General features: G+C 50.9%; 1 protein-coding gene across 2 annotated transcripts; it reads right to left on the reverse strand.

Annotated features, from left to right (window-relative positions):
• Positions 1 to 6,531: 6,531 nt before the first annotated feature.
• Positions 6,532 to 221,556, reverse strand: GLIS1 (GLIS family zinc finger 1). Of its 2 annotated transcripts, none has more exons than XM_033114807.1 (11): positions 221,472 to 221,556; positions 220,123 to 220,423; positions 92,428 to 92,605; positions 86,133 to 87,015; positions 29,443 to 29,604; positions 24,603 to 24,713; positions 20,308 to 20,440; positions 15,093 to 15,246; positions 10,221 to 10,399; positions 9,446 to 9,613; positions 6,532 to 7,061 (listed from the first exon to the last, which is right to left on the reverse strand). In XM_033114807.1, the coding sequence occupies exons 2-11, from the start codon at positions 220,379 to 220,381 to the stop codon at positions 6,904 to 6,906; spliced, it is 2,385 nt and encodes a 794-aa protein (XP_032970698.1). In that variant the 5' UTR covers positions 220,382 to 220,423; positions 221,472 to 221,556; the 3' UTR covers positions 6,532 to 6,903. The 2 variants fall into 2 exon arrangements, with proteins under 2 accessions (XP_032970698.1, XP_032970699.1); XM_033114808.1 differs by having other exon boundaries at positions 6,593 to 7,061; positions 24,615 to 24,713.
• Positions 221,557 to 235,143: the final 13,587 nt, after the last annotated feature.

Below are 235,143 nucleotides of genomic sequence, written 5' to 3' on the forward strand. Positions count from 1 at the left end.
GCGTTCCCGTCCCTCCCTGGGTACTGGAGCCTCTTGGGGAGCTTTCCACACACGGAAGCCTGGCTTGCCCTTAGAGAGGCAGATTCCGTTGCTCCAAGGTGGGGTCTGTGTGTGAAGCTGTGGAAACTCTCAGATGATTCTGACGTGCTGTCAACAGAAGGGACTGCTCTGTATCAAGCTGTTCACTGTGCAGCTGGGTAAACTGAGTATCTGAGAGGCAAAGTGACCCAAGGGTCCTCTGGGCTCCCATTCCGGTTCCTCCAAGACTCTGCTGCCCTCAGATGGCTTGTTCATGAGGGTGACACCAGGTGAGCGGGCTGGGTGGGAGCTCTGGCTTCACTGCCAGCGACTTGCTGTGCTGTCTCAGGCATAGCCTTTCCTTCTCTGGGACTTAATTGCCCTTTTGTAAATAATAGCCACCCCTCACACCCCTGCCTCAGGGAATAGAGATGGTGGTTGTCATGTGGGGTCTCTGGTCCCGCTCCTCACACAAGAACGCAGGATATGGCGAGGCCAAAAGGAACGCCAACGGAGCCATAGATAGGGGAGTCATACCACTATATTCTTGCTGGCGGCTGGGTTGGAGACACAGGAAGCAGGAGCCACACGATCCGCAACCTGCCGTCCGCTTCTCTGACAACCAACAACCCCCTAGCTCATCCACGGCAGTTATATTAGTGGCTAATGGCTAACTGGTAACAGCTGATGGCCAACTAGTGTCAGCTGAAGGCCATCTACTACCCGAGCCAGCACCTTTTCACGTGAGGCCGAGAGCCTGGAAACTGCTCTCTGGGACTCTGTCCCCACAGTGGTCCTGTCGGGACCAGCCTGATCCTTTGGAGCCTCAGTTTCCCCATCTATGAAGTGAAAGTGTTGGTGAGATGCTGCCGCTCCTGTGTCCTGGCTGTCTCCAAGGCTCCAAAGGCTGGCAGAAGCTCATGAGCTCCAGCCTGTAGTCCCTGGGTCCACGTGGCTCTTACCCTGCAACCCCCAGATTCTGTTTAGTTTCCTAATGCACTGGCTCCTTGCAGGGGAACGTGAAGCTGTGGAGAGTAGCTGCCCCTTCCCGCTGTCCTGGGCTGCCTGGGCGTGAGGTCTGCCAGCCCAGAACCTCTGAGAAAATATTTAGGCAGTAACCCAAGCCTCAGCCACCCGCTTTCCCTGCAAATGCGCAGTTAATCTCCTGGACGTGCTCTGCCTTATGTCCACCCTCAGGAATGATGCTGGGGTGGCTGGCCCACCGCTGCTGTGTGGGAGTGAGACACGCTCTGCTGTCACAGAGTCCTGGTGGGGCCTGGGAGGCCGCTAGAGGTTGTGCAGTCCAGGCCTTGACCCGGTGACAGGACCGCTTCATAGCTTCCTGCCAACTCTTGTTTGTACACCTTCAGGGGTGGGGAGCTCCCTTTATTCCAAAGTAGTAATTCTGCTTTAGAGGGCTTTGCCTTTTAGGAATCTGAGATTTGGTCCCAGGCTGTTTGGGGGTTTCCCAGCATAGTCAGCTCCCTGCAGAGCTTTGGGGTTCAGGCCAAAGTCCTCCTGGGTGTCTTGTGCTCCCAGGCACACCTCCAGCACCTTCAGCCACCCTCAGGTGTGAGGTGAGAAGACCTCTCTGTGTCCTGGCCCTTGTTCTGCACAGATTCTTATTTGTCACTGGCCAATTAACCAAAACAAAGAAGCACTTATTAAACCTCCAACATGTGCCAGGCCCTGTGCTGGGCACTGGGGACACAGGGCCACCAGCATGGTTCCTGCTGTGACAAGGCAGGCACAGGAAAGGTGAGATTCCAGGCCCTCCCCCCGGGGGGCCCAAGCCTGGGCTTGCTGAGTTGAGCCGTCCAGGCTGCCAGGCCAGCAAGAATTCCCAGCCTGCCCACACTGGGACGGCATCAGTTCTTTTCTGGAGAATTTCAAACATACACAAAAGTACAGAGAATCGTATAACGAACCCCAGAGACGCATATAATGGACCCATCCTCCAGCTTAGCATTTTCACCTCTAGGTGAAATCTCCTCTGCGGCCCCACTGCCCAAATTAAGTTGAAGCCTGGCTGCTCCAGTTTTCTGCTTTGCCCTAGAATCGCCCACCCGACCCACATCCAACACCATGCACTGGGCTCCCTGGCCCCGCGGGGCTCAGGTAGCCCCAACCTTCTGCACAGACAGGATCCATCTCCTTGGTGGCAATGCCTGGCTCGGGGCTGCCTGGAGGCCCATTTCCTTGTTGGCCTCTTGATGGCCCTTCCACAGGGTCTTGTTGCACAACTGGGCCCCTGGGAATAAATCAAAGAGCTTTGGCTCTGCAGCCACAGGGCTGACAGGGCTGGCAATTCCTTCCCAGTTCACGTTCCACTTGCATTTTCCCCCAGAGACATGATCACTTAGAAACCTATAAATCCCTGGCAGGGCTGATGGCCCAGGCAGTATATAAATCGGGACTTGTAAAAGCGTAATGGTCCCCTCCGGACAGCGGAGGAGACGGGCGTGTGCCAGAACTCCTAAGGACCAGTCTTGGGCCTGTAATGCAGATCAGCAGGGGCGGGTGGCTGGCCCGGGGGCCACAGACTGCCCTGGAATTCCAGCTCCGCCCTGACTCTCTTGGTGGCTTCAAGCAAATCCATTCTCTGAGACTCAGTTCTTTCCTCTATAAAATGGGGTAATCACACGTACCTTGTAGAGTGTTGTAACAAGGTCACATACGTTTTGGAGAAGCTGTAAGCATGGGATGCAGTAGTTCGTCGGGTGGACTGACAGATGGGTGTGGCTCGGGACCAGGAGGCCCGGGCTCTCTACTGCCGGTCACCGGCCTGCTCTGTCAGCGTGGCTCTCCTCATTTGGAACACAAGGGGTTGGACAGGGGACCAGCTCACAAATATTTATGGTAGCCATGCTACACACGGGGTTCGGTACAGACAGATCTGTTTCCTTGCTCCCATCTCTCCTGCTCCATCGAGGGATTTAACAAACAGGCATTGAGCACCCGCTGTGTGCCAGGCAAAGTTCCAGGAGCTGGGCAGTCAGCAGTGAGGACAGATGTCCTGCCTCAGGATGTACGTGCTCGTGGGAGATTCCCCAGTCCATTCCCTCCACAGCAGTAGGTGGGAGGAAGCATCCTCAGGTATCAACCTGATGGGTCACCCCCAACTACCCCTTGCTTGGCGCCTCATTCTCTGTGGGTTTCCTTATCTGTGAAGTGAGAGGGGGGAGAGCTGGATCATGGGGGTTATGCAAGGGCCAGTGGGAACAGAGAACATGGGAGGCAGGGGGAGTCCCTGCAGGGCAGATCCAAGTATGGGGAATCCCTGTGCCCTGCATTAAGGGGACCCTGGCCATGAAGGGCAGAAGCAGAGGTCCTAATACCCAGTTACCCCCAGACCTGTGGCAGGTGGAATTCAGGCTGAGGAGGGGCCGCCTTGACCCGAGGCCTCTCCAACAGCACTCTTCCTGGATGCCCCCTTTCCTTGCTCTCTGCACCAGTCACCAATGTTTTATGTCATCTTGGGCAAGGCACCACAGAGAATTAGGGACACTGAGCAAGGAGGGAGCAAAGAAAGGAGAGGAAGGGAGAGGGAAGAAAGAAGTCCTTCTCTTGCGTTAGACCTGGCAGTTTAAAGAGCGTAAGGAAAAGAGAAAAAGGAGGGAAAAGAGACCAAGGGAATGAACCGGGAACGTGGAAAGAGAGGAAGGAGAGAACTGGGAGGAGAGAGGAAGGGACAAATGGGCAACAGCAGGGAAACAGTGAGACAGAGAGTGGAAGGGTAGAGAGCCAGAGAGAACTGCAGAGGAGCAAGGGGGAGCAGTGAAGGAAGGCAGAGGGACCGGGAGCTGGCTGACAGAGACACAGGGAGACAGAAGACAGAGGGCCCCTGAGGGAGACAGAGACAAGGCACTGGACAGAGGCTAGGGCTGCGGGGGCCACCTGGAGTGGCTGGCTTGGAAGGGCAGCACGGTCGCCTCGTGTGCCTGGGCACTGCCCCTGCACTCTGGGTCTCCCTTGGGGGCCCTCGGCAGGCTCAGCTCCACTGCCCTACAGGCCCCACAGGGCCCCCAGCCTTGGCCATCCCCCAGGAGCTCTCCAGGCGAAAAATACCAACCTCCTCCCCCTGAATCCCAGACTTCCTTGTGTGAGGGTGACGTCATCCCTTCTGCCCATTAGGGGCAATAATCACCACGCCTCCTGTGATGGCACGGACTCCTGCTGTAGGGTCCCTGGCCATGGTCCGAGCTAAGGAAGGACTGTGGTGTTTTCTAAATAAGAGATCAAAAAAGCACTGGCTGGGCAGGGAGCGCAGGTCCAGGCTCAGTCCTACCCCAGGGCCTCACCCGCTGCTGAGCTCACCTAGGACTAGGAGAGAGACCCTAGGGGCGGGGCGGGCGTGGGCGTATCATAGTGTCAGGCCAGGAGGCTCCTAAGTGTGCCAGGGGAGGAGCAGAGGCTCTGAGAAGGCCCCAGCGGGGGAGGGGCGCAAGCACATTTACAGCGAAAGCTACAGCTTCCCCTACTGTAGCTCTGGATGCCTTCCTCTCCAGCTCACTTGTCTGTCTTTTTTCTCTTTGTTTCTTCGCCTTTGTCTCCTTGTCTCTTTCTCTCTCTCTCTGAAATTAAATGGGATCCAACTGCCGAGCTCCATGTGTGTTCTGCTCATGGCCTCAGCCCTTCCCGTTATTAATAGAAATGTCCTCATTGTACAGCTTAATTCTGCTTATCTGGAGTGGATTAAGCGTGTACAATGACATGCAGTATTGATTGCTGAGCATCCCTGTTAAAGGAATTTTGCCACGACCTAATTAATTCCATAACACTAGTGGAGGGTGGGACGAAGGGGCGAGGGGGGCCTGGTGGGACTCAGGAGCCCTGGGTCCTCATCTCAAGTGCCGCTATTCGGAGTGGCATTGGGTCAGTCCCTGCCCACTGGAGGCTTGGATGGGGCCTGCTCTGGGAGGCTGGGGCTGGGAGAGGAGGTGGGAGCCAGGCTGCCCCCAGTGTCTGGGGGGTAGGCAGGGCAGTGGGTGAGAAGATGCGTTCCAGCACTGGAGGCTGGGGGTTTGAATCCCAGCTCTGGAGGCTGGGGGTTTGAATGTAGCTGGCTGTGCTACATGGGCAAGTTACTTACTGAACTTCACCTTCCCTCAGTCTCTGCATCTGTAAAATGGGGTAACTGTCAGGCTCCGGCAGGAAACAGACAGCCCTCCGACTGAGGCAGTTGAGGAGGGTGTCATGAAGGTGTAGGCAGCATATCAGGCAAACCAGGGCGCCCTGACTTCCCGAAAAGTGGGAGCCCTTCCAGCTCCATCCATGTCTGAAGGGGGTGGACAGGGGGTGGACTGTGTAGAGAGGGCTGCTGGACTTCAGTGGAGACCACAGCCCCTGGGGCCCTTCCTATGCCCCTCCGTCCCATGCTAAGCTCCTGATTGGCTGGAGCCAGAGGGAAGACACAGTCTTCACAGGTCGGCCCTGGACACAGATTTGGGGGGAGTGTGCACCTGGTGGGTGAACAGGAGTGGGAGAGCTGAGTCACGTGAAGCACATGCAGGCCTGGCTCAGAGCTGCGGTGACCTGGTCAGATGCAAGTGCGGCCTCCTTAGATCTGGGGGAGGGACCAGGCCCGCACCATGGGTTCTGTCATCCATGACTGGGTAGACTCTCTGAGCCTCAGTTCACTCTATAAAGACGGAGGTTGACTAGATCTTTCCATCTCACTTTGCCTACTTAACCCTGCCATGCGGTACAAAGAGGGGATAGAAGGATCCTTCACAGGGCTATTTCCAGAGCAAAGGAGGGCTCGACACACAATAGGTACGCAGTAAACGTGATCTCCCTACTTCAGCAGTGACGAGGCAGGAATTTTCCTTGAGGATGTTTTTTTACCAGGTGACCTTCAGGGTGACGTGGTGATGTAGGACACTATCAAGGCCACCTGCACAGGCCTGGACGGGGGTCTGTTCGCGGTGCTGGACGATGGGGACGGAGACAGGCAGGGCAGGGCAGCAGCCCAGGGAGACGTGGTGCCCTCAGAACCAGCCTCCTCACCCTCCCTCCCCGGCCGGCCGTTCACGGTGGGGGGGGCTGTGTGTGCAAAGGAGGCTCAGCACCCCGGCCTGCCTCCAGCGGCCTTGCCTCTGCCCCTCACCCTCAGAACGCGGTTGGGCTTGGTCCCTGGAAGGCCTGCCCTGTTTACCCAAAGCCACGGCAGAAATGAAGTGTTTTTCCACCTGCCAAGAAGTCAGGGCAGAGAACAAAGTTCTGGGTCAGAAGGATCTGGCTTCCAATTTCAGTCACACCTTGGGCGGCTTGCCTGCCGATGGGGATAAGCCCGCCTGTAGGTGAGGTCCTGGGACTAGTACCAGAGACTATGAGGCCCACAGCCATGGTGGGGCCATGTGGCTCAGGCACTCATTCCCACTGGGGTCCCAGGGCCCGAGCTGGTCTCCACGGGGCATTGGGCGCCCCCACACTGGCTCTGTAATACTCCTCCGCCCTTGTTCTGGTTTCGGCCTCTAGGCTGCTATCACTAAGCAGAACCAGGCCCCCAAGTCTCATTTCCAGTTTTTAATGTTTTTCTTGCAAAACCCAAAATATAAAACTGGCAGGGGAATGGAAAACAAGTTCTGTACATTTTATATACACGAGGTCTGTGATTTTAAAACTATTTGGGAGAGAAAGGGAAGACACAGTCAGGGAACGTCACAGGTCACAGATCCTGACAGGTACCTCTGAGTGCCCGGCTCAGGCTTGGACAGCTGCTCCCAGCCAGTGCTGGGCGGCCGCGACAACCCCAGCACCCTGAGGGCGTGGAGAGCTTTGCTCTGGCTGCTCAGGCTGGGTGCATGGAGGTTGGGGACACACGGGAGGTGGGCAAGGCAGCATCTGTAGTAGACGGTGGACAGGTGGGGGCTGGGCCTTCCTTCAGGTGTCCGTGTACATGGAGGGGATGTGACTCAAGCAGTGGTCGAAGGCTCCATTGGGGAAGAAGCTGCAGTCCTCGGGGCCGCTGGACGCGATGTCTTCAGATGGCTGTGGTGGCAGCGCTGTGGGGCCTGGGGCCTCAGCCAGGGCCTCGTAGCCTAGGGGTGTGTGGGGGGAACAGGGTCTGGGCTGGGGAGCTCAGAGGCTATGGCTTGTCATCTTTCCCCAACCTGCAGACCCCCCGTCTTGCCCAGGGTCTCTCCTTACAGCATCCCCTCCGCAGGGCCTGCTCCGAGCTCTCTGCCCTTCCAGGTAGGGGAGGAAGGTGGTGGGTGGGGAGGCGCCCTAGTGCTTGCACCTTAAGTGGCCCATGGCAGCTGGGGAGACAGGCAAGTGCTGGCTTGGGGGTATCTTTCACCCAGTGCTGGCCTGTGGGGCAGAATGTGTAGAGGAGGGGGTGAGGGTGGGCAGGTCCCCTTCTGGTAGAAGGACCCTGGTCCAGCCCACACTTTCAGGTTCCTCCACCCCACCAGACACAAGAAGCCTAAAGAATGGGACCAGCACTCACTCGGCATTCAGTAAGGGCTCGGTGAAGTGGAATCTCATTTAAGCTTCACAACAATCTTGGGAGACTCATTATCCCATTGTACAGCTGAGAAGACGGGCTTAGAGAGGGCGAGATACTTGCCCAAAGTCCTATCGCTAGTAAGTGGCGGAGCTGGGCTTTGAACTCAGGTCCATCTGGCTCCGAAACACCTGGCCCTTCCATTGGACATGCTGTCTAAGGGTGGGGTCAGTGCTCAGAGGCCCTCAACCTGGGAGGACCTGGAGAGGGGCCTGCACAGGCTGCCTATCCAGTCCTTGCCCCAAGGGCTCTCATGAAGTTCTATAGCCTAAGACAGGTGGGCCTCCGTCTTCCCATCTGTGTAATAAGACCAGGCTGACCTATTCCTGAAGCTCCCTGGCCCCACCTTGTCGGTCTATTCTCAGCTTGGCAGAGGAGGTGTGGGCAGCTGAGCAGGGCCTGGGATGGGTGCTGGATGCTGCGCTACCACCCAGACAGGGGAGAGGGGAGGCCAAAGGAACCCCCTAATCTATGTGGGGGGAGGGAAGTTCCTTTTCACCCCCGAAAAACTGTTTATTTCAGGCTTTTCTGCTAAACCAAGAAATCCTGCCTTGGTCTGGCTGGGGTCTGGGTGGAGGACCAGGCGGTGCGAGCAAGCAGTGCTGGGCCAGCGGCCGGCGCCTAATCACACACCGATCCACGCGTGTGCAAACACAGAACACACCCACCCGTCCCTGCACACCCTGTGACTGGGTACCCATCTGCCTGTGGTGCATGCATGTGACACGTCCACCGACAGACATACTTGCACCCTACTCAAACACAGTCTGTGCACAAAGGTGGGGTCACGGGATAGGGAACCCTGGGGTGTGCACAGAGGGGGTCACAGAATGGGGAATCCTGGGGTATGCACAGAGGGGGTCACGGAATGGGGAACCCCGGGGTGTGCACACAGACAGGGCATGAACATTGGCCCAAGCACGATGTGAGCACACGTGCCCTGAAGCTCCTTATACACGCGTGGGACTCACACTGCATGGACCCCACCCGTGCTGGCCCCACATGCACATGCACACACAGATGTGTCCATGGACACGCGAAGAAAGAACACAGCCACAGGCACGGGAGCATGTGTGTGACCAGAAAACATGCACTCACAGCTGTGTGTGTGCTCGACTGTGGCCTCGGGGCTTGTCCCTGTGTCTTTATCCTCCACCCCAGCTTCACTCACCCAGAGCAGCCCAAGGGGTAGCTGGGACAGGGTCTCAGGCTCCCCTTCGTCTGGGGCCCCCATCCTACCGAGGCCTTGTAGCTTCCAGCTGGACCTGAGCTCTGGGGCTGGTCTGGGAGGGGGCTTGGCTTGGGGAACCACTCATCTGTGTCCTGCTCTGACCAGGACTTGCGCTGCCGGCCTGAGCCCGACTCTTCCTCGGGCCGTGTACAGACCTCCCCTCTCACTGGGCTTCTCCACCCCAGCCAGGGGCATTACCTGGGGAAGGCCCACGGCCCTGCAGGGGACACACATGTAGTACAAGGAACAAGCACGACCTCCAGGCTCTGTCCCTTCCTAGCAGAGTGGCCTCATCTGTTAAATGGAGATCAGTATTTGTCTCATTCCCTGCTGGACCCCCAGGGTCTACAATAGTGCCTGCACATAGTAGGTGCTCAGTAAATATTCAAAGGGAAACATCAACGAGGCTGTGGGCTCCAGTCTGATTCTTCTCTGCTCTTCAGAAACCTGCCAGAATGCAGACATGTACAAGCCGAGTGACAGTGTGGAAGGAACAGACTGTGGAGTCAGGCAAGTCCCCATTCTGTAGGATCCTGGGACCTCACTGTGCCTTTAATTTCCCCTCTGTAACCTGGGGATGACTCTGCCTCATAGGGCTGTCCCCAGGCTGTGGGACAATGTGCATAAAGCACCCAGCACAGGGTTGGCCCTTGGTAGGCGCTCAGGGGAGGCAGGCAGGGGCTTACCTGTGGCAGGTAAAGGTGCACTGAGGCTGTGGTAGCCATTGGGCCGCAGCACGTTGAAACCATGGCTCTCCTCGGCCAGCCCATCCCCACCGGCTGCTGGCTCGGCGGTCCGGTAGCAGTCACCATAGGGGAAGCAATTTTGGATGGAGTGGAAACTGCCCTGGTACCCTGCAGAGAGAGGCAGCAAGGGCTGCATTCACAGAGGAAAAAGGCCCAGGGCAGGGAGGGGCCCATCTCCACTGCACTGTTCAGCCCCCTACAGTGTCCTGTTCAGGCGTGGGACTGAGAGAAGGGAGCCCCAGGGCGGAGAAGGTACCAGATGTCCTGCCCCCGCTTTCTGCCCTGCACTGGGGGGTTTGGGGAGGTGGTCTCATGTGGCTATGCCTGACTCGAGTCATTTGCGGCTGACAAGAGTGCTCTGAGGGAAGGGACCGTTGGCTCTCTATTCCCTTCCCCTCAGATAACCAATCACTCACTGCTTCTCCAAGCAGCAGGCTGTTCCCTGCCTCTGCCGATGCTGTTCCCTCTGCTGGGAGAACCCTTTGACACCTTATAGATGGAACAAACTCTTTCCCCACTCAGAACGAATTTCCTCTAGGAAGTGCTCCTGATGAAGCTTGTTGGGTCACCTGACTCCGGTTTCTCCCAGTGTGGCGGTAGTGACCACTGTCATTCTGTTCCCCATCTGCCTCCCCCTGGTCAGTGACCCATTTCTCTTGGGCACCCTAGCAGTAATCGGTGTGTGTATAGGACAGGGACCGGGGCCAGAGCTTACCTTGCGGGCTGGGCAGAGGCGGGGGTGGAGGGCTCTGGAAGGGTGGGTAGGGTGGCTTGCTGGGGAGTGTGGGAAAGGGCTGGCCCCCTGGAGAATGGCTCTGGGAGGACGGTGGCAGCGGTGGTGGCCCAAGCCCCTTCAGTGGGCTGACCATGGGTGAGAGGAGGCTGGGTCCCAACCTGGAGAGAACAGAGATAGCCATGAGCGATATGGGCTCTGGGGCTGTAGGGGCCGGAGGCATGGCTGCCGCTGCTTGCTCCCCTCCAGCAGTGGTGAGCTCACTAGCTGACTTGCTCTAACTTACAACAGTGCAGTTTGAAGAGGAAGTTTTATTTCTGATTATGTTTAAACTGGAATTAAATTTTAAAATCCTGTAAGCATTAGGGCCCAAAGGAATCAGTAAAGAAAAGCTTCCTTCTGGCATTTAAGAACTGAGAGTCAGCGAGAGACACTGGTTATAGGCATGACCTTTGGAGTTGACAGAACTGTGTTTAAAAGCTCATCTGCTCTCACTGGCCACGTGATTTGAGGCAAGATGCTTAATGTCTCTGAGCCTTGGTTTCTGACAGGGTTGCTGTGGTCTCTGCCTGGCACACTGCAATTCTTATAAGCCCGCGCAGAATACCAGCCGACCTTGCTGGATCTAACTTTGTGCGTGCTGCTCTGGCCACCTGGAGGATGAGCCCAGGAATGGCAGTTCTTTAGCAGGAGAAGATTCCATGGCACTCACGGTCACCATTCACTGAGCCTCCATCTCACCCCAGGCTCCGTGGGAGATGTTCCTGTGTCCTTCTCACAGACCAGAAAACCAAGGTTCAGAGAGGATGCCTAAGTTAGTCCTGGCCACACAACACTGCCATACACATACAGGGAGGGTAAAATAAAGAAGGCAATGTAGACAAGCACCCAGTATGATGTCAAGTATATCCTGAGCCACTCTGTGAATCACCATCATTATTACCAAGATGAAGGGAAGGAAACCTAGCAGGTAAGTTTGATGTCCAAGTTGGCCTTTATTTCCCTCCATGTGCACTTTCAGTGACCTCTGTCCCCATCCCTGGCCATCTCTCCTCCACTTGCATACATCCTGTGATGGGGGACTCACCACCTCCCTTCATACACAGCCTGAGGGGATGCAGCCCTAAGCCTGTGCTCTCTGGAAGCTCATGTTCTGAAACAAGACTGCAGTGGCTGAGCTGTGCAGTCACCCCGAACCCAGCTGAGCGGAGGTGGGCCATCTAACTGGACAGCACTTCCTCATGCTGCCTTCCTAAGCCTCTGGATCTGTTCACAGGAAATGACCCTAGGCTCAGTTGGACTTGGGGGCTTTTGGGACCAGGTTGAAGGCTCCCAACCTATAATGCATTTATGTGTATTGCAGAAAGAGGGAGAGAGTGAGCGTTCGAGCTCCATTTTCTTATTTGCATTTGTGGATTTGTTGGATCATCCACATTAAAATACACTGCAAACTGAATGTCACAGCTCTCGGTGACCTTTGCAGGCTAGGCATGTTACCGTGGCCCACCCTCCAAGACATAAGGTGTTCACGGCTGGATCAGCGCCTCTCTCTGGGAAAGCAGGACTATCTTGAAACCAGAACGGGGATCTGGAAATTGGTCAGTGGGCTCCACGTCTGTACCTGTGCTGGGTCCCTGTCTGCTCCCTCCAACCTGGGCATCCTGATGTCACTGCTCCTTCACTGCACTGTCACCATTCACATGTGTGGGACCCACCCAGTAAGTGTGCTGAAGGCAGCAAGAAGGGGGGCCTATGCACTGGGTCCTGGTCCTTAGCCCAGCACCTAACACCCTGTAGGTACATGTCAGCCTCCTTAAGTTAATGAACTAAATCCTCCTCCAGGCTCTATGAATGAAAGATCGTTCTCATCATTTTGAATAGGCCAGTCTCACAGGGCTGTCAGGTGGGTCGGGTCTTCCACTGTGCTCTGTAAACGGTGGAGAACTCTGCACAAGCCATGGGACCTCATGACCAGTTCTCACGGCTGAGGCTGGACCCAGGTATGGCCAGGAGGGTGGATGCTCCTTCAGGCCTGCTGGGTGGTGTCCGCCTGCTGTATGCCCACCCCAGCCTGGCACCCACACTCCAGCTCTTTCCTGATTTCCTGTCAGCCTCCTGCCCTATAAGCTCCTTTGGGGAAGGCCAGGTCTCGGTCCTCTCCGTCCCATGGTGCTCAGCCCTGCGCCTGGCACACAGCAAACAGCTGATACATACTGACAAATGGATTTCTGAATCGCTCAGCTACAAAACCCAGAAATTAACGGCGCTGCAAAATTAAGGAGAACCAGATCTGAAGGGGAAAAAACATGCATTTCCAAAGTTTGTTTTTCTTGTCTTAAAGCTGCCATAAATTCACATTTGGCACCTTCACAGCCAGTGAAATTAAACAGAACATGACTCTCTCCATAGCAGACGTGAAGGCTGAGGTTATGCTGCTCTACCTGAACCCTTTAAAAGGAAAAAAGATCCTCTGGAGCTCCTCTTCTGAGTCATGCAAATGATTCCTAAATCAAATATTTTTGCTACAATTGGAACCTATAAAAATTACTATGAAACCCCACTGGCCTGGCAGACTGAGGGCTTCATACCTTGTACAGGGCTGGGGAAAACACCACCCTGTTCGGCGTCTCCTCCGAGCCAGAATAAATAAATTTGGTCATGAAGTCAGGCCCTCTTAGCATACTTTTGAGTGAATCAGATAATTCTGTCAAGCTATTTAAACGTCCCAGCAAACCACCGGGGAGCCGCGAGTGGCCTTCCCTGTTGACTTTGGCAGGGAGTGGAGGCTGAAGGCCTTTCCGCCCCCCTCTTCTCAGGGGCTGAAAAAAGAAACCCATTCAAGCCGGGCCCAGGCCTGGTGTCAGGCGTGAGCACCCTTCTCTCCCGCAGCCCATAGGGGCCTGGACACCTCGCGGTTGGAAGACTTGAGCCCGGGCTCCGGCAGGCATGGCTGGGTGGGCAGGCTGGGGGTCTGTCTCGGTCTTGTCACCACTCTGCCTCTCGTGCACGAATTCTTGACGGGTACTTATGCAGGCGGCAGGCAGGTGATGAATGAGGCAGAGCAGAGTGCACAGGCCCGAGCGGGTAAGGCCTCTGTGGTTTATTTTTCTTGGGTTGGAGATGTTTGGGGCTGGCTGTGGGGTGAGCAGGTGGCCTGAGCCGGTGGGTGGGTGGGTGGGTGGGGGACAGGGGGCTGTGTCCGTGGAAGCTGTAACACATACAGCGTCAGGCATGTGCCGGGATCTCACTCCCTTCTTCCAGGAGGTATTTTAACGTCCACTTCACAGAGGAGGAGCTGAGGCTTGGGGAGGGCTTGGTTTTCTGGGTCCTCCTTTGCTCCCCATCAGGCTGCCTCCTCATGGCTCTCCGCCCACCCACAACCACCGTTTTCTGCTGTTCCACGAATGGCACTTCTGCCCACCCAGGGGCTCAGCCCTGAAGGCCCCTTCTCTCCCCACAAATCAGAGATTACCTAAGTCCTGCTTATTCCATGTCACTAATGCCTTCTGGGGGTGCCTCCTGCCTACCTACCAGCCCTGGCTCAGGCTGCCACCCCCCACACTCCCCGCTACATCCCATGTGCCCCCAGCAATCTAGGCCCAGGCTGCAGGATGCACGTTCTCATCCCCAAACCCAACCACATCCCTGCTTAACACCCTTCAGACAGAGTCCCACCACAGGCCTCCTGGTCTGGCCCTGGTAACCTCTTCCCTGCGCTTCTCACCCCACACAAAGGGTCCTGTTTCCCAGAACACACCAAGCTATTGCCATGCTTGCCTCCACTCTTGCTGTTCCTTTCTCTCAACCTCTCTACTCAGCCAACTCCTACTTAACCTTGGAGGTCCAGCTTAGCACCTCCTCCAGGAAGCCTTCCCTGCCATCCGCCCCCAGCGCACTGGGTTCTCCTCTGGGCTCCCACAGTCCCCTCTGCTTCCTTCCCTCAGACACTTGCCCTGCGTAGTCAATCCCTTCAGGTCTGTCCATCTCCCCTCCGCACAGGGAGCTTCTCTAGGGCTGGCCCAGGGCCCCCCACACCAGGGTCTTCATAACTGAACATTAAATAAATGGGTGAGTGAGTAGGAGGAGGAGCCCAGTGAGGAGCGTAGGCAACACATTTGGTAATGAAGCCAGGTCCGACCCAAGCCTAGGCGGCCAACGCTGTGGTCTTAGGGAGGTGGAAGGAGCTGGGGCCAGGCCTCAGGGGACACGTGTGACCATGTCCTGCCGGCAATAAGCGAGAATGGCAGGGAGGGCAGGCGGTAGGGCAAGAAAAAGTTTTCTGCAGCGTTAGAGGCCAGCAATGAGCACAGGCACCATCTCCACCCATTAAGTGGCCACAATGGGAACCACATTGAATGCAGAAAGAGGCCACCCCTCCCGGCAGTGATCCTGCAGGAAGGGCAACGGTCACAGCCACGGTGGCGAAATGTGGGGCGAGGCCCAGGCAGGCATCTCTGGAGGGGGCAGCAGGCAGTCCGCTCACCAAATACATGGTGCGAGCCAAACAGAAGCCAGAGTGAGGCTACCAGGAGGCCTGGGTGTGGCAGCCCAGAATGCAGGGGTCACGTGAGGGCACGGCATCTCCCCAGGGCTGCCCCCAAAGGGGAGGACAAGGTGCGGCCTCGAGAAGTCCGGGTGCCGATACCAGCTACCCGGTAGCGTTACTGTGAGGCACCAGTGAAATCATGCCTGGCAAGGGTTTGGTACAGACGCAGTATACAGGAAGTGCTGCCTAAACACGGGCTACCGTCACTGTTAGTAACAACCACTGAGTGTGTGGGACGCCTGCCCTCACCTCCTCCCATGCAGGTGCCTGCTTGCTGCTGTGGAGAAGGGCTGGCTTGCTGTACGTACCCATCCCTGGTGTTCTCAGCCGTGGGCAGAGGGGACAGATGATGGGAACTGGTGGTGGCGTCCATTGGGTGGTGCCTGGAAGGGACATCGTGCGTGGGGGGCAGGATGCCTGATGCGAGCCCATTATGGGGGGTGATGGAGCCAGGATACACACCTGCAGGGAAGCAAACAAATATCGCTGGGCTTCGGCCACTCCCTAGAGATGGCTGTCGACAACCCGGGAGCTATGTGTCTGCTTATATAGAGAGAAAGATAAGAAGGGAAACCAGCAAGGCTGTGTTAATAGAAGGTTAGGGGCCCAGACAAGGGAGACGATGGTTTTATTCTGCTCTGTTCACGCCTTGGCTGAAGGGCTGTGCGCAGGGCTCAGGCCTATTCTGATAGCAGAGTTCCGACCAGGGGTTGTCAGAGACATGGGGTGGTCGGGCTGTGCGTGCGTGCGTGCATGTGCGCACGTGTGCTGGGCAGAAGGGTTATATGGAGCAGGCTGCCTCAAATCTCTGGGGTTGTTCTGCGAAAGAAGGGGCTGACTCTGTGTATGTGTGTAGCCTCAGAAGCAGACAGGGATCCTGGAATGGGGAGAAGCTTCAGAGAAGAAGACTCAGGCTCAGGGCTGGGCCATTCCTTCCAACAGGCCGAGGTGCTGTAGGGTAATGGGCTGCCTTGGGCAAAAATGAACCCCACATCATCCCCGGAGATGTGCAAGGAGGTCCCGGATGTCCACCGCAACGGGTCCCAAAGGGAGGACGACTATGCTGGCTGGATGGCAGGCTGGCCTGGGAGACCTCTGAGAAGGGATGCCACAGATGGTTGCACAGGCTGTACACCGCACAAGGGTCCCAACTGAGGAGAGGAGTCAGCCAGGCTCTAGTCTCAGATTCTAAACCTCTAGAAGACACCTGCAAGTTGATACAACCTTTTATCACCTTTTACTCCCAAGGGTCTTATCCTTGTTAAGAAGAGAAGTGGGCTAACGAATCACATGGGGACACTAGGTTATTGCTCCAGGGACCTTACTGAGGGTCTGAGTGTAGTTACTGAGGACAGTGATTCCCAAATGCCTTCACCAAGGAACCGCAATTAGAGGAGAGACACAGCAAGAATTGCAAATTTTTGACATTCCCTATTTTATCTGAAAAAAATTGGTTTGATTCTGCATCCCCCTCTTTAATCTGGCTGTGTTTATTTGAATTTTAATAGAAATTGACATCATTTTCTCAGAAATCAATTCATCAAGTGTCAAGTTGATGCCCTGGGAGGACTCTGTGGCCCCGGGGGCCACACCCAGAACTGCACTGATGCAATGTCTACTCTGATTGGTCAAAGCTCATCCTGGGCCAGCTGTTACATTTTGAATAGCAATCTGGTCTCAGTGGATCCAGACCCAAAGCTCTTTATCACCTCATGAGGACCATTTGAGAACACATCACACTTTTTTCATGCATGGGGTAAAGGAGGGACTTTTACCTCCTCAGGTGGTTGGGGTTCCAAGGCTAGCCCATCCCAGGCTGGTCCCTCTGGCCCAGGCCTGCTATTCAGGAAACTTTTATAAGGAATTGAGCAGAGCTATGACAGGGATTGCAAGCTCAGTGTCTTACGTGGCATGACAGGAAGCAAAATAAGTGAAACTGCAGGGTTACCATAGGGAGTAGTGGGGACTGCGGCAAAATGGAGAGAACGCGCCTCTTAAGGCCTTTACATTGAAACTGTTAAAAAAAAAAGAAAGAAAGAAAGAAAAGAAAAAAAAGAAAAGAATGAAACACTGTGCCTTTGAGACCAAACAGTTTGCAAACCCTGTCCTGGAGTTAAAGCAGCAGACACACTATGGATGGGTTTTATTAGGTGAAATTCTACTCTTACAATAAATGTATGTTAGTAAGTTACTATTCATCAAGAATATGCTATATGTCAAACTTTTCCCACACCAGTTTAACCACCTCAACAACTGTCTGTCTATAGGGGAGATAATGTGATCCCATTTTAAGACGAAGAAACTAAGTCCTAAGAACTTCAATGATTTGTCACAAGTCACACAGTGGGCAGCTAATCAGGCCTCCCAAGGGATACCAAGAAAAAGTCCATTTCAAGCCATGCCCAGCAAACGGTCTAGGGCTCCAGATCAGGCTATGGCCTGGATGTCTGGCAAGGGGCCCCTGGTTCAGGCTTCATTGTGGGACGGGGCCCGGAATGGGTTCCTGAGGGACCCATTCTTACCCCTCCCTGTCTCAGGGACCTCAGCTCACACGGCATGTACCGCCCATATATCCATCCACTGCCTCCCTCGGCCACAGATCTCTCCCCAGCCTGGTCAGAAAAGCACCAGAGGGGATTTCTGTGGATGGAGCTGGCTCAGTGCTGCGCATGGCTTGCTCCACTCACCACTCTCGCTAGCACCGCTTCACCTGCCATCTTGAACCAATTTGGGAGCCTGACAGCTCAGAAGGCCTAGAATCCTGATAAATCCCGCTCCTTCTCCCTCAGCCATGCTGACCTCATGCTTCTCACATCCTCACTGCCCATCACGTTACCCTGGGTCTGCTAAAGGAGGCCTGCCAGAGAAGCTTCTGAGGGTTTCCTCTGAGGAGAGCTGGCCGTCCTGATGAAGGACAAACTCACAGGAGCTTCCTACAGTTTGACAATGAAAATTCAACATCACCCGCACCAGCTCCTCCCTCAGCCTCACTCTTCTGTCGGAGACTCTTCAATCCTAACATGACTTGAATCTGCTCCCCTGCTTTCCCCCGCCCTAGTCTGGGTCCCTGCCTGTACCACCCCAGAGGATGAACACGTGGGGAGGTGTCTGAGAGTGTGAACCAGGCATATTGAGCATGCAAAGAGATGCTAGATGGAAATGAGGGAATCACGCCACGCCAGGGGCAGCGGGAGTGGGAACGCCATGGGGCCAGCCCAGCCTCTCCCCAAAACGCACCACTTCAGGCTGTAAATCAGCGTCATCAATCATCAGCCATGAGCGCTTAACCTCTGGCCCTAACATCTGTTCCCAACTGTGCCTCAGGCATCTGCTCAGCGGCCTGCAGCAGGCCTGGCGGCCGAAGCCCAGAGGATCCAGGGCTCCTTCCCTCCCCGCTGTGCTGCAAGCTGCTAGAGGACAGGGACCAGGACGGGGCCTGACATACAGTAGGTGCTCAGTTCAGTGCAGCAGAGCCTTCGCAGCAGGGGAGACGGCAGACTATTTGGGTAAGGGCACTGCCTGCAGCCAGACGGTCTGGATTCAGATCCAGCCTCTGCCATTTACTGGCTGTGGAACCTCAGCAAAAAGTGACTTGACCTCTTAAGGCCTCAGTTTCCTCATCTGGAAAAGAAAGAGCACAATAGCATGTACTTTGTGAGGATTATGTTAATACATACATGCACAGTCCCTAGAACTGCTCGTGTACATACTCAAAAAATGTTGGCCATTGTATTGTTATGAGATGGATGAGTAAATACTCTTCTCATTCATCATGAGCAACAATAATAACAATAAAATTATTGGTCACATTAGGTTTATATAAGTTATCACACCCACAGTCATACTTGTGGTCACAGGAGGTCTAGGCGGGGAGTGCAGGGGACTGAGGCTCAAAGCAGGGAAGACACCCTTCACTCACTGTCAGAGCAGGACTGGGCAGGCACGCTATGATCCCAGTGCTGCCTCGTCCATGCTGCTGCCTCAGTGACTCATCTGTAGCATGGGCTCACTGGGAATTGAATAAGATGACGTTTGTAAAGTGACTGGCCCAAGTGCTCAAGGGATGGTTCTTGCTGGCTCCGGCCCCTCCGCCTGGGACAAGCCCTGGGATGGTATCTGGGAGAAAAGGCTTATAAACTGGACCTGCTGCAGATTTCTCCTGATGACCTCGGGTCAATCCTTCTCCTGAGTCCTCCCAGGCTGAAAACTGATGGGCTGCAGGAACTATGCCCCAGGGCAGCCATTGCTAATCAGTCACAGCCCTCTTTCCTGTTGAGTCTCTGAATCTTTCTCAACACAGAGCTCTAAGAAGTAGGGAGCTGGCAGTTGAGATGCAAACCTTCATTCCTGGGGGTGGTCATCCCTATGGTACCTTCTTGCCCTGCTAATTTAGCGACTCTGATCCCATGAGAAGCAGCCTGTGGCTGGAGGGAGGAGGGTAGGTTCCTCTTCCATGGACCGATCTTTCTGGGGTATCCTTGCCCTTGCAGGCCTGTCTGAGCACATACCCCTGTGAAGGGCAATCCAGAAAAAGGACAAATACCTTCTCTTTCCAAGGCTGTTTTGGTAAGTGCTTTGACATAGTTTTAAATCTGCTGCTACTTCCATGCTGAGAGGAAAGAATACAAAATTAAAAAATAAAAAATGTTTAAAATGGTTGGAGTAATTCAAGAAATCCCAGAGGGTGGGAAGACCTTTCTGCTCTGATGCTGTGGTTTCTTCTGGGGGAGGAGAGGGCAGAGCACAACTTTGTCAGCTGGAATCCACAAGCCACACTGTCCTGATCTGGGCAAGATTCCTAAGCCACATAGCCAGGAACTCCTGCTGGGGACCAAGACTTGCCCCATTGCTCGTGGCTGCAGAGAGGGACAGACAGGCTGCCTCAGCTGGACCAGAGCTTCTGAGTGTTCAGCTGGATGGACCTGCAGGGACCCAAAGGTTTGGGGGCTCCATCTCTGGGCCCCAGAGTTTACTGAGGGGCTGGAAGTGATTATTGCCAAGTTGCCCACCCTCTCAGAGCCTTGGTGTTCTCGAGTCAAGAGGTCGTGGTTTGCAGTACGTGGGACTTCAACTTGAGTCCCAGGCCTGAACCTTAAGGCAGGTCCTGAAGGCAGCAAAGTGCTGCCTTAGTGAAGAGGAGGGGGGAGGAGAATGGCAAGGTGTACAGTGGCTCGGAGGCCAGAGGGAGCAGAAGGTGTTCAGGGAACTGTGTCTAGTGTGTCAAGGGTGGGCCAGGAGGCTTCCAGGCGCAGCTCGGCCCTGTGCGGCCTCGGAGGCCAGGATGAGAGGAGCCTGGGCTTCCTCCCATGGGCAATGCGGAATCACAGGAAAGTTTGAAGGAATATATGCCCACTTAGATAAGCTGCAGAGGCAATTAAGCCCAGAGGAGTGGGTGTCCCTCAGCAAATCGTGCCTATATGGCTCTGAGTGGCCCACAGGGCATTCTTGTCTTCTTGCAGGGCTGGGTGGCAGTAAAAGGGCGCTCCAGGCTACGTGCCTGGCCCTGCCTCCCCGCGTGCATACCTGGGAGCAGCTCCTGACCCAGGGTGCGGCCACCCTTCCCTTCACTGGCAGCCAGCTGTGTGGACGCGTGGAGCTGCTGCAGGGCCAGACATTCGGTCAGGACGTCAGTCTCAGCATCAGGGCCCGAGTGCAGCTGGAGGGCAAGTACAGGAAGAGAGGGTGTCAGCAAGAGACCACCTGCCCATCAGTAATGCTCACCTTAGGGGACAAGGCAGTAAGGACAGTGGCCCCAGGATAAGACTCTTTATCTCACTGAGTCTCAGTTTCCTCATCTGTAAAATGGAGCTAATTGTGTACATTGTGAAGGTTGTTAGTTCAGGTCTGAAAAGCAAATACTACGCCGAGATTGAACATGCAAGAATGTTAATAGGGGAAGTGCCTGTGTGAGAGAGCTGGGCAAGCTGGGAGAGCCATCAGACCGAGGTACGAGTCTGACCACCAGAGAAGGAGGGAGGGAAAGGAGGTGGATGGGAGCTTCCTAGACTGGGAGTCTAGGGAGCCATGGGGTCCTCAGGGAGTCAGAGTTTGCTGGAAGTAAGTCGGGGGGGCGAGGTCCTGTGTCTCCTGGGAAGGGGTCTTGTCTCAGCACCCCTGCAGGGCCTGCCACATTTAGTCACTGGCTGGGAGCAGCCCGCAGGAGGCACAGCCTCAGCACGACGCTGAGGTGGGTGTCAATGCAGCAGCTGGGGCCTCCCACAGGTGGCTGGAGGTCTGTGAGGCATGTCCTCATGGCTGCCACGGAGGTGGACTGGTGCAGAGGAAGTAAAATACAGCAGGTACGCAGTCTCTTCCCTCCTTCTCACCCATCCCCACCATCTTTTTTTCCGTCCTGGCATAAGGTCCAGGGGAAATAGTCCAGGGCTAGGGACAGAAGACCTGGGTTCAAATCCCACTCCATCTCTTCTTACTCTGGGTCTGACATTGGGCAAATAACCTCTCTGGCTCTTCCTCTCCTGCCTGAAGCAACAATAATCCCCTCTCACCCCAGGCTGCTCCAAGGCGTAATGAGGTGATGGGTACAAGCATACTAGTTAAATGTGCTGTGTAAAGGCTGCCTGACTCTAGCTGGCCGAGTCTCACAAGGTCACATGACAGTGGGCACACTGGATCAATACATGGACCTGAGATCACTGGCTAAGAGCAAGCTTGGGCGGGCACATCTTTGGCCAACAACCTTCAGTTAATCCCAGAGACAGACTGGAGACCAACACCTCAGAACATCTTTGCTTCTCCAGATGGGGACAGATCGGGACAGGGAGGGGCTGGTTGGTGCCTTAGGGACCTCCAGAGATGAGAGGGCATGCACCTGGATGGGGAAAACTGCTTCTCCCAGGGAAATCCCAAAGCCTCACTTCTGGAGCCCTGAAGATTCACTTGTTCAAATCCTCATTTTATCTGGAACAAAACCAACCCAGAGAAGGTGAGAGCCTTGTCTCATGTCACACAGCAGCTGAGAGTCAGCCCCCAGGGTTTTTCCACCCTCCGAGGCCAGAAGGGCCAGCACCCAGGCTTGGGGAGGGCATGCCCAGCCTCTCCATGGGCCCTCAGCTCCTTGACCCAGCAGCTGTTTTCCATGTAAATTAAGTTTCTGGCAAAAGAGGGCCAAAGCATGCCTTGCAGACCACAATGTCGATTGGATTAGGAGCAGCGGGAGAGGAGAATTAAGGAAGAAAAGCATTTCTAATTCTCTCTGAAACGCAGCAGGGCTGCCAAGGAGCTGTCATAATACAAGGGTCGCTTTACCCAGAAAGATACATCATCCCCGATGGCTCTTAATAGATGCTTATTGTTGGGAAGTTTGCAGATCTGCCGCCCCAGGTCCCTGGGGCCCAGTGCAAGCCAAGCATGGGGCCTGGGAAAACCAGGGCAGGATTCTGGTCCTCGGGCACCAGTCCGCTGGGGACAGAAGCCTCCTTGGCACAAAGCCTAGGCCGTTCCCTATCCTGCTCAGGCCCCTCAACCTGAGCATGGTGGGGAGAACTCAAGCCCTGGAGACAGATGGGTCTGGGATGGGACCGTGGCTCTGTCACTCCCATATGGCACAACTCTGGGCAGATTTGTGAACTCTCTGAGCCTCAGTTTCCACATCTCTAAAATGGGAAAAATAATTAGTGCCCACTTCCTAGAGTTCTAGTGAGGACGACATGAGATACAGTCTGAAACATAAGGCTTGGCCCTCCCTTCTCAGGGTGAAGACGGATGTGGTGTTTTCACTGGTGAGTTCATGGTCCAGGCTTTAACTATGTCCCTTTTCTGCTCTCCTGCTTTCAGTGACTCCCAGTGCCTGCAGGATGAAGACCAAAGTTTCGAGCCTGACTGCCCTCGCCATCATCTTTCCCACTGACGCCTGCTTGCTCCAACTGCCCCCATCTCTGCAAACCCCTATCCCATGGACTAAAGCGGTCTGCTTTTCTAGACTCTAGGCCTTTCTCTGCTTTATTCACGCCTGTATCCACAGCTTGGAACACTGCTCGGGAAACAGTAAGGTGCTCCATGAAGCTTGTTAGCAACTGAATGGGCTCTTTCCCCTCTGCCTTCCTCCGTCATGCTGACGGCCCAGATTGGGCCCTAGTGTTTCTCTTCACCCCCATACCCTCCTTGGCACCCAAGTACCCCCGCTCCCATGGCCCCAGTGATCCTCTGGAGATGTGGGCTAAACCCAGCGTGGTAGGATCTGCCCCAAGTGGTACCGTGTTTCCCCGGAAATAAGACCTAGCCGTACAATCAGTTCTAATGCGTCTTTTGGAGCAAAAATTAATATAAGACCTGGTCTTATTTTACTATAATATAAGACTGGGTCCATAATATAATATAATATAATATAATATAATATAATATAATATAATATAATATATACCGAATATAATATAACATAATAAATAATGAGTCTTATATAAGACCCAGTCTTATTTTACTATAAGACCAGGTATAATATAATATAATATAAGACCGGGTCTTATATTAATTTTTGCTCCAAAAGACGCATTAGTGCTGCTTGTCTGGCTAGGTCTTATTTTCGGGGAAACACGGTAGTCCCAACCCTCCCACTGTGCTGGGTCCCTCAGTGGCTCACACCTTATTCCAAACAGAATCCGCTGCTCTCTCCTGCAAACCTGCTTCTTTCTTAGATTGTCTGTCCTGGTGATGGGGACCACCATCCGTCCTGCCCCCCAAAGCCTGGCCCTGGTGCTCCTCTGCCACTTTCCTGCCCAGCCAAGTCCCTCTTCTTCCCCCCCGGCTCTGCCCGTCAGCCCCCACCATCTCTCCTGCTCCCCAGCAGTGGCCGCCCTGCCTCGGATTTCCCTCCAAGCACCCTCAGCGCATTCTCTAAGCGGCCCCCAGAGCCATCTTTCAAGGTGACACCCCTTCCCTACTTAGGGGCCTCGGTGGCACCCGCTGACCTCAGGACAGCCTAAACTCCCTGGCAGGGCTTCGGGGCTGTCGTGTCCCGTCCCTCCTTGTCTCGCTGCTGAGCCTCGACACAGGCAGGCTGCCCACTGGGCCTCGCACACAGCGTTTCAAGCCTCACTCATTCTTGGGGGTACACTCTTCTTCACCTGCCCAACGCTTCCCCTTCTTCAAGGCTTAATGACAAAACACAACACCTCCTGTCCTGAACTTTTACTTTGGGCCAAGTACTGCTCTAAACCCTGAACATGTATTTTACTCATTTCATCCTCAGGACAACCCTTTAAAGCAAGTCCTTGATTATCTCCACTGGACAGTTGAGGAGCATGAAGAATGAAGGTGGTAAGAAACGTGCCCAAGGCCACAGGGTATCTGTAGTGAGCCTGGCGGACAGGCTCCAGAGCGCGCCCCACTGTGCTCTACTGCTTCCTCCACGACTCTTCTGTGTCCGCCCTGATGGGCTAAGGCCCTTCTCCATGCCCTGGACTAGTCTCTGCATGCCTCCTTGCAGTCTTTATTATGTTGTACTGAAGTAGCTCTTTACCCACCAGGGTAAAGACTCTTTACCTGGTCTGCCTCTTACCCACCAGGTCTCCATTGGAGGTGCGGACCATGGTTTTCCATTTTTTCATCTCCAATGCCTACACAGTACCTGACATCAAATGTTTACTAAACGAGCCATGGTGAGTGGGCAGATGGATGAGAGAGGAGCTGGATGGTCTGTCCAGCTGGCAGGGGGTGAGGAAGTACACTCAAGGGACGGGTAGGAGACAGATGGTGACGATGGACAGCGGTGTCCTCGGGTATGTGGAGGGGCGAATGCACTCAAGGAGTGTGGCTTGATGCTGGACAGGCGGCTGGGAGGCCAGGAACGGGGGCTGTCTTACCTTCTTACGCACCTGCTGCTCTTTGGCCGAATGGGCCTTCACATGCTTGCGGAGCGAGCTGGGGTCCGTGTAGCGCTTGGAGCAGCCGGGGATCTGACAGGCGTATGGTTTCTGTAACGTCAGAGGGCAGAGGTTGTGTGAGCGAGGGACCACCTGCCAGGCCAAGGTCCTGCTGTGTGACCTGCAGCGGGGAGGATGACTGGGCCAGGGGCAGGCTGCAGACTCACTGCTGACCCTCCTGCCATGTTCCTAGCCCGGAGGGGTCTTTCAGCCAGTCCTGCCCACGGGTGCAGGGAAGGTGCCTGGCCTGGGAGCAAAGGAGGGGATTTGTGTCTCCATTCTGCCCTCACTCAGGGATCTCAGGTAAGTCGCTTCCCCTCTCTGAATCTCACTTTTCTCCTCTGCAAAATGGGGCCAACTGAGGATCCTTCCAGCTCTGACCCTGGCTCTGAGAAAAGAATACTCTTTGTAGCCCAGAGCTGCAGAGAAGCAGCAAGTGGACAAAGAGTGAAATGAAGTGGCTGCCTTGGAGAGGAGGAGAGGGAACAGAGAGGGACAGCACGGTGCCAGGAGGGCACGAACATGGGGTCAGGCTGGGGTACAGCAGGGCCCCAGGCTGGGAGTGGCTGACCACATCTGGCAGTGGCGCCAGTCCCCAGACTGCTCTCTGGTCCTTGCCCCGACAATCATGGGAGGCCAGAAGGGAACTGGGTCTCAGACACTGGCCTGGGGAGGCTGGGGGTCTGTGCCTTTTGTGTCCCTTTCCCTTGGGGCTCCCGTCGCTCATCTAGAACAAATCCATGCCCACGGCCTCCCCTGGTTTCTGCCAAGGCCCCACCCTGCTCTTTGCGCCTCCCATCTCCCCTCACGCTCACAGCCAGGGGGCTTTGCTCACAGAGCTGGCCACGCTCGTACCTTCTAAACACTCCCATGCTCCCTTGGGCTGTGGATACAGCCCATCGCTGGCCACCAAAGGCCCTTTGCGACTCAGGCCCTCCTTACGTCTCCCCCTTCTGCCCCTGCCTCCGGCCCGCGTCACCTCCTCTTGAAGCCCTCCTTGAATCTTCTTCCCACCTCTACCTCCTGAGCTTCCCATCGGCAGCACTGTCTACCTGCGCTGCTGGGTTTCTCCACTGACCTTCTCCACCAGGTGGTGAGTCTTCCTCAGGGGAAAGTCCCTTGATCGCTGTCAGGTCTCAGGGATGGGCCCAGGGCACAGGCTCCGTGGCTATAACTGGATTCTGAGCTCTCCCACGGGGACTACCCCTACGCTCTACTTGGGGACTCCAGCTGCTACTGGGGCTTAAAATCCCAAAGGCTTCCCTTTTGGAACACACCTAGTGATTCCTATTTTTCTCTGGGCCCATTGGCCTCCAGTAACTGTAGGGGACAGGAGAATGTTTGGAGGAGGTGACACCTCTTGGATTAAGTACCAAGGATCTCTGTGTCCCTGTCAGACACACCCACATGGAACCGCCCCCCAAACCTCAAGGTAACTCTGCCCTGTGGACTGAGGCGAGGTTAGGTGACCTCAGACCCCAGGACCCGTGCGGAGAGGCAAGCAGAAAGAGAAAACTGTACCTTGGTGCTGCCACGGAGAGTTGCCAGATTAAAGAAATGGAGGAGAGCAAAAAGAGAGAGACAGAGCGGTGAGAAGCTTGCCGCGCTGAAAGGAAGGTATGGGGGTGGGAAGGTGGACGGTATGCCTCAGACCTGCCCCCCACCCAACCACACAGAGACACAGACATACATGCACACACAGACACACACACAGACACATGGCCCCTTTCCTATAGGCCTGACCCCACCGCAACATATGCACACACACACACACACCCTCTCTTTCTCGTGGGCCTGACCCATCCCAACTCTCTCTCTCACTCTCACTCTCAGTCTCCGGCTCTGCCCGGCCCCGCCCCAGGCTCTGTTCCTTGGGGACACTGATACAAATCCACACGCTTCTGTAGAAAAGCAGAGTTCCTTGTGTGCAGGTGCACTCGTCTGGAAGGAGGGCACAAGGCCCATCTCCATGTTTGTTTCCCCAGGGCCTGACATGTGCAGAAGAGTCCTCCGGCCCAGCTCCCCTGTGAGCCCTCAGGAAACCCTGTGGCTGTCCCACGCAGCAGCCAAGTCCCAGGCCTGGAGTCACTGCACAGGCTCCATAGCCTGGGTCGTGTGTGAGGATGGAGCACTGCGGCTCCTAGAGCCTTCCAGGTCTGTGCTCGCGTACCGAGCGCCCCCTCTGTGCAGGCACCTGCCGTCTGTGATGCCCTTTCTGTCTCACACTCACCCTTGTGAGAAGCCTCCCCCTTTGCAGATGAGGAAATTGAGGCTGATGCTTTGCCCAAGATCCCAAGTAAATAAGAGTGTGCCCACGACACTCTACTAGGGCACCTCCTCTACTCAGCAGCGGATTGTCCAGGGCAAAGAAGGGATTATCACCTCCATGTTGCCATTGGGGAAAACGAGGCCAGAGCAGGCAGTGGCTTAGTCAGGGAGCCTGAGGCAGTCAGGACTGGAACCCTACACCCAGTGCCTGGGACATGGCAGGATTTGGTCAGTATTCTGTCAGCGCACAGCAAAGGAGGGACTCGTATTTCCTGTGGAGATGGTATGTCAGGCTATACATCTGTCATCTCAGTTGATTCACATCTCTCTCTTGTGAGGTAGGTATTTGAGGAAACTGAGGCCCAGAGAGGCTAGCATTCATTCCTTGGACCTCTGGGACCAGGTGGAGGGCCAGGATTGGGATCCAGGCTGGTCCTCTCCAGTCTATTCCACCACTTTCCTGCCCATGGACAGAATCCCATGTTCTCTGGTGCCAGACGGGAGCTGGAGACATGACTGGGTCCCCTCTGGAAAACAAGATCCAGCCTGCATGGGGCTGACCAGCTGGGCCTCTGAGCCTCGGGGGCTGGGAAAGCAACCCAGCCACTCAGAGCTGCCTGTGATGTTTACGTGGGACTGGGTGCAAGCAGGGGCTGGGCTTGGCGGCTGCACCTCCCAGGCTTCACCAGGACCTTCTGGGGTGACGAAGGCCTGAGACAACCCTGCGGGCTCATTCTGGGCTTGAGCTGACCTACGCCTCGGAGCTCTGTTCTCACACCAAGTAGGGTCCAGAGGCCTGTTGGTTTGGGGCGAGGTCCAGGAAATGCAGTTAGGAGGGAGGGAGGAAGGGGGTAAGTCAGGGTGGGTGACCCTGAGAGGCCTGGAGGGACAGTGCCTAGGCCTGGTGCTGTTGGTGCTGCCATGTGGCCTCTGGGAGACCTAAGCAGGGTGCTGGGGCACAGTCTGTGCCTCTCAGGGCCTGGGCTGGACCCCAAGGGCCCCCAGGGCTGGCTGTGTGAGAAGGTAATGAAGGCAAGCATTTGACCCAGGGTTTGCATCCCAGCTTTGCCACTTACTAGCTGGATGACAGTCAGTGATTTCATTTCTCCTAGTCTCAGGTTATTTGCAAAATGGGGAAAGCAACCCAGCCACTCAGAGCTGCCTGTGATGTTTAAAATGGGGATAATGGCCCCGACCTTGTGGTTGTCACCAGGATTAAACGGGGGGAGTGTGTGTGATATGGAGGTGGGGAAGATGTCTAGAACCTTCTGCCCAGGGCCTGGCCTGGACCCAAACCCTGACTTCCCTGCTATTTTCTGCCATCCCACCATCTTTTTTGGGTCTTGTTTTTCCCAGCTATAAAAGAAAGAGTTCGGACCAGAGGGCCTCCAGCTCGGACCTCTGTTGTTTTGAGGCCTCCAGTTTACCCAGGGGGAGTTAATCCCCCTTTTGGGCCCCCGTTTCCTCATTTGTATATCTGTGTACTAGACAGGCTGGGCTGGACAGCCACTCAGGTATCCTAGCCCCCTACCAGCAGAGTTCCCCAAACGTTTACATGAAGAGAGGAGACACAGGTAGGCCAGGGTCCCGGACTGGCCTCTGGCTGAAGATCTGTTTCCTGATGCACAGGTGGCCTGGGGTCCTCCCAGGCCACACGTACCCCCTCACACGGGCCCTGTGAGACTGGGGTGAGGCCCAGCTCTGCGTCAGCTCTGCCACCTTCTAGCTGAGCAGGCACTGAACCTCTCAGAGCCCTGCTTTCCTCATCTGTCAAATGGTTAGTGAACCCCTGACTGACAGGGTCAGTAGGAAATCCTGGGAGACCATGACTTAGGAAGTGCTCTGTTAACCGCTGAGGTATGTATTCACAGAGGTAATGCTTGCACTGACCCTGGGAAAGCCACTGGTTGTCTCACTGTCTAGGAGGTGACATACAGGCACCTGGGGCCAGGTCACTATTCCAGGAGCCTGGAGTCTTAGGACCTGCTCACCTCAACTCCTCACCCATCGGGCTCAAGGGGTAAAAAATGGCCTTGAAGAGCCTCTGGCCTGTCTCTATGGAGAAGGGAAAGGAAGGGCAGGGAGAGACTACTCGGGGGTGGCTGACAACTCAGGCTGGGGAGAGGACTCGGGATGGTGAGCTCAGCCTCTCCATGGGGATATGCAAGGACACGGGTGCATTACTAGGCTACAGCAGTGGTGCCCAACGGGGGGACACTTTACTACCTCCTCCCCAGGACATCTGGCAACAATGTCCAGAGGAATTTTTGGTTGTCACAACTGAGAGATGGGAAATCACTGTCTAGTGGATAGAGGCCAGGGATACCACTAAATATCCTAAAATGACAGGACTTCTCTCTCCTCCCAAACAGTCATCCTGACCAAATGTCAACAGGGCTCAAGGATGAAGGCAGGGTTTCTGCATGGACCCCGGCTCCCGTCCTGCATTTGACATGTGGGGGCGTGTGCACGTCCTGCCCCCTCCCACCCTCGCCTCCCCCCTCAGGCCTACCGTGTCGAGGTGGGTGCGCTGGTGCTTGGCACGGTCACTGGAGTTGCTGAAGGCCTTCTGACAGCCTGGGTGCTGGCACAGGTACGGCTTCTCACCCGTGTGGCTCCGCAGGTGTATCTTGAGGTTCTCCAGCCGTGAGAAGGCCTTGCTGCAGCCTTCAAACTGCGGGAGAGGCTGGTGAGGGGTGCTCTGCAGCCCCTGTGGGCCCCCCCACCCAGCCTGGAAATGGCCCCCAGCGTCCTCTTCCCTCCCCGCTCCCCAGCACCGTGTCCTGCTCGAGGTGTCCAGGTGCCCTGGCTCAGCAGCTCCCCATGAAGTACTCAGAGCCCACGCTCTCTCTGGGAAGCCCTGATAAGTCCAGCAACAATTGCACCTCTGACTTAGAAGTGGCCACTAGGGCTGGAGAAGAGAGTGGTCTTTCCATCTATGGCTCTGGAAGGATCCCCTCTCCAATGGCATCTGGAAACAATGGCTGCTCTGACAGCAGCACAGCCCTGAATGGACAGATGGCAGGCACGTGTCGTAGTGCAGATAGCCCTGGTTTTGACAGCCTCGGCCTCCCTGCGCCTTATTTCCTTGCCTACAAATTTGAGACTGTGTGGCCACCACTCAGGGCTGAAATGAGGGCCCCACGCGGTAGGACACTGACTGTCAAAGGGTTCTGGCCATCTGCAGCACAGTTTCAGCTGACTGCTGTCAGCACAATGACTACATTTGTAAACTCGGGGTCTTTGATGAATCATTTGGCCGTTTAAGCCATCCAATGCCCACCACATACCAGGCCCTGTGCTGGGCAGTGGGCATACAGGGGGTGTAGCACAAACACGTGATGCCTCTGGTCGGAGGTGGGGGTGGGGGTGGACAAAGAGCAGCAAACGCAGCGCCCTCCTCCTGTGGCCCCAGGTTGACCTGATCCCAGCAGCCTCTGCCCAGCTCCAACCCCTCTCCCTGGAATCCTCTAATTTCTAACCCTCCCTCCCTATTCTCCACACCACTGCCCAGAGGCAGGTTCTGATGTAGAAACGGGACCCTGCTGCTCTCTGCTTAAAGCCCTGTGGGCCTGGCATCGAACCCGCTGGACTCCCACCACTTACTCTCTGTCTCTCATAACCATTCATCCAATCCCCGCCCCCCGTGACCCCTCCAGCCTTCAAAGTCCAGCTTAAATGCTGCCTGATGGAGAAAGAGATAGCCAGCCTGGTGTGACTGGCTGCTCCTTCCTGCCTCTCCCCACCGTCTGGCCCGTCCTCCCGTGGCGTGTGCAGTGGGTATGGGGGCATTCAACACTGAGCCACAGCTCTCTGTCCGTCCAGAGCTGCCGCTGGGTGTTTAACCACAGAACAACCCACGAAGTGTGTGGCCTCGACGTCCCCACCTCCGAGACGGAGGCTTCCCGTGGTGATGGCAGGAAAAGACAGGATGCAGGCCACGTCTGATGCCAAAGCCCAAGTGGCTCTGTTACCAGCTGCCTTCCTGGGACAGGTGGGGGTGGAGTGACCCTTGAGGAGGATGAGAACAGAGGACACCAGTTCCCTCTCCTGAGCCATCGATTTCGTCCCCCAGGCCAGGAATGAACTGCCAACCAGATCAGGCCCCACGTGACCCCACGCCTCTGAGCCAGACCAGCAGCGTCTCCCAGGGCCAGCAGTCCCACCGAGGCCCCTCTCCACCCTTTCTCTGGACTTATCTGCAGGTGGAGGAAGGAGCTGACAGCTCCCGCCTGTGTCCACATTTGGAAGACATAACCTCCGTCTTTTCTGAGCTGCGCACTGGGTTCCTTTTTGCCCCTACGTCCCAACTTTAAAGGTATCTTCTCTATTAATAGTTTACGGGCGGGAGCCTGGAGGGAACTGCAGGTGGATTCAGACCCAGGCGCCTACCTGGCTTATTTTCTCACTGATAGATCAGTGTCCCCATCCAGGGCAGTTTAGCACACTTGATCATTTTTGGTGTGGACTATTCAGTTGGACTGACCAGCTCCAGCCCTGTACTGGGTGAGGCCAAGTCAGAGAGAGAACCCGACCTGGGTCCTACCCCCCAGGAGCGCAGAGCCCACGAGGAGGCACATACATCGTCAGGACAACACACAGCAGCCAGAAAGGGCCCGGGGGTAACACGAGGCCACAGCAGCACAGAGGCGGCACCTAACCCGCCTGGGAAAGGCGAGGCATCAGAAGTGGGGGCTGTAGCAGCTCGCAGAGACATGCAGTCAGGCATGTAACACAGAGACATTTGCTTCACTCAGTCCCTGGCCCAGCTGAGCCCTGAGCAATGACCAGGACACCACAGAAGAGTGGGCCGATGGACTGAATGCCAAGGGAGGCAGGGCCCGGGGCACCAAAGTGTGGGGAGGACACAGAGTCCCCGTGGAGGCCCCTCTGGGGCTGCGTGGGGGGTACACACTGGGAGTATGGGGTGGGCTCTAGTAGATGAGAGGCCTAAAAGGAGATCAGAGGCCAGAGAGTGAGGACTCAAATGGCAGGCTGAGGAATCTGGACTTCTCCCTGGGGACAGTGGCGAACACAGAAGGGCCATAAGAAGGGAGGGCACGGGGCCAGATATGCACGCGGGGAAGGCCCCCCCCCACTTGGGCTGCTGATAACATCTAGGGCTGGTGAGAAGGCAGGTGTCGCGTCACAGCTGAGGGTCACCGAGGCCGGATCCAAGGCAAAGGCAGCAGGACGGGGTGGAGACCAGGCCAGACGTGGCCACCAGATATGAGCACAGGGTCCAGAGACAACGACCGGTCTGGGACAAGCTCCCTCCCCGCCTCTCCCTTGAAGGTCTAGCTGCGGGTCCAAAGCAAGCGGCCCACAGCTGGGTTTTAGACGCTGTTCTGCTTCCTACTTCCAGATGTGCCTTTTCCATGCATCCAAACCAGAAGGAAATCCTGTCTGGGGAGCAAACAGGCCACAAGCCACACCCCTTGCTCTTCTGCGATGGCCTTATGCCACGTCCACCCCAAAGTGAGCTGGAGAGGGGCCTGCCTCTCAGCACCCAAGTGGTCCCTGAGTTCTTCTCTGGCCCGAGCTGCGAGGGCAGACATCTGAAGCAGAGCCACGATAACTCCTCAGGTGCTGCGTGATTTTCCTGAGCGTGGGAGGGTCCACCAGCCTCTGGAGATTGGTGAATCATCTCTTCTGCTACATCATTTCCCCACGAGGGTCTGTACGCCTGTCTGGCCAACCTTTCGTCTCAGTACAGTTTCTCCCACCCTCCATGCCGTTGTTCAGGCTACGCCCCTTCTGGGGCACCTTCCCTTCCAGCTCGCTGAAAATTAATGCATATATTTTTCAAGAGCTCAGGATCTGCTGCTTGGTTCACTCTCTTCCAATATGGCCCCAAACCCTCTCCCTACTGCACACACCCCAGGTGTCACGCTGTAGCCGCAGGGAGCAGACAGTGACCCACTGAAGGCAGCAGGAACTTGCGTGCACCCAAGACTTTGCTGGAGCTGTCCCCTCAGCCTGGTCTGTCCTCCTTCCTTCGCTCATTTAGCAGACACCTACGCACCATGCTCAAGCACCACCTCCTCTGAGAAGCCTTCCCCAACCTCCCCAGTCCTCCTCGGCAAGTGGGTTAGGTTTCCACTGAACACCCACCGCCTTCTCTCCATGCCTCCAGTTTGAGGGCAGGGCTGGCATCGCATTCAAGGGGCAAAGGGTGGGTTAGACATGTGATCCAATGGGGGTAAGAATGGGGGTTTCTGGGCCTGGGGGGTGCATTGCCCCTGTGAGAGCACTTCTTCCCCCCGGTGTTCATCAGGTACCGCAGACCTGGGCATGTGCCCTGTGCCCATGCCACACCCGGTCTTGTCCTGCCCGCGCCCCTAGAACTCCCCAAAGCCGAGTTGCAGGCTGGCCAGGGTGGCACCCTTCCAGGTAGAATCAGAGGCAGCAGCAATGCAGAAGGGGTGCTGCCCCTTAGGACTGCTCTGGGATGAGGATCCCACAGCAGCTCTGGCAGAGCAGCGCCCCGTTCCGGGCCAGCACCCCAGACATGCGGGGCCTTGCAGGTGAGTGGGCTCTGTTTGCAGCTGCCTCCAGGGTCTCCTCCGTCCTTCCCGTCAACAACCACACCGATGGCCTAACAGAGGCAGAGAAAGGAGGACAGAAACACTCACGGTTTCAGCACCTCCGTGCGCTCGCTGGGGTAAGGTGAGGGGGACCAGCACAGCGGCTGCCGCAGGGCTCTGGTGGGGGACAACCCGGGCTGCTCCACTTGTGAATGAGCTAAGGCGAGTGCCTTCAGCTCTTTGAACCTCGGTTTCCTCATCTACAAAACGGGGTGAGTTCTACCTACCATAGAGGGTGGTTGTGAGGATTAAATGAAATAATGCACAGTAAGTGTTTACACTGGCACACAATGTCGTCACTGTAACTGTCATTTAAGCTTGCAGAGCAGGTAAGCAGTGGAGTGGCATTCTGCCTGGGGTGGCAACTCCTGGGCCTGCTGCCCCTCTGCAGAATTGGAAGGGGTGTGTGTGTGTGTGTGTGTGTGACATGTCTCACTGAGCACGGCAGGCTCCCTTGTCCCATGTCCTGTTTCCACCTCTCACTCCTTAACCCCTCCCCTCACTCCCTACCCTCTTCTCCAGCCGGATATCTAGACATTACTTCTCACCACACCCTGGGCTCTCAAGGCCTTGGCTCAGGTGTATCTGGGTGTCAGCCGAGGAATGGGGCCTGAAGCAGACTGGGGACAGGTCAGAGGGATATATATGTGCCTCAGGAGCTCCTGCAATGGGGAGTTAGCCCAGGCTGTCCTGGCTCCATCTCTGACTAGCAGGCACCTGGGCAGGTCTGCACCCTCCCTGGGGAGCCAGGACCTGGCAGGGCTCACACAGTGGCAGAAGGGCCTGCTCTGGAATCCAACAGCTGGGGCCCCTGCTGTCTGATAGCCAGCAGCTTCACCAGACAGTCCCCAAGACCCCTCTGGCTCTAAGGTGTTCGGAGTCTATTTCTGAACTGTACGTGCAATGAGCTCCGCCCCATTCAGGACCCTCCCGGGTTCATCGTACCTCTGACCCCTGGTCAGTGCCTCTAGCCTGGCATGCGAGGCCCTCCACCGTCTGGTATGCCAGAGCCCAGGTGAAGGGTCCCGACATGGAAAGCAAGCAGCCCTGTGAGCTTGGCGAGTCGGTGCCATTCTCTATGCCTGTTTCCTTCGCTGTAAAGTGAAGATGATGGTGACCAGTCAGAGTGCTGTGAGCGGGGGCCAACGTGCACACCACAAAGCACACAGTGTGGAGGACCTGCTGCCTCGATGCCACCGCTGTGATGTGCTGGGCGTGTTCCTGTCTTGCCCTTAGGGAGGATACCAGGGTGGGTCTGCTTTCACTGACCCGAGTTAAATAACTCGGGCCCCTGGCTGATGTGCTCCCATTGATTGGTCTGGCCCTAAAGCCTTTGCCATGCCAAGCCCATGGGGCAGCCTTTGGGTGCCAGAAGTAGCTCCCAATGAGAGCGAGGCAGCCTTTTGGGGTGGGAATGGTTTGAAGGGGCCCCATCCATCAGCTGCGTGGGGGCTAAGAAGGCAGCAGGGAGAGGTGCCCCACCACTGTTGTGTTGTGGGGGTACAGTTGCTGCCAGAAAGGAAATGTGGGTCTTGCTGGAGCAGAAATAGAGCCAACAGGTACATCCCTGGCTTTGGGCATCAGTTTCCCCAAAGGGCGTGGAGGATGGGCCCCTCAGGCAATGCCACTGTGACCCAAGAGTGTAATGATGCTTCCATGGGGTCTGCACTCCAGGGGGTGGAGCCTTTCTGACATTCTTCTCCCCACCTCCAGTGCCCCCCGCCAATCCCCTGAGTTCTAGGGACTATGTCGCCCTGGGCAGAAGCCTTCCTCCCTGCTCTCAGGGTCCAGGTATACAACCCTGAGGGGCAGACCTCCTGGGATGTCCCGCACCAGTTGTGAGGGTTGGGTATCTGTCTGTAGGGGATAGGGAAATGCCGTCTCTTAAACATCTTACATGCCTGCCTTCTTCTCTTCCCATCTGCCCACTGTCCTGACCCACCGCCTGGCATTTCTCCGGTGACTGTACCAGCCCCTGCCCTGTCTTCTGCCCGGCCCCTCCCCTGCCATCCCAACTCATTTCCATATGGCATCTGGTATCCAGACCAAACACTTAAGGCTACGGGTCTGTCCAAGACGCTCTCTGGCTGGTGTGACTTGGCCCCTGATGATGGCTTGGTAGTGTCTGTCTCCTCCAACTCCCACACTGCTGTGTTTCAGCATCAGAGAGATCTGGGTGCAAATCCTGCCTCCACACTTCCCAAGTGGATGACCTTGGGCAAGTTCATCTCACTTGTTGGAGCCCAGATTCCTTATCTGTAAAATGGGCACACCTGGGCACAGGTAGAGGGGCGTTCTCTGCGCACAGGGTACATACAGCATCCCGTGGCCCAGAGCCCTAATGCCATCTGTGTCCATCCAGCAAATTATCTGGGCACCTCTTATTCAGGCTGAATCTGAAATGCACCGGCTCCAATAACCAAACACACAACAGACTTATCTGGCTAGGAGTGAAGGCTCACGTGCCATGGATAACAGAGAGCGTGACTACTGTGGGTAGTGGGTACACAGATAGGGGAGAAGTAACAGAAGGGACACCTTTCAGTCTAGAAAAAAAATGTAAGAATGGATGTCAGGTTTTTATTATTTACCCTAAAATGCATAAACATTAAAATATATCCTAAGATGAAATAGGGGTGAATTCAGTGATGGAAGTAACAGGGCGACATCCTCCTAACACCTATCAGGGGCCGGCAACTGTGTGTGTTACCTTTAATCGTGACAACACGCCCTGCTGGTGAGGCTCTTTCCCAGTCCCACTCTGCAGATGAGGAAACTGAGGCTCAGAAAGGGGATATCAGTGGCTCCATAGCCAGCAATTAGCAGAGCTGGGACCTGATCTCAATTCTGACTAATGTGCAAGGTTGTCTATATGTGTCCCTAACCACTCTGTCCAACTGCCTTCGGGACCCCTATATGAAGCACCAAAAACAAGTCTGGCACTCAGGAGCTATTACTGCGCTTTCCAACTGGGCCTGTATCCGGGGTTCCCTCCCTAGGCAAAGGCCAGGCCCATCAGATGCAGCGTTGATGCCAGGAAAGGCAGACACGCTCCTTCTTCCCGGCCCCTCGAGACAGGCAATGCCACCACACAGTAAGGAAAATCAAGGCGGCACAGAGGAGAAGAAAGAGCCCCGCTGATGCATAGAGCACAGAGGCTTGAAAGGCCCAGTTCCCACATGTGGGGTGTGTTACCAAAGAAGATTAAAATAATGGGGAAAATACCCCGGGAACCGTGAAGCCCTAGACCATCTGGAGTTTTATAGTAACAGGCAGGGGAAAATCAGAACCTAATTGAAAAAAGTCCACTGCAATCCATTACCGCTGTGTGCAGCTCACAGAACCAAGGGCAGGAGATGAAAGACAGAGGAGAACTATCTCGGAGCTGGGGAACGGGCACCCTCCTCCCCTCTAGGCTAAGCCTGAGGACCCTTCAAGCTCGGGCTACGGGAGGGAGAGAGCACTGGGTCAGACGGCAGAATCTGCAACGCTGGGCTCACCACACTCAGGTAGCTGCCCTCTCTGTGCCTTCCCCCCATGGGTAGAAGGGCTAAGTGAGGTCATTCAGGGAAGCACAAGCATGGTGCCAGCTGGTGCCTCTGGCCCCCAAGGAAGGGTTGAGGGCACTGAGATGTGGGGACACTGTGCTGCAAGCTGAAGGCCATGAGGTTACTGGGGGGTTTGTGCTGGGGCCCCACTGACAGCCACAAACTTGGGCAAGTCACCTCCCATCACTGTCCTCATTTTTCTTGTCTCTAAAATGGGGCCACCGCAAATGGCTGTTAGAAGTAAATAAAAGGACATGCTCAGCGTAGGAATTGGCACACAGTGGGTACCTAACGAATGTCAAGTTTCCTCGCTGCAGCTGACATGGCCCAAAGAGGAGGGAGGCCCCGGTTTCTCATGCTCTGGCTAAGGATCTCAGCACAAAGGGTACAGAGGGGGTTTGGGGGAGCAGGGCATGGGCGGGAAGGGGAGGAAATGTCTCCACTTTTGGCATTTGCCAGTGACTTGCTTCTAAACAAACACATTTCTGGTTTAAGGGTAAAATATATTGGGTTACAGCAGTCTGGCAGGCCGTTCGGGGATCAGCTTCTCATTTTTGTACAAACTTTTAACTTACTTTGCAACAATGATTTGGATGGGAGAACTGTGTGGTGCCAGATCCTTTTCTAAGATGTCAAATAATTCTATGTTTGGCCAGCTTGAAAGGCCATCCAGCTGGGAGCTGAGGTCCACTCCCCAACCCTACACCCTGGGAGGGGCACTCTGGCCCTGAGGTCACTGTCCAATGGGTCCCGATGGGGTTTCCATGGGGTGGCGGGGGGAGAGGATGTCTCCTTAGAGCCTGTGCTTGCCCAGTCCTGGTGGGGTGGGGGGGTCAAGGCAGGAAGGGGAGGGACAAATGTGGAGAGGGTTCTGGGAGGTGAGGCTGGAGGGCACCGGCTTGGACTCTGCTCTGTGAAGCCCCTGAGGGTCCGGTCCAGCTTCGGGTACACAGTGCTGTCTGAATAAATGAATGAACAGGCAGATGTGTGCAGGAGGGAGACTGACCGTTAACAGCAGCTATCGCATTTGATGTACCCGGGACTGGGCCCAACTCTCCCTAAACACATCTCCTCCGTCCCATTAGGCCAGCACAACCGCCCCCCGCCCCCCCCGCCATTGTTACAGAGGCAGAAACTGAGGCCCCCAGAGATGATGTGTGAGTCCCGGAGCTCATGAGGGTGGAGCCTGGGTGTGACTCCAGCGCCTGAGCTCTGTGCCCTGGGCCATACTGGTGTCCCCAGCAGCCTGGACCAAGGCTGTGCCATGAAATCTGAGGCTGGCATGGGAGCTCTTTGCCCCTCTGCTCGGCTCTCTAGGCCTTCACACCATCTAGAGAAGCTGGAAGGCTGAGGCAGGGGCTGGGGCACACAACAGGCAAAAGGAGACTGGGCTGGAGGGACGGCCAGAGACACGCCTCGCTCCCGGAGCCGGGCGGGCTGCCTTTAGGGGGATGTTGCTAAGATGGGGATAGACGCCTCACCGGGACTGCACTGCAGGCTCTGGGCTGGGCCCTTCACCAGCTTGTCCTGTCCAGGCGACAAATGGGTTTCTGTTCCCAGCCCGTGAGGACCAAGAGGGCTAGGCCTCCCTTCCAGGGGTGTGTGGAGGCCCCAGAAGTAGGAGGTGGAAGAGGGGACTGAGTGTGCTCACCAGGGAGACCGGTGGGAGGCGGGGCTGAGTCGTGGCGACATCACTGGAGATGTGGACAGAGGCTCGGCGAGGGGCCAGGGCCCAGCAGAAAGCAAACTGCACGGAATGACTGACATACACACACTGAGCCACCAGCCGCAGGTCTGGCAACGCAGACACACACACTCCGACACTCCGACGCCCTCCCGACCAAGCCACATGTCAGAGACACAGTCCCAGGACCCCAACACACAGCACTGGTTCACATACACATGACTCCTGCCACAGAGACACGCAGGCCAGCACAAACGTGCTCACACGTATACCCAAGGACACGCAAGCCCGAGACCCCGCCACAGGCACAAACGTACAAACTCCGCAGACCCCAGGCACTGACACACAGCTTGAGGCACAGCCCAGCACACGCCATAAACTGGCCGATGCCTCAGCATACGACGACCTCATGGTGGTTTGTGTGCACTAAGGGAGAAGCCATTCACCCAGAGACAACATCCAGAAAAGGCTTCCCAGAGGTCAGTGCATAAAGACATGTCCTCACTCATACATTTCTACATCCAACATGCCAGACCCATGGACAGTCATGTTCCTACACACCTCTCTCCTCGCCTCCAGGGAGCCGCCCGGGAATGGCGTTGAGGCTGCAGGCAGGAGGGCCTGAGCCCACTGTACTCCCGACTTTCCTAGACTGGCCTTGGCTTTGGGGAGGGCACGCATGGCCTGAGAGAACCCCAAGACAGGGCTGCAGGCCACTCTTTGGCCCCCTGACCTCTAGACCAATGCCTCCTCTGTCCTACCTGCCACCGGCCATACCTTCTCGCCTCCAGGCCTCTGCCCAGGCTGTGTCCTCTGCTCACAAGGCTCCCCTTTCGCCTGTCCAGTACGCCCTGTCCTTCTAGTCTTGTCTCAAGCCTCAGCGTCCACCCACCCACCAACCAGGCCTTCTCTAATCCTCCTGCTCCCGCCCTTCTCCGAGGCCACCCTTCCCGTTCTCCCTGGCTCCTGCCCTGGTGCTGAGGCCACGACTGCCTGTCTCACTGCCCGCCCTGGGGTCTTGCTGCAGCCTGTCCGGCTTCTAGGAGCTCACGCCCAAGAGGGAATGCAGGTCCAGGCAGGAGACCACATGGCAGCCACTCCATCTCAACAGCCAACGGAGGAGCAGAAGCAGCTGGTGTCATGTGCTGAGGCGGCACATGGCCAGGTGGTACATCTGACCATAAGAGCGGGGGGAGGTGTGAGCACTGCTTCAGGAGGAGGAGGGAGGGGCCAGGATGAACTAAAGGGTCCTCTCCAGCCTCCACCTCCAACCCTCGCTCCCACAGCCTGCACAGGATGTTTCCCGGCGCCGGCACTGCCCACGTTCAGGCCCGACTCCTTCTCTTCCTGGCCTATGGGAACCTCAGTGCTCTCACTGCCAAATACGGTGCCACACCTGGCCTCAGACACCTGTGATAGACAACAGGGTGTGGCCTTGGTGTGGCGGCAGGACAGTTAGTCCCCTTTTCGGCTCTTCTCATGAATCCCAAGAAGGAACAGCGGGGATGGGTCCAGGGTGTGAAAAATCTCAAGGTCTGAAGACCTGCTTCCAGGCCTAGCTCTGTCCCGGGTTGCCACGTGACCTTAAACCAGTCACTTACCTTCCTTGGGCTTAATTACCCAGGGCCATCTTCCCAGGATGGGTAGGGCAGTGGGGTGAATGTGTACCAGGGTCACACAGGCGGCAGTTGCGTCAATGCCGAGCCTGGCATGACCCGTGGCATCCTGGGGTTACCAGGGGAGGAAAGAGATCTAATACATTCGACCCATCCCCGAAAAGAAAACCTCACGTTGGATCACTGGGAATCATTACAGGTGTACACCACGCACAGCTCCCGTCTCAGGTCATGGGTGGGTGGGAGCAGCCTGCCCAGTGTGCACCCGGGGCTCAGATGCCACCAGGACGTCCCAGTAGGCTCTGGGCCCCCACCTGGTGAAGGGGCAATGCTCCGAACCAGGCCTGCGAGGGGCAGGGGTGGGGCTGGGCAGCTCCAGGGGCAGCAGGGAACTGTGGGGGTCATGGTGGGGGTGGGGGGAGTCACAGAGGGACGTGCTCAGGGTCAGGAGGGACCCTATGGTGGGGAGGTGAGTGACCGGTTCCCACATGCTCAGGAACAGAGCCCGGCAATGACATGTCCATTAGGGCTGCTTGGAGGGTGTCAGATGGTTCCAAAGTTACCTTTAGGGCATCCGACGAGTCTAAATCGGGTTGGACCTGCCACCTGGGGCCCAGCGGGATAAACAGGCCAGACTGACCTGCTTCAGCACTGTCTCACCCACCACAGATCGACCAAGGGGCCCCCAGGTGGGCTGGCCCTGGGCCGGTGCCTGGGTTCATGGTGGGTATTTAGTCATGGGGGACGGAAGGAATGGTGACAGCCCAGCTTTCACACTCAAGCTAGTGAAGGAAGGGCAACTGCGACTAGGAACCAATTACACAAACAAAAACATAGAACCAATGAAATCCAGTCCTTGGAGGGGCGAGAAGCTGGGCAGAGACAAAGGCAACCCTTCCCAGCAGCAAGTACCTCAGTCTGCACAACACCCCTCTTCCTTGGTCCTCACAGAATCATAGCAACCCTGTGAGAGGCGGGACCGGGAAGCAGAGGCTCACTCGGGCCTTCTCAGCAGTTGGCAGCTGCTGCCAATGCCTCCCCACCACAACTGTCCCACTGTGCAAGTGGCACCTCGCTGGTTCAGCCACGAGGAGCCCCCTAGGCCAGACGTCCTGGAAAAGTCCCTGTCCCTGCTGGGCCTCAGTTTTCATCTGTCAAATGGATCCGTGTAGAATAGCACTGTGCCTCTACCCGCAGGCCTCGGGAGGAGACAACAGCAGAAAGCTGAGCAGACAGGAGCGAGCTCTTGGCTTTTGGGTTTCAAAATCGCAGGCCTCAGGGCTGAATGGAAAGAACTCTGGAGACAGAGATGAGTCACTCACAGTTAATATTTCAGACAAGTTTTTCTGCCATAAATGCATCTGAGAGTGCCCACCCCTGGGCCTGGCACAGAGCGGGCTTTTGTGAATATCTGTTAATGAATGAAATAACCCGATAACAAATCAGCGAGCTTTGAGGAAAGTGGGGGGCAGGGCAGGGAGCCCCTCAAATTCGTGGAGGCCAGGGAGGAAGAGCAAAGCTTCCTGTGCTCCTGCCCTGGAACAATGTTCCCGGTGGGATAGGGACACAGGAGGGAAAGGAAGACAAGTATAGAGGACGGGGGTCTCTAAAAGGGGAGGCTCTGAGCTGTCTGCCCTTTCACTCCTGGGCCAGGCCCTGGGGGTGTGGACAGCACCCCCAGCTAGGCTAGTGGGATCTGGAGCAGGGCTCCTCCATCATGGGGCTCAGGTGCCCTATCGGCAGGGCTCTGGATGTCTCAGGAGATCCCACTGTCAGCGCAATGGGAGAGGTGCTGAGTCTGCCCTGGCCCTGGGCAGCCTTTCAGAGGGACGGGACACAGGTGGACTCCGGCCCAAGATGCTCAGCAGGTGCCCACGGGAGAAAACGCTCCGAGGAGCCCTTGGTTCAGTGTAAGCCCCCACACTCCAGAACTTAGATGCAACTAAAAGGAAAGATGGGCACGAGTCTGTGAGCTGCCTGTGATTTGCTACCCAGCATTTGGGCGCTCAGAACAGGAAGAGAGTCGAGAAAAATGTTACAGCTACATTTTTATCTCTCTCTCACTTGTGTGTGTGGACTTCAGGTTCAGACCTGTCCTCATAACACAGAGACCACCGTCTGTCCGCCTCCCTCACAAGGATGTGGGAAAGGGAGAAGGGACAACAAATGCCGTTGGAAGGCGTACTGCCGACCCAGCCTGTGTAGCCCTCTCTCTGTGCACTGCCCCACTGACACTTCAGGGCCCCCGGCAGGAAGGTGCTGTATCACCCTCTTGCGCAGGTGAGGAACCAGGCTCCCAGGGTGCCAAGGACAAGGGCCGCATCAGGACCGAACCCACGGCTGTCTGATGCCTAAGCCCTGCCCCTGTTCTCGTATCACGTTCAACAAAAAGCAGAGTGGTCTATAGATTTCAGAAACATTAGGCCATGGGAAAGAAATGACTAGAAACAAAGAATTAAATGTTTCACATTATCAAAAAATTAACAGTACTACCAATAACAGCCCTACACCATTTTTCAGATTCCCTGAGAGTGATTATTTCCTTTAAGACCTAAATTCTCCAGCTGTTCAGCCGCACACAGGTTGGAAAACTCTAGAAGGGTCTGTAGGAGATGCCCCCGAGTCTGAAAGGAAAGTTACGCCTTCTGCTGGGACAAGCAGGCCCTCTAGCCCTTGTGGGAGCCTTCCATCCCTCAGGCAAGGGAGAAAAATACCCTGTGGTCAACACTTGAGAGAACAACCATGCAAACCAAAAAAAATTCTAACCATATGATAAAGTGGGAAGGGGTCCTTATGAAGAAACCCGCTGCAAGACACTTCACTGAGAACCAAGGGGGTGGCAGGAGGGCATGCTGGGGAGGAGGGCCCTGCCCCCATGTCGGGCTGGCTGCACTGGCTGACTCAGGGGGACACCTGGAACACATCAGCATTATGTCAGGAATAACACAAAATTAAAACAGTTAGCTTTGGCTTCTAAAATTAGGGAGGACAAAAGGAGAAGGAGGTCATTGTGCTGAGCCACTCAGCTATGACTTGGGCGGCACTAATTTACAGAAAATAAATTGCCGTGTGGCACTTGAGCCCAGCTAGGGCCCTTGGGTGGCCAGCTGGGACCGAGGACTGAGAGTGATTCCACAGCTCCATCCTGGGCGAAACAAGCTGGGAGCCTGGGTGGGGCTGAGGGCCCAGATGAGGCCTTCTACTTGCTCACTCCCCGGGGCAGTGCCAGGCATACGCCCACCCTGCCACTCTCCTCACTGGCTTCCCTGTCTCCACCCTGGCCATCGCCCCCAAATCCATCATCTACCCTGCAGTCAGACAGATTCCTAATGTGCAAACCTGCTTTGTCACTGCTCAGAATGCATCGATGGCTCCCTACTGATTTCAGGATACAACCCAAGGCCCTCAGCCTCCTCCCATCGGAATCTGTGGGCTTCCAGCTGTGCCTGGCTCCCCAAGCCCTTTTCCCTGCTCGGCTCCAGTTACACCAACTACCTGGGCTCTCAGAACTTCTGTACTTTCTGTGCTTTTGCATATGCTGTTCCTCCTCCAGTCTAGAATTCCCTCTGGCTCAGCTTGGAGGCTCTGGGCTTTGGGGCAGGTCCTGGGCCAGACTCTTCTCTGGGTCCATTATGGCCCTGGGGTAAAAGCAGGGTGGTTGGGCTCGGCTGTGTGGGAACCCGAGACTCACACAACGTCAGGACCGACTGGCCGCAGAGGCCCTTGTGCTACAGCTGGGAGCACTGAGGCGGCCCAGAGAGGGCAGGGCTGATGAAGGCTTTCCTGCCCCCCTCTGCCTGCTTTGTCCCTCTTCCTAGGGCAGGATCTTCCTGCTCCTACATGCTCAGTCTCGGGTACAGAGTGCTCCAGAGCCACCCAGGCCTGAGTTCCAATCCCAACTCCTTTGAGCTCTGTGACTGGCAGAAACCACCTAACTTCTTTGGGAGTCAGCATCTTGGTTGGCATTATGGGGATGCTGATGACAGTATAGGGTCACCCACTCCCAGGGGTGGAGAGTTAGCATCGGCACTGCTGTAACACCTCCCATTGCCACCCACAACCCCCTGCTCAGATGGACAAACGGCCAAGGCTACGGAGGACAGGGAGTCAGGGACAGGAGACAGAGGCTCGTGGCTCTGGGGAGGCAGTGTGGGCCGTTCACGAAGCCTGCCTTGTCCGGTGGCACAGAGAGTAGGCTGCCGTGCATTCAGTCCTTCACTAGCCATTCATGCATTTCCTCACTCACTCACTCAGCTAAGGGCACATAGTGAAAAAGGCAAGTTACCAAACAGTATATATATAGTCTGATTCCATTCTAGGAAAGAGTATAATTGTCACATCCACAGAGAAAAGCCTGGAAAAAATACTCTAAAATGTTCAACAGTGCTTATTTCTGAGTGGTGGAGTGAGGGGCAATTTCTCCTTTCTTCTTTATACTGCACTCTCTACGTTCCACTTCTTGATACATTCTTACTGCTCTATATTTTATACTGCTCTGTGTGTTGAAGTTTAAAAGTCACAGAGGGCAGTGTAATACTTTCACAGACTGCTCTAGACTACAGAACTAGACTTCCTTCTTCCTTCTGCAAGTGACTTTGGGGGAGTTGTCCTGCATAACAGGACCTGGGGACGGCCTCTCCCACCTTCCAGGTCGGGACCCAATGCTTGCTCCTGTCCTATGTGACGTGGGCAAAGGATTGCCCTCTGAACTCAGTTTGTACCTAAATACATAGGGACAATACAATGACCTCTAGAGGGAATCTGAAGATCAAAGAAGACATGGGTGGTGACCAACTTTCTAACATTTGGGGATGAAGCCCAGGATGATGACAGCGGTTTGCCTGCATCAGGGAACCTGAGGTCCACCCCCCTGGAGGCACTGAGGGACGCAGAGGACACCTCACAGGGTGATGTCGCTGAGGTGGCTAGTGACTGAAGAGTCTCAGGAGACAGAGTGGCTGGTTTCATTAAACTGTGGTGATTGACAGGATCACTCCGAGGGCAGAGGACACACAGGTAGGTCCGAGCCACCTGGACGGGGGGAGGGCAAGGCTGCATTTCCCTTCCCAGCAGCAGCCACAAGCACAGAGTACCAGGAAGGAGCAACTGCTCCTTCAACAGCCATCTCTACAGCCTCAGCCAAATGTCTGGGGACACATCTCTGAGCCAGTTGGATGGGGCATGGGCTTTGGATCAGGCCGAACTGGGTTCAAGCCCCAGCTCTTCTGCCTACTGGCTGTGTCCTTAGGAATGTTACTTAGCCTCTCTCGTCCAGAGTTGTCTTCTGGAAAAGAGTTGATACTCCTTCCTTATAGGTTTATTGTAAGGGCCAGATAGGAGATGGCCCACCACCTCTGGGGTTGGGACAGGGCTCCACCCAGCAACACGACATGCCAGTGATGGGTGTCACACTCCATGCCGCCTACACCACTGTGCCTCTGTTCCTGCCACATTCTACCTAGAGTGCCCTTCTCCTGCCACTTCACTTGGCCAAATCCTGCTCATTCTACAAGCTTCAGCTCATATACCACCTCTTCTAGGGAGCCTCCCCTGATTTCCCTACAGTTAGGGCCGGGCTCCTCGGGGGTCCCACAGCCCCATCCTTCCCTCGTCACAGCCCCTAGGACTCAGGATTGTAACCGTCGGCATCTGTATCCTTCTCTCCCACCAGCCAGGGGGATGAACAGACATAGGACGGTGCTTGTCCCACCAACTGGCCTCTCACTCCAGGGCCTAGCAATGGACTGGACAAATAGTAGGCGTGCAGGACACGTTTGCTGACTAGAACAATCTGCTCAATCAGGGTTAGCCGCCCTTGCCCCACCCCCTGCCGTGGGTAGGGGAAAGGCTCTTTCCTTTTACTATCACAGAAGGGTGAGTTGGAAGGGCTGTTAGAGGAAGCCTGCCCCCTTTACAGATAGGAGACCAGGGCTGGGGAAGAAGACACTGGCTCAAGGCTGCCCATTAAGTCAGTGGTGACGCCAAGACAGGGAGTCAGGTCTCCAGACCCCGCCCAGTGCTCCCTGACCTTTGGCCTTGGGGGTACTCTCCTCCTCACACCCAGAGAAGGGCAGCAGAGCTGTCTCCTGCATCCTCACAGAACTAGCTCTTGACTCCTGGGTCCAGAGCTTTTCCATCTTTCACCGCTGGTTACTGCCTTTAATGGATAGAAGGTGTTACTTATCTCTGTGAGGTCCCATTCCTAGGCTCTGACCCAGGTGAAATCCCCCCTCATACACCTAGGCCCCCAGAACTTCACCAACAGCCAAAGCTCTCCAATGGGCCCTGCAGGCCCCCTCAAGCCTGAAATCATAGGGCCCTGCTTTAAAATGTGTTTGCTAACTGCATGTACCACAGAGGGTTTTCATCATTTTGAGAATGACTATACATTCTGGAAGACAAACTTGGTGAACTGGGTGGGCTGGGTCCAGGTCTGACAAATTCTGTTTCCCTGCCTCTCTCTGTGTGCCGAGCCAAACCTGGGCTGCCAGGGATTGCCAGAGCAGAAGGGCGGTAATTTCTCATTAGAAATATGCTTCATAAAGCCCATTTCTATTTTACTCAAGGAGCCAGGAGCAGCGGAAAAAGGTCCAACTTGAGGCTCTCTGTGTGAGGGGGCAGTAGAGAGGACTTTTGCTTTCTTATAAACCTGTGCTTATTGTGTTTTCCATGTTTTCCGCAATAAACATATAAAACTTTCATCAATATTTATTTTTTTAAAAACCCAAGAACAGAATCTTCCTCCTTTTCCGACTCCTCCCTACTGGCCTGTCTTCCTCTTTGCTTCTTTGCCTGGGGGTGGTTTCTGCTGAACGCAGGATGAGTCCTTCCCCTCCAGCTGCCAAGCTCTAACTGGATCCTGGGTCTGCGCAATTTACCTCCTTGGCAACACCCCATTTTAAACACGGCTATTGCCCAAGCCCACCCCAGAATTCCTGGCTGGCACCTGAATGCAATCCTGTCTGACTCCAATGTATTTCCTCTTTTCCACTCTACCTCTCTGGGTCTCGGTTTCCCCATCTGTAAAATACAGGGGAGAAGGCTGAAGATGATCCCACGGGTCCCTTCTGGCTCTGGCATGCCACACCTAGTGTGACTGGCTTCCTTCACTTAGCATGTTTCAAGGTTCATCCATGTGGTAGCCTGTATCCCCACTTCACTCTTTTTTATGGCTGAGTAATATTCCATTGCACAGATATGCCACATTTTATTTATCCACTCATCAGTTGATGGACATTTAATTTGTTCTCACTTTGTGTCTATTATGAATAATGCTGCTATGGACATTCATGTATGAGCTTTTGTGTAGACATATGTTTTCATTTGTTTACCTAGGAACAGAATTGCTAGATCATATGGTAACTCTGCATTTAATTGTTTGCAAAACTGACAGACTATTTTCCAAAGCAGCTGCACCATTTTACATGCCATCATCAGTGTATGAGGGTTCCAATTTCTCCACGTCCTTGAAGCTAACACTTTTTACCCATCTTTTTTCTTATAGCCATCCTACCGGGTTTCCCCGAAAATAAGACCTAGCCAGACAATCAGCTCTTATGCGTCTTTTGGAGCAAAAATTAATATAAGATCCAATCTTATTTTACTATAATATATGACCCAGTCTTACAATATAATATAATATAATAATATAATATGATATAATACCGGGTCTTACATTAATTTTTGTTCCAAAAGACGCATGAGAGCTGATTGCTTGGCTAGGTCTTATTTTCAGGAAAACAGGGTAATGGACATGGAGTAGTAAGTATCTCATTATGGTTCTGATTTGCATTTCCCTGATGTCTATTGGTGTTAACATCTTCTCATGTGCTTTTGGCCATGTTTTCTCATTGGAGAAATGTCTATTCAAGTCTTTCGCTCTTTTTAAAAATCGGGTTCTCTTTTTTGTTATTGAATTGCAAGAGTTCTTAATATATCCTGGATACAAGTCCCTTACCATAAATGTGATTGCAAAAGTAAAGTCATTCTTGAGCTAAAACAACAGCTAATATATATACATATATATTAAAACTTCACAAGGTAGGTATTCTTTTTGTTGTTATTGTTTTTATCGCCCCATAGTACAGATGACTAAACAGAGTCACAGCGCAGTACCCGACTCAGATCATCCATCTAGGAAGGGGCAAAGTGGAAGCTCTGGGGCATGAAGGGAATGTCACGGTGCCTCCTGGGGCTGAGGGAGGCAGAGCAGCAAGAGACCCCTCAAAGGGCACCCAGGAGCCAGGGCCACCAGGTTGAGCCCACCTCACGAGGTTTTCTGTCTCCTTTACCAACCTTCAGGGATCTGAGTTCCATTTTATTCAGGAAGGAATCAGTTTCCATAGAGCCGTGCCTGCTCAGAATTGGGTGAAAAGGGAATTTTCTCCCAGGAGATTCCAGTCTGGCTCAGGAACTGACCCACTGCAAATCATGGCTGAGGATGTTTTCAGCCGTCAGCACCAGAGGGAGCCTCGCTCATTAACACATTAGCAAGTGAGCATCCTCGGCTTTTCTCTGCAGTGGGCCCTGGGCCGGAAGGAAGCAGGAGGCCGTGCTGGGGAAACACAGGGCCCAGAGGGGAGAAAGTTTGGCCCCCAGGGTTTGGAGGGTTAGATGTGACTGTACGTTGAGAGCGAACACCGACTCAACACAGAGTCAGGTTCCAATCGCCCTTTGATATCTCAGTTCTGGGTGACCACCCAGGCTAGAGATCAGACCAGCTTTATGGGAGAAGATGGTTAATGAAATATTCTTGTTATGAACTAGGAATCGTGGAAAATTAAGGAACAACCTAGATATCCAGCAGTGCGAGCAAAGCTGAGTGCATTGTACCACAATCTGCATGATGGACTATAAAACTGCTACGAAAAACGATGCCGGTGATGCTGCAGGGAATCATGGGAAAATTTTAGCCACAAGGCTAAACTTATCAGTGCTAAGTATTGTCAGTAATCCTCTCCACAACCCCTCTGGGAACTGGAGGCACACAGACATGAACACCTCACCCAAGAGAAAGTCTGGGTTGGGATTCAGACCCTTCTCACTCTAAAATCCCAGCAATACATTTTAACTCACCCCTTACTGAGCGCTTGCTACGTGCCAGACGTTGTGCTCAGCACTGTCACACAGGGACAGGAACAGGCCCAAAGAAAACTTTCACCTCTGCTGGTTTGCAGTCATCTGCTCTCTCTTTTTGGTTTTGCAAAATTTCTCGCATATGATGATGTCCCATTTATATAAAGAAATTCAAAATAACCGCCACTTGGATTGGCAGTGAAGCCTGGGGACATTACGAGGCAGAACTTTGGGAACCACGTGCCCAGGATGGAAGCCTCTCTCAGGTGATGGGAGACTCCCGGGTTGAGGAAGAGGAGTCTCTCCTTTGAGGCCAAGCCGCAGGCCTCTTTCTCCCTCCCGCCCATGTTTTCATCGGTCCAATGGGCTAACGATTTACTCTATGGCCTCCCTGGGTGCTGGGAGGACTCCCAGTTAAACATTCACTTCACCGCGGGAGCTCAGAGCCTGGGGGAGTAACGTGAAGCCTCATGAAGGGGCTGCCTTTCTCAGGGACCCTACGAGGACTTCACAGAGCCCTGTTGGCGATACGGCCCCCTTAGGGCCTCTTCCATTGTGAGCTCTGCAGTCTAGCCTGTTCCAGCTCTTCTTCCCTCTCCCGCAGAATCGAGGCCTGCTCCTGGCCTGACATTCAGTCCCCGTGTTATGGCCCCACTTCCTTCTCCTCTCCCTCACCCTGTACTCCACTCTCCATGCCCACGGCTTTCCCTGGACGCACAAGGTGACATTCTGCCTCCTGCTCCCTCTGCCCAGAGGTCATGGACCCAGTGCTCTCTTCACCCCTCTAGGCCCTGCTCACTCTCATTCCTCCCCCAGAATATTCCCAGATGCCCCCTCTATTGAGGAGGAGAGAGTGGGGGCTACAGGCTCCTGGGTTCAAATCACAGGCTGGGCTGGGTCAGAAGACTCATCTCTCCCCACCAGTGTGAGCTCTACTCCAACTCCCTACACCTAACACACACGTACATCCAACATTTCACCCCCACACACACACACAATGCCAACACACATTCCCACACTCCATACACAAGAACACACAGAACAGGTTCTCCAACACACGCATCCAAACACATGCCTGCCTTACCCACACACGCACACCCATATCCACACCTAACCGACACCCAATGCACACCATACCCCCAACACACACACTGCACGTAAAACACACACACAAACACCCAGCCACACTCTCAAATTGCCCTCTTCTGATACAAGCACATACTATGTGCCGCCCCCCCGCCAATTTAAACTCCAATTCCAACATATACACACGTACACACATTCACTCAACCCGACCCACACACGTGTGCATAACTATTACAGGAGTGTGTCTGAGTGTGCTATGGAAGTATGTGTGGGGTGTGGGATGTTCAGTAGGTGTGGTGTGTGTCGGGTCAGGTCTCGGGTGTGTCTGGGTGTCCTTCGGGTGTCGTGCACAGGGGCCCACGGGGTGTGCAATGGATGTATGTCTATCTCTAACACATACCACATCCCCGATATATACGTACCAATTGCATAAACACCCCCATCCCATGCCAAACCCCACACACACTCCAGTCACAATCCCAGACATAGATTCTGCAACCATCCACATTCCAATCACACTGCAAACAACTCGCATACACATCCACACAGACTTAATTCCACAAATACACATGCCCACTCTCTCTTAATCCCCCGGACGCTTAACTCACGCCCAGGTGTAGCCAACATACACACTCACACAAAAACCTCGCCCATCCCAAAAGATGGAAACCCCCCTCCCAAGACTGTCCCCTACCAGCCCCCCAGGCCTCACCGCACACCACAACCTTAAACTTTCTGGGTGGAGAGCATGTCCCCACGGGAGTGGGACCAGGCAGGTCCCTGTGATCCCAAACACAAGCGTGTACAAGGCTCCCTGCACAGCGGGACCAGGTGGCAGGCAGATAGGCTGCCCCCACTAGGCCTTCCTTCTCAGGTCCCCTGGCCACATTCCTGCCTGCTCCAGGGGTTTATTCTTCCCTTGTTCATTGATGATTAAAATACTTTTAAGCCAACCACAAAGATTGTTGTCTTACTTTTTTTTTTTTTTTTTTTTTTTTTTTAATAAAAACCAACAGATGCATTTGGGGACCCACTGATTTTCCTCCAGGGTGATTTACATGACCACAACCAGTTCTTGGAGAAGAAAAGCAAACATTCCCGTGGCCTAACAGGAACATTCCCGCTCCACCATCCATCGTCTCAGCCCCTCGGCTCATTCCCAGGAACGGCTGGCTGCCCAGCCCCCACCCCTGCCGCCTGACAGCCGTGGGGCAGGAGAAGCATCTGGCCGTCCTGTGGCCACAGCTCCATGTGAGACTATCTCTAGGAGTTTTTCTATTCTTATTTTCATTGTCAACCTTGTAGTTGAGCAAGCAGAGACAAATTCCTCAGCAACAGAAAAGGGGACTCCCATTTAATCAGCCATTTTAAACACTTACCCATCTTGCGGGGCGAGGTACTAGTGTTATCTCCATTTTATATACAAACAAACTAAGCTCAGAGGTGATAAGGAAGCAACTTATTCAAGCCCTCAACTGGTGGCGGGTCCCAACCTAGTCATCGCAGAGCTGGTGTTCCAGCTGATTCCATATCCCGAGCAGGGGACCACTGACCTTCTCTGCTTTCTTTGCCCACCCAGCGGGTCTACACTGGCTGGTCTGGCAGCTGCAGCCAACACCATCCCTGGAAGCCTTGGGGAACCCTGGTTGTGCTTCAGATGTAGGGTAACCAGGAAAGCTCAGCGTGGCCCGCAGGGACTTGTGTGTTATCTCATCAACCCTCCCCCAGGATAGGAATCCACTCCTCAGCCCCCTGCCAAGGACCACTGACCTCAGTTCACACGCCTGCTGAGAGGTTGCCCTGGGCGGCCAGCAAGAGGCAGCCTTTTCCTATCCATCCACCGTGACCTAGCCATCCACACACTCACCCATCCATCATACATCCAGTATGAAGTGCCTACAAGATGCCGGGGCAGCATTCCAGCTGCTGGTGACACAATGTTGAACAAGACACTTATGGCCTCTACCCTTGTGCAGCTTACATACTGGAGTGACACAGATACCAACCAAGTAAGCAAATAAATAAGATAATATCAGACCATGTGAGTGCAATGGGAAAAAGCACTTGGTCTCGTGATGCGACACGAGTACTGAGACGGGGCGGGGTGCCCAGGGAAAGCCTCTCTGCAGAAGTGGCGTTTGAGCTGAGATCTCAAGGACGACAACTTTCTTTTGTCCAATGAAGAAACTGAAGCACAGAGAGGCAGAAAAATCATCTGAGGTCACATGGTGAGCAGAGTGGAACTCAAGCCCTTTCTTTGGGGTGCCCAGAGGACCCCACCAACCCCACCACAGCCCTGTGGGGTAACATTTGGATAACAGGTAGTAGTAAGCAGTAGGTGCCAGGCTATTTACACAGTTTGTAAAAGTAGAGAACCAAAGCTCAGAAAGGGGAAGTGGCCGGCCCAAGGTCACACAGCAAATCTGAAGCAGAGCCAGGACTTGATTCTAGTCTGGCACCACAGGACTAATCAAGCAGCTCATTAGTTCAGGCAAGTTTCCTCTTCTGATGCCAATTTGGACTCGGGGTTGAGCCTGTTGGTGGCAAAAATCCTGGGCAAAAAGTGTGGGTGTGAACGTGTCACATCAGGGAAGCAGTGACACAGGCTCCACCAATCCTGACCTGTCATCAGGCTCCAGGGACCAGCTCCAAGAAGCTGCGGACACTTCCCTGACAGCCACTGCCTCGGGGGATTCGGGAAGGCTCTCCACCCGACGACCCGTGATCCTGCGGAAGGCACCACTGCAGGACACTCTGTCATCCTCCCAGGCTCCATCAGAGCCTCTGAAGCTTGAAGGACACATTCTCGGGTGCAGAATGGAAAAGGGACCTGGGATCTGAGGGGACTGGCAGTTCCCAGTCTCCCGAGGCTGTCTCTCTGGATGGACTTGAGCGCTGCCTACCGGTGGCTTCTCTAGGCTCAGCAATGCACAGGGCTGGTATGTTCCAAAACGTGCCACAGGGACTCTCAGATCCAAACACTGGCAACACCCCCCACCCCCACCCCATCCCCGCTCAGGTGACTAGGTGACTTCCTTCCCTATAAAGCAGTGTGTTCTGATACGATGGGCCGCTCTGATTCTGTAAATCCTCCACCTCAGACCTGGTGGTGGCTCTGAAGGCTTCTCAGAGTGACGGGGCACCGGCATCCTGGCCACAGCACGGGACAGAAGGGGACCAGAAGAGGCCACGCAGGTGAGTGTGTGCGTACAGGTATATTGCGGGCACGTGTGCATGTGGGCTGTAGCCCTGTGGCGGTGCTGACAGGCTTTAGCAGACCCGCGAGAAACAAAAGCCCTCCATCTGCCAGCCTGCTCACACTCAACTCTGAACCAGGCCCTCTGGGGAGCAGTCAAAACGAGGAGAGTTCACTTCCAGGCTGCGGAGGAGAGGGCTAAGCTGCAGACCATGTTCATCCACCACCCACAGCCAGTGTGAAGTGTGGTCACCTCAGAGACAGCAGTCTGGAGCTCGCGCCATGTGTGCACAGCACGAGCCAGCGCCACAATGCCACTCGCGCCCTGAATTCCCTGAATTCCAGGGCAATCCCGCCGACCAGGACAGGGAATGGAAACAGGGTATCCCTTCGGCCACACTCGTGCCTTATTTGCTGGACACCCTGGACCTCTCCATGCTATCGTCAAGTCCCCAGAACAGCCCCAGCGGTGGATGTTATCACCAGGACCCCCATTTTACAGATGAAGAAACTGCAGCACAGGGCGTGATGTAACCGCCATGTTCACTCAGATACAAAATAGTAGCAATTGGGATTTGACTCAAGCAGTCTGCTCAGGAGACAAGTTTAGGAGGTGAGCACTGGGTGACCGACTAGATGTAAGGAAGCGAGGAGGAGTCCGCAAAGCCTCTTGGGGTTCTGGAGGAGCAGGGCGGGGATGGCAGCTGGTACCCAGATGCAGAGCAACCACAGCCTGTGGCTGAGGCTGGCGGGGGAGCGCGGCTCGGACCCTTTCAGGTGTGCCTTGATGCAGACACAGAGCAGATCGCGTGGGTGTGGGGTACCGCTGAGCGGATACCGGGAACTAATTGTCACTCCGATTCCATTACTGAATACCTCTCCTAAATCACCTCCTGTAAAATCAGAAAGCCTATATGTATATATAATATTCTATTAAACGAAGCACGTCATAGTACCTAAATGATTTTTACCGAGTTCTTTCCAGTCTCTTGCAAAAGTTCTGATTTCTAAATAATCGTTATCCATACCATATGCCCCTCTGAAGTCTGTTAACAGAACAGCGGAAAACACATAAATAATCTTCCCTTTTGCATGAACTTATGGTTCACTACAGTTACTGCCAATCAAACGTCCTTAGGAGAGCCCCAAATCAAAGCAGGACGGAACCGAAAATGAGGTGGGAACCAGGATTCTGGATGATGAGGGATGCGGCCAGTGGGGGCTGGCCGTCCCAGGCCCTGCATGGGGACCGCTCGTCAGGCTGAAGGAGGGTGCACGGTCAGAGTGTGACCGGAGCCTGGGTTTGGGAAGCGTAGCAACATGTGGGCAGTGTGTTGAGCCAGAGGGGCACCTTCAAAGGGCCCAGTGTGACCCCTGGAGGCAGGCCCAGGATCGTGTCGGATGCCATTCCCTAGGGTTCAGCCTCCTCTGTCACTATCCAAGTGATTTTTGGAAAAACACTGCTGATGACAGCACCTCTTGGAGGATCTCCAAACAATGTCCCAATTTCTCTGCATGCAATCCAGGTTCTACGAGCCCGCGCCGCAGCTCCAGCTGGCCTTCCTGGTCTCCTATCTGCTGCCCTCCACCCCAGGCCCTTCACCCAGGCCCAGCAGACTCCTAGTCATTCCCAAACATGACACTCATTCCCTCACACTGTCCCCAACTCTCTTCCTAACAACTCCCACCCCTTGGGCCTACCCACATGTCCACTTCCCTTGCTTTATTTAGTGTCTGGCTTCTCAACCAGACTTGGGGCAAAGGGAAGAAAAGTGTCCTATTTCTGTCGTGGTGCCCACCCCCAGCCCAGGGTTTGGCCCAGAGGAGCTCTTGGCAAAGGTTGAATGAGTGAGTGAATGGACGCCCACCTTCCCCTTGTGGGAACCCTGTATTCACCATGCTCTATTCAGGACCCTGGATGTGCAGGACAGCCTCAGTATGTACTTCTTTCCTCCCTACCCCGGACCACCTGGAACCGTCACAGTGCCCTGTGGTTTGCAGGTAACGAGAGCAGTCCTGTACTTGCGTGCGTCATGTAGAAACCGAAAAGCAGGAGACACACAAAGCCTGATGAGGGTTCGTTAGCCATCGCAGAGAGAAGAATCAGACCCAGAGCTAGAAGGCCTGGGACATTTTACAGGCCCTGGGACCCTGGGACTTCACAGAAACAGTCACTTATAATATAGTGGGCTTTGCTGGCCTCTGCTATTTTGTATAAATCCTGTCTTTTCAGGCTTCTCTGAAATCCCTAGCTGCTCTGAGGCAGGGACTGAGGCTTTCATGGCTTGCCCAGCCACTCAGAGCCCGACCTGGCACAGAATGGACAATCACTGGGGACTGCTGCCTGAAGAGGGGACGCAAGGTCCAGAGCTCACAAGGTCAGAACCCTGCTTTGTCATGACTGCTTGTCAATCGCTCAGTCCTAGGGACTGTCCTGAACAGCCGTCCATCTGCTCAGTCCCTGCTTTGACCCTGCCACACTGCTTCCGGTTGGGGTGGTGACCAGCATACACCCACTGGTATCCCCCATCGGGCCTGCCTCTGCCATCCATTCTCTCACCACATGGCTCCCGGTGTCAAGCCTGACAGTCTTAGCGTGGCATAAGGGCCTGGTCCTCAGCCCCTGTGAGTCTCTCCTTTGGCTGATCTTCCCACAACATACCCATCTCCAGCCCATTTCAGCCACCTGCAGCTGGCCGCCCCGATGGGCTTGTGAGAGTGCGCTGTTTGTCACACACACACACACACACACACACACACACACACACACCCCTTTGTTCCCACCATTCCCTCTCCTGGAACAGCTTTCCTCCTCCTTTAGCTAATACTGCCTCATCCTTCAAGGTCCAGCTCAAGCGGTCCCTCCTCTGGGAAGCCCTCCCTGACTTCCCAGGCCAGGTTAGGGCCCCTCTATGCTCCCACAGCTGTATTCCCAGCCCTGGACACACAGCAATATAAAGAAGTTTTCACTGGACATTGCCGTGGACAGGGATCATCTCCTTGATGGAGATACAGAAAATCTAACACAAAACTATAGAAGTTCACAGCTCACCAGCGAAGCCAGAGAAAGGAAAGCTGGCTCTGCCGAGCGCCTAGGGAGTGGCTGTGTCCCAGCACTGGGAGAGTGGCAGGACCCAAGGTCACGAGGCCTGCTCCTGCCCAGTGACTGAATCCCCTTGCAGCACCCAGCCTGCTCCCCACCTCAGTGACAGGGGCTCACTCCCTGCTTGTGGAACAGAACTCCCACTAGTGGACGGTTCTGATTGGCAACAAGCTGTGTATTCGCTGGCCTGACGCCAGCGTCCCCCCACCCCCCACCGAGGGCAGGAGCTTCAGTGAGGAGGCCAGGCTGTGCCACAGGAAGACAGGAGACAGGGTCTGGGTCTGTCTGGTTGGTCTGTGGGCACATCAGCATGACTGGCTTTCCCACGACTGCGGCCCATTTTTGTTATGCCTGCCATGACTCTGGCACTGTGCTAGGCACGCAGCGCTCACGCACACAGAAGGTGCTTTACAAAGGCCTCAACCACAGCCTGTTCAGTAGACTGTTCAGAAGCCCATGGTAGTGGTGACGAGCACCCACGCAGCCCACCCAGCACCAATTCCCGGCCCTGCTGCCCCAAGAACTGCAGGCAATATACCACACTCTATTGCCCGCCACTGCCAGGCAGCCAGGCAGAGTATCAGAGAAGAAGCCAGCACCATACTGGGTTTTTGTTCCTTTCAGGAACTCTAATGTACACACCATTACTGAGCACCTACTATGTGCCAGGAACTGTGAGGGGTATCTACAGCCATTACCTAATTGATTTGATTTCCACAAAGCAGACTGTGTGACTCTTCTCAAGACACATTCTACCACATTAGTCAAGTTATAGATGAAGAAATTTAGGCTCAGAGAGGCTAAACCACTTGCCCAAGGTCACACAGCAAGTAGTAGAGAGCCAGAATTGAAACCAGAACCCCCTTTCCAATAATCTCCTAGGGTCACTTTAACAAGCAGCTAGGCCATGGGGGCCCCAGACCTTTCAGGTAAGCTGAGCAGTAGGGCAGTTAAGAATATACAGCATTTATAAACGGTGCATGACTTTACAAGCCTCCAGCTATAATTTCATCATAGCCCAGGCCTTGGAAAGTCTGCATAATCCTGGAAGGCGCTGGGTTTTAGCTAAAAGACGGCTGTGAATGCTAATTGGATCCTCGGCCTACACTGTAAATCAGACCAAAGTGTGGGCACCTAAATGCAATCCTTTTTCACACAGGGACTGTAAGTCTTTACATTACTGTTGGCCAACCAGGGCCTTAAATAATTTCTGTGTGACCGAGTTCATAAATCTGCCCTCGCTCCATGGCTGGCAAATGCTGCCACAGAGGAGACCATGACCATAAGTAAACAGTTGGCTGGCAGCTGCCTCCCAGCTAGCCAAGAACTAGGGCAATGGGCCTGGGGTGGGGGCCCAGCCCGTCCTGGGGAAGCCTCAGAATGTGCTGGGCTTGGCGGAGGCCGAAGGGAGCTGTGGGCCCAGCAGTCCGTGGTGTGGAGCCAAAGACGCTCAGGCCCTTTGGGAGCCACAGAGTTCAGATCGGGTGGAATATGCCGGCAAACAGAGCAGGTCCCGAGGCCCACGAGGGAAACTGAAGGAGACTCACCCTCACCACGACCCCATCTACACAATGCCCATCTCTCCACATTCCTGGGAGGCTGGCTTCACTCTCCCCATTTTGGAGGTAGGAAGACAGGTTAAACCATTTGTTCATAGAGCCAGTGAGGGGAGAAGCCACAGTTTGGATCCAGGGATGCCTTGTTCCAAAGCCCTTTTCCATACCACCCATGAAGAGAGGACCTGGGGGCAGATGGGTTACAGAGATCATATTTGCAAAACCAAAAATGTGTCCACCCAGAATGACAAGTACACCTGTGGGTGCGAGGACAGTGCGATGGAGCGCTGGAATGTGGGATGATGCCGGAACACAGTGCTGGGGAAGCAGCGAGCTTCCAGATGGATGCGCAGAGGTTTACGAAGGTGCTGTCAGTGCGGTTCCTGCACGAGGCAGTAGGAAAGATCCACTGTTTAGTCCGGGGTCCATCATTCGCTGAACGTTTGTGATATGCCAGGCCCTTGCAGGTGACAAAGAGCCAAGAGAGTTGGTACCTGCCTTCAAGGAGCTAAGTAGTGAACAGAAAACGGCACCAAAAATTCCACTGCACACAAAGATAAGACACACAAGGAACCTGAGGACATCAGAGAAGTGCACCAACCAGGGAAACAACGGGGGCCATACCTCCGTGACAACTCACAAAGTATGGAAACACACTGCAGCACCCACAGGTCACCCCTCTGCTCCTAAGAGACGAGCAGGTGGGGATTCCTGCAACCAGCACCCCAAACCACAAGATCAGCTGGTTCAAGATCACGAAGAAGAACCTGTCAGAACCACAACCCTACCCTTCCTCCTGAGTCCCAGCAACCCCAGCAGTCCCTAGTACACCACACTGCCCCTCAACCAATGGGCAGGCCCCCAGCCCGTTCCCTTAGACCCCGGTACCCCCACCGGTATTCCCATTGCCTCCTCTTCCAACAACGAGATAACAGTAACGATCAGAATAACCGTGATGCAGTTGAACCTTAACCATTTGAAACCTTACTTCCTCTTTTGTAAAGTGGAGGTGATGAAAAAACCAGATCTGCTGGAGGATTAAATGAAATATTGCACGTAAAACACTCAGCACCATAAAATATCAACAATATATGGCAATTGTTCTCAAACTAACACTTATATGGTGCTTTGCTCTGTATGATTTCCTAGGATTCTTACGATGTGTGGGGTAGTTGCTGTTATTACTGTTCTTATTATTGATGACCATTTTACAGATGAGGAAACAGGTTTTGCTTCTGGGCACTTCTGCGACAAAATGCATAAAATACAGTTTTTATGGAGCTGCTTGTATCCTAGAAAGTAAGGACAATCTCAGAGGCGAGGGGAGAAACAAAAGGAAGAAGCCATAAGTGAAAACCAGACTAACGAGGGGGTGGAGGGGTTGTCCTGAAGCAGATATTGACATCAGAGCTGCAGCAAGGTGTGAGGGCTGGACTTTCAGCTACTAGATTGCGCTTGAGGACCTGGCCAGGTTTGGAGGAAACCTGGTTTTGAGTGCTCCTTGCTTCTGGCAAACGCTGAGCTAATCCTCTAGGGAGGGAAGCTTGTTCAACTCAGGCCTCCAGTGGGCTCAGAGGCAAACATCAACTACGTGACCTCACACTCAAACTTACCCAGCAGACAAGGAAAGAAGCAGAGGGAGAACCTTAAGAAACAAACAAAAAGCCCCACAAAATTAGATGCCCCTCTTCAAGGATTTCAAATTTAAAAACTATCAGACTTAGAATATAAACTAATATGGGTGAAATGTTTAAAGAAATAAAGGATGGGATCACAAAATATAAACAAGTAATAAAAGACTATTAAAAAACAACCAGTGAAATTTGAAAAGGACCAAACAGAATTTCTAGAAATTAAAACTATAATTGTTGAAATGAATTTTTAAAAACCGAAATGGGTGAAACAGATTAGACACAACTGAATTGGAAGAGCTGAAGAAATTTCACAGAATTCAAATCAGAGAGACAAGCAGCTAGAAAATAAGAGATATAGAGACCAGAATAAGAAGGCATAATATACCTTTAACCAAAGCTTCAAAAGCAACAAAGAAAGAATGGAAAAGAAGTAACATTTAAAGAAGTAATAACTGAGAATTTTCCATGCTGCAAGGAGGGAAAAAAAATAAAAGGAATCCACACCTACTCACAGAGCAGTGCAAATTCAGAACCCAAAGTAGAAGTCTTAAAAGCAATAGAGAAAAAACATAGATAACCCACAAAAGGACAATATTTATACCAAAAGGCTTCTCTACAACCAAACGGAAATGGAAGCCAGAGTCAATGGAATAGTATTTTCAAAGTGCTGACAGAAAATAACTGTCAACTTAGAGATGGATATTCCAAAATCTATCTTTCAAAATGAGGGTGAAAGAAGAGACATTTTCAGATAAATAAATGAGAGAGAGAGAGAGAGAGAGAGAGAGAGAGAGAGAGAGAGAGAGAAACTGACTGACTGACTGATGGACTTAGACAAGGAATTTCTAAGAGAAAATGATACCAGAAAGAAGGTCTAAAATGGCCAAGAGGTAATGATGGGCAAATAAATTTATAAATATGTAAATATGTAGGTAGAGCTAAACAAACATTGTCATATAAAATAATGCTCACTAATTTGTGGAGTTGAAACAAGGGCAGATCTAGAATACTGCACAACAGTAGGATATAAGTTCGGCTGGAGTCATTAATTACAGTGTTCTGATGTCCTTGTATAGCTAGAGAAGAGGTTCAGGTACTAACTTCAGGCTTCTTTAGATTAAGAATGCATGGTAAAAATTCAAAGGTTATCACTAAACAGAAAGAATTAGCATGTATAACTTCCAAACCAGCAGAGGGGGTAAAGTAATAAGGAGAAAAAGAACGAAAAACCCTTCTCTTAATCAGTCAAAAAGCAAAATAAAACACAACAAGTGACAACAAAAATTAAGACAAAATAAACAAAAAAGCACAGGAAAAGCAAAAGTAGAAAGTGAAATGTAAGAAACACGTCCAAATACTTTAGTAATCATAACTGGAAACGAACCAAACTCTAATTAAAAGAGAGTCCATCAGAATGAACTAAAGAAACAAAACAAATAACACCTCCCACTATTTGCTAATTACACGCCTAAAGCATAAGAACATGAAAAAGTTGAAAGTTAAAGGATAGAATAGGATACACCATGAAAATGCTATTCCAAACAAAGCTGGCATAGCTATATTAATATTAGAGAAAATAGAATTTAAACCAAAACAAACAAAAAAAAGATTCGGGATAGAGTTATCTAATGACAAAAGTTTTAAACTTCTAGGAAACTAATTATGTTGCAAATATTAATAGAAATACAAAGCCTACCTACCATCTTGGTGAGAGATTTCAACATCCTTCTCTCAATTATTAATAGAACAAACAAAGAAAAAATTAGTAAAGCTATAGAAATTGTGAATAAAACAAGACTTGATCTACTGAACAAAAGTAGAATGTACACATTCTTTTCAAGCACATATGGAACATTTACCAAAAAACTGCTTTATACAGTTATAATGGCTGATATATAAATAAATGTTCTTCAATTACAGTGAAATTAAATTAGAAGTCAATAACAAAAAGGAAAATATTTCTCTATGTTTGGAAAATTAAAGACTCACTGGGTCAATTAAAGCATCATAATGGATATTTAAAATACTCAGGACTAAATAATGCCAACATTACATATAAAAAGTTCTGAGATTCAGCAAAAGCAGCATTGAAAGAGAAATTTATTTTGCAAATGATTGTCCTAGAAAAAGAGAAAGTCTGAAAATTAATGTGCTAGGTGACCCATTTCAGAAATTAGAAAAGGGACAGAAAAATAAATTTAAAAATATAAAAGAGGATAATAAATATAAAAGCAGAAATTAATGAAGTAGAAAACAAAGACACAAAGAGAGAACCAATAAAGCCAGGAATTAGTTCTTGGAAAGACTAATAACAGAGACAAAACTTCTGGTGAAATGAATTAAGAAAAAAAGAAAGAAGGCATTAAAAAAGAGTAATATGCGGAATAAAAATGCAGACATAATACAGGTCCAGCAAAAACTTTTAAAATAAAAAGAGTACACTATGACAAATTCTATGCCATTAAATCTGAAAACATATACAAAGTGGACACATTCCTATGGACGGGAGAACTAACTTCAGAAGAATTAGAAAGCCTTGATATGTCTATACCAATTATGGTAACTGCAACAGGAGTTTAAAATCTTTCCATAAAGATAACACCAGACTCAGATAGTTTTATAGGCAAGTTTTATCAAATATTTAAAAAACATGTCATTCCAATCTTCTACAAATTCTTCAAGGAATAAAAAAAAGAGGAATACTCCCCAAATCAATAAAACCCTGATATTAAAATCAAATGAACAAAGTATGTGAAAGGAGAATAACAGGCAACTATCACTCATGAAGAAAGATGTAAAAATCTTGAATTTAGTGATGTAAAGAAAACCCCATAACCAAGTTGGGTAGATCTTAGGAATATAAGAATGATTTAACATCAGAACTATCTATAAATTTACCATATTTACAAATTGAAGTAGTTAAACTATGTATACATGATAACCTCAATAGATTCAGAAAGACCCTTTGATAAAAGTCAATGCTCATATATTCCAATATTTTTAACAAATTAGGAATAAAAAGGAATGTCTTGATCAAGAGAAGAATGTCCTCTCTCACCACTCCTTTTCAACGTCGAACTGAAGAGCTAGCTAATGAAGACGAGAAAAGGAAATAAAAGGAATATAGATTTAAAAGAAAGAAAGAAAACTGTCTTTTTTCATAGGTGACATGAATGAAAATCCAAAAGAATCAATAAAAGAATTACTGGGACTAATAAGCAATTATAGCAAGGTTGCAGGATACAGGTTTAACATACAAAAGTTAATTCTTTCCTATATGCTAACAATGAAAAAAAGGAATTGAAATAAAAAAACACAAGACCATTTACATTAGCACTTCCCTAAAATGAAACACTTAAGTATAAATCTAACAAAATACGTACAAGATATATATGAGGAAAATTACAAAATTGTGATGAAAGAAATCAAAGGAGAACTAAATAAATGGAGAGCTATTCCACATTTATGGATAGGAAGACTCAATATTACCAAGAAGCCAGTTCTTACCAACTTAATCTATATATTCAACACAACCCCAATCCAAATACAAGCAAGTTATTTTGTGGATATTGATAAATTGATTTGAAAGTTTATATAGAGAGGCAAAATAACAAGAATAACCAACACAATATTGAAGGAGAATGAATTTGGAGGACTGACACTACCTGACTTCAAGACATACTATAAAGATACAGTAATCCAGATAGTGTGCTATTGGCAAAACAATAGACAAATAGATCGAAGGATCAGAATAGAGAGCCGAGAAATAGACCCCCCAAAATATAACCAACTGATTTTGACAAAGGAGAAAATGTAATGCAATAGCAAAAAAATAGTCATTTCAAAAAATGGTGCTGGAACTGGACATGCACATGAAAAAGAAATCTAGACACACAGACTTTACATCACAAAAATTAACTCTAAATGGATCATAGCCCTACATACAAAATGCAAACCTATAGAACTCCTAGAATATAACAGGAGAAATTTTTGGTTGCCTTGGGTTTGGCAATTATTTTTTTAGATACAATACCAAACGCATGATCCATGAAAGAAATAATTGATAAACTGGACTTCATTAAAATTAAAAACTTCTGCTCTGCAAAAGGCACTGTCAAGAGAATAAGAAGACAAGCCACAGACTGGGAGAAAATACTTTAAAAAGACCTCTCTGATATAGAACTATTATCCAAAATATACAAAGAACTCTTAAGATGCAGTAATAAGAAAACAAACAACATGGTTAAAAAATGGGCAAAGATCTGAACAGATACCTTACCAAAGAAGATACACAGACGCAAATAAGCATATGGAAAGATGCTCCATATCATATGTCACTAGGGAATTAAATCAAAACAATAATGAGATACCACCACATATCTATTAGAATGGCTAAAGTCCAAAACACTGACAACAGCCAAGGCTGCAGAGGGTGTGGAGCAACAGGAACTTGCATTTATTGCTGATGGGAATGTCAAATGGTCCAGTCACGTTGGAAGAGAGTTTGGTCGTTTCTTAGAAAACTAAACATCCTCTTACCATTCGATCCAGAAATTGTGTTCCTTGGTACTTAACCAAGTGAGTGGAAAACTTATATCTACACAAAACCTGCACATGGATGTTTGTAGAAACTTTATTTGTAATTGCCAGAACTTGGAAGCAATCAAGATGTCCTTCAGTAGATAATGGGTAAATAAAACCTACCCTGGTACATGAAGACAAAGGAATATTATTCAGTTCTAAAAAGAAATGAGCTATCAAGCCACAAAAAGACATGGAAAATTTTCCATGCATATGATTACTAAGTGAAAGAAGCCAGTATTAAAAGGCTACTTATTGGATGATTCCAATAGTATGACATTCTGGAAAAGGGAAAACTATGGAGATCACTGGTTGCCTGGGGTTGGGAGCAAGGTGGGACGAATAGGCAGAGCACAGAGAATTTTTAGGGCAGTGAAACTATTCTGTATGATGAGCTAATGAGGGATATATATCGTTATACATTTGTCAAACTGATAGCTGTACACCACGAGTAAGCCCTAATGTAAATTATGTATTTGGAGTGATAACGACGTGTCAGTGTAGAGCCACTGATTGTAACAAATGTGCTTTAGTCCAGGATGTTGATGGTGGGGAAGGCTGTGTGTTTGGGGCAGAGCATATATGGGAACTCTCTGTACTTTTATTTTGTGAACCCAATGTAAATGTCTGTGAATCTAAAACTGCGCTAAAAACAAATCTATTTTTAAAAAAGGGAATGCCCTTCAACTGATAGAAGGTATCCATAGAAATCCTACAGGAAGCATTATACTTAATGGTAAAATATTAAAAGCATTTAAAATCAGCAGCAACACAAGGGTGCCAACTGTCATTGTTTCTTTCAAAGAGATAAAAGAAAACGTATAATGATTGTAAGTACAAAATAAAATCATCATTATTCACATATATGAGAGTCTGTATAGAAATCTCGAAAGAGTCTTCATAAAAAGTAATAGAAAGAATAAGAGAATTTGTCAAGATGACTGGCTAGAAGATAAATACACAAAAAGCAATCGTATTTCTATTCACCAGGAACAAACAAAAAAAATAATTTAAAGAAAGATATATTTTAAGTTAGCAACAAAAAACAAAAGAAACCTATGAATAAATATTTGAAAGAAATGTATGTAATGCATATATGGAGAAACATGAAATCTTGCAGAAAATCACTAACAAAAAACATGTTTAGAGACAGGAAGAATTAATATCATAAAGAGGTCCATTTCCCTAAATTGATCTACAGAGTAAATGGAATTCCAATCAAAATCTCAAGAGTTTTTCATGGAAATTTTAAAGTTGAATCTAAGATATATATAGAACAGACCCAAAAAAAGCCAAGGGACACCTAAAAAAAGATTGGCGTGGGAGTAGGGTGACGGTCTTTCCTATTACATAGACATTAGCAAAGACTTCTCACAAAACTATGGTAATTAAAATAGTGTGAGACTGGCACAGGGATAGGAGAATCGACTAATGGATCAGAATCACCTAGAAAACAGATTCATAAATACAGAGGTTGCCAAAAAAAATGTATACACATTTTAAGTAAGGAAAAAACTATTAAAATTGTAATACTCGATATATACCAATAACAAGAGATGAATCCAAGTCACGTTTGCCTTCTGCAATTACAAAAGGTGCTCAAAGTGGTTCCCATCAGCGTCCAGACACTTCTGATGACAGCGAACTGCTGCTTGAGCAACGCTGACCAAAGTGTCCACTTGTATACATTTTTTTTGGCACCCCTGGTATATAAAACTGATATATGAGAGGGTGGAATTGCAACTCACTGGAGAAAGGATGGGCAATTAAATGAATAGTTATTCAGATGAGGAAAAAAATTAAATTGGGTCCCTACCTCACACCATACACTCTAACTAATCCCAATGGATTAAAAGCTTAAATGAGAGTACAACTTTAAAAACCTTAAAATAAATCCTCCTATTGTGATGCAAGAGGATTTATTTGTGATATCAAGGTAGAGGAGAATTTCTTATAACAGACACAAAAGATATAAACAATGAAAGGAAAGGTTGATAAATTCAACTCATTAAAATTAAGACCTTCTATTCCAGGAAAGTACCATCATGAAAGAGAAAGAATAAGTCACAAACTGGCAAAAAAATATCAAGAATTCCTATGAATTAATCAGAAAAAGACAACTAACCAATTGAAAAATGAGCAAAGGAGATTAAAGGCATTTCACAGAAGAGGAAACATGAATGGCCTACAAACTATGAAAAGGTACTCCATCTCATTACTAATCAGCTAAGTGAAAAGTAAGACCACCACCATTTCACACCCACCAGACTGACAAAGGTATGTAACGTTTTTGAGGATGTGGGAGAACAAAACTTCTATATAGTGTAGGTGGGAATGTAATTTAGTATAACCACTTTTGAAAACAATTTGGCACTATCTTATGTTCCCTGAGCCAGCAATTCCATTTCTAGGCCCCTAGTCTAGTGAAACTCTTCCACTGGTCCAAAAAGACACACGAAGAAGAATGTTCACAGCAGCAGTGTGAACTAGCATTCAACTGAAACAACCCAAATGTCCATCACCAAGAGAATGATTAAAGTTGAGATTAGTCACACAATGTAATATTACTACTCAGTAGTGAAAATGAATGAATGAATAACTACACACAAATAATGCGGTTAAAATCTTAAAAACGTAAGATTACGTGAAACAATTCAAGGTTACATAAAGTAGGATACTACTTTTGTAAAGTTTTAAACCAAACAAAACCAAACAGTACGTTGTTTATGGCTCTAGATGTATGATGAAACCGCGTTAAGCAAAGCAGACAATGCTAGACAGAAAACGAGCAGTGGTTCCAGAAGGTCATGGATGTTCATTTTGCTACGCGTTATTACTTACACATATTTGCATGTACTCTTTGGAATGTATCAAATATGATATAATTCTTTAAATGTAAACATGAGTAAGAGCTGTGGGGCTGAACAGTGCTGGTTCCAACCCTGGTGTCTCCACTTTCCCGCGTGTGACCTGCACAAGTCTCTTTCCTAAGCTTCTGCTTCTGTTCATCTAACTAATGGGGATAGTAACACCTCTCTCCGGAGGTGTTTGGAGCCAATCCTAACTTAGCGCAATATCTGGCATGTATGAAGCACTGAGTAAGTGTTGGCTACTTTTATTATTACTATTCATAATGATAAACATAGTGGCAGGACATGGCCCTAGCTTCCACCACTACCTCTCAGTCCCGTGCTCCTTCTATGATGCCCTTTCTGTCTGGGGCCCCCAGGCCCCTGAGAGCTGAAGCAGGGGGACTCTTTCCAACCTTGTCAGAGGAGCTGCATCAGGAAGCGCCTTGGCCAACAGCCCCTATGCAGTCAGGAGATGTTTACATTCCTGGTGGATTAAAATCCTCAGGCTGCACTGTAGTGGCCTCGAGGCCTTGGTTATTAATAACCTGGCCTAGTGCTAACAGCCCCCAGAAAATGGCTGGCAGGTAATAGGCGGGATGGCACAAGCACTTCTTGGATGCACATGTGCTCTGGGGACAGAAATGAGTCTCTTCCAGGCCCTGGCTGGCACCATCACCTGGAGCTGGGGAAGGGAGGGGAGCCGGCAGCTAAGTCCTGACTTAGGGGTGGGGCTCCACTTCTAGCCTTGCCTCTGCTTGCTGCAGGGACCCCAGGCAGGCTGCTTCAGCCTCTCATTTGTAAAACAGCACCTGGATCAAATGCATTAGTGCACGTAGACCAGTGCTTACCACAGTGAGGTCCATCCCTTTTAGCTAGGATTCCCTTGGGAACCCAGTCTCAAGGGTTAGCATCATTAGTCTATGGGTCCTGGAATTCAGCCTGAAGTATGGCTGTGTCCCAGTGCCCCGAGCAAGGCCTGGTACCAAATATGAAGCATCCGGGAGTGTGAGCTGCACAACACTGCCAAGTGGCAGGCCAGCCTCTGCTCCCACTTCCGGAGGAGAACCTCACCTTCCCTCCAGGGGCGAAGGTCCTGCCTGTTAGCAAGTCCTTCCTGATACTGAGCTGAGCCTGTTCCTAACAGCTTCCTCCCTCTGAGTTCTGAGATGGGGGGACGACAGAGGGGAGGAGAAGCCCCCCACCCCCATTTGTACCCACTCTCTAGGGCCCAAATCCGCCTGCCCTACTCAGTGGTGCTTCCCCTGGCCATTCTGGCCAGGAGGAACGATGGCTTCCTCAGGCTTGTAGAACCCACACTCACAGACACATGCTGCATGGACACCCAAAGATGTGCGGACACAGTCACACAGTCACAGACCAACACACACACAGCAGCGCACGATAGCCTGGCCCCTGGAGACACATTCAATCATACAGGAGTAGCCACAGATACTAACGTGCAGACATATGCCTGTGCGCACGTGCGCATGTACACCCCCCCCCACAAGCACACATCAAGACACGGTGATTAGCACCCAGAGACAGGCAAACACATATAAACAGGGCCCCAGAGGCATTGGGGAACTCTAGAAGCCAGGGAGCCTGGGTCAGAGCCCATTAGCAGAGGGGGTTCAGGCCTTCCTAGAAAGGGACTCGATTTACCCTGAACACGTCCCTTGGGGGCAGCTCAGGCTAATGCCGGAGACCACAGGTCTCCCCTTAGTCACTCAGCAAGCCTGACATCGAGGAGCTTTTCTAGAAGTGGCATAAACAGATATTCGAGACATAGTCTCTGCTTCATTCCATGCCATACACATTATCACACAAATTGCAAGACAATGACAATTAGAACAGCAACTGTCACAGACCAGTTAACTAGTGCGGAGAGCTCGCCACTTACTCCCTACACCAGCCTGCAGCCTGCTCCAGATGTTCTACACAGCAGGGTCCTGTGGTCTGGGATCGGCCTCACCCACCCCAGGCCATCTGCACTTCTGGCTTCCACTTGTAAGGTGCTGCTCTGAGTTCCCTCAGGGTCACTCTCCATGAGGCCCCGGTCAAGCACAGCTCTGAGCCTCAGTTTCCCCAGATGTCACTAGACCTTTGGTCAGCTTCTCCTGCAACTTGCCCACCGACCCTACCTTTGTCCCAGGTCCCACTCACCTCTGTCCCTAGCACCCTACACATTGCTGGGCGTATTCCAAGGACTCCATAAAGGACTGCTGAACTCCCTCCCTACCGTGGAAGACACTAGTGGCAGACCCTCCCTCTCGGTCTTCCCTGGGAGATCACGTGTACACGAGTCCTCCTTTCAGGGTCTGCTTCTGGGACACACACTTATACACTGTCTTACAGACGAGGAAACGAAAGCTTCCGAAAGGTAGAGTCACTTTCCAATGTCACACAGCACAGCCTGCCCTTGGTGGTTAATTCTGGGGAGGCCGCCTCCCCACCACTCATCTGAGGGTGTTGATGAGGTCCTGATGTCTGCTGGTTCCTAACTGAGGTAGAGGAAACAGCCCCACTTTACCCGCATGCCCAAGCCACATTCACGGTTCCAGCTGTGCCATTAGCCAGGAGCTCTGTGATCCTCGTTAGACATGGGGTCTAGATGTGAATACAGTTAAGAGGAGGAGGGCTGAGTTCAGCCAGGGTTTGACCACAGGCCTGCTGGAGGGGAGACACCCACCCCGCCCAACGCCTGGGCACCCTACCCTCCCAACAAGCGGTGCAGTCACTCCAGGGGCAGAGTGGGCGGCCCCATCTGGACCTGACGTTTTGTCAGGGGCCCTCACTGGACACCCTGGCCCAGCACAGAGGATACTTGGGCCAAGTTGGAAAACTGCTTGCAAATGCAGTGCTCTCCAACAACCTATATAAATTTGGAGAAAAGGGGTTATTAAACCCTGGGAAACTGCAACCAAAGACACTAACTACATTCTTGGAAATGCCTCTAGAATCAAGTCATTACCTGTTAGTGAACAAGAAGGGGGCAGAGATTTTAGTTAACCCCCTGGCAGGACTGTGTGGACGTGCTCCTGAGGCACACACACACTTACGTTCACACGTACTCACGCCTCTCCTGCTGCAGTGCAGCCTCGGGTCCCTGCAGCCCTGAGGACAGAGCCCGAGCTCTTCTACCTGACACACCAGTCCTCTGTTACCAGCCCTGATCACCTCTCCATCACTCAGTGTTCTGGGCCTCCAGGCCTTTTCTCATGCTGTTCCCTCTCTAGTGGGACACCCTTCTCATCCTTTCACACCAGGATAACTCTTACCTAGCCCAGGATACATCCTGGGGGTTTTTTAACTGGGGCCCTGAGTCTGTCCCCGCTCTAGACCATGAGCAACTCCTGAACAGGACTCCTGGCTGCGTGGCCGACGCCGAGCACAAGGCAGGCACACAGTAGGTGCATAGAGATGAATGAGTGAACACACGCACACACAGGTGCACACACACCATAGCTGCTCTGAGCTGGCCCTTGAGCAGCCCCGGGCACAGAGGCTGCTGCAGCAGCCACTGCATAGGAGGCCCGGCCCACCAGCCTGCTGTCTCTTCTCGGAGACACGTGCAGGTGCAGTCAGTAAGAAACGGATGAGAATTCAAGGCGGCCCAGCGGGAGTGAACAACTTGAACCACCCCAGTGTGTCCACTGGGAAAGGACAACCAAAATCATCCCCCACACTGCCCTTGCTGTATCTGTCAGGAATGTGCTCTCCTCCAGATACCAGATTCAGCTTTTCGTCTGTTTTCTCAGTGAATCTTATGGTATTGGCATTACTCTCCATTTTACGTATGAGGCTGAGGCTCAGAGAAGTTAAGCGCTGGGATTCCAAACCCTGGCCTCCCATTGCTTCAGGATACTCTCGTTAAGCATTTGCTATCCAGACAAAATTGCTCCCAATGCACACACTGGCTGGCCTGCTTTCTTTCCCAGACAATAATAATACTGCTCTTCAACAAGTTGCCTTCTGTGCCTTGGCTTCTAGGAAGCTCCAGGAAAATACAGGATTCAATCACAATTTACCTAAATGAGCTTAGGTTTTTTCATGTATGTCTGTCCTTTTCTCTAATCTCTATCAGTTTAACTACACATAGATCTTTTATGGTAAACACCCATGTAATAATAGAAGACCAAAACTCAATAAGGAATAAAATGGGCTAGAACAGAAGGGAACGGCCTAGACCACCACAGCAGGATTTTCCTGGTGTTTCCTCCACCTATCCCTGTTCACAGGACGAGACTGAAGCCCACAGAAGGGGAGCATGGACCGTACCTCAAGTGCTCCCAGCCTCTGCAGGCCTGGCTTCTGGCCTGAATTATCCACGAGGCACAGCAGGCACACTACCTAGAATCAGCTGACCTTTGAACTATGCAGGTTTGAACTGCGCGGGTGAATTGAAAACTTCCAGATAAGTGGGCCCACACAGTTCAAACCCATGTTGTTCAAGGTCAACTCACTCATGAAAATGTTTTAATGTAAAATCGAAAGAAAAGAAAGAACTTTTAAGTCCAAGAAAATGTTTTAACACATAATGTGAATATGTGGTCTTTACACCAATGTTGTCATAAAATGGAATTTTTCATATATTTCATGGAGGTAGGGGCCAAAGCCAAAAGTGCCAGGATCATGAATGTCACGATGAGGCCCTGCTGGCTTGACCCGTCTCACCAGTGAGTACGGGAAGCTCCTACTTCCCACCTGCCGGCTTCCTGGGGGCCCAGGCCTATTCTGCACTTCCCTTTCTGACAGGATCCAAAAGGAGCGTTTTCATGAACATTCTAGGGAGAGTGGGGCCTTGCCAGGTGAATCTAATTTATACCCTGCAATAACCACCTCAGACAGCTCTTGAAAGGCTGAAACCGCTGCCCGGCTGTGGGAGGGGATCCCCTGGCTGATTTTGCCAACCAGTTGTCAGGACAAACCTTCCTGGGTTCACAATGTGGAGACAATTAAAGAGCTGGGGCTTTGAAGGCACAAGCTGAGAACTTCCTGACAGAGGTGTTGACTGCGGGCGGCAGATCCTCCTTCCTCAAGCCTCAGGACCACACCTCGTCTTCCCCAGCCTTGAGCTGGGCTCACTGTGGGGGCAGAGTGGGAGCAGAGCTGTCCTGCGAAACACCATCCCACTCAGGGTCACGTGGCAACAGAACTCAGAGGAGCGGTATGGCAGGGAAATGGCTTGCCCTGGGCATCACCACTGACCCCAAATGACCCCAGGCATCACCGCTGACCCTCTGTGTGACTCTCCGCTGGCCACCCTGCTTCTCCAGGCCCCAGGGTCTTCACTGGGAAGATGGGGCAATGGTCCCAAAGACACGAGGTTGTCATGGGATTCTATGGGGTAAAGGGCAGTAAACAACTCCAGGCAGATGAGGCAGGATTCTCATTCCCACTGAACAGATAAGGTAACTGACACCAGAACAAGGAAATAGCTCGCCCCGCCAGAACAAGGGATCCAGTGAGGCCTTGGACACAGACCTGGATCCAGGAGCCCAGGAGGCAGGGTCTTCCGGAGGAGTGGTCACCTGCAGGCTTACTTGGATTCAAGTCCTGACCCAGCTTTCCTGGCTGTGGGACCTCCCCACAACCTCTCTTCTGCCCAGTGTGTGCGGCCACGAGCCATAGAGCCCCTCCACCTGACCTGGTTCCCTCACCCTTTCTCAGGGCTGGAGGCCAAGGCAGCTGCCCCCAAACCCCTCTCTTCCTCTGCCTCCCCTAACCTGTGAGGTCAGCTCTCGTACTTCACCTAGACTCCAGTGGGGGTGGGACACGAGGACGCTTGGGGCTCATGGCGCAGTCTTGATACAGCAACCCCCACCCGGTGCAGGCAATGTACTGAACCAGCTCCTGAAAAGCTCAGATTACATGCGATTGCTTTGAAGAGCTGCAGTAACTAATTCAGGTGCCTTGTGAGGAGTCCTCTGGGGCGAGTGCAATGAAAACAGGAAGTAATCAGAGCATGCTCAATCACAGAAACTAGCTGACACAGAAGGTATCCTGAAGCAGTGGGAGGCCAGGGTTTGGAATCCCAGCACTTAACTTCTCTGAGCCTCAGTCTCCTCATCCATCAAGTGGGAGAGTAACGCCAGTATCAAAAGATTCACTGAGAAAACACAGACAAGAGTGCACATCCCTAACAAATGCCACTTTCTTTTCCCACACTTCAAAGTAGTTGCCTTGGGGTAGTTTCATCATTTCCCCTGCTGCATTCTTGGCTGTAAAATAGGCCTTTTGTCATCAATTAATGCAAAATTGTATTCTTGCTCTATCTCTGGGCCCATGGTCATGAAAACAGGGTCTGTGGAGACGGAATTAATGATAAACAGCTGCAGCAACAGCAGCTAATTACTGAACATCTACTATGTGGAGGATTTGACTGTAAATTTCTTTCCAAGCCCCAGAAACAGCGTGGGAATGTGATGAGAACTCCTCCTTTTTGGGCCTCAGTTTCCAAATACATAAAAGGATTGAGCCAGATGGTTTCTAAGCTCCTGCCTGGGTCTCAAGTTCCATGAGCTGGTGGACTCAGGGTGTCACTGTAGATTAACGAGGGAGGGAAGTCAGGGCGAGGGAGGAGTGAACTAACATGTCTGAACACCTACTCTGCACCAGGCACTGTGCTGGCCACTCTGGGCACACTACCTATCTAGCGGAACCCAGACATGCATCTTGAACCTGAGCAATCCTCACCCCTGCCTTGAGTTTGTTGCAAAAACCCTCATTATACAGGGTAAGACTCCTGACCCTCCGCCTGGACCCTTCCCAGCACACTCCATCACTTCTACCCCACTCTCCCCTTTTCCATTCAATCACATTCATTTAGCAAAGAGTTGTTGGTCGTATTATTGTGTGCCAGGAACTGTTCCAGGCACTGGAGATGCAGCGGGAAACATGCCCTAAGAAGACTAGATTTCATGGAGCTCACATTTGAGTGCAGGGACAGATCATAGACAAACAAATATCAGGTAGTCTGAAGAGCAATGCAGCTGAAGGTGCCACTTAAGACATGCGGTAGTCAGGGAAGGCTTCCTGGAGGAGACATGACCTTCCATGAAAGCCTCTGTGGGCCTGAGTGAAGGGAGGTGAGGCTGGGGCAAGAGCATTCTGAGCAGACAGAATGAACATACAAAGAGCCTGAAGTGGGAACAAACTTAGCATGTTTGAGGAACATTCTCTCTTGCTCTGCTCCAGCCTGGAGCCACCGAGGCTGGAGCAGAGCAAGAGAGAATGTGGAAGGAACTGAGGTCTGAGAACTCAACGTGGGTCACACACAAACCCCTTCCTGTCCTCCATCTCCTTCCTCCTCCCCTGGGCCGTGCTAGGAATATGGAAAGATAACTATGGATGTCAGAATGTCTCAGTTCAAAGGACCTTAGGGATTCTGGAGTCCAAGCCTTCCATTTTACAGATGAGAAAAACGAGGCCCCAAAGGGTCTGGTGACTTTCCCAGAACAACAAGGGAAAGTGCAGAGTGCAGAGGTGGGGAAGAAACTGAGCTCTGAACCCCTGGCCCACGCTATCTGACTGACCAAGACTGACTGAATCAGGGTCATGAGGCCTCAGGGCTTTGAACTAATCAAAATCCTTATCATACACATGAAGAAACTGAGCTTCCAAGATCAGGTGGCTCTGTGTGCAGGAAGATAGCAAGGGGTGGGTGGGCAGTGGAAGTGAAAACTCGTGTACCACGCCTGCGTGGGCCCTTGCCCAGCAATCTGTCATCGTGCCTTTCTCATGCACATCAGAGGTGTGATGCTTGAGAGACCTGCCACTGGTTAAAGTCTCCCTGGGGCCTGCTGGGAGGTGCTTTGTGAAGCAGACCCTGCCAGGAGCAAAGGTGATTCTGACACGTGTGGACTCTACAAGCTGCCCGCCATCTCCCACTGCATGACCTCCAGCGGGTCATCTCCCTGCCTTGGGCCTCAGGTCCCCATCTGTCAAAGGGTGCTCCAAGAGTTTGGAGCAGCATCAGAGGAGAGTCCCTGGAAGGTTCTTCGCCAGTGCAAACCCAACACTAGCAAGCGTTCTTCAGAATTTGGGAGGCCAGTGATGATGCAGATGGAAGCAATGCATGTAAGCCCTCAACAAGGGCCTAGCATATAGTAGGTACTTGACAGACGGTGGCTCTGTTAGTGGGAAGGGCACGGGGCTTCGTTCTCTAGATCACTTTTGCTCTGTGACCATCCATGAGCCAAATCCTCTCTATGGGCCTCAGTTTCCACATCAGCAAAACCCAGAAGTGCAAACACAGGCCTTGGTACTTGATGAGCCTCCTCCTGTCCTGGGTACCTGGGGAGAAGGGATGGCGGCTGGCGGTGGAGGGTGAGGGAGCGCATCTTGAAGAAGTCCCCAAGGCATAGCAGACTCGTTTTTCTTCTTGACTTCCAATTGCTCTCATGTTCGTTGGCAACTCCTGGTCAGAAATGACCCTGTAGGCTCAACTGACTCCCAACACATGGAGTTCAGCCGATTCTGGGAAGCGCAAGTCATGGTTAAATGGGGGTGTAGAAAGCGACTTTGGGCAGTGGGACGATCATGGAGCAGGGAGCCAGGGACGTCAGGTAGAGTCCCAGATATGACACCTGGCCAGGTAGCTTCCATGCTGTGGATTTCAGGGACCCCCACTGTGAATCAGGGAGCCCCCCACTGCCCTGTGCATTCCTGGAGCACAGCAACTATCCATGAAAAGTGGGGCATTCTGGGGCCCCACCCAGGGCCTGGCCACGCCTGGGCAGGTACAAATGCTACTCTCAGCTCGAAAACCCTATGCCTTTCAGCTGATAAAACAAAGCGGCTGGTGGAGGGTTCACCAGTTGAACATGCACTCACTGAGTGCTTGGCTTGCTCCATGTCCAGCAGAGACCTCCCAGTCATGTCCCCAGAAACGCACAGTCCTGCAGAGACCTCCAGTCCCATTGTCTCTTCAGCAAGAAATGCACAGCTTAGCACCACCGTACCGTCTGCCCCCAACACACAGACGGATCAAGGGAGGCCGGGCAGGGGGTGTGGTGGGGCCAAGCGCAGGCTGTGCTCCTTCAGGGAGCCACCTCGCAGCCCTTTGGAAATCACCACGAGCAGGGTCATGGAGTCCCCGTGATGGACTCTCACTTTATCATTAGCCTCGTCAGAAGAATGCGTGCTGAGGAGGCAGCACTGCGCGAGTCAGTGCCGTAATCACTTACAGACCATGCTGGCCCCGGTCCTGGCAGTGGAAGGAGATTTATTGTGGAGATGGATGGAAAACAAAGAACAGTTGTGCAAACTTTACGGAGTTACATTATGGGAAATGCCTTTCCCATTTCCCACTGGTAAATGTGCTGGACGCCGTTTCCAAAGAGGATTGGGCTCCGTTACCCCATTGGGGGCAGACACGATGCCCAGGCCCTGGCTGCCAGCCAAGCCCTGCTGTCTCGGGGCACAGCCGACCCAGGATGCTCTGGAGGAGCCGGGGAAGAGGGCTCCTTCCTGGGCCTCTGGACCCTCACCTGCCTATTGTCACTCCCCGCCCCCCATGTACCCACCTGGACCAACATTCAACATGTTAACGTTGATCGCGTCACTCTCCTGCTCAGAACCCTTCCACAACTTTCTCTACTGCCCTCAGGGTCGAGTCCAAGCTCCTCATACTGGACTTTGAGGCCCTTTCAGGTCCAATTCCAACTGTTATTTCTGCTCCCAGCTCCCATGCATATAACACACTCCATGCAAAAGAGGACACCTACATGCCCTTCAAGGGTCAAGACTATCACATTTCAAAACTTTTGCATATGCTGTTCCATTTCCTTAAAATAGCTTTCCTCATGGTCTGCCCCTGAAAAGCTCCTAGGCTCCCCTCAATGTCCAGCTCTTATGACGTCCTGGGGGAAGTCTTCTCTCTCCTCTGTGGCACTTGGTTAATTCCCTTGCCCCCATCTTCATCTGATGTTGTACCCCCTGCTTCTAGAGTGAAATCCGGCACAGTGTGGGTGTCAATACAGCTGCATTGAAAAGTTGGCAGCAGGGAGACACTATAGCTGAGCTTAAGGCTCTCTCCTTAGGTGAGGGCACAAGTAGGGCCTCCTGAGTGTTCTGGGTCTTGGAGCGTCCGAGGTGACCGAGGCCATAGGGTCGTGTGACCCATCACCACTTCACAGATGAGGTCAGGACGCTGAGGTCTGTTACTGCAGCAGTCAAATGAAGCGCACGAAGTCGGCTCAGCCAACCCATCTGCCATCCGCGGAGACAGAGCCTATTAATGCCCAATCATGAAGTTTACCATTTCCAGGATGTCCCTCTTCGAAAACATGGTCTAGACGCTTTCTTAGAGTCACTGTTGATTTTATCTGACTTTCTCATTCCAGTAAGAGAATCATTTCAATTCCATTTACATTTAATTCAAAAGCTCTTTCCCCCTTTTATTATTTTAAATTCAATTCAGAGGGTTGTATGTGTTTTTTTTATCCTTAATTTTTTTCATATTCCATAAAGCAGTGTTGAATTCACAAAACTTGGCCAGCGTTCCTCAAGTGTGGTGCTCCCAGGAATTCTCATTTCTACAAGAACTTGGGTTTGATGACTTGGAGGAAAAAAAAAAAAAAAAAAGGAACAAGGGCTCCTGTTTTTAAGCACCACATATTTGCCAGGCATGAGGTAAGTGCTCCATATACATGATCTCATTGAATTCTTACAACACTCTCCCCTTTACAAAGACAGGACACTGAGGCTCAGACAGGCCATGTGACTTGTTTGAGATCTCACAGATGAGTAAGGGGCAGAGCAGGAATCTGAACCCCACGGGTTACCCTATGTGCTTACTTAGCCATCAGTCCACCCTGGCTCACCAATTCCTGGCTCAGAATTTAAATAAGGTGGGAAAGGAGGGGTCAGGGATGGAGAAGAGGGAGGGGTGGGGATGGGGAAGTGGATGGGAAGAGGGTAGGGTAGGGGATGAAAGTGGAGGTGAGGGGTGGGGGATGGGTAGGGGTGGCCTGTGGGGCAGGGAAGGGGGAAGCCCAGGAGAGCTGCAGACCAGAAACTGCATGTGGGGAGCATGTGGCTAGTAAGTTACATACCTGATGGGAAACCTACCTGGGGGGAACGCTCCTGTGAGGGTAACTGTACTCCGAGGCCAGTTACAGACAGAAGCACTGGAGTGGGAGTCAGAAACTCAACTTGATCCCCTCTGGGGAACCCTCTGCAGTTCGCGGAGCACAGACCCTCCACCCCTCACAGGGACTCTTCAGGCGCGAGCATCACAAGCTCCACTTTACAGGTGCACCCACTGAGATTCAGCAGTGAAGTGACTTGTCCAAGGTTGCACAGCCAGTCAGCAGCAGAGCTGGGATGAGTCTCCAGCTCCTCTGCCCTTCCCCAGGCACGGCATTTCCTTCTGGGGCCTTAGTTTCCCCCTCTGGACAGTGACAAGAGAAGGCCCTTAGTGCTCTGACCTAATCATGAGGCTGGAGCTTCAGAAAGCCCGAGTTCGATTTTTAAAAACGAGGGGGGGGGAAAGCATCCCAGTATAAGCCAAGATCTATGGAGGTGGAACCTTGGCTTCAAGAAGGGAAAGGATGTTTGCTTCTATTGGGCCCTCACTGAACACAGAATGCTAGGCATTGTCCCATTTCACAGCACAGGAAACTGAGGCTCAGCACAGCTAGGTTCTATCCAAGATCATAAAGCCTGTCCCTGGCAGAGTGGGGACTTATAAGAGCCGTATCTATTCCTTTGGGAATGTTGGCCATTGCGTGGTCACTATCCATTTTAGACTCTCCCTTTTCTCATCTCCTAATACAAACTGCCCAGAAAAATCAGATCCATCCATTGTGCACTTACTGTGTGCCAGGCATTGTGTTAAGTAGCTCATGTATAGTATGCCTCATGGAAGCCCGACCACTGTTCCATTCTCTACACTTTTCAGGTAAGAAACCAGAGGCTTGCAGAAGTCAGTTACTTGCACACAATCACAGGCTGGTAGACAGCCAAGCCAGGCTTCAAGTTAAGGCTTTCTTGCCGAAAAACCTTAAGTACCAAATGAGAGGGGTGAGCGTGACCATCTTTAAGGTCCCTCCAATCGTGTGACTTCATAGGAAATGGCTCTGGAGGATAGTATCCAGGCAACCTCACAGAGCCTTGGAGTCGAGAGGTTGGATGTCCACCAGGGGAGAGCCTCTGTACTGGGGAGCAGGCTCAGCTGTTCTGCCTCCAAGGCCAGGCCAGGTATCAAAGGGCATGGGGTCCCCAAGACACTCAGCCGCACCAGGAAACATTGTTATACACGGGGCAACACGTGCTGGGAGAGCGGGAGGCACAGAGGAAGGGGGAGGAGAAAAGGGGACACCGGACTGGGCTGTGAAGGATGGTTAGGAATTTGCTGGGCTGGGAAAGGCATTCCAGACGGAGGGACCAGCAAAAGCCATGGCCCAGAGGAGTGAAAGAATCTGGAAGGAAAAGAAGCCTCAGGGCAGGGAGAAATAAAGCAGGCATCCCAGGACTACTGTTAACTCTCTGGGTGACGCTGGGCCACAGATCCCCCTCTCTGGGCTTCAGCGTGCCCATCTAATAAATGAATAGACACAAGAACTGACGTGACCCCAGAGGGGTTGTTAACGAGGCACATCTGGAGGCCAACATGAAGCCTGCGTTCACCCAGGATGGTTTCCTACCCAGACCCTTCCATCTGGAGTGAGATGAGGCTCAGACTCCAACTCCCATTTCCAAAGGAGGTAGACTTGGTGACTTGAGCTGGTTGGACCAGCTTGGGCCTTTCTAGGCTCGTTTACAGGAGGGTTCTCCAGGGCAGGGGTTTTAAACCATGTTCCCTTTTGCAGCTTTTTAATCTCCACATGACCCCCAGCCTCCAGGAAAGAAGACTGTTTTCAGATGACTTATTTATTTTGGAGGTGAAATGTCTAATTCTTTATCCCATGAGCACTCTCTCCTCCAAGATAGAACAAAAGACCCATCGTGTCATCAGGGCAGGGGACAGCAACAGGCTCTCAAGGTGACTGGGCCACCGATTTAGGAAAATGAGTTAAATGCAAATGTCTGTCAGTTTCCCTGCTGGACTGAGGGCTCCTTGAGGCCAGGCTGGCTTTGATTCCCTTCTGTGACCTCAGGTCCACCAGGGCCTGGCACACAGGAGGTGCTCGGTGACCGCTTGCTGAATGAGTTTCAGATTTGGATATTCTCTTGATATTTGGAGCAGACTAATGATTCTCTGCCTGGGAGGTCGCATGGGGTCTCTCGAGTCAGTCTGAGACCTGGGTTCAAATGTGACCCATGATACACTTGGGGCCTGAACTTGGGCGTGAAATGGACAGCCCTTTCACTATCTGTGAAATGGGGATAATAATTCCAATCTCCAGGAATGTTCTGGCTGCGATCACACATGTGGGGAAGCCCCATATAAATTGAATAACGTTCCCGTCCCCCTTGACCGACTTGGACAAAGTTTTACAGCCAGGCCTCAAATCCTCAGCTCCTGGCTCCCTCCCTCCCTCCATCGTCCAGCAATAATATCACAAGATTCAAGGGCAGCGTCCTTCCCACGGTGCCAGAAGTCTCACATCCCATAATCTTGTCTCCAGACCCCCAGGTCCCAGCACGAGGCCCTGCACACAGGGCAGCCTACTCCTCGGGTGAGGCAAGTGATTCAGGAAGATTCTTCCCTCAGTTGAGGGTCACTTTCCCACAGTCTAACCTTCCCCAACTCTCGGCAGCCAGCTCCTTCGGGAAACATCCCCCCACTGAAGCCTCTTTGCTGTGCACTCCGGGCCCCTCACCACCCTCTCAGGGTCCGTCCTCTCCATCCAGTCTTTCCATGATGAGGATGGACTAACAGACCCGCCTGCTCAGATATTTCAGGCTCCTGGATAATTCCCAGGCTTGAGCCTGAGATGCTGAGGTGAGTCAGGGTGGCTGCTGGCCTGGAAACACGCCCAGCCCCCAAGGTTGGTCTCAGGCCACAGTGGGCGGTGAAGGAGCGATGCCCAGGGACTCCTCCGATGGCTGTGATTTGAGAAGCCCAGAGGGCTCTACTCTGCTGAAGGAAGAGACCGGGCAAAGGCGGGTAGGTGGAAGGCAGTGCGGCCCACGGAATGGTCCAGGCAACTGAGTAAGGTGATACAGAACAGGCCGTTTCTCTGGGAACGTCAGTAACACACGCATGGTAACGCATGGTGGACACAGCATGTCTCAGACTATGTTAGTTCTCTTTTCTCCCAGGACTTCCCGTGAGATATGATCCCAGGCCGCCAGTCACGCCTGACTATCAACTCACAGCCTGGCTCGGCAGGTGGTCATTATGTGTCCCCTGCCACATGGTAGACGTGTGACCTTGGGTAGTGATTTTGCCTCTCTGGGCCTCAGAGTTTTCACCAGTTTTTGTTCTGAAGATGGAATGGGGAATGGCCAACACTGAGCCAGGATGTAAGAATCTCTGAATCTCAATAAACAGCAACTCCCACTCCTTCCCCACCCGTCTTAGCACCCAGGGTCTTGTTTCTCAGGAGGGGTGGGGGGCTGGGAGCCCCAGGATTATGGAAGATGGGCTGGCCCTCTGGGAGGTGAGCAAGGCACTCCCAAAACGTCCAGCCAGGTGGCTCGTGTTCTGAGTTCCTTGGCTGGTTAAGGCCAATCAATAATGCTCAGGTTTTGGTTGGATACATTTCCCTGGTCCCAGGTGCAGTGGCACCCAGGACAGACTGGCACATGGCAGAGAGGGATGGGGACCAGTGGCCAGTGCCACTGCAGCTGCCAGAGGAACCCGGACAGGATGGGACCCCACGGCTCCAGCTGAGCATTGGGACTGGGAGGGTTGCACCACAGCCTCCTCCCTGAACCCCTGCCCCGGAGCGCCCTTCTAGCCCCAGTCACCGGACACTGCGTGGAGTAGAGCTCGCGCTCTGCCTCGCTGGCAGACACCTGGCAAGGCCACCAGCATGGATGACGGCCCTGCCTACCTCACCAACAGTGGAGGCTGCTGCAATTAGTCGATCTCACATCCAGCTCTACCACTGACTGGCTCTTTTGAGCCTCTGTTTCCTCATTTGTAAAAGAGTCACCAATGATCCTGTCCTAAGTCCTAGGGCTACTGTACGAATGTCCCGAAATGATCAGTGTGAAAGAGTGTGCTGGGGGAAGGAGGGAATTAACTAAGAACTTCCCTATGTCATCTCCTTTAACCCAAACAACAATCTCCAAAAGTAGGTACTATTATCTTACAACCAAGTGTGCATTAGCTCAGAAAGGCCAAGTCACCTGCCTCAGGTCACACAGCTGGTATGTGGCAGGGCGACGAAGGGACCTAGGTCTATGTGACTCCAGGTCTGTGCTTTTTACCTATCTACACCCATGTTCCACACTGTACTCACAGCTTTGGTAAAACTCTTCACAAAAGTCATGGACTGCAGTCATTCTTATTTCTTATAAAACCCAAGACGATGAGAGGTTTTCCTTTTCGCCCTGCCTCTCTTTTTCTTGACATGGACAAAAGCAAACTACAGTCTGCTAATTTCTGCAGTCTCAGACAATCAGAATTCCAACTGTCTGGGAGAGCCAATCTAACAAAGCAAGAAATTAATCTTTTCAAAGTTAACGTCTTAGAGGCGTCGTGGCAGTATTTGGGTTGGACGTAACCTTGCTATCGTAACACAGATGAAACCCCCAATTTAATATGGCTCAGACAACTCGGACAATGTAAGAAACATAACAGGATATTGCAAAGAGATTAGGGTGCTTCCTCTGGACGGCATGGACAAGCCAGAGAGAGGGCAGGGTGGGGGATGGATGGTGTGGTCTACTGGGCGGCCAGCGAGGTGGGTGCCAGTCCCAGGCTTGGCCTGAGGTCTAAGAGGCCTGGGCCGAGGAGAGCTGGGCTCCTTGAGACACCTCGAGGCCCGCCTGGTGCGGGAGCGGAGGCTCCACACTTAGGTTAAATGTAAACCAGCTGCAAGGACGGGAGTGTTACAGTTGGATGGAGTGAGGAAGGCTTACCTCATGAAAGAACTGTGGAAACGGCTGCTGGAAAGATAATAAAAGGATTAACTGCTATTTTAGTGGGCCATTTACTCTTCAATCAAAATGTCTCATCTATTTCCTGTTCTCCAGAGGCTCCAGGTCCAAAATTCCTTTGTCTATTACAGCACATGGTAGCAGAGGCCTGTCATGAGAAATTAATAATTTTACAGGGAAGGGTGATTTTCTTTATCTGGGTGCGGGCTGGGGCCCGCTCCTTCCCAGGGGTTGCCTACTGCACCAGCATCTGCGGAAGGGGAGCACTCCCATGGCTGCTGGGAGGAGCTCAGAGGAGATCTCTGCTACCATCTCCAGACATGGCACCCAGCAGGGCTGGCCGTAGGACCCCAGAGAATAATCAGTTGAACGGGAGAAGATCTACACCAACCACAGCACACCGGTTAGAAAGACGCGAGTCCACATTCCACTCCAACGGTCCCTAGCTGCGCGATCTTGGGCAGGTTATTTTTATTTGTTTTTGTTACTACTACCGTGTTTCCCCAAAAATGAGACCGGGTCTTATGTTAATTTTTGCTCCATGAGGGCTTATTTGCAAGGGATGTCGTATTTTTTTCATGTACAACAATCTACATTTATTCAAATACAGTCATGTCATCTTCTTCTGGAACCTCGTCATAACGTACTAAATGCGTCTGTTTGGCTGAGATCTTAACTGGGGCTTATTTTCGGGGAAACACGGTATTACTATCATGATTACTAGCCTCTATTATTATTGTTGTTATTGTTCATCTGTAACTGGCTGTGTGACCTGGGGCAAATTATATAATCTCTCAGCCTCCGTTTCCTCCTCTGTAAAATGAGGATTAATAGTATCCACCCCATAAGGTGGCTGAGAAGACCACGTGGAATTATCACTTAGAATACCCCCTGCATGTGGTCAGCACTCAGGAGCTGCTGGCCGGTATTATCGCCATAATCCCAAATCCCCAAAGAGGCAAGATGAAGTGTTCTTATAGCGGTAGATGGAAGGCTAGCTGTACCCCACCGAACTTTTGTTTCTTCATCTATAAAAAGTGTTGGTTTTATAAGACTCTTGTGAAGATTAAATGCAACCATGGGTGAGTGCAGACACAGCTTTTACATCATCTCCTGCTTGCAGCCCTTCTGGCCCGCCCCGCCCGGAGTCTATGCAAACTCTGTCCCAGAACCTGTCATTGATCTCCACACCCATCCCTGACTGTGAGTGCACCCAAGGCAAAGACCTTAGCAGGTCAGGGTCGGGTCCCCAGAGCCAGGCGTGAGCCAGGTGTAAGCCAGGCTGCTGGGGAGTCCTCAGAATCAAACAAGATCCCGGCAGGCTGGTCCAGGAGAAAGAGGCCTAGAGAGAGATCCTGAGACGACACCGAGTAATCTGGGTTTCTCCCACCCACGTTCTGCATTTACCAAACTGGAAAATGGGCAGTGAAGGCCTCAGTCATCTCCAACGGCCCTAATGGCCAACACAACAACTCCTGGATGCTATGATTCCACACGGGAGGCCTAGTGTGAGAAGGCCACTGACCACAGCACTCCGGGGTTCAGGCCACGCAGCCTCCACGTAGGCCCCACAGACACCAGTAGGACCTCCCCCCGCCGCCAGGAGACAGGACATAAATGACGACTGTAGCTCAGCAGCTGTCAGCTCCAGGGTCTCAGAGGGAGACAGGGCCCTCTGTCTACTAGCAACCGTGGCCCGTGCTGTCACTGGTCATCTCCTTCCAGGCAGGGACACGCCTTTCTGCAAGCTATGTGTCACAATACTCCCCAGAGAGTGGCCCAGCCACCAGCTCTCCCTCCTGCATACTCTTGGGCCAAAGGCATGTGATAAACTCAAAATTCTCAGCCTGTTCCCTCCAGCCTCTCCCCATGACCTCAGCACGCCAACCAGAGGTTCCCTCCTACTTCCGGGCTTTTGCAGAGGTTGTTCAGCCTCTTACTTGTCTCTGAAGTGAACTCCTTCTCATCCTCAAGACCCAGCCTCCTTGAAGCTGAATAAACTGGGCCAGTGGATCCCCACCTCACAGCAATACAAGCAGACGGGGACCAAAGGGCAAATACCTGTTCCCTGCAGGATGGAGTTTATGCCGCTGCTGGCCAGTACTTCCTGCTTCCTCCCTACTCCCACAAATGCTGCCCTGGCCTTTGAGCAGGGACAGATGTGTGTCCCCTGTTCCCACTGCACCCTTTCCCAGACTGAGTGCTCCATGAAGCAGGGCCCAGTGACAGTGACAACACAGAATGTGGAGGAACTCGACCTTGGCTATGACACTGTCCCTGCAGACGAGACACACTGCTTCCTTCCTTCCTCTTCTTCATCAGTGCCCCCAAGGGACCCACAGCTCTCAAGCACGTGCATGCAAGAGAGAAGGCTGGCCAAGCCTGCTCTGCCCTCGGAACACGTGTGTCATCAACTGAACATGGGACACGAGGCCATGTAGTTCACCTTGGGGTGGGGGATGGGGCACCTGGAGAGCACGCGGGGCGCTCCGCCAAGGTTCCACGTGACGGGGCCCTGGCCATCTTGACCAGCGGCTACATCCATGGCATTGGTCCTCCCCTCCTAACCACGGGAGATTTTAGCTAGCCGCCAGGTAAAGAGGCTCAGGTCGGCCTCTCCGGGCAGTGAGGGGGCGCTGCTTTGCCGGTCGGGCTGGACGCGGCCTGGCGGCCGTGGGAACTCACCATGCACTTGTTGGGCTTCTCGCCCGAGTGCACCCGCATGTGGATGAGCAGCTTGTAGCGGGCGTTGAAGGGCTTGTAGCGGCGCACACAGCCCGCCCAGAAGCACGTGAAGTCCTCACCCTTGCGCTGGTCGATGTGGCTCTTCTCGATGTGCCGCACCAGCTCCTCCTGCTGCTCGTAGGCTGCACAGCAGTCCACCCAGCGACACGCCTGGCGCCCGGCCACCACTCTCCCTGCCAGGCCCAGCCCGAGGCCACCAAGGCCCGGGCCTGGTGGCAACTGAGACAAGGGGTATGGCGGTGGCAGGCCCTGCTGGTGAGGCCCAAAGAGCTCTGAGAACTCGTCCGCAGGCTCCTGCTTCAGGAAGCCCGCCTTCCGGCAGGATTCAAGTTGCAAACTGCCCTCATGGCTCTCAGTGGTCACAGGGCCAGCCCGGACCCGCTTGGGAGGGCCCCCCAGGTCTCCTGGCAGAGGGGGGCTCCGGAGTCCATTTATGCAGGTGACCAGAGCCGTCTGGGAGGAGCGGATGATGGAGGTGATGTCGGAGGCGGCACAGGGTGAGGAGGAGGCTGAGGAGGTGGGCGGCAGGCCCAGGAGGCAGCAGCGCTTCAGGCCGCCCTCAGGGAGGTGGGCTTCAGGCGGGGGGCCTAGGCTGGAGCTGGGCTCACTGCCCAGAAGGTAGCAGGATGGCGCGGGGTTGGCGAGGCCTCGGCCTGGGACATCCAAGTCTGTGTGCAGGCCTGTGGCTGGAGGGGCCCGGCAGTGGGCAGACAGGGGTGCTCGAGCTTCCATCATGGCCCGGTACCCAGGCAGGGACTCCTGCTTGATGTGCTGTGTGGCCGGGAGGCCGCCATTCACATACATGGCCTGGGGTCTGGGTGACCTGGAAGACAGTGGCCAGGGAGGCCATGAGAGGGTGGGTACTGCACAGGGGGAGGTCCAGGTAGGGGAGAGCAGGGAGCCTGAGGACCGAGGGCCAGGGACGCCCAGAGCAAGAGAGGAAGGCAGAGGGCTGGAAGCAGAGAGAAAGGGGGGCAGGGGACGGAGGAGGACAGACTGGTTGTCTGGTCAGCAGGGAAGAATGTGGAGGAAAAAGGATAGAGAGGAGAAGAGGAGTGGGGCTGGGGAGAGGTTCAAAAAGGGCAGGAGGCCTGAAGAGGAGAACGCAGGAAGCAGCATTGTTTCATCTGCTTACCAAGGCCGGCCCACCTCCTCTGCCCCTGGGTGCCATCCCACCCTGTCTCTGAAGCCTCCCCAGGGTCTGCTCTGACCTACTCCCCCTGACCTTCTAGTGAGTTCTGGAGGAAGGAAGCCAAGGTTGACGTTTTGAAGGATACCCAGGTCCAATCTGTCTTAAATTTTGCTTTTACATGTTCCTTAAATCTTTGTTCATTTTTATAATCTTTCGTAGTCCTGAACAATATTAATTGTGTGGCATTTTGCCCCCAAACAATCTGTCTTTTCCACTGTGAACATCAGTCATGGTGGGTTGCAAACACAGTCATGGTTGGAAATAGGAATAACTGAGGAAAAGCGTCTTAGCTAGGGATGTCCCAGAATTTCAAGCCCAGACAATGTGACTGTATGAAATGCCACTTTGGGGAGAAGCTGTGGGCAGGCAGGCCAAGCAGAACGGCGTGTGTGAGGCAGGAAACCTGGGTTCGAGGCCAGGGTCTGCCACTCCCAGCTGGGCACACCTGAGCAAGGGGCTCTCCCCTCACCCCAACATCACAACGGCTCCCCTCTGTGGGTGAGGCTGCTATGATGGGCAGGCTAGCTGAGGTGGAGTCTTCTTCACACACGTGATCCATATGTTCCTAAAGAGGGCGTCTCCCAAACTGGAGACAAGAAAGTACAGGGAGAGAGTCCAGGGCCTGCTGGACTCTGATTAGAGGACTCTGAGAAGGGGAAAGGCCAGCAAGCTGAGGCTGGGCCTCTGGTCAGAAAATCCCCCACTGGCTGGCGGGGCAGGTCAGGAAGCCTGCTTACCTGCTTAACCTCTGACTAGGACACCCCATGCGTCCTCAGACCTTGCATGGTCTGAGCCTTGGTTCCCTCACCTATGAAAGAAGGACCAACCTTCTCTACCTCAGAGGGTGGCTGCCGGGATCGAGTGATAGGACGGATGCCATGACAACCATCTGAAAAGAGGATGGCAGGGTGGCTGGTGCCATCATTACTGCCGCCGTCCTGGGGCTCTCTGCAGCCAGGCGTCTGGGGTCAATGTCTGTCCTTGTTTCCCAGTGTTATTTCCTGCAGCTCCAGTCCCTCCCTCTCTGGCTCTGCAGCTGTGGCACTCCCCAGCTCCAGTCACAGGAGGAGGGGAGGGGAAGGTTTTTAAAGTGAGAGTCCACAGCCCTCAGAGAGCGTCACCTCCAACCCCTCACTACTCTGACAGGAAAGGAGTGAAGAGGGCAAAGGGCTCACCCACAGTCACAAGCAACAAGCCAGTGACAGGGCTGGACCAGAACGTGTCCGCATGCCTTTCTCCTGGATAGAACTGACCTGAAGCCCTCCCTGCATAAAGGCTTGGGGGAGGGGCTCTTGGGCTTTTTTCTCAACTGGGCTTGTTTCTCAACTACGCTTGCGCAGTGCTGTGCCTAGGGAGACCCCTCTTCCCTCCCAGGCACTCTGCTGCCCAGAGTGTAGTCAGTGGGTGGCATCAGAAGGAGCTTAGATTCCAAGGCAGACAACACACACATGAACCCCTCCCCAGCCTGGGGACGCTGGGCCCACCATCACCAGCAGAAAGCTCTGAGAAGCTTCAAGATCTGATATACAAGGGGTGACTTTGTGGAACTTAACAGATGAAATAAAAGCACAGCTGCTCCTTGCATGGTTGTGATCCTGGGCCTGGCAGAGGGGACATGGGCAGGGAAGGCCAGCCAGGCAGGCCTGTTTCTAGCAATCCCTTTAAAAACAGTGGCAGGTGAAAGCAACCAGAAGAGAGAAGCTGTAGCAGTCTGCGACTTAGTCATCCAAATAATCAACAGCAGAAGCTCGAATGACATCGGGGGGGAGGGGGCAGCTGTGGTCCTGGTGTCTCGTGGCTTCTGCTTCCCTCACTGTCCCTGTGAGGACAGGCCCCAGTTCCGGCGCTGCTCTGCCACTGAACCCTTGGCACCCCGGGCAACTCCCATCACACCTCTAGAAAGTGTGAGCGTGAGTCCCCCGCAGACAGAGCAAACAACCTCGGAGCAGCCCCACGTGCCAGACGCTTTCCCGAGGGCTGTCTCGTGCAATCTTAACACAGGAGAACCACGCATGGTATCTGTTGAATGCATGACCAAATTCTTCAAGGGAGAGGTCGCCATCTGTTTCACACTTACGAAAGCTGAAGCCCTCGCCCAAGCCGGCAGAGGCCGTCCGTGATGGAGCCGGAAGTTAAACTTAGATCTGTTTGAATCAGAGCCTGAGATTTTCCTGCAGCACTCTCCTGCCCAGGGTCCTGCTTCCTCATCTGTACAGGGATCTAATTTACTGACCATTACGTTTCCTGGCAGCCTCAACCTCCTGCGTCTCAAGTACTCAAACGTGCTTCTAACTGTCTGTCACGCTGGACCCTGGAAGGGAGCTGCCAAAATTGGGAAACTCAGTGTTTCGTTAGCAGTGACTCAAGGAGAAAGGAGGGTAATCTCGGACCTTATGGGGTCTGTGAACCTGCTGGTGGTTCACAAGCTGGGGCCTGGGCTGTGGGCCAGCACGGTCGGTCCACGGGCTTTTCACTCTGCGCTGGGTGATCTGGGGACTCAACACAGTTCAAAGACCAGGTCCTGCCCTTGAGAAGCTCCACTTCTAATGGGGAAACTGAGGGCCAGCCTGAGTGAACGCTTAAACTGCAGAGGGGAGGGTAGAATCGTGGCAAGCAGTAGACAGCAAGGGGCCTCTGAAGGCTGAGACGTGCAGCTGTGACACGTGTGGCCCACTCAGAGCAAGGTCAGGAAGCTGGTGTGGTGGCAGGCAGGGGCAGCTGGGGCCTGCCCTGTGTTTCTATCCTCATCTACAGGTAAGGAAGCGAGGCCTGGAGAGGGTCAGCATCATGCCCAAGGTCGACTAGAGAGCCAGTGATGGAGCTAGAACTTGTCACGCACTTAACAGTGCATTCTGCCGCCCATGGTGATGGCGGGCAGTCATTTTAAGCACACAAGTGACAAAATCAAAATATTGCTGAAGGTCCTTAAAACTGCTCACACTTTGCTGGGTAACCTCAGGCTCGTTTTGTAGCCTCCATGGCCTCAGTTTCCCCACCCAATGGCGGTTGTGAGTTGCACGAGTGTAAAGTGCTTGGCCCGCTGTGGCACATAGTAAGAGCTCCAAGATTGTCACTTATTAGCAGTAGGACCTGGGCCTCCACGACTGTGTGGATTAAATGAGAGAATGTGCACAGGTGGCAGTCACTCCCTCAGAAAGTGGGAGCTATTTGATAGTATTAGAAAGCTGGGCTAGAGGCAAGGAGGCTGGCTCGTGTGGCTGCTGCAGGAACCCAGGCACGGGAGCAAGGTGCCGGAGTTCAGGAGGGGACAGCAGGAATGAGAGGAGGGGCCGCAAACACAAGGCAATCTAGTGGGAGAGAGAAGGGACAGGATTCGGTGGGTGTGGGTTAGGGGACTGGGTCCTCTTTCTTTAGGAAAACGAGGGAGTCTGAAAATGCCAGAGTAAATTCAACTACTTCAGTGGCAGCCACTTAGATTGACGCTGGTGCAGAGTTCTGGGTACAGACTCTCCTGTGCCCTAAATTGTCAAAATAACATTCAAAATGACAAGCGATCTTTCTGATCATCTCTATCAAGACACAAAGGCCACTTGCTTAGCTTTCCCTAGGTTAGCATAGCTTCCACCCTGTGATAGAAAGAACTTCACGGAGACACTGGACACGTCTAGAGAGCTTCAGTGAATAATCAAGCATTGGACTGTCACCACACAACACACAGCTCAAACTGAAGGAAGCTCGCTCCTTGTTAAATACTGCATTTATGTCCCCCTAAAATTCATAAGCCCTAACTCCCATGTGACTATTGGGAGAGAGAGCCTTCAGGGAGGCACTTGGGTTCAATGAGGTCATGAGGGTGGGGCCCTAATCCCACAGGACTGGTGTCCTTACAGGAGGAAGACACAGAGGGGGTGTGCGCACAGAGCAAAGGCCATCTGAGGACACAGCAAGAAGGCGGCTGTCGGAAAGCGAGGGAGAGAGGCCTCAGGAGGAACCCATCCTGCTGACACCTTGATCTTGGACTTCCAGCCCACAGAACTGTGAGACATAAATGTCTGTTATTTAAGCCACGCAGTCTGTGGTGTTTTGTTATGGCAGCCTGAGCAGACTAATACACTCCCAGACATCAGAAGACTCACTAACATCAAAGAAGGCCCCGGGAATCTAAATTCTCAAAGAAAAATGGTTCTATGTAGAAAGAATAAGCATCCTGCTATTGAGTAATGTCTCCCACTGTGGAGCTCCCGCTGGAAAGTGAGCTCCATCGGGAAGATCTCTGCTTCCTTCGCCAAGGCACCCGCAGTAACGCACAGTGCCTGGCACACAGCAGGCGCTTGATAATTGGCTGGAAAAGGAATGAATTGCAAACAGGCAACTGGGCGAGTTTTTAGAATCTCTGATCTGTGAACTGGCCTCGGGTCAGCAGCCCCAAGCAGTGGGGAGAGGGTCCTAGGCGCCAAGTGGGTGGGCACACAGGCCTGTGTGTGTGTGACCTCCACCTGTCAGCAAACCAGAGGGCACGAAGGTAAGGGTGGGAGCCCAGGAGAAGCCGCAGGAGGAAGATTCCAGCTCACTCTGCAATCTAATGGAACATTTGTGCAGAGGCGGATGTCACTAGAATTGCATAAGCATTGAATGAGGGTTACCTGGCAGGGTGCCCAGGGGCGATGGTTCCTGGGGCAGGAGATGGCTCCATGTGGAGGAACCCCCTCTCCAGGCTATGAGTACTCCAGAGTTTGACACTATGAAGCCTGAGCTGAGCTTTCCTTCCCTAACTCATGCTATAATCTTCCTCTTCTGAAATGGCTGATTCTCTGTGAGAAGCTACCCTAGCTTCTGCAATGGGGAAATATACCTCAATAAAACCATCTTTGTCTCTCCTAAGACCCTGTAATGCAGGAGGTGTGGGCCTAGACCAGGCAGCCTCACTGTGCTATTGGGCTCTGGCTGGTCCCTGGCAAGCCTGTGCCTGTTTCCCTGTGGATCCCACGAACCAGGCAGACGAGGTAAGGTCTGGAGGCCCTTGGTCTTTGGCCTCCAGGGAGAGTCCACAGAAGGCAGCTGACGGTGGGATGGAGCACATACCTGCTAGGGTGAGGGAAATGGAGCAGCCTCTCGCAGGCTGGGGAGTGGCCCCGGGGCGGGGGGGTTCCTGCAGGGAGAAACAAGCCCTGGCGGCAGGTGGGGCTGGGGCCCTCGGCAAGGTCCAGGTCCAGCAGGCTCTTCTCCGAGCCCGGCGTGCAGTGGCCGTAGCTCCCGTTCACTGGGCAGAGAAAGACAGGAAAAGGGGACAGAGTGAGTGAGGACAGCCTTCAGGGGTGCGGGGAGACGGTCGTCACTGGGTACTGCATGGAACAGAGCACCCGTGAGCTAACACTAACTGAACTTCTGCTACATTCAAGGCAGCGGGAGACCTCATTCATTTCCCATGATCGGCAGCGGGATCAGTAAGAGGACCAGGCCCGATTCCAGGCACAGGAAACCGCTGAACTAGCCAGACAAGCACATGTCTGGGAGCTCATCATCTGTGATCCTCGTGGCGATCACCTCGTGCTCATGTGACAAGGTGTGTGGCCCCCTGCTGGGGCTGCCCAGCAGGCCAGGTGAGCATCACTGGTATTTGTATGTCAGGGAGCAGCTGCTCACTGAACAGCATCCGCTCGTTACCACCAAAGCTCAGTCTATGTTGTTTCCCCAATGGCACTGCAGCATAGAAATGCAGGATCCAGTTATTCGCACCTCTGTATCCTCCATGGTTCTTTCAGGATAGCCTGACGATCGTGTGCCCTGCCTGGCAAAGCTACTGGCTTTCTATGAACAGTAACTGAGGCAGTAGATATGAAAACCGTTGAAAAACGATATAACATATAACAAAAATGTTAGGCATGGTTGTTACGTTACTTCCCCTCCCTGGGCCTCAATTTTCTTATCTACTGTGTGAGGAAGGTTAGTCTGGAAACACTCTTCTTCTAAAGCTCCACGAGATTTGTGCCCTGTCACCTGGCAGGGTTATGCTAAGGAGGAAAGGACATGCGTGGGCTTTGGGGCCCTGCGGACCTCGGTGTGGGCCCCTACTGCCCACACGCAAGTCTGTGACTTGGCCAAGTCCCTCCCCACAGCTGACCCTCCCTGAGGCTGCCGCTCAGCCCCCTGGTGGAGTATGATGGAGACATCTCCACCGTGCACGCCAGCTCTCCAGAGACGCAGGGAGGTTTTGAGAGCTGAGGCACAGACGCCCTACCGAGCACAGTCCTGGCACTGAGCAGGTGCGCCAAGAGTAGAAATTGTTTTTATTGCCAAATAACACTTTGAAAAGCATAAAGTACCCTAGAGAAGTAATAAAACATTATTAACAGCCCAAGTATTGTCCAGGTACTGTTACCACTAAGCAAGATAAACCACTAAGATGAGGAAAGGACTGACCCAGAACCCCATTGGCCCCTCATGTAAGAACAAGAACGACAGACGTACTATTTGCTGAGCAGTGTGTGCAGGGCCCGGCTGCAAGGCCGCTGTCTCCATGGAGCACCCCCACTGCCCTCTGGGGGAGGTAGAGTATTATGATCCCTATTGCACAGAGCGCAAAACAGAGGCTCAGAGAGGTTAAATGACTCCCCCAAGATCACACAGCTACAAAGAGTCTAGGCTGGATCTCTGGCTCAGGTCTGCCAGACCAAACCTCCCCTTGTAATCGCTGTGTAATAAAACGGCGTCTTTTAGCCAAACATCCAATCCCACCCTAGTTCTAGCCCACCCCCAAGGCCAGACACTCGCAGCTAACTCGCCATGTGCCCATGGCATTGGATAGGTACCAGCACTCATTGGCCACGCACTTTATAGTTTGCAGCCGAGAATGCAATGCTCTCAAGGTACCAGGGCCAGTGAGGGACTCGGACAAGTCTTCAGGTCCCCAGGCCCAGGCAAGAGGCTCGAGACGGCTTGGATGAACATTTGCTCAGAAGCCGGCCTCTGAGTCACCCTCCCAGGCGGAGGCCCGGCCCGGGTCCTGCTGTGAGAAACACCCGCGCCCGCTGCCTTGGCTGCTGCTTAGCCAGCCCCTCCAAGCTGATTTTTTAATAACTTGGTTGTTTTTTAATTAAAAAGAAATCCCTGGTAACAAATGTGAATGGCCTGAGTTAATGAGAGCAGGCTGCCGCTCGTTTAACTCCGTCTGTGCTTGGCGGTCTTGGCCTTTTCCAAATCGTTTCTGCATGCGATTTTATTGTCCCACTGAGGCAAATCCTGGGACTAGGCCTCAGAAAACTGTGGATAATTTTATGACCATTAATAGCATTTGGAGCAGAGAAAGCTTAATCATTACACGGGGCCATTCTCCCAGAGTCTTTGGGTCGGGGACGCGGTTCTGAGGTTCCTTCCAGGACCCACCAGGCCCATTGGAGACTCTGGGTCACTTACCCCTCCTTCACTCAGGAGGATGTGTGGTGCGATGGAAAGCCACCGGGGAGGCCAGCACTTGTCACGCCTTTATTCATCCGGCCCTTCCTAGGCGCCAAGAACTTTCAGTCCTTTCAAGTACTATCCCCATGAGGCGGGCTCATTACAGCCACTTTCCAGATGAGAAAAGTTGAGGTTTGGAGAGATGAGGGGCTTTCAGCCAAACTCAGGGGTATACAAGAGGCGGGGCCACAAGTCAAACCCAGATGTCTCAGACTTCAAAACGCCAGTTCTGTCCTGTTGCCTCTCAGCCAATTGATGAACAAGTGGGGCCCCGAACAAGCATCCCCACCTGGGACTCCAACGAAGACCACATTGGAGGACCTTTGGGGGAAGTGACAGTACAACCACCGCCAGGACTCCTGAACTCTGCCAGGTGGTAGGACCGCTCCATCTACAGATGGGCACACGAAGGCGCAGGGAAGTTTAGTGGTTTGTCCAAAGACACACTGGGAGTCAGGGACTGAGCCGAGATGTGGAAAGAGACAGTCATGACAGGACGAACAACTGGGGCCTGTTGGCTTCTTCTCTGTTGGATACAGTACGGAGTTTTCCTGTAATACATAAGCAAGCTGGCTCTGGGAGGGAGGAAGGAAGGAGCCCCTCAGGTCAGAGTTTGGCACTGCTCAGGGTTCCAAGCCCATTCAAACCTTGTCCTGCATAACTTCACAGACCCTGGATGAAAGCATGGGCCTCGTCACCTTGCAGAGGAACGCGAGCACCAGAGCTGGCAAGTAGCTGTCCAAGGTCATATGCCAATTGCTGGCACAGCCGGGGCCCGAACCCAGCTCTCTCAAGGTCTATGCCAGACACTACCCTGGGCCACCTGCTTTCTCAAAGGCTAGAAATTAAACTACAGACCATAACAAGTGTCCCAGAGAAGCTGCCACCACTGGAAAGATATGGCTACTGTCATGGCTGCCCACCTCAGGCACGAGTCCGTCTAGGGACCTCCCACTGCTCTCCCACCTGTTGGTGTCTTGCTTCTCTGTCCCCAAGTGCATCACAGGCCCCACCCATGATCATTCTCCACCTCCAGGGAGCATGGATTGAGTCTTTCTCAGAGGACGCAGGGGAAGGAGAGGGGCACACCGGCCCCACTGCCCTGAGGCAGGCTGGGGATACCCTGGGAAAGGGCTGTACCCAGCAGCCATGTCTCTGTGCCACAGGGGACCAGACCCTGGACCTGGCTTTCCCCATGTAAATGAAGCTTCTTTGGAGGCTTAGAGGATGAGGGGGGGTCCCGTATTCATTTCTACAAGTTGGTGAGAAAACTTAGAACAGCAGGGCTGGGACTGATTGACCATCTATTTCATTAATAGATGAACAAACTGAGGCTCAGTGAGGAAAAGGACCTTCCTGGGTCACACAGCAAATCTATACAGAACCTGGACAGGCACCATGGGGGACTAAGGAAAGGTTGGTTTAGTTTCAAGTCTCAGTTTTCTCATCTGTAAAATGGTGCTAAAACTGACCTCACAAGGTCGTGGTGACAATTAAGTGAGATACGATCACAATGCATTTGGAATGATGCCTGGTTCATAGTGAGCACTTGGAAAGTAATGACGATGATCATGCGAATGATTTCTTCCATTTATCCTTGAGCTTTGGATGGGACCAGGAGGCAGGGCCCTGTATGAGAAGCATTCTGTCCCCAGGAAGGTCAAGTCTGGATGACCCTGAGGCCAGACTCAAAAGGACAAGCCCCCACGGCTCGGGGGGTCACAAATGCAGGAGCAGGCAGCCTGCATGAGGTCACAGCCAGCAAATCTGAAGCACATGTCTCCAGTTACACACCACAGAACTTTGCAAATTACCGTAATGACTTGGCTATAAAGCGGTACCACATATAAGGTGACTCCCCACAGGAATTTTAATGTACGCCCAAAGCTGCCAAGACTGCATTAGAGGGACAATGATGCATTCAGCATCGCAGGCCCAGAGGCCGCCTCCTTGCAATCCCAGGAGCAGCCAGTGGGCAGGTCTAGGACGGCCTACACACCGACTACTCCTCGTTCGTGGACAAGCACAGCAAACATTTAGTGCCCACCAGGCGCCAGACTGGTGACAGACCGGTGACAGTCTATGAAACATTTCACAGCCATCACCTAGGAGCTTCACTACAACCCTCAGGAGTAGAGCTGGAAAGGCTGGGGGGTGAGGGGGCGATGGGCAAGCAATTTGCCCAAGCTCACGAAGCAAATGTAGGGCTCAGACTTACACTGGGCAGCGTGACTCGGCCATCTTGTCAGCAAACTTTTGATATAAAGGGCAAGATGGTAAATATTTTAGGGTTTGTGGGCCATACAGTCTACTGTCACAACTACTCAACTTGGGCTGTGAAAAGCAGCCATAGACAATGTGTAAACAAATGAGTGGGGCTGTGCTCCAATAAAACTTAATTTAGAAAAACAGCTCACTGGCTCTTGGGCTATAATTTGCCAACCCCTGAGCTAGTGCAGCAGCTAGAGGCAGGGCTGTGCAGTTAGAAAATCAGGGCTTCAAAATCTGAATCTATCATACTTTCCTGCATCTGTGAAACAGGGAGAATTTCACAGGGTGCAGTTGATGGCTTGAAAACCACTGTCAAATACTGAATGCAGGGCTGGCTCCTGGTGGGCATTCAATAAACGGAAGTGCCTGCACCTGGCTCCAGGAGCCCCCCACAGCCTGGGCTCACACTTCTACCTGGGCATCGTTACCTCACACTCCCATGAGGCTTTGCTGCTGTGCTGCGCACATCCTAACCCATCCAGTCAGGGCGGCCTGACACCTCCCAAAACCATCTGGGCCCTCAGAGCTCCGCAGAAGTGGATCTCCTTCTGGAATGTTCCCTGGTCTCTCCTGTCCTCTCTGAGCCCCCCTACCACAGCTCACAGCACTCCCTGTGAATAGTCACCATGTAAGGTGCCCCTTCTTTCTGCTCACCCAGCGTATGCCGAATACTCATTATGTTTGATCTCTAAGTCTCTGCAACATCACCCAAAGTCGGGATTAGAACGCTCTGTACTGGCACATGGCTGTTTTTAAGGGCAGCTAAAATCCTGCCTCCACCATGAGTCTGTGAAGACCCTTTACGACCAGGGTCTTGGAGCCCCCGAGCTGCTGAATGTCACAGCGTCCTGACATATGATTTTGTCCAATTTCCTTCACATACAGAAACCAGGGGCCCAGGTGAGGGAGAGGCTTGTGTCAGCCACTCAGCAAGCAGGTTCTTTAGACACCGGGGCCCCACTGGGGATGCTCCCCTCATTCCTAGCACACAGTTAGACCCACAGGAGGTGCCTAGAAACCCTGGGAGGGTGGATGACTGAAAGGACTTTCTCAAGTTGACTCTCCTGCCTACTGTATGCCAGACACTGTGACAGGAAACGGAACGAGCTTTTGTCTCTCTCTCACACACACACACACACACACACACACACACACACACCCCTAAGTTGAAGCCCTGGCTCTACCATTAACTTTCTGGCTATTTGATCCTAGATGAGTTACCTCCCCCTCGGAGCCTCAGTTTCTTCCTCTATAAAATGGGAATAAGGACCCCAGTTACAGGGGGTGCCTGTGAGGATTAAATGAGATAATATATGTAGAGGCATGGTGTCTGGCACGGAGTCAGCACTTTAGGTCCCTGGTTTGGCTCTCTTGACCGGCAGGAGAGACGTGGGCCTCCCTGGGGTGACATGTGTCTCCAGGAACAGAGGACTGCTTTCCTGGGCAGTGAGCACCGCTGGTCACAGACGGCAGCTTCAGGCAAACAGAAGCTTGAGTCGGCGCCCAGGCTCTGCAGGCTGAGTCTGTGCAGAGCAGGGCCTCAGCCTTCTCTGAGCCCCCTGAGCCTTCTCCTCTGAGCAGTAGGAGTGCCAAGCTGGGCAGGAGAGGCACTAGAGATCCCAGAGAGTGGGAGACACAGGGTTCCACTTCTCAGGCTCAGGGAGGGTGAGTGGCTCTCTAAGGACACACAGCAGAAGCCAAGCCCACACTGCATCCACACTCCAGGGCCCATCTGCCTCTCCAAGCTGCCTCGTCCTCTCCTCTATTCCCTCCTCACCAAATCCAAAGGCCTGGCAACCAGCAGGAAGTGGGGGCTTCTGAAAGAGAAGCAGGAAAGCAGACAGCTGGGCTTTTTCTCCATTCTCCACAGCCTGGCAGGATGGGCTAGCTGAGACACGCTCACTCAGCCTGGAGCCACCTGGGGAGGGGGGTGGTTCATGGCCATTGAGGGGGGCAGTAAGCTTGGCAGGGCCTCCGGAGCTACAGAGCCTGATGCTCGAGGCCACATGCCAGGTTTATGGCCACCCGTCGTCTCTTACCCCAGATTACAAAAGCTCCATAAATTCCCCTTTAAAGCTAAGCTCGATTTACGGGACTCAGGCCAGTAAAACCTGAGCAGGCTTACCTCAGGACGGCGCCGCAAAGAAACCAGAGCGAGCCCTCGGCTCTGTCCCAATCCAGCGCCAGGAAGTGAGCAGCCCAACGCTGGTTACACAGGTAGATGCAGGCACGTATATATATAAACACATATATGGGCTGCGTTTTCCCTCACACTCTCTTATTGCTACCAAATTAGCACATATTTACAGTGTGAAAACATTAGAAAATGTACATAGGCAATAATTAGAAAACAGATATCACCTATAAGGCCACCAGAGAGAGCCACAGCAGACACGATGACACATAAACCTCTGTGATATTTCCCTATGCATCTCCATAGATTTCTGACAAAAAAAGCAAGATGATACACTTATTTTCTTGTACTTGGCTTTTTCCATTTAGTAACATATCATGAATACCAAAGTTCATGGAGTGCCCGCCAAGTACCAGGCTCTTTCCGTGCCAGTCTTATTAACGCCATTTTCCAGAGGAAGAGCGACTTGCCCAAAGTCATCCTGCTGGGAAGTGGTGGAGTCAAGATGCAAGACCAGCTCTCTCCTACGTGGAGGGCAGTGCATTATTCCACATCATGAAGGGATTCAGAGCCGAGGCAGCTCATTTCCTGGTGTATTGGTCAGCCATCACAAAATAATACCATGGACTGGGTGGCTTAAACAGAAATGTGTTGTCTCATAGTTCTGGAGGCTAGAAGTCTAAGATCAAGATTCCTGCTGATTTGGTTTCTGGTGAGAGCTCTTTCTTGGCTTGCAGACCTCTCATTATGTCCGTCATACGGCCTTTCCTCAGTGCATGCATGAAAGCGGGGGGGGGGGGAGAGAGGGTAGGGAGAGAGAGATCGAGAGAGAATGAATTTGCTCTGGTGTCTCTTCTTACAAGGACACTAACCCTATTGGATCATAGTCCACCCTATGACCTCATTTAACCTTAATTATTTACTTAGAGCTTCCATCTCCAAATAAAGCCACACTGGAGGTTAGAGCTTCTCCATGAATTTGGTGGGGCGGGGGTGGGGGTGTGGGACACAAACATCCAGGCTACAATACCTGGTGTTCATTCCCTCCTTTGCCCTCCCTAATAGAGTCCCGTCTTTTCATATCTATATCTAGAGATATATATCTTGAGAAGGAGACACAGTATCGCACAGCCGGTAAGAATGCAGATTCTGGGGCCCAACCAACTAGGTTTGAATCCTGGTTTTGCCATTTACTAGCTGTGACCTTGTCTAAGTCACATGACTTAGCGTCTCTGTGCCACAGTTTATGAAGTTGCAATGAGTTCACACACCCTCTGTAAAGGTCCTAGAACAGTACCCGGGACACACAGTAGACACTATGTCAGTGCTTGTTCTCACGGTCATTCTCATGGTTAATGTCACTCCAGGGTGGCTGTGGACACCTACTGATCAGCATGACCTCGTCTCCCCGGCCACAGGTCACAGCGATTGGCGCCGAGGCTGGCATGTAACACAAGTTGGTTTAATTAGACAGAGGCCTGGAATTTCTGTTTAATGACTGAAGAAAGAACAGCCTCTCCTCCTCTCTATGCGAATAAGGAAGCGTGTGGCCCTGGTAGCTATTAGAAGCCCTCGTGTTATCCTAAGGGAAGTCAGTGGGAAGACAATGTCAATAAACCAAGGTGTCTCATCCAGGACAGCAATGTAACTATGTCACAGCACTAGTGGCGCCAAGAACCTCTTGTGTGAGCAATAAAATTCCTATAGCGCTTTAAGCTTGTCTCAGATGTATTTTACGCCACTTACAACCAAAAGCATCCTTATTAATATGATATTCTTCTATAAAATAATTTTTATCCACTCTCACAATCTTTGTTTTTAATTTGAGTATTTAGTCCATTTATACCATTCACATTTAATATAACTTACATTTCAGTTTAAATCTACAACCTTACTATTTATTTTTTATTTGTCCCATATATTCTATATTCTTTTCCTCTTTCTTGCCTTCTTTCAAATTAATCAAGTATGATTTATTATTCCATTGTCTCTATTAGCTTGCAAAATATACATTCATATTATTAGTAATAGTTATCTTAGCAATTATAGCATCCATCCTTGATTTACTGCAGTCTAATGCAGACTAGTACATTTACTACTTCCTGAAAAGTGCAAGAACTTCAGGACTCTTTAACTCTGCTCTCTCTCTCTCTCTATCTCTCTCTGTTATTACTGTTGTGCATTTTAATTCTATATCTATTTTTAAACCTCACCAGATATTATCAATGTTTTGTGTAGTCAACATTTATGTAAATATTTTCCCTCCCTCTTGCTACCATATAGAGTCCTTTTCCTTCTGTATAAAGATTTTTTTAAAAAACTGAGTCTATTGGTAAGGAAATCTCTCAAGTGATGCTTGTCTGACAATGTTATTCTTTCACCTTTATTTCCGAAGGATATTTTCACTAGGTATAGAATTCTAGGTTGGCAGTTATTTTCTTTCAGTATATTACAGATTTCTTCCACTGTCTTCCGCATTTCATCATTTTTATTGGAAAGTTATCTTTTAAAGACTGTATCACCCCCATTTTTAAGATTTTTCTCTGTGTTTAGTTTTCAGTAGATTGACTATGGCTATGACGTGCCTACATGTGTTTTTCTTTGTATTTATTCTGCTTGAGGTTCATAGGGTTTCTTAAATATGTGTCTTGATGTCTTCTGTCAGTTTTGGCCATTATCACTTCAGACATTACATCTGCCCATTATCTTTCTTCTATCTTTCTTGGGCAACAATGTATGTTAGAAGTTTTCACCATGTTCTATGTATCTATTATGCTCTTTTCTGAATTTTCCATCCTTTTTTATCTTTCATGCTTCAGTTTAGACATTGTCTACTAATCTATTTTTGTAATTCATTAATCTTTTCTTTAACTGTATCTAATCTATTAAATCCATCTTTTGAGTTCTTAAATTTATTATATTTTTCAGTTCTAAAGTGTTTACTTGATTAATTTTATAGCTTTCAGGTATCTGTTGAAATTCTTCATTTGGTAATCTATGTTTTTGAACACATTAATCACAGTTATTTCAAATCCTGTGTCTCCAACATGTGGACCACCTGTGAGTCTTTTATCATCTTTTTTCCTCCTGGTATCCCTGGTAATTTCTGACTGAATGCCCAACATTGTGTATGAAATTTGTACAGGCTCCAGATGATGTTATCTTCCTCCAGAGGGAATTTTCTTTTGCTTCTTATAGGCAGTTAAAAGAGGGAAAGATTATCTTTATCCAGTCTGGGATTTAGCTGTTTTAAAGCTGGGCTTCAGGCTTTGTAAAGGTTGTGCTATTTCTTGTTCATTCTCTCCTCTAAGATGTTGCCCTCAGGGGCCCCAACTGAAAGTTTGGGATGCCAGGGCTCCTCCTCCTTAGTTGACAGTGAACTTCGATATATGTTTTCCCAGAACTTAAAGCTATTGAAAGGTCTGCCTTGCATATCAACCTCTTTACTACCACACTTGGTTCATTTTTCAGCTGCTTAGCTGGTGCTGCTTAAGCATCAACAACTATCTTGGAAGGAAAAGCAACAGTGAATGTTAGGCTCACTTTTCATTACTTCCTGCCTCCATGGAATCTTGACCCCCTCAAGATCTACCTGTCATGGTAGCCCTAAACCCCAGTTTTTGTCTCTCCAGCACAGTGTAGGCTGCAGGAAGTTCTGTTCAGCTCTCTGACTCTTGGTCATACATCATTTGCAAAATGGCAAATACGTGAAAGGAAGAGACACAGTGTCAGGTTGACCTCAGTGCATTTCCTTTCTCTTCAGAATGTTGGTCTCTCAAGTTCTGGCTGTTATTTGATACCTTCAAACAGTTGGTATTTATGTTTCATCCAGAAGAAATGTCTGATCCAAGCTTATTTAGTATAGCGAGATGCAAAAAGCCCCTTCCAACAAATACCTTTAATGACTATATAGTATTACATTATATGGTGGTACATATTTTATTTAATCTATTTATCCATACTTGGGACTAAGATTGTTTAGAAGAGTTTAAAACTAGAAACAATTAGGTAATGAATATCTTTATAGACCCATCTTCATGTCCGTCCATATTTATAGCCTTAAGATAAATTTCTAGATGTGGGATTACTGAGTCAAACAACATGCAAAATTTTAAGAATTTTATTACCTGAACTTCAAATTGCTTTCCAAAAGGAGTATATCAATTTCCTATACCATCAGCAGTATAGGAAAGCACTTCTTTCCTTGCACTCTCACCACTCAGTACTTTCTCATTTTTAAAAATCTATTTAATTTACCAGCGCAGGGTTATTTATAATAGAAAAAAATAGGAGACAGACTGCATATATCCAATAATAGAAGAATGATCAAGTAAACTATAGTAAGTTCCTCAGGAATTTTATGTAGCATTAAACATGATATAATAAAATCCCACCAATAATCCAATAAGTATGGTCCAAAACCTTCAATTACTTAAAAATGCAGAGTTGTGTTATTATTTAGTTAATAAAAAAAATACAGTTTTGGTGGTTTTTCTAGTTAATGTGTGTGGGGGGAAAGTTTTCATTTATTAGACATGCCGGAAACAGGTCACTTATCACAAAGTACACACCACACTAAGAACTGGTATCAAGTGGTTATGAGGCAGTTACTTCCTAAACCCATCATCCTGAAAACCCCAGAGAAAAGAACTCTCTCTGCCCGATTTTTGAAGAGGCTGGACAAGAGTAAGTGCTAACTGCCAATCATGTTTTATATGCTTTTGCCTCGTCATAAAGGCATCGCATCACAGGTTTCACTGGATTTACTAAAGGCTTCAATTAGATGGGAAAATATTTATAAAAACTATGTTAAATGAAAAAGAGCAAGATTCAAAATTCCATATACATAAAAATAACCTGAATAGTAAAAACAATAGAAAAATCAATACATCAAATGTTAATCTTTCATTCATTCAACACGTGTATACTGAATATCTCCTATGTACCAGGACCCGGCTCTGAGCACCAGACACGCAGCATGCTAGGTATCAGTCACCAGGAATGAACGAGAAAGGAAAATCTCTACTGTCATGGTGTCTACATTCTAATAAGAGAGAAGACAAGACAAAAGTAAACACATCAACACACACCATGATATTAGGTAAGTAAATGTTGTGAATGAACATTAAAAGTAAGAAGCTAGAAAGTGCAGAGAGATGGGGAGAGTTGGATCATGTTTCTCCGAAGGGCTGACATCTGCACAGAGGCCCGAGTGAGGTGAAGGAGGGAGCCATGTGGACACCTCAGGGAAGAGCATCCACAGAGGGAGCGGCAAGTACACAGGTCCAAGGCTGAACACAGACAGCCAGGTGTGACTGGAGCCCAGTGAGCAAGGTGAGCGAGGCAGTTGATGAGGAAGCGGGGCCGACGTGCAGGGTCCTGTGGGTCTGGTGAGGAGTTGGGTGTTATACCCACGTGGCAGGAAGCCACTGGAGGGTGACAGCAGGAGTGACCAAACCTGAGTTGTGGTACGGACTGATGTCTGAGTTTTATGTTGACAAAAGACTTTAGAAAGAATAGAGTAGATGCAGGGAGAAAGGTGGCTTTATTACAGAAGTGTTTCCAAACATCTCCCTTCTTTCTTGGGGGGAGGAAACTGTCCCAACTCCTGACTGTATTTACATTCCTGATGTAATGACTATGCATTTGTCAAAACTCGCACAACTCTTCACAGACACACACACACAAAAGCTGAATTGTACTGTATATAAAATTTAAAATAGTTTTTAAAAATAATCTCCATGTTACATTTCAAAATAGTTCATATTGTTTTAATAATTTTTAAAAACTGTGCGCAAACTATTCTTGAGAATAGACCAAGTGCTTCCGCTAAGTGGGCATGGACCAGCCTCCAGCATACTGGTCTGCAAACAGGCCCTGTCCCTCTCAACCCATCGCCAGAAATACCAGGGCAGGGGACATGTGGGGACCCCAGGGTAGCCTTCCTCTTAGTGGCTTATCAAAGAGGACAGCAGCCCTAAAGGAGACAGGCACTTTCACATGAGATAAGGCTGCTGACAGAAAGGATGTGCTACCCGGTGCATCCCCAGGATGCGCTGCTACCCGGTGCATCCCCAGGATGTGCTGCTACCCGGGGCATCCTCAGGATGTGCTGCTACCCGGGGCATCCTCAGGATGTGCTGTTACCCGGTGCATCCTCAGGATGCGCTGCTACCTGGTGCATTCTCAGGACTCATGACTTCCTCTCCTCAGGATGGGTCTGTGGGAGCCTCTGCCCTCTCCCTGCTCCTATTGCAGTCTCGAAGCCCCCTGGGCCTCTCCTCCTCCTCCCAGCTCCTTGACAGGAAAGGCTGCACTCACCCCAACTGTAAATGACTGCCAGTATCCCCTACAGGAGGGACAGACATTCCAGACTGAATAATGGCGGGAGCAGTGCAAAGCAAGGGACCCAAAGGTTGGCAGAAGAAAGCACTGCCTTTAGTATATTTCAGTCTCTCCCAGGGGCTGGGGAGAGGTGGTCTAGGAGATGAACCCGATATACTTTAAAATTCGCAGATTCTACGTTTCATCATACTGAGCCATCATGTTGCCAAAATTTCAATGCATCTGGGATTCGAAAATGCCATGATTCTCTCGTTCTGATATGATGCCATTTTATAAAGCTAAGCGTTTACATTACTATGGCTCTAAGATTCTCCGATGTCATGGATTGGACATAAGGAGATTCTCTGATTCCAAGGTCATAAAATCCCAGGTTAAAAAGCCTGCGGCTTCCTAGGGTGCCCTGAGCCCTGCACGAGCCCCTGCTTGGCCCAGATCATCAGGGAGCAATAGTAATAATCACCAAAAACCCTTCGTTTTTTTCCAAGCCCAAAAGAGCCAGGAGAGTAATGAGATGACAAGAAAACCAGAGGAAAGGCTGTTGAAATCTATAAAAACTTCTCAAAGACAAACATTTCCATCTGTGTTTTTTCAGTAAATACAGGACATTAATGTTATGTCAGGCATATATTTATTATTTTATGTTTGGCCTTTTTTTTCTAACGTCTTCTACTTAAATCAAGCTAATTAGTTAACTCTTATGCCCATGCCCAAGTTGGTGCCCCACACCCCACATCCCCCAACTATTAAAAAATATATAAAGAAAGAAGACCTAACGGCAATGGGGTGGGGGGTGGGGGGGTTGGGGATGCACAGCTCCAGGCAGCTGGAGTGCAGCGGGGGTACATGAGTCGCCAGCACTTTCAAATCCCTTCCCTCCATCTCTGTCTCTCTGAGAGGGATCAGTTGTTCTGACTGAGAAGATACCACCATCCTGAGGGAAGACACTGCAACCTCCAGGAAAGGGCACCACCAGAAATACAGCACAAAGCAGGCAGTGGGAATGGTTCCTCGTCCCTCAGAGAGGCTCAGAGTTTTTAGACTCTGTGAAAAAGACGACGTGCTCTATAGTATGGCCAGAAAGGCTGGCAAAACCTACTGGAGAAGTCACAGAAATTGCTTTGGCTTCTGAAAACTCCCCAGATCTGAAACCAATCAGCAACTAGGGCCTTTCCTCCAGGAGGCCCTCCCTGACCAGCCCTGTCCCACAGGGTTTTTTGTTCTCTTCTGCCCTCCCTGAGGACCTATAACCAGTGCTCCAGTCACCCTCACCTGCCAGGGCACAAGGGGCAGCATGGCAGCAGGGGTTCTCCAAGGTGGGGGTTTCACCCAGGGGGTACACTGAAAATCACTGGGGGCAGGGGGAGGGAGACAGGGGCTGGTGGTCACAGTGACTGGGAACCACTAATTTAGTGGGAGGAGTCAGGGATAGACAACTCACTGCCAAGGGTGGGTCAGCCTTACACTAACTTTTGAATATCTTGCCATGTATTCAAAATAACTGTAAGCGAGCAACTGGTCATTTAAGCCTAGAACACAGCTCCATTTTACACACAAACACAAAGTACTTTTTTCATGTTTTTAACATACACTGAATTTTCCAGGAATGGAACTACCATGTAAATTGAGGAGAGACTGTACTGTGTTTTGTTTGGAACTTAAACAGGAGGCATTCACTATTTGAGAAAATCACGTCACCCTCGGTCACTCTGCTTGTGACGTGTGTGTGTCTGTAGCAGTCAGGCTCGAGGATGCTGCACGCAGGGTGCAAGCAACTGACAACCACCCCGTCTTCTGGCCCAGTCGTGGTTGAACGCTTACACGGGCAAATACACATTACTTATGAGTTACTTCCCTTGTATTTCTTCTTGATAATGCAACTGAAACATTAGATGACATTTTTAAGAATTTTGGTGAAGGCAGGTTACATTAGGTATGAATTTCATTTCAGGGGAATAAAAGAGGCCCTGTTCGAAAAAGGAAGCTCTGTTGAGAACTACGGGCCCAGGCCAAGTCCTCGTTTTTCAGGTGGGGAAAGCAAGGTCTCCTCCAAAATCACACCACGCCATGAGGTGACGTGGGAGAGCCAGGATTTGGCCAGGTGCCTCTGACTCGACAGCGCTGAGACACACCGAAGTCAGAGCCATGTCTTGATGCCTTTGAATCCCAGGGTCTGTTTCTGGATTCAGCAACACACAAAGAGCCCTGAGCCCAGAAGGACCCTGAGAAGGTAGGCATGCAGTTCCCAAGGGGGCGTCCCAGGGAAGGCAGGTCAGTCGTCTAGGCCTTGTGCTAGAGACATGAGGTGGGGGGGTGCCAGGCTGACGGTGGAAAGCCCTCGGAGGGGCAGCCTAGAGGGGGTGCAGTCTCGGGGGCCTGGCCTATCAGTAGAGGCTGGGGGGTCGGAGGGGAGGGAGACCATGAGACAGAGCTCACCTCCCCACTCCCTTCCTCCTGCACCCAGACTTGCTCTTTCTCCTGCTGTGTTCCATTTCCTCTCTTTGTCAGCCTCAGTCCCCTTCCTCCCACTCTACAGTCATCCCTCCTCCCTGTCCTCGCTGTCTCCGCCTCAGATCAAACCACCCACAAACCTGGGTCAGTCTCCTCTCCTCCTCCATCACTCCACCACAGCCAGCGGGGTCTTTCCAAAGCACAAAAGTCTGACGCATCTCCCTCTGCTCCTAAACCTCCATGGCTCCCACTACCCACTAGATACCCTCTCCATGCCTAAGTCAGGCAAACGAGACTCTGTTCCTTCTGTTTGTTCCCACCATCCAGCCCCTCTCCTGCCGGTTCCCAACACCCAACACTCTCTCTCCCCACCCTGTGGCTGTGCCCAACTGCTCACAGCTCCCCAGACTTGCCCTGTCCCCTCTCTCCACCAAGCATGCCCTCACTACTTCCTCTGTGCTACTCCAGCCCTGTGGGTCCCCCATCAGAGCTCCCCTCGCTCTGTGTAGTGTGGCTCATGGGGAAGCGCGTCAAACGCCAGTCGGAGGGACAAACGCAGAAACGAGTACACTGGGTGAGAGCTGAGAGGCCTTCAGTGACACCTGAACTGCTGCCAGGAAAGACAGACCTAGAAAGACAAGAGAGTCAGAAGACTTTTCTCTATACGATGCAGCCCTGGGGGGAAGGGAGGCGGGAGGGGGGTTAGCGGGCCAGAGACCCCACTCTAGCCATTACCACTTTATTGGCTGTAACCCAGTGCTTTCCCTGGAGAGACAGGGGATGAAACATCATGAACATTTCCACAAACATGTTTGCGGGAACATGAAATGAAGCAGCACCTAGCAGTGTTTGCATTGCAAACAGGAGCAGGCCTCTGAAGGGAGGGCAGCCTGCAGAATTAGCCCGGCCCAGCCTGGGCTCCGCTCTGGGCTGCACCAGCCCTCGTGCGACCACACTGCCCTGACTTCTGAGGCTACAAGGGAGGCTTTCTAGGGAAACACAGCTGATGAGGCAGCATATGCAGGGACTCGCACGGCTGGGCAGCTGCAGAGGAGAAAGCCTGCGCCTCCATGGGAGGGAGCCAGGTTCTCACCACAATAAATGAATCAATGCTCAGATGCTTTGGTCCGGTAGCCCCCATATTCAGTCCTGATCCCCTTTCTCACACTTCAGGTCAAGAGGCGGGAGAAAGGCCCCCCTGGGCAGGGGAGCCGAGCCCAGCATTCTAGGCTTCCCCGAGACTCATGACATGTCTTGGGCAGCCCTCAGCCCTTGGGCCTCAGTTTCCTTTGCTGTAAAACAAAGGAAGTGGACTGGAGATGCCACCAAATGGGTGTGATCTCTTCTAGCCCCAGAGAGCCATCATGAATCCCGTCAAAAGGCCTCATGATCCAGAAGGAAGGAACTGGCACCGGGCGGACCTGGCCCCAACATCTGTGAGGTCTCACTACCTGCCAGGCCTACTTTCCCACAGGAAGCCCAGGCTTTCTCTGGAATGGCCAAAGACAGCACCTATATCTCCACCCCCAAGCTCCTACTGTGTGCCAGGCCTGGACTCTGGGACACAGAGATGAGCCGAGCACCAGTGGTGTTCTCAGGAGTCTGGTGAGCGACATGGACCCTTAAACAGAAAAGAACGCTAGGATGGCTCAGCGCTAGGGCTGAACATCCCCCCCACTCCCTAGGACAAGCTAGTATACCTGCCTTCCCTAATCCTTCCTCCAGTGTGCTCACTGTCTCCATGAAGCCTTCCCTGACCCTGTCACCCTCTCCCTATGTGGTTGTCCACTCCCATGCATACTGGAATCCCTCCCCTGTGGCCCTTACCAAGTGGTATAAGTGTTGTGTCTGTACCTTGGAGAGCAGAGCACTCTCCTATATGTTTCATCTAAGCCTCTCAAAAGTCTTATTAGATAGGTCAAGTAGCCCATTTTTCTGATGAGAAAACTGAGACCCAGGAAGGTGCAATCACTTCTCAGTAACATGCCTAGAAAGAAGCAGACCTGACATTCAATCCTAGGGCCAGTTATTCCAGATGACAGTAATTGACTGGGTTACAGCAATCAACACATACCCCCCGACACACGGCTGCCCCCACGGCTGCCCACAGGCCCAGATTCTTAGGGGCACAGCACCCATCCCGAGGAGCATCCTTCAATCATCCTACTGTAAGATGTCAGGACTAACACAGCCCTGAAAGATCATCTAATCTCAGCCTCCTAGTTCACAGAAAAGGGAGACGAAGGCCCACAGAGAACAAGGGGCTTGTCCAAGGTCACACAGCCCGTAGCCACGTCAGGACCAGACCTAGCTCTCCACCAGGAAGTCACTCCACAACACCTCACTGCTGCCTCTTAAATGCAGTCAGAGGGGATAACGTTCTCCTTGGCATCCCAGGCGAGATGGGACACTTACAGGGACAACTTGGTCTATGAGTGTATCTCAAAGGTTCTGCCATGAGCTCTGCAAGGCAGAGGTCATCGTTAATCCCCTGGAGAGATGAGGAAACTGTCTGGGAGGTGAGGGGGCCGTGCCAGGACTCAAGCCAGGTCTGTCCAGGGTAAAGCCTGGGCTCGCTCCAAGATGCTGTGCTGCTGGCTTCCATGACGTGGCACTTCACATGTCCACAGATAATCTATCTCATCGGTCCTCACCACGGCGGGCAGACAGCACTCACCCGCACTTCTGATGCCAGCTCAGTGCCCAGCATCTTTTCTTCAGATCAACCCTGAGGTCGCCATGGACCATCTTAACGGATGTATCTGGTTAGAGAACAGGGTGGATAGAAAATGGGCCAGAAGGCCTCCCGGGCACAGGACGTGATTTCCCTGACGTCTGCCTGCTTTCTTGTCGCTCTTCTTGCTGCCAGGTTTTGCCGGGTGAGCTGTGGCAGCTCACTGCCAAGCACAGGGACCCTGTCAGCAGGCTGGCCATGAATGAGTGCAGTGTTTGGGACCAGTCAACAAGATGGATGTTGTTTCGTTTCGGCTCCGCGCACCGTAAACATTCTGTGGCAGACGCAGCTCCAGGTGGCTCGCTGGCTCGCACTCGGCAGCTGGGCCGGCCTGCAAAGGCCCATTAACAGGGACATAAACATGGAGAGCTGGGGGATGGGAGGCGGAGAGGCCACTGGGGTCTGTCCCACTTTCAGAGACAAGAACACAAAGGAAGAAATCCAGGAGCCAGGCTGGAGGTGGAGGCAGCGAGTGGGTAGGAACGAGGCCCTGCCTGGTTCCAATCCTAGCTCTAACATGGGTCCTGTGTGACCTTTGACAAATTTCACACATTGCCCAGTCCTCAGTTTCCTCATATGGAGAAACAGGAAAGGGCTCCACTGTCAGGCTGCAAGGAGGCTGTCAGAAATTCTTTATGAATGAGCTAACTGCACCAGCAGCTGTTTGAGGACAAGGGCTATATCCGATCCATTTTGGCCCAGCCGTGAATAGCATGATGGACTTTAGAGACAGACACCTACCTACTGGGTCTGGAATCCGAACTTTGCCATTCACCCGCTGGTGTGTTCTTGGCCAGAGAACCTAACCGCTCTAAGCCTCCCTTCCCTTATCTGTAAGCTGCAAACCAATCGTGCTCGGGGCAGGCGCTCGTTGCGAGGGTCACATAAGATGCCCATGGGTGCTTCGCTCCGGGCTCAGCACAGTCAATAAAAGTCACCCTCATTCTGTAATTTGTATCCCCCAAATCTCACACAGCCTCGCCTGACAGAACAGGCTCTCAGGATGAAGCGGGTGGCCAAGGCTGGGGGATGGCCAGGTCTTCTGGGATTCTCCCCTCCTCGTCTAAGATGATCTTTGGATCCCAGACCAAGCGCTTAGCCTGCCAGGCGCCCATGTGGGCCTCACAGCCTGGCCCCCGACACCAATCCCCAGGCCTGTGTGGGAGGCAGTCCAACTTGACGAACATTAATTCTCTAAGAGCCAGTTGGCTAAAAATCAATGTGTCAAATGACCAATTCATCAAAAGCCAATTAGCCACAAATAACTTCGCCAAATGGCTACATTCCCAAATTACCCAGTTACCCAAAACTTGTTTATTTGAACCATTTATAAAGATGACAACAATTTATGTTGGAGGAGATGGTTCTAGTTTTAGCAGATTTGGGAAAAGGGTTTTTGCAGATGTAATGAAGTTAAGGATCTTGAGATGAGATCTTCCTGGATTATCCCGATGGGCCCTAAATCCAATGACAAGTGTCCTTAGGAGAGACACACAGACAGAAAGGAGGAGACAATGTGACCACAGAGGCACAGACTGGAGTGACGCAGCCACAAGTCACAGAATGCCAACAGCCACCAGAAGCTGGGAGAGGCAAAGAACAGATTCTCCCCTCAAGCCTCCAGAGCCAGCACCGCGATGCCAGACTTGCAGAACCGTGAGGGAATAAACGTCTGTTGTTTTTAAGCCACCACGTTAGTCATCATTTGTTACAGCAGCCTCAGGAAACTAGTATACATTTTTTTAATGATTAGTTCATGCCATTTTCTGTTTTACCTGCTCTTAGCTTTTTGCCTTTAAAAGACTCTTAATTTTCCTTTAAAAGACTCTTAATTTCTCAAGAAACTTCAGTTTGTTTATTTCTAGCAATTACCACACAACTGTGATTTGGCTGCTTATGCGAGTTTTTAGTTTATATATTACTTTGTCCATCTTTTCAGACTTTTTATGGTTTTTAACCAACATTTTTTAACTTTCTTTACAATTTCATCTTTACAGTTAAAGTATATCAAATCTACTCTTTTAAATAAAGTATAATTGATATACAATATTATATTAGTTTTTATGGGCATAACATAGTGATTCGACATTTATATACCTTACGATGTGATCGTCATGGTAAGTCTGGTAACCATTTGCCACCGTACAAAGTCATTACGATATTATTGTCCACCTTCCTTGCACTGTACAGTAGATCCCCATGACATTTATTTTATAACTGAACACCTGTACCTCTTTTTTAAAAGTTAACAAATTAAATTCAGAATATATAAAAAAGGATAAATCATCATGACCAAGTGAGGTTTATCCTAAGAAGGCAAGCTTCTAGATCAGCCAACATAATTTACTAAATCAAAAGAATAAAGAAGAATCCTCTGATCAGCTCAACAGATGTAGAGAAAGCAATATCCATTCATGAAAAAAATTCTCAGCATAGTAGAAACAGAAAAGAATTTTCTCAATATAATAAAGCACATCAGTAATAACTCTAGTTAACATCATGCCTAATGGTGAAAAACTGGATGCTTTCCTCTGAGATGGGGAACAAATTAAGCATGTCCATACTCACCATTTCTATTCAACATTGCATTAGAGACCTTCGCTAGTGAGTGCACTTAGGCAAAGAAAGAAAAAGGCATGAAAATAAGAAAAGGAGAAGCATAACTCTTTATTCTCGGATGACATGATTATTTACATGGAAAGTCTGAAGGAATCTCCAAGAACAAACACATACAAAGAATAAAGCAACCTAGCAATGTGACAGAATACAAGGTCAACACATAAAAATCCACTGTAATTCTATATACTAGAGGAAGTAATGGGCACATGGAATTTAAAGAGCAATACCTCATACAATAACACCGAAAAACATAAAACATTTAGGAACAAAGTTAACAAAAGTTGTATAAGATCTTTACAATGAAAACTACTAAACCCTGCTGAAAGAAAGTCAAGTCCTAAATACATGGAGAGAGGTGCTATGTTCCTGGATAAAACTGTCAATATTGTTGTCAGTTCTATCCCAATTGATAGATAAGTTTCATGCTATCCCAACCAAAGTTCCAGCAGGCTTTATGGTAAAATGTGACAGATTGATTTGAAAATATATATGAAAATACTGAGGCCTTAGACTAGCCAAAACAATATTGAAAATGGAGAACAAAGTTGGAGGACTCACACTATCTGATTTCAAGACTTTCTATTAAACTATGGTAATCAAGTCAGTGTGGTGGTTGGCGTAAGAAGAGACATACAGATCAATGGAACGAACGCAAAGTCCACACATAAACCCACACTAATATGATCAAGTAATTTTTTACAGAGGTGCCAAGTCAAATCGATGAGGGAAAGAAGTCTTTCAAACGAATGTTGCTAGAACAACTGGGTAACTGGAAAAGATGAACTTTGACCCTTATCACACACCATACACAAAAATTAATTCGCAATGCGTATTAACCTAAACTTAAAGCTAAAGCCATAAAACTTCCAGAAGAGAGCATACCTTGGGACCGGCAAAGTTTTCTAAGATAGAAGACAAAAAACAGGAAACATAAAAGAAAAAGTTGGTAAATCGGGCTGCCTCGAAATAAAAAATTTTTGTTCTTTGAAAAATACCGTTTAGAATATGAAAAGACAAGGCATACTAAAATGGGAGAAAACAAACATATATCTAACAAGACTTGTATCCAGAATAGAGAAAGAACTCTTACAACTCAACAATAAAAGGATATAAACAATCCAATTGAAACATGGACAAAAGACTTGAATAGACTGGATACTTCTTGAAAGAAGATATGCACATATCAACACACACATGAGAAAGTGAGAAGATGCTCTACATCTTTAGTCATCAGGGAAATTAAAATAAAACCAGAGGACAACAGCAACCCTGGCTTTTGAAATGTGGGTAACTGGACACCCCCTGAAGGGCTGATGATTGCTGCTATCATGAAGGGCTGTCTTCCCACGGGCCATTTCTGAAGAGAAAACGAAGCACAAGTCCAGCTTCTGGCAGCTCCAGGTCTGGACGATATACTGGCTTCATTGGTACGGACTTCCTTTTCTTGCTTCTGAGCAGGAAGAAATGAGAAAAAAAACTCCTAGAAGAAATGACTCTTGAGCTAAATCCTGAAAGATTATTTGCCAGGAAGACAAAGCAAGAAGCACATCAAAAGTGCAAGGAGTAGCATCCAGCCAGAGACATGCAACAGCAGGAAGTATTTGGGGGCATGGAGTATTTCCCACCTGGGACCAGGAAGCCCGGGAAGGAAGATGAGCAGGGGCTGGGGCAGGTAAGGCCTGGCGGGCCTCATCAGTAACCTGGGACTTTGTTCGCTATCATTTTATCACTCAGCCTAGGTGTAGACCAAATCCCAATATGCAAACCATATTTATTTATTCATTCATTCATTCATTCATTTTTTTACTCAAGTATTCATTCAACAAACATTTACTGCACATCTACTGTTGACATGTTTTGTCTGTCTAGCCTAGAGAGCATCCCTCATTCTCAGCCTGGTTCTTTCTCTGGAATACACAGCCACCATAGAGTGAACTACTATTTTGTGCCAGGAACTGGACCTGATGCTACACAAGCAAAATCTTATTCAAGTCTCATGTTTTCTCCATTTTGCAAATGCATAAATGAAAGACTCAGAGAAGCTGATTCAAACCCAGGCCTACCTGACTCCCAAATCCCCATTCAGATCTACCCACCCGTCTGTGCAGAAACGGTGCCCAAGTGCAGGCTGTGGGCCAGGTCCTGTGACCAGCACAGGGGCACAGGTGGGACACAGGTGGTTACAATGCTGCCCTTGAGGAGCTCACACCTGCCTGCCTGGACTGCCTCTCCCATCAGAGGCAGAGTCACCTTCCCTCACAGCGGTCCCGACGAGCCCCTGATGCCCGGCTGAGTGACTGTGGACTCGGTCTCACTACTCCCTTCCCTAGCAGCTCACGACAATGGGTGATTTGTCCCTTTGCCTCCAGGTAGAACCACCTGGCTCAGAGTGGGGCTGCTCCTGGGAATGGCAAAGGGGGCAGGGCATGGTGCCAAGGTCCAGCCCCCTCCCCCCCCCCCCCGCAAGCCCACATCTCTCTTTGGCATAACCAGACCCTGGCCAAATACTGAAGTCCTCATTATTGCGGCTAGTGGGGTTGTTAATCCAGTTAGAGGCAAGTCAAATAAACAAACATCAGACACAACCCATAACTTCCCCAGGAGGCAGCCTTCCCACACCCCTCTGGAGTTCCTGCCAAGTCTGTCCTCGATAGCCTGGCAGCCACAGGCTCTGCACCCCGCCACCTCACCCCAGAAACCCCCATCTGTGCTCCAAATGCTCTGCACTGGGCCCCACTACCCAGGCCTGAAGGCCTCCACCTGCATCCAGGGAATCCCTGAGCTGGCTGGGCTAAGTTCTCTGCCTCTTTATCAGCCCTATTTCTCTGCTCCAGCCACACTCACTGTTAGGAATGAATGTTTGTGTACCCCCAAATTCTTATGTTGAAACTCTACTCCCAATGTGATGGCATTAGAAGAAAGGAACTTTGGGAGGTAATCAGGGCAGAGGTCACGGAAGTGGAGCCCTCATGAATGGGATTAGTGCCCTTATAACTGTCATAGTGCCCTTATGTTGCTTCTCCCTGCGTGGCCCAATGTGAGAATACACTGAGAAGACAGCCGTCTGCAAACCAGGAAGCAGGTCCTCACTGGACACTGAGTCTGCCGGCAACATGACCTTGGACTTCCCAACCTCCAGAACTGGGAGAAATAAACATTTGTTGTGTTTTTGTTATAGCAACCTGAGCACACTAAGATCCTGGCTTCGTCTTCAAACATATTGAAGTTTCTCATCTCTCTGGCCTTTCCTCTCCACATCTGCGCAGCTCCTTGTCACCATTCAAGTCTTGGTGCAAATGCCACCTCCTCTGGGAGGCCTTCCCTGATGCTCTGGAAGTCCCAGTGTCACACCATCCTATTTGACCATCTTTATAGCACTCATCATTATTTAAAAGCATTTGTGTCTTTGTTCACATCTTTATATTCTACTCCGAGAGCGTGGAATTAGTCTGTTTCGATCACCACCCAGATCCAAGAACACTGCCTAGCTCATAACAGGAATTCAACAAACATCTGTCCTGGGCATGAACCCTGCAAGACCCAGCTTACACAACACCTCCTGGGTAAGACCTCTCTGGACACCCTTGCTCAGCACCCTCAGATGCACAGACCTCACCATCCCCTCCCTCATCTCTCTCCCCCTGGTGCCTGAGGGCAGGGCTATGGCTGATTCATCTCCATATTCTGCCCCGAACCCAGGGACTGGTCTGCCACAGGGGCTGAATATATTTTCACTGAATAAATAAAAGAATGCAATTTGGCTTTCCCACCTGTGATAAATGTGGAAGCACTTTGTAAACTGTAGAGTGCTGTGTACACACACACACACACACACATCACCAGGGCCTGCCGGTGACAGGGCCTTCCCACACAGATGCTGAACTGAATTCTGCGCAGTTCCTGCCTGTGCCCTAACTCCCGGTCCCACAACCACAGCCACACATTGGAACAGTGCTGCTCCTATCACAGTTGGCGTGGGTCTTGAACCACTCATTACCTGAGCAGCCCAGGAGGCAGAGGTTAAGAAAACCACAGAGCTGAGTGCCCCGCAGACCTAGGAGGGGGAAGGAAGTACGGAGAGCAGCCTGCACATGTGAGCAGCAGATGGTCAGCCCTGCGATTGGGAGGGTTCTATTTCAGTGACAATTCATTTTCAGTAATTACCCCTCTCTCCTTTAAAGTCACCTAAGGCAGCCCTCGTGGGCACAGTGAACCTCTTCCCTGGGCGAACTTTCAAGTTATTTGCACTTTTGGAGATGCGTGGAATTAAAAGCAGATGTGCCAAATTGAGCCTCCCGCTTGCCGCTCCGTCTCGGACTTTTTTTCCTGCCGGCCCACTGTAAATGTTTTTAAAATGGGACCCCGGTACTAGACATGTCAAACAGCTGAATTCAAGGTAGAGGAGGCTGCCAGCAGAGAAGACGGATGAAATTTAAAATCCCTTTCGACAGATTAACTAGAGACACTTTGAAGCCATAAATCATGCAGACAGTCTAGAAGAAGCTAATAATGGATTTCAGTTTTGTTCGTATTTATTATCTCAAAGAGATAGCAGAACGCAGGGCCACTGCGCCTGGCTGGGAGAGCCACTGGGGACTTCCTAAGGTGAATTATCAGCCAGAGAAGAGCTGGGATGGGATGAGAGGAGGGACATAAAACCTCGCATCAATTGTGCGCCTGCTGTGTGCCAGGCACTGAGCTGGGCATGACTTGTTTTGTTTCCGCTACGATGCCAACCACAATACTGTCCCCATTTTAAGGATGAGGATTCCAAGATGCTCTAAGATAACGTGTGCCAGCCCATAGCGCTCGCAGGCTCTAAAGCTCTGCTCTTTTCACCCGACAAATGTAGGAAAAGAGATGGCCCAACACAAGAGCACAGAGGACCTGAGACAGACAGCCACTGAGGGCATGAGCTCCTGTACGTGGCCGGTGCACTTTTTCACCACTGGGCCTCTAGCCTTGCTGTGCCCTCTCCCTGGGGTGCCTTCAGTGTCATTTCCTGCGCTCATGCTCAGGCCTGGACCTTGCCTGGGCCTCTGATCTCAACAGCATGCGCTGAATTACAGCATTTCTGTGTTTGTCTTGTTTATCCCCAGAGGGCTTGCCTCAAATACATATGGCCTCATCCATCCCCATATCCGCCCATGGCCACACAGGAGGTGCTCGATGCTGTTAACTGAATTCTCTGAGGCCCCAGCACCCTGAACAGCAGCACCACATCTGCCCAGGGCAGGGGGATGGCCGGGCGGGAAGCTAATCTGTACAGAGCACCTCACTGGTTCATTCGACACATGTTTTAAGTGCCAACTCTGTACCAGCACCATGGATAGAACCCTGCAACAGACGTAGTGCCCTCACGGAGCTTACAGCCAAGTACCAGGCATTTTATAAAATACGAATTCAGCCCTATCAGCCCTAGAGGAGGAATCATTACCGCCACCTAACCAGACAAGAACCTGAGGCTCAGAAGGTGAAGCCACTCGGCCAGGACCGCGTGGGATGCACCCCTGGCTCCCCTCTGCCACGAGGCTCCTCCGCCACAGGCCCGCCCTGCGTCGGCAAAGCCCCATCCCACTCGCCAAAGGAGCAGGTCTAAGTGCACCTACTGTGTGCTGAGCATCAGGCGGCCACTGGCGCAAAATGCAGGGTGGGGAGGCTCCCATCCAGGGGCAGGAAACGACGTCCTGAGAGGCCAGAAGGGACGGTCATCGGGGAGAGCTCCCAGGGCAGAGGACAGCATCCTCGGCCACAGCAATGGGCCCCAGACTCTCTGACACATAAGAATCACCTGGGGAACTTTTGAAAAATATGTCTGGGCCCTGACCTAGATATGTCAGTCAAAATCTCAGGGGATCTGGGCTGGAAAGCTCTACTTTTACGAGTGCTCCAGAGCGTCCTGCTGAGGCCAGGCTGGTGCCAGCCCTACCTCGTGTCTTCAAGAGAAAGTCTCATCTCTTTGGTCTGGCACCGACACATTCAATGCCCTTCACAGCCTGGCTCCAAACCACCACCTCTCTGGTCTGATCTGCCAGGGCTATGAACTAGTGCGCGCGCGCGCGCGCGCACACACACACACACACACACACACACACTCACACACAACGTATAGTCAAATAGTCCAGGCCTAACGGCTATTTACCATCGGTCCAATATGCCTGAATGTGCAACCTCACCCCCACGCCATGCTTCATGCTGCTCCCTCTCCTGAAATGCCTTCCCACCCATTTCAACCTGGTGAATTCATTCCGCTTATCCTTCCAGGCCCAGCTCAAATACTTCCTCCTGAAGCCCTCGCAGACCCTGCCGTGTTTCACAGCCCCGCGAATAAGCCCCAGGCGCCCCCATCATTGGACAGTGGGCTCTCAGAAGATCTCTCTAGTTAATCCTCTAGCCTGACTTCCTGGCCCAGTGCCTGGCTCAGAAGGGTCCCCTGGAAACGAAGGAGGCACATGCTGGTCTTGGAAAACAGGCCTCGACTCCAGGACAAAGAGGGGAAGCAGGGGACTCACTGGGAGCCTTGTCCCACGCGCCCCACCATGCTGCTGCCACACTGGCTCCGCACACTCCGGAAGCTTTCTCCTCCTTCTGGGCCTCTGCACGGCTGTTTCCTCTGCCTGATGTGCTCTGCCCCGGCAGGTCATGGATGTTTCTAGTCATTCGGACCTCACTTCTGCAGGAGACCTCCTCCAACCTCCTCCTCCATCATCACCAGTCCCTCATCTGCTTCAGTTTTCTCCTTAGAACATACCATTACCCACAGAGTATTCTAATTGTTCGCTGTCCGTCTGCCCCACTTGAACACAAACTCCATGTGGCAGGAACTCTCTGAACTCAGTAAACATTTGCTAAGTAAGTGGACTCGATCATTCCTACACACACACACAGAGACACACACACACACACCCTGAGAAGGCCATCCTAGACCATTCAATACGTGAGCCTTGGGTTTTCCTTTCTGAGATATACATATATACATGGCTGACTGTACATGTTCATTATGGTGAATTTTAGGGAAAAAACCTTCAAAGAAACTTTAAATCGCATAATCCCAACTCTCAGACTGCATAGATTTTGGTATGTTCATATTTTTTTGCTATACCTACGTGTGTGATTGTGTACACACACACACACACACACACACACACACACACAAATATTTAGCATCTTACCACATATTGACATTTGTTTAGTATTTGTTACACTCAATATCAAATCACGAGCATTTTCCCCTTGTCACTAAGGATTCTCCAAAAAACCCCTTTTGAATGACTGCATAGTATTCTGTCATGGGATTGCAGCATAATTTATTTAGCCACTCCCTGTTGTTAGACATTTAGGTTGTTTCCCTGGTTTGGGTTAATATAAATAACGCTGTGATGAGCACCCTGAACATAAATCACTGTCTGAATCTCCAAATGTTTCCTCAGGATAACGTCCAAGAAAAGGAATTCCTGGGTGAAAGGGATTGAATATTTTCCAGGCTCATGGAACACGTGGTCACACTGCCCTCCAGAACTGTCCCAACCCACACTTCCCCAGGGACTGCTGCGGCCAACGTCACCGCACATGGCAGCAAGGAGAAGCAGGCTTTCCTTCATCTCTAACTTGTGAGACTGACATGGTGCTTCCCTTTTATTTGGATTTTATTACTAGTAGAGGCACATATTTGAAAATAGAGTTTAGCTATCTGTACTTCTTCTTCTGTCAACTGTCTATTCCTGTCCTTTCTCCATTTTTCTTATCATTTTGGATCATGGCTTTTTTGACATATTAAAGATATCAGTCTTGGGGCCGGCCCGGTGGTTCAGGCGGTTGGAGCTCCGTGCTCCTAACCCCGAAGGCTGCTGGTTCGATTCCCACGTGGGCCAGTGGGCTCTCAACCACAAGGTTGCCAGTTCAACTGCCGCAAGGGATGGTGGGCTGTGCCCCCTGCAACTAAGATTGAAAGGACAACAACTTGACTTGGAAAAAAAAGTCCTGGAAATACAAACTGTTCCCCAATAAAGTCCTGTTCCCCTTCCCCAATTAAAAAATCTTTTAAAAAAATAAATAAATAAAAATAAAGATATCAGTCTTGCTCTCTGTAGCAAATACTTTTCTTAGTGTTTATTGCCTTTAATTGTTATAAACTTTTACATGTAAAAGTGTTCTAATATTTCACGTGGTTGTATCTAAGTCTTTAGTTGAAATCACTTCTATGGGCTTTATGTAAAGCCAGTCCTTTTCCAACCAGACATAAGATAAATATTTCCCTATAATACCTTCTAATTTTTTTGTGTGGCTTCATTTTTCACTCTTAACTCCTTAATCCATCTGGAATGTATTTTGCAGGATAATGTAGGTGAGGATTTATTTTTTTCCCTGAATAGTTAACCAATTGTCCCCATCTGTGTTATTTTTTTCAAGACCCGTAGAGCAGGGTTTCTACCATCTCCGTAGTAGCACCACAGTGTAATAATAATCACAAGTATCACATGTATGTACTTACTTCACAAAACATTATTCATTCATCATTTATTCATCACGTTTTTTATTGAGCGCCTTCTATGCACTAGAGACTATTCTAAATGCTAGGAATACCACAGTGAATAAAAGAGATAATCATCTCTGCTCTCATGGAGCACAACTTCTAACGGGCTGGGGGGGGTGGTGAAATAACATAAATAAGTGAATGATACCGAATGTTAGTGATAAGAAAAACAATAAAACAGGAAGGCGCATCGGAAGTATTTGCGGGAAGGATGCACTTCTACATACAATGTTCAGGGAAGACCTCACTGAGACGTGTCCCGTGGGTAAAGACCTGACGCAGGTGAGGGACTGAGACATGTGGATGTCTGGGCTTGCGGGGAGGATGTGCCAGGCAGAGGAAACAGCCAGTTCCAAGGCCCTGAGGCAGCAGGAGAGAGAAGTATACTCCAGGATCAGCAAACAGCCAGTGGGGCTAAAGTGGAGTAAACGCGATGGCATGAAGGAAGGGCTGAGACCAGAGGTATAAGGAAGAGTGTGTGTGTGTGTGTGTGTGTGTGTGTGTGTGTGTGTGTCTGCTTCATACAAAGCTTCACAGGTCTGGCTTTACTTCCCACATCTGGATGCGTTTTTGGTGAGTTTTAAGCAGAAGAGCAGCATTGCTAATGTTTGAACACAGGGTTTGTCAACCCTGGCACTGATGACACTTAGGCTGGATAAGTCTTTGTTCCGGGGTCTGTCTTATGTATTGCAGAATGTTTAGCAGCAGTAGCTCATGTGCATGTGCATATCTACGTACACACACACACACACACACACACACACACACACACAGTGATAATTAAAAAAGTCTCCAGACATTGCCAAATGTCCTCTGGGGAGCAAAATGGCCCCCAGTATGAACCACTGCTTTACCAGTATGACTCTGGCCACAGTGCTGATGGAGACAAAGGCAGAGACAGAGAAACGAGCTTGGAGGCTACAGCAATCAGTAAGGGAGAGGTGATGGTGGCGTCAGCCAGGGTGGTGAGAAGTGGCTGCACTGTGGATCCACTGTGAGGGCGGAGGCATCAGGATTTATTGACAGATCAGCTCTAGGGAGTGAGAGAAAGAGAAGAGTCAAGGGTGGATGGAGTTGCCATTTACTGAGATGAGGAACACAGGAGAAGGACCAGGTGTGGGGAGATCATCAGGACCTCAGTCTTGGTCATGTACGTGGAGACACTTTTTAGACATGCAAGTGGAGATGCTGAATAGCAGCTGGATTTACACGTCTGGAGTTTAGAGGCCCGACCAGGGCCAGAGACCTTACTTTGGAGCCATAGCAAATCAATGGTGTTGAAATGCAGTTCTACAAGAGACCGTCAAGAGAGTGAGTATAAACAGAAAAGAGGGGCCAGCCCAGTGGGTCAGGCGGTTAGAGCTCCGTGCTCCTAACTCCGAAGGCTGCCCGTTCAATTCCCACATGGGCCAGAGGGCTCTCAACCACAAGGTTGCCGGTTCGATTCCTGCAAGGGATGGTGGGCAGCGCTCCCTGCAACTAACAACGGCAACTGGACTGGGAGCTGAGCTGCGCCCTCCACAACTAAGACTAAAAGGACAACAACTTGAAGCTGAACGGCACCCTCCACAACTAAGATTGAAAGGACAACAACTTGACTTGGAAAAGTCCTGGAAGTACACACTGTTCCCCAATAAAGTCCTGTATCCCTTCTCCAATAAAATCTTAAAAAAAAAAAAAAAAAAAAAAAAAAAAAACAGAAAAGAAAGCCGTCCAAGTACTGAGCCCTGGGCAGACCCATGTTGAGAGGTCAGGCAGCTGAAATGGAGGGGCCCAAGGCGTAGAAGGAAAACCAGGCACGAGAAGGGTCATGAAGCTGTGAGAAGGAAGTGCTGCAAGGAGTGGAGTGATCGGCTGTGTTCACGGCTGCTGACAGGACAACGAAAATGAGGATTGAGAGTTGTCCACTGGATTTGGCAACATGGAAGCCCTAGAAACGTTCACAAGACTGTTTAGGGGTAAGGGTGGCGTGAGGGCCTGACTGGAGTTCATTCGTGAGGGACTGGGAGGAGAGAGCCTTGCCACCTTGAACATGGCAGCTCTGTGGTTTGCTATAAGGGGTTCTCAGACCCCTCCTGAGTGCCTCTGCCATCTCTCAGCCCCACCTCTGATTGCTGTCACTGTGGCAGCAGCCACTGCAGTCAGGCTTCCACCCTCCAGGCAGGGGCAGCCTGACAGGCCTCCTACAAAGCCAGCGCATGTGATGTCAACTCACACACCCAACCTTAAAGCGGGTCGGGGTTAATGCTTCTGGAGCAGCCCGGCCAGTGGGGAGGGGTGCTCAAGAATGACATTTCCCCCTTGCTGGTGCCTGAAATGCATCTGAAGGCCCCTCAGAAGGCAGAACCAATAATGCACTCTCGATAGGGTCTCCCCCCACCCTGTACCATGCCCCCATCTCTCATTCCTGCTCCCTGGGGCCACCTCCCAAGGAAAATACCTGCACCAGGCAAGGAGATGAGCAGGAGGTTGGAGGTGGACGTGGAGTCAGGAGAGGGTTTGGGTTTGGGTTTGGGTTTTTTAACGATGTTAGAGATAATAGCAGGCTTGTGTGGCAATGGGAATGATCCAGGAGGGGGGCAAAAATTGGTGTAGAAGAGAGAGGAGAGAATGGTTGGAGCACTGCTGTCCTTGAGTAAGTGGAAGGAGGGTCCACAGCCCCATTTACAAAATTGCCCATGGGCTGGGCACAAAACAAGTCCCAATAATATTTCAAAGAACTGAAATGAACAGAACACATTCTCTGAACTCAATACAAAAGATAATTGGAAATCTCATGTATTTGGAAATTTGAAAACATGCCTCATAACCAGGGGTCAAAAATATATGGAAATTAGAAAATATTTTGAATTGACGGATAATGAAAATTCTACGTATCAGTGCTTACATCAGTACTCAAGACAAATGTGTGGGTTTTAATGTCTTAAATGCCTTTGTTAGAAAAGAAGTGTTCAGATTTAATGAGTTAAGTATCCATTTCAAGATGTAGTTTTAAAAAAGCAAAATAAAGCAGAAAGAGAGAAATTATAAAGACATGGACAGAAATAAAAAATATAGAAAATATACACACATGCATACACACAATAGAGAAGATCAATAAATTAGGCTAAAACTGGTTCTTTGAAAAGATAAATAAGATTCACAAACAACTGATAGGACAGATTACAGAAAGAAAAAGGAAGAAATAATAACAAATCAGGAATAAAAATGAGTCCATATTTGATGCTCCAGGCAATAAAAAGATGTTCGTGAATATCTTTACGCCAGCAATTTTGAAATATAGTCAAAATGGACAAATTCCTGGGAAAATATAATTGACCAAAACTGATTAAAGAAGAACTAGAAAATCTGAATAGTCTTATAGGCATTACATAATTGAATAAATGGTCTAAAATCTTCCCAGAAAGAAAACTCCAGGCTTTTCCAGTGATTTCTACACAATATTGAAGGAAGAAATAATTCTAATCTGTAACACTACAAGGAGAGGCAATACTCCCAAATCTACTGTATAAGGCTAGGAAAACCCTGATATTTAACCTCAAGAAGGACAGCGTGGGGAAGGATAATTACAAGTTAATTTCATTCATGAACGCAGATGCAAAAAATTCTAAGTAAAATATGAACAAACTGAATCCAGCAGTAAATAACAGGAAAAATATATCATGACCAGGTTGGGTATATCCAAGGAATTCAAAGTTGTTTTACATTAGAAAATCATTTAATGTTATTTACCACATTAGTAGATTTAGAAAGAAAATAGTCCAGCATGTGTATAAAAATTGCAGAATTGCAGAAAAAGCATGTGATAAAATTCAACATTCGTTCATGGCTTTAAAAGAAAACTGTTAGCCAATCTGGAAAAGCAAGGAACTTCCTTAATGTGATAAAGGCTATTTACAAAAAGGCAACAGCACATTTCGCAGTCAGTGGTAAAATGCTGAACGCGTTCCCTCTGATGATGGAAGCAGAACAAGGACGCCCTCCGTCCTGCCTTCTGTCCCCATCCTCCACTCTCATTACAGCCTAGATAATAATACTGTATATTATATTATGCAGGTCCTAGCCAGCGTGGAAAGGCAAGAAAAAGAAAACAATGAAGGACATACGAATAGAGCTGACATCCATTCCCAGGTTTCTCTGATTCTGGGCCACGTAGAGCGCTCCCATCTCTAATTCCAACCTGAGCTTTACCTGTCTTCAATCCTCTCCCTCCTCCTTCCCTCAGTCACTCAGCAAATGCCCCAAGCCTTCTGGGAACCAGTCATCACCTGCTCTGCGCTGTGCTGGGTCTCTGACTTCCCTCGCACATAGACTGCATTCTGGAGGCAGGGACCACTCTTGTATTGCTCTGCGAGCGTCAGTGTCCCGATCACAGCTGCTTCCGGTCGGTCGTTGAGGGCAGGACCAGGTCTGCTTCACCTGGGCTCCATACCCTCACACGCCGCAGGGCCCAGCGAGTGCTTGCTGGACGATGGCTGAGTCAGTGCAGCGTGATGGCAGCAGCAGGACCCTGCCTTCCAGGCAGGGCCTTCCTAGTTCACCCACATCCATCAGCTTCTTCCTTTCTCCTCGAGAGACCATTTCCACTGGTCTGCACTGAGCAGCTCTGCACTGGCTCTACTCTGGATGGGCGCTGGGGACACAAAAGTGCACACTGAGACCCTGTCCCTCCTTGGTGGGCTGACAATGGCCAACCAGGGTGGTGGGAGCAAGAAGGTGCCAGACCCAGCCTATAATATCAGGAGAGGCTTCCAGGAGGAGGGGACTTCTAAACTGAGCTCTAGACACGAGTGGCTATTAGTGTCTGAAGCAGGGTGTGAGGGTGTAGGTGGCTGAGGAGCTCAGGTGGGTCCCCAAGGGTAGAGCACTGTGAGAGTCAGCAGGGAGCAATGACCCCAGAGAGGGTTGTTTTCATAACGTGTGCAACTGTGGACCCTCCCCCCAGAAAAATGCATGAATACATTCACAAGATTGCACACACGCCTTGACACTCTCTCTGGACCCCTACGTTCTAAGAATCTGGACTATATCCTAAGAACAGCAAAATCAAACTGTTCCAGACTTAAGGGGGAAAAGGTACAACTGATGTTCATTTGCTGTCCACTTTCACCTGTGACCTTGGCCAGGATCCAAAATAGCTTCTCCCCCCCACCTCCCCGAAGGTCAAGGCTGACTTCTCGGCTGGAAGAGACACCCCACTTCTATTGTGCAAGGGTCCCGCAGGCCTCAGCTCGTAGCACCGTCACAGCGTGCCTTGCAGTGACTCCATCACTAGGACGGAAATGTACCGTCCCCCTCATGGGAGCCACGTTACCAGAACTGCTGAGCACTCACCATGTGGCAAGTGGTAATAGGCAGACATGTGCCAAACAGGCAGGGAAGAGAAGGATGATCCTGAAACAGGACACGCGTGAGCGGAGAACATGGGTATGAAAGAACCTGGTATTTCAGGGCGCCGAGTGGAAGATCCAATGCCAGTCCACTGGCTGGACACTTGGGAGAAGCCGGCCCCTGAACTAGACCCCAGAGCTGGATGCTATCCTGACAGGAAGAAAGTCCCAGGATCCAATGTGGGTTTAGAGCGGTCGCTCTGGTTGGGTGTGAAGATGGATGCATATACCATGGTGGTGAGTGCCATGCTATGCTCAAGGGGGGCCCTACTGGACAGAGGAAATATATGTGGGAGGGGGACCAGGCAGGGCATCTCTGGGGAAAGGGGATTTCCTTGTTTCTGTTCATTTTGACAGATAATAACCACAGGCCTCCTTGGTGCTGGACACCAAACACGTAAAGGTAAGGGTGCTCGCCAGCTCCTTACCAGCACCGTAATGGGTGCTGGCTGTGGGAAGAAAAGACTGACAGGAACAGACACTGGCCCGGAAGGACCGGCTTCCTCTGGGTCAGCCCAGGCCCAGAGGCTCGGGCATCCAGGACCTTCCCTCCGCTGACATATGAGGACGAGACCTGCACAGGGCTAACCAGGGGCCACTGCAGAATCACAGAGACTAGAAGTGGCCACACAGTCCGGAGCCTGGTCTGTCCCCCCCTTTCCCCAGCCTGGCTGCCGCTCAAGCCCAGAAAGGCCGCTGAGGCAGTGTGGAGCAGCCGCAGGGACCCAGGGGTCCTGTGTCCCTGTCCCAGCTACACCCTCCTGTGTGTTCCTGGCCAGCTCACCTCACTGTCACCTCAGCTCAGACAGCTGTCAAGAAGCCGCTTTCCAACCCCCAAATTTCACATACCCAGAGGCCAAAGAAGGAGGGCAGCAGGAGCCAATGGACATAACCCCGCAGTGACCCTGGAGGGGAGAGGTCAGGGAGGCCGCTGGAGAAGGTGGGCCTGACCAGTGGGCTAGAAAACAGCAAGACCAGTGGGAAGGGGCTGCTGCGTCCCAGATCGGCCTCAACTCAGGGGAAGACCTCAGGCAAATCACGACCCCTCTCGGTGGCTGCATCACTTACTTCATCCATAAACTGAGGGCAGGGAGTGGAAGGCCGAAGAAGAGAGTTGGACCAGATGCTCCCAAGACCTTTCAGCTTCACACTGACAACACAAGCTTTAACGTGAAAGGACTGAAACCAGGACTTGCCACTGGGAATTATGTGACTTTGAGCAAGTCTTTATTCTCTCTGAGCCTCAGTTTCCTCATCTATAAAATGGGATAATAACACCATCCCGTTAGGGTTGTCCTAGAGATTAAACTTCACCAGGTGACGAAGAGCAGCCAAACAATGATGTCACACTGTCCAGCATTACAAGGAAGGGAGCTGGGGAAAGCCGGGGAGGGTGCGGCCAGCGGGCTCCACCGGACCTGGATGCCTCTCCCAGTGCACCAAGTCTGCTGCCATCACGCCAGGCTGCGGGGGAACCTCTCAAGCTGCAGCCAGCTTCCCCCGTCATTCAGAGGAGTTCTCCTTGGACCCTGAGGAGTACTGTCCCCTCAGGGTGGCAGCTCTGGGAAGTCCTGTCCATCTCCTCAGGGCTGGCAGGACCGCCCTATAAATCAATCAATGAATTCCAAGCCGACATGCACAAGCTGTTTGGGTTGGAACCCTGGCCATTTTCTGCGGTTGCCATGAAACCAGACTCTCTCAGGTGATTCACAATTTGACGGGCTGGGCCTGGATCCACTCGAGGGTGACGATAATATTTTCTTTCCTGTCTTACCTCAGAGACAGGGTGGAGTTTTTTCCAGCCCTCTATTCTGGGCTGACAGCAAACCCAGGTTTACTCATTGCATATTTATAGACCCCCAGGCTCGGGGAAGCCAGTCACAAGGATGGCCACCACTGCTGTGGGCTTCCCAGCATGTGAAGGCCTTCTCTCCCAGGACTCCGTGTTCCTCACAGCTACCCCTGAGGCTCTGCCTCAGGAAACCAGCAGAGTGTCCATGTGCCCAAAAGCTGTGGCTTTGCTGCTATGGGGCCTGGGTTCGAATCCCAGCTCTGAAACTTCACTGGGCCTCAACTGATATTTTTGATATTTTTGTTTTGTTAACAGAGATCATGTACGTAACAAATTATAAAGAGGTGAGGTTTCAATTAAAATAAAATACATGACTAGCTCCAGAGTCCGTGCTCATTTTCACTGCTCCCTATAGCCTGCTGGATGGCCTAGCCCCCCACCCCCCCACAATACAGGGGGCAGCAAGGCAGCCGGTCCCAGAGAAAGAAAGGAATGGAAGATGTGCCCCAACGGATGTGTCTGCGTGCTGGGCCTGCCCATGAGACAGGGACGTGCCCCCTGAAGTCACGGTGCCACACCCAGCGCCACCCATCCGGTTCTCCGGGCAGCCAGGCTTCCGGACAAACAGCAACTCACCTTTCCAAGGTTCCACAAACCTCTTGTATGAAGAATGCCCAGAATGAAAGAAAAATATCTGAGTCTACAGCCAGATCCAACTAGTGATGTGACTACTTCTCATTGTAACCAAACAGAAGGAATACAAAAAGGCCACGAGTCTGGTTTAAGAGCAGTCCAGTTACTCTGCCCCTTTTCTGGCCAGAATCCTGACCTGCCTCTCCTTGGGTCTCAGTTTTTCATCTGCCAGCAGGATGTCTGAGGTCCCTAGCGCTCTGCCGCTCTCTGGGCCTGGATCCGAACCTGCCTGTGGATGGGTGTGTGGAATCTAACAGCCACAGCCATTTGCTGAGCATGTACTAGGTGCAGGCACCACACTGAGCGCTTATTTGGACAATGGCTCACGCTTTACCACACCCGCTGAGGCGGGGGGGGGCCCACCACCGTAGTGCCCACTGCAGGGAGGAGGGGCGTCGCCATGAGGAAAAGTAGCTGCCTGAAGTCATCAGAGTCGTAAAGGCAGGACTGGAAACGCAGGCAGTCTGGCCCCTGAGCCACTCTGCTGCCCCTATCCCTGCCCTGTGCCCGGGCACACACACACACACACACACACACACACAGATACAGACACACACACACACACACACACACACACACTCGGGCCTATGCGGAAGCAGCACCCAGTCAGGGCTCAGCTGAGATTCATAGCAGGACTGTGACCTTATTCTCTCTGAGCCAAAGTTTCCTCATCTGCAAAATATGGATAATAACACCTGCCTTATAGGGTTGTCCTAGCGATTAAAATACACCAGATGACAGGTTCAGAGGTGACCCTGACATTGCCAACCTAGCCTTAGGAGTTAATGGGACAGCCAAGCACAGAGAATTATGGCGAGAGCTCAGCCAGGCCTCTGCCCACCTCTCACCATGACCTGCTCTCAGGGTACACCGCACCCAATCACCTACAGAGCAGTCTGGCTCTTTGCTGCCCCTAGGCGCCTGCTCCCTGAGCCATCCACCAGGAACATTCTTCCTCACCACTGTCCTCAGCAAACTCCTACTCATCCTTCAGAAGTCAGTGTAACAGCACCTCCTCCAGGAAGTCTTATCTGACTACCACAGGCTACATCAGTGCCTCTTCTGGCTCCGCCACTCCGGGCCTCTCTCCATCCCAGCCCTGCTCCAGAGCCACTAGGCCAGGCTCTTCCAGGGCTCATGTTGTGTCTGTTGTCTGTTCCCCTGGGGTCCCCAGCATAGGGCCTGGCCCAGAGCAGGTGCTCGGGGGATATGCATGGCATGCATGAGTCAGTAACTCAACAGATGGCTGAGGCAGGGATGAGTGGCCAGAACCCCTCTCTGGAGACCTAGCTCTGTCTGTCCCCCATGGTGCACCCCCTCTGGGCCCTGACAGCATTTCACCCATTCATCTCTCTTAACACTTCTCCTTTGGGGCACCTGTACTGAGATACAGACACATACACACACTCACTCATGCCCATGCTAAGCCAGCACCTAGTCTGGGCTGGGCACAGGAACGTGGAAATGAACTAGAGGGGCTCAGGAGGGGCTGCAAATTGCAGGTGAAAGTGTCCCGTTGGGTGCCCCATCAACCACCAGAACTGGAAGGGCGGGGCCTGTGACATCCCGCCAGCCACCTGCTCAGCCACAATGGTGTGGCCAGGCCAGGCAGGCCAGGCTGCCAGAGCTGACTCTGCAAAGAGATAAAAGCTCAGGGAAACAAGAGCACACAAGGGAGGGAAGGGCAAGAGGGAGAAGGAAAAAAAAATAATAAAAAAAGGGTTCTTTTGGTATTTGTTTTCAAAGCCACTGACGAAAACCAGATTTGAAGTTTTGGGGAAAAAAGGGATTTGGGCCTTTCAAATTCCACTCTCCACTAATTGACTGCAGTTTCCTTTGAAAGAGCCCCCAGCTCTTCTGAACAATCAGCAGCCCAGCTGGGACTCGACAAGCAGCAGCATCCAGGCCTCCTGGCTCCAGAGGGTCGCCCTGGCTGTGTGAGCAGGATGGACAAATAGATGAAGGGACATTGGCGCTAGGATCCTCGAAATGAACACTTGGAGTCAGACCCTGTGCAACGTGCTTTCCATGGAAAGAGGCCAGATCAGGACTCAAACCCAGGTCTGTCTGAACCCAGAGCCTAGCATTTGCCGTTTTGCTGCCTGCCTGCCTCTCACGGTGACTGTGGCTTATCTGAGGCAGTAGGGAGCCACAGCAGGTTCAAGCACAAAACTCCTAGAGGACAGGTTTTCTCAGAGGAGTAGCAAACTGCCTGGTCCAACATCCTGGAAGCTGAGAATAAAAATCTTTACAGGGTGAGGTGCTCACTCCATCTCTCTCTCTCTCTGTCTCTCTCTCTCTGTCTCTCTCTGCCTCTCTCTCTCTCTCTCTGTCTCTGTCTCTGTCTCTCTCTCTCTCACATACACACACACACACACACCATTGCTCCCTTCCCACTCAGCCAGTGAAGCTGCTCTGTTCCCTGTTCTTCTCCTGACAAAGTCAGAAATGCTTCCCACCTGAAGCCCTGTCAATCCCCTGCCTCCCCTCGCCTGGCCTTTCAGCATCTGGTCAATGGCTTCTCTTTGGGGTAGTTCAGAAACAAATGTCCCTACTCCCACTTTGCATTTGGAGAAACCTAAACCCAAAGGCCAGAGAATCCCAAAAACCCAGACTTGGAAAAATCCTGGGGCCTCACCCAATGGCCGCTCAGTCCATGAGCACCCCCACACAAGGCTCTCCTATCTCATGTCTCACACAGAGGTCCGCAGGGCAAAGGCACTCGCCCAAAGATACCAGTCAGTCCTGGAGTACGCCGGGTCTAAATCCAGACCGGACTGGGAACCCTGCGCTTTGCCTGGTCCAGCCCAAACACCTGGACAAAGAGCCGCACTTGCCTTCCTGAGCCGTCAGCCAAAAGGGATTTATGAACAGCAAAACCAGCCTGTCCTGGAAATGGCAGCTGTTCTTCCACGAATGAACAGGGCTGCCATCCTTCAGCAAAGGTGGGCCTCCCAGCTTTGGCACATGCTGTCCCTCTGGCTGCAAAGTCTCTTCCCCGGAGAACTCATACGAGGAGGTCTGCCCCAGGGCTCGCCTCCTCCAGGATGTTCTCCCTGACCCCTCCTCCGTGCTCCTGCTGTCATTTCTCATGCCCTGCTTGGCACAGTGTGCAGTGACTCTGTCCCTCTGTTGATTCCCATGGACAAGCTCTTCCAGGGCAGGAGCAGCTTTCCTATGGCATGCCCCAGTACCACAGTAGGAGCCCTAGCAGTGTCTGGTAAAGGAGGGAGGCAGGGAGGGCCAGGGGAGCCAAGCTCTCTGGGAAGAGCCCTGGGTGCAAGTCTTGACTCTGTCACTTGCCGACTGTGTGACCTTCGGGAACTCACTTCCCCTCTCTGTGCCTTGGGCTCCTTACCTGAAAAAATGTGGGTAACAAACTCTGCCCTGTGGGGTTGTCACAAAGATGTAACAAGACTGAGGGTATGAAGACGCTTTATTAATAAATAACAGCAATGAGGGCTAGTGATGATGATGGGGAACTGGGGACGGGGAACCTCAGTGGTGAAGTGGGGGTGATATTCCTAACACATCTTCCTGTCATCTGTCCATCTCTCCTCAAGCTTCTCGGAACAGTCTGTCTGTCCATCTGTGCTGGGAAGTGCCACAGCTAGCACCTCAGGAGGGGTGGGTGCCTAATACCTCTCTTTCTTGAGGGAGCCACTGGTCCCAAGGAGTGAGCTGCTCGGCCCAGGTCTCCCGCTCAGGGTACTCCCACTCCAGAGCCTCCCACCCGAGTCGGAGCCCAAAGCTGTTCCTGACAGAGTGCTGCCAGGCATCGGGCCTCACAGGCTGTTCCTGAGGCCAGCTGGCCAGAGCCGGGACCCCTCAGTGGCCCAGCAGGCGCACAGCCCCTTGGGCCAGGCTCCACCCCCCCCTGAGGAATCCCCAGGCAGCATGATGCCCTGTTTCTGTTCCCCATTATGAGTGAGGACCAGTGCATGTCAAATAAATCAGGCTTATGAAGTCTGATGAACAAAGATTCTGATGGTGGGATGCTGTAATTATAAACATCAGCAGCTCAGCAATCTGGGATTGGGGGAGCGCCTTGCTTTGATGGGGGCAAGCAGCAGAGAGGCTTGATTTAGATTTTTCTGGACATCACAGGCAGGAGGAGCCAGGGTCCTCTACACCGACTTCCCGGCACACTGTTAGGGAGTTTCGAGTTGCTGCCAGGCCTTCTACACGGGACCCTCACCTCTATGAAACCCCACTGGAACGGCTCACTGAGAGCCACACTCGCCACGCTATTACACATTTCCAGGCCTTTGCAGTGGTTGTTCCCTGTGCTGACGAAGTCCTACGCATCCTGTAACACGCAGCTTTAACGCTCCCTCCTCCAGGAAGCCTTCTGAGCATCCCACGTAGTAAAGCACGCCTTCCTCCTGCTCCAAGGCTTGTCTCTCAAGCCTCACCTGAGCTAAGCTCCATCTTTTCTCGTGTCTTTGCATATGCCATTCCCCCTGCCTTCTCTGCAGTTCAACTCCGACTCACCTGTCCTGTTTCAGATTAGACGCCATCTCCTCTGGGAGGCTCCCTCTGATCTGCCGCCAGGCTGCTTTGGGGGCTGCCCTGGCTCCCCAGCTCCCTGCACTTGCCTCGGACTCTAATTGGCAGTTGGTGTCCCATCCTAACCTAGAAGCTCTCTGTCCCCAGCACCCAGTACAGGCCACTTAGTAGGTGCTCAGAGAACGTGTGCTGAAGAAATGTGTTCAATCACTGTGAAATAGCCAAGAGGCAGGACAGTCAGAGTCTCACAGACTGTGGTCTGGGTCCTCTGTATCCTGTCTTCTCAGACTGACAAGAAGACCCGGCTCCCAGTAACTAAATAAATGAAACCACCAAGAACTGCCAAGACCCAAACGCAGAAGGCTTCATATGGAAGGAATCAAGAGGACTGAGGAATAAAGTATCAGTTGGAACAGACACTTTATTATCCAGGCCATAAACCTGATTTACACTCAGGTTTCTTCTTTCCAGAAGCTCTGTAAAGTTTTACCTTTGCCCCAGCAAGCCTTGGGAACAAACCTTCAGAGCAACAGGAAATCGCCCATTTATCTGGGGGAGAAAAAAGGGGCTCCCCGATGTTCCTGTCCTCCAGGTAACCCTGTAGGTGGAGTCACTCAACAAGGTGCAATGGATGGGGCCTGAGACCTGAGTTCAAGTACAGACTCTGCTACGCACATGGGTGTGGCTTTGATAAGCTAAGTCTGGGCCTCAGTCTCCCCTTCTGTGCAATGACCACAGGAAAGGAGATTAGGCCAGACCTAGCACTAATGTTCAAGGAAACTGCATAACACAGCAGCTGTGGGTTCAAATCTTACTAGCTACGTGACTTGGGGAAGTCAGGGAAGCTCTCTCTGCCTCACTTCACACATTTCTACCATGGAGAACTGTGCCAGGGTGGCACCCACATCTGAGGGCTGCTATGGGCACTAAGGGGGTAGAGAAGGGCACAGACCAGCACTTGGCACATGGCAAGTCGTGTCCACTCTGCCAGTGGGCCTTCTCTCCCCACCCTCAGTCAGCAGATGCTAACAAGTGGATACAAGGTCCTTCCAAATCCATTGTCAAGTTCATCCCTCAGGGAAGATAGGAAGTACACAATCTTAGAGACAAGGAAAATGAGGCTTGGAGAGGGGCCTTAATTTGCCTGTAATTCAGTGAGCTGGGAGCCCAGCCCTGGACTCCCAATGCCAATCCACTGTTCTTTCTCTGACAGAGAATGTTCTGGGCCATCTTGTTTTGAAAAGAAGGGGCAAAGTGGACAAGGATCCATCTTAGCGTCAACTCACATATATTGGAAAATGTGCCTAAAAGATACCATTTAGGGTCAGCCGATTTGCCTGTTTCTCTGTCCCGCCTGCCCCAATCACTGGCTTCCCCTGAGCTCAGGCTGCCAGGACACCCTTCCCCACAGGACGCTGGGCCCTCCCTCGTGGCACCCCGGCCGCTGCTCCGCTGCTCAGATGACACCACCGCAGGGAGCCCTCCCCACACAGCTGAAATACCACTCCCGCCCCTCGGTCTCCAGCCTTTCATCTTCCTTTTTTTTATTCACCTTATATCATGCTATCAGACACAGTATCAATTTTTTCCTTCAATAAACAACTATTTATTGAGCACCTATTATGGACCAGAAGCTGCTGTAGATGTCTGGGAAATAACAGTGAACAAAACAAAAATCCCTGTCCTCCTGGAGTCTGCATACCAGAAAGGGAGATAAATCATAAATAATAAACATGATAAAATTATAAAATATATAGTATGTTAGAAAGTGGAAAATTGAGCAGGGTAATGGGATTAGGTGTGTCAGGGGAGGGAAGGTACAGAACTTTTAAATAGGGTGTTGAGGCGGGTGTCACAGAGAAGGGGAGGAGTTGGTCCAGCAGACATCTGGGGGAAGGGCTTTCCAGGCAGAGGGAACAGACAGTGCGAGGACCCTGAAGAGGAAGTGTGCTCAGTGGAGTGGAGGAAGTAAGAAGTAGAGAAGTACACGGTGCTGTGGTCAGTAGGGTCCCAGGCCTGGTATCATACTGGAGGCGGCTTTCTAAGGACTCAGGCTCCTGCTCTGAGTGACAGATCTGACTCACAGTATAAAAGGATCACTCGGGCTGCTGTGTTGACAGCAGACTGGCCTCACTTGTTTTCTGGTTTATTGTTTGCCTCCTCCACAAAAATACGAGACCCATGAGGGTAACACTTGATCTGAGTTAATCACCATTAGCTCAGTGCCCAGAACTAGGGTTGGCACAGACAGGTGCTCAGGAAATGTCTGCGCAATGACTGACTGACTGACTGAAATAAACAAACATGCCCTCCGGCCACACTGGCCTCTTGCTATTCCTCATATATGCTGAGTATACTCTGGCCTCAGGGCTTTTGCACTTACTGTGAACTCTGCCCAGAATGCACTTCCCCTAAGACATCTTCATGGTTTATTTCCACACTTCAGATCTTTACTCAAATGTCATTGCACACTCAGGCCTTTCCTGGACAATTTATCTAAGAGGGGCATACCAAATAGCTCTCTCCAACATTTCCTATCCCTCTTCCCTGCTCATTTCTTTCTCTGTTGCACTTGTTACCAAATGACATACTCTATATTTTCCTTTCTTACTATCTGTCTCCATTCACTAGAAAATAGGCTCCTGGGAGACAGAGATTGCTTTCTATTTTATTCACGGATTAATCCCTGGTGTCTAGGACAGACGCACAGCAGGAGGCCAGAAGGTGCTCGCAGGATGAGCGCGCCTCCTGCTGTCTGCCCCGTGAGCAGGGTGGTGGGCCGGGGCGGCGGAGGGCCCAGCACCCCTTGCCCGACAGCAAGACCCCATCAACCACAGCCCTAGACGCAGAGGCCAGAGCAGCGGAAGGGCCGGCCCTCTGCGTGGTTCCCCGGCAAGTTACCTCACGGCAACCACACAAAGTCAGTGTTATCTCGTCCACTCAAGAGGAAAACCTAAAGCTCAGAGACACTAAGTAACTTTCCCAAGGTCACAGAATTTAGTTAGATAGAGCTGGAATTCGAACTTGAGTCTACTTGACTCCTTCCAGTTCTTACTCAACTCAAGCTTTACTGACCCGCCATGCCATGCCTGACACGTGGTCCTGAGGAGGCAGCAGGGACCTAGGGGGCCGAGGGCCGAGGTGAAGCACAGTATTTCATGGAGGGAATGGCATGTACAAAAGCCTGGAGGTGAGTGTTGCGGTCTGGACGGAGACCTGCAAGAGGAGGTTGAAACAGGAGAGTCAGAACAGTCAGGCCTTCCTCGTGAGATGCGAAATGCGTTAGGAAGTTGGGACCACAGGGAAACGTAATTCAAGACCAAAGTGAGGTGCCATTTTACACCCATTCCATAAGCAAAAACTACTAAGTCTGACGGTACCAAGTGTAGGCGTGGCTATGGCAACAGAAGCTTCCATGCAGTGTTGTGAGGTGCAGACTGGCCCATCACTCTGGAAACATGCTGGGCATCATCTTCAAAGAATTCACATGCCCTTCGGCCCAGAGATTCCACATCTCAGTGACATTGAAGAACAGGAGTAATTAAAGTGGGGTCTGCAGACCACAGAAATCAGCAAACACTACAATCACGGCTCTTTTTTTCTTCCCCCACAGAGCCAGTTGTTAAACATTTACTAGCACATTGCTGAATATAACCCACATAAGCAAAAGGTCTTTGGGGGTCCTTAATAATTTCTAAGAGTAAAAGGGGTCCTCAGGCCAAAAAAGTTTGAGAGCTGCTGCCCTAGAGAAACCCTTGTGTACATCCATCAGGAAATGTGGACAAGAGTTTGCATAGCAGCACCACTAGTAAGAGCCAAAAAAAAAAAAAAAAAACCCCACCTAGAACCAACCGGAATACCCACCAACCAGAGTGGATAACAGTAACTGTGGGATATTCATACAATAGAATGCTATACAGCAGAGAAAATGAATCAACCAGAGGCATCTGCCGTGACCTGTAACACAATGCGAAATTTAAAAAGCGCATCCCAGAATCTAGAATAAAGTCTAAAACCAACTGAAACTAAACAATATATTGTTTAAGCACACATATATATGACAAAGACTTTTTTCATAAGAACTATTTTAAAGAAATAGAAAGAAATAAAGTTACCGCTAGTGGGTAAGCAGGGATGAAAGAAATAAAATATACATGAATTGCAAAGAAAGACAGAAAACTGTTATGATTCACAGATGATAATCAAATCAAAAAGAATCTAGAAACAAATTGTTAACATCAATAAGCAATTTTGACAAGGTCAGTATGCATGGGGTGAACATTCAAAAATCAACTGTAAGTCTATCTACAATAAACAGAAAAGGGAATTTTTTCGATATTTATGAGCATATTGAAAAACATCACATACCTAGAGATACATCTAACATAAGATGTGCAAAACCTCTACATAGAATATTACAAAACATTATGAGGACCTAAATGAATTGAGGGATATATACCTATTCATGGGTCAAAAGATTCCAAACGTGACTCTGAAAACTCCACATTTATCTTCCCAAATGCATCGAGAGATTCAATGCAATCCAAATCAAAACCCCAGCAGGCTCTTTTCATGTATGGAAATTACCAAGTTAATTCTAAAATTTATATTAAAATCCAAACAGCCAAAAATAGTGAGGGTAATCCTGAAGAAGAACAAAGTCAAAGAACTTTCACTACTAAATAGCAAGCCTTATTGTAAAACTGTCGTAATTAAGACTGTGAAGTTGGCACAAAGATAAACAAATAGTCCAATAAAACAGAAGAAAGAGTTCAGAAATAGAGCTGTTCACTGAACTGATTTACGGCAAGGGAGAGTGGAGAAAGGACAGTGTGTTCACTGAAAGCTGCCCACTCAATCGGATTTCTATATTTAAAAAAAAATAGACACTTAACCCCTACCACACACCATACACAAAAATCAAATCCACATGGATTCTAGAATTAAATATGAAGTGTAAAACAAGCAAGTTTCAAGAGGAAAATATAGGAGACTATTTTTACAATTTGAGGCAGGCAAAGATTTCTTAACTAGGATACAAAAAGCACTAACCATGAAAAGAAGGATTAGTAAAGTAGACTGTTTTAAAACTAAGAGCTTCTCCTCATCATGAGGCATCATGAGGAGAATGACAGGCCGCCAAGTGTGAAAAGATGTTTCTAGCACACCTGCCTAACAGAGGGCTTAAATCTAGAATAAAGATCTTCTACACATTAAAAGGCAAATAATCCAAAAAAAAAAAATTGTTTAAAGGGCTTGAATAATTATATTCCATCCAATGACTGAACAACATGTATGCATTCATTCCTCCCCTTATTGGCTATCTAATAGTTTTGCATATTGGATATTTAATAGTTTTCACTTTCATTCAGAGTTGGCAAAACCTACTCAGATTTTTAAAAAATCTACTATAAACACAGTTGTCAGAAACATCTTTTGCATATAAGTATTTACCCACATTACTGATTACTTTCCAGCACAAATCTCTAGGATTATAATTCTTCAGTTGAGTATAGTTGCAAGTATTCTGAAGAGTCTTCATATACATAAATTGCTTCCAAGAGAAGTTCAATCAATGTATATTTACGTGCACAGTACAGACACTGCTATCTACCAGACTACCATCAGCATTACCACAATGTAAGAAATCGTTGCCATTTAAAAGGGTGGCGGGGCTCCAAAGGCACTTTACAAGCGACTACTCAATGGTCAAACGTATAAAATGGTGCTCACTATAATCAATCATGAGAAAAATGCAAATCAAAAGCACAGCAGTAGCACCACACACGCACCAGAATGGCTAAAATCTAGAAGAGAAGCAACACCGAGTGTGAGCAACGACGAGGAGCAGTGAACTCTGCGGCTCTGCTGGTGGGTGCTGTCGCTCTGGAAAACTGCATGGCACGGCACAGAAAAATGAACAAACCCACAGCATGCAGCTCAGCGATTCCATTCCTACACAGACACCCAACCGAAGTGCAGGTACAGATATAGTCATAGGAGTGCTCCTTACAACGCTCAAAAACTGGGAACAACCCAAATGTTTACCTGCAGTGGGGGAAAAAAACAACACAAACTGTAACACTACACATCCATGAAAATGAATAAACCACAGCTAAACAAACGCATGGACAGATTTCAGAAACATGCTGCTGGGTAAAAGAAGCTAGACAGCGAGTATGTACAATACAGCCTGTGGGGACAGAGCCCCAGAGAGCAGCTTCCAGGCTCTCGGACTCACGTGAGAGGTGCTGGCTCGAGTAGTAGATGGCCGTCAGCTGTGGCTAGTTGGCCTCCAGCTGTAACCAGTTAGCCAATTAGCCACTGACAGAACTGCCGCGGCTGCGCTGGTTGGTCAGTCAGTTGGTTGGCGGGCAGAAAAGCGGACAGCGGGTTGCAGGTCGTGTGGCTCCAGCCTCCAGGGAGACTATGGTGGTATGCCTCCCCTACCTATGGCTCTGTGGGTGTTCCTTTTGGGCCTAGCCATGTCCTGTGTTCTTACGTGAGGAGCAGGAGCAGAGACCCCGCAGGCTGCCCCGCACGACAAAGCCCTAGCTAGATCAGTTCAAAAACAAGTAAAGCTGCTCTGCAGGGCTAGGAGGCAGGCCTGAGGTCATCTTGGGGAGGGCGGCAAGAAGCGGACACATTGGGAGGAGGGGTGAGCGGAGCTGCCTGAGGGGACAGTAATGGTCTATTTCTTGATCTAAGTATCGGTCTCACAGTTACGTTCACATGTGACATTCACCAAACTGCATGCTTATGGTTTATGCATGTTCTATATATAAGATTTACTTGAATAAAAAGGATAATTAAAATAGGATAGCGGGAACAAAATTTGGTAAAGTGATTACCTCCACACTGGAGGCAGGAGACCACATAGGGTAGAGCACATAGGAAACTGTAATTTTGCTTATTAGTGTTCAAATGGTGGGGGACGGGGGGGGAAAGAGACGTGGACACAACAATGGACCAAACGAGAGAGTGGCAAACTACTATTTGTGCTTTATCCAATTCTATGCCTTTAAGATTAAAAACATAAACTAAAAAGGGCCACACTCCAGGAAGAAATCGCTGGAATCAAACCACCACCACCCCCCTCATGCAGCCATGAGACAAGGGGTGTAGTGCCCTGTCAAAGCGAGAACAAAATAAATATTAGTTTCTTGATTTTAATTCAGCATCTAGAACAGGCAGAGCTCCAATAAATAATTACTGAATAAAGAGATGGATGCTCCAGTTGTAAGATAAATAAGTCCTGCAGATGTAATGCACACATGACTATAATTAGCAATACTGAATTGTATATTTGAAAGTTGCTAAGAGAGAAGATCTTAAAAGTTCTCACCATGAGAAAACAAAAATGTGTAACTATGTGAGGTGATGGATGTTAACCAAACTCATTGTGGTGATCATTTCGCAATATATACTTACATCAAATCACTATGTTGTACCTCTAAAACAAATACAATGTTATATGTCTGTCACATGTCTCAATAAAACTGGGGGGAAAAGACATGGATGGACCGACGAATAAGTGAAGCAAGACACGCCCCTCAATGCGCTCGTCTCACTGCACCGATGTCCCAGCTTCCTCTCCCCACGCTTATGTTTCTTTGGGGCTGGCACTGGCCTAATTAGTGCAGCCTCTATTAAAACCCCCTTACCAGCCTCTCTCTGGCATTGCACACTGGCCCAGGGAGCCCTAGAGGATGGACCAAATGAGTTAACAATTTCCTTTCAGCCCTATGGTGTTTCTGAAATGTTAGTCCACTTTTTCACAGCCTGGAAGAGCCGGAGTCTGGTTTAACAGTCCGGTTCTGGGCTGGATCTGTCACCACGACAGTAAAAAATAAGAAATGTTTAAGTGCATCATGTGCTTATTAGAATAAATAGTTTGCCCCAAATTATTCCTTCCACATATGGGCAGCGCAACGCCTTTAATGTGCCTGTTGTTTGTGGAGAGCCCGTAACTGAGGCTGTTACCGGGCAGAATGTGGAAGTTGTTTTCTACTAGTAAATAAAAGAAACACGGCCCTCATTTTTCAATTAATTCAATGAAGACTATTAAGCAATTGGCTGTGAATGCCTCAGTATTTTTTCCACACTGATACTAATGAGAGCTCCCCCTCCCAGCCCTCCCTAAACAAAAACACAAAATTTACCACATAATTTCCAAGAACATTTCCCCAGAGTTGTTCTTTAGAAACAAGTAACAAGGAGGAGCATGCAGATCTAACGGAAACTGAGACCCAAGTTCCTGGGACACTGTCTCTGGGTGGGTTGGGTGGGGCAGCCGCCTCTTGGTGCCAAGGGCGGGTCAGCAGAGCGCTGTTCCCTTTATTCAACTGTCAGTTGATGTGTGGGGCGCCCTTGATCCTGGGCTCCACCTGAGTGGAGGGAGGGAATGAGGGGTGAATGAGACAAATGCAAGCGCCACAGCTTCTCCAAAGAAACGTGGTCAGCCAGTGAGGACAATGTCCATTGTGGGCAAAAGTGACTGCAAGACTAGACGTCAGATCGACATGGATTTAAATCTCAGATATGTCACTTTGTTGCTTGATGGGCTTCGTGTTTTCCTCTGTAAAATGGGGCTGTTCTCTGCACTTGATGTGTCCCTGCATGTAAAGCATCCAGCACATGCTTGGCACACAGCAGGGGGCATCTGATGTTGGGCCCTTTGGTCTCCTTCTGTGGGGACAGCTCTGTGCTATGGATGCAGAGACAAGAGTCGGCCACTGCTCCCAGTGGAAATGCAGCTCATTAGGACAGGAAGTACAGCCTGCTGTGGGAGCTTGGGGAGAGGAGGCTGGATCGGAGGCTGGGGGCTGCTCACAGGTGCCATTCCTGAAGGGGGGTCCTTAGTTGCTGACACTCAGACCAGTGCTGACCAGGAAAGAGGGTGGCAGGGACAGCTGAGGAGGCCAGGCCAGGATTTCATGCCCAAGGACTCTCTGGGAGCCCCAGACTACCCAGGGGTGGACGGTTTATGTGTCCATGTCCCCCAGGCCCTGTGATTGTCAACCTCCGGAAGGCAGGGAAAGCACCTGACTCATCTCTGAGTCCTCAGTGCCCAGCCAAGCTGGGAACAGCCCAAAACTCAGGGAAGGTTATTAATAAACAAATGAGTCCTCAACACCTTCCCTATGTTTTCTGTGGTTCGCAAGGAAGGTCGCCCTGGGTGGAAGCCTGGGTCCCTACGTCATACAGATCTCTCACGTTGCCCCTCTTAAAACTGAGACCCACGGGGTGATGGAGGAGCTCAGACCCTGGGGCCAGGATGATGAGGACAGGCTACCGGCAGCAAAAAGGGGGAGCCACTGAGCTCCTACTTCCTCTCTAAGTGGGGCAATGGAATAGCATCAATCCTGCCTCCCAGGGTTGCTGAGAGAATCCAATGACAGAAGGGAAGGGGATGAGAAGTGCTGGACACATGTGAGTCTCACCATTTTCCGCTCTGCTGTCTCTGTCTCTCTCTCAGCAGGTTCTGACTGCGCACCTACTGTGAGCAAGGCCCTGGGGCCCACAGGGAAGAACCCAGACTAGAGTGGTCCTAAGAGACACAGGGGTAAGAAAAGGACACAGGCTGCCTGGCATGAACGGGAGCTTATTTAAATATTGGCTTGACAGACAGAAGATGGACATATGGATGGGGACAAAGGAATGAAGGACCGCCCATCCAGGTGCCTGTGAACAGCGTGCATCACGGCCGAAGGCTCCACTGGGTCTCTGTCCTCCCTCTTTGTCTCTTCCTGGCTGTCTGTCTCTTCTGGCTTCCAGTCTCTTTCACCGGGTCTCTGACTTTCTCTGTCTCATTCTGTTTTTCTCTATAGGTGGGTGTCTTCCTCCTTCTCTCTTAGTGTCTCTGCCTCTCTTTTTGGCTTCTCTCTTTTCCTCTCTCCTTCACCTCACCCTATTGCCCGCCTGTCTTCCCAATTCCCCTGTGAAAGCCCCGCTTCCCGCAGGCACAAGTGAGCCTGCAGGTGTTTTATCCAGAGAGACACTGCTTACAAGCAGTGAGCGAGGATGGGGTGAGACGGACACCCCTGCTGAAAGGGGGAGTGGCCCAGAGTGCAGCTGTGAGCCAGGTCACAGGCAGGGGAGACCAGGCGTCTCTGCCATGCGCCCCCGCGCCCCACTAGTGCATCCCACCGCCTCCCCATCCCTGTGCCTCCCTTGGCCCAGCCCTCCTGGGTGCCAGCAGTGGGCGAGGAAGGAGGGCACCCAAGGGAGAGGCCTCCACCTGGACCAGACCCTACCGAACAGGTGCCGTGCAGCCACTGGGCTCTGCTTGCAGTCAGGGGCTCCCAGCCAAAGTCCTGCCACCGTGCGTGGGCAGAATCGGAGGCTGTCTCTGTGAGGGCAGCACCACATCCCCGCTCGCTTGGGACTGAGATCAGACATGCAAGATGCCCAGCACCACAGCAACGCTAGTCACCTGTGCGCATGGGCCCAGCGCTTCTCAACGTCAAGGCCTGACATCCCAGCCATCCACTCAACGGGTACTTACTGAGCACTCCTCGGTGTCAGGCACAGCTCTAGGTCCTGGCATAGGGCAGGAAGAAGACAGACGAACGCCCCTACCCGCGTGGGGCTGACCTGCTAGTGGGCGGAGACGGACAAGCAACGTACGTACTACACTGGAGGGTGCAGATGGAGCGGCCATAGCTGTGACAGGAGCCGGTCTGGGGGCCAGAGTATCCCCGGCTCAGGTCTGACCACGTCACATCTGAGGTGCCACCTGGACATCCAGGGGGTGCAGGGGAGGCAGCTAGATGCGTAGGTCTGAGCTCCAGGGGAAGGCCTGGGCTGGGCATATACATGTGGGAGGCATCAATGCATGAGGTGGTTTCAAGCCACAGCCTGGACGCGATCACTCCGAGACTGAGCCGGTCAGTGCGATGAGGTGGACCCAGGGAATGGGCTGGAGAAAGCAGCAGGGGGGCGGGGGGAGATGGGGAGCGTGCGGTGGCAGTGAGGCGGCTGACACAGAGACCACGGGGCCTTTGGAGGAGCCGCGTCAGAGCACTTGTGGATGGGAAAGCCTCGTGAGGGCTCAGAAGAGAACAGAAGCCAAACAGGACACAAAGTACAGCCAACTCTTCCTAGGAGCGGTGCTCTAAAAGGAAGGCCAGAACAAGGCAAGTGGGTCGAGAGGTCTGTTTTGTTTTGTAATATGGTAGAAAGAACCGCTTGCTTATGCGGGGATGGGAGTGACTCAGCAGGAGGAATCGCTGAGGTGGCAGGAGCAGGCAGGCTGCTGGGGCTGCGCCTTTGAGTGGCTGAGGGGCACCCCGTGCATGGTCCACCTAACACCCACACACCACAGAGGGACAGCCCGTGCATGGTCCACCTGACACCCACACACCACAGAGGTGGCGGGCCGGGGTACCTGTCCTCAGTTTTCACATGAAGACACTGAGGCTGAAAACGCTAGCCTGCACCTCCAGAGCGGTCACCCCAGGCTTTACTTCCCCACCTGTCCCCTCTTAGAAACCTCTCATACCCCCAAGTCAGGGCAGGAAGCTGACGTTAGCCTGCTGCTTAAGTGTCCCGTGTGCACGCTACAGTTTGACAATCACTACTGGAGACCAACAGTCTCCAAGCTTGTTTGGTCCCTACAGGAGAAAACATATTCATTCATAAATCAGAGACACAAACTATGATTCTTATACATATGATCAAAAACACTCTAGCACACACTAGGTACGCAGCCTTGGGCGAGTTGCCCATGTAAACTCTCTGTGCCTCAGTTTCCCCATCCATAAGGTGGGAGATAACAAGAGTACCTGCTTCATAGGGTTGTTGTGAAGACCACGAGTTAAAAACACATGCAGTGCTCAGAATAGAGCCTGACACATAAGTTCATCATCATTGTTATTACACCAAAAATGAGATATGGCATAACGATAAACCACGTTCTAGTATTTCTCCCCCATCCCACAGACGGTCCTGGTGCCCCAGCTTAGTGGTCACTGGTCCACACAGTGAGGTTCTCAAGTTCAAGGACCAGTTGTTTCTTATTCATGCTTTACTTCCAATGCCTAGCTGAGGGTCTGGCACACAGCAGGTAGGCAATAGCTGCTGCTGGAATAAACCACCACCATTTGTTGGGATCCAGCTGTGAGCTGCACACCACTCAGTCCTTGCAGCAGCCTTGGAGGTGGGGATCAGTATTTCATTTTACAATGGGAGAAACTGAGGCTCTGAGGGGTAACATAAATTGCCTCAGGTCATACAGCAAGTAACAGCAGAGCTGGGGCCCACACCAGGGCAGCTGGGTGCCCAGTCCCATGGGACCATCACCAGGGGTGCAGCCAGGATATACTGCTGGGACCTGGCTGCTTGCTCGGAGGGCGGGTGTCGACTCTCAGCCTGATTGGCCCCCGGCCCCCAGCAGAAGAGGAAGGACTAGTTGGTCAGATGCACACCACCTCGTAATGAGCAGAAGCACAGAGGGAAACAGAGCCCGAGTGCAGGCAGGAGAGGCAGGAGGGGCACAGACCGGACCTGGCAGCCCCGCCCGACTCCACCCCTAGCCTAGAGCTGAGCCCGGCCTGCGCCGGGGAAGCAGTGCTGCCATGTGGGGATCTGCACCTTCCCTTCACCTCACGCCTCCCTCCCGGCCAAGCTGCGTATCAGCCGACAAGCCTGCATTAACGGATTTCTGAAATGTGACCAAGAACAAAGCTCCCCTTTCTGCCAGCCCCTAGTATTTACAAGCAAGCACAAATCTGTGAGAAAATCCAATTGAACGCAGATGGCAGGAAATTCCTCTAAAATGACAGTGGCCAAATTCAAACCACAAGACATGAAAATAACCCAACATACTAGACATGAAGAACATATCTTATAGACTTCTCCTCGTGCGATTTGCAATCTGTGATTGATTACCAGGAAGACAGACTGCAGATTTATTGGACTTCTGTAGAACACGGATTCCATTTGCAACAATTAAACCTTCCGCGGTTGAGAAAGGGGTCGGAGGGGGCCAACAGGAGATGGTGAAGTTACGGAATGTGCTGTGAGGCCGATAACGGCTGGTGTTAGCACCGCGGAGCGCGGTGTCTGCGGCTCAGGTACCAGCTGGCAGGAGAGGACCCGAGTATGCTAATGCGTTCCAAAACTTGGACACATGCCATTGGAGTGGGCACCCAGCGGGTGGCATCCGGCGGGTGGCACTGGGTTGGGAGCAGAGGCATGCCGACAGGCTTCTGAAGGGACAAGTAGAAGCACACCTGCTGACCCTCTGGGTACGTACACACGGCTAGACCAAAGCCGTGGAGGGGTCCCTATGATGGCAGTGGTCCTGGAGGTGCTAAGGGGAAAGGGGACAACAGAAGAGTGAGCTGAGGGACAGTGACAGTGCTTCTCCCCAGGCCTTGGACAAAGCAGACATCACTAATGGATCACCCCAATTCTTTCCCACGAAGCTCAGAATCCTTCTCAACACAACTATCCAGGCAGCACGAGCAAGTGGCCAAAGCTGGGATAAGAGCAGAAGCCTGCTTGCCAGCCCGGAGCTCAGGGTGTGGGTGGCGGCACGAGCACGAGTGGTGTGCAGTCACCTCTCAGTGGTCTCGGTACGTACTGAGAAGCTCGGGCCGCGCATGTGTGTAATGGGTCAGTAGCTGAGGTGAGTGCTGACAGGTCACAGATTCAAATCTGCGCTACAGAGCTGAGTTGTTTTCTTACCCAGTGGTTGAGACCCGGCATCTGGAAGATTCCACCTCCCAGTCCTCTGCGTCCTCTGAGGAGCTCAGCTCTCTGAGGGAAATGGGGGGTGGGGAGAGGAAGGGAGGGAGGTTGCATGTGGATTAAAGATGGCCACAAATCCTTTGCCAGTCTCCCATCAAAAGGTGGGTCTGTGGCCCTCTCTGAATCTGGGCCGACCTGTGACCGTCTAGACAAAGGGAGCACGGTGGAAGCGACGCTGTGCCTGTTTATACGCCTGCCTTTCTGAGGACTGGCAGCTTCCTGCTTGGTCTCCGGGAGCCCTGCGCCGTCACAAGAAGTCTGACTACCCTGCTGGCGACACCCAGCAGGAGATTATGGGACAGGGAGAAGGGTTCAGCTGAACCCAGCCTTCCATCCACCTTCACCCATGTGCCAGCGGACGATCGATCTTTCCTGGACGCTCCGATCGGCCCAGCCGCCAACTGCATACACCAAAGCGACCCAGGCGACGTGACGTGGAGCAGAAGGATCACCTGGAAGAGCCCTGCTCCAAACTCCTGACCCACACAACTGTGAGCCATAGTGAAACAGTCAGTGATTTCATTTCAGCCACTAAGTGCTGGGGTAGTTGTTATATGGCTCATCCAGCCTTGCTCCCTTCCTCCTCGTCCTCACTGTTCCCTCGCTCACAGCCTCACCACCTCCGCCTAGAGGACCACCCTGCCTGGCTTCCAGCTTCCCGTCTGGTCCCCGCCTAGCCGCACTTTCCCTGGCCTCAGTGACCTAGCCAAGCTGAGGCTCTCATCGCACCCAACCGCCAAGCCCTGTGAGGCCTTGACCACCTCTCCAGCCACCTGACCCACCACGCCCCTCACACCGTATGCTCACCATTCCCCAGACGGAGAACACTCTTGAAAGACCCCCATGCTGTTGTATATGTTGTTCCCTCTACCTAATGCCCAGCTCCCTGCTGTCTGCTTGGCAAACTCCTATTCAACCTCCAGTGCCCAGCTGAAATCCAGGGCATTTGTTGGCTCCCTCCTCTGGGCTTTTGTAGCCTTCACCATCCTGTGCTGTCATTATACATTAGGCTGGGACGCAGCGGAGGAGAGGACAGAAGCTCTTGGTTTTTTATTTGCTCAGTACTAACATGGTACCTGCCAGAGAGTCCAGTTGAGTTTTACAGAATAAGTTAATAAAATAACAAATGCATGATGCAGGAAGCTCAGTGCAGGGCCTGGCCCCAAGCTGTGTATAGGGAAGGAAAACATGAAAAAGTTGAATTTCAACAAAGAATGCCAACAAGCAGCGCAGCAGTGATACGGACCCCAGGTCAGAGAAGAGAGAAGCCACTGGGGCCCGGGTAGTCAGGGAGGACTACTGGAGGAGGAGAACCATGCTGGTGTCAGTCTCCTCCGCTAGGAGCTCTCCCAGAGTCCTCTGGGCCGAGGCTGCCCCTTGCACTCCCACTGGCTACACTCACCTGACTGCCTCACAGAGGTCGCTCACATGTCCCACCCCCCACTCACGGCTGTATCCACACTGCCCAGCCAGGGGCGTCTCAGACAAGCTGACCTCTCCCATGGCATCATAACTGGGTTCTGTCGCTCCTCCCTCTGAGAGACAGGGACCAGCCCTGGGCCTCACCCAGACTAGGTCCTAAAAGGCTGGTCGTGGAAATGAATGAGGAGGAGGTTGTGGAGGCTTGGTGGGCGGGAGGAAGCTCAGCGAGGCCCAAAGAACGATGCGAGGAGCCGTGGGGCACGGACTACGCGACCCCACACTTCCCCTCTGTGAACAGGAGTCATGGCAAGGGCGGGGCGGTAAGTGCTTGGCACTGAGCAGTGTGTACTGACACCTGGTAAACTGGCGTCTGGGCATCAGCGGGTCACTGAGGGACGGAGGGATGCCCCCGGGCCCTGTAGTCCTCTTGGTGCTCTGACCCCAGAGAAGGCCTCCAGAAGGAGCCAGGGAAAGGCCAGCAGCCAAGGGCCAGACCCTGGGCGTGGCTGCCACTCCCAGGGAGGGAGCGGGGTGGGGGGGCGGGAGGGAACAAGGAGAAGAGGCCACGGCAGAGAAGCCCTTGAGCACTTAGTGGGGCTCCGTGTGGAGGAGACCTGTCCAGCACAGGGATGGGGTGACGAGACAGGTAGTGAGCTGCCCATCACAGGGCATTCAGCAACTGGGTAACCTCTTAAGTCAGGAAAGTCAGGGCTGGAGGGTCTTTCAATCTTCCTCAAGGTGCACACAGGGAAACTGAGGCCCAGAGAAACGAAAGCAATTGCTCAAGCTTACATAATGAGCTGCTGACAGTGAGACTTACACCCTGGTCTCCTCACTCCCAGTTAATACATCACCGCACATAGGCTCTCCTCCTGACCCAGAGCCAGTGGCATTTATGAGGGGGGCTGGAGGCAAATTCCACCCCCAGATACCTCCCAGGCCCCGCCCACTGATACTGAATCCTAACTCCACGGCTCTACAGCACTGAGAGGCTTGTGCCACCCTGGGAAAGTTGTTCAGCTACTTCAAGCCTCAGTTTGCTCATCTGTAAAATAGAAATAATAATGGGTCCCACCTCAAAGGATGTGTGTGAGGATTAATGAGATAAAAGATAAAAAGCACTCAGAATAGACCCAATAAGTTGCAACGGTTCAATGAACGTCAGTTGTTGACTTTTTTTCCCTTTAACTATTTGAGGCTCAGCTTCCCTCTAGCTAGTGGCCTTCGGAAGGCTTCTTTCCCTCTCTGAGTTCTTCTGCCTCATCTAAAGTGAAATCTTTGGACAAGGGATTGCAAAGATCCTGGCCAGCTCAAAAGTTCTTCACATCTACTTTAGGTTTCCCCAGATTTCTCCAAGTTGGAGCACCATCTCATTGGGGTGCGAGAAGCCTCGCCCCTTTACCGGACACCTCAGGTAGGGGAACATCCAAAAGGCACCAGGGCCCTCCTTCGGAGGCCAGAGACCTACTGCCTCATTTCCGTCTCCAGATGTAAGGTCTTTCTTGACTCACTTCACACACACACACACACACACAATTTTCCCTTTCTCACCAAGGAAGGGGCTGGTCTCTCATCAATAGAGTAATGTATTCAGCACCTATTATGTGCCAGGTAGGGCACCAGGCCCTTCACGTACGTAATTCCGCCTAACCGTCACAGCAGCTCAGGGATGGGGATAGCACACCCCGTGTGCCTGAAGAAGCCAGCTCACAGAGGGGAAGTGACCGGCCCTGGTCACACTGGTACATGGCAGAAAAGGGACTGGAGCTCAAGCACACAGTCCACCCTCAGGTGCCTTCCACGTACCCTAGGCTGAGCAAGGGTGGAGGAGGGAGACAGCCGGGAGCATAGTCTGCCTGAAACCTGACCCCTGGCCACGGGCGGAGAAAAGGAGAGAAACTGAGTGGGCCTAGAGTAGGGCAGGGAGAAGGGCAAAGCACAGCCCCACGGGCTGCATGCAGATTCAGACCCCTGTGCAGAGCCCAGCCAGGCTTTCCTCCCTCTCCTCTTCTCATCTGGCTGGATGGGGGAGGTAGCGGCTTTCTGCAGCGCTCAGGTTTACAGGAATGTGTCCCCCAGGGCTCAGTGGGGAGGAGCAACTACAAAGAGAGCAGTGGGTCACTGCAAATCAAAGCACAGTCCACCAGCAGGCCGCCCTCCCAGCTGGGCAGCGAAGACCACGGTTGTCACAGTGGGATTCACTGGGGAGGCGGCCAGGCGCGGTGGAATGAGCGTTGGCAGACCCATGTTTGAACTGTGGCTCTACGACTCACCCACTGCATGGCCTTGGGCAATGCCCACCCCACAGGGTTGTAAGGCTGAGCAAGGAGACGTGTGCATATGTGTACACACATGCACGTGTGTGTATTTCAGCACTGCCTGGCTCATAGGACTCAACTGGGAGAGGAGCAAAGTGAGAAATGCTAACACTTCTTGGGGATCAGGGACAATGCTGGGGTCCCTGCATTGTTGGGAAGACAAGAAAGCAAATGATTGATGACAGAGAGATGCCTGAGGACTGCAGGAGCCCAGAAAAGGCTCCTCTCCCAATCAAGAAAGTCAGAGAAAGCTTCCTGGAGGAAGGGGTATTTGAGCTAGGCAGAAGGTTGGGGGGGTGGGAAAACTGAGGGCAGAGCATTTAAGGCAGAGGGGCAAAGGAAGGCTCATAGAGGCAGGCCGGGCCCCCATGAAAGGCTTCTTTGCTCGGCTATACATTTGGCCTTTGTTCTGGAACAAAATTCCCCAAAAAAATGAATTTGCTTTCACCAAAAACAATCCCTCAACATCACCCCCCCAACAAACGTCTGGTCTTCTAAGCTCCCCTAGACTACTCCACAGAGGCCCACACAGTCGGAAAGACCTTAAAGGTGGAGGGCAGCTGGGGAGGACATGACTGAGTGTTGAGGGCTTCTGAGGGACCCAAAACCTTCTGATTCAAGGAGGCCTACGGAAGTGCTGACTTGTCAGGGTCCAAGGGAGCCCGGACCCCCAGGTACTCCGCCCAAGACTCCTTCTCACCATCACTCACCGGGTGGGAGCGAGTCTGCCACATCTCTGAGGAAGCACCAGGGTCTGCCCTCCTGGGGGACAAGAAAGCAGAGACGGTGGGAGAGACACAACACAAAGACAAGGACTAAGCTGTGGGGGAAGCCTGGATCCCCGCTGGTCCTTTGAAAGGCAATTCAGCCCAGGGCTCACATGAGGGGAGACACCCAGGATGCCTCAGCCAGGCTGTGCGTTGCCAGACCACACTGCTGGGATGAGCAGGAGGGACAGAGCACCATGGATTGGGGGACAGACCTCCACTCGATTCAGGTGGTGAGCTTCCCATCCTGGAGGTATGTCACCAAGTGGCTAAGCTGCTGCTCCAGAAGGGAGGCCTACCCCTATGGGAGGCTAAACTGAAAATGAAGACGCCGTGAGCCTCCCATTCTACCACTTGTGTCGCAGCCCCACAAACTGGACACCGCAAGCACGTCACTGGAATTCTCGGGGCCTCACATTTTCTTGTCCAACAGGATGTTCACTCCCGGTTGATGGGCCTTGCGAGGAGCCACAGTGAGGGCCAAAGGCAAGCATGGAAGTGAGGGCACTTTGCAAAGCACAAAGCACTATAAAAACGCGCAGCATTATCATCATTTGAAACAGACTTTCGGAGGAGTGGGCCCCACAGGACCCCAGAGAAAAGCATCCTTTGCTTCTATTGGAACCATGTGTTCCCAGTGAGGTAATGGATGAGAAAGCACTTTGTAAAAAGTAAATCCCCACACAAATGGTAGTTGTTATCATTGCCATTATCACGATGATGATGGTGATGACGATTGCTCTTCTCCCAGCTCCTCACTCGGGAACCCCAAGGGGCCAAAAATAATCTACTCGCAGATCCTGAAGGCAGACCTGTCACCTGTGGGGCTATCAGCCTCCTGGTTTGGAGGCGGCCGGGAAGCAGTTTCTGGCCAACCCCAAGAAGGCCTCGCCATCTCCAGGGGATGAACCACAGGCAGCCTGGACACAGCCAAGCTCCCAGCCATGCCACCCCACACCTGCTCCTTGTTTCCCGCCTCCAGATACCCAGGGCACTATCCTCGATGCCTCCCTCTGGCCCGGTCCCCCGCCTGATCGGTCACCAATAAGAACAGTCATGACAACCAAAGTTTACTGAGCCCCACACAAGTGCTGAGACTGTTCTAAGCATTCTCAAGGCTCTCTTCCCTGGCCCTTAAAGAGAACACCGTTAACACCCCCATTTTACAGATGAGGAAAGTGAGGCCCATGCCGAAGCTCACACGGCTGGTAAATACTAGAGCCAGGTTGGAACTTGGGCAATTTACAGCCAATGAACTGCCTCTTCCATCTCCTAAATGTCTCTCACATCTCTGCACTCTGCTTTGGGACCACTGCCACCACCCTGGTCCAAGCTGCCAGCACCTCTCATCTCAGCCCGTATAACCACTTGTCTGCCACACCCATGGTGAGTAATGCAAGTGCTTGGACCTGGCTGGCTCTTTTCTAAGCTTCTAAATTCTGGTACTGGGTTTGGCCCAAAGCAGGCAGGCATCCATCGGCGCTAATTACACGGAACCAAAGCAAACTCACTCAGGAGGCCGGGGGGCTGCTGAAGCTGATGTGGGGGCCGCAGGCAGCAAAATGGATGGCTCCTGGTTGCCGGGTACAGGCTGAGTGCTTTCCACCCATTATCCCTTTTCATCCACACAAGGAGCCCTCCAGGTATAATAGTGCCACTCAACAAACCAAGGCTCCTTCCGTCCCACCAGCTGGAATGTCTCCTCTCGACTGCAGGGGTGAGAGATAGCCATAATTTAAGACGGGAGATGAGGCTGGCCTCTGTGCCCCTCTCGCTGCCCTTCACTGCTCTGTGCCTCAGTTTCCTCGTCTGTCCTGTAAGACGAGCCATCCTTTCCCGGCAGGGGGGTTGAACATCAGTGAATCACTGGCCCAGCTCTGGCATGCAGCTGGAGTTCGAGAAACACTGGCTGCCCACGCCCCACAGAGGTCTCTCTCGGGGGAGGGTGCTGGAGTCAGGGGTCAGGAGGACAAAAAGTTCTGAGGCTGCGCTGTGACTCCCTCTGGACCAGTGGCCAGACGGCCCCAGGCAATGACCTTTACAAGGAGCCGTGATTTATGGGGCTCATGTCTTAGGAAAAGCCTCCTCTGATGTGGCTCCAGACACCTCTGAACAGAGCCAGGAGTGCAGCAGAAGACTGGCCGGGGTGGCCCCCTCCCAGGCCGGCCTCCATGCTCACTCCCTCCCTTTCGCCTTCTCCTGTCCAGTGGGCAAGGAACACAGCTCAGAAAAAGAAGGGCAACCCAAAACGTGCTCTACACCTTGTTGGGGCCCTGCCAGCCAGGGATTCTGAAACAGCCCTGACAGGCCCTGTATGGTACCCAGTCCAGGGGAGAGCCCAGCCCCGCCAGAGACTCTGCTGTGCAGCCAGTGGAGGAGTCCAAGCAGAGAAGTGGCCCCAACGGCAGGGAGGCCACGTAGAAGCAGGGAGCCAGACAGGTGGCAACGACAATAATCCAAGGGAGACTGATGGACGTGTGGGCCAGACTGACGGCGGGGAAAGGACGAAAGGGGTCAGGTTCTGCCCCTGTGGTGAAGGGAGAACCAACAAGATGGGGTGATGGATTCACTGGAGGACGTGAGAAGGAGGTGAAAAGGGGACTCCAAGAATTTAGGCCTGAGCAACTAGTAAGAAAATGGGGGAGGCTGGGGGTATGTTGTGGGTGTTATAGTTCAGCTCTGGATAAGCTAAGTTTGAGATAGCTATTAGACATCCAGGGCAGTCTGGAGTTCAGAGGCAAGGTCCCAGCTGGAAACACAAATTTGGGATTTACCAGTTAAAGCCATGGGCGTGGAGGAGAGCACCAAGACAGTGGTGCTGACAGAGACGAGAACCCTGGGGCACATGAACATCTAGGTGTCAGAAGGAAGAGCAGAAACCAGCAAAGGCCAGTGAAAACCAGCTACCAGGAGGAAGCGGGGAAACCAGGAGGCGTCCTCCAAGCAAATGCAGAAAGTGTCGCAAGGGGGAGGGAGGGAGCAACTGCATCGGATGCTGCTGAAAGGTCAAGTATGATGAGGCCTAAGAGCCAACCCCTGGATCCAGCAGCAACACCGGGGGCACTGATGACGGACTTGGGTGACCCCCACGGTGGGGAGGAGAGTCAGAGTGGAGTCGATTCAAGGGAAAATGTAACTCATTGAATACTCACAACAATCCTATGAGGTCAGTATGACTTTCCTCAGTTACAAATTAAAAACAGCAAAACAAAAGAGATAGAGAGGGCTCACCAGAGGGCCCCAAGTCGCCTGGCCAGCACATGGTGAAGGTAGATCTGAACCTGGGCAGGCTGGCCCTCGGGCCGCTGGTCTCAACTACTCCGCTCTGCTGTCCTTACTCAGTTACTCATCAATGCACATACAGCCACCTGTTGTTTTAGCCCCTGCTGTGTGCCAGGCTAGCTCTTCACGAATACCACCCGACAGCGTGGCATCTCCCCTCCACCAGCTGCAGGCTGCTTGTTATTTCCCTACTTTGCTGATCAGGAAACCTGAACTCGGGGTTAACAAGAGGTGAGACCAGTGTCTGAAGCCCGGTCAGGGTGACTCCCATGCTTGTGCCCACAACTGACAGCTTCCAGGATGGCACCCGAATTGATCCCTCTGCTCGGGCAGGGACCAGGCCACAGCCCTGGCTGAGGGCCCCCAAACTCCCTGGTTGACAGAGAACCTGAGCACGGCGGCGAGCAGCTCTTGGGTCCTTGCAGGGTCTGGCGTGCCTCCTCTCCCGCCTCATCTTCTGCCCCGCCCCCCGCTCCTCCCACTGCAGTCATTCCTGGGGATCCAAGGCCCAGCCTGGCAGACTGAAAGGGCAGCAGAGAGAGGCCTGAGCCAGGCACACCCTTGGATGGTGCAAGGACGCACATATAGCCCCTATGCCTCTGCAGCACTTTATCAACCCCCTTCCATGCTGCTGGTCTTGGGCCAGGCTGGGGAGCTACAGGGCAGGGGTGGTGAAGTCAGACTCGGCCTTGCTCCCCACGCCACTGTCCAGTGGCCCTGCGTCTCCCTGCAGGCTCCGCCTGGCGCCAAGTCAGGGACCAGCAGCTCCGTTGTGCCGTGTCCCCGGAGCGCAGCGCTTCCTTGCACACACCTGTGAACACTTACTATGCTCCTCGTTCCTAGCCACGTCACCCATTCATCCCCGACAGGGAACCTGCTTTCCCCTGATGTCTGGGACCCAGGTTCTCACTGGGAAAATGCGGCTAATGATTAATGTGTCCGTCTTAGCACAATAATGAGGATACAGAGATTCAGGGGCAGGAAGCGCTTGGGGAACTGTCAAGTACTGTGTCTATGCGCCACCCCAAGCCTCCCCGGGAGCCCACGGGGCCCTGCTCCCCCACAACGACACTCAGCCCCACTCCATGTATGATACTTATCCACCCCCAACCCTCCCTAAACACGAGCTCCCTGCTGGCCGGGAGCCCATCCAAAGTGCCTCTGTCCCTTGCTTTTGCATGGCCACTTCCACAGCTCCCATGACTCCCATGTTGTCGATGAAGAAACTGAGGCCCAGATCAGGGCACTGCGTCCCGCGGGTCACCCCGCCAGGCAGGAGTGGAGCTCTGCCACGGTTCACATTCACTGAGCATCTGCTGCACCCCAGGCAACGCCCAGGGTCCTGGAGGTGCTGTGGCGAACAGGCCCAACACACCCCAGCCCCCACGGCCCCCGGGCTTCCCTCAGTCCCCGCGCCTCCCACCCCACGTGTATCCTGAGAGCTCCCTGGAAGCGAAGGCTGGTCAAACTCTTCCTGAGTCCCCACACACAGCACCCCGCCATGAGCCTGGCCCCGAGTGGACCATTACTGGTTGAATGGAACAAGTGGTGTGTCCAAGGACTGGAGTAAGAGCTGTTTTGTTTGCTTTCAAGAGGACTTCCTGACCAGGGCAGTGTGCAACCCAGAGGGGTGTTGTCACACCAGACACTTGAAACTGCTGCACAACCTGCATGACAACACATGGAGAGTACTGGTCTGGCTTTTTATCTGCTTGAACCTAAGTGACCCAAAGCATAAAACAAAAATGGCTCAGTAGCCACAGCCCAGGTGGGAATCCTATTTCCGGACTGGATCTCGCTCTGGATTCAATATTCAACCAGCTTTGGCCACGAAGGGCTCGGCTGACAGGAACTGAGTGCCTTCCCAGCTCCATCCCACATCTCCAGTGAGGGGAGGTAGCTTCCCAAGTCACACAGCACCTGACCAAACAGAGACGGAATAACTCAGGCAGCGTGAAGGTTTCACTGAGGCAACAACCCGTTAGACTGTAAATCCTCCCAAAGTGAGACTCCTCCCCAAAGCCACAATCTGATGCCTTCCTTTTCCAAGCCCTCTAACCTCTTAACTCGTCTTTGATGTCTATTTTGTTTTACCAATAAGACTGATTCAAAGGTAGGGTGAGTCGCACTCATTTCTTCTCTGCTCCATATACCAGGACACAGAAGTGCTTAGTAAAAATTTATGGTTTCCACATCTTAACAATTCTCTAAAAAGGCACCTTCCATCCAACCCCGCAGACACCAGCCAAATGAAATCCCAAAGGGCTAAACGTCAAGTCCTATGATGAGGTTCAAATAGCTACGTGCTGGGCCTCCCTCTAAGGTCTCCAAGTAGAGCTCCAGCCTCGGTGCAAACTCCCAGCAGAAAACCAACCAAACTCCAGTCTGTGCACACCCATCTCCAACTGCGCTCCTTCAAGGTGCATTGTTCAGCTTTGCTCGCCAGCACCCAGCACGTCACCTGGCCCACGGAAGGAGCTTACTGGTTCTTTGTTATCTGAAGATGTTCGTCACAGTGTTATTTACAATAGTAAGTGAAAAGCAGGAAACAACCTAAATGTCCAGAAACAGGAAAGATTCGTACAGTGGGGTGTGTCCAGGTAATGAAACACCATGTGGCCATTATTTTGAGAGGCTGTAGCTCATGAAGAAAATTTTTAAAGTAGAATATAGAAGTATCCCCTATGCCACAGTTTAAAAACTATTTTTAAACCATGCATGTGGACAGAGGTCGAAAGGATTAATGAGCAGGAGAAACTGGTGATTTTTTGTGGGGGTGGATTCATGAAAGAATGCATCTCATGTTTGAATCAGTTATTACTACAGTGTTACCAGTGAATAATTTTTTTAAATAACTTGCACAAGAACAGGAAGGGAGAAACCTGCCATAATAGCAGACAATGTCTCCAAAGGATGGAGGGTTTTGAAGGATGGAGATGTTTGTATACACTGAGTCAACAAGCTGATGACGTCTGAAGCTGTGTTTGCTAGAAAGGTTCAGGTGTAAAAACTTTCCTCTTACCTGGGCCCAGCTAGGTCCCCTAGGGCACTAGGCTCAGCTTTTGGCACCAAATTCGAAAAGGAGCTTAGGTACCTACTTTCTGAGAAGAGCCCAAGGCTCATGGCCTGGGGATGTGGCTCCTGAATAAGAGAAGGCTCACTGGCCCTCAGTGTCCGAGGCCTCACGAAGGAGAACCAGGATCGATGGGAAAAGCTACAAGGAGCCAGATTTGCTCAATATAAGAAATGTCCTGAGAGCAGAGAGCTCCCTATCCCTAGGTGTATTCAGGGACAGACTGGAGACTTTCCATCAGAAATATTTGAGAGAAGTAAGCAGATGAATTTTATGTATGCTGTGGAAAATAAAACATATTTTTTAAGCACCTATATGAAAATGAATGCACTCTGAATATATTATTTCATTGAATTTTCATGGGTTTTCACAAATGAGGAAACCGAGGCTTAGGAAGGTGAAATGGTTTGCTCAAGCTTTCAAAGTGGGCTGAGGCAGAACAGGAATTCAAACCCAGATCTGCCAACGCCAAAGCTCCTTCCCCTCACTCCTTTAACTTCTTAAATAGTTAATTCATTAGCAAGAGGAGACTGCATCCTCATTCAGACTTCCTCCAACTGTAGGATGAGGAAATTCTCAACTCTCCGTCGGTGAGCTGTGGCCTGGGGAACACAGCAGATCCTGGCCCATCTGCAGGGTACGAGGGCCAAGGCCAGGGAGACAAGCCCTGCCTCCGGTCAGCTCTGAAGACACCGTGCCCAGCCAATCCCACTAGTCCAGGTGCTAAAATGCAACAGAAGCCCAGGACACATCCGAAGCCTTCCCAGGACTACTGTGGGTGTTTGAGAGTCGATGTAGGAAGCAGTGTGGGGCAGTGGGTAGAACACCGGATAAGGAATCAGGAGAAGGTCTGACACTCCTCACCTTGGGCAAGCCACTCCACCTTCCGGAGCCCTGCTTTGCCTTTGCACAAAATGGAACCATTCCACCCACCTGGCCAACTCGCAGCTGCATGGGGTTCTGCCTGCAATGCCCTCTCACCATCCTGTCTGTGAACTCCCACACATCCTTCAAGGCTACGCCCAATATCACCTACTCTGTGAAGCCTGCCCTAATTACCTCCATCCCTAGGCCCAGAGTGAGTTACTCTGTCCTTCTCTAGCACTCAGAACATCCCCTACCTTTGGGCTATTTATTTGACCGTGGACCTTGGAGCAGGTGCCATGTGCCTCCAGCTGCACAGACTGGTGAGCTGGACTGACAACAAGTCCTCTCTGCCAACCCCAAACCAACGCAGCCTTTCAAGTCTTGCATTTGCAGATCTCTGTGCAGTCTGCCTGGAGCTTCTGAGAGCAAGTTTTCTACCTGCTCCTTTCACCCCACCTGCCCCACCCGAGCCTGTTTTCTCTCTCCTATGCCCTACAGTCCCCAGCTCAGGCCTAGCCACGTACTAGGACAGACAATGCCTCCCAAATCTACCTGCCCACAGCAGCGAGAGTACCTGGAGCTGCCGCAGCCTTACCCTGCTCTGCAAGTAATGGCACCTGGCTTTCAGTGACTCCGAAACCCACCCGCCAGGAGGCGGCAGTGCAGGGCCCTCCGCCTGGTCCAGCCAGGCCAGACTGTCGCCAGGTCTGTGCCCAGCCAGGTCACTCCAGTGTTGGGTACGTTCTTCCCTGAGCTGGCAAGCACGTCATGTTCCCCATAATCTCAAGCCTGTAACGGCCAGCACGGCGCCAGTGGTCATGGAAGCCTTGCTCCAGTCTGCGTCCCCAGGAGGCCGCCTGCACCGCCCCGCGCCTACGCTCAATTCAGGACTGTACGTGTTATGTCTTTAACCTCCTGTCCATAGTGTCCCCACAGAATTTTATTAGTGGAACATTCGAGTGGTTGAGAGAGATAGCAGTGATAAAATGACTCGAAAAGGGCCTGGATTAACATCGGGGCCACTTGCCCAGGGAAACCCAGCTCCAGATACAGAGGAAAAACAAAATAAATCCATCCCTCCAATTAGACCATGTTGAGAAAATGAGCCAAAAGAGTTTTATGGAGAGACAGCGCAGTTCAGGGGAGAACTGGCTTTAAGTCCTGATTCTGTGCTTACCAGTCACATGGTCTTGGGCAAGTCACTTCTTCTAGAGAGCCTTCCCTGATTCTCCCCGCCCCAATCCCTGTCTATGGGCACCCACTACTCCTGGAGCTTCCCATGCATCCCCTATTACTCTGGAATTTCCTCTGCCAAGGATACCCAGCTCAGGGCCTGGGACAGAGGAGCATTAGGCATCTGTTGGATGGACAGATAGACGGATGGAAAAACAAAAGAACAAACAAAATTCAACTCTATAGGCCTATTTTTCATCTTTAGAAAGAAAATTAAGCCTCCTCCACTGTATCTCTAGCGCTAAGCACCATGCCTGGTGTGCGATAGATGCTGATGACCAAAAGAAGGCGAGAATGGACAGGAGCTTGTGTGGCCGGGCTCCGCAGGGCTGTGGGGAGGAGCCGCTGAGATGCGGGTGAACACACTGCACATACCTGTGTGACGGTGGTTTGGACTGGGGCTACCTGAAGTACATCAGCATCACCTGGGAACTTAGGAGAAATGCAAATTCCCAGGCCACACCCCAAACCAACTGAAGCAGACTCTCTGGGCATGGGGCCCAGGAATCTGGATTCTAACAGCCTGACAGGACTTTTCTGCAAAGGAAACTTTGAGAAACACTGGTTTCAATCACAGGTCTAAGTCCTTCACATTCTCTGTGCTGGTGTCCATCTCGGCAAAATAAGGACAATGCATGTAAATACGCTCAGGGGAGTGAGTCCGATGCGTGCTGCTGTCACTAAGCGCCTCCACCAGGAACCCGGCTCCCACGAAGCACAGAGGGACACAGACGCAGCAGTCACAGCACCACTCTGCCTCCAGAGGTCTGTTCCCCAGAGCGCAGGCGTGGGATAAAGGCACGTTACACCCGAGGGGAGGAGTAACGACGTGCTCCCCAGTGTGGCTGGGGTCATGTGAACAAAACTCACAGCTGACACAGAGGCCCTTGAGCAGAAGCTGTCCCTGTAAGAGAGGATAGGAACCTACAAACTCCATTTTACACAGGGGGAAACTGAGGCCAGAGAGGGCAAGCCTGGCCTGAGGTCGCTCAGCAGTGTGGGTGAGCCAAGCCTGGGATAGAGGGTTTCTACGGAGATTTCAAGCCCACGTGCCCACTGCAGGACCCCTCACTCACCTTGGCCCCAGAACAGTGAGGACAGGCTGCCTGCACACAGTAGGGGCCAACTCAATGCTCCCAACTCATTCCTGGCTAGGATCCTCACACGGGCTGAAGTTCAAGGTGAGGAGCCACAGCGTCTCACCTGGTGATGGTTGGTTCTCTCGGGCCCCCTGCTCTGCTGGACTTGGGGTAACGGTGGAGCTTTGGATGCTCCAGCAACCCGGAAGTCCTCACAACAGTCTCTTCCCCAATCCTGACTCTTAAACTCACATCCATCATTCTCTGTGCATCAGGCTTCGTCAGATGCCTTCAATCCCAGCAACGACAAGAAAATTGTTCCTGTGGGATTACTATTCTGCTTTTAGACTGAGGCTCAGAGAGAGCGCGTGACTGCCTGTGGTTACACAGCGAGAGAAAGGCCGAAGAGAGTGGGCCGACCCCAAAGCTCATTGTCCACTCGTATTCTTCCCTGAATTAGAAGCTTGGCTTTGGGCTTAGCTGAGCCCCAAATTAGGTCCCAGATTAGGCAAGTCACAGTCCTGCTCTGAGTGAGCCCAGATTCCCTAAAGCCAGTGGGGAAAATATCTCCTAGGCCTGTCTCGAGAAACCTCACAAGAAAATAGAAATAGGGAGATGTGCAAACATGGGGGTGTCATTGTCTGGTCACTGCTCACCGCTGGCTGCAAGGCACAGACACTTGCAGGGGAATCTTCTCATGACCCATAGGCAACGGGACTGTTTTCCTCGTTTTAGCAGAGGTTTGGAGATGTGAAGTTGTCAGAGAGGCACACAGCACCCAAGCCTGGACTTGAACCCAGGGTATCCGGCTCCTGGGCCAAGGCCCCTTCCATGAGGGTTCTCACTGTCCTGCCACCTCATTCACCAAACCTCCCCCCATAATCACGCCCGGAACAGCGGCCCTAGCCACCCCACCTCCCCCCCTACCTGGCCCAGAGAGCCCAGCCTGGAGCCAGCAGCCACCAGGACCCTGTCCAAGAACCCCCAGGCCAAAGCAGAAAGGGGAAAGAGGCACAGTTTAAGATTTTAAACTTCTTGAACAGAAACTTCTTTTATTTTGAGGAAGAAATTGTCAACTTGGTTCACAGTTAAAAAAAAAAAAATCCTCGGGTTTGGTTTGGGATCCAGCAAATTAACACCGTTTTCTTTGGTTTGGGGTTTGAGGTTTTGGTCAGGTCTGTGGGAAGCAACAATTGGGGAACCTCATTCCACAGGCCCCAAAGCCGTCAGCCTCATTGGCTCCATTTAAGGAACGGGAAATAAGAAAAGACCATTCACCGTTCCGGCAGGAGTCCTGATTCTCCTTAGAGCTCTGAGAGCAGGGGGCCCAGGCCTGGATTGAGAAGCACCCCTCCTTGCCCAGCTCGTCTCCTCCTCCACCCGGCTGAGTGCTGGACCAGCCCCCAGCGTTGCCCCTCCCCCACACCCTGGCACAGCCACCCAATTAGGAACCTCCAAGCCTGCGAGTTCCCACCACTTCTCCCTCCGTCTCCCCTGGTCTTCCTCGGTGATCTTCCCACCTCCCTCTGCACCGGGGGGCCCCTGTGGGGTGGGCAGGTCCCATGCCAGGCACAGGTCTGACCACAGCAGATCCTCAGTCAGAAATCACCCATCCACCAGGCCTGTCACAGACATAGACACGTTCCTTAAAGAAAATCAGGCCGAAACAAGGAAGGTGTCCAGTCCTTCCCCAACCCTCCGGCTGAGCCTGCAGTGTTCAATAGTCATGTCCTGGGGTCAGAAGCGCTACCCACCCCACCTCCCGAGAGAGTGCCCTCGACCCGCTAGGGCCGAGCCATGGCTGTATCCCCTCCTCAGCCTCACTGAGGAGTGGCTTTCAAAGCCACTTCAAGTTATTAAAATTTCTCTCTCATACCAGGAGGAGCATGGGCTGCGGACAACCATGCCTTCAAATCACACCCAAAGGTCACGCAAATTTGAGCAGGCCCTCTGGCCTCTAGGAGCCCTATCTGCAAAACGGGAGTAGCAGTAATACCTATTTTGCAAGGTCTTGAGGATTAGGTGATGTGACATCAATCTCAAGGACTAAGTGATGCCCACCGCAGGTACCCAAGAAACCCAAGCTCTCCTTCCTCCCTTCCCCTCTCCCAGGGTGTAGCGTGTTTCTCCCTGTGAGGACAGGGCACGCTGCTGCCCACAGCTCGCAATTACAAATGCCTATGAGGGGTAAGATAAGCTTCGTGAAAGGCTGACAGTGCCATCAACAGGGTGCAGTTTGTAGACTGGTCATAATGGGACGTAATAGTCACTGAAACTGCTCTGCACCAACGAACAAGGCTGGTGGCACAAGAGAGGTTCCTTCTGGGCAGGACGCATGGTCATCCCCATCTTCCAGGTAGAGAAACAGAGCAGTCAGACAACTCGCCAAAGTCACCCAGCCGGTGGTGACAGAGCTGGGGATGGAATTCGGGTCTGCTGGCTCCGGAGCCCACCAGAGAGAAACACCCTGTAAATGACAGCCTGGCCTCACCAACACCTCAGCGTGTTCCCAAAAGTTCTGCTCCCCCAGCCTGGCCTTTCGACACACAATGGCCAATGGAGAAAAAAAACAGCTCAGTTTGGAAAGCAATAAAAATGTGTTTTTTCTTGCTAAACAAATTAGTTTACATCTGGTGATGTACAAATAAATAGAGCGGCCTTCGCCAGGCCCAGACCAGACGTCTCCCAGGGCCTGGGCCCTGCTCCGACTGGCTGTGGCCCAGGGTGCCACGAGGAGCACCCTCACTTCTCACTTGCTCTCACGCCATCTCTAGGATCTGCTCACGTCCCTGTCTCCTCTCCCCTTCTCTGTCATCACCTCAAGAACTGTCCATCTGTGGGGGTTCCTCCAGTCCTCTTTGCCCCAAGGGTAGGAGCAAGGTATCAGGGAGGTCCCACCTCCCTGCTGGGAGCCTCCCGGCATCACTTTCTCCCATAGAACCTCAGTTTCCTCATGTGTAAAATGGGCATAGTGGTGTCTTCCTGCCAGAGCTGTTGTGAGAATAAAAATACCTGATGTTCCTACCACAGCACTTGCCAGTTAGAAGACGGACCCAAACATAGGATTCCTCCACTGTTCCGTGGAGGAATCAAGCTCCCTGGGGAACATACTGACTAGGGAGGGCGCGGAGCTCAGCTGAGCCTGGTGGCCCCACGCTCCTGAGGCAGGGAGTGCCTCCATCATTCCAACTGCGCTCCCCACCACCAGTCCCTGGAGATGCAGGCCACCCCTCCTGGAGACCCCCACTGTGGACCAGCACGTCACGTCCCCAAGGAAGCCTGTCATCAAAAGCCTCGCGGCAGTTGTCTCCAAAACACAAAGATGGGTGAGCAGGTCTCTGACAGCTGGGGAGACGCTGCCCTGAATGGATAGAGGTTCTTCACCCCGCCACACGCAGGATGAAGACACTGAGGCCCAAAGGTTAGATCACGTGCCTGGCGTCATGCAGAAAGCCGGGTCTCTGGACTCTCTGTCCCAATAGCTTCTAATTCAGACTCATGAGAAAAAGCTGGTACCTGCCACCCAAGCCGTGATGGGAAGGCCACCGCAGGGATACACTGTGGCACAGAAACAGCAGCCAAGTAGTCACATCAGCCATCAGCGCCAGTTCCCCTGGGACTTAAAGGCTTCAGACTTCCAGGGCCACCAACGGAAACGCAACTCACTGATGGTGTGCGTGTGTGGGGGGGTGGTCATACCTGGTATTACCCGCTGGGACACAGCCACGGTTAGCTGCGGGCAGAGCAGGAGTGAAGCTCTGGGTCTGGGGGAGGTGAGGAGAGGCAGTGAGCCCCCTCCCTCTCTGGACCCGTCTCCTTAACTGTGAAAGGCAGGCACTGATGACCCTCAGGATCCCTTCCTAACTAGAAAATCTGATTTATTTGGATCGCACTTTGCCGCGTATCTCAGCTGTACAGGGGCATGTGTCCGTGGTCCTGGTAACCAGTGTGACCCTACAACTAGGCCCGGCTGCTCCTTCCCTAGTGACCCCTCCTCAGCCGGAGAGGTGGTCCCCTACCCCCATGTCTCCCTTTCCGAAGCTGACCTCTTGGCCACTGCAGCCGTCGGGTTCTTAGATGGAGCAGGTGGACAGGGGAGGGACCTCATTCTATCTCCCTGACAACCCCAGGCCACCCTGGGACTCTGGTGGGAGGGGACGGGTCCACAAGGGGAGAGGGAGGCAGAAGCCGCAAATGCCCCCAGCAGCAGCTGGATGACTGTGGGAGCTGGGTCCGCAATTAAAATAAACCCCTAAACAGCCTTAAAATAACTACAAGGCATTTCAAGAAGATTGTATTGTTGAATTTACTGTTTGTTTACTGAGACAATTGTGAGTTGGGTTTCAGATGAAAGGAGGAGGGCGACCAGATGTGCGACTGCACATCTGACATGCAGCATCTGCTGCTCCGGCGGGACCCCCGCATGCTTGGGGGGCAGGGGCCGCCCAGACAAAACCACGAAGACCCAGAGCCCCCGACTCCTGCCCCAAACCACAGGCTGTCCAGGGCCCGGAAGGCCAGCACCCTACCTCCATCTGTCCACTTCCCTCTTTACACAGATACTCAGGAGGGCTACTCAGACACAAGGGGTCCCTCAAAGGAGTCTGACCTTCGGAATCAGAGATGAAAGTTCAATGCCAGCTGTGGAACCCTGGACAAGTCACTGCGCTGGGCCTATGTCCTCAGCTCTAGAACTGGGACAGCACATGCGTGCCTCCTGCCCTCCAGGGAGGAGGAAACGGGAGGTCTGGAAAGCCCCTGGCACAGAGCTGGCCGCAGGGGGGCTCCGTGATGGCAAAGCCAGCCCCACTTCTCTCCTTTTCCCTCTGGCTGGTCGGTCTTTTCTTGTAAAGACAGACACCCAAGCGGCCCACCTGAGGCAGCCGGGCCTGGGGAGGGCCACTGCCACATTCTGTGTACTCCTCAAGTTCGAGGACCAGGTCAGAGCCCACGGCTGGACACAGAGAAGTGGTGCCCAGACATCTGTTGAATGAAGGAGCAAGATGGCAGGGAAGGAAGGAGCCTTCACTTGCTTTAGCAAAGGTCTGACAGGCACAGGTGGTCCATCACATCTCAGCTAATAGCTCTAAAACCTTTTCATATCAAATACAGCCTTTTTCCTTAATGTCCTCACAAGGGAAGGCAAAGAGAGACATTTCCATCACATTGATTTTACAGGCAGGAACACAGCCGCCAAACAGATTAAGAAAACTCACTTCCCGGGGCGGCCGGTTTGCTCCATGGTTAGAGCACAGCACTCACAACACCAAGGTTGCCGGTTCGATTCCCACATGGGTCAGTGAGCCACGCCCTCCACAACTGGACTGAAAACAAGCAACTTGACTTGGAGCTGAACTGCGCCCCCCCACAACTAGATTGAAAACAACAACTTGACATGGGGATGATGGGTCCTGGAAAAACACACTGTTCCCCAATATTCCACAATAAAAAAAAAAGAGAGAGAAAAATGAAAAGAAAACTCACTTCCCTTTCCACAAATCCCTGCTCCTTGGCAGGATGTGGATGCCGAGACCCATGTCATGAGCATGGGCCGCGTGGCACCAGTACCAGGTTGGGGCCCTGTGGACAAACGGGACATCCACACACCGCTGCTACTGACAGAGCTGTGTCACCTTGTACAAGACACTTAACCTCTCTGAGCCCGTTTCCTTCTCTTACAAAATAGGGATAAAATCCCTGCACCTCAACATCAGATGAAATAATGGAAGGGAAGGTGTCTGTGAACTGCAAACAACATGGAAATGTGAGAGGTTATCATCCTGTTATAATTAGAGACGGTTTTAAAACTCACATGGTCAGAAAACAGATCAATCCTATTTGAGGAGGGTTAGGTACACACACAGTGTGTGTGTGTGAAGCTCCTGGCACACGCTGAATGAATGAGTGGACTAACGAACAAAGGACATTCCAAAAACAGAGCTGTTCTGGCCCCTTGAAAGTGTGCTAAGACTAATTCGCCCTAATAAGTACGCAGTAGGAATAAAATATCATCCCCAATTCAACCACTACAATTGAGCAGGTGAGATACGTCTGAAGACTTAGGACTGACAGTGGGCGAGCGCTTCGCCCCTTGCCACACCCAAGGTGAACTTCTCCAGAAGGTGATGCCACACACACCTGCCATCATCTGACACCTCCACTCCGCAGCAGACACGGGCCAGGTAAGCTCAGCGCTGGACACAGTTGAGTAAACATTTCCTGGGCCTTGAGCGCGACAACTCTGATACCATCTGCCGGTATCAGAGGGACGTACGCCGCCCCTTCTTTCCCAGCCTGAGGCCCACACAAGCCTCCGAGTCTCTGAAATTAAGTCAAAGAGGAAAACTAAGGCACTCTGCGGGCTGCCCTGGGGTCCACACTTGCACCAGGAGAGCTGGGCTTTCTTTTGAGTTGGTGGCTGCCTGAGGGGGGCGCCAGTTCTGAGTCACTGGACGGGTGGGACACGGCATGCTTCACCAGGACCAGGGCTGCGCCCAGAGTGGGCAAGGACGATCGAGGCAGGGCTTCCGGGCCGCACAGCCTCTCGTCTGGACTGCTGCCTCACTGCTCCAGGGACGATGCCAAGTGGGGTGGAGGATGGTGGTGAGAGGCAAGAGAGGGGCCTGGACCTGGTAGCAAGACTCGGGAGACCATGTCAAACTGTGAGTGCAATGAGAGAAATGGATGCTGCCGGCCTGGGCAAGTGTGTCCGGTCAAAGGTGGCCCATAAAGAGAACATTCACCTTCTCTGTGTGCTGACAAAGCGAGGGACTGGGCTTCCTGAAACCCCCAGCTCCAGGATGACGACGGCTAGACGAGGGAGGGGCAGGTGAAAGGCCCACCAGTGGCCGCCTGTCCCACAAACACATGTGGTGCCTGGGACACGGAGAGGACCCACGCATGGCCTCCGCCCTCAGGGAGCGTACAGTGGATATCTCCCCTTCTCCCAAAGGACTCAGAGGCTGAGTGATGTATGTGCTCAAGGCCACACAGCTGGCAGGTGGTGGAGCTGGGACTCAAACCTGCTTTCTGATCTCTCATCGTCTCCTTCTATAGAGTCACAAGCACCCCGTCAGTCATTTGTGCCTTCTCTCAGGGACCTTCCCAACCATCCCACCTGCCCCCCTACACACACACACACACACACACACACACACACACACACGCTCCTGTACTTAGTTTACACTACACTAACTGAAACCACTTTGTCAGCTACTTTACAAGTGTTCTTAATCTTTCAACTAATTCATTGGTTCTTGGAGAATAAAGGAAATTTGAAATTGCTATACTACATGCAATAAACTCTTGGCATCTGGCCGGCCGGGCCATTCCAGGCCGATTCGGCAGCAGCCCTGCACAGATGCTTCCTGCCGTACAGGTGAGAAGCTTCTCTCCCTCTCAGCGGCCCCTTCAATGACCCCGACCCTGGGACCCACTCCGCAACCATCATTCGCTCCTTTAGCTGTTCAGCCACTGACAGAGCTGACACCTGGTGGCAGGCCCTGGGCAAGGCTGGGGGATCAGAGGTCAATCAGACACAGTCCCTTGTGTCCCTGTGGGAGGAGCTCACAGGCCCACGGGTAATTCCCCTCTCACTCTATAGATGTGACTGAAATAAACAATGTAATCAGAACAGGCCTTCCTCTGTGGGTTACCTTTCAACAGGTGTCCCCATAAGGCATGCTGGGGCACAAGCATGTCCCAAGGACCCTGGCTGCGGCCCTAAGTGTTGGTGCTGTAGGCAGGGAACTTTTCACGAGGGTGCATTTGGCATCACTCATTAGAATACATCCACGCTCTTGTCTGGACTGATTCTTCATGAGCAATAACTTCAGAGTCAGGAAGAGCAGGCAAGGAGGAAAAAATTAGGACAGGTCCTTTTACCATTGGTCCATCTATCAGGTTCTGTCTTTTACAATTAAGAAAGTGGGGGTGTGAGGAGGAGCCGCAGTAACACATTAAATGATACTACCAGAGAGTAGAAAGGGACCTTACGGTCTTCTCAAACAACCTTTCCATTTTACAAATGGGGAGACTGAGGTCCAGAAGAGAAAAGGGGCAGTCGCAGACCTCACAGAGACGCAGGAACAGGACGTGGACAGGAAGCCAGGTGTGGTATCCAGCAGAAAGCCTGGCTTCATTAGTCCAGACCACCCCACCTTTCCAGGGAAAGGTGCTGGAAGCTGAAGGCGGATGTTGACCAACCCACAGAAATCCGTAACTAGTAAGCTTCTCAACCAAGTGTCACAATGAAGAGTCGTTATTGCAGGCGGGGTCCCTGGAAATGTTGGCCACCTTGAGACCCAGCCAGCTCCACTGAGGTCTCTTCCTCTCCTTCCAAAGGCCCCAGGTACCTTGCCATTCTTTCCTTTGAACTTTAATTCAATAAGTATTTGTGTAGACCTACTATGTGCCAGATACCATGGACATAATGATGAGCTATACAGATGTCCCTGCCTTGACCTTAACGTCTAATGAGGGTGCTAAAGTAGCCAAAGAATCACACAAATAAATGCCTAATAATCTCTGTTAGTGGTATGAACAGTGTGTACAGGGAGCTGTGGGAGCACAGAGAGAAGTGAGGGAAGGCTCCCCGGCAGAAGTGGCATTTGAACTGAGACATGCATAATGAGTAAATATTAAGTGAACAAAGGTTGCAGCAGAGGAAAGAACATCCCAGATCAAGGGAATAGCCTGTGCAAAGGCCCAAGGCAGAGGTAACAGTGCTTTGGAAGGGAACCGAAGCAAGCTAGTGTGGCTGGAGTGTGGAGAATGAAGGGACAGCCATCAAGGAATAAGCCAAAGGGGCAATCAGGTCAGGCTGCACAGAACCCTGGGGGCCAAGGTACAAAATGTGAGTGTTATTCTAAAAACAGCAGCAAACAAGTCAAGCCCTAAGCAGGGTGAGGGTATGTGACAGGATCAGTTTTTTGTTATAAAAAGGTCACCCTAATTACAGGGTGGGAAACAGCCTAGAGGGAAAACAGGAGACCAGCAGGGAGGTCACTCCGTTGGCCAGGCTTGGCCTAGGCTTGACAGTGGCGATGGAGAGAAGTGGACACACTCAAGCGAGATCCAGAAGGTCCAAATGACAGGGCTGGTAAAGGGGCTAGAAGTAGGGGAGTCAGAGCTGCCCCCAAGAACAATTCCGAAGGTTTGATGGTGGCAGCCTGGGACACCAGGCAAGGACCAGACGATCTCAGTCCGGGCCCGTGGAGGCCGGGGTCCGCTTCCTCTCTCCCCCACCTGCCGTGCTGGTGGACACGGCGAACACCGCAAGCATTTACCAAGGGCTGGCCTCCTCTGAGCCCTACAGCCATTAGGTCCCTTCCCACGGCCCCACATCTGGCGGGGTGACTATGAATCCAGGCAGGCAGTCTCCAGAGCCCGAGCCCCTTACCAAAGGCCCCGTCTCGCGGGTCAGAGTCCTGGGTTCAAGCCCGAGCTCTGCTTCTCATTTCCTGCGTGACCCTGGGTGAGTTATTCTATCACTGTGAGCCCCACCTGTGAAACAGGGATGTGATGGTACCACCTCCTGCGGAGAGCCCCCCAAGTGGATCAAATGGTACAAATGAGTCAGCACCGTGCCTGGCTCACAGCGAGCACAAAGAATGGAAGCCAGGACTCACCGTAGCAAACCGTGTTTCCAGCACCGGTGGAGGGCCTGGCACAGGGCAGGAATGTGGAAGGAAGGAATGAGCCAGGTGCCCTGTCTGCTCGTCAGGTAGTGAGCGTTATGGCCATGAAGTGGGTACACGGGGGAGGTAGCAAGCACCTGTCCCAGAGTACTCAAGCACGCACAGGGTGGCCACTTGCTGGGGACGCTGCAGAAGGGATCGGACGGTGGGAGGACCTGGATTAGGAGGAGGAAGACTTCGCACAGTCCTTTCCAGACCTGAATTTCGGTGACTCTCCCCACCCACCAGCCGGCCAGAGCATGAACAATTTTATGGAGTTCAGTTTCTTAACCTTCTTCTGTTGGTGCTTAGAGCTGAATCCTTTCCCCAAATTAGCCATTTATGGGGCTGGAAGAGGGACAGAAGAGCAAGCTGGATGAAGTGTCCACATTCCAGTCGGGAGGTTAAGGGCTTTTGTGTTCCTTCCTTCTAAACCCCAAACATGCCCGCCAGGCCTGCAGGCATCCACATCTCCCTCAGTGGGCAGCACCCCCTCCCAGACTCTGCAGTCCAGCTCCAAAGGGAGCCAGGCTACCAGGACCTCAGCGCACCCCCAGGGCTCAGCAGGGAGCTGGCACACAGTAGGTGTCTGTGTGTAGAGTGTATAAACCGTGCTCAACCTGATTTCAGGCTAGCCCAGCCCTGCTCCCTCTTACTCCTGGGCCGTGTGGCCGCTCCATGCTCGGGACCAGCCACGCATGGTCAGGAATGGGGACCGTGCAGGCGGGCCTCACGGTACACTGCAAGGTGAAGCAGTCAGGGTCAGATCCACCAGGGCCGCTGGTTGTTCAGAGATCCCATTCTCACAGAAGAGGAAACGGAAGCATTTCCTGAAGCACAGCTCCATTTCTGTCAGCGCCCCCCAAATCAAGAACCTTCAGGGGCTCCCCAGCGCCCAGAGCCTCAAATCCACACTCTTCAGCCTGGCACTCATTCCATCTTCCCTCCCAGCGACTCTCCTTTGTGCACTGCAGCCTGCTGGGGCCACCTGCCTCTCCTCGGGGGACAGCAGGTGAGTGAGACACCTGGGGATTCCTGACCTTGGCCAGCAGGCTCCTGGCACCCCACCTTTACCCAAGAGCCGCTCTTGGCAGAAGTGCTGGGGCTGCTCCCAGGGCAGGCAGGCAGGCAGGCAGGCAGAGCCCACCCCTGCGGTGCTCTTCCCAGCCATGTGGCTTCAGGGACTTGGTTCCATGCAGATCAGGGAACTCAGCCTAACATCTAGCTCTGTGCTTGGCCCCGAGCTGGACACACAGGGCATGGAGAAGCGCACTACCATTGAGAGACTCATGAAGAGGTTTGGGGACACACACAAATAGATGATGACAACCCCATGTGACCCGGGCTCAGGGGACCCAGAGGAGACACCTGAACTGAGCGTCAGGGAAAGCTTCCTAGAGGAGGTACGAGCAAGCAGTGTCCTGGGGGAAAACAGAAGATAGAAGAGGGTGAGGCAGACGTTTAACACAGCAGGAAGGGCACGAGCAACATGCGAAGGTGGAAACAATGAGTCCCGGGCCCTGGCTGACCGCAGCCAATGCCCCGCTTGCAAGAGCAGTCCTGTCGACAGAGGCCGTGGAGAAGGAAACAGAGGCCACGGAGAGGGGACTAGACTTCCACACGTGCCCCCTGCCACCTTCATTCCCATCCAAGCCCGCGGACATACCATTCCTTGTGGCCGCCCTGCCGCGGAGCACGGCGGCCCCAGAGCGCCGTGGTGTCTGCGCTGCCGGGTGCGATCTGTTATTATCCCCCGTCAGGGCTGCCGGCCTGTGTACATTCCTGGGTAATGAGTCTGACCCTCCTCGGCAATGTTTAATCAGAGCCTAATCGACCCTGGCTTTGATCTGCTTCATTTTCTGCAGAAACCCCGGTACCTGATTTTTACAATCTGATTAGCAGAGCTGGTTCTCCAAAGCCAAAATTACCCCGAGTTGCAGAGATCCCTGCTGAGTTCTTTGTGTTCTTCCCCTCTCTCCCAACAAGTTATTTCCTGAGACAACTGTCATTTCCCCACTTGTCGGTGACTGTCTCCCTCACCCTCATCTTTCACATCCATTCGGTCGCCAAGTCTCCAATAGGGGGCCCGGATCCACCCCTCCTCTCCCTGCTGCCACCCCTGCAGCCAGATCGGATCAGAGCCACCGCTGTCCCCAAACATCTGGCCACAGGCATGGCTCCCTGCTGACCCCTCTAGCCTGACCTGTGACTCCCCCCACCCCCACCATGGACATCCCAAGTCTTATGTGCAGGTTCTGTCACAAACATGCTCTCCCTGCCACCTGGACCCTTCATCCAGCTCACGCGCTCTGCCCAGGCTCCCCACGCAGGCTGCTAGGCTGGCTTCCTTCCCAGTCACCCCACGGTCCGTGCTTCCTCCATCTTTCCCAGCAGACTGTGAGCCCCTCTCTCTTATTCTCCACTGTTTCCGTGAGGACTAGAGCAATGCTTGACATGAAGCTGGGTTCCCACTAAATGATGAATGAATGACTGAACGAACAAACGAAGATTCCCTGGCAGCCCATTTTGGAAGCAGCACATTAGCGGGTCGCTTCTCCCCGGGCTCAGCCCCATTCCACGTCCAGCAGCAACTCAGCCTCTCTGACAGAGGTCCTTGCTTGGTCTGTGCCAGACCCTGAGCTGGGCACTGAGGCCCCGACGAAGCAGACCCTACTTGGGAAGCCCAGAGCCACCTAGGGGAGAAAGGGGAGCAGACAAACTAATACACAGAGTCAGGGTGCTGGTACCTGGTCACCTTGAAAGAGATGGGAAGGACTCAAAGAGGGTACATCTGAGCTGGGTTTTGAGAGATAAATAAGAGCTCTCCAGCCAAGAAAAGAGCAACCGTGCAAAGACAAAGAAGCATAGAGCCCATGGTGTGTTCAGAGGATGAAAAAAGTTGAGGGTGGCCAAAATCGAGGCAGGAGAGAAACGGTAAGTTTACTGGCCAGATCACAAAGGACCGTGTCCACCACGCTAGGGAGGTCAGCCATGTCCTCCAGGATCACTATTTCTGTCACCTAACTGAACTTGTGACACTGTTGAGCCCTTCCCTGGCCTCAATATTCAAAGGATTCCAGAACTGTGTGTAGCAGGCTCCCGAGAGCTGTTCCAATGCCAGGATTTTCCTGTGAGGACACAGACTCAGAGAGGCCAAGTGACTTGGCTGAGGTCACACAGTCTGTGAGGAGCAGAACTGGGGCTGGAACCCAGCATTTCCAGAGTTAAGAGAAGATTTTCACAGGATGGAGACAGAGGAGCAAGGGGAGGAGGGAGCCAGAACCAAAGCCAGGCAGGAGAGCTGGACTTGGGAGGGGGCCACTCAACTCTTCTGCAGACATGGGAGGGAAGTAGGTCCCAGCTGACACCTTTCATACCCTTCAAGCCTCCGCCTACCCATGGTTCTCAGACACTCTCTTGGGTGAGGGGTGGGGTGACAGGCAGGAGGAAAGAAAGTAAAGGTCTCCTGAGGACTTCTCATGGGGTTCTTTTATAATTATTTATTCCCAGAAATTCCAAGGAGACTGAGACATTGACCAGCCGATCCAACCCTGCTTTTATCCAAATTCCACGCACTAAGCCCGTGTCAGGCCTTGTATAGTTTACTCCCCACCATGATGTGTTTTGGGAGCTACTATGATCTGCCTGTTATCCTTTCCTCCCTAAAGGTCACCCCGCTAGAGAGTATGTTTGTTCATGTGCCTCCTCCATTCATAAGATTTGCTTCACAAATGGTTGGTCTCCCCAGCTAAGAGATGGCGCTGGACCAAAGCCCCTGCCTCCCACCACCCATGCCAGGGGTCTGTCTTCCACCATCGGGCCACCTCCTCTCCACAGGGAGAATGATGGGGCATGAATTCTAGGTGACAGGGGTTCCAGTTAACTGAGGTTATCAGCCCCAGGCTCTGATGGCAGCCCCACGTCACCAGGTAGTAGGGACAACTGCCCCAGGTGCAGGCTCTGGACAGCTGCTCACCTCCCTGTATCTACCTCTCACTCGGACTAGGGGAGGCCAGTGATGTCATCTGTCATAGGTGAGGAAACAGTCACAGAGGTAAACTAGACCTGTGACCACAGTCCAACCACCACGAGTGACAGCAGGGTCACTGCTGAGGCTGAGGACCCGGGGCCACCCTGCGGAAGGCCGGATTGGCCCCATCGCCAGATGAGTAGTGTTTTCCGCACCCGTGGCCTGGCTTCATGTGTGGCAGGTGACAACTGCTCCACCCGGGTCACGGTGAGCGCCTCCTCAGGCTCTCATGTTTCCTCTGCAAACATGTCCACAGGCCATACCCCTCCGGTGCCCAGGAATGAGACCCTGGCTCACGGGGGATACCTCCGTCTGCGTCTATGTATTTTGACTGGTTCCTACAACACGTGCTGTGTGAGCACTTAGCAAGGGAAAAGTGGGAAGGTGGGAGGGCAGGAGGGCTAGAGGGAAGAAGGATCTCCTTCCTTCCTGGGGCAGAGGTGCAAGCTCCTGCTAAAGCAAACGAGCAGGCACCAGCCTCCTCCACACCTTTGCCTGCCTTTCCCACCACCCTCTCTGCTTTCCCCCATCACTGCCACTAAAACCCTTCCCATTCTTTGATGCCCCCTCCTCCAGGATGTATCCCTGGTTTGCCCCCACTGGGGACGATGCTGTCCTTCCCTGAGCTTCCACAGCATGTGCTTCCTCCTTTATCTGACACTTGCTTTCCCCACTGGACCATAAGCTCTCCCTGTGATGGAGAAAGGGCAGGCCCATAGTACCCATACAGTATCATGTGCCACAGTGGGTGCTAAAGAAAAACCTGCTAAATGAGTAAGTCCATAAATTAATGTTCTCACTTTGACAATTTCCGAGTTTGTACTGCATAGTGGATAATTCATTGGGCGAGCACTTTGCGAACTCTCGAGGGCACCTGCTGGCAGAGGCTTCCACTGCCCTGGATTGGGTAGGTCTGGTATCAGCCGCATCCCCCCAGGTCAGAGGCTGCCTCTCTGCCAGGCCTCGCTGGGGGGATAAAACGCAATCATGGTAATTTTAGAAACAGTAGCACTGCCTTTGCTTTCAATAGCACTTTGTGGATAACGGGGTCCTTTCTCTGAGGTTATTTGACTGTCTCCATAGACACCACCCTTGTGAGATGGAGGAGGTTAGCGACCAGCCCAAAGTCAGTCCCTCCATTCTTTAATCCCTCACTGAACAGAGTGAGTTAGAAAGACACACAGAGAAAGGAGAGGGGGTACTGGGAGCAGAGAGGGCCACGAGCTCAGGGAGAGGGCAGGCGGTCAGGGAGGGCTTCACAGAGGGGACATCTGAGCTGAATTTTGAAGAGCAGGTAGCAAGTACTCAGGCACAAACATCAAGAAGGGCGGCCCAGGTACAGGAACAGCAGACAGAAGCACAGCGCTGAGAGCAAAGAGCTCGTTGTTCAGTGCGGCTGGAGTGAAGGTAGCAAGACATACGTGGCAGAGGGCAGCGGCACTGTATGCCAGGCTGGGTCCTCGCCCAAACAGGGAGGGGCAGACATGGGCAGGAGGGGAAGGGAAGAAGGAGGTTCACGGCTCTCCAGGCAGCCCACCTCTCTGGGAATGAAGCTCCCGCTAGACTTCCCCACCCTGAGTCACCCTGTGTGGTCATTATCTCACACCCCGCTGCCTGACCCCTCAGCTGTGAGCTCTTCAAGACAGTCCTGGACCTGATTTATCTATGGGTCCTCAGCCTCCAGCTCTGGCCAGAAGGCGCAGAGACCAGGAATCAAACAGCAGCAGGTCCAGTGGAAGCCTGAACCACAGGCTATAAAGAAGGCATCAGACTGGTGAGCCTCGCCCTATAGCACCCACTGAGTACCACGGTGGAGCCGCTTCAGGGATGGGCAGTGTCGTCTCACTCACACACACACACACACACACATTCAGGGATGGGAAGTGTCATCTCTCACACACACACACACACACACACACACACCCATTCAGGGATGGGCAGTGTCATCTCACACACACACACACACACACACACACACACACAGCTCCAGTCCCCCATCAGCACTACAATGGAGAAGCAGCTGACCTCCAAGTCCTTCTGAAGGTCTGTGATGCAAGACGCAGCTGGGACCCCTTCAGCCAGTCTCACATGGGACGTGGCAGGGTCTCCTCCCAGCACCAAACATCCAGTGGCCTCTGCCTGAACTGACGCCAAACCCTGTGACGGAGGAAGAACTCTAACCCAGTAAGTACCTCTCAGCCTCAACCTCTGCGTCTTAAAATGGGAACAACAGAACAAGTAAGAGATTGTAGCACGGCTTACATTGGACAGCGTCATTCAGTGTGCCAGCACTGTCCCATTGCCCCTTTGTCACCCCGGGAAACAGGCAGGGCAAAATGATTAACCCCTTGTCACAGCTAAGAAAATGAGAGCCAGAGGGCAGCACGCTTCAACTGGGCAGAGATGGGAGGAAAGGGCATTCCGGCAGAGGGACTGGCATCGGCAGCACCAGCTGGTGATGGTGCATGGCACGGCCTGTCCAAGGGTGTGGCTGGAGCAAGAACAAAAACTGGGTGCCACTGGAACCACACGGCCTGTATTCAGAAACTCCCTCCTCAGGGCAGCCCCTTGAGGGGGGTACAATTATTTCCCCCTTTTCAAAGATGACACACAAAGGTGACGCACCTTTCCCAAGACTGCCCAGCTAGCAGGTGAAGGAAGGGAGACGCAAAGCCAGGTGCCAGGGCCCCATTCTGTCTTGACCACCAGGCAACGTTGCCTCTTGAAAAGGAAGGGAGCATGTGAAAGCAGACTATTCAGCTCCTGGCCTTGATTCATATTTGATGAGCAAACAGTGGATGACTGAATGGAGAGTCTGGGCATCTCTCCCCACCTGTAATACTAGCTCCCTGGTCTGAAGCCCTCACCAGTCCCTGGGACCACCCCCTCCACCCCACCCCCATACACACACAGCACAGTGTGCTCATTCCCAACAGGCTCTGGGCCTAACCAATCGCCAGCTGGAAAATCTGCAAAGGTTTCAAGGAACCCCGAGTGACGCTCAGGGAGTTACTGGTCCCGCTCAGCCCTTGGTCCGACCGCTCTGGCCAGGACCCACTGGAGTCACCATCCGAACCACCAACAGGCTTGCTCTGGCCCTCCTTTGTCTCCCAGTGGTGGACCCGCTGTTGCCCCCTCAGTCTGATTCCCTATCCAGTCCCCACCCAGCTCGTGGATCCCCACATGCCCTCAACTTTACCATCACTCATGACCAGCTTCTAAACAAAGCTCGCCAAAACCTCTCTCCCACTCACCCAGCCCAGGGTCCCCCACGTCTGCCCAGGTTAGGGCCACCTTCTCTCCCTCCCCTTCCACCAGCTGCAGCCCCACGGGGAGTCCCTCCTGCCCTCTGCCCAGGCCCAGCCCGGCTCACCACCTGCTGCCTGTGGCATCATTCCTTCCACCTACCATGGGAGCTGGAGGTGGACCTAAATCCGTGTTCCTTAAAGACTGCTCCTTTGCCTCTGTGCACAGAACCTTGTTTATAATGCAGATTTCTAGGCCCACCCCGGACTCCTTGAGTCAGAATCACTGGGGATAAACCTGGGAAGACACCCTGGGCCCAGGGACTCGCACGCACACACATCCGGAGTCGCTGAGTGGCCTGCTCACCTATACCCCCCCCCTCCAATTTCTCTAAACTTCCCTCCTTCCCCAGCTTCTGCTCCCTTCCCACTCCCTCTCCCTCCCACCCACTTTCCACCTCCCCTCTAGCTGTGCCACTGGCCACTCTGCAGCCACACAGCCATACATTGGCTGAGCTCGTGTCTGCCAGAAAAGGGTCCTTCATCTCTGCATCGCTCCACCTTAAATATCCCATGAAACAATAAATGCCTTTTTTGAGCTAAGCAGACCTCCTAATGAAGTAAACCCATTGCCAGATTAATCATCATGGAGCCTAGCTCTATGCCATGCCCTTACTCAAAAGCACTCCATGGCTCCCTGTTGCCTGAAGGATAACAGTCCTGAGCACAACCATAAAACAGCAAGTGGTAGCCAGTGTGCTCTGGACGTGTGTGGAAAGAATGTAGTAATAAAGTGAAGAATGTAATCATAACAATAAAAATATCGTGTAACAATTACTGAGCACGTAATACGTACTTTATACATATTAACACATATTACTTACATTACCTCACAGAGTTCTATTAACTCTCATCAAAAACTGCCAAATGGCTGCTATTATTCTCCCTGATTCAGGGTTAGGGGTTGGGGTGAGGAACAGGGCTGAGAAGTGAGAGAATTCCAGCCCCTCCACACACACACCCCACTTCAAGCTACGGCCTTCTTTCTCCCTGCTGGGCTGGAACCACACACTGGCCCAGGGCCCCTGCAGGCCCTGGTTCTCTGGACCAGCACACCCACCTTCAGAGCCCCCCACAGCTCTTCCTGGAGCCTGTCGACTGCTCACCCGTGCTCTGGCTGCAGATGGCGTAGTCTTCTCTGGCGGGACTGGACCATCTGCCAGCCCAGCCCTCGGACTGGCTCCTCACGTGGGCGTATCCTCCCAGGAAGCAGCTTGAGAGCCAGGCTCTGTCCTGCACATCTACCTCCCTTCTTTCTGAGAGAAGACGGGTGCACAGCACTTTAGAGTGTACAGACTGCTACCTCAGGACCTCTCATCAACCCACGTCGATAACAAGCAGGGTAGGTACAATTCCATTTCACAGAGACAGAAATTGTGCTACTTGGTTTGTTCCAGACACTGTTTGATGATTTAATCCTCCCTAAGCCCCTAAGAGACTATTATTATCCCCCTTTTGTAGAAAGCTGAGGTACAGAGAAGGCAGTGACTTGTATAGCCCCACATCCAGTCAGTGGCATTACTGACTAGGCAGGATTTGAACCCAGGTCTGCCTGGGGGCACTCAGTCTCTGGAGACACTGAACCTCAATAGGCCAGAGGAGTCACATTCATCTTCCTTCCTGCTGGTGATTATCCAAAATCTTCTGGACACCCAGACGCATGGGTCAGGCGTCTGGCCAACCACTGAGAATGGTTTTCAGTGGAAAACCACTGAGTCTGCTTCTGATGTGTTTGCCCAGCCACCCCCACCCCATTCGGGTCCCCAGCATCCCCAGAGTTGCTCCCCAAACCCAGCCTCTCACCCCCGTCCACTAGTCCAAATTTCCATTCCCTCAGCAGCATGAGCTCAGTGGGGAGGAAGGCCATCTGATTACAAGCCATGCTGGCCGCGGGGTCGCCTGGGTGTGGGCGCCATCAGCAGGCGCCTTTGGCCTTCGGCGGCACCCCTGAGGCGGTGGGGAAAGAGCGCGCAGGAAGCCTTGGACTTAGAAGGCAGGCTCTCCCACCATCACGCCGGGCAGCTTCCTGAGCCTCAGTTTCCTCACCTTACCACCACAGCCTTACCTAACTCCAACCATGGTGTGGCTCAGTGTGACAATGGATGTGAACACGCTTGGAAAACAGATGATATGGTTCAAACAGAAGGGGCCTTGATCACTGCTAATCAAACTGCATAAGCTTTCCCTGAGCGTGCCAGGCGCCAGGAAGCACGGGGGACACAGCTCAATAAACACAGTGCCACCCCCTGGTCGTGGGAGCCACCTGGTCGGAGAGACAGACAGTGAGCAGGTGATCACTACACAGGGGCAGACGCTGGGGGTAAGGAGGTCGGGGGTCTGTGGGGTCAGCACAGGTCTTCCAGGTGACCTTGAAAGGACTCCTAAAAAGCCAACAGGAGTTAGCCTAATAAAGAAGGGTGCCAGGGCATGCTAGGCAGAGAGAAGAGTACGGGGAAAGCGCGGGCACACAGGGAGGGTGGTGCTGTCACGGGAAGTGTAGCCAGGCGCTAGGGAAGGGGTGACGAGAGAGGATGTGGCACGTGGTACACGACAGGTGCATAGAACACGCTCGTTCTCTTCCTGTCCGCACACGCCCCCGTGGACTCAGGTGCAAGCTCAGGAGGCCGCACTCCCTTTCCGCGAACCAGCTGACTCTAGCCTGGACCCTTTCTGCCTTCTCTTCTCCACGGGCTGGGACTCAGTATTCCAGGACGGCCCTGCTGACCTGCTCTGGGCTCCAAACTGGACCCGGCCCATGAATTAAGACCATGCTGAGGAGAGGCCAGTGAAGCAGAAGTGCCACTCAGGAAAAAAGCCCAGGCTGGGCAGATGCTGCCCCAGCTTCACCTTTTAATGGCTACGTGACCTTGGGCAAGTCACTCCAGGACTCAGAGCCTGGACCTGAGGTAAAAGGAGTTGCCGTGGACAGTTACACACAGTTGCCGGCACAGACCTGCACAGACCATTAAGTGTTCAACAATGGGAACTAAATTCGCGCCATCATAGTAATTGAGGCGATCTCCCAAAGTCCAGGTCATAGCGTGAAATATTGTGCAGGCAATTGCACTGATGCAGAGAGCAGCCGAAGGCATCCCGGCAGGAAGGGGGAAGGGCAGCCTTGGTGCGAGGCTGGCTCAGGGCCCTTCTGGGAAAAAGGCTGGCTCGCTACCTCCCCCACAGATGCAAGGGAGCAAGTGGCTCCTCATAAGTCAGGGGAAGTAAGTCCATGAAAACGTGACTACCCACAGTAGGCCCACAGCTGTGAAAAAGCCGTGTGGTGTGCAGCAGCAGGCTCTGCTGCTCTCCCCTGGACCTCGGCCTGGATCCCCAGTATGGTGACTTCCCACCTATAAAAGGGGGTGATAAGCCGCCAAGGTCCTGGTGAAAGTCCACCGAGACGACGTGTATAAATCACGAGTTGTAGGTGAACAGTAAAGGAGCAGGCCGAGGGAGGAAGTGGAAGTCAAGGAGAGTCACTGAAGGAAAGCCGAGACCTTCCAGCCCTCAGACGGTGGCCGGTGGCCGACAGGGCACTGTGACAGCCAACGGAGGCGCTTTTCCCCAACGAGCTCCTCCCTCCCAAGTCCCCCAGCACCTGCAGGAGGATGAGGTGCCCCTGCTGGTCACTCCTCACCACTGAGGTTCACTCATCTGTCTCATCCATCGCGCTGGGAACTCCCTGAGAGCAGAGGCCTAAGGCACAGCATTTCTCGGTGCCAGCACATGGCAGATATCTCACAGAGCTGGCGTCAGGCCTGCATCAAGGAGTGACCTGCCTGCCACAGTGGAGACGTCAGGCGGAGGGGGGCCTCTCCCCTCCACCTGGTCATGGGGAGTGGGCTGGGGCTGGCCCTTTAAGCAAGAACTTGGAGCCTGGAGTCAGAACCAAGGCGGGGAAACCACCTAAAGAAGTATACAGCACTGGGACCATTAGTTGGGATTTATTAAGCACCTACTAAATACCAAAATATTCAGTGTACATACAGTGTCTCATTTGAGCCCTAGCACCTACCCCTAGAAAGGACAACTCTCCATCTACAAAACAGTAGATGACGCAATGCAGCCAGGTTCGCCCATCTTAGAAGAGACTCAGACTTGACCCAGGCACCAGGGTCCTTTCCTCAGCCCTTCTTGGCCTCTGTCCCTGCTGCCAGGGGACAGAATGGGAGCTGAACCCATCGTCAGGAGGCTGCACTCCAAGTCCAGAGATGCCTGAAACGCAAGCATCCCCGGGGCGCACAGATCCCAGCAGTCACCCTGCTTTACAAGGTGGGACGACTCGGAGGGCGTCCCCCCTCAGGGAGCCGGGCAGCACCAAGTGGCTAATGCTGTGCTAAGCAGAGGATTGAGTTTAATAAAACTAGAAGCAGCTAATGGCTAACAATAAAAAATAATATTTTTCCTTCAAGCAATTAAATTGTAATATAGAGCTCACTAATTCCTTCCTGTTCTTTCCCATGGGATCTCAGATCAAGCACCAGGAGAAATAAATTATGTGTCGCTATTCCCGGCTTGAAGCCCAAGTTTTAAAGACTCTATGGGAGAAAAATTGCCTCCTTCATTAAGGCAGAAATCTCTAAGGATTTTTATAATGGCTTCATCACAAGTTACCTTTCTGCAAATGCAGGATCCACGACTCACCCCCATCTTAAAGACTGAGAAATTCACTTTGTGTCCCTTCTCCAAAGACCACAGTGTGCCAAACCTAAGGTCTACAGCACAGCTAGAAGCTCCCCCAGCTCCCTGTGAACAGGGAAACTACCAAACTTGCCTGCTCCCGGCCCCGCTTAGCCCGGCACTCAAGACCCTGCAGCCTTATTTCTCTCCATTCCTTCCATGCACCCTTTCCTCCGGCCAAGCAGAACTCAATGCTGCTCCTCACGCGTGCCCTCTGCTTTCCCACCTCGGCCTCTGTCCACCTGACAGTGCTGCCTGGACTCCCCTTCCCACCCGTGCTCCAAGGCCCACCCCCGCCAGCAGCCTGGCCCAGCTCCCCTGCTAGAACAGGTCATTCACCTGTGGGTCTCGGTCTCATGAAGGCCTTCCCTTCCAATTCTGAGTGACCGCCTCTCGGGAGAGCCTCCCAAGACTGGGAACAGAACACCTGCGACACGGTATGACCATGTGCCTCTTCTGTGCATGTCCCTCCACTGTGCCTAGCATGGTGCCCGGGGCTTTACAGGAGGTGAAAACAGATTCGCTGGGTGAACTAATAAATGAACTCAGTGACCTCTAAGGCCTGCTTCCTTCAAGACCGGGAAAGGGAGCTGTGAGGAGGCAAAACAAGCACCCTTGGACACTAACCAGGTAGAAGGGCAGACCGTCCTACACAACCCCAAGAATGTGTAATGACAGCTTCTCTAAGAAAAGTGGGGGGGGCATGACAATGCCGAAAACTCTTCCATGGCTCCCCCGCCTACTGGGCAGAGTTCGGACTTCCTTAGCTTGGCATTTGAGGCTTTTTGTGAGTAGGTCACCAGCCTTGCACTTTCTACTCTAGTTGCCTTACACATGCAATTGCTCCCCACCACTCTGCCTAAGGAACTCCTATTCATCCTTCAAAACCCAGTCCTGTGTCGCCTTTTTGACCCCTCCCCTCCTGGGCGGCCACTGTCTGTTCTTGAGCCTCCCTTGCCCAGGCTGTGAGCATTCCTGTTCCTGGGGTAGGCTCAGAAGTTCAGACCGATTCCCAGTGGAGGGCTTGGCCCCACTAAGGTCTCCGCGAGTGTTAGTGGAGCTGAAGGAGAAACAGTTCTGCTGGAAGGACCTACCCATCCTCCCCGTGTCTTGCACAGTCCATCTAACATTTATTCAGCACTTCCTCTGTGCTGGATGCTGTTCTGATCACTTTTGCAGATGATCACCTCCTAGCAAGAACCAATGAGGGAGCTGCTATTATTATTGTTTTACAGATGAGGGAATGGAGGCACAGAGAGATTAAGCAACTTGTTGCGGTCACAGAGCCCGTCAGAGATGGAACTGGGCTCAGACCCAGCGGTTGTAACCATGACAGCCAACAGGACATGCCTCTCTGAAATACAAGGACCTATCGGGTGGGGCCGGACCAGAGTTACTGTAGCAACCAAACCCCTTAGTCCTTACGTTTGCAAACCTCCCCGTGTCCACATCCGTTTTTCTGACGTCTGCCCTCCTCTGTCCCAGAGAGGCCTTCTGTGCTGCTCAGGCCAACATTCCAAGGACTCCCCACCCCACCGCCCCAGACCAGACAGCAAACAAACAGGACAGGATTAAAGAACCAACCAGAAAATCCCATAAACTCTCCCGGAACACACTCCAGTGCGGGATGTCTGAGCTGGGGGAGTTGTCTCAACTTGGGGGACGACCTCAGCCCACAGCTCTGAAGACAAACGCAACAGGCAACAGGAGCCCCTCGGGACCCGCGCCAGAGGATGACGAGGAAGGAGTCCCAGACAGGGATTTTCCATCGGAGCCTTCCGAGTCCCTGACGTCATGGTGCAGGGAACACGAGCCGGCGGGGCTCTCATCTCCTCATCTCCCCAAAGGCAGCTTTTGGCTGCAGCCTGTGAGGTTTCTCCGTTACCCGAGGGTCTCCCTCACGGCGGGTCCAGCAATGCCAAAAGGCAAGGTCGTGAGCTGTGTGCAGCCCATCCTCCTCCTCCCACGTCTGAGCACAGACCACGGCTGGTGGCACTGGCCCCGCTTGCTGTCCACCTGCCTCATTCAGGGAGAAGACACTGGGGAGCCCAAAACACCAGCCTTGGGACCTCTGTGCAGCCGCTACCACCTGGTACAAGCAGACAGATGCTGCTGCCAAATAGTCACTTCCCGAAAGGCCACAGGACCGCTTCTGAGCCGGGCGTGCCCTCCGGACCTGCTGTCTCCATGGTGCTGCTCGCACTTCACCCACATTTGTCTGCAGGACTTTCCCATCGCTTCCATTCCACGAACACCCGCCCCTCCACAGGCGCGCCATGTCAGAGCTGACGGGCCTCTCAGCCTAGATAATGTCACCGGACCTTTGCTGCAGGCCTGTGTGGGCAGCATGTGGACCTCATTCCACAGAGGAGGAAACAGCTCTGAGAGTAAAGTGACTTGCCCAAGGCCCCACAACTACTAACGACCACAGTCATAAAAGGAGTCACCTAACAGTAATAGCAGGTGTGTTCACCACATGCCAAGCACCGTCCTACCAGCTTTATATCTTTCATTGTTTTTAATGCCTTGTCAGAGGCAGCCCAGGCTGCCGTAACAAAATGCCATAGACCAGGGGGCTTAATCAGCTGACATTTATTTCTCACAGTTCTAGTTCTAGAGGCTGGAAGTCTGAGCTCAGGGTGTTGGTTTCTGGGGCGGGCTCTCTTCCTGGCTTGTAGGTGGCCACCTTCTCAATGTCTCCTCCTATGGCAGAAAGACAGCTCTCTGGCATCTCTTCTCCTGAGGGCACTAATCCCATCAGGAGGCCCCACCCTCATGACCTCATCTAACCCTAATCACCTCCCAAAGGCCCCGCCTCCAACAAAATACCATCACACGGTGGGGAGGGCTTCAACATATGAATTGTTGGGGGAGCACAATTCAGTCCACAGCATGCCTACCACAGCCTGTGTCTACTAAAGATGACACGGAAGCACAAAGAGGTTGAGTGATCTGCAAAGGTCACTCAGCTAGAAGGAGAAGAGCTAGGATTCAAATCCAGGTCTCCCTGACTCATAGCCAGGACTCTCAGCTGGGCTGCCTCTACCAGGTGATGCAGAACCCCACTATGGGCTCAGCCAGGGCCTGGGTCGCACCCCTGTCCTACACTACCCGAAACAAGCAAGACACTCGACCCGGAAGAACGAATGCATGATGGAGAACCCAGATGCTTCTGCTCGATACCCACCCCAGGCCCCTGCCTGCCCTCATCTCCCCTCACAACAGTCCTATACCACATGTTAGGTGAGGAAACTGAGATCCAGAGGCAGGGGCCAGAATAGGAGAAGGCAAGGCGCAGTGGCTCCAAAGCTCCGGACTTCTTCCGGAGAGATCACCTGTGAAGTGCTGATTCTTGGCCCCAGACAGCCTGCCTCGGGGCCGAGGGATGGAGAAGTCCATGAGCAACGGCCTGGCTGTGCGGGGCGTTACCGCCCGGAGCAGAGATGTTTGTCCCCAGAGGAGATAGAGGGGTCGGGTCAGGCAGGGTTTTTGCTTTTGTTTGTTTTTTAATTGAGATATAACTGCTAAACCACAAGACTCGCCCTTTTAAAGTGTACTGTTTTTAGTACACTCGTCACCACTACCTAATTCCAGAACATTTTCATCAGCCATAGCTGGTAGCAGTCAATCTCGATTTCCCCCTCCCCCCAGCCCCTGGCTACCAGTAACTTCCTTTCTGTCTCTATAGATTTGCCTATTCTGGGCACTTCATGTAAATGGAATCATGTAACATGTGGACTTTTGTGTCTGGCTTCTTTCACTTAGCATAAGGTTTTCGAGGTTCATCCATGTTGTAATATGTATCAGTACTCATTCCTTTTTATAGCTGCAGAATAGTCCATTGTCTGGATAGATTATATTTTGTTTACCCATTTATCAGCTGATGGACATTTTGGGTTGTGTGCAGTTTTTGGCTATGATGAATAATATTGCTATTAACATTTACGTACAAGTTGTGTGTAGATGCATGTTTTCGATTCTCTTGGGTATAAACCTGGGCATGGAATTGCTGGGTCATTTGGTAACTCTGCGTATAACCTTTTGAAGAACTGCCAGACGGTTCACCACAGCAGCCACACCATTTCACACTCCCACCAACAGTGTCTGAGGATTCCAGTTCCTCCATATCCTGGCCAACACTTGTTATTGTCTGTTTTTCTATGACTGGGTGTATTGTGGCATCTCACTGTGGTTTCGGCAGGGTTTTGAACTCCTGACTCAGGGACAGTCGTCTCCCATAAAGAACTTTAGGGTTCAGAGTCTCCAGAATCAGCTCCACCATCTATCCCCTCCTGCCCCACACCCTCCTTTCCTGCCCAAAGGAACACTCACCGCGGGTGCCCGTCATGTGCCAGATGCTATTCTGAGACGATTATTATCCCCATTTTACAGATGCAGAAAGAGGTGGCTTCCCCAAGCTCGTAAGTGGTGGAATCGGGGTTCCAACCACGGGGTCCAGCTCCAGAGCTCTGGCTCCTAACCATCAGGCGCTTCCACCTCCTGAGTCAAAAAAGATACCGCTGGGAACATACATTGTTTGAAAATGAAAGGACTGCATTGCCATCAGTTGTTACTGCTATCAGAGACCCCAGCTTCCCCCACGGTCAGCCCAAAGCCCCACGCCCCGGCGCAATGCCCAGCAACAGTAAGTATTTAATAGAAGTTTATGGGAGACGGGCTGCCCGTATTTCTCCCTCCCTGTGTTTGCTCACATCGGTGACTTCTCCCTCCAATGCCTTCCAGCCCCTTTCCACCAGGGGCAGTAGGGCACTGCAGGGTCCTGACTGGGCTGTGGTTAGAGCTCCAGTCCCGCCTCCAAGCTCAGGGCTCCTCCCCCTCACCCGGCTGCCTGTCCAGGAAAATGCCAGGGCTCTTTCCTCACCTGTAAAATGGGGATACTGACAGTCCCCATTTCATGGGGTTAAGGTGAAGATTAGGGAGTTAATAGAAAGAGCTTCACGGAGTGCCAGGTTCAGGAGAAGTATACAGTAAATGTCAGCTCCCACGAGTGGACCTTCCCGTTGCATCTGCCCCCCTTGCCAAAACGGAGAAGCACAGCTCTGCGCTCTATGGCATGGGGGAGCAGGGCTTCTTGGCTGAGGTACGAACAGGGGAGAGAGACGGCTGCCCCTGAGCCACTCAGCCGTGGGCTCACCCTCCTGAGTCAGCCCAGGGCGGGGGCTGCTCTCCAGGGCAGGGGTCACTGCTAGTAGGCTGTCTGCCGTGAAACTGAACCCAGCCAATTAATAGGGAACAAGTGTGTCAGCAAGGGACCGTCTGCCTTGGGACTTCAGCCACGGAAGATTCTGGCCACTTTCTCTGCATGGCCATAAAACTCTAAGCCTAGAGCCAACCCAGGCCAGTCTATTAAACCCTCCAACAGGCCTTGGGACCCTGTCCTCAGGAGCCCAACCTGTCCACAGGGCGGATACGGGAAGTGGCCTTGGAGACCACTACAGCTTGTCCCCTGTGGGCGTGCTCCTGTGGTGTGAAGGGCATTGCAGCATGGAAGCACTCACTCGTCTTTCAACAGAACTGCTCTGGCTTTAAAGTCCGTCGGACCCAGACTCGAAGCCCAGCTCTGCCACTCAGGAGTACGAGCAAGTGACTGCCTGTAAGTCTCAGCCACGTTCAATGTACAAAGTAAGTCCATCCCTTCCTGGCAGGGTCGTCATGGGGGCTGCCGTTGACTGCAGTATCCTGCGCCTCGTACTGTTCTAGGCTCTTTCTAGGTATTAACTCACTTTGCCGTGACCCCTGCCCTATGCAGCAGCCACTTTTCTTGTCCCCATGTTACAGAGAAGGGAACGAGACAGAAAGGTGTACAGGGGACAGACACCTACACAGGGTGCCAGGCCCAGCTCCTGGCATTCGGAGCCGCTCAAAAACGTGAGTCCTCCATCCCCTGAGTACATGGGGCCAGGCCTTAGGGCGTCTAACAGCAATAGGACAGCCCTTGCCCCAAACAGGCCACGGAGACAACTGATCCTCTTACAGCCCTCAACACAAACCTCCCAATCTGTGGCAGTCGGAGCCGGGCTGGTGCCCTGGACTCTGCCTGCCCGGGACCGGAAGGCTTCCCAGCGACCCACCGGTAACACGGGGTGCGGGAGGGGCCGGTCACTGCCACAGACCATCTGTGGTCTCACGGTTCTATAACCATGGCCCAGGAGATGCAGCGCAGGGCAAAGCACTCCAGAGCCCTCCACAACCTAAACCGCACACATTTAAGCCTCTTAGATTTTCCGATTTTAATCAAGTCTGGCCCCGAGCAACATTCTTCAATAAGAGGGGATTTGTTTAGCTTGCTCGGAGAATCAGTGTTACCTACTAAAGAAACAAAACCTCTCCCTCAGTTCCACTGTGCATTTAAGACTGTGCGTGGCCTTTAAAACTCCTTCTCTCCCAGTGTGGAAGGAATGTTTGCTCAGAGCCAAGCCTGCAGAACATGGGGCCTTCTCCCAGGACCCCAGGGCTCAAACAGCACCTTGCCTGACGGCACTTTTCACTGAGTCGCACCTGCTCACTGCCAGCACGACTTTCAACCCTTTGTAACAAATTCGTGGCAGGAATAAAGCAGGTCGTATCAATCCTGTCTTATTCATGGAGAAATCGAGACACAGAGAGGGAAAGGAACGTGCCCAAGAACACACAGAGTTAATGGCAGGGTCCTTCACTTGTTCATTCCCAGAGCTTTTCATTCAGCGGTCTCCCCATCTATTACCACGTAGCCACACCATCCTAAGCGCAAGTGTGAAGAAGGGGGAGGGAGGAGATGGGGAAGGGGAGGAGGAGAGCTCATTTAGGACAGCGAGAGCTCCTGTTTCATGACCATTCTGACTCCAGGAGTCCAGGGTCTCTCCGAGAGTGGGTCATCAGGGCAGGGATGGCGCAGGCCTGATCTGTAGTGGGACAGACCTCAATTTAGCTCCTGGCTCTGTGGGACCTAGTAGCCCCCAAATCTTGACAAGTCACCTCCCCTCCCAGCCCTGCCTCCTAGAGAGAAAGATGACAGCCACCCCAGAGGAGTGCTGTGAGGCTCAAGGCAGTGATGCTCTTTGTAACCTTCCCTGTGAAGCACGATCATTGCTGTCATTACTGTGATTTGAATGGTCTGCAGGTTCCCAGCTGCTTTCACGTGCACTGCCTCATGGGAGGCAGAAAAGGGATTGTCTTCCCCATGTTGCAGATGAGTAAAGGGGGCCGGGGGATGGGAAATAAGCAGGGGCAGCTTGAGCTCACACCCGCTCCCAGCATGCACTTAACAGGATAGCAGGCAATGAATGAAGACGGCCTTTTGGTTCTCAGGGCCCCTGCTGCGTCCTGAGAAGATCTGGTAGATTCCAGCTCAGTGTCCAGTCCAGATCCTTCACATCTACTACAGCATCTGCCTCCAATGGCAACTATTTATCCTACGAGGACACCAAGGCCCGCGGGAGAGTGACCTACCCACGACACCCACATGGCAAGTGGCAGAACCACTGGAGGGTGAGTCCAAGTCGCTGACTGCACAGCCAACTTAGCTTCCCCACAACCCCAGAACCCTCCCTTACCCTGCCGTTCCATGGAAATCAGATGTCCCATCTCCAGGGAAATGGCCAATGTGGTCAGGAAAGGCTCTCAGAAAGGAAGTCAATGTTTCCCAAAGCAAGCTTTTCCATTCAGGGAGGCAGAGGGGGAGGCATCTTTCCTGCTTCTCCTATATAGCAGCTAAGCTAGTTAGAGGTCCGCAAAAGAAGTTTTAAACATAAGGGAAAGAAAATCCCATCTGTTAGTTCTCTGGTACCTGCCACCAGGTGTCCAGAACAGGAATAAAAGGTGGGTTGTCCGGCTGTGCTCAGCCTCATGGGTCAACAAACCCCCCCAGGCCCCTTGTGATACTAAAGGGGGCAAAGGGAGGGAGGGAGAGTCAGAGAGGAAAGGTGAGGGTGGGGGGAGCCTTCCAAGCTGTTTCCACTTTTTCTATTTACCCAAATCCTTTAATTGACCTCGATGGAAAGACTCCCGATTAGACTAATCCTGCCTACTGAGCTTTCCCATTATGCTCCGGGAAGCCTGAGGAAGGCCGAGGGGACACCCCATGTCCTGGTGCAGGGGTCAGCCGGCTTCCCTCCCTGGCCATCTGCTGCCCACTGTGCCCCATCCCCAGCCGCCCAAAGCAGGCGCAGCAGCATCGGGGAAGACTTTGGAAGCTGAAGACCTGGGTTCTGGCTGTAACCCGCTCTGGGCAGTGGCCTTGGCAAACTGCTGTGCCTCTCTGTGCCTCCATTTATTTCATGAGGATAATAATGTTGGCTAATGTACTGTGAAGCACAGTTAATGGCCGATATTATTCTTATCCCCGTTGTACGGATGAAGGGACCGAACCTAGTGAGGCTTAGTAACTTGCCCAGATTCACAGACAGTGAACGGCAAAGCCAGCGGGGCCTGCAAGTCTTCCTGCGGCTGAGCCAGTCAGCATTCCTAAGCCTGCACCCTTCTGACGCCCCTTCAAGAGGGTAGCCACCTCGGGTTGTTGCGAGGTTCAGCTAGACCCTGTAGGAAAGCACTTATGCGACAGAGCCCGGCACACAGTAGGTGCTCTAAAAAGGAGCATTCTTTCCCTTCCCTCTTCCTCAGGTGGTTGAGAGTAAGAGGGGCTCTTCATACCCATTTTTTCAGACCTCTATGCAGCCTGGGTCCCTCATTGGGAAGGAGTGACCACTGGGTCCACCCAAGCCAAGGGACTGCCTGCCACCTTCTGCATTTCCTGCAGCCAGTTGGGGCGACTCCTCCAGCAAGGCCCCACCAGGGACTGCCTCCTTCTCTCTGAACCTGGCCTTTCAAAGGGCCTTTCATTTATCGGGCTTTAATGTCTCACATGATTTAATCGGAAACACGTGCCTTGTAAATATCATCTGTCATGTTCCATTAGGTTCACAGGGAAAAGTACAAGTCAATAAACAAAGGTTGTAGCATAAATCTACCTTGAACACATAATACCTCAAATAAGAAAATCAAAACATGTGTGGCCTCTGACCTGGGGAGTTTCACGAGCGGGAACGCTGGGTATAGTCGGGAACATTTCTAAATGTTCATAATTAATAGGAGGCTGGAGCTCGTCCCGTTTGCACAGTGCGAGAGCATGCAAAGCCCTTCCAACAAAAGACTCTGCTTCTGCAGCACCTGTCAAATCACAAAGCATGCCTAGCTAGACCACAAATGGGCTCTCTCCATGACAAAAAGACTCAGAGAGCCCAAGAAACTTCTTTTTTAAAAGAGGGGGCATTTTCTTCCTACGGAGGATGCAGGAGAGGATAGTATGATAAAAAAACAACACCAACTACAACAAAAACCAACCTTCCCTCTTCCCTGTCAGTCCCTTTCTTCCCTGGCACACTCCCAGACTGTTTCAAGAGTCCTGAAACAGAGGCGAGGGAACGGATGAGGATGTTTAAGGAGTCAGACAGCCTTGGGTTTGAGTCCCAGCTCTGCCATGTAAGACCTAGTAGCTGCTGCCAGAGTCTTGTCTGACCCTCATCTAACAAGAAAGCAATTCATTACAATATGTTCTGTTCCAGCGTTCCTGCTATTAAAGACATCACAACCATGTATTGAGTTTTTGTCTTCAAAAAGAAATGAAAACGAGTATTTGCCATCTTAGATAGGTAAAGATGGGGCTCATGCACCCCGCTCAGGCTGGAGCTTTCAGACACACACCTCCATCCACCCCCAGTGAAGCTTTCCCAGAGCTTTGAAAGGAAAGCAAAGGCTGAAGGCAGCTTGATAGAGTGGGAAGACTCAGTTTATTCATCTGCAAAATGGGGGTAGTACCTCCTCCCTCACAGGATTGTTACAAGCTATATTCAAGAATGCCACTGTAGAACATAATAAATATGTCTCCCCTTTTAATTAAATTCATAGATCTCAGAGTCATAGGAAAGTTTACAGCTCATGTAATCCAACCTCTTCATTTTGTGGTCTTGGGACAAGGGATCAGAGTGAGAAAGGGACTGGCCTCACCCAGCAAGTTGGCAGGAAGGCCAACACTGCATCCCAGACATTGGATGGTACTCGGGGTCAGAGGGCACTTTGCACATTTCGGCAGGTTGCCTGATACTGTGACCTCCTACAGGCTGAACTCTGGTCTCTTCCCCAGAAACTCTTTCTTGGCTGTCCTTCTGACCACCTGCAGTCCTTACTGTGGAAGAGCACTCCAGTTAGGAACAGCACATGCGCAGATCCTGGGAGTGTTCTCTGCCCAGACCTGTCTCCCCCTCAACGAATCGGAAGCTCCCTGAGGAAGCCTAGTCCATACCAGGCACACAGAGACACATCCTGCAATCTCTATTTGCTGACTAGTGAGTGTGTGTCTCCCCTACTAGAATGTAAACTCCACGAGGTCAAGAACTGTCTGTGTTGTTCACCACAGTACCCCAAGTGTCTATAAAAATGTGAGCAGCAGTTGGGTATACGGGTTTATTGAAATGAGAGCAGGACCCCCGTCTTGTGCATCTGTGTAGTATAGAACGTCCGAGCTTTAAAATCAAGTCCCGGTAACTCACCTGCTCCAGGTCACACATCAGGCTCAGATTCCAGGACCTTATACACGCCGCAAACATACTGGGAGCTTACAAACAGATAGTACTTGTGGATGGTGTGAAGGTGAGCGAGCTGGTGGGTAGCTGTGTGGCCGAATGGCTACTAGGGTAGTTGGGTGGCTCCTGGCAGTTAGATGGCTTCATGGTTGGTTATACAGATGGGTGGGTGGGTGGACAGACAGACAGACACATGAATGAGTGAATGGGTAAATGGGTAACTGGACAAGGAAGTGGAGGCAAAGGAAAGCTGGAAAGTAAAGACTCATTCTCTAACCCAGTTCATCTTTAAAGGACAGTCAGGGTTTATGGCCCTCCTTGATGTCCAAGTCCGAAAACCACCCGCACCCCCAATGGCCCCTCCCACAGAGGCAGCTCTGATTCACCTCAGTGTGACCTAGTGCAGAGCGGGCTCAGGGGACAGGATGGGCCTGGTGCTGTTGGCTGATGGGTGACTGGGTGGATGGATGAAAATACCGATGGGTGTTCATGCATATGGACACGAAGATGGGTGTGGGGCTGGATGGACGAAAGGACAGTGCACATCTGGATGGGGGAAAGCCTTGCTGTTGGGGGGGATGGTGTATGGCCAGTTGGGGAGGCACAAGGGGGTACCCACGGAGGTACAGAGGATGGGAGGGGGCCCCCAGACGGGACGCACAGGGCAGGGGAGACCTTTATCTACATCCCAGTTGTTCTGAGGATGGCACACCCCTTCATCCAAGCCTAAAGAAGTGGGGAGACCCTGACAGACTGTCCACTAGCTACAAGCCCCCACTGGGTCTGCCCAGTCAGCTCAGACAAGGGCTCCTTCTTCCTGAAGCTCCAAAGAGTGCTGGGAGCTGCCCTGTAATCAGCCAGATTCCCCCCAAATGCCATGCCTCTCCAACTCCAGGGGGGACTCTGAATACGAGGGCGGACAATTAAGTTCACAAACTCATCCTAGGAAAAGTGCTACATACGTCATTGCTGAATATCACTACGGTCACCTCCAAAGTACTCTCCTTGGGAAGCTATACACCGACATCAGCGCCTAGTCCACCCTTCAGAGCAATTTGGGAACTCTTTTACTGGAATGGCCATCAGAGTTGTCGTTGTATTACACTTGATGTCCTGAATGTCTTCAAAGTGTCCTCCTTTCAATATTTCCTTTCTCTTTGGGTAAAGAAAGAAGTCATTGGGGCCCACATCAGGTGAGAAGCGAGGCTGTTCCAATACAGTTATTTGTTTACTGGCTAAAAACTCCCTCACAGGCAGTGCCGTGTGAGCTGGTGCATTGTCGTGATGCAAGAAACATGAATTGGCAAAAAGTTCAGGTCGTCTAACTTTTTCATGCAGCCTTTTCAGCACTTCCAAATAATAAACTTCATTAACTGTTTGTCCAGTTGGTACAAATTCATAATGAATAAGCCTTCTGATATCAAAAAAGGTTGGTAACATTGTTGCAACAAGTTCGCGGATTTAATTGTCACACCTCATTGTACCCAACCTGAGGGCCTCTCTCCCACTGGACTATACGTACATGAAATCAACAGCCCAAAGCCTTTTACGTTTCACATGTAAGAGTTGTGTGCGGCCGCAGAACCTGCGAGTGGAGCTGTGCAAAACGGTGGCCACAGTCAAATCTCATTTTGTTTTCGCAACAAGCCTGCTAGGCAGGCAGTCTGACAGATGAAGAAACCAAGGCTCACAGAGCTAAGGGGACTTGCCCAAGGTCATACAGTGAGAGCACCCGTCCGGCTGTCTCCCCGTCGGTGCTCTTGCTGGTACATGCCCTGCAGGGCTCTCCGTCACTCCTTGTGGGGACAAGATCGCCTACTTCACAAGGAGGGTGAGCGATTCTAAGCAAGCTCTCCTCTACCAGCCAGTGCCTAGAATATTCACTCCCACCCATATGCCCACCAGGCCCCTGGGAAGAGCTCCCTCAGCTCGTCCTGCAGGATCCCTGAGCCCCGGGTGACGGCGGAGCTCCGACACGGTGCCGGTCACGCTCGTGCAAACGTGGTGCCTTCCCGCAGACCCCCAGCACATGTGGGAAGCCAGTGCCAGGCACCCTCCCACGCATGTGAATGTTCCCAAACAGAGTAATTAGAGCGGTGTTTAGGTAACTCTGACACAGGCCCCTAATCAGAATCACATGTGGGACGGAGTCAGCGATGGTGGCCGAGCTGAAGGGGGCCGGTCAGTCTCCTCCCCTCACACCCCTTCTGCCTCCCGTAAGCCCTGTTTCTCTGACTACGCACACCCCAGGACTGAAACTACCCACACCCTGTTACAGACCAACAGGAAAACACTTGTGGGACCCAGATCAAGCCACCCAGCAGCAGCCCTGTCATCAGAGCAAGACATACACAACGCCAGACTCAGAATGGACTGAGACCCTCTACTGGAAGTGCCGTGGAAACCCCAGCGGTGAGGAAACTAAGACGAGGCAAAGTGCTCACCCAAGGCCACCCAAAGAGCTTAGTGATCACCACACCAGGTGACCTTCCCCAAAGCGCGGGGCTGACCAGATCCTTCCCGGGCTCCAAAGCCTTTCAGGGCTTCCCACTGTCTCTAGGATAAAGCTGTGTTTCTCTGCCTATCCGCCAGGTGGGTAAGCACAGTGGCCCCCAAGTCCAGGCCCTGGAGTCAGCGAAACATAAGTTCAGCTCTGTGCTCATCTCATTTGATCTTGGGGCAGACGTCTTTACGTCTCAGAGCCTTAGTTTCCTACCTGTTAAATGCAGATCACAATAGAGGACTGACCTATTTCATTAGCCCCACAGGAAGTACTTGGTCTCATGCACGGCTTGTAGTGTGACCTTAATAAATAGCAAAACAAATACGTTCCCCAAAAAGCATTAGCTGTGGAGTCAGAGAGCCATGTTTTTCAGTCCCATCGCTCCTCTTATTTACTGTGTGACCTTAAGCAAGTCACTTGAGATCTCTGGGCTTCAGTGTCCCCATTGGTCTCATGAGAAGACAGGGACTGATGATCCCAAAAGGTCTTTGCTGACATGGCAGCATGTGGCCTGTGGGTCTGGCAGGTACTGAAAAGAAGCAAGCACAGCTCCGTCCTCATCCTGATGGGTGATTCAAGGCCCAACACAGTTCCTGTCCAATCTTCCTTTCTAGCCTCATGCGGCCGCTTTCAGCCCCATCCTGCAACACTTAATTCCTCCCCACTGCCCAATGCATGGGCTGTCTCCCCACCAGACCTTTGTACAGACAGCCTTTGCCGAGAGCAGTGCTCTCCAGCTCGGTGGGCGCATGACTCACCTGGGAATCTTGCTAAAAAGCATATTCTGACATAGTAGGTCCGGGTGGGGCTGAGAGTCTGCATGTTTTACTGGCCGTGCTGCTGGTCTGCAGACCACACTTTGAACAGTGAGGGCCTAGAATGCCTTCTCCCTATTCTCCTAGGAAAGCACTTCCTCATCCTTCAGAGCCTGGCTCAGGCAACCCCTCTGCTAGAAGCCAGCACCCGCAGCAGGATTCGCAAAGCCCCTGCTGCTCTCCTGGATGTAGACCTGAGAGGCACCTGCCCCGTGCTACTCACACAAGCGGTTTCCAAGCCCATGTCCCCACCTGGAGCCCGAGGCTGGGGCAGTGCCCTGTTGCCCAGCACAGGACTTACACAGAGCGAGGGTCAGTGAGCGCCCCCTAACTGAGTAAGGGCAGGGGCAGGGGCATCGTTCTCATACCACCTTGCCCCCAGGACTGGACCACGGGAGGCTTCATCTGGCTCTTCCAGGCCTCTGTTTCTAGGCAGTTCAAGTGCAGTGAAGAGCAGCAATGGGCCATGGGCTGCCACTCAGATTCTTCTTTAACACAACTGCAAAAGTGGCACTTGCCAGAAATAGCAGGTAGCAGGGGCCTAAGTGTGAATATGGACCCTAAAAGGCAGAAATAGAGAGAAGGAATTAAAAAACAGAGAGAAAAAATGAGGCAGGGAGACGCGTCAATAGGAAGACATGGGAAGCTCCAGAGGGAAAAAAAGAGAAAGTGGGAAATAGAAACAGTATAGAGACCCCAAAAGGAGTGAAAGAGACGGCAACAGAAAGAAGCAAGCAGATATAGAGAGCAAGACAGAAAGAAAGAAGAAAGACAGGGGGAGAGAGAGAAAGCCAGGGAGGGGACAGCCGCTAAGATTGCAGCTAACTTATCCTGAAAGGCATTCATTCACAGGATGTAGGACAGCCTCCCCACAAAATGCCACCTTGGACCCCTGAGTACCTAGGTCTCTTCATGCCGTGCCTCCATCTCCACCCCTGGCTTTGGGGTATGTGGCTGGACAGGGTCAGTCCTAAGACCTTTTCCCCACTTCCCTCCACTTTCCCCAATCTACTCCCACCCCATAAATGACTAAATAAAGAATAAGAAAGAAACTGGGGACAGCAATTTGATGTTCTTTCTTTTTTCTTTGTTTCCTCTAAAGACGAGGTCCAAAACTTGCAGGAGACTGAGCTGAGCCTAAGAAAACGGAGCCACCACAAGCTCCATGGACTGGAGTCACTCATCTGGAGCCAGCAAGTCACTCAGCTCCTCCAAGTCCTAGCTCCTTCAGCTGCAGAATCACCAGAGCCTCACAAGACTGCTGAAAAGATTAAATGAGTTATGTATCCAGGAGAACAGGGCCTTGTTCTAGCACATGATAGATGCTTCACGAATGGTCACTGCATTTGAATTGCAGGATGGGTTACAGAAACGACCTCTTCTCTAGTCTTTGTTGTTGTTTTTAAGTCCTTTCCTATCCTGTATCTCCCCTAAACCTCACAGGAGCCCAGGTATCACCCCATTTTACAGAAAAGGCAACCGAGAGATTTTATGTGGCAACCTCGGTACTCAACACAGTGTGGAAATTCAGTCCACTGTGGCCCCCCACTTTTTCTCCTATCCCAGCTGCAGGCAGCATCGAAGCTAAGGTCCACACAAGATTAACAAGAATGCATTTTTTTTCCTACAAGGAGGAACCAAGCTGCTACTGACGCTGTGCCAGCCCCTGTGCAGAGATGGGCACAGAAAGGGATGAAGCGTGGCCCTGCCTCCCTGGGGAGATGGACAACGCAGGGCGCCCACTGCTGAGATAGGCAGGAGCAGTGAGGAAGCCTTCCACCTCTGGGCTCAGAGGCCTACTCTTTGCAAGCACTGTTCCAGGCCCCAACCAGGTCCCGGCTTCTCACAGAGTTTTTGTTCTTGAGAGGAAGGAAGACTGTGAACAAGAGAATACTAAGTAATGATAAGCGTTCAGGTAAAAATGCAGCAGAAGAAAATAACACAAAGCAGCTGGGTAGTCAGGGAAGGCCCTGTGGGAGATGACACTTGAGCAGACAGACACCTGGGTCTGCCAGGCAAAGGTGAGCGGGAAAAGCACACCAGACAGAGCGACCAGGCCGTGTCAAGGCCCTAACGAGAGGACAAGCTAACTGTGTTCACGGGACAGAAAGGCCAACCTGGCCGAAGCATGGTAAGGGAGCCACAGCGGAATGTAGAAGATGAGGATGGTCACCACGTCAGCCTCAGGCCAGGACAGGAGAACAGAAAAACGATGGAGGGCTTTGAACAGAGAGTCATGATATAATTTACATTTTAAATCAACTTACACCAGTTGTTAGGTACAGAATGGACTATAGAGAGGCAAGATGGCAGCAGGGAGACAAATGAGGCAACTCCTCGGAGCCTACCAGGAAAGAGGTGCTGGGGAGGCACAGACCAGGTGGTGATGGTGGAGACGCAAGACTGAGCCCAGAAGCCAGCGACACGGGAACATGGCGCTGCAGGTGGAGACGGCGACCAGGGCGGCCCCGGAGGCGCCTAATGCTGCTGTGAGGGCACTGAGATGAAGACAGACACGATGGCTAGATCTGGTCACACGGAGGTCATGGGGACCGTGACAGGAGCAGTCTGAGGAGAGGGCAGGACAGGGAGTGGGAAGCGAGAGAAGAAAGACTGCAAACCGAGGCAACTCCTTGAGGAAGTGTCGCCCTCAGAGAAGCAGAGAAATGAGCAGCAGGAGGTGGGAGTGTGAGCGCCAGGAAGGAATACCAGCTAGGAGGTTCTGGAGCATGTGTGGATGCTGACTGAATGACCCTTAGAGCGCGAGAGATTCACGCTGCAGGAGAGGTCACTGCAGAGGCAAAGTCTTTGAGGAAAAGGATTGAAGATGGGATTCTCAGGACAGTTTGGCCTTTGACAAAAGCAGTGGCACTTCGAGCACACAGTGGGGGGAGGGGGCCATGGGAGCTGTGAGGTGACGAATGAATGAAGACGGGGCCCCTTCAGCATGGCTGTGCGTCCTCCAGCACCAGTCACCAGGCAAGCACAGGTGCACCGGTCTTAACCAGGGCTGTTGAGGCCTGACCCTGAGAAGAGTGGTTGTTGGAAAAGGAGTGACCATAATGATGGACTCTAAGGGGGGAAGAAAGGCAGTGAGGACACAAGAGGTGATGGGCAGCATAAAGCAGTAGGGTTTGTAGATGTGATGTCATCATAAAGTCAGAGCACTGTCACCAACATGTGGGGACAGCCCTGGACCTGAAAGAATGAGACCACACAATCAGCAAATGGAAAACAAACAAATGGGAAACTGGAACACAGGGCATAGGAGAAATGATGGTTTCAAATCCTAAAATCTCCTGAGATGTATGATAAGATTTTGAATTCATAAAGAGATAGAATGCATGAAAGGAACCAGTAGAGACCAAGAAGGTGCCTCTGCAAACTAAAACTTACAAAAAGAAAATGGGAGACAAAGTCAAGGAAATTCTCAGAAAACAGATCAAAAAGTCAAAGACAATAAGAAAATTAGAGGATCAATACAGAAAGCAAAACATGCAACTAATGGGATTTTCAAAAAAAGACAATAGAAAAAGGATACGGAAAAAAATTCCCAGAACTAATACACAAAAATGTTTAGAAGTGAAGGTCATGGATCTTCAGAAACAAAGGGCCCACCAAGCAGCTAGTCCAATTAATGGAAGAAAATCCACATCGAGGCACATCACTGGAATTTTCACAATACCAGAGATGGAGAGAATGTCCAGAAAGCTTCTAGAAAATAGAGGGAGGGCCAAGAATCTATGCAAAGTATCAGAAATCCACATGGCTTTGGACTTCTCAACAGCAGTAAGGGAAGCTGATAGCTCCCACTAGAAACTATCCTCCAAATTATTAACAAGATCAGCTCTGAGGCCAGACAGCCTGAGTTCAACTCCTGGCCCTGCCACTTACTAGCTGTGTTACCATGGACGAGTTGCTTAACCTCACTGGGTCTATTTCCTCATCTGCAAGATGAAAATACTAATAGTCTCTACCACCTACTTCAATGGATTGTTGTGAGGAAGAATGAATCCCTGTAAAGCACCTAGAACTGTGCCTGGCACATAGTAACCAGTACTTAACCAGTTAGTTCTTACTATTAAAATTCCTCAGCCAAACTACTAATCAGGAATGAGACACTTTTCAGACAAACATCTTCACTTAGCTTTCTTACAAAGTCATTAGAGGAGGTTCTCCAGCAAATTATAGGATTAAACTAAGAAAAAGGAAACTACAATGCAAAGGACACGTGCCTTTCTTTTTGAGTGCCCAGCATCTGAACACCTTTCTTCTACTAGGAAAATTACTCAGCTTATGAAGGCAACCCCAAGACAGACACACACACACACGCACATACACACAGAAAATGTCAGCTCCCTCACATTTTTGTCTTTGTTCAATGTCACCCTATTATGAGCCCCACATTGTAACCCAGCAGCCCCTCAACCCTGCTTTTTCCCCACAGGCTGTACCATCATTTGGCAAACTGATCTATTTGATAATTTTGTCTTCCCCCTCTAGAATGTAAGCTTCATGAATGCAGCAAGTTTTGCCTGTTTGCTTCTTTTCTCAGACTCCAGAAGAGTGCCTAGCGCATAGCAGGTGCTCAATAAAAAGCTGTTGAATAAGGAAAATACATGCTTTCCCAGCCTCCCTTGCAGCCGAGGCTTAGGCACACGGCCTTGGTTCTGCCAATTAGAAGCACCCGCCCCAGAACATGACTCTAGGGGGATGGCTCAAATCTACCCACATAGGTCAGAGGCAGCCAGCTCTCTGCCAATGTCTGGTGCCCACTTTCACTGTGCACTTTCACTACACAGCCCTGTGGCAGGACTTGAGAGAACTAAATCCTCTTGGCTGTGTAGCTTCCAAGCCTGGTTCTCTAGCCTTAGTAGGAAATTCTGAGAGCTACCCAGCATCCTTATAATAAAATCTCTTTTCTGCTTTAAATCAGCCACAGTATGTGATACATGGGTGAGCCAGGAAATGGGGAGTCCCACGCAGGAGAGCTTCAGAGAGAGTCCCTGGGGTCAGCTGTGCAGTACAAGTACCTCCTGCTTCTCTGCGACACGGGAGACGTGGAACTAAGATAAGCTGACGCGTTTGAACACTTAGAAAATTGTGAAGACAGGCATTTGACAAAACTGATGGAACATTTAGTGAAAATGGCAATAGATACATAAGTATAAAGCTATGCAAATGAAAAAAGAGGTCCCGTGTAACACCAGGAAAACAAAAGGTTGTACCCAAAGGAACAGCTCCCATAGTGCCTGACTTGATTCAACACCTGTTCCCAACGGAATCACTGTGCTGAAAGAGCAGACTCCAGAGGGCGCTACAGAAACAATGCAATGACCCCCCCCCCACCCCCACTGTCCCTTTTAAAACCCAATCTTCAGACTTGTTCCCCATCCTGTGAGGTCTATGGCAGTGCCCTTAACTCTGGCTCACTCTTAGATCATAAAACATCTTCCAGACAGTTTTAGTTCCAAGAACAGTCTCCGTTTAGTAATTAAGATGTCCCGTCCAGATTAATAATCTCAACTCTGAGCTTCACTGCAGTCCAGTTCCCCCACGCCCAGCTCAGGCCTGCCTCGGGCTGGGGACCCTAGGTAGGGTGGAGGGACAATTCTCCAGTCCTCTTGCTCTATTTGGAATGGCAGGAAGGGGCGCCCTTGTCACGTACCATGGACGCTCTCTGGACTCGATGTTCAGTGCCCACTTCTGTGGGTTCCCAGGAGAGCTCCCCTGGTTGACAGACATCCCTCACCCCCACCCCACTGCGCACCACAGGACACCTCCAGTCTCTCTCACCCTTGCCTGGCAGGAAGCCCTCGAAGGCCAGGCAGGTCCATTGGAACACAACCCTCTGCCCCACACAACGCAACGGTACAGCTGCCTCTCCACTCTGCCCGGGGCAGGGGCTGCAGCCAGTTTTCATCTTGGACACCTTCCGGCATGGGTACACACATGTGTTCCTGCAGCATTGGGCTGTGCCCAGCTCTCTGCGTGGCCATCTTAGAGCGCCTGTCACCTGAACTGTGCTAAGGACAAAGCAATCCCCTCCACCCACCTGGCTTGGGGGAAGAAAGTGTCACAGCTTTCTCACAGCTCTCTCCAAGGAAGCCCTCTCTGGTCTCTACCTGAACCCTTTACACCCTCAAAGCGTGTGCCTGGTAAGGATCAAATCCAGACTTTAGGCACGTCAATCCCAATGCAGAGGGTAAAGTCCCACTTTAGAAGGTAGCATCCAATACCTATTGTCAGTACCTATTGTCTTGGGGCTCAGCCAGTAGTCCCCACAGTGGCCTCCTATTACACACAGCCCCACCTCAGCACTGGCTTAGCCAAAGAACTCTGCTGCAACCAGTGCAGGAGGGAAGGGAGGGGCAGTGCACATGGGAAAAGAAGTGGGGTGCAGGTGGGGTTGAAGAGAATTAAATCCTCATCATTCCCAACAAGAAGCCAGTAGGCAGTGAGTACAACTGATCCAGACACTGCAGCGTGAGTCCTACTTGGAGGCGGCGGCGCACAGAGGCTAAGGCTTCACCACTGACCAGCCGTGTGACCTTGCACAAGTCACTTTCCTCCCTGGGTCTGTTTCTCCAAATCAGGGCTAAGCACAGTAACTCCTTCATAGGGTTGTTGGGAGAATTAAAGGAACGATGTTTGTCATATGCTTAGAGCGTGACTAGACCATGGTTAAGTACCAAGTTTAGCTAATGTTGTTTTTATGTTTGTAACTGAGACATATGTACGAAAATACTAGAAAACGACAACTACATGAGTTGAAGGCAGGGCCACCGTGTTGCACACGTCCAGAGAGCACCATCCACATACATGGGGCACACGTGGTGCCCCCTGGAGGTGGGCATCCCAGCAGCCCTGCTGGAAGGCAGCTGCCTCTCACAGGGGTGACAATGAAGGAAAGGGGACTGACTGACTCTCTTCAAAGTCTTATAGCATACGGTGATTTTAAAGCTATGTTTAGCCTTATTTTACTAAAAAAATTTTTGTTTTTAGAATGTTAATAAAACAAGCTCCTCCAAATAGTAATAACAGCAAGCAACAGGACTTGGTGAACGAGGAAAAGAAAAGCAATGAAGGAAACGACAAAGGAAAAAAAATCTTAGAAACACCGTATTTCCCTGAAAAGAAGACCTAACTGTAAGACAATCAGCTCTAATGAGTCTTTTGGAGCAAAAATTAATATAAGACCCGGTATTATATTATATTACATTATATTAACACAATACTATATTATATCATATATCATATCATATCATATCATATAAGACTCGGTCTTATATTATAGTAAAATAAGACCAGGTCTTATATTAATTTTGCTCCAAAAGACGCATTAGAGCTAATTGTCCGGCTAGGTCTTATTTTCGGGGAAACACGGTATGACTATATAAAACATTTTTAATTTTTGTTTCAAAATCATTATTAAAAACTTGTTTCAACAGTATATTCATAAAAATACTAGCAGCAAATATGAACAGGGCATTAATACTCTTCACTTAATTGAGCACTTCAAAATATGTAAATTTTTAATTTTATAAGTAAAATATTCAGACTCCAACATAAATACCAACTCGCAAAAGAGGAGCTATGAACTGTGAATCAACACACAATATACGTTTGACTACATGAACAATTAAATAACTGTGAAATGAAATGATAACCAGATATCATTTCCACCTATGACTTAGGAAATTATTTTGGAAACGGGTGAAGATGCAGGAAAGTAAATGCTCTATGTAGGGAAGTAAATGCTCTACGATATTGCCTGCAGTTGTGAACATTTGTGTAACCTTCTAAGGAGCTATTTGGTAATATGTGTCGAATGTTACTACCCTTTAGCCCAGCAATTTTCACTTCTGGGAATCTATCCTAAGAAAATAATCAGAGATGCAAATAAAGACTACCACATAAAGATATTCACTGCAGCAGCATTTATACTAGGGGAGAAGCTGAAAAAGCCTAAGCATTATGCACACACAAATAAGATATGTCCATATTTGTTTGTGTGAACAAAAACGATCTCTGAGAGGCCAAACAAAAACATGGGCATTACTAGTTGCCTCCAGCAATGGGAACTGGGAACAGCGGGGAAAAGAGAAAAGGAAGGCTTTTCCTAAGAACCTTTCTGGGTCTTCTGAATTTTGAATCATTTTAACGTATCGCCTATTCAAACTAATTTAACAAACTTAATAAAATGTGACATACTTTTGAATGCTTACAAAGAATTTTAATAACATGGAAAAGGCTTATTATGTTAGAATGTGAAGTTTAAAAATAAGTATACAAGACTTTTATATTCAGAGTGATTTCAATGATGGAAAAAATATTAATATAGCACAGGTAAGCATAGTAAAAAGACTGAAATGAAATACTCCAAAATATAAATGGATGTCCCGACTGAGGGTGAGATTGTAAGCAAATACTATTTCTATCTTTATGTTTCTGTAGTTTCCAAATTTTCTACAAAAAAAAAAGAAGTACTACTGATGTATGTGGAAAAAGAAAGATGATGAAATGAAGTTATCTTTAAAGGGTCAGCCACGTCGCAAAGAAGGGTGAGGAGCGAGACTGAGTACTCTGTCGGCGGTCAGGAACGCATTCCCGCAAGGCGGCTGTACAGGGCGCCAGCAGGAGCCCTGAGCGTGGTGCCCGTTGCAGTGATACACTTGCATGAACCATCTGCCCTCCCTGGGCTGCTGCCCTGGGGAACCGGCAGAACCCACCCACCAGGGCTTGGCCACTCAAATGCCGCCTCTCAAGGAAGCGTGGTCTGACCTCTCTCACCAGTGCTGGTCTGTGAGCTCTCTGAAAGCAGAACAGACCCTGAGGATTCACGTCAGCATCCCTAACAGAAGCCAGGCCTGGTACCCAGCATGCTGGCCCCACCTCCAAGCTGGTAGGCCCATCTGCCTGCCCTCTTGACTGGATATTCTCCAAGGCATAGGCCAGGCCTGGGTGACACTTACTTGTCCGGGGCCAGACATAGAGCCTAGAATATGATAGGGCTCCCGGAAATGTTTGCAGAACAAATGAATAAATTAAAGAATGATATTCTAGACTGGCGCTGTCCAACTGAACTTTCTGTGGTAATAGAAATGTTCTATATTTGCTCCAACATGGTAGCCACTGGCTACTGGGCACTTGAAATGTGGCTAGTATGACCGAGGGCCTGAATTTTTAATTCGTTAATTATATTGTGAATGAATGAATTGTAAGTAATTTAAATTTAAGCAGTCAGAAGGTATTCCATAAGAACACGTACATCCTGGGGTCATTATAAGATTGCACAAGATCAATTAGGAAAAGAAAAAAAAGGTGATCCAGTGCCTAAAGATAAGCCCTCAACAGACGATCCCTGCAAGATACTGGAAATGGCGAAGAGGAAGAGGGAGGGTCCCCAACTGCCCAGAGCGCCCACCTACTTGGCCAATCACACCGGGGGAATTTCCTTGCGTCCGTGACTCCCTAGCAAATTGCCGGCTATATTCTGAGTACAGAAGCAGCCAGAGCCATTGAGAGCATGGAAAACCGGGAAAAGAGGAGAGGGAAGGGTGTGCGGCTGAGAGAGGAGAGACCCAACACTTTGCAAAAGGCCGGTTCTTGGCCTGTATTGCCAGAGACAAGGAGAGAGGCGTTCCCTCCAAAAGGAAAGCTTCAGTCAACGGGAACTGCACCGGGTACAAGAAAAGGGCTGACTAACCTATGCCGCTTCACCGTCAGTGTCCTGCAGAGGGCATTCCCGCTGTCCCCAGAGGCTGAGCCGTCAGCCCTCCAACCTCACTGATTCTCTCACTCGCCTTGCAAGGGGAGCTCACTAGCAAATATTTCCATTTTATAAGCCAGCAAACCAAGGCTCCGTGAGATTGTCCGAGATCACAAGGTTTAGACTGGCTGGAGCCCAGGAGGCTGCTTAGCACGTGAGCCAGGTGATAAAGCGGTGAAGATACACAGAGGCCTGGGAACCTGGCCAGGCTGTGAAAACTCGTCCACTGTCCTGTGCCCTCCAGACTGCGAGCTCCATGCAGGCAAGGGCTCTGGCTGTGAGCCCACCGTGGTGTCCCGGGGACCAAGCCAAAACCTGCGACACAGCAGCCATTCAGTACATATTGATGAACCAACCAAGTAACAACCACAATCAGGGGCAGCCCTTCCATTTTCAGGATTCTTTCACATACTTCATCCCATATGCTCCTGACAACTGAGCACGGATTACTCTAGACGCTTTACAAATGGGAAACTGAGGCTCAGAACTAGAGGGCCACTCTGGGTTGCTTTCCTGAAAATCCGCTTGGAAGACTTTCAGGAAAGCCACACCGTGACTGGAGAGGGACAGATTCATTCCACTGGGGTCCTGCGTGCATTCTGTTCTCTGGTCCACACTCCCTCTTCAAAGTCAGACATGCATTCATTACAGACCCTGCTCCAAGGAGTCTCGGCAGGGAGGAAGGCATGGAACTAAGCGTCTCAATACCTGAGTGTTCAGTGAAAGAAAAGTGACAAAGGGCAGTCGGAAGACGAAGGAGGGAAATGGGCCTTCTGGCCCAAGAAGGCAGTTTCCCGCTGTGGTGAGTGCGTAAGACTGGACTCCTGGCAGCAGACGTCCAGAAGACCTGAGGAAAGACCCTGTGAGGTGAGAAAGGGTGGGGTGTGGAGTCAGACAGGCCTGTGGCTCCCCACTATCAGCTCTGGAACTTCAGGCGGGTCATTTAGCCTCTTTGGGCCTGAGTATTTCTCATCTGTAAAATGAGGGTGATGGCACTCCCTCACCAGGAGTAAATGTAGGAAGAATGAAATGGCCTCATGAGCTATCTATTCATAGCAGGGCTCCCCCGATGGAAGTCCCTGGAGTAGTGCTGAGAGCCGCCAGCATGGGGAAGTGGGAGCAGAACAGCGATGGATGGCATCAGACATTTAGGAGGTACAATCAAGGAGGATATTAGAGTCAGAAGGCAACTCCGAATCAGGGATGGGGGGAGGTCTGAGCCTCTTGGCCCACCCCCCAAACAGGCCCTCCTCTGGACATCACAGCAACCACAGGTTGGTTGAGTGAGTGCCTTGGACTGACCCTAGGGCCAGCACCTGTCAGAGAGCTGTGCAGAGGCAGCCTGTGCCCACCTCAGCAAGGGACACAGCTCCTAACCTTCCCCTAGCCCTAAGTGAAGCCACGATGCCAGCCAATCAGATCTATGTCTCCAGCACAAATTAAAACCTCAGTCTCTGACTCCAAAGTCCTTATTCTATTCATTTACAAAAAAAAAAAAAAAAAATCAGAGTAAAGAGGTAGGGTCTGTGGTATAGAGGAGAAATAGCATGAGACCAAGTCAGGCCGGGGACCTAGTCCCAGCTCTGCACTAAGCCTGATAACAACAGCTCAGCTTTGTCACATGCCTACTCTGTGCTAGCCCCTGAGCTAGGTGCTCTACAGACTTCTCATCTTGATCCCCACATCAACCCTATCAGATAGGAATTATCTTCATTTAAAATTTTCTCCAGTGAGGAAAACGGGGGCCCAGAGTTCAGGGAACGTGCCCAAGGTCCAGCAAGTGGTCTAGTCGGGATCTGAAACCAGTTCGGACCCCAGAAGCCATGTGGCCACCTTTGTACAAGTAATATGGCCTCTCTGAACCTTAGTCTTTCCATCTGCTCAAAGGGGGACTGAACGAATAATGATTTGGGCGGAACTTGACAGTTTACAAAGGTCAAACCACAGCAGGGCCTGGAGAAGAGCCAGGAGACCAATACAATCCCCCCAGGCCCCTCTCTAAGCCTGTCCTGCAATGGGGATCTGGGGTGTGTACCTCAGTCTCCACCCCAGGAGGGCTGCCGAGAGCAGGCTCTGGCTCCCAGTTCCAATACTTGGTCCAAGGTTCTTCTTCATCTTAGAGAAATCTGGGTCAGATGTGTTGCAACCACCAATATCTGCTCTTTAAACCACAAGGCAGGACACATTTTACAGCGCCTGGGACTGCCTAGAAGGGAGGGTAAGTGTGCACAGTGTGTCTACAATCCTGGACCAGGCAGGCCAGACAGCCATCAGGCCTCCAGCTCCTCTAGTCGCCTGGCAGCTCTTGGTTAAGAGGGGTCTGTGATCACTGAAGCCAAGTCTTTGAGGGGAGGGAAGAGGAGGGGAGGCAAACAGAGGGGAGAGGAGGAGAGCCAAGGGGAGGGGAGAGAAAGGGAAGGGAGGGGAGGGGAAAGGGAAGGGAAGGGAAGAAGGCCCAGATAGATAAGAAGACTTGTCCAAGGTCACCTTGAAAGCCATGGGGAAGAAGTCATTATGAAGAACCCCCAAGATGGTGCTAGAAAGAAAATATGACCGTGTCTGCAATGGGAGAACTTATTGCATGTTCACTGGAGTCTCGTGTGGGCTGAGAGCCTACCGTGTGGTCAACCTTGTAGGAAAAAGAACATAAAACTCAGCTCCTCCTGTACAGGCTACAAGTTCCTTGAGGGCATTACCAACCTTCCTGGTCACCCACTCTGAGCCAGGCCCTGTGCTGGGCATGTGGGGTGCGGGGATAATGAGACTCAGCCTGTCCTCAAGGACACTTAAGTAAATAGAAATTCACCAGAGAGAGTGACCAGTGCTGCAGCAGAAGGAAGGATGGGGCTGTAGGGGCCAGAGCTCTAGCATGACCCAGCCTGGGAAGAAAGGGAAGGCTTCTGAGAGGAGGTGGCACTTCAGCTGGGTCTTAAAGAATAAGTAGGAGTCAGTCTGGTGGAAAGGGAGGGCAGGAAGGCCCTTCCAAGGCTTGTGTTTACTAAACATTTACATGGTAGCAAGAAGGAGGAGGACGAGGAGGAGGAGGAGGAGGAGGAGGGAGAGGGGGAGGAGAAGGGGGAGGGGAAAGGGGGGAGAGAAGAAGAAGGGGAAGAATTCCAACATGAATTGAGCAATTTACCATGTGTCGATCGCTGTACACCAGCACTTACATGTACAAGTATTAACTCATTTCATCTTCCTAACAGCCTTTTGAGATCATCAGTATTATCACCCCCATGTTACGTATCGCAGCCCAGAGAGCTCAGTAACTTGCCCGAGATCTTCAGGTCAGCATCGGAGCCAGAATTCGAGCCCAGTGGCCTTGCTCCACACCCGCAGCCTCAGTGAACACCCTATATGCTTCTCCGATGTGTACTTTGTGCCCGACCTGATACTGGACTCAGGGTACAAAGGGAAATATTTGAATAACTATTTATTTTCCAACTTGTTCTGAAAATGATTTAAGGAGGCACAAAGATTAATTAAAAGAAGCTCACGTGTATCAGGACAGGACAAGGAAAGAGAAAATTCTAGGTCTGGAGCTGCATAAGGAAGTCTGACGCTGCTCGAGAACCAGCCAAGCAGGCATTAGCAAGGATGAAGCTGGACTGGCGGGAAAGCCTTAACGGCCAGATCAAAGGGCTTCGGGTTTTTCCCATTGGCCAAGCGGTTGCCAATATACAGGCCAAGTCTCTCAGAGGGTGCGCATTAAAGCACATTTCTACAGATGTGTGAGTAGCTGATAAAATACAAACCTATTTAAGAGAGCTCTTAAAATTAGCCATCTCATTAGGTATTTTTTCCATCAACAGATACTAAAAATATAATTGTTAGCATGTGGACATGGGAAAGATTTTTGTCCTTGGATTTAGAACACTTGAATATCCCTGCTGTCAGGGATAGAAGTAACAGAAAGGTTATAAGCAAGGAGTTGCTAGGATTCAAGGTGTGGGATATGTGCTCTCTACCTATACCCCTGCCCTATACCCCCACCTCTCCCCGCCTCTCAAGCTGCTGGAAATCAACCATCTGAGAGCCCAGAGATGAGCCTACCCCATCGAGACGCTCCAATGCAGAGATATTCTCACAAAGAGCGCTGCATAAGTACAAATGACTGTTTGATCAATCATTTGGCCTCAGCGTGGGATTTGGTTAGAATTAAAGCCATCTGGCTTGGGGGGTGGTGAGGGTGATGGGGGAGGAGACAACCAGGCGGGAAAATGACCCACTCCCTCCCCCAAAAAGCATTGTTAAAATATAACGGGGGGAAAACAGTAAAGTCTCTGCTGTTATTTCAGCCTAAGCCACTTAATCCTTCAGCACATAAAGCAACTTATTTATGACCTTTTCCCTTTAAAAAGTAAATCAGAAGACGCTGCCTTGAATTCAGATATCGCTGAAACTCACTACTCATCCCTCCCAGAGAAATATCCTGTTTCATAAACCTTCTTCGAGATACTTGAAACTGCAGACCACTAAATGCCTAGCTTTAGGCATCTGACATTCCAGAGAATTAATATTTAAACTTATTATAGGAAAAAAGAATTGAGTTTGGTTGAAGCATGAAATATTTAATAGTGTTCTCCAAATTAGAAACCCTATTTTGTTTCGCGCTGGAAATGCCAACGTTATTACCTGGGCTTTGCACTCAAATAAGATAAAATGCACAGGCGGTCTTGAGATTAAATACACAATTACGGCCGATTTCTCCAGAGAGAAGGGGAGTGAGACAGGTTTGGGGAGTGGAAGCGATTGAGTTTCATTTTTACGATACACTTAAAATTATATTCTCATTCTCTGCCTTGAGGGTTGGACTGGAGAGGGCTGAAGCCACTTAACCACCAAAAAGTGTGTCAAGATCAGTGAATCCACGGAGGCCTGTTCAACGCGCTTGGGGCCGGCTGCTGGGCAGAACCCCGTAACTTTCTCTCCTTGCTAGGACAAAAGTATTAAGTGGTTTGGGATAAAAATTAAGCTTCATTTGATACAGTGGATCCTGGCAGCTTCTGCCGGCACGTGTAATTTATTTACAGGGTTGGAAAGTCGGCAAAATACATCATCAACTCTTACACAAACTTCTACTAGGTATTAAATACTCAAGCCTCAGAGAAATAATTCATATAGTCCAGCAACCGTCCAAAATAAACCCAATCTCCAGCCCTGGGGAGAGCTTGAAAACAGCAAATGGGATCTGTATTTTTTAAGTCAGGTTTATAATAACTCTCTGGTTTCTTACTGAAGCCTTATTTTCCATCAAACCTGTTATTGAAAAACAAAAGCAATAATATCTAAAAGAGTAATCTTGTTGCTAGAAAGACACAAATAGGAAAACGCTGGGCCACCTGGCAGCCAGGGCCAGGCTGATACTTCTGCCCACTCTCCCTTTCAGACGTCTTCACATCCAAAGGCAGAGAAGCCTTGGGCAATAAAGACTCCTGCAATTTCACCTTCAGAATAAGTGTGATTCCTTGAGAATATCGGCACGTCCATTCTCATGAACGCACTTGGCCTTAGGCAAGGCCACAAACACAAACGAACAGAGAGACCTTTTCCTTCCATAGCGGGTCATTTGGTTCATTCATCATTTGACACACAATACCCATTTCCCACAAACAAACTCTCAGGTTCACTCTGATCCCTGGCCTTTTCTCCCTCCCAAACCCTCTTTCATCCCAAGTGTCTAATAAGAAATAATTGTTTAATAGATCTCAAGACACCGGGCCCAGGGAAGCACGCATTCTACACACCAGGCGTGGTGGAGATTGTGAGGAATTCTCTTCAAACAGATGTCTTCAGAAACCGTAGAAGGGAGGCCGCACCCAGGGCCTGGGCCAGGAACCTCCCCAAACTGCGTGAAAGTCTCAAATAGGAACTAAAACCCGCCTTCACAGATGGGGTGTGTACGTGTGTGCCGCTGCTTCTGAGAAGGGGTGCTGTAGGGGGCCCCTCCATAGCCTCAGAGAGCCCTTGCATGAGGACACCATGGCACAACTGGGAACCCACCAGGGCGGTGGGTAGAGCCCCAAGACAGAGTCCCCCCTGAAAAATCACACCTGGGCCTGTTAGCTGTGACTCAGAAAGTGCTGCTCCAGGGAATGGCTGTCTGGCCCGGCCTATGGCTTTCCGCTGCCTTTCCCCTACACTCCCAGGCACACTCGACAGCCACAGTGACTTCTTGCCACCGCTTGGGTGTTAAAGGCTGTCCTTGAGAGCCCTGTGCTTTAGTGGGAAAGTACCGGCTTTGCTGTCAGAGGGAGCTGGGTTCGAATCCCAGGCTCTACTACTTACTACCTGCATGGCCAGTCGCTGTGAATTACATCGTGAGCTTATTAGGATAAATCAATAACTTTTCCAAGCCTCAATTCCCCCGTCCGTAAAATTAGAAGAAGGCCTCCTGTCCTCAGAAGGTTGTTGGGCATTATTATATGCAATCACAGCTAGAAAGTAGCTGGCCTGGCACAGAGTGGGTACTCAATAAAGGTTAGTTGACCTCCCTCTTCCGGTTCTTTCTATGGTCAGCTTCAGGAGTCAAGAGTTCCAAGGAGAGGTCACATCTATAACCTGGCCTGAGACAAAAGTGGCCTCCTTCCACACCCTGGATTCTTCCCAAACTTCCCGGCCTAGTTCATGTGGAATCCTGGAGCATTAGAGCAGGAAGGGACTATAGCTCATCCCATTAAACTGCTTCCCATTTTACAGATAGGGAACCCAAGGCTTAAAGCTAAGGGCATGGTCCACATGCATGGAGGCTGTACAATGGCGCATGTGTTTGCTCCAGACAGGCCCAACCATAACCACCAAATAAATTCAGGCCATACAGGAAATGCATTATTCAGTTAGCGGACTGAAGGTCTCCTCTCAGTGCATCTGACTCAAATGCTGACTTTAAAAACACAGCTCGTAATGCTAACACAATCCGCCTCAACCAGCCGGAAACCTTCTGAAGGAATAACCCTTTGGAGTTTAGGGAAAGACGTTGGGAAGGGTGGGGGAAGAAACAGATGCTTTAAAGTGACTTTAAACTATAAGACCACTGGGTTAGGGTTGTATCCTCTCCACCCCCACCCCACCCAAGCCTCTGTTTTCTTTCAGTTTCTTATAAATAAGGCCTTGGGAGACCAAAGCAGCCACAAAACATTCCACCCACCCCCCGTTTTTTGGTTGTTTTTTTTTTTTTTTGCTTTCCTTACTCAGTAACTCAGCTATCAGTCCCGGACTTTGCTTCTAATGCTGAAAGCATTTTTTTTTTCATTGTAAACTATTAATTCGGGCAGCGGTTGTTGATAAACAAGAAGTTCGGTTTTTAAACTGCTAGAATCATTAGCACAGTGAAGGCAAGCAGCACAAATATTTCAAAGTGTTCTCTTTTTTCCTGGCCCTGGTATTACAGCTGTGCTCTTTGCATAATGCAGTTGAATTTTTCAAGGCCCACTGCAAAGTTTGTTTCATTTCTTCTCCCGCTTGCACTAGCTTGCACTAAGTGTCTTCTGTTTCTTTAAACACAAAAATAAACTACCCCCTACCAAAAGAAGCAACACAACTCTCTAGGTCCAAACTAACTGCAACTAAAATCTGTATTAAGAAAAATAATTAGCAAACCACACATTAGAATTTAACTTTGAATATAATCATAGCTAGAAGGTGAGATTGTTGAAATACCACCACATGGGCTTCAATACAGAGATTTCTTTTCCAAGAAAGTTGAGAGAAGAAAGGGAAATTACACTCTCTACAAAAAAGCCACAGTTAGGGAGAGTCACTGGTCACTCTACAAATAAAGTTGGTATCTATTTGTTTGTTGTTTTTTTCCCTAATCCTTTCCAAAAAAGGACTGCAAACCTATTCCAAACTTTAGTTTCTCTCCTTTTTTTCTAGGGTGCTGGCCAAACTCCACAAAATAAAACCGAAGAAAATGATGACAATTATGCAACATTCAGAACAAAGAACATAAGAATATATTTTTTAAAATGATTCATTGTGCACTTATGCCTGTAATGAGATTTTAACGCATTGTAAAAATAAGTGCATTGTAAAAATAAGTGCACTGGCTCACTTAGCTTCTCACGCAAATGCAGCGAAGGGAGATGAGTAACTCAAAGATGGGGTGGGTTTTGGTTTTTAATTCAGGAGAAGTGTGAGGGAAAACCACGGCATATAAAGAACCATGTTTTTAAATCACAGACAGAACCATGCAGTCTATCAATGTGATTCCACAGCTGAGAGCGTCCTGAGATCTCAGCCCAGCTAAGCACTGCAGGTAAACTACTCAGAAACAGCTAAGCCTAAATTAAGTTACGATCTCATCTGAGGGTCCCCTTTTCATTTTGCATGCCAAGTCTTAGCAGCTTCTAGAGAGCTAGGGAGGCAAGAAGGGAAGAGAAATTCTAGCTGTACACGATTCTTAGGGAATCTTGGGGAATTATATTTGCACTATGTCTATAAAAGATTTGTCAGATACGTGACTCCTAGAGATGTAGACACAACATACTTCCTATCTTATTTGTGTACCCACACACAAACATGTTTCTCTTTGTCTCACTGAGCCTGACATTTGGCCAGCAGGTTTTTCTCCCCCTATTTGAAACCTCAAGCCCCGAAAAAATTTGGATCTGATTATTTCCGGATCATAGGACCAGCACTTTAAAATGGATGAAATGCAAGCAAATTGCCCACCAGAGCCGGAGGGGGTAAATGCTTTCACCATTACTCAGACCTTTCTATTACGGATGCGATAGCCCCTCCAAGGCTGCCCCAGAGCAACAAGTGGCTTCTGATGCAGATGGAGAAACTCCCAGGTAACACCACCAAACCCATTATATTTACCCTCCAGCACCAGCAGCCCCCAACGTCCCTATACATAACCTACAATTGCTTTCCTTCTTTGTTTTCCACATATACGTTTATATGTATATATGTATATGTATGTGTATATGTATATGCGTATATGTATGTGTGTGTGTGTGTGTGTGTATACTTTTTTGTTTTTAAGTTACAAGATTGACTACTTTGGGGCATTTACAGCCTTGGTATGATGGCTGTTTACTAATGGCAGGGTCCACATTTGTCGTGATCACCAGTCCTGTTTTTATTGCTAGTACGTGTCTAATCTCAGCACATGGTGAAAAGGGCCCAGTGAGTCTGTGAATTAAAAAGGGAGCTTATTATCTGGTTTGGTCTGGGAACAGCGACTCTGGACAAATGGAATCATCTGCTAAACAAAGATGTTTCCTATCGATGTCACAGATACTAGTCAGCAGTTTCCAAAGATTTAAGACAGAAGAAATACCAACAGCAAAAAGTATTTTAATTTCTCTGGGAACATTTGGGAGGCCGTGCTGAACACCAGCTCTCGGCCCCAACCAGACACACGTAGAAGGTACAAGTTGTTGAACCAGAATCGAATTTTTGGAACAGGAAACCTTGACAATGGCCACGTACTGCCTGTAACTATGAGCACATCCTTGAACCTTAACATCTTCATCTATAAAATGGGAATCATAGTAATTAGAGCCAGTATCTGCCCAGCACTCTCCAGACTATAAAATGCTTCTACATCTGTTCCCTCAGAACAGCTCACAAGGTAGAACACAGCTGGCGTGAGGACAGATGAGAGAATATGTAGGAACACACGCTGACAACTGTAAAGTGCTGTGCACGGAGAATGAGCCCCATCGGGCCATCGCCAACAAGAGCTGACCACCTCCATGAAGCCCAGATGTTTACCTTCTTTCCTTGTCAGGACTTCCACAAGCAGAGTGTCGGGTGTTTAATAATAAGAAAGAAAAACGCAGCATCTGGTATTTTGGCCTTTCCAGCTGTTTGGAATCTGGATAAACGGGACTCTGCCATAAACAGATCGTGATTCTTATTGTAAATGATGATAATGTTAGTCCATAACGTTGCACCATCCCCAATGCCTCCTGACTCCCGATCTGGAAACACAGGAGGACCCCAACATTTATGGATAAGCTGCCGGATGCAAGAGCTCGCTCCCTTCCTCAGCTTCGGGTTTGTCCAAGACAGAAGGCAGATCGTCTGAAACCTGATTCCAGACCGAGCAATAGCGTCTTCTCTCCCGTCACTGCGCAGCAATGGCCACACCAGCCCTGAAGCCGGGCTGCTCTCAGCTTCCCGGGCTGCAGCATCAGTGAATGCTCTTCACATTCAACATTTTAAAAACCAAACCTTGCTCCCCGCTTGCTCTACCCCCTTTATCTCAAGTATTCCTGACTGCAGCATGGTTCCCAGCATGAATTAATAAAAGAAACCCATTCTTCCTTTTTTATAAAGCATCCTTACAACCATTGTTTCCTTTACCCTGGGAGGTAAGTAGTATGATTGCTCGTGCAAATAAAAAGCCAGAGGCTGAGAACGGTACACACATTACAGGAGTAATACCCCACATAATCAGGCACTGAAGCAGCCCTTTCACACTCTATCACTGATGCTCTCATCAGTCTTTCAAAGTAAGTCTCCCGGTAGATTTATAAACGAAGAAACCAAGGCTCAGAGAGTGAAATAACTTCCCCCGAGGTCCCACAGATCATCGGCCGCAGGGTCTTACAACTTCCAACACAGTCAATAAATATTTTGCAATTGGTATTTCTATCTGTCTGTTTCCAATAAGCCTCAGACTTGGAGCTAAACGACAAACATTGAAAGGGTTACGTGGTCTAGGGAATATTTTGGTGGGAATAAGGGCAGTAACAAGGTGTTGTTTCCTTATAGCACTTTTAAGACAGCTACCACAGTTCTGCTTTTGTCTCAGGCCACTGGGTGACTTGACTGTGAAGAAGAACTTGCCCAGAGGGACAGAAGCCAGATCAGAAAACTCTTGAAACCTCTTCAAGCCCAGGTCCATGAGCAATGGGTTGGCTAGAGATCCCCAATCAGACCTGCTGGGTGGCCTTTTACAAATTAGACACTACCCCCACCCTCAGGCTTCAGTTTCTTCATCTTTCAAATGGGTGTGATAAATCCTATCCCACCAGCCTCACTGCAGGCTGTGAGGTAAACAGCCTCTTACAAAAAGCTTAACCAGAATGACCATCTTAAGGTACAAAGAAAGAGGTTCTTCCTCCCATCCCTTTATCTTCCTCTGTCTAAATACCATCCTGATTAAAAGATCTCATGTTTTAGACATTGCGGAGAAAGTGGTTATAGATAAAAATAACTGGGGTTTGGGAAAATAGAAGTAGGAAGATCATACACGAGGATCCAGATGAAAGGTGTCTAAGCACAGCTGGGAACAAAGGCTATGTCTGGGAAAGCCAATCACCAGGTCTGTGGCACCGCAATGTTCACAAGACAGCTACGAGCTTTTTAGACACAAAACGCTGTAAGAGGGTATTCCTTTAAGTGAGGATTGTGTATGGAGAGGGGCAAACCCGGGAGCTCAGGGCAGCAAATATTACTCACATCTTGCTGCGTAGCAGTCTTCTCTCCCTAGTAAAAGAGAACTTCATACGTGTGTATTCCAGCAATATTACTCTAAAGGTGGTGTTTCTCTATCTTTCCTCTAAAATATGATCTCTACCTCTTGGAAAAGAGGCTGATGTTTAAAACAACAAGAAATAGTGCTCGCCTACAAAATCACGTGTTTTCATTAAAAAGAAAGAAAAAAACTGTTTATGTTTATTTCATTTGGCCAGTCCCTGAATTGGGAAGTCGGGTATGTTTTCCCCAGGAGCTCTCAGTTCTAAAAGGAAACCACCCTACCTTTTCTAAATTGCTGGGGCTGCTGCTAAAGGATGATGCCTGTAGAGCCATAAAAGAAACTGTTTTTGTCTTCCTTGAGAATCACCTGGAAATAGAACCAACAGGCCCCAAACACCGAAAAAAATGAAACCCCAAAACCTTGGTTTCTCCCAGGGGGAAAAAAAAAGTGTGTGTGTGGGGGGGGGGGGGGGGGGGCACAGAGGCTTAACAATTTCCCTAATTTCTGGTTAATTATCTGTCAGCATGAAACTTATAAATAATGGCTCAGTAATAATTAACTGTGATGAAAAGAACATGCTCATGAGAATCCTGGCGACATCGCTGGTTTTGAACCCATAAATGGTACTGGGGCCTGCACCCTAATGGGTAGAGGAATAGTATTGCAAAGTAACTTTTAACCAAAGACTATGCTTCTGAAGCATCCAGTACAGAAAAACCATTTTTCAAGTCAGAACTTGACTGAGGCTGGATCACAAATTCGTAAAATTTTCCATCAGGAATCCAGAAATCACCAGGTGTAATTAATTTCTTACTTGACAGGTGGGGAAACTGAGGTCCCAAGAGGGGAGGAGTCTTCCTGAAGGCCTCTGGTTTTTGTTATTGAGAGAGATTGGAATATTTCAAAATATGCCTTTAGCGGGTTCAGAGAGATACTCAAGTGGCTACTCACCCTAATTTATGAGATTTTAACAAGTTTCACATAACTTTTATCAGAAACATACAGAAGCAAAATGATGTAATCTGACCTTTCTAGACACACACTTGCCCAAAACAGACTTGACTTTAAATTAGATGCTTCCTAAACAGGCATCGCTTTAGAATGACACACAAGCTAGTCCCAAACAACTAGAGAGAAACTGAAGACCTCTGGAGAAAGTTCCACCAAGTTCTCCGGAGGATTCCTACAAAGGCGTGCGGTGGCGACACTAGGCTGCCCGAATCTCTCCACACCGCGGCCTGGTACATTGGCAGAGACAGACTTACCCTTCCCGGCGGCGGCGACCTTGGACGGACCATAGTCCCGGGGGCTTCGGGGCCGGAGGAGGTCGTGGGCGCGCGGCTGTGGCACGGGCAGCCGGGACAGCAGGTCACGAGGGTCCCCATCCCCGCAGCCGCCACCGCTCACGGTGACCCTAAAGGCCATGTGTGCGTTGAGGCCTGCGGGCCCACCGCAAGGACCCGGGGCGCCGGGGGCCTCCTTCGGCCTCTTTTCTGAGTGCGCTTCGGCCACCTCGCAGTGCATGGCGCCGGGGCAGGGCGCGCCTTTGGGGGTCGCGCCGGACTCCTGGGGAGCAGAAACAGAACAGGAGCGTTAGAAGGAGGGGAGCGGCTCCCTTCTGGTCCCGGGGCCGCGGTTTGGGCGGGTCACCACTCCTCAGTTTATTCCTTACTCAAAACTGGGCTAGCACCATCACACTTACGCTAACCTGGCAAACTCTCCTGACCCCGGGTAAAAGCTCCTTCCTGAGGCGAAAGCGGCCCGCACTTCCTTACCTGGTTAGTCGAAGGTCGCCGCCGCCGGCCGCCACAGCTCATCCCCGAAGCCTCCACGCCCTCCCCCCCAAATCCGCCTCCACCGATTTCAGCCCTCTTTGGACGAATGGGGAAACTGAGGCCTAGAGAGGGGAGAGCGCCTGTGCGGTATTACCCAGTGAGAAAGGGAGTAGGCGGCAACGAGGATTCCCCGGGCAGGGCTCTGGCGAAGCCGCAGAGACTGCTCCAGGTGGGTCGCAGGCTGCGCCTTGGGGGCGCTCTGGGACCAGGTGGCTCGCAAAGGCCGGGAACTGCGCACCCACGGGTCCGAGGCGCAGACCCTCGGAGATTCACCCACGACCACCTAAGCTGCGAAAATGGGAGTCCGAATGGGAGTCCAAGGATGGGCGCTCAATCCGGTGAGGGGAAACCATCACACACGCACGCTCCCACGCGCAGCAGATAAATCGAACCCACCACGCGCTCAAACCCGCACCAAGTCTGTGACGCCAATGCACGCCCACTCCCACGCACATCACACACCCCCTCCAATGCACGTTCGGGGACATGACGTACGCACATACTACTCTCCCATTCACCCGCTCAGACACTCAGCAACACTAGCAGCCGCACTGTTTCACACTCCACAAGCGCGCGCTGGTTCCCCCTCCAGAGAGCCTCGGTCCTTCCATCATCTCTTCTAGAACGCGGGACGGGGGACCCCAAAATCTCCTTTCTCCTTGGCGCTCCCCGCGCCATCCCAAAGTTCCCCAGACTCGAGCGTCGCTGGGACGCCAGCCCCAGACCTTGGTCCCGGGCTCCCGCCCCCTCCCAGCGCCACGGGCCGCGCCCCCTCTCACCTTGCCACCGCCGCAGCAGCTCGCGAGGCGCACGGCTCGCCGCGCCTCCACTGGCGCCCCAGCCCCCGCAGCCGCGGCTGCGGCCGCCGCGTCCTGCGGGGCGGCACCCCGGGGTGGGGGCGGGGCCAATGCTTGCTCGACAGCCAGTCCGGCCACTGGCTCGCTGAGGCCGTCCTGCTGAGGCCAATCGCGGCGCAAGGCGGGGCCTCCTCGCCTGGGGGCCTGGGCGGGGCTGGGCGGAGGGTTTGACAGGCGGTGGCGGCCCAAGCACTCCCCTGCCTGCCGCACTCCCGCCAACGAGTGGGCCAGGCGCTTGAGACGGCGCCGCGGGTGACAGAGGCTGGGCTCTGTCGTTGAGACTGGGCCGGCCTGGGAGGTGGAGTGCACTGGGCGTCAGGAGAGCCGGTTCAACCCGGCTCTGTCCCCGTCTCTCCCAGTGGCTGGGGCAAGGCCCTTCCGCGTCCCTGGTCAATTTTCTTCTCAAATGGGAAGGGTGAAACCTGCTAAGGGGAAGGTAGTAGATGTGAAAGTGCTTTAAAGTTTTCTTCCAACCCGTTCACTTTAGAGCTCGCATAGATTTCACACCGAGTCAGCTTCAAAGTTGGGACCCAAATCCAAGGCTCTCAGACCACTTTTCTTACGTTTCTGTTTTTTATGATGTTTTTCACCGGGAAAAGCCCTGGCTAGAAGACTTCAAACTCCAAGGATAAAAGGCAAACAAAGAAACAGAATCCCAGATTCCGACTAGAAAACATTCCAATTGAATCTGTGAATCTGTCTGGAGGTTGGGCCCCAGCACCTATATTTTTAACCGTTCTCCCAGGAGACCCTTACAGCCCTGGGGCTTGAGACCCAGTCTTCTAAGTTAAGTTGCTCCAGGGCCTGGAACCCGGTTTCCCTGCACTCTGAGCTCTCGTCACAGACAGCTGTGTCTCAGGGCCCTGCCCAATGTATACAAAGAACACTGGACGCAAGAACAAGACTCAGGACAACAGGAAGCTATGGTTCTGTTGCCTTCTCTGAGCCTCAGTTTCCTCCTGTGTAAAACAGGGTTGCTCACTCAGCCCAGCCTATGTGCCAGAGCTATTGGAGGATCCAACCAGGCCTCTGAGATGGTCCCTGCATTTCATCTCAACCTGCCTCATCTGCACTGTTTGCTGGTGACATGAGTGGGCTCCAACGGGCCTATTCGGCTTCGCACTCTTTGAAAGGAGAGGTCTGGTCTCTTTTTGGTCTCAAACTGAAAAATGTATATGGAGCCACTCATCACTACACAACAGGACAGGTCTCACAAGATTCTGCACAGAGTAATAGACCTTAAGCAGCATCCCTGGAATCTTTGAAAATCAGTATTTTAGAATCATAAAGTCCTAAAATCTGATTTCCTATAATTGATTAAATACAGCAGCCTGCAATTAGAGAGCAATAATAGTAGGAAGGACCTGGAGATTCAGATGCACCCCACATGCATCTGAAGGATGTGGGGAGAGGAGAAAGGATGTGACGGGCCCACAGGAGTATGGTGGGTGTGGCAGAGCTGGCACTGGAATCCAGGCTTCCTGACTCTCAATCCAGTGCTCTTCCTCCTCTAATAGGTACCAGTCAAGCTGCCTATAATAGGTACAGGATGTCAACCAATCCTGCCCATTACACACAGGCCAAGGACCAAGGGCTGCATAGGGCATCTCAAAGGTCTTGCCTCTGTCTGGGGATTTAGAGTTGGGGATTGTTGCTACTTTTATGGCAGGAGGGGGAGGGGTAGAAAGGAGCAAGAGTAGTTCACCAATCCCTCCAACTTGCTACCAGGTACTCCTCCCTCCCTGCCCCACACTTCTGAAGGTCCAGTGTTGGCTCATATACTTCAGAGCTTTCTCTATGTTTCCTATGTTAACACTTTTCCCTCTTGTCCATCTTCATATTCCTTCCTAGGAATCATTTAAGTCCTTGTGGATTTAGGCAAATCATAACCTCACCCTGGACCTGTTTCCCCCTCAAAAAGCAAGAAGGTAGAAGATCACTGGCCTTTCTAGTTCTACCCTTCAGTGAGTCTGGGAGCCAAGTCCTCTGCCCTTCCTCCATCACCACACACATACTCACACTTAGTTAGGACTCTGAAAACATTTGCTGAATATGTCAATTAACCAACCAGAATTGCAGGCAAAGGGCTCCACATTTCCAAGATACAGCAATGGCTCATTCAGTTATTCCTCACTGAGCACCTACCCAGAGCTGGGATACGGAGATCCTGCCTTCCGCCTTTTAGCACACGGCTCCACTCTCTCAGACAGATGGGTTTGTAAAGCCTGGCAAAGCAATGAGAAGGTTAACCTGCTCAATAAAATGGGCTTCTTAAACGCTGTATATGGCAGGACCCCTTTGGAGATACATACTACATACATTGTGTTTGCCTAGAAGGAAACACAGGAAAGTGTTAACAGTAGTTAAGGGAATGGGGGACTAGGGGGAGGCCTGTACTTTTCATTTTATACCTTTCTGAACTATTTGTATTTTCAAACTATATATATATATTATCCTCCTTCCTTTCAACAGGGGTTATTTAAGTAGTAGGATTATGGGCTGTATTTTTTTTCCTTAGACTTTTGCTATTAAAATAAAAGTCACTAATATTTTAATTGTCAAGAACAAAACAAAGCAAAACAAATAAAACCCACTCCTCCCTTTAGCAGACCAGACAGTAATATGTGCTTTTTAACACTAACTCATGTTCCAGTTCAAACTTTCTTTTGTCCTCCAGTCCCATGTACAGTCTGCCTACTGTATGTCTCCATCTGGTTCCATCTGCAAAAGCAAACATCATGTTTTCTTCTCCAACTTTGCTTCTCATTCTGATGTCCCCATATGGGTGAATGGCCCCATAGCCAAGTCCCCAAGTCAGAAATCTGAGAGTCATCCAAGGCCCCTCCTCTCCCCATACTCCCATATCTGATTTGCCATAAGTCCACCTATCGATCCCCCACTCTTTATCCTCTACATTTCTTCCCAACTCTTCTTCCTGCTTCCAGTTTCATCCTATTCCCTATCATCCACTTTCCATACTGATCTCCCTATCAATCTCTGAAACATAGACTTGACACTGTCACTTCCCTGTTTAAGCCACTAATCATTAACAGATCCCAATGGCCATTTAGATAGTCAAAGCATTTTCTCACCCTACTACTTATCCCTGTCCTATGTTCCAAGCACCCTAGAATATTTTTCATCTCCTAGAACCCAGAACTTGTATTCATGCCTTCACAGCTTTATATGATGTTTCCTATAGTAACACTTTTCCCTCTTTTTCATTTTCATGCTCCTTCCTATGAATCATTTAATACCTAGCTCAAGTGTCACTTTTTCCCAGAAGCCTTCCCTGAATCCTCTGGCTAGAATTATTTTCTTCTTGCACACTCACACTCTCACAGTAATCTCTGTCTCATCCATGTGGAAAATCCCATGGAAACTACACCCCCGCCACCCCCCCAAAAAAAGCTCCTAGAACTAATAAGTGAATTTATTGAGATTGCAGGATGTATATTTAAAAAAATTGATTGTATTTATATATACTAGCAATAAACTATTAGAAATTTAAAGTACCACTTATAATTGCACTTAAAATGATATAGTTAGATATAAATCTGACAAATATGTGTAGAATCTATATGTTGAAAACCTCAACTCTAATGAGAGAAATCAAAGAAGATCTAAATAAATGAAGAGTTGTATCATGTTTATAAGATTCAATATTTTTAAGTTGTCAATTCTCCCCAAATTAATCTATAAATTCAATACAACTTCAATCAAAATCTCAGCAACATTTTTCAATAGAAACCAACAAGCTGATTCTAAAATGTATTTGAAAAGGTAAAGGAACTAGAATAGCCAAAACAGTTTTGAAAAAGAAAATGTTAGAGGACTCACTACCTGATTTGAAAACTCACTGTAAAGCTATAGTAATCAAGACAGTGTGGTATTGGCAAAAGAATATACACATAGATCAATAGAATAGAATATTCCACATTCTATGGAAACCCACCTATGGCCAATAGACTTTGTCAAAGGTACAAAAGCAATCCAGTGGAGAAAGGATAGTCTTTTAACAAGCAGTACTAGAACAGCTGCACATACATATGCAAAAAAACCCGAACTTTGACCGGTATTTCACACACTATACAAAAATTAACTCAAAATGGCTCAAAATGCAAAGCTACAACTTCTAGAAAAAAGCTTAAAAGAAAATTTTGTGACTTTGGGTTAGATAAACAGAAAATAGATATGATGCCAAATGCACAATCCATAAAAGAAAAAATTGTTAAATTGGACTTAATCAAAAATTAAAAAATTTTGCTCTGTAAAAGACACTGACTGCACATTTCATGGACGGTGTAGGTGTCTGACCACTGCACTGTACACCTGAAGCTGAAGCTGAATAATAATGAATGTCAACTATAAGTTAATATATATATATAGTCACAGGATGTGGAGTACAGCATAGGGAATAGAGTCAGCGGAACTGTAACAGTTATATATGATGTCAGTGGGGTAGTAGATTGGGGAGAGGGGTTATCACTTTGTGAGGGGTGTAAATGTCTAACTATTACATTGTTTTGTACACCTGAAACTAAAAAAAGACACTGACAAGAGTATGAAAAAACTGGGAGAAAATATTTGCAAATCATATATCCAACAAGTGACTTTATTCAGAATACATAAAGAATTCTTACAACTTAATACAAAGAAAACAACCAAAGTTTTTAAATGAGCAAAAGATTTGGACAGATACTTCACCAAAGAAAATATGCAGATGAAAAATAAGCACATGAAAAGATGCTCAGCATCATTAGTCAGTAGGGAATTAAATTTTAAGCACATTGAGATCACTACACACCAATTAGAATGGTTAAATTTAAAAAAATAAAAAACTTGCGATACCAAATGCTGGTAAGGATGTGGAACAACTGGAACTCTCAAACATTGCTGATAGAAATGCAAAAAGGTACAACTACTTTGGAAACGAGTTTGATACTTTCTTATAAAGTTAAACATAATACTTACCATACAAAATACTTACCATACAACCCATATAAGCCAGCAATCCATTCACTGCCAGGAGTTACACAAGTGAAATGAAAACCTATGTTTACACAGAAACCTGTACATGAAGATTTTTAGGAACTTTCTTTGTAATCTTCAAAAACTGGAAACTAAAAGTCCCTTAACTGGAGAATAGATAAACTGTGGTAAATCCACAGAATGGAATACTACTCAGCAAGAATACCAACTTAACTATTGCTAAACATAACAACATGGATGAATCAAATGAATTACGGTAAGTAAAACAAGCCAGACTCAAAAGACTACATACTGTATGATTCCAATGATGTAACATTCTGGAAAAGGCAAAATTATAGGGAACAGATCAATAGTTGTCAGGAGTTAAGGATTAGAAACTATTTGACTACAAAAGAATGAGGGAATTTGGGGGATGAAGGGACCGTGGCAGAGCTGCTCTCTTGACTGTGGTGGTGTTTATGTGACTCTACGCATTTGTCAAAACTAGTAGATCTGTACACTGTGAATTTTATTGTACGTAAATTTAAAGAAACAAAAGAGTCAAGTTGATGATTTTTAACATTAGAGTCCTTTCTGAATGAAGCTTCAGGTGAATAAGACACATTCTAGACATAGAAACTGCTAAATGGTTTGGGAAGCCAAGTTCTACTAAACTCACTTCCTCCAGCTCTCCTCCTTTCTTCCTTCCTCATCCCGTGTTTTCTCTTACCTGACTGATGACACCACCAAGTTGGGATCCTAGGGATTATCCTAAGTCCTCTTCTCTCCTTCTGCCCACATTCAGACTCCTAGGCCTGTGATTCCTACCTGAGTACCTTCTGTAAGTGCTCCTTCTCTCCATCTCCCCCATCAGGCCTCATCTCTAACCTGAATCACCAGACCATCAACTGAGCACCTGCCCTATCCCAGGCACTGCCCCGAGGAGCCAGAGAGGCATGGAGCTTCTGACTGCTGGTGGACACAAAGTATTCAGCTCATCATATAAATGAATGCAGACTTACAAACAAGGAAAAGGCCCTGAAAGAGAAATGTTCCATGCTATGAGAAGACATGACGTGGGGAGGGGGTCAGAGGCTTGACAGACTCTAAAAGGATCAAAGAAGTCTTCCCTGAGGAGGGAAGACTGATTAAACTCGAATGTAAAAGGATAAGAAGTTACTCGTTGTAGATTTCAGGACGAGCATTCCAGCAGATGGAGGAGCCAAAGTCCTGAAACGATGGGAACTGAGATCCCTTCCAAGCAGCCAATGAAGGGCAGTGTGATTGGAGCCACAGGGCGACGGGCGGGAAGGCACCAGATGCGACTGGGGAAGGGAGGGCTGGGTCCGAAATCAGTGAAGAACTGTAGGTTGGAGACTGATGCGATCAGGTCAGTTCTGAAAATATTCAAGCTGTTGTGTGGAAGACAGATTGAGAAAGGGGCAAGTGTAGATGCTGGAAGAACAGTCAGGAGAAGAGGCTGGAATGCAATACATTTGAAAAGCCTGGGTGATGGGAGTGAAAGAAAAGGAGAGGATGGATGTCTGGAAGAACAGCAGTTTTCGAGTTTGGAACTTGCACTGGGTGGCCCAAGGCACTCATACTTAATGGTGGTTTCTGGAAGCAGCGATGCCACAATTACCACGCCACTAAGTGATACCCCTTCCCCATTCTCATTACTATGCAACTGCTTTTCCATAAACATGTTAGTTGTTTTGCGGCACATCACTGCATTTGTAGGGAAACAGAATAGGACTTAATATAAAATGCACAGCAAATGCTGCTAATGAGGACAGTGATTCGACAGCTTGAAAAGTTATGAGGGCCAATACTGATTATCCATATAGGAGACGGGGCCAGCTATTTGTGGAAGCGCAGAGTACCAGGCCCTGCGGCAGTCTCTTTTACATAAATTACTGCAGATGACAGGACATACATACATTCCGTACAGACAACACCCCTATGAAGAGGGCAGTGTTGTCTCCTCTGAGGAGACAGACGGGGAAAATGAGACCCAAATAGGTTAAGGGACTTGCCCAAGGTCTCAGGTAGCCAAGTAACAGATTCAGGGTTCAGTTTTAGGTCTACTAGATCCTAACTACCACGATCTTTCAGTTGTGCCACGGTACCTCCTCTACAGTTGAATTGGAACTGTCGCCTGATCGTCCTTCTCTTTCATCCAGAATGCCTTTGTAGCTGACAACTCCCACCTGGACCCACCCAGACCTGCAAGGCTAACCTCAGATGGCATTTCTCCACATCGCATGCATGCCCCCCCCAATCAAGCACACAATGCTCCCGTCAGAGCACTTATTTTCCGCATCCTTATACACCTACTTGTGTACTTATGGTACTCCCAATTGCACACCCACTGAAGCCATAGACTTTCATGCGTATGTATGCGAAATAAGCAGCAGTGGGTGGTTTTGAACACAAGTACTCCATTTTTCAAATAGGCCCAAAGTTGGTAATTGAGGCTACAGCAAATATATACATGGAGTAAGGAGTGGGATAGTTTATTACTCATATTTTTACTTAAATTTTTTATTATAAAATAAATATCAGGTTTATCCAGCATATACTAGTTTTATGTAATTCATACGCTTCTTTTCAAGCATGTGTTAAAATCATCCATACCGATATGCAGAAAGCATTCTGAAAAATAGAAGAATGGAATTGTATTCATGAATAAGTTTGAAACGAATCTTTCAATTACAAAATTCAATTTTAAGACATTTGATAGACATCTTCTTGCATAATCTTCTCTTCAAGACTTACCTCTTTTATGAAAACTATACTTACCTTATTATACGACAAATTCAAAGACTCATGCAATGTTACAGTTAGAAGGGAACTTAAAAATCATTCAGTCCAATTCTTTTATTTTGCAGTTGAAATAGAGGTTTAGGTGATGGAATCTTAGCTCAAAGTCACAAAGCTAAATAGTGCCAGAGATAAGATTAGAACTCATTTTTTCCAAAATCAAACTCCAAACTCTAGAGGAGAAACTATTGGCAGACTACTTTAACATTCATTCAGAGCCCCAGTAATAGTACCTCAATTTTTTTTAGGGGTTACACACAACATCTAAAAGACATTTCCCAGACTCCCTTGCAGGTAGATGTGGTCATATGACTTCAGCCAATGAGACGCCAGAGTTAAGTGTGTGGACTTTTAGGAAGTCTCCTTAAAAGGGAAGGTATACACCATTCTCCCTTCTCTTCTTCCTACCTGTTGCCTGGGATTGAGATATGGTGGCTGCAGTTCTAGCAGCCACCTGGGACCAGGCTGAGGACCACACCTTGGGGCGAAGGAGAGAGCGAGAACGAGCCTGAATCCCTGAGAACCTTCCTGAGAATTGCTGGCAGAATGGTTGTGGGTTATGAAAGAAAACAAGTCATTAATATTGACTCCAAGGTTTTTGGCCTGAGCAGTTGGTAGAATGCAATTGCCATTTCCTGAGATGGGAGAGGAATGGTTTTACAGGGGGGCAAGTAAGATGCGTTAGTTAAGTTTGGCTACATATAACTGAAAAACTCAAAATAATGATGGCTTAAATATCATAGGAATTTATTTTTCACATAAAAGAAGATCCAGAAATAGGCTGTCTCTTCCTTCCCTGTAGCTCCAGACCTGTTTCTCCTCGTTTTCACCACTGTCACTCTGGTTCCTCTCTCACTTGGTTGACAGCAGTGGCCTCCTAACGAGCCTCACCGCCTTCATTCTTACCTGCCACTCCGTCTCCTCAGCCTATTTTCCAAAGGACAGCCAGACTTCATTTTATAAAACATAAGTGGGTCAATGTTACTCCTTTGCTAGAACTTTCCAATGGCTGCCTCTGACTCGAGTAAGAGCAAAGTCCTTATTGTAGCCTCCCAGGCCTGACAGATCTGGTCTTCTCCCGTGTCTCTGACCCCGCCTTCTACTCTTCCCCTCACCTGCTGTGCTCAGCATCCGGCCCTCTTTACTATCCCTTGAACTTATCAGTCATGTTCTTAGTCTCAGGATCCTTCTGCCTCTTGGAACTCTTCCCCCAGATACCCCCTTATGCTCTCTCTTACCTCACTCAGGCCTCTGGCTAAACATCACTTTATCAGGAAGGCCTTCTCTGACCAGGTACCGAAAATAGAATCCCACCCTACTTTGTCCTTGTTCTTGAGGATACTCACCACCACATGAACACTTATATTCATTGTCCATCTCCCCTCCCTACAGCCTTCGCTTTGCTACTCTGAGCTACGCGCTATCCCTGTGAAAGCTTGTTAAATATTTGCTGACAAAAATAAGCCAGCTTCATCTATTAGTTAAGACGATATAAAAGGTTAATGCTGTTTTCTGTTCTAATAATATAGTTAATAGCAACCACACATTAAAAAATTTGAAGTAATAATAGTAGTATGTCAGGCCAATTTGTAAGACTGACTCCAGAACCAAATATCCTTTTATAGCAGCCCAAAAGATACAAGGCCTTTCTTACTGGTATCACATGACCTCTTCAGTGAGAACAGGGGGTCAAATTGACCACTCATTATCTGGTGATGAACGCAGTTGTCCTCTTCTAACTCTCCAGCTTTATGGAAAATCCTGGTGATTTATTCATACATGAATAAATAAAAGTCCACTAAAACAGATTTATCTTTTCATTCAGTCTATTTCTTTTCAAAGTTAGGAAGTTTTCCGTTGGGCTTGTAAAATGAAGTAAGAAATCTTTTTAGTAAACTTTACTCACTAAACAGGTTCGTCAGCTTGAGACATTTTTGGAGACACTATATTACTAATATTTGTTTTCATGTGGAGAAGGAGGCCTGACAGAACATCACAGTTCCTATTTTCAAAGGAGACTAAGAAGTAAAGTCTACCTTCTTCATGAAAATAAGCTGAAATTTGCAGAGGAAAAAACAGCAAGCTATTTCTAAGGTTTTGCTTCAAAAATACAGACTCCCCTCATACATTCTTGGTGATTGTTGCTTCAAGCTGCTAATATATTCCTTCTCTGAGAAAACAAAGTACAACTCCCAAGAAAATTAAGATCCTCGCTTTGAAGACAGATCTCCCTGCCATTCAGATAGAATCTGAATCCCATCTCCACTAGATGTGTGCCTTGGGGTGAATTAGCGCACTTCTCCTGCCTCAGGCTCCTCTTCTGGAAAACTGAGGTAAACTTCACAACAACCCTGGAAGATAAATGGCTATTAAAGAGAAAGCGTGTAGAGAGAGAGTGGTGCACAAGGTCCAGCACCTAGTAGGTGCTCACTAAATGGTAGCAGTTATTCCTCTCATAAGCAATGATCTCCAGAAACCCACTCAAGTCATCAGCACTTTTAAATGTAATATTTAAAAACAACTGATTTTTTAAAGAACATCTGAAAAGACAGAAAGTATGAATAAAAAGTCTCCCACCAGGGTGATGAATAAAACCTCCCCAAAAGAGAAGTGGTGTGGACTGTAGACAATTTTTCCTCAAACAACTTTGAAATAGTGACCTCTGCTGGCTCGTGGAAAACATGAGCTTTCCAACCAATGCTTCATGATGGAGCAAGGGTTGAGTCAGCCAGGCTTGGTCCCTGTCCCTGGAACAAAAACCAGGTGTTGCATTACAAGGGACAGAAATCGTCACAAGGGTTACCACAATGTAATTGGGATGTTAACAAAATTAAAGGCCGGCCTTTCCATTTGCTCATCCGCCCAGAAGATTCTTTTTTTTTCAAACCCCGTGGTCTCCTATTTTTAAAATGTTATAATTGCATGCAAATGTTACAGCCGAAAAACAACACAAGGGGCATTAAAAATCAATCTTCCATGTAAGCCTCAGATTTTCCAGCATGAAGATCCAAAAGCAGAAGTGGTGACAAATGTGTAGAAAACAGAGTGAAAAAGTCAGAATGCATCATTAAGAATATTACAACAAAAGGAGGGAAAAAAATCTTTGGGAACACATGTCTGATTCAGCTGGGGTAAACGGCCAACTACAAAGAAGGCTTTAAAAAACTCTGCAAACTTCTTACAGATCTGACCCAGAAATCCCATTAGGAAGCAGTCACGACCCTTTTCTTCAGGCAGAAATATGCTTGATGGAAAAGGCAGCTCAAGAGTCCATTGGCTGGGATGTTTAGACATGAAACACATTCCCACCTCTTAAAGGTGTGAAGTAAAACAGAGGTTGCAAACTGACAGCCATAGGGCTGTGTAGTTTGGTTTGGCACTCACTGTATTTTTTTTTAATTAATTAGTTTCCAACTCTTAAAAAATGGAGATTTCACGTCAAAATCTGAATTTCTGCCTCCTTATAAACAAATGGGGAGATAGACATACCAGGCAAGTATTCTCCCACAGCAACAATCAACAATCAACGAGGGCCAAACAGCAGCGGCAGTCACCGGGGCACATGCTCTCCAGTTTCCCAGGCTCCCCATTCTCCATACTTGGGTCTCACTCATCGTATCACCTGCCTGGCTTTTGTAAACACTTGAGTTTGAGACCGTGGGTTTCTAACAACCCTAAGGCACTGAAGTACATTCAGTTCAAACAAGTATCAACCGTGTGTGAGGTACTTTAACAGGCACTGGGGATATAAAAAATATGATCCCTGAACTCCAAGAGCTCATAGATCACTGTTTCCAGTGAGAGCACGTAAACTGGCAATTATAATACATTACGACATGTGCATTGAAAAGGTATAAAAGTGGTAATGACTCGTGAGTAAACTCACTGTCTAGCTTTTTGAGATGATTGTCAGCTCACTGATGTTCAGCCTTTTCTTCTTTCCTAATATATACATTTAAGTGTATAAATCTCCCTAAGCTTGGCATTTGCTGTATCTCACAAGTTTCCACATTTTTATTATCACTCCTTTAAAAACATTTTTCTCATTCCGACCTACGTGATGTCTTCTTTGGCCTGTGGACAATTTAAAAATGTATTTCTAATTTCCAAATATACGGAATGCTCTAATTGTCATTTTTAATTGATCTTTACCTTAGTTGCCTTACAAACATACTCTCAACGACTTGACTCCTTTGAAATTTGTTGAGACTGCTTTATAGGCCAACATAGGGCCCGATTTGTAACTGTTCGATGTGAACTTGAAGAGAATGCATGTTCTTCCGTTGGTCGGCGCAGTGTTCGTCTCCACTCAGGTCACGTTTGCTGATCGTGTCATCCAAATAGTCTACATCCTTAGTGATTTCTACAATCTGCTTGTTCTATCAGCTGCTGAGAGAGATATGTCAAATATCGTTCTAACTGTGGATGTCTATTTCTCCTTGTAAGTGGCTCTGTCTGTTTTTGCTGCAATGTATTTTATTAAGGTATAACATTCATCAAGTACATACATCTGACATAAATAGTTTGACGCATTTTTATATGTATATGCCCACATAATCCAAATCAAGATTTAGAACCTTTCCAGCACCTCTGGTTTCCTCGTGCCCTTCTAAATCAACATGCTGCTCCTCTCTCCATGACCACTATTCTGACTGAGGGGGACAATATTGTTACCTATTCCTGACATGCATATAAATGCCATAATACAGTATATATTCCTTTGTGTCTGGCTTCTTTTGCTTAATATTATATCTCTGCACTTCATTCATATTGTTTCACGTAACAGTTCATTCTTTTGATTGCTATTTAAAATTACACTGTAGAAGTATAACATGATTTATCCATTCTATTGATGGACATTTGAATTGTCTCCAATTTGGGAGCTACTGTGAAAAATCTTGCTACAAGCATCTTGTAAACATGACTGTCGGTGGACATATGCACTCATTTCTCTTGGGCAGAGACCATTTAGTGGAATTGGATAGATTCTAAGATAGGCGTGTTTAACTTTAGTAGAGATGGCCCATTTGTGCACTACCTCCTGCAATTTGAGTTTTAATTGCTGCCCATCCTCATCAACACCTGTCATTGCCAGTCTTTTTATTTTGAGCCCTTCTGATGGGTGTGTAGTGGTATCTCAGTCTAGTTTAAATTGGTTTCCCTAATAACTAACAGTGAATACCTGCCTTCTCTTATAAGCCGTTTGAATACCCTTCTTTTTAAAGTGCCTGTTCATCTTCCACCCATACTGTTCTAATGCACTGTGAGACTATGCTGTTAGGGACGGTAACACTGAGAACTGTATCTTTCTCATGAATTGAATCTTCTATTTCGAAGTGCCCCACTTTGCCTCTAATCAGGCTTTTTGCCTTAAATTATACTTTGTCAAAAATTAAGACAACTATACCAGTTTTTAGTGTTTATCTTTCCTATCCTTTTATTTTCAATATATCTATCCTTATGTTTTAGATGTGGTCTTGTTAACAGCAAACAGTTGAATTTGGGTTTTTATTTAATTTGATGACCTTTGCTTTTTGATCAACACATTTAATCCATTTACATTTAATGTAATTACTGATACATTTTGGTTTAAATCTACATCTTACTATGTGCACCTTCTTTGTCCTATTACAGATTTCTTTTTCCTTCCTGCTTACTTTCTTTTAGATTACTTTTTATTGTTCCATTCTTCCCCGATCTCAGCTTGAAAGTTTTAAATGATTCTTTTAGTGATTGTCCTTAAGTTACAATGCACATATTTAATGTATCAAAAATCTACTGTTGGTACTTTTACTCTTAC

Source organism: Rhinolophus ferrumequinum, chromosome 9, assembly GCF_004115265.2.
Source record: "Rhinolophus ferrumequinum isolate MPI-CBG mRhiFer1 chromosome 9, mRhiFer1_v1.p, whole genome shotgun sequence".
NCBI classification, from domain to species: Eukaryota; Metazoa; Chordata; class Mammalia; order Chiroptera; family Rhinolophidae; genus Rhinolophus; species Rhinolophus ferrumequinum.

What these genes read in the sequence shown, in the direction of transcription:
- GLIS1 (XM_033114807.1), bottom strand. Translation starts at nt 220,381, where the DNA reads ATGCACTGCGAGGTGGCCGAAGCGCACTCAGAAAAGAGGCCGAAGGAG. An exon ending in GCTGAGAACACCAGGGATGG is followed by an intron (nt 10,400 to 15,092) that starts GTACGTACAGCA and finishes TGTTCTCTCCAG; the next exon opens with GTTGGGACCCAGCCTCCTCT. An exon ending in TGCACCTTTACCTGCCACAG is followed by an intron (nt 7,062 to 9,445) that starts GTAAGCCCCTGC and finishes ACACACCCCTAG; the next exon opens with GCTACGAGGCCCTGGCTGAG.